General features: G+C 36.6%; 7 protein-coding genes across 7 annotated transcripts in view; 6 read left to right on the top strand and 1 right to left on the bottom strand.

The window, feature by feature from the left end:
- The first annotated feature begins 6,680 nt into the window (after nucleotides 1-6,680).
- On the top strand, nucleotides 6,681-15,348 carry LOC131977426 (potassium voltage-gated channel subfamily V member 2-like). Its single transcript, XM_059340720.1, has 2 exons — nucleotides 6,681-7,925; nucleotides 14,551-15,348. Exons 1-2 carry the CDS (start codon nucleotides 6,681-6,683, stop codon nucleotides 14,839-14,841), a joined length of 1,536 nt encoding a protein of 511 aa, XP_059196703.1. The 3' UTR covers nucleotides 14,842-15,348.
- Nucleotides 15,349-30,645: 15,297 nt separating this feature from the next.
- LOC131977425 (N-acetyllactosaminide beta-1,3-N-acetylglucosaminyltransferase 3-like) lies at nucleotides 30,646-32,121 on the top strand. The gene has a single exon (XM_059340719.1). The coding sequence runs from the start codon at nucleotides 30,646-30,648 to the stop codon at nucleotides 31,783-31,785; it is 1,140 nt and encodes a 379-aa protein (XP_059196702.1). The 3' UTR covers nucleotides 31,786-32,121.
- Nucleotides 32,122-49,595: 17,474 nt separating this feature from the next.
- Nucleotides 49,596-54,857, top strand: fstl3 (follistatin-like 3 (secreted glycoprotein)). Its single transcript, XM_059342052.1, has 5 exons — nucleotides 49,596-49,823; nucleotides 50,255-50,440; nucleotides 52,736-52,951; nucleotides 53,047-53,274; nucleotides 53,359-54,857. Exons 1-5 carry the CDS (start codon nucleotides 49,754-49,756, stop codon nucleotides 53,409-53,411), a joined length of 753 nt encoding a protein of 250 aa, XP_059198035.1. The 5' UTR covers nucleotides 49,596-49,753; the 3' UTR covers nucleotides 53,412-54,857.
- Nucleotides 54,858-80,380: 25,523 nt separating this feature from the next.
- On the top strand, nucleotides 80,381-91,814 carry LOC131978360 (E3 ubiquitin-protein ligase RNF126-like). The gene is made up of 9 exons (XM_059341977.1): nucleotides 80,381-80,489; nucleotides 84,359-84,417; nucleotides 85,559-85,619; nucleotides 87,071-87,306; nucleotides 88,610-88,678; nucleotides 88,780-88,849; nucleotides 88,962-89,055; nucleotides 89,994-90,109; nucleotides 90,736-91,814. Exons 1-9 carry the CDS (start codon nucleotides 80,415-80,417, stop codon nucleotides 90,913-90,915), a joined length of 960 nt encoding a protein of 319 aa, XP_059197960.1. The 5' UTR covers nucleotides 80,381-80,414; the 3' UTR covers nucleotides 90,916-91,814.
- A 4,047-nt stretch (nucleotides 91,815-95,861) lies between these two features.
- On the top strand, nucleotides 95,862-115,433 carry bsg (basigin). The gene is made up of 8 exons (XM_059342027.1): nucleotides 95,862-96,088; nucleotides 105,420-105,588; nucleotides 106,896-106,984; nucleotides 108,007-108,143; nucleotides 109,127-109,403; nucleotides 113,230-113,254; nucleotides 113,344-113,416; nucleotides 114,367-115,433. Exons 1-7 carry the CDS (start codon nucleotides 96,025-96,027, stop codon nucleotides 113,402-113,404), a joined length of 822 nt encoding a protein of 273 aa, XP_059198010.1. The 5' UTR covers nucleotides 95,862-96,024; the 3' UTR covers nucleotides 113,405-113,416; nucleotides 114,367-115,433.
- A 2,375-nt stretch (nucleotides 115,434-117,808) lies between these two features.
- Nucleotides 117,809-203,092, top strand: hcn2b (hyperpolarization activated cyclic nucleotide-gated potassium channel 2b). The gene is made up of 8 exons (XM_059341991.1): nucleotides 117,809-119,125; nucleotides 121,261-121,684; nucleotides 131,816-131,977; nucleotides 156,820-157,038; nucleotides 178,626-178,772; nucleotides 179,892-180,132; nucleotides 189,502-189,666; nucleotides 201,054-203,092. Exons 1-8 carry the CDS (start codon nucleotides 118,284-118,286, stop codon nucleotides 202,016-202,018), a joined length of 3,165 nt encoding a protein of 1,054 aa, XP_059197974.1. The 5' UTR covers nucleotides 117,809-118,283; the 3' UTR covers nucleotides 202,019-203,092.
- A 13,053-nt stretch (nucleotides 203,093-216,145) lies between these two features.
- polrmt (polymerase (RNA) mitochondrial (DNA directed)) overlaps nucleotides 216,146-248,248 on the bottom strand; it is a 90,422-nt gene continuing 58,319 nt past the window's right edge. Inside the window, exons 16-21 of the mRNA XM_059341990.1 lie at nucleotides 240,055-240,107; nucleotides 231,763-231,861; nucleotides 230,316-230,388; nucleotides 227,370-227,461; nucleotides 221,962-222,050; nucleotides 216,146-217,414 (exon numbers count right to left, since the gene is read on the bottom strand). Coding sequence (XP_059197973.1) covers nucleotides 217,365-217,414; nucleotides 221,962-222,050; nucleotides 227,370-227,461; nucleotides 230,316-230,388; nucleotides 231,763-231,861; nucleotides 240,055-240,107 — 456 coding nt within the window. The 3' untranslated portion in view covers nucleotides 216,146-217,364. The remainder of the gene's footprint in view (nucleotides 217,415-221,961; nucleotides 222,051-227,369; nucleotides 227,462-230,315; nucleotides 230,389-231,762; nucleotides 231,862-240,054; nucleotides 240,108-248,248) is intronic.

Here is a 248,248-nt window from a genome sequence, read left to right as displayed (position 1 = left end):
CAGATTAAACCTGAACCCTTTATCAGGCGAAGAACTATATTTGGTAACTTCAGTGGATATCAAAATGGGGTCGAGAAAAAAGTTGCAAATTTACTAGATTAAAGTGGCAAATCTACAAGAAAAAAATTTGCAGATTTAAGAGATTTAAAGTGGCAAATCTGCACGAAAAAAGTCGCAGATTTACGAGATTAAAGTGGCAAATCTACAAGAATTTTTTTTTTGCAGATTTAAGAGATTTAAAGTGGCAAATCTGTGCGAAAAAAGTCGCAGATTTATGAGATTTAAAGTGGCAAATCTACAAGAAAAAAAGTTGCAGATTTAAGAGATTTAAAGTGGTGAATCTGCGCGAAAAAAGTCGCGGATTTACGAGATTTAAAGTGGCAAATCTACAAGAAAAAAGTTGCAGATTTACGAGATTTAAAGTGGCAAATCTGCACGAAAAAAGTCACAGATTTAAGAGATTTAAAGTGGTGAATCTGCGAGAAAAAAAGTTGCTTTTTTTCCCACTTTTTCCTCGAAAATCTGTGACTTTTTTCCACGCAGATTTGCCACTTTAAATCTCTTAAATCTGCAACCTTTTTTCTTGTAGATTTGCCACTTTAAATCTCGTAAATTTGCAACTTTTTTCTCGAAATATTACCTGAAGTTACCAAATACGGTTCTTCTCCTGATAAAGGGTTAAAGAGCTTCATAGGTGCTGCTGGGTGATGGTGTTGTTATGCTAACTGGCTCCTGTTTCATATTTATTGTACAGATATCAGAACTCTTCCTGTGTTTCCTAAGATGTTTGATTATTCCGTTAATGCTCCCAAAACTTAATTGGTCTGAAATAGGCCAATGTTTTGACCCTAAAATTTGATTTGGCCATCACCTTTTTTCAGACCAGTTAATTTTGGGGAGCTTTAATTTAGCATTCTTTTTATTTTTCCTTAATTTCCAACTTATTATGCTGTTGTTGCCAACAATAAGGAAAAAAGGACAGGATGTTTATACATGCTATCTGTAACATGTAATGGGTCACGCTTTATATTAAGGTCCTTGTAATAACCATTAATTAACAAGTAATAAGGCCCTTGTAAGTCCGTACAAGATGCTTATTAACATTATTGTGTGTTTATAAGCTTATATAAGTGTTAATAATGGCATTACAAACACCCATGACCCACCCATTATGTCTTTGCCATGCCTTTATTAATCTTATTTTGTTTGCTTATTGATATTAAAATATACTTTATTGCTCATCTATTATAAGTTAACTATAAGTTAACTATGCTTTTTGCAACTACCGGATCTAAAGCGAGAACAATGCCTTATTACTTGTTAATTAATGGTTATTAAGGACCTTATTATAAAGCGTTACTAATGTAATGTATTATCAAAAGTTTAAAAAAAACTGTCTGTTATGATTAATGCCGCTTGATGCACAAATTCCAAGTGTCTTTTTGTAGTCGAAGTTAATTTTAAATGGCCTTTTGAGTTAATAGATCAATGCTGTCGGGTTGTTTTTTGTTTTTTACATGGGACATAAAATCATCAAATAACTAACAAGATGTTTAACTCGCACTTTTGACTGGATATGAATTAGAAGAAAGGCTTCAGAAATATGTGTTTGTCCTCTTTATTTTGTCTTTGAATGTAGAAGAAATGATCCGGTGCTACGATGGGAACAAATGTGTGTTTTGTGTTTTTGTCTCCTGGAGGTTTGGTTCATGCTTGAGTGTTTGTTTGCCTTTTTCTTTCCTTTTTTTTGTCATTTTAGTCTCAAAGAAAGTCTGTTGGACCGATGTAAATCCGTCGGCATTAATTGAGACATCGTTCTGTAAATGTGCTTCAAACTGCTGAGTTGTGTGGTTGGTATTTATTTTGCAAGGAGGAATTTTATTTATTGTTTTGGGCAGAATTACAGACATTGTAGTATTTGCACCATGGATAAAACTGTAAAATGCTGTAAATGAATCAAATAAAGTATTTTATGTTCTTTCTTTAAGTCATTGTTGCCTGAGAGACTATAAAACGTGCGTCACACTGACAGAACCAGCAGTCAGTCGTTGATTAACCGCTGTGTAAACATAATTACCTGGGTGATATCTGAATGCCAAAGCAAACACGTCACCTAATGAGCCGCAGCACCGCAAACTATCACCATCTTTTAAGACTTGCCGCTGAGATTGTCACTGATGTATCACTGTTTATTTTGCAATTTAACAGGTAAAACAATAACGAAAGGTTGTGATAAGAAGAATGAATCATCTTACACTCCTCTATTCCACCATCAAGCATAAAATACAAATCAACCATTTACTTTAAGCTGTATCTAAACATTTAATTCATGGTTTATTACAGCCTAATATTAATATTAACATATAATATTAGATATAGCAGATATTCGTGTTTATAAAGTTATTTTTAACTAAAAAAAAAACAAAGAAATAGAAAAATGAGAAGCTAAAATCTGACTGTTGTCACTTCTTAATGCTCAAAAACTGAACAGGAACAGATCTAAAGTGTTTCTAATGTGGTACAGAAGATGACTGTAGAGCAGGGGTCTCAAACTCAAATTACCTGGGGGCCGCTGGAGGCAGTATCAAAATGACCAAAAAAGGACACAAAATTACAAAAAAAGACACAAAATGATCATAAAAGACACAAAATGGCCAAAAAAGACACAAAATTACAAAAAAAAGACACAAAATGACTGAAAAAAACACAAAATTACTTTAAAAAAGACACAAAATGACCAAAAAATGCACAGAATTACCAAAAAAAGACACAAAATTATTTTAAAAAGACACAAAATGACCCAAAAAAAATATTTTAAAAAGACACAAAATGACCAAAAAAATACACAAAATTACTAAAAAAGGAACAAAATTATTTTTAAAAGACACAAATTTACCAAAAAAAGACAAAATTACTAAAAAAAAAAGACACTAAATTATTAAAAAAGACACTCAATTATTTAAAAAATACACAAAATTAACAAAAAAAATTAATTAAAGGGACATTCCACACACAACATGGTAAAGTGCCATTCATATAAAACTCACATTAAACTTTCAGGTGGGGGCCACAAAATATCGTCACGAGGGCCACATTTGGCCCGCGGGCCGCGAGTTTGAGACCCCTGCTGTAGAGCAACACTGTTGATAAGAAGAAGAGGACAGGTTAGGCCATCAGAACATCAAATTCAATTTGTTTTCAACAACAAATTATAATCAGACAGTTACTTTAATAGCAGACTGCATTCAGAGCAGGTCTGATGTATAATCTGTATTATTCTTCTGGTGTCTAGCAGCTCACAGTTGAATTACATCTATGCTAGCTGCACAATTAATCAAAAAATAGAGATACAGTGCATCCGGTAAGTATTCACAGAGCTTTACTTTACAGTAAAATACTTTTTTTTACAGTTCCTCTACTTTTATTTAGTTGACAGAATGTTACTGTGATAAAACCACATAGTGAATTACAGTAAAATCCTGCATTTTATTGATTTTTACAGTAGACTAAAACACAGTATAGTGCTGAAGCTAGTTGCAATATTGTTGCAGTATACAATGCAGTCATTTTTTGTAAATAGAGAATATTACTACGAATTAAGCGCTGTCTTCACTGTAACCTCAGTAATTTTAATATACCATATACTGAATGAGTTAGTTAAGTAAAATACAGCCATTAAAAAGTGTACAAGAAGAGACTTAGAAAATATCATACCGGTCAAAAGTTTTAGAACACCCCAACTTTTCCAGAATTTAATTGAAAATGATGCAGTTTAATGTCTCAGTCTACTCTGAAATTAATGCACATTTGCAACATTTAAAATTCTTTATTGAGCATGATAGTGTTTTGTAAGTAAAAAAAAGATTCAAAATCACATTTTATGTTGGACTAAATGACTAAAAAAAGACACAAAATGACACAAAAAGACGAAATGACTTACAAAGACATGAAAAGATTTTAAAAAATGGACAAAATAGCCCAAGACTCCATAGAGTTAAGTTGTTAACCCATTTCTTGTTCCCTGAAAAAGGCCTACTTGTATAATTCTGAAATGTACATTATTTTTCAGTTTTGGTTCAGCTTACCTTTTTTTATTTACCTCTGGCAGTTCACCACTTACCTTTGGACCCTTTCAAGCTGTTCATTTGACTTGAACTGCTTGAATTTCAATAAAAAATGGAAAAATTGGGGTGTTCTAAAACTTTTGACCAGTCGTGTATATATAATATATATATTTTATGGGAAACTGCAAGCTACCTACAAATACTGCCCAGAATGCATAGTTTTCCACAGTCTAATACCTTTTTAATCAAAAACAGTATGTTACTGTCACAATTTAGCTGTTTTCTTACAGCAATCTGTTACAGTGTAGTTTTATTGGTTTATAGTTTGGATTGTAAAGCATCTTTTGATCTGCTGCTGCTTGTGTTTGCAGGCTGCATTAACGTGTTCTCTGTGTTGTTTTTAATTGCTCGTCCTCCATTAGATCTAGCCGGCCCTTGTGTCTCTGACCGTTGTAATCTGATGATTAGTTGTGAAGTTGGTCAAGTCCATTAGCAGGAGAGGATCACAGTCAGTCGATTAAGCTGAGAGGAATCACCTTCAAATGATTTCTGGCCATGAAAAGAATCAGAGCACTTCCTGTTGCAGTCTGAGGCTTCGTCCCAACAATAACAAACCTTTCTGATGCTTCTCCTCTGTGCTGCTTCATTCATAAGCTGCCATGAAGGAGAAATCACGATTAAAGGGGTTATTAAGAGCTGTTAAACCTTTTGGCTGGTTCATTTGTTTACTAAAAGGTGGATCCTCTTGGTTCTAAAGACTCTGTTTACTCACAATGACCTGGGTTAAAGGTGTGAGTTGCATGGCACCAAGGGAAAAATACAGAGCTTTTTTAAGTTATGGGGACAATTTATTGAATACCTTGAAAGTCACCGATCAAGATGTTGAACACTTGAAAAGGACAATGAAGTGTATATGTGTGCATAAAGAAAATGTAATATTCAACACAGCAGCTACATGGGAAATACAGGGTTGTAATTTTTATTATTATCATTATTATTATTTTTGTATCTATTGGTTTTTTGTTTTACTTTGTTTTGTTTTAGTGGTAATTTGTCTTGTCTGTTTTGTTTTGTTTTTATCTAAGAATGTGGGTATGTAAACCCTCATTAATGTATGTGTCATGTTAATTCTAAAAACCCAATAAATATAATTTTCAAAAAAAAAAAAAAAAAAAAGGTGTAAATTGCTGCAGTCGCAAAATTATAAATTGAATGCCAGATAATCTGATTACTTAAAATCTCCATGTGTCGTCTCATTGATCCATTGCTTTGGACGGCTCTTTGTTATCTAATGCCACTGTTTTGTTGTTTAAATGTGCTGTATATATTGTTTTTAGGATTATATGTTTTATAAGTGAATTAGTGTTGTTCTTAATTGTATAATTGCATTTCTGTTTTTTTTTTCTTTCTGTTTTGCTCCATATCTTGCCCATACTTTTAATCTTTCTTAATTTAATCTTTAATCTCTTCCTGGTTAAATAAGAGTTAAAATTAAATACAATTTTGGAAAAAGGCTAAAATACAAGCAACCCATAAAAAATTGTCTTGACTTGGTTTTTGTTTTAGCATTTGATGACTTACTGTAGCTTTATGTGACATTACAAAATGTTTATAAACACATTTTCCATTTTAATTTAACCCTAACCCTAAAATATACAGTATGTAAGTTGTAGGCTATGACCATATTAAACAAAACAGACATTCAGGTGCTACAATCACGTCTAAAAAACCTCTCAGATAAATATTAAAATCCACTTGGTTTCAGTGTGATGATAACAATAAATGGCATCATCAGTCGTTCGGTCCAGACTGAAATATCTCAAGAACTTTTGGTTAATTTGCCCAAAACTTTGCATCATGACAGGCAAAAAATGAAAAGCTTATATGCAGTCTCACCTGTAAAACTACACTGGCCGTGAGTTGAACAGTGCTACAAAAAGGTTTGTTGATATACTGCCATGTAGTTTATTAATAGTTTAAATTTTTAATATGGGAAACCAGGAAGCAACTATCTGACTAAGTGTTTTCTGTGGAGGAGTGAGTAGGTTATGCTTCCTCTTTATCTAGACTAAATCTATTCATTGAGAAAATGGTGTATATAAAGTTGAGACTTATGAAAGTAGAATGAGGAAATGAAAGAAGACAAGAATGAAAAAAATATGATGAAGTAAAAACAGCCGACTCAGAAACAGCCTCAGTCGGCCCTTTGTCATGTCATGTTAAAATCCTTAAATCAACTTTGTTTTCTAATTCCACCTCCCCCCTCTAGGCCTATTTACAACTTCTTAAGGAAACTTGGAAGGGCACCAATGAGATTAAATGGATGAAATGCTTTGCTGCTCGTCCTTGGATCAGATGCCTGTGTGTTGTCTGCTCTGTAACAGCCTTAGAGGGGATCTCTTCCTCTCTCTGACTCTGGACTACAATCTGAGCCTCAACTTTGTCAGAAAAAAACAGGAAGAGCTGCTTTTCACTGGGATATCAGTTCCTGCAGGACCAGACACAATCATTGTGATGATTCAGCAAGATACCATGTGTTGCTAGGATTCTCTAGGAGTATTTCCTGTTATGCTTTTTTTCTGTTTCACTGGCTTCCTGCCTTGAGCGACAGCCACCATGACTTCAGGGAATAGTAAACTAAGATGTTTGCAAAACCGCCGCTCGACCATCAACTGTCTGTCAAAGGGTGTCGAGGACAACAAGACATTCCCGTTTTCTCAGGATAAAACAGTGAAAGCATGGACGTCTCTGGAGAACCTGGACAGTCCTGGCATTAAAACAGGGGAAAGACTCAATGAGCAACAGAATATTAATGTTAATGTTGGTGGCAAAGTGTTTCATATCCCCATTAAATGTGCCATTAAATATCCTCAAACTCGCATCGGCTCGTTGGCCGTCTGCACGGACCGCGTGAAGCTCCTCACGCTGTGCGACGACTACTCCGTGACCAAGAACGAGTTCTTCTTCGACCGCGACCCGGCCTTCTTCCACCACATCTCTCATTTCTACAAGAGCGGCGTGCTGTGGGTCATACGGGAAATGTGCCCCATCCAGTTTGAGGAGGACATCGCGTACTGGGGCCTGAGCCTGAAGGACACCCAGCGCTGCTGCTTGATCATGTTCGAGGAGAAGGTGGACGAGGTGAAGGACTACCTGAAGGTGGAGAAGGAGCTGATGGCCGAGATCGAGGTGAAGTATGATAACGAGTGTTTCAAGAGCATGGTGTTTGGGAATGTGAGGAGGACTCTGTGGGACCTGGTGGAGAACCCGTACTCTTCTATCCTGGCGAAAGCTTTCACGGTGCTCTCCAACCTGCTGGTGCTCTTCTCCATCGTTGCCATGTGTCTCAACACCGTCCAGGAGCTTCAGGAGTATAAAATCAACGGCAAAACGCACATGGAGTGGGTGGAGATCATCACCATCGTGTTCTTCACTTTTGAGTATTTAATTCGCCTTTTCACCACTCCCAACATCAGAATGTTTCTGATGAGTGGACTGAACTTCGTGGACATGGTGGCGGTCATGCCTTATTTCTTCCAGCTCACCTTCACGCTCTTCACTGGCGGCGAGGACGCCAACGCACAGGATGACCTCACGGCCATCGCCCGGGTCAGCAAGCTCAGCCACGTCCTCAAAGTCATCAAACTGCTGCGGATCTTTAGGATCTTGAAGCTGGCTCGACACTCCACCGGCATGAGGGCGTTTGGCTTCACGCTGCGCCAGTGTTACCAGCAGGCCTCCTGCATCTTCCTCTTCATCGCCATGGGGATCTTCACTTTCTCTGCTCTCCTTCATTCAGCCGAGAGGGAAACTGAGGGATCTCCTATCAGCAGTATCCCATACGCCTGGTGGTGGGCCGCGGTGAGTAGCACAACCTACACTACCGGTCAAAAGCTTTAGAACACCACAATTTCAAGTCAAATGAACAGCTTGAAAGGGTCCAAAGGTAAGTGTTGAGCTGCCAGAGGTAAATAAAAAAAGGTAAGCTTAACCAAAACTGGAAAATAATGATGTACATTTCAGAATTATACAAAAAGGCCTTTTTCAGGGAACAAGAAATGGGTTAACAACTTAAAGCAGTTCTGCAGCAACACTGCAAAAAAGACAACTTGTGTTTTTTGGCCTAAAACAGTGATTTAAGTTGGTAAAACTTGGAAATATAAATTATTGACATTTAGGGCAATAATGTAAGTTAGCACAACAAAGGAAGCCAGTTGTCTGCTCAAAAACAAGTTGGTGAGTTGTTGTTACTTATATCTTTAAGTTGGGGTTCACAACAAGGGACAATAGTTCTGATAACTCTTATTTCTTTGTTGGGAAATTAGGTCATTAGCGAAAGCTAACGGCTAACTGATGCTAGCGGCTAACTGATGCTAGCGGCGCTGCTTGTTACAGCTACAAGAGTAGCCATTAGCGTATCAATGCTAACTCAAAATTGTGGTCACAACATTAGCTGACATTCATAGCAGCGTTACAATCGTGCCAGAGAAATTCAGAGTTGAGCAAACTCAAAAACAAAACTTAAAATATTTAGTTTAATTGTCCAACTTAAAATTTTATCGAAGTTTGTTGCCTTGAAATTTGGAGTTCACCCAACTTTTCTTCTTTTGCAGTGCAGGTGAAACTGATGATTTTAACAATGGCTCAGTTCCATTAAATGTCCCAGTAAACCAGCCACCTTAGCAAGCAAAATAATATATTTGATAGAACCTTTCAAAACAAAGTTACAAGGTGCCTGACAATAAAACAAAATGCAACTAAGAACACATAAATAAAACAATTAAACAATTAATAAAACAATGTAAAAGAAGGAAAAGGTACAATATTGATTCCCCTTAGTGGAATGCAGCCATCATTAATGTTATTAAAAATACATGTGCTCTTCCTGCTGTGACATGATAAAATGTCTGATAAAAAGGCCTTTTTCAGGGAACAAGAAATGGGTTAAAAACTTAAAGCAGTTCTGCAGCAACGGAGGTTGATCAAGCCTTGAAAGTTGCCAAGTTGCTACCAATTCCTACAGGTGTCCCAACTTTTCTTGATCACTTACAACCTACAAGTTGCTCCACATTTAAGGGAACTTCTGCAACAGAGTTGGGAAGAACTTTCTGAAGAATATTTGATTTCCATTGAGTGTGTTCAGCTGTTCTATCTGTTAAGGTGATAAGGTGATTTTCCTTTCTAAATTGATTCTATTATTATTATTATTTTTTAACTTCAATTGTTTATTTGTTATATGCATTAATTTCAGAGTACACTGAGACATTAAACTGCATCATTTTCAATAAAATTCTGGAAAAGTTGGGGTGTTATAAAACTTTTGACCAGTAGTGTACATAACTTCACATTTTGTTTGTTTGTTTGCTCCTCAACCTGCCACACAAGACAAATGTGTGATGTAGTCAGCTGTGGTAGCACTAAGGAAACTCACCAGGAAGTAACAGTTTCCATTGTTTCTATTTGTTTCAGTGGTTACAATCTATTTTAGTTCCACTTTGCTGCAGAAACTATTTGGTTAAGTGGAAACCTGCAGCTTCTACCACAAAATAAATGTTTTAGCTGAAGGAAGATCCACAAAACTCTCAGCAACTACATTATATACAACCCCTAATTCTAAATAAGTTGGGACTCAATGTAAATAAAACAAAATGTAACATATATTTGGTTGAAAACTGTACATAGACTATATATATATATATATATATATATATATATATATATATATATAAACTACGCACAAAAAGTAAGCCAATTTGTGTTGGGTAGATTATTTTGTTATTGTATTATTATTATTATTATTGGACGTTATTAATGCTTTTTGGCAATAAATCTTATACCGTTGGAAAGTCTGAAGTCTCCCCTTTTAAATGGCACCACATTTGTAAGGAACATGCATTTGTGGGATAAGTAGCAGAGTTGAGTATGTAGGCTGTGCCCAAGAAAAATGTGCAACAAAATAATCTACCAAACACAAATTGCCTTACTTTTTGTGTGTGCAACTAAGAACACATAAATAAAACAATTAAACAATTTATAAAACAATGTAAAAGAAGGAAAAGGTACAATATTGGTTCCCCTTAATGGAATGCAGCCATCATTAATGTTATTAAAAATACATGTGCTCTTCCTGCTGTGACATGATAAAATGTCTGCTGTGAAAAAGGTCTGAGGTTTTTTTTTTGTCCAGTTTATCTGGCACTTTTACTGTCAGACATGACGATAAAGTTCTTTATTATGTTACACACACACTCTCAATCACATAATCAATACATGCCAAATAGCAAATAAATCTGTGGATAGTGTGTATATGTCTTATTTTTTTTATATTCTTATTCTGTTTTTTATACGTGTCTGCATCTTGAGCTGCTGTGACGGCTAAATTTCCCCACTGCGGGATAAATAGAGTCATATCTTATCTTTTCTTATGACTACAAATAAAACTCAGCACCTGGACACGATAGATTCAAATCAGGAATAGACATGAAAATATAATCATTCATCTACACCAACACTACGATAGTCTCATTTAGAGAAAAATTTAGAGAAAAATAGATTATTATCAGTGGTGGAAAGTAACTAAGTACATTTACTCAAGTACTGTACTTAAGTACAGTTTTGAGGAACTTGTACTTTACTTAAGTATTTCCATTTTATGTTACTTTTTACTTCTACTTCATTTCATTTTTAGGCAACTATTGTACTTTTTACTCCACTACATTTAGCTGCCAGCTTTAGTTACTTTAGTTACTTTTCAGGTCGAGATTTAACATAAAACATAATAGATTTAAAATGTGTACTAATTAAACCACACAAAAGTATATTAAGTAGTTAAAATGAGCCCTATGTTGACAACAGTAAATTCAAAGCTAACATAAATGCATCAAAAATAATAATACAATAATATATTTGGACAATCTGAGTGAATCCATTATGCATTGCGAATACTTTTACTTTTGATACTTTAAGTACATTTTGATGCTGATACTTTTGTACTTTTACTTAAGTAAGTTTTGAATGCAGGACTTTTACTTGTAGTGGAGTCATTTCACAGTGTGGTATTAGTACTTTTACTTGAGTAAGGGATCTGAATACTTCTTCCACCACTGGTTATTATTTTATCTCTTTTCTTATCCTGCAGTATCTTATTTTATCTTATTTATATTTTTATTTCTATTTCCCTGTTTTAATTGACTGTTTTTACTGTTTTCAACTGTGTCTTGCTGTTTTAATGTGTATGTAAAGCACTTTGAATTACTTTGTGTTGAATTGTGCTATACAAATAAACTTGCCTTGTCTAAAGCAGGGTTTGCTTTAGGGTGTGACGCTCTGAGAAGCCTGCGGTTCATTTAGAAGAGTGATTGTCCTTTTCTCTCTGGTGGAGAATTAAAAGCTTTCTACCCAATGATTAGCACTAATCCAAACCAGTCTTTACATGTGGCTGCCTGCTACAGTATACATTCTACTTTTCCTCGGGGAAAAAACTTGAAGCTGCATGAATCACAAGCTTGGATTTAACTCCCCAGTGATGAAATTTGTGTCAATAACTCTGGTTTGGTCAATAAAAAAATATTTGAATGTTTCACATAAACAGCTGTTGTACATTGAAGGAATCCCCCCTGCTTTGCAAACATGATCAAATATGTTCAGAACAGAACTTGATTTGCTTCCCTACAGCAGCTATTCTCAACCTTGGGGTCGGGACCCCAGTTGGGGTCATGAGATGATTTCTGGGGGTCGCCAAATCAATTTGGAAGTCAGCTCTGTCTCCACTGTGTTAAAGTGTTCATGTGTTTTAGTTTTTTTGGTCATTTTGTGTCTTTTTTGGTCATTTTGTGTCTTTTTTGGTCATTTTGTGTCTTTTTTTGGGTCATTTTGTGTCCTTTTTTGGTCATTTTGTGTCTTTTTTTAGTCATTTTATGTCTTTTTTTTATCATTTTGTGGTCAATTTGTGTCTTTTTTTGTTATTTTGGTAAATGTGTGTCTTTTTTGGTCATTTATGTCTTTTTTTGGTCATTTTCTGTCTTTTTTGGTCAATTTGTGTCCTTTTTTGGTCATTTTGTGTCTTTTTTTAGTCATTTTGTGTCTTTTTTTAAATCATTTTGTGGTCAATTTGTGTCTTTTTTGTTATTTTGGTAAATTTGTGTCTTTTTTGGTCATTTATGTCTTTCTTGGTCATTTTGTGTCTTTTTTCGGTCATTTTGTGTCTTTTTTGATCACTTTGTTTCTTTTTTTAGTAATTTTGTGTCTTTTTTTGGTCACTTTGTGTCTTTTTTTGATCACTTTGTTTCTTTTTTTAGTCATTTTGTGTCTTTTTTTGGTCATTTTGTGTCTTTTTTTGATCACTTTGTTTCTTTTTTTAGTCATTTTGTGTCTTTTTTTGGTCATTTTGTGTCTTTCTTTGGTCATTTTGTTTCTTTTTTGGTGATCTGAACTGTGTGTGTGAGATTGTGTTCAGTGAGCGGGGGTCACGGACAACATGCATGTTAAATTGGGGGTCGCGACTCAAAAAAGTTGAGAACTACTGCCCTACAGTAACAAAAACTGATGACATCCTTCCAGTTACGTCAGTTTAACAGTATTTCACCTGGAAAGTGACGACAATAAAGATAAGAAATCTGTTGTTCACCCATAGGGACCTGACCCCAGAGGTGTTTTTCATATCTGATAGCTGCTTTATTGTATCACTCCAACTTGTGATGACTTTTGGTCAATTTGTCTAATTGTTTTCTGTTTTAATAAGTGCTTTTTTAAAATGTATTGGGGTCAAAAGTATCCAACTGCCTGTGCAACGTAAAGATAAAACTGAATAAATAGATACATTTTTGCCATTGGTCGTAATTAACAGTATGACTCACTATGAAAGGAGGAGGGAAACTCTGTTAGTCATTTTGAAAGAGACAAACATAGACTTCCTCTAGTGCTCTATTTTTGTTTTACGCAAATGCAAAGCTGCCACTTCCCTAAAATGATAATGAGTTTTTCTTCAGATGACAATCGTTATGACCTTATGCTCATATGGTTCATTGTTTTATCCCTTGCAGTCCCTGGTGCAGGAGTTCCTCCCTCCCAGAGGAGGTGCTGCTGATCGTACAGCTGATCGAACAGCTTTAAAGGACGGCTGCTGAGGAGGCCTCCCCCTCTTGGCCCTTTGATTTAATTCAATTCAATTCAATTCAATTCAATTGGCTTTATTGGCATGACGTAACAATGTATATATTGCCAAAGCAAGCATCAGAAAAAAAGATAACAAGATAAGGAAAGCAATATTTACAATAAATTATTATATTTAAAAGAAAAGAAATACTAATAACAATAAAAGAAAGCAACATTTACAATCATTGAATTACAGTCAACATATATATACCTTTGTCTGACTCCCAGCCAGATGACTTTGTGGGAAATGTTTGTTGACTGTGGTCAGTCGTGGTTATTCTTTGTTCTCTGTTGTATTATTTATTAACAATAAAGTTAATTTTAGGTAGGGGTGGGTAGGCTTTTTGTTGAATCACTGTTTTTTCCTGTTTTTGTATCGGGAGGTCAGGTAAGAAACCTGTATTTTATTTTAAACATCTTTATTTTCAGGTCAGTAAGATTTAAAATGAGGAATGTTTTGTTTGTTGTTTTGGCTGTTGCTCACCCTGAAGCAAAATATTTATTGTTGTGAACAATAAATCATTTGGACTGCTTATCGGTTCTCTGGGAGTTGGGGAGGGGGCAGAGAGCATTTCTGCTGCACACTGGTTTCTCTAAGGCCAGGGCACAACACAATTACATAACTGATAACGTTTTGAAAATAAGTTTTGTTTTATTAAAGGATCCCCATTAGCTTGTGCCGTGGCAGTTGGCTAGTCTTCCTGGGGTCAAAACATTCCAACAAGTAATACTCAACAGTGCTACAACAACGTTAACAGTAAAAATACATTCCAAAATACATTAGAAAAGTGCAGCACAAAAGTTCATTACAAAATGCAGCACAAATTTAAAAGACAGTTTTTAGAATCAAACCATTGAATTATAGCCATTTGGATTAAATGTTTAGGAATAATTGGTCAAATGCATTTGATCAGAAAACAAATAAAATACACAAAAAAACAAAAACAATACAGCTTTAACCAGTATCATTGGTTGTAATCCTGGACATCATGAATCCAGGCAAACATTGCTTCTATAAAGAGTAGCGTCCTTTCAACCAAAATAAACGAAAAAAATGTAAATAAACCCCCCCAAAAAATATAATAAGCCCAACACCTAACATTAACCACTGACAAAGTACATCTTTAATTTCTTTTTGAAGGATATTTTGCTTTTTTCTTGCTCTATAAAGCACTGTTCTTTTCAGAGAATTAGTTCTTGGATGAGCTTGCACAATATCACCCTTGTCCGCCTTCCTGGTGTTATGTTTAAGTAAACATTTTGCTGTGATGTGTATTATCTTGTGTGTTAAATATGCTCAGAGTGAAACTAATTTAACTTTCCTCTTTTACAGGTCAGCATCTCCACTGTGGGCTACGGGGACGTGGTCCCTGTAACGGTCATGGGCCGCTTCGTGGCCTTTGGCTGCATCTCATTTGGCATCATCCTCAACGGCATGCCCATCTCTTTGCTCTTTAACAAGTTTTCTGACTACTACGCCCAGCTGAAGGCTCAGGAGTACAACACCAAGCTGGTGCAGCGGCGCTTTCATCTGAAGAAGCGCCTCCGACACAAACTGGACACATGTTTTCATCACTCGGAGGAGGAAAGTGGTGCAGACAGCCACTGCGAGAGCCCACACTGATGATCATTTATGCAGCGTGAGTTGAGCGGAAACCAGTTGCTTGCTAAGCATGAAACTGCTCAGGTTTCACCATGCATGAAGGTATTCGGCTCAGATCAAATATGCTGACAGTGAAAGAAAAAGTGAAAGGCGGTGTGGGCAGGAAGAGGACTCGAAAAAAGAAGTTGAGGTTTCCTGCACAGATGCAGTCTCGCCTCCTCTCCTTCGCATTGTCCATGATGTGTGACCGACGACAAAAAGTTAAAAACCAGAGGAGAAAAGAGGAAGAACTGAAGATGATTTCAAGTCAGGCGGTTGATTGTGAGGAATAGGGCCTCAATTTTGTAATACACAAACAGAAGACTTTGTGAACAACGAGTGCCTGTAAATGAATAGAAACTCTTCACCAAAGTGAATGTTTCATGTGCTTTAGTTTTAAAACTGTACGATGTGATAACTGTAGACTCATGTTTCCTATCAGTGATCACTTTCTGTCACATGAATTATTAAAACCGTGATGACTTGCAACTGTCAGTGTGTGTGTGTGAGGGCTCTTCATGCAAAATTAGGAATAAAGATACAGACAGAATGACTTTTAACATAAAATTAACTTAACATTAAAGTCAGTGCTTACACACCTGACTCCAAAGAAGTTGATATGCAAAAACATAAATGAAAAAGAATGCATCAAATTCAGAGTTTCTATTTCCAAAACAAAACTATCAATATTAACCTCTTAAAATCTGGTTAGGTTAAGGGTCATACTGGTTTCATCATATGAAAAAAATATATATTTTTCATTATTTTTCATTACCAAATTGTGCCAAATTGAGTCTTAAAAAGATATTTTTATTTTTAGATTTTTAAATAAATAATAAATCCTAAATTAAATATTAAAACCTTTCTCTAGGCCGTTAAAAAAAAATTTCTTGGTTTGTTTACCACTGAAATATTGTCTGGTATATATGATTTTTCTTTCTGAGGCTCTCCATGTTGCATGTGATGAGAATTTCGTTTACACACAGTCATTTGATCCATTGTAATCTATATAAATATTTGTTATAGCAGCTTTTAAGACCCTTTCAATTGATACAAAGTCCACGAGCAGGAGTCAAACCTCCACAGAGGATAAGTGGAGTGATGCAGATACACTTCCACAGCACTGCAAAAAAAGCCAACTTGTATTTTTTGCCTAAAACTGAAAACTTGGAAATATAAATTATCGACATTTAGGGCAATAATGTAAGTTAGCACAACAAAGGAAGCCAGTTGTCTGCTCAAAAACAATTTGGTGAGTTGTTGTTACTTATATCTTTAAGTTGGGGTTCACAACAAGGGACAATAGTTCTGATAACTCTTATTTCTTTGTTGGGAAATGCGGGAAAGCGGTGAAATTCGGTCATTAGCGAAAGCTAGCGGCTAACTGACGCTATCGGCTAACTGACGCTAGCGGCACTGCTTGTTACAGCTACAAGAGTAGCCATTAGCGTATCATGTCAATTCAGCACATTGCAGAAGTTAGCAGAAGTACGGATTAAAAGTTATTACAATGTAAAATTATAAGTTCAAAAATCTGAATTCAGAGTTGAGCAAACTCAAAAACAAAACTTAAAATATTTAGTTTAATTGTCCAACTTAAAATTTTATCGAAGTTTGTTGCCTTGAAATTTTGAGTTCACCCAACTTTTCTTTTTTTGCAGTGAGGTTTTTCTGAGTACTGGTGAATTTCTGTATTGAGCCACACCTCATTTGTAGTCAACTTTGTTGACATTAGCATCTTTTCTTCCCTCAGAATATTGCTCATTTTATTCATATAAAGTAAATATTGAATTATGATGCAATGACCAATATCAGATAATTATTTTCCAGTTACTGATAACTTCAACCTGCTTCGTTTGGCTTTGTTTTCCATCCAGGAGTTGAGTTTATCAGTAAGAATTTGTCTGATTTAATTTATAGATACATTTTTATTTCTATATAAAGAAGATAAGATATTGGAGACAAATTTCACATGAACTGAAGTGGGAGTATTTGTGATACAAATGAGTCAGCACTGCGACTGCATTTACAATCAGGGCGAACCGTTGAGGTTGTGGTTTTGTTTTGTCTCGGGTACTTCCTCCCAAACTTTGACGCGTGGCCCTCCCTGTCAAAGAGGATTTCATGATCAGGTTCATTGTATCTTAGGGTTCTAATGAAACATGTTTACATGTTCTAGTGTTCAAAAAACACACTATTTTTCTCATCCTCGGTCTGAAATGCTCCATTTTAGCATCTGTCTCTTTAAGCCCCCTTCACTAAAATGCCCAGTCTGCTCTGATTGGTCAGTGTTTCTCTGATCTTGCTGTTTATTCCAGTACCCATTCTATTATGCTATTTAGTATGTCCCAATACATAGTACGTTGAATGCAGAATGCTCGGATGTCCTGTTACATTGGGTCAAATTTTGCAGTATGCAAGCCAGCATGCTTTCTGCTATTCTGACCCTGAATTCATTGTGCAACATATGCAAAGCAGAGGGTCCAAGTTCAAGGCAAGGCAATAAATTAAATAGCCCTTTTTAAATAATTGTGTCCTGAAAAGTTGTAAAAGTTCAATAATTGACGAATCCAGGGTCACTGTCTGTCCTCCATTTGTCATTCTGGAGCTAATGGGAGCCTGGTTGAAAGGAGTTTATTTCTATTGGCCCATATATGCAGAAAATCAAAGTAATGTTGTACTTGGATGTTGAACTTTTTTGTCTTCATGTGCTACTGAGCCATCTTCATATGAATGAACCAGGCCCCTCGTTCCCAGCTGTGTCCAGTTCTCTCTATACAGTAGTGTTCAATACTAGAAAATTTCCTCTGGGGAAATTCTGAAAGGGCCACGGGGGCTACTGCCGGTGTGTGTACACTATGATGAGATTCTTCAGAGATTTCAAACTATGCCCTTTAACCTCAAAATGTGTGTGTGTGTGTGTGTGTGTGTGTGTGTGTGTGTAATTAAAATCACATAAAGTTACTGTGTGTGTGTGTGAGGAGTGTGCGTGCTTACGCACATGTGTGTGTGTGTGTGTGTGTATCTGTAACTGTAATCACATCAAAGATCAAAGGCAATCAGATCAAAGCAATCAACAGAATTAACTGACACCTGTTAATGTCCCGGAACATTGACAGGTGGAATTTCTGGCCTCGAACAGAAAGCATTTTTGGCAAAACCATAATACCTATCATTGATCCGACTTCACTTTGAGCGTCCTGAGTTCTTCCTGAACGTCTACATATGATTTTTTTTTAGGAAAAATTAAAAAATAGCTTTGTTAGAGCGATCTAAAAAAACTGTTCCATCTTCCTTTTTTCCAAAATCTTCCTGCGTTTTTAATATGGGAGCCAATGAGGCTGTTGGTGGTTTTGGTGGCGCATATGTGCGTCGTACGCCCAAACTATAACTCTGACAGCTTTACCAGAGGATTGTGAGTGAGAAGACTAATTTTCCTACATTTCTATGTATAAATTATTTCTGTAGAGTGGAATTTGCGGCCTGGAGCGCAGTTTTCAAATTTATTTTTTGACAGTTTTTTCTCTCCCTCTACACTCTGAGCGATGATGTCACACACTGTGGCACGAACATTCCGTGCAATACACACCCATTATAATCTCAGAATTTCTCCAAAAATGATCATGGTCATTGAACAGGGATTGATAAAAAACTATATGACCTATCGAAACGTGGATTAATACACCGATACACAAGACTTGTGTCTACTGTTTAAAGTTTAAATGGAGTCTCTAGGTGAAATCATGCCGGAGAAGTAGACGTTTAAAAATCTCCAATTATTGTTCTTTTTTGCTCATTTTTTGTCGGCCGTCCCATTCATTTCAATGCAAAATTTTGGGCTGTTTTTATTAATATACTAAAAACCTGGATTAATCTGGTTAGTCACATTGGACTGCTATTATATTGAACACTACTGTATATCCATGGGCTCTGCATCATCATTGCAGCCAGGGAATGATTGTAACAGCACTGGAGTAGCACTTTCTACCACTATATAATACAGCTGTGACATCACAACCATAAGCCAGCAGTGTTTTTATTTTTATGCCCTCTTTAATTCCTCCAAAAATGCTAAAAGTGCAGGATAATTTTACCGTTTGATAGCATGCATGGCACAAAAGCAATCACCTGAGAACCAAGAATAATAATAATAATAATAATACATTTTATTTGTAAAGCACTTTTCATACAGAAATATCAAAGTGCTACAGAAACCAGAAACAAGAAAGAGAAAACTCATTAAAATCAGCAGTAGATTAAAAAAAAAAGACACGGGTAATAAAGTACATTATGCAGAGACAAAATAAAAACATCTAGGGACAACCTAAAAATGCCTCCCTGAACAGAAAAGTTTTAAGCCCTTTTTAAAGGTGCCCAGGCTTCTTTGTATAGCTCCAATCAAATACAGTTAATTGTCTCAAGCAGCGTGACTCTAGGATCAGCGCACTAATTGTTCCAGACCCAGATCAACCTCACAGGAAGTCACATTACAGCCCATTTATCGGGTTTGGCTCCTGGCCTCGTGGCCACGCTGCTCGGCTCCTGTCCTGCTGTCTCCAAGCAACACAACTGCATCTGATTAACTCTGCTCCGGCTCAGATATGTCTGACTTCTCAAATATTTGTGAGGCATTGTGCCACAATAGACAAGGACATTTCAGCAGTTTATAACACATCCAATTTTTGTTTTATCTGTATTTTATTAAAGTGAAATGCAGTCAAAAATGTTCAGCTTTAGTTGTTTTTTTTTTTTTTTCTTGCTCTTGCGTATACTCTGTGACTGCTCTTTCTCACACGGCATGCTGCAAGGCCAGAAAACAAAAACATGAGAAGCTGATGTGTATTTGGTGCATATCAGGTCTGGTTCTGCTGCCCAGCTGTGAATTTTCATCAGTGAATGGGAAGTGGCTTCATAGGAAAAGGGAAGGTGATGATGGGATGGGAAGCTAAAAAAAAACAGCTGTGTCAATAGCTGTGATGGTGAAAATGTCATCTTACAGTTTATACATTTGCAGCCAGTAGAGATTCTTGTGTCCTTTTTTTTGGTCATTTTGTGTCTTTTTTGGTCAATTTGTTTCCTTTTTTTGGTCATTTTGTGTCTTTTTTGGTAATTTTGTTTCTTTTTGGGGTCATTTTGTGTCTTTGTTGGTCATTTTGTGTCTTTTTTGGTAATTTTGTGTCTTTTTTTGATCATTTTTTGATCAATTTGTGTCCTTTTTGGTAATTTTGTTTCTTTTTGGGGTCATTTTGTGTCTTTGTTGGTAATTTTGTGTCTTTTTTGGTAATTTTGTGTCTTTTTTGGTCATTTAAAAGGGTCGCAGACAACATGCATGTTAAATTGGGGGTCGCGACTCAAAAAGGTTGAGAACTACTCCTTTAGAGAATATTCTCTTTAGCTGCTTTAGTTTCAGGTTCTATGTGTCGTGCAATCTGCCTCACTGTCACTCTGGTGTTATTATGGATCCACTGCAGCTCAGAACCAGTCACGCCCTGCTGCGATTGGTCAGTGCAGCGCCTTACGTCCTGGGTGTCTTAGTGTCATTTTGCCACATTGGGTCTTCTTGTCACCATTGGTAGAATCTAGCCAAACACAGCCATAGCATTCATTAGAAGCTGTTTATTAACTGTGATTAAACCTACATGAGACCTAGCGTAATTATGAGTTAACCCTTAACAGGACACTCATTGAAATACTTGCAGATTTCAAATTTCAACCCTAGAGAATATTGGAGGATATTACATACTGCCAGAATGTGGACTGTGGAATGTGTAAAAAAAACAAAACATATGGACCCGGGGGAGGGGGGTAATACTTTGAGAAAAAAAGTTACAAATTTGTGAGAAAAAAATCTCAAATTAACGGTAAAAAAAAAAAATGTGTGAGAAAAAAATCTCAAATTAACGGTAAAAAAAATACAAATTTGTGAGAAAAAAATCTCAAATTAATGGTAAAAAAATACAAATTTGTGAGAAAAAAATCTCAAATTAACGGTAAAAAAATATAAATTTGTGAGAAAAAAAATCTCAAATTAACGGTAAAAAAATACAAATTTGTGAGAAAAAAAATCTCAAATTAACGGTAAAAAAAATACAAATTTGTGAGAAAAAAATCTCAAATTAACAGTGAAAAAAATACAAATTTGTGAGAAAAAAATCTCAAATCAACGGTAAAAAACAAAACAAATTGGTAAGAAAAAAATCTCAAATTTGAGACCAAAAAATCTCAAATTAGTGGTAAAAAAGTTGGCGAGATTAAAGTGGCAAATCTACGAGGAAAAAAAGCACATTTATGAGATTTAAAGTGGTGAATCTGCTAGAAAACAGAGAGACATGGAGACACCATTCTGATATCCACTGAAGTTACCAAATATAGTTCTTCACCAGATAAAGGGTTAACCCTAACCCTAAAGTTACCATCACTTGATAGATGTTAGTTTTGCTAACTAACCAACTACCACGGTCCAGGTTTGATATCCCTGTGAGCTAACCAGCCAGTGTAGGAAACATCCCTCCATGGACTTTTTAACACTTTTTAAGCCACGAGGACGTTAAGTCAGACGGACGTTAGGCACATCCCCGACGAATAGCGTCACAAAACAGAGACTTGTAATTGTAATTTGTGTGGATGTTCAGTAAGGCATGATGTGCTCGTTGTGTTTGAGGTGGAAGCTGTAATCAAACTGTAATCATCAATCATCATCAATCATCAAATGTGCATTGTCACAATGATATTTCATCAGGAACACAAAATATCTGTTGACACAATGAGCCGGGCAGAGGAAGATAGACAGTTGAGTCATATTTAGACAAACATGCTGTCTAGACGGACAGATAGATAGATAGATAGATAGATAGACAGACAGACAGACAGACAGACAGACAGACAGATAGATAGATAGATAGATAGATAGATAGATAGATAGATAGATAGATAGATAGACAGACAGACAGACAGACAGACAGACAGACAGACAGACAGACAGATAGATAGATAGATAGATAGATAGATAGATAGACATGTCGATCTGTCTATCTAATATATATATATGTATATATATATATATATATATATAGATAGATAGATAGATAGACAGACAGACAGACAGACAGACAGACAGATAGATAGATAGATAGATAGACAGATAGATAGATAGATAGATAGATAATAGATAGATATATAGATAGACAGACAGATAAACAGATAGATAGATAGATGGATAGATAGATAGATAGATAGATAGATATCTATATATATAGATAGATATATAGATAGATAGATAGATAGATAGATAGATATCTATATATATAGATAGATATATAGATAGATAGATAGATAGATAGATAGATAGATAGATAGATAGATAGATAGATAGATAGATAGATAGATATATGGCTGGTGTGTGAGCAGTAACAGGCGCCGCCCAGCAGTCTCAGTATAGAGTCATGCTGCTGCCTCTCTGACTGGTCTCATCAATACTCTGTGTCGCTGTTCGCTCACTAGAGGAACTATCTCATTTCACGGTAAGTCCAGTTTATTATAGGAACAACTTCATATCTTACATTATACTGTCTGTCCTGCAGCTGCTGGTTATCTGGGGAATGAAAGGACCGGGAGGGAGTTTCCGTTTTTAAAGTAACGGGAAATATTTCCGATAACTGTTATTCTCGTCGAGGCTTAATCGATTACATGATCGCATCTAATTGAATAAAATAACACATAATCATATGACAGATCGGATGTAACAACGCCTCAGGCAAAAATGTTTTTAATATGTATTGTTTTGGTAAGTGCGTTTACTTTATTTGCTGTCTTTCAGCACGACAGCCGAAATATGCTGATACATGATGCCACTATATGCAATCTGTGCAAAATAATATATGATATAATGATAATATCGAATGACTGCGTGCCAATACAGTGTGTAGCCTGTATTGTATAGTTATATAATGACTTTATTGTCATAAAGGAAATGGTTTATTACACCACATGATGTTAGTACGCATGGTTCTTATGTTTGCTTATGTTAAAGTATAAATACAACAAAGCAAAAATACTCGATTATAAGTCAACGTTTTGCATTAAAAATTCCCTTAAGTAAATGTAAAGTAAAAGTACTCCTTCTGCAGTAAAATGCTCATTATTAGCCGACTATAAATGACATTAGCCCACTAGAGCAGATTAATGGGAGAGGAGAGAAGGGGAAGAAAAGTTCTGCTACTAAACTGATTTCATTTTATCTGTTTGTTTAGAAAAATAGAACTATTGGATAATTGTTGAGAAGAGGCTAAGTAGCTTATTATGTGTGTTTTTTTAAATTAACTATCTGTCAGATAAATGTAGTGGAGTAAATGTATAAAGTGGCATATAATGGAGATATTCATGTAAAGCAGAAGTACATTAAACTTGACTAAAGTACAGTGTTTCAGTCATTTCCCCTCAGTATTTCTAATGACTGAAAGGCAGATTTTTGTTTCCACTCTCTTGTGTGGGTGATGCAAACTCTTAGTGCAGCAGGTTACTACAGTTAATATCCTCTAATGACATTATTAATCCCATGATGATGACGACAGCATAAATACAGGAATATAAACTGAAATTTAAGTCTCAATTGAAGTCTATACCTATATTATTACTGATCAAAAAATGTATTTTAAGGTCATTTAGATGTGAAAAAAGAAACCTTTTATATGAAAAATAGACTTTCAGTTTGGGAAAAGTACTGAAAGCAAAAGAAAATCAACACCATCTCACAGGAATTGTGAGGTTATACAGCAGAGGTTGTTATGTGCTTTAATCACAAAAATAAGAAGTAAAGTCAAAATAGACTGTGGTAGAGAAATTCATATTTGTTGTATGGACATTTTGGCTACTGATGCTTACATCATACACAATATTGCATACAATATTAAACAGTATTTAATAACAATAGTATAAAATAATTTGATTATTTTCTTACTTAATAACATAATCACACTTTAAAATCAGGACAGAAAATTACCTTAATGACATTAAAATACTAAAAATAAAAATACTAATAATACTAATAATAGTATTAATCATATATATATATATATATATATATATATATACATATACTTAAATATATATATTTAAATTGTCTCCGTATCTCAAAGTTCTCAGGCTGTATTAGTATTTGTTTTAAAATTAGATTATTATTATTGGTGATGCAATGCAATGTTGTAGCTGGTTTAATGTTTTTGTTCAGTGTTTGTCAGCTGAACCTATAGTAATGCATTCATTTTATAAACCAATTATACATTTTGTATGTAAAATACTAACCTCCTAGCTGTCAGTGGCCATTTTCACAACACATGTTAAGGCTGAAAGCAGCTCATAACTTGCTGATTTAGGAGAAACTTAATGGGGAAAGTTTTGGTCAAGAGTATTTCACAAAGTATTGAAGAGCTAAAGTAGCTTCTAAATCTATGAAAAGTCGCTAAGAGCAAATTTCACACAGTCCTAAAATGGCATCAAAGTTTTGCAGACAAAGATAAGAAGTTTGTTTTATTTACTCTCAATTTATATATGTATATATATATATATATATATATATATATATATATATATATATATATATATATATATATATATAATATTATATTTTAGCTTCTGCTTTAGCTGTTTTTTATTATCGTTTTTTTCTCTCTTTAATTTTTATTTAACTGAAATTTGAATGTGCCTTTTTCTGCCCGTTGTCATGATGCTTTTGATGTCTTATGTAATCACTTTGAATTGCCTTGTTGCTGATGTGTGCTATATAACTAAACTTGCATAGAATGGAAATAAAGGGGAGGCTAATATTTGCCATTATTAAATTCACGTATAAGTGGACGCAGTGTAAGAGTTCCCCCAATTCCTTGGTAAAAGTTGGTCTCAGCAGCTTTGTGAAAAGATTTTAATGGCAAACACTTAGCTAGCTAGGAACTTTTGGTCCCAGTGGTGAAAACAATGACATGCAAGCTATATAATGAAATAAGGGGAGATGTTAGCAGCATAAGAAATTGAATTGCCCAAAATTTTGCATTGAAATGAATGGGACGGCCGACAAAAAATGAGCGAAAAAGAACAATAATTGCAGATTTTTAAACGTCAACTTCTCCGGCATAATTTCACCTAGCAGTAGACACAAGTCTTGTGTATCTGTGTATTAATCCACGTTTCGATAGGTCATATAGTTTTTTATCAATCCCTGTTCAATGACCATGATCATTTTTGGAGAAATTCTGAGATTATAATGGGTGTGTATTGCACGGAATGTTCGTGTCACAGTGTGTGACATCATCGCCGGAGTGTAGAGGGAGAGAAGAAATTGTCAAAAAATAAATTTTAAAACTGCGCTCCAGGCCGCAAATTCCACTCTACAAAAATAATTTATACATAGAAACGTAGGAAAATTAGTCTTCTCACTCACAATCCTCTGGTAAAGCTGTCAGAGTTATAGTTTGGGCGTAGGACGCACAGATGATCCACCAACACCACCAACAGCCTCATTGGCTCCCATATTAAAGACGCAGGAAGATTTCGGAAAAAAGGAAGATGGAACAGTTTTTTTAGATTGCTCTAACAAAGCTATTTTTTAATTTTTCTTAAAAAAAAACATATGTAGACGTTCAGGAAGAACTCAGGACACTCAAAGTGAAGTCGGATCAATGATAGGTATTATGGTTTTGCCAAAAATGCTTTCTGTTCGAGGCCAGAAATTCCACCTGTCAATGTTCCGGGACATTAACAGGTGTCAGTTAATTCTGTTGATTGCTTTGATCTGATTGCCTTTGATCTTTGATGTGATTACAGTTACAGATACACACACACACACACACACACATTTTGAGGTTAAAGGGCATAGTTTGAAATCTCTGAAGAATCTCATCATAGTGTACACACACCGGCAGTAGCCCCCCGTGGCCCTTTCAAAATTTCCCCAGGGGAAATTTTCTAGTTTTATAGTCTTTCACACTATTATCAGCATATTAGATAACATAAGCCCAATAATGAAGAGTGTAGTGTGTACATAGAGTGAATAATCACACTTAAGGCACTCCCAGACCTTATTGACCCTCATGTGGTAGATTCAAAGTTTTCACTCAGTCAGTTTTTTTTTTTTTTAACATGTTGAGTAAGAGGGTGAGGCTTCTGTTACTGTTAGGCGTGTCTTTTGACATTTGAGTTGTTAGACATTAATGTTTAGTTGGCTGCTTCCCTCTCTGCATGTTTCTCTGGATGAGTATTTAGTCAGTTCTAATGCTTTAACCCTTTGATGCACAACATGGGTCTAAAGTGACCCTATTTCGTGAAAGTTGCGTTTTTCCAATGGAAATTATTATTTGGTGGCTCTAATAAGTCTCAAATGTTAAAATATGTGATTTTCCAACAACTATTTTAAAGTTAAACCTTAAAAAGAAGACAAAAATTGTTACACATATACTCAAATTGTTAATTTAGTGTATCACTTTTTGTATCACTACGCTTCTAATGCACAAGGTAATTTTTGACCCATGTGTGTAAACTTGATGTAAAAAAAAGTCACAAATTGACCCCAAAAAAGATAGAAAGAAGACACAAAATGACCAAAAAACACACAAATTGACCACAAAATGATCAAAAAAAGACACAAAATGACTAAAAAAAGACACAAAATGACCAAAAAAGAAAAAAAAATACCAAAAAAGTCACAAATTGACCACAAAATGATCAAAAAAAGACACAAAATTAGCAAAAAACACACAAATTGACCACAAAATTATAAAAAAGACACAAAATTACCAAAAAACACACAAATTGACCACAAAATGATCAAAAAAAGACATAATTTTTGAAAAAAGAGGTCATTTTTGACCCATGTGTGTAAACAAAAAAAAACAAAAAAACTGTTTTTCTTTATAAAGTACGAAAGGACACATAGCCAGCATGAAATAACAGCATGAAAATGTGAAATGGATGCGGGGTTTTTTTGCCTTATGTTGTGCATTAGAAGGTGTTTATATGTTGTGCATCAAAGGGTTAATGTCTGACATCATCTATAAGTGACATATTCCACCCGTTGTGAGGAGCCATGACAGCATGGGGCTGGTTATAGTGTAACAGTGCAGCATGTGAGGATTCTGCAGCCAGACGCCCAGTCACCTCATGTCTGCTGGCTCCCGTTGGCCTCTGCTTGTTGTCCAGAGCATTCGTAAGCTCAAAGTAAAAATGTTGTCTCATTAGTCCAGAAGAACCTCTTTCAGCTCTAATGGTTTTGGCACAGGATGGTTTCTTCCTTCTATTTTGCTTTAACGGTTCTTTTTCCAGACAGGCAGGTCGATACAATTTCCCCTCAACAGCTGATTCAAAAGTCTTTCTTCTGCTTCTTCTATTGCCAAATTTAATTTAGCCTATATTTTGGAGGTATACAATGAAGTGTAATTCCATGGTTTAATCTCATACATGAGGTGTTTTGCACTTACATTCGATATTGTACATAATTATTAATATTATACATACATTCATATTAATATAATTATAAATTAATTATTAATTTATAAATATGCTTAAAGTTGCACAAAATACAATGGAAAAAGAAGTCAAATGTACATATTTTCAGTTTTTTTTCATTATTTTTGTTATGGTTATCAAAGGTAAAATTCAAAATGCCTCCACATCTGAAAATCTTTCATTCTGAAGGTGCACTGGTAGAGATTTCATGCTTTCTCCACAACATGCACAACAGGTTGGCTTATCTCCTGCACTATGCATCCAACTCTGAAAAGATATTTTGGATAAATTTAAAACCACCTCCAGACTTCCTGTTGCAGATTCTACTGATGCTAACGTGTTTTGTTTGGACATCGTGGTGCATTTGTAGTTCTATGAGCGTTTGCACATCTGTACATGAAAATGCACTTGATGACAGTTAGTTATTGATGTATTGAGTATATTAACTGTATATTACTGTAATTTATTCTATATCTTGCCAGATTATGGTGATTCTGGGGTCTTGATGATGGGGCCCCTGAATATTGTTGCCCAGGGTACAGCAGAGTGTTAATCTGGCCTGTTAGCACATACACACTGTACTGCTACAGAGCTAACTGTTAGCCTCTTAGCACATACACACTGTACTGCTACAGAGCTAACTGTTAGCCTGTTAGCACATACACACTGTACTGCTACCGAGCTAACTGTTGGCTGTTAGCACATACACACTGTACTGCTACAGAGCTAACTGTTAGCCTGTTAGCACATACACACTGTACTGCTACAGAGCTAACTGTTAGCCTGTTAGCACATACACACTGTACTGCTACAGAGCTAACTGTTAGCCTCTTAGCACATACACACTGTAGTGCTACAGAGCTAACTGTTAGCACATACACACTGTACTGCTACCGAGCTAACTGTTGGCCTGTTAGCACATACACACTGTAGTGCTACCGAGCTAACTGTTGGCTGTTAGCACATACACACTGTACTGCTACAGAGCTAACTGTTAGCCTGTTAGCACATACACACTGTACTGCTACAGAGCTAACTGTTAGCCTGTTAGCACATACACACTGTACTGCTACAGAGCTAACTGTTGGCTGTTAGCACATACACACTGTACTGCTACAGAGCTAACTGTTAGCCTGTTAGCACATACACACTGTACTGCTACAGAGCTAACTGTTAGCCTGTTAGCACATATACACTGTAGTGCTACAGAGCTAACTGTAGCTAACTGCTGCTTCTTAACGAGCCGGCCTCCGGCTCGTTAGCAGCTTGTTACAAAGAGTCAGAAGGAGTCGCTGGATTTGTCTCCTGTTGCTTTCTTGAAAAATAGTTGCTAAGGAGGTCTGAAAAGTTACTAAATTTAGCAACAAAGTTGGGAGCGCTGCTTGGCCTGTGGGGGGTTATTATTGAGGCAGATAAGATCAGTTTGACGTAAAAGAATCAGCCGATCCCGCAAAATTAAGGAAATCATTGCCGATCTATCGGCTGGCTGATCGAATAGTTTGTTGGTTGAAATGTTGCTTCACTCAGCTGCAGAATGAACATGATGTTTGATTCTCAAATGGATTCTGTTATCTTTTGCTCATTTGTTTAGTCTTTTGTCTCGAACCGGAACCAGGGAAATGCAGTTTTGTCCCTCTATCTACTGCGCTGTATATAGATAGATGACAATAAAGTCTCTCTTATCTTGCACAGCAGCTGCTTTACTTAAACAAAACTGATGGTTGTTCTCACTGGTGAACTCCGGGACGGGACAGGGGATGCACCTATGTTAGATATTACATGAAAAACCCTCTAGTGTGCCTTTACAGTGAAGGAAATGAGATGCAATGCACTAATGGGTGTCATTTAAATGATGAAATGTGATGCAGTGCCCTAGAGGGCCTCCTTACTAGAAAGCTTTCTGCAAACTGTTGTATTAATCAATTCATTAATTAAAATGATTCAAGCTTACCGGGGTTTAGAACATTATAATAGGAGTAAATAATGGTCGTTCCCATGCTCAATTATGTCTCATAAGTTGTTGCAGCAATTAAGGCTTCATCCCATTCGTATTAACACATTTGGTGCTAAATTTAACTTTTTCTTTATTTGAGAATGGACAAAAATGGTCTAAATCCCTCCAAAATATCACATTAAGACACCAAAACCTTAGGGAACACCATTTGCTGTCAAAAAATTGTAACATTTCTGCATAAATTGCATTTTTGGGCGATTAGATGGCAAGCACTTCTGTTGGGGAATCTTCTGAGAAACCCTCTTATTATCATTATCCCTAGTAAAACCAGAGATCCATAGAATGCCCCAGGTCTCTAGTTTGTGTTGGTAAAGTTTCATGAGGCTGTGATTATCATTTTATACAGTCAGCTCAAGATTCAAGAAATGCTCATACTACAATGAAATGCCCCCCAAACTAAAAAGAGGGACAGAATGTCAAGGGTTTATTAACTAATAAGTCTTGTTACTTGTTACTATTAGTCTAGATGGGTTTCAGAATAAAGGCCTCCTATAAGAAGTGAGGAACATTTATGGGTACAAGTCAGGAACCGGCCTACCTTACAGATCTCAAGGGTGCTGAGTCCAAAGAAAATGGTTCCCAAGCGAAATTTTGAGTTTTTGACCTTCTAATTTGTATCAAATGGCCACCAAATTGCCCATCTTGCACATTCAGTCATTGGACCATTTTCCCCTAGTTTTTTTGTAAGTAGGCAATCAAAGATGAGGAAATTAAGTTTCTGGATCTATAGTCTAGGGTCAGAGCAAGGATATAGTGGAGGCTCTGTCTTTTTTATGCATATATATATATATGCAAAATACCAACTGGAACATTTAAAAGTGATATTGATTGAATATTTATGTCGGCCTTAAAAAACTGACACAAATAATGCTTAATTTCACCTTAAAAGTTGGTATTTTGCATATATATACATACATACATAAAAAAAGACACTGAGCCTCCACTATATCCTTGCTCTGACCCTACAATATAGATCTTGAAACTTAATTTCCTCATCTTTGATTGCCTACTTACAAAAAAACTAAGGGGAAATGGTCCAACGACCAACGGCCGCCATATTGATATGCAAATGAGAAGATCAAAAACTCAAAATTTCGCTTGGGAACCATTTTTTTTGGGATTCAGCACCCTTGAAATAAGTAAAGTAGGCCGGTTCCCGACTTGTACCCATAAATGCTCCTCACTTTCACTTTTTGGACAATTCCGTCTAGACTATATGTCATACTTCGATGTTTTGATAATAAAACTGTTCTTTGTTTTGTCACTTCAGAGAATCAATGATGAGGAACATCAGGGCAAGAAGGTTCTTGTTGGCGGGAGCTCTCGGTCTGCTGGTCCTCCATCTCTGTAAAGATTTTATTGACCACAAAAACATCAGCCAGCATGTAAAAGAGGATGAAATTGTGACAAGGCAACACACCACCAAGAGCTCCTATATATACTCCTGGCCAAGCTGTCAGAAAAACATGAGTGTTGCCAACATCACAGGCTTGAGCTCTCTTTCTGGCGACATCATCGACTTCCTGTACTATCGACACTGTCGTCATTTCCCCATGCTGCTGGACCTTCCTGACAAATGTGGAGGAGCTGATAGATCTGCAGAAGTCTTCCTGCTGCTGGTCATTAAAAGCTCCCCAACCAACTACGATCGCAGGGAGGTGCTCCGTAAAACCTGGGCTAAAGAGAGGTTGCACAACGGCGCGTGGATTCGAAGGATCTTCATCTCAGGAACGATGGATAAAGGTTTTGAGAAACAGCGTCTGAACAAACTGCTGGAACTGGAGCAGCGAGAGTACCACGACATCATCCAGTGGGACTTTAAAGACTCCTTCTACAACCTCACCCTGAAGCAGATCCTCTTCCTGGAGTGGATGGAAAGAAACTGTCCAAACGCTCGCTTCCTGTTAAACGGTGATGATGACGTCTTTGCCAACACTGACAACATGGTGGAGTATCTCCAAGGCCTCAAGGACAACGACGGCAGCAAGCACCTCTTCACTGGCCATCTGATCCAGAATGTGGGGCCCATTAGACAATCATGGAGCAAGTATTTCATCCCAGTTCAGGTACAGGCGTCGAACTCATACCCCCCATACTGTGGAGGTGGGGGATTCCTATTATCTGGCCACACAGCTTTGGTTATATACAATATGTCCAAGTCCATTTCCATTCTCCCCATCGATGACGTGTACATGGGGATGTGTCTGGCCAAAGCAGGACTTTCTCCTGCGTCTCATATGGGGGTGAAGACAGCAGGACTGCAGATTCCCTCCAGCAAACTAGATGGATACGACCCCTGTTATTATAAAGAAGTCTTACTGGTACACAGATTCCTTCCTGCTCACATGTATCTGATGTGGCAAAGAATCCGAGATCCCAATCTGATATGTGGACCTTCAAAGAAAAGCAGCAAACTGTAGCTGACAGGACGTGTTGACGCTCAGTGTCCAGCTCCAACATGGTCTCACAGGAATCCGTGGAATAGCCACGGATTCGCTCAAATTTCTGTGAAACTGACACGAATTTCCTTATAATGCAAGTTAACCCATTGAGGCCTGAAAAACCGCTGGGCGATTTTAAAATAAGCCTCTAATTTTCTGGAAATTCTGGAAAAATTCTGGAAAAAAAAGTGTGAACTCTTCTACTAAATAATAGATTTTTCAGCCTCTGTAGCAGATAGAAATTAAATTCAAAAAGTATTTGAGAGCTTATACAAATACTACAAAACGACGTAAACGCTTTCCAGGCTTCAATGGGTTAATGCCAGTCATATCCCGTGGCTATTCCAACATACAAAGTGATTATGTACATTCACTGAGTGAATATTTAGAAAATAAAACATATATTTCTCGCTAGAAATGTGATCAAAATCCATTTTTATGCAGAAACTAAGTCAAAATATTGATTTTTCACTAAAAATGAGAGAACTGTCCGCCATGTTTTTTGTTCTGACCGCTGGGACCTTGAAAGTCACGTGACTTGGAACAAACCAATAGGAACAAATATCCATGGAATAGCCACGGGATATGACTGTCCTTAACTTGCATTGTAGCAAAATCCGTGTCAGTTTCACGGAAATTTGAGCGAATCCGTGGCTATTCCAAGGATTTTGAGTTAAGCGAAATCCGTGGCTATTTCACGGATTCCTGTGAGACCAGGTTGCCAGCTCTCAGGGATGTGAGAGCAGCTGTTAACTTCTTCTTCATGGGAAAAGGTTTGGACTGTTTCTCTGCCGTTGTTCAGCTGCAGGCTGCGGCACAGTTCACTGAAACGATTTTTATTTTTATGTCACCAACGTGGGCGAGCAGTGAGCCTGACTCAAATGAGCTTGCTGGTAGGTAGTGTGTTTTTTTCCTGTCCACATACTGTGTGGGTGAGCAGCTTTCACTGGAATTTAAAATGTTTTTTTTAATGAGGCTTCATTGTTGGTTACATGTGAACTGACAGGTACATTGCTTTGATGAATGATTACCAAACACATTAGTTGTGGCTGGTACAGAGTCAGTCCACCTGAGGTTTGGGGTAAATATTTTGACCAATCAGAGGTGTTAGAGACTTTTTTTTTTACCATGCATCAAGCTATTTGGAATTTGAATATTTTTAACAGTTTTGCTGATAATTCAAAACAAAGGCTGTGTAAATAACTGACGATGTGTCTCCACACTGAGGCCTAAATATCTGCAGGACTGCACGGTGGTGTAGTGGTTAGCACTGTTAGCACGCCAAGAGGGTTTGCATGTTTGCATTGTACTCCGGCTTCCTCTCGCAGTCCAAAAACATGCACTGAGGTTTAATTGGTGACTCTAAATTGAGTGTGATTGTCTCTATGTGTCATCCCTGTGATAGTCTGGACCAGTTTTAATGTGGGGGCCAAGCAGGGACCAGTGTTTAATCAGAGGGGCACTTTAAAAAATGGCAAAGATGATATTTAAGCATTCAAAACCTTTATTTTAGCTTATTTAAAAATCTCATTTAAGTATATTTGGAAGATACAAATACATTGATTGAAACAATGAGACTTACCAACAATAACAACTATTTTTGTACGACAATGACATTTCCCATTTTTGTGCACAATTAGTTTTTATTTTATTTTGAAAGTGCAGTACAGTGAGAATTATCTTTTTTTATATTTACACAAGCTTTTATTGCACAATTAAACTATTATAGAATGTACACATTCTGGGTTCCTTTTGTGTACAATGAGATATTGTTTGAACAAAAAATTGGTAAGAATTGTGCCGTCGTTCATTATAAATTGATCATTTAATTATTAATTAACAAACAACCTGTCCGACCAATCACAAGTCAATGACAGCTGTCAATCATGTGGTCAAAAACCTTTTTTTTTAAACTTCGAATAACTAATTAAAATAACTTATTAGAAAAACTAACACTTGAACAAACATCAGCGTGATAAGAATTACCAAAATTTACAGAAATCTTTTTTGCAAAACATTTATTTGCCCTTTGCTTTGAGTTTTTAGTTGGAGGGGGGCAGGGTTTATAAGCTATACTGCACAGTGGTGGAACAAGTATTCAGATCCTTTACTTAAGTAAAAGTACTAATACCACACTGTGAAATTACTCCACTACAAGTAAAAGTCCTGCATTCAAAACTTACTGAAGTAAAAGTACAAAAGTATCAGCATCAAAATGTACTTAAAGTATCAAAAGTAAAAGTACTCATTATGCAGCACGCCCCCACTCATTGTAATGTATTATCTAATATATTATTAGATTATTTGTATTGATGCATTTATGCAAGTAGTGCTTTAATTTTTTTTTTAAATGGGGCTGATTTTAACCACTTAATATACTGTTGTGAGGTTTAACTTAAAAAAAAATGTCTCATGACTTTAAATTTTTTAAGTTTTTATGTTAAATTTCGACCTGTAAAGTAACTAAAGCTGTCAGCTAAATGTAGTGGAGTAAAAAGTACAATATTTGCCTAAAAATGTAGTGGAGTAGAAGTATAAAGTCACATAAAATAGAAATACTCAAGTAATGTAAAAGTACCTCAAAATTGCACTTAAGTACAGTACTTGAGTAAATGTACCAACCTGGTCTCACAGAAATACGTGAAATAGCCATGGATTTCGCTTAACTCAAAATCCGTGGAATAGCCACGGAATCGCTCAAATTTCCGTGAAACTGACACGGATTTCGCTACAATGCAAGTTAATGCCAGTCATATCCCGTGGCTATTCCAACATACAGAGTGATTATGTACATTCACTGAGTGAATATTTAGAAAATAAAACATATATTTCTCGCTAGAAATGTGATCAAAATCCATTTTTATGCAGAAACTAAGTCAAAATATTGATTTTTCACTAAAAATGAGAGAACTGTCCGCCATGTTTTTTGTTCTGATTGCTGGGACCTTGAAAGTCACGTGACTTGGAACAAACCAATAGCCACGGGATATGACTGTCATTAACTTGCATTGTAGCGAAATCCGTGTCAGTTTCACGGAAATTTGAGCGATTCCGTGGCTATTCCACGGATTTTGAGTTAAGCGAAATCCGTGGCTATTTCACGGATTTCTGTGAGACCAGGTTGAAATGTACTTAGTTACTTTCCACCACTGATACTGCAGCATGCCACTAGGGGGCGATCAGGATGTTTTGGCCTCCATTGTGAAGATCTGTCATGTTGTTTATCCGTCAGAATTCTTATTGTCAGTGAAATTGTTATTTTTAACATCCCCGCTGCATCATTAGCATGCAGCTAGCTAGTGTATTAATATGACAGCTCCTCCGGCTGCTGTTGCTCTGTTTTCTGTCTCCAGGGCTGCAGACCTGTCACAGGTTAATCAGCCGCATGAGCCACACCTGGGCCCGGTGTGTCTCAGGCAGGTAACTCAGAGAGCCTTGTGGGAAGATCACCTCTCCCATCACACCTCACACTCTCTTGTGTTTCTTCTCATTTATTTGGCACTAAATGTTCCTTAGTCAGTCATATTTTTGGGCCTCATGCAAAAACATTTTCCCTTCATATTATGTGGTTTTTCAAGCTCAATATCACTTCAAAGTCTTGAAATATTCAATCCGTTAGTGGAAAACTGCCCATGAGTTCTACAACAGGTCTGTAGCACTCGTAAACTAGCTTTGTAAATACGAGAAAATTAAAAGAAAGTTCTCCTAACACTAGCCACTTAACCCTTTATCAGGCATAGAACTCTATTTGGTAACTTGAGGTAATATTTCGAGAAAAAAGTTGCAAATTTACTAGATTAAAGTGGCAAATCTACAAGAAAAAAGTCACAGATTTAAGAGATTTAAAGTGGCAAATCTGTAAGAAAAAAGTCGCAGATTTATGAGAAAAAAGTGGGAAAAAAGCAACTTTTTTCTCCCAGATTCACCACTTTAACCCTTAATAGGGCACTCATTGAAATACTTGCAAATTCCAATTTTCAACCCTAGAGAATATTACATACTGTTAGAATGTGTGGAAAAAAAACATACGTAAATAATATTTTGAGAAAAAAGTTTACTAGATAAAAGTGGCAAATCTACGAGAAAAAAATGCGTAGATTTATGAGATTTAAAGTGGTGAATCTGGGAGAAAAAAATTGCTTTTTCCCCACTTTTTTCTCGTGAATCTGCAACTTTTTTTCTTGTAGGTTTGCCACTTTAATCTAGTAAATTTGCACCTTTTTTCTCGAAATATTACCTGACTCTAACTACCAAATATAGTTATTTGCCTGATAAAGGGTTAAGAATAAATCCGTTCGTACGAGTGGTTCTTGCAAGAGGCCCATTATTAAGATCATCCTTTTATGTTCATGTGAACGTATAAATCATAGAAGTATTTATTCTGTATTTAAGCAAACTTCTTGTTCACCGGTATTGAAGAGATACGCAGCAGGTGTGAGCGATGTAGAGCGATAAGGTAAACTGTGGTGTCCACAGTCTTATCATTAAAAATACTCAGGTTTTCTTAAAACTAATGATATAAATTACATGATGAGTTTACAGTTTTTATTATTTAAAGATTGTTTTCAGTATGTGCCTGTATGATTGTGTTCAGAAAGGGACTAATGTGTGTTTCTGTGCCTTACAACAATGGTAAAAGATGTTTTCTGTGAATGAATGCATTTATGTGCTATCAAATACTCTTTATATTTATAAAAGAAGAGTTGGTAATAACCCTTGCAAGGTGTTTCTGATAGGGTAAGTAAAGTCTGTGTATGCTTTTAGGACTGAAAAGGGGTTGACTGCCATGTCTTCAGCATTAATCTATTGAAAAAATATTCAAATCTATTTTATTTTTACTGCTGCTAAGAAGATGTTCTATATTGTGTTATTTAATAATAAATGGCTTTGAGAATAAATTGAGTACTGCATATCCAACATGTATTAATATAAAAACAAAGAACAGAATACCTCATGTTTCTACTCCTCACTGTAAAAAATAATCTGTTAAATTTACGGTAAATTACCGGCAGCTGTGGTTGCCAGAACTTCACCGTAAAAAAATACAGTGAGGGGGTTTTCTCCTGTAAATTTAAATATCAGCAAAAACTAATTTAGACTGAATATTCTCGTTATTTTTAAGGTAATTGTGTCATTCATTCACACATCATAGCAAATCTCCATTAACTTTACATGAAAATGTTATATTTTTACAGCAAAACTGTGCGTTTCCTACAGTTCATGACAGTAAAAGTAAAAATTGTGCTATTCCTTGATTTACGCTAATTAAAAGTGCCTACTACGGTGATACACAATTTTTAATTTTACGCCCCATTCCTGATGCAATTTGACAGTGTTTTACTGTAATTTCTACAAACATTTTTTACAGTGCTCTTGGAGGGAACACCTGATGTGTACATATGTTTTGACACATATAGGTGAATTGTACAGCTGGATACTGTACATTCCAACACCTTACAGACAGTTTTTGCAAGTGAGCTCAAATGAAAACAATTGAATGTGCAGCAAGGATTAAGAACATGAAACCTCTTTGCCATTACACTGCTGAAATTCCTGTTTGACCGCAACAAGGTGATTATCAGCCAGAGAATAAAAACAACGATTTTCTCTGTAAACCAGCCAGAAACTCACTATAACAAAAGGAGCTGTGTTTTGTTTGTTTTTTACTTCCCAGGCTCTTCGCAAAAGCCTCCACTGCACTCTCACAAGACCATTAGACCAGTAGTTCTCAACCTTTTTGAGTCGCGACCCCCAATTTAACATGCATGTTGTCGGCGACCCCCACTCACTGAACACAATCTCACAGTTCAGATCAGACAAACTCAGTTGATACAACGAATTTTGGACAAATAATGAAGCAGACAACGACTAAAACATCTCTCTCTCTCTGTGCATTTATATATTTTTTGTAACAGTCAGCTTCAAGCCAGAGACTCCTTGTAAAGTATTAACTTGCTAATTTGGGATTTGTCAGAAAAGACACAAAATTACCCCAAAAAAGAATCAAATTGACCAAAAAATTACATAAAATTAAGCAAAAAAGGACTCAAATTGACCACAAAATGACAAAAAATGACCAGAAAAAGACACAAAATAACCAAAAAGGCACACATTGACCACAAAATGACCAAAAGACAAAATTACTAAAAAAAAAATAAAAAAAAAAACCCACACAAAATGGGCAAAAAAAGACACAAAATGACCAGAAAAAGACAAAAAATGACCAAAAAAAGACACAAAATTACTGAAAAAAACCCCACACAAAATGACCAAAAAGACATTAAATGACCAAAAAGACTAAAACACATTAACACATGAACACTTTAACACAGTGGCGACCCCCAGAAATCATCTCGCGACCCCAATTGGGGTCCCGACCCCAAGGTTGAGAATAGCTGCATTAGATGACTGAAGCTAGTTATATATGTGAGATTTTTTCCTCTTTACATTATCACCCATCACATCTGCTTTCTGCTTTCCGCTCCTCTTCTGCTTTAGTATATTTAGGTGTAACTGTCTGCCAAAATGTGTGCAGAAGATGTGAAACGCCCACCTGCTTCCTGATGTGGTTAAGTCTTCACTGTTTCAGATGTTTTTCTGAACTTCTACCCATTTTATGCACCAACAGGGTTTTTTTTAGGGGGAGATAGCTGGTCAACAGTACATCGACAACCTCAACAGTATATGCCATATAGAAGTGGTATACATGATTTTCAAGCTGTGAACCTGAAGATTGATTTGAGTTCTTCTGGTCACAAATATGTGATAAACATTGTGTTTTGGTAAGGCACCTACACTGTGAAAAAGCCAACTTGTAGGCTATTTTTTGGCCTAAAACAGTGATTTAAGTTGGTAAAACTTGGAAATATAAATTACTGATATTTAGGGCAATAACGTAAGTTAGCACAACAAAGGAAGCCAGTTGTCTGCTCAAAAACAAGTTGGTGAGTTGTTGTTACTTATATCTTTAAGTTGGGGTTCACAACAAGGGACAATAGTTCTGATAACTCTTATTTCTTTGTTGGGAAATGCAGGAAAGCGGTGAAATTCTGTCATTAGCAAGAGCTAGCGGCTAACTGATGCTAGCGGCTAACTGATGCTAGCGGCGCTGCATGTTACAGCTACAAGAGTAGCCATTAGCGTATCAATGCTAACTCAAAATTGTAGTCGCAACATTAGCCGACATTTCATAGCAGCGTTACAATCGTGCCAATTCAGCACATTGCAGAAGTTAGCAGAAGTAAGTATTAAAAGATATTAAAATGTAAAATTATAAGTTAGTACAACTTACAGTTGAGTTGACAAAAATCTGAATTCAGAGTTGAGCAACCTCAAAAACAAAACTTAAAATATTTAGTTTAATTGTCCAACTCAAAATTTTATCGAAGTTTGTTGCCTTGAAATTTTGAGTTCACCCAACTTTTCTTTTTTTGCAGTGTGTACATGATTTTCAAGCTGTGAACCTGAAGATTGATTTGAGTTCTTCTGGTCACAAATATGTGATCAACATTGTGTTTTGGTAAGGCGCCTACTTTAATGTCGAAAGTGTTTAAAATGCAATCCATTGCAATGATTTACTATATCTCATAAGTTGCTGCAGCAATTACCATTTCATACAGAGATTAGATGCTAGAAATAACCATTGATAAAATGGTAAAAAAAAAATAAAAAAAAATACCACATTAAGACACTAAGGGACCGCTTTGAAAATAACAATAATGAGAATTTTTTCATAAAAACCTTGGAGCATGATTTATCCTCTGAAAGACAGGAAGCCAGCCAAGGATACTGGCTAACTGGTTAAAGTTCTGCAGTCTCACATTCTGAGACAAGGTCGTGTTCAGAGTTGGACGACTTCATCTGCTTCCAAGGGCAACGAAATAAGGAACAAAATCTGAGGGTGACCCTGAAGGCAACACGCCAAAATACTGTGACACCAAACACTGCTGCATGTACAAACATGATGAAATATTCTGCACATGCTCAGATTGATCCCTCCGACTAAAACAACAGGCTAAGCTTATTTAATTCAGATAAAACATGAGCGAAAACCCAAGGTGAAGCATGTGAGGGCTTGTTTACTGCTATTATTTCTTTGTAATTTAGTAAATATGATCACCTTTTACAGTTTTTTCTGTCAGAGTGATAAAACAGAACAGGTAGGATGTGGATAAAGTTTGCTATGATTGTGGCTTGTAAAGGGAATATTAAACTGTGGCGTCCTCTCGTATCCAAAATATGTTACTACAGTACTAAACAGCTTTAAAAACCTCCAACAGATAATTCACATGCAACTTAGAATACAGACCTAATTCTGTTATTTCCACTTTTACTCAGGAATAGCAATTCACTAATGGAAGTAACAGAAGATGGATTTTTAAATGTGTTATGTCATTGTTTGCCAACAGTGATGGTCTAGATTTGTTTATTGTGTAATTGTACATGTATTGTACCCCCTCTTGTGGACAAAGAGTTTAACTACAGAAAAATATTCCAAGACAAATATAAAAAACAAACAGGATTGAATTGTGGCATACTCACATTTGTGCATTTCAATGTATCATTAAGAAATTATCTCTCTTCTGAAATGTTGCTTCTCATGTTTAAGTTTCAAGACTCAGCTTTATTGTCATGCAGTTGCATGCAATGCAGTAGCCTCATACACGCTACAAAACTCACCAAATGTACAAATAAACATGTTAATGATTTAAATTAGACCAGAATAGAACAATACAATAAGCAATCCAGTAAAATAAAGTAAGTTGCATTAAAGGGAGAAATGAAAACGAGGAAAACAGGGAAATAGTTTAAAGGTAAAAGATAAAGTGGTGATGGATGCAAATGATGTGTTATTGTCTATTTAGGGTTGCTGTGGGAAAGAGACTATAATAAATATAATAATAATAATGACTCAATTGACCTCGATTTGCAATATAAGAATGAAACATTTTGCAAAAAATCTTGTAATATCCTCCAATATCACTTCAGGGTCGATATTTTCAATTTCCAGGAGTCCCCTATAAAGGATTAAAATCAGTATTCAGATCCTTTACTTAAGTAAAAGTACTAATACCACACTGTGAAATTACTCCACTACAAGTAAAAGTCCTGCATTCAAAACTTACTGAAGTAAAAGTACAAAAGTATCAGGATCAAAATGTACTTAAAGTATCAAAAGTAAAAGTACTCGTTATGCAGCACGCCCCCACTCATTGTAATGTATTATCTAATATATTATTAGATTATTTGTATTGATGCATTTATGCAAGTAGTGCTTTAATTTTTTTTAAAAATAGGGCTGATTTTAACCACTTAATATACTGTTGTGAGGTTTAACTTAAAAAAAATGTCTCATGACTTAAATTTTTTAAGTTTTTATGTTAAATTTCAACCTGAAAAGTAACTAAAGCTGTCAGCTAAATGTAGTGGAGTAAAAAGTACAATATTTGCCTAAAAATGTAGTGGAGTAGAAGTATAAAGTCACATAAAATAGAAATACTCAAGTAATGTAAAAGTACCTCAAAATTGCACTTAAGTACAGTACTTGAGTAAATGTACTTAGTTACTTTCCACCACTGGTTAAAATAGATGTGTTTTTTCTAGTATAGCAGCTCATGAGTTAACAAACTGTTATTATAGAATAAGGTGTTTTTAATATCTAAAAAGTCTGTTATGAAAAAACCCATCTTGCCCCCTAGAGGCCACTGCCTAACAATAAACTTAAGAATGCTTCCGCGGTCGTTGGGGACACGGGGTCCTGCTCAGATGATTTATTGGCAGCACAGAATCCAATTTTTCAATTAAACCGGCCAGGCTGACACATGAAATAATGATGATGATAGGCTGAAAACAAAAACCTTTCACTTCAAAACAAAGAAGGCCACAAAAAGGAGACAATAACACTTGAGGCTTCATGCAAAAAGTTTATTTTCACACACACACACACACATCACTAATTGTGTGTGCCATGCTGGGTCCCATTCAAGCATCCTTGAAAACAATGGGAGCAGGGCTCTGTTTGTTTTTTGTCTTTTCAGAGTCAAATAAGGACAAACAACCAACATGTTCTGTTCTCTTCTCAGAACATTTGCAATCAGACACGGTGGTTTTCAGTAATTTATTTCAGAAAGGATACCACTATTTCTATTTGTTTTGTAATCTAACCAGCTATTGTGTTTTCTATCATACACTGCAAAAAAGAGAAAAATTGGGTGAACTCAAAATTTCAAGGCAACAAACTTCGATAAAATTTTAAGTTGGACAATTAAACTAAATATTTTAAGTTTTGTTTTTGAGTTTGCTCAAAATTCAGATTTTTGTCAACTCAACTGTAAGTTGTACTAATTTATAATTTTACATTGTAATAACTTTTAATCCTTACTTCTGCTAACTTCTGCAATGTGCTGAATTGGCACGATTGTAACGCCGCTATGAAATGTCAGCTAATGTTGCGACCACAATGTTGAGTTAGCATTGATACGCTAATGGCTACTCTTGTAGCTGTAACAAGCAGCGCCGCTAGCATCAGTTAGCCGATAGCATCAGTTAGCCGCTAGCTTTCGCTAATGACCGAATTTCACCGATTTCCCACATTTCCCAACAAAGAAATAAGAGTTATCAGAACTATTGTCCCTTGTTGTGAACCCCAACTTAAAGATATAAGTAACAACAACTCACCAACTTGTTTTTGAGCAGACAACTGGCTTCTTTGTTGTGCTAACTTACATTATTGACCTTAATGTCAATAATTTATATTTCCAAGTTTTACCAACTTAAATCACTGTTTTAGGCCAAAAAATACAAGTTGGCTTTTTTGCAGTGTACCTGCTGCAAATTCATAAGGGAAAATGTGTTTCATTATGTCCTGACATTTAACTCTGGTGGGAGAATTGTGCAACATATGACAGAATGAGGAGACAGACTGGTAGACATTTGTCTCTGACTCATATCCAGATTGCACCTTGAGCTGAAATTGGCAGACGATATCCTCCACTGAATTTAAAATACACTCCTGTTACGCTCCGAAATGTCTCATAAATGCAATTCCAAAGCATGGTGAAAGCTAATGATAACCAGCAGCAGATCATTGCCTCATTGTGCAAGAACTCCAAACTATTTTTCATTTTAAATAAAAACAGACAGCGTGGCATTTTCAATTGACCCCTTGTATTGTTCGCAGCTCTTTTATAATTATTATCAACAATGGACTTGGTACACGGGAAACTTTTTCTCAGAAAAATATCTGGCATTTTCTACGTCCCCCACACGATCAGCAGTCCAGTTACAGTATATCTGGAATATCCGTAAAAATGCAAAGTACTGGAAACAAACACGAAAAATATATATTAATAATAAATGCCAAATACCAGAAATGTATGTATAATGTATTGAATGTATGTATATGTCTAATTTTTTTATATTCTTTATTCTTTCTTCTATATCTTTGTTCCTACATCTTGGGCTGCCGTGACAACTAAATGTCTCCAATGCAGGATAAATAAAGTCTTATCTTATCTTATCTTATCTTATCTTATCTTATCTTATCTTATCTTATCTTATCTTATCTTATCTTATCTTATTGATCCACTGTTAACAGCTGTTATATGAAGGATCACTTTCAGACTGAATCTAAAGGATATAACAGATGTTATCTGGGATATAACAACTGTAAATCACATAAAGGGCTGTTTGATGGCTGAAATTAATTAAACCTTTTTATTAAGTGAGGACACATGATGACTTCAGGAAGCTGCAGAGATGAACAAACCCTGACTGATGAAATTAATGAAAAAATTGGGAGACAAGAGAGGGGCGCCCTCATCTGGTCATTTTGCTTAATTGCATTTACAAATATACAGTCCTGACTCAAAAGTTTTATTATATGTGGCCGAGTGTTTATGAGAAGCAGTAACAGCTTAGGATATTGTCAGGTTTCATACTAATAATAATGATATGCCTCTTATAAAAATATGAAACTTGGGGCTGATTACTGACACCAGGACATTTGTAACAGGTGAACTTTAAGGGCAAATTACATAAGAATAAATGTAGCAAGCCTCTCCTAAACACCGCCCACTATATTATACTGAAGTACTGCTTCACTTATTTTATCTCAATGATTACTTAACGCCACAGATGGATTATAAGCCCCTAAACATATAACATATTCTAGATGGGACCAAGACTTTGTGGTGGTTTTGTCTCTTGTTGTAGTTTCAACCCTGATTCCAAAAAAAGTTGTCTAGAATGTAAACAGAATGTGATCATTTGAAAATCCTCTCCAACAAAGATTGAGTTGAAAACAGCACAGACAATATATTTAATATTAATTTTGTTTATATACACTCCCGGTCAAAAGTTTTAGAACACCCCAATGTTTCCAGTTTTTTATTGAAATTCAAGCAGTTCAAGTCAAATGAACAGCTTGAAAGGGTCCAAAGGTAAGTGGTGAACTGCCAGAGGTAAATAAAAAAAGGTAAGCTTAACCAAAACTGAAAAATAATGTACATTTCAGAATTATACAAGTAGGCCTTTTTCAGGGAACAAGAAATGGGTTAACAACTTAACTCTATGGAGTCTTGGGCTATTTTGTCCATTTTTGAATTCTTTTCATGTCTTTGTAAGTCATTTTGTGTCTTTTTAAGTCATTTTGTGTCTTTTGGTGTCTTTTTTTGTCATTTTGTGTCTTTTTTTGGTCATTTTGTGTCTTTTTTTAGTCCTTTAGTCCAACATAAAATGTGATTTTGAATCTTTTTTTTACTTTCAAAACACTATCATGCTCAATAAAGAATTTTAAATGTTGCAAATGTGCATGACCGGTAGTGTATATATATATGTGTGTGTGTGTGTGTGTGTGTGTGTGTATATATATATATATATATACAGTATATTCTCCAAGAGAGCACCATTGCACTGAATATTGATCGAAATTGTTAGTAATGGAGTTATTAATGAATATAAACAATGTCTATTGGGATTTTTTAAATTATTATTATCGGGAGTTTCTGACACTTTTGGATAATTCAGCACGCCCGGGGTGAAACTGACCCATGAACATCACTGCTGCTCCTGAGAAAGGAACACAACAGGAAGGTTAAATAGAGAAAAAACAAACCCTGCCCCCCTCCTCCACTAGATGGCAGTGGTGTTTTTTGCCTTTTCTCTTTTATTACCATACACATGTACAGTATGACAGAGTGAGCTCCACACCTGCCCAGTGGAGATGCACTCACTCTATCCCACATTAGACACAGTCCACCATGAGCTTCTTCAATTTCATGCTCCCCCTCAGAGCACTTGAAAGAGACCAATATTTCTCAAGGATGGGACTCAGTAAGCTGCCCCCTAATAAAGATCATACATTAGTGGGTGCTCCACAGTCCCCACCATGCTGTATTAATTTGTATGGCTCGGCAGTGAAGATCCAAACCATATGAGGAGCTGAGTGGATCTGCAGAGACCCGGTGCAGAGGCAGGCCACCCACAGCCGCCGCTCGCTGCTCTCTCTCCGTCTTTCCTCCCCTCCCAGGTCAGGCAGCATTCCTGCAGTGCCCTGGGGAACTCCGCTGAAGAAGGCAACATCATTCAGATACTACAGAAGCATATGCTACCTTCATTTCCCCCCCTCCAACCATCAAAAGGGAACATAAAAAAAGCCCCAGTGACAGACAGATGGGCAGACTCACATTACTTTGGCATTAGTGCATACCTCTCAGTGTCAGGAGGTGAACGAGTGCAGGAGCAGAGAGGAGCAGAGAGGAGCAGAGAGGAGCAGTGCAGATGTTCTTATCAAGCAGGATGCTAATGCAGATTAGCCCGTTAGCTCGTCACCTTTCTGATGGCTGGATGCTGTCTGGGCCGCAGATACTCTATATCAGAGGTGTCAAACTCTGGCCTATAGTATAATTATATTTGGCCTGCAAGGCAATACCAAATTATTATTATACAGCGCAAATAATACTACAAATCCCAGAATGCTCTGCTCGTGTTTTTTTTTTTTTAAACATATGTTTATTGCACATTTTGTTAATTTTCAAACGGTGAACAACATAGAACAAGAAGGCACATACAAGAAAAAATAATAACAATAATGATAGCAATAATTATGATTAAAATAAATAAATAAATAAATAAATAAAATAAATAAAAATAAATAAATAAATAACTGGGGGAAAAAGGGGGGGGGGGGCTTTATAACCACAAAATAAAAATAAATGAAAAAATAAGTAAATAAATATATACATACTTATATCTATACACACACTCAGATACATATACATGTATATGTATCTGTGTGTATATCTGCTCGTGTTTTGGCTTGAACACAGTAGATCAGTGTGGAGCAAACTCAGCAACAATTAAAGTTGTCTTTATGCACTTTTTCTTGCTACACTGTAAAAAATGTTTGTAGAAATTACAGTAAAACACTGTCAAATTGCATCAGAAATAGGTCGTAAAATTAAACATTGTACATCACCGTAGTAGATACTTTTAATTACTGTAAATCAAAGAATAGCATAAAACTTTAAATTCTACTGTCATAAACTGTAAAAACACACAGTTTTGCTGTAAAAATGTAACATTTTCATGTCAAATTAATGGAGAAATACCACGATTACACAATTATCCAAAAAGGAATGGGATTATCCAGTATAAATTACAGCTTTTGCTGATATTTACATTTACATACGCTCACTGGAATTTTTACGGTGAAGTTCTGGCAACCACAGCTGCCGGAATTTTACCGTAAATTAAACAGATTTTTTTTTACAGTGTAGTCCAAGGCATGGGCTTGAATGGTTGCACATTCATTGAAGGATATTATTATTAGTCATTTGGTTTATTATTGTTATTTTATTCTTCCATTTATTTTTAGCCTGTGGAAAAAGATTACTGTTAAATTTAAATTTAAAGAAGGCTGCATATAAAATAAAGGGACGTAAGATTTTTATTTAAATTTTATTTAAGAAATGAATGCCGTTGATGTGTTTGTTTGTTTTATTTGATATTCGATTTTGCATGTTTGCAATATTAAGTTATATCAAGCTTTAGTTTGAACTTGTTTAGGTCCATTTTTTCAATAAATATCAATGTTGGCCCGCGACTTTGTCCAAGTTTTACATTTTGTCCCACTGTGTATTAGAGTTTGACACCCCTGCTGTATATATATCCACAGTGTTTCAGTGTTTTCAGTCTCGCTGGCTGTGGTTGTCTGTGTCTGATCATCATAAGTGGGCTTGAGAAGCTCCAACTTACTCGTGTTTATTGAACTTGATATATTGCTCAAGGGCAGACCACCTTCACACCCACTCCCCCTCATCTCTCACTATTATTCCAACCGCAGCTGTAGAGTGAAATATCAGCATTCATTGATAAACCCAGACAGTCAACAAAATGAGGTCAGGCATTGGTTAGAGAGACAGATGACTTCATTTATCCAATAGCTGTCATTATGGATGTTTTTGGCACTTTATATTCATTTGATCAGTGATGGAAAAAGTATTCAGATGCTTTACTTAAGTAAAAGTACTAAAATCACACTGTGAAATTACTCCACTACAAGTAAAAGTCCTGCTTTCAAAACTTACTGAAGTAAAAGTACAGAAGTATCAGCATCAAAATGTACTTAAAGTATCAAAAGTAAAAGTACTCGTTATGCAGCACGCCCCCACTCATTGTAATGTATTATCTAATATATTATTAGATTATTTGTATTGATGCATTTATGCAAGTAGTGCTTTAATATTTTTTTTAAATGGGGCTGATTTTAACCACTTAATATACTGTTGTGAGGTTTAACTTTTAAAAAAATGTCTCTATACTTTAAATTTTTTAGGTTTTTATGTTAAATTTCGACCTGAAAAGTAACTAAAGCTGTCAGCTAAATGTAGTGGAGTAAAAAGTACAATATTTGCCTCAAAATGTAGTGGAGTAGAAGTATAAAGTCACATAAAATAGAAATACTCAAGTAATGTAAAAGTACCTCAAAATTGCACTTAAGTACAGTACTTGAGTAAATGTACTTAGTTACTTTCCACCACTGACTACAAGTAAAAGTCCTGCATTTAAAAGTTACTTAAGTAAAAGTACAAAAGTATCAACATCAGAAAATACTTAAAGTATCAAAAGTACTTGTTGCTGAATGCCCCCACTCAGGTTGTTTTATATATTCAAAAAATATATATTACTGGATTATTATTATTGATGCATTCATGTAAGCAGCATTTTACTGACAGGTATGTGTACTTTTTTGTGGTTTAATTTATAAAAGTGTGTAATCATTTTAAATGTATCATGTTTTTTATGTTGAATTTTGACCTGAAAAGTAACTAAAGCTGGCAGCTAACTGTAGTGGAGTAAAAAGTATGATATTTGCCTCAAATATGTAGTGGAGTAGAAGCAGTGGTGAAAAGTAACTAAGTACTTTTACTCAAGTACTGTACTTAAGTACAATTTTGAGGTACTTGTACTTTACTTGAGTATTTCCATTTTATGTCACTTTATACTTCTACTTCACTACATTTTGAGGCAAATATTGTACTTTTTACTCCACTACATTTAGCTGACAGCTTCAGTTACTTTTCAGGTCGAGGTTTAACATAAAAAACAGAATAAATTTAGGTGATTAGACACTTTTTAAAATAAACCTCATAACAGTGTATTAAGTAGTCAATAAAGCCCTACCTTGAGAAAATTAAAACGCTGTATACATAAATGCATCAATAATAATAATCTTATATAATATCTGGAATATATAAAACAATCTGAGCGGCTCCATTCTGCATAACGAGTACTTTTACTTTTGATACTTTAAGTACATTTTGATGCTGATACTTTTGTACTTTCACTTAAGTACATTTTGAATGCAGGACTTTTACTTGTAGTGGAGTCATTTCACAGTGTGGTATTAGTACTTTTACTGAAGTAAGAGATCTGAATACTTTTTCCACCTCTGAGTAGAAGTATAAAGTTACATGAGTGAATATATTCAAGTAAAGTACAAGTGCCTGAAAAGTAAATGTACTTAGTTACATCCCACCACTGAATGTGGTTTAGTAAAATATTGCCAGAAACCTTTTTAGAATACGCTTAGAAGTTAGTATCCACTTTCCTGTGGTGGTCTTCACTTTCCTCTGCATTTACATTACAAAGAAGCACAATTTAAGGTCAGTTCTGGATCAAAACACTTCAAAAAGACTCATGTCTGAACAGAATAATGAGATAAGAAATAAGTTTGCCATTTCCAAAAACCCCACGGAGCAGCTCATTGACAGAAGGACAGTGATCAAACAGTTTGTGATCTGTTAGGAGAATAAATTCCTCTGAGCTTTGCCACATTAAAGAAAAGGGATTAGACAATAGTGAACAAAACATCCGGGAGCCACCGGACAAATAAAAAAAACATGAACTTCTTCCTAAAAGGTCACATTCAGAGGTGATTATGCAACAAAGAATTTCCCCCAAATACCTGAACAGCTAATTAGTCAACTCAAAAAGTAAAGTGCAATAAAAAAAAGTTGAATAATGAAAAAAAAATCCATCCAAAGCCGAGGACTTAATGAGTCTTTAATGAGTCTAATATGGTGTGAAAATGTTTTGTGAGGTCATGTAAGTGCCCAGCGTCTGGCGCTGGAGGGCATGGATCATTTCCCGACTCTGGAAATTGAGTCAGAGTCAAACTGTGTCCTGCCCTGGCTTATTACTGGCTGAGAGGATCGCCCATCCCAGCAGCATAATTCCATCTGGGCTAAATATTTATACAGAGGGGGAACGACATCACTTATCCACAACACATTCATTCACATAAGAGTGAGCTACTTCCAGATCCCAGTCAGACTGAGCCGCTGTGTTTTCCAGAGGAACATCACTGCTTTTTGCTGATATTTGCAGAGACAGAAAAGCTTTCAGAAAGAAGAAAAAAAAGATTTTGTACTGACAAGAGTACACAATGAGCTTTTTTATCCCTGTGTTTGGTTTGATTCTTACTTTGTATCAGATTGGGAGGAATCCTGCCAGTGGTGAGTGGACTTTTTTCTCTCTTTTTTTCTATCTTAAACTCATATTTATGTACTGTTATATACTTTTTTTTTTATTTTATCATGGTGCTGCCTTCTTGGCCAGGTCATTCTTGAAAAAGAGATTTTAATCTCAATGAATTTGACCTGGTTAAATAAAGGATATTGATTGATTGATTGACTTTACCTCAGCCTTTTGAAAAAACAGAGCATTAGAGAAGTTATCTCTCTGTATATATATACTTATTAAAGAATATAAACACATTCCTGCAGCACACAGGTGCTACATATTAGCCATTATAGTAATCAAATTTTAAATTATACATTAATTAAGTCCAACTGGCAGTAATTCAGAATGATATAAGACACTTTTAATGTATTTTTTAACTCGTTTTTGTGTGTTAAAGTTGTATTTGTGCTCATATATTCCCCAGCTGGGATGTGCTGGCTGCAGCAGAGTCAAGACCAGAGGTGTGACATGGTGCTGATGCGAGGGGTGACCAGGGAGGAGTGCTGTGCCGGGGGACGCCTGGACACAGCGTGGTCCAACACCAGCCTGCCCATGAATGAGGTCAGCCTGCTGGGCTTCCTGGGAATTGTCTCCTGTAAACCATGCAAAGGTAAACAATCCTTAAAAAAACAACTAATTAGCTGAATCTGCCAAGTAGAAGGAATCTATTACTCGTGTATTTGCTTTGTTTATCACTGCGGGGGCTGGGATTAGTCACTGCATGGAGCCCAGAAGTTACCAGAGTGCTTCAAAACCCTGATTAGATTATTTTTAGTCACATTGTGAGTAAACATGATCCGACTGGCAGTTTAAATTGCTGCTTAGATACCATTTACAGCCTCAAAAACAGAGTTTCTGTCTTAAATGCACTACCGGTGAAAAGTTTTAGAACACACCAACTTTTCCAGAATTTAATTGAAAATGATGCAGTTTAATGTCTCAGTGTACTCTGAAATTAATGCACATTTGCAACATTTAAAATTCTTTATTGAGCATGATAGTGTTTTGAAAGTAAAAAAAAGATTCAAAATCACATTTTATGTTGGACTAAAGGACTAAAAAAAGACACAAAATGACCAAAAAAAGACACAAAATGACAAAAAGACTCCAAAAGCCACAAAATGACTTAAAAAGACACAAAATGACCAAAAAAGACACAACATGACTTACAAAGACATGAAAAGAATTAAAAAATGGACAAAATAGCCCAAGACTCCATAGAGTTAAGTTGTTAACCCATTTCTTGTTCCCTGAAAAAGGCCTACTTGTATAATTCTGAAATGTACATTATTTTCCAGTTTTGGTTAAGCTTACCTTTTTTTATTTACCTCTGGCAGTTCACCACTTACCTTTGGACCCTTTCAAGCTGTTCATTTGACTTGAACTGCTTGAATTTCAATAAAAAACTGGAAAAACTGGGGTGTTCTAAAACTTTTGACCGGTAGTGTATGACAGGCACAAAATTGGCTTCTCTGTTACACTAAATGACTCCAGCCTTCTTGGAGAGTTAGTGAAAGTTAATTAAAACCACGCCATTTATGAATCAAGATATTTACACAATGAGTGCATGACTCCTGGTGTGATTTTCTAACAAAATGCAGACGTGGATCGAGAAGAGGCGTTCCACATAACTCCACCCAGCTGTCCGGAGTCGCTTCTCCTCCTTGGAATCTATGCAAGGTTCATTCAGGTTCACTTGCAGATACGTTCTGTTTTCACAAGCAGTACTCATTGGCCAAAATATGTGAATTACTCCATGCTGATAAGGCTCAGTAAAAACTGACCTATTGGCTTTTTTATGGAGAACACACCCATACACACCCTAGGGTTTTCTGGCTTTGTCACATGGATTAGAGGGACGGGGGTTCTGTATTTAGATGAACCTGAAATAAGCAGAAAGAGCTCAGGGAAAGGTAGCTCCAGCTTTGTAAAAAAAACAAAAAAAACCCTCTCACTGAAGGTAAACAACTGCCACATGGAAAGTGAATGAAGATGTAGAATCACAACCTCTATCCTTCTCATTTCCTTCTTCCATCATGTGTTCACATTTTCTAAAAGCTAGTTAAAAAGAAGCTCTGTTTGCTTCCACGAGCAAAATAAAAAAAATAAATTCCTGCAGGCTGAAATAAATGCCTGCCACATGCCCAGATGTCTGGGACTCATAATGTGCTTCACTATCTTGATTATTTGGAATTCTGTGGGAGGAAAACATCACTTCAGTGGAAGTTTAACAGGGGCTCAATTCAAAATAAGTCACCTAGATCATCACAAGACTATAGTTTGTTAGTCTAGTGTCTATAGGACTGTATGACGACGACGAAATGAGGAAAAAAAAGACATAAAATAACTAAAACAGACACAAAAAAGACACATAAATGACAGAATGAGAAGACGGAATAACAATCTAACATCTATAAAGGTCCTGGGAAGTCAACATTAGACCTGTGTGCATTGTCTAATGTTGCCTCTGCACTGTGTCGGATCACAGTTGCGCCTGTGCTTTGACATTATGGGGTGTCAGAGCAGCCCGGGGCTCCCTCACTTCTCAGCCTGTAAACTTCTCTGACAGCTATTTGAACTCCATCTACCTCGGAGCCGATCCGTCCCTCTGCAGGAGCTTAGCCCAGTCTGTGTGCAGCCGTACACATAGATCTGTTATGAAAACACGCCAGCCTCACATTCCACCAGGCGAGACACCCCTGTGTGTAACGGTCAATAAAGAGATGTGATTATTGTAAATATTGTGCAAGGTGAAAATTGTGTTATGGTCTGGGAAAACCCCAGATCTTGAAGCTTGTTTTGTATGAAAATGCCTGCAGATCACCTGATGTCTGCAGACTTGTTAATACAGTAACATTAAACTGACTCTCACGCTCACATGAAACCGCTCGCTGTGCTTTTGTAGAGACGTGCGAGGGAGTCAAATGTAGTCCCGGGAAGGTTTGCAAAATGAAGACAGGAAGGCCTCAGTGTGTGTGCTCTCCAGACTGCTCTCATATTACCCGGAAGCACGCTGTGTGCGGCAGCGACGGGAACTCTTATAAGGACGAGTGTTCTCTGCTGATGGCGCGCTGCATGGGACACCCCGACCTGGAGGTCATGTACCAGGGAGACTGCAAAAGTAAGCAAGATTTATCCAACTTGTCCTACTTTCAAGGCGAGCCGTTACGTGCAAAAACAACAAATCACATATTTTTCTTGTCTCTTTTCTTTCAGAGTCGTGCTCCAACGTGGTGTGTCCAGGTACCCACACCTGTGTGACCGACCAGACCAACAGCGCCCACTGTGTCATGTGCCGCACCACGCCCTGCCCCATCCCCATGCCGTCTGAGCAGCCCATATGCGGCAATGACAACATCACTTACCCCAGCGCCTGCCACCTCCGCCGGGCCACCTGCTTCCTCGGCCGCTCCATAGGCGTCCGCCACTACGGCAACTGCAACAGTACGGCCTCTCTTTGTGTTGTTCTTACTTGTCTGTAACAATGAGGATTCTACGGCTTCACATTTTGACTTTCTTTTTGTGCAGGCCCTCCTCGGAAATCTCCAGATTTCGACGGCAGTGAGGAAAACGCCGTCTAACTCCTGAAATAGTCGATTGGTCGACAAACTTTCCAAGTGTCACACCACTAGCTTCCCATGATGACCTCTTTTTTTTTTGACAATCACTCCCCCCCCCTTCCCTTTGTGCACAGAATGACAATACATTCGGAAGACCTCTGTTGGTCTAACTGCCTTAACCCATTGAAGCCTGGAAAGCGGATACGTCGTTTTGTAGTATTTGTATAAGCTCTCAAATACTTTTTGAATTTCATTTCTATCTGCTACAGAGGCTGAAAAATCTATTATTTAGTAGAAGCGTTGACACTTCTGTTGAATTTCCAGAAAAAATTCAGATTTTAGGGGCTTATTTTAAAATCGCCCAGAGGTTTTACAGGCGTTTCAGGCCTCAATGGGTTAAAATGAGCTACAAAACCCTGCCAGCAATTTGTATTAACCTTGTGTTAGTTTGGGAAATAGAGGCAGATGTGTCTCGAGATCGAAAAATCTCATTGGCTCTTTGGGAAATGTGTGCATATTGTAAATAGAATACCACTACTATTTATTGGAGAAGGTATCAAACTCTATTTATGTTTTTATCCTAGTAGCAAATTCATATATCCTTGGGAAAGCTGATGCATAAAATGTATTTATTGTGTTTTGTTTATTGTGTATGTACAATAGCAGCCACTGGCATTGGCATTTTACAACTTTGTACATTCTCCATTCCCCAGAATACAAACAGTTTTCCCCCCACAAGGCTGATGGTAGGCATCGCTCACATGCTTGGAAAGCTGATACCACTTTATAGGCTGCAGTGTGGTTCCAATTCACCACAAACAAGAACAAGACTGCTACAAATTGCGCTGTAAGCTTTAGTCGTGAGGTGAGGAAGGGGCTCAGCCTAAACAAACCTGTATATTCTGCCCCCCACACACATGTTTACTGCCTGATCCTAACTCTCAGCCACCCGCTGATTACTAAAATTAACAGTTTGGTGTGTTTGTAGGAGTCTCAGAAGACTGAACCAAGCTCTCTCCAAAATACCTCCTCTGTTGACTGTCTGGCTTTTGTTTTTTAAATGCATTTTTTGTAGTTTGTTTTAGCTCATTCCATTGCTGTTTTGCTGCTTTGATTTGATTTTGGAGACTTCATGAACAGACAAATGTAATCAGCATTATCTTATCGAATGGAGAATTCGATTTGTCTGAGAATGGACCAAACAGAACAAACCTGATGTGTTTACCTTCTGGTAAACCTGGTGGATATCCACACAAATGGTCAAAGTGATCCAACTGAAAGCTCAAAGCAGAAATACTTTTAATAATCCTGTATTATGGAACATCTCAATGACTCTCCTGTAAATAACAGTCTCATGTGTACCTTCCTGTGTACCTACTGTGAAAATTGAATGACAAATGCATCAACATATTTTTGTATTTTTGTACTGCCATTTCAAAACAACATAAAGTTTAATATTTGTCACAATGTGTCCTATTTCTCTCTTTACAACCTGCTTTATATTAAGGTCCTTGTAATAACCATTTATTAACAAGTAATAAGGCATTGTTCTCCCTTTAGATCCCTTTAGCTGCAAAAAGCATAGTTAACTGTTAACAAGTGCATAGTTAACTTGTAATAGATGAGCAATAAAGTATATTTTAATATCAATAAGCAAACAAAAGATTAATAAAGGCATGGCAAAGACATAATGGGTGGGTCATGGGTGTTTGTAATGCTATTATGAAGAATTATAAGATACTCATGAGGCTTTTATTAATGTTCTTATTATACACCTCTTATAGCCTGCTATTAGCTGTATTATAATGCCATTATTAACACTTATGTAGGCTTTGATTAATTGTTTCGGGACTGCTATGGTTGTTTAAATTGCTTTTAAAACTTGTATGTACATTTTTATGTTATTTATTGTTTGATTTTTATGTGAAGCACTTTGTGACTTCTGTCTGTGAACGGTGCTATATAAATAAAGTTTACTTACTTACTTACTTACTTATAAACACACAATAATGTTAATAAGCATCTTGTAAGGACTTACAAGGGCCTTATTACTTGTTAATTAATGGTTATTACAAGGACCTTAAAGGAACACTCCACCGTTTTTTCATATTAAAACATGTTATTCGGGTGAGTAAGACGAGTTGATACAGACCTCTTGCGTCTCAATGCGTGCACTCAATCGCCCTGGCGCGCGGCGCCACTTGGCTAGCACTTAGCTTAGCCCAGTTCATTCATTAGGATCCAAACAGATGGACAGTTAGAAGCGACCAAACTCCTCCACGTTTTCCCTATTTAAATACAGCTACACGAGTAGTTAAACGACCAAGTATGGCCACACAAAATAAAACGTGGCGCTTTTCTAAGCGGATAAAAAGGATAACTTCGACTTCGACTTCGACTCGGCGCAGTAATATCATCACTCCTGAAAAATCTTCTCCCCTCAGGAGTGATGATATTACTGCGCCGAGTCGAAGTGCTCCCAAGTGCTATTCCGCCATACATTATAGTTATCCTTTTTATCCGCTTAGAAAAGCGTCACGTTTTATTTTGTGTCGCCATACTTGGTCGTTTAACTACTCGTGTAGCTGTATTTAAATAGGGAAAACGTGGAGGAGTTTGGTCGCTTCTAACTGTCCATCTGTTTGGATCCTAATGAATGAACTGGGCTAAGCTAAGTGCTAGCCAAGTGGCGCCGCACGCCAGGGCGATTGAGTGCACGCATTGAGACGCAAGAGGTCTGTATCAACTCGTCTTACTTGACCGAATAACATGTTTTAATATGAAAAAACGGTGGAGTGTTCCTTTAATATAAAGCGTTACCTGCTTTTCCTTTTTATTTTTATTTTTACCTCAACGTATCGTCTGCATAGAAACATAATGCATAAAAAACAATATACACACTCTTCAGCTGTGAAACATTGTGTAACCTGCATTTTACAAAATTTGGATTTTTCCAAACTGTGTCACAGTCTTAATCATATCCAGTTTCAGCCAAATGAGGTCATACTTGCACCCTTTAGGAAACTGGACTGCTGTTTAGAGTGGTGGGTCCGGCTCCAGCCACTCAGATTATTCGTATTCTCCTGAGTCGCCTCTCTGAGAATCAAATCCAGGCCGGGCAGCTCGTCTCCCGTCTCCTCAGGGATATCCCTGCTCTGGGTTGGTGGGTGGGTCAGGCGGATGGAGGGCGATGGAGCTGAGGAATGAGTGTTTTGAAGTTTCGAGGCCTGGTACTGACTCACTTCCCTGTGTTAAGTACCTCCCTTGTTTTTTTGCCTTTCTCTCTCCTTCCTCTGGATCCTGCGCTACGCCATGCAGCAGCATCTGGTTCGACTTTAGGGAGATGTTTATATTCCTGTCCAAGTACCCTTTTATTACACTGGGAATGGAATTAGATGTTTTGTTAGTTCGAACAGCGCAAATAACAATGCCACCGAGGGGCCCAAACATAAAACACCCCAAACTAGCTTTTTCGGAAATGTGTAAAATGACATATGAGTGATTAATATGAAGATCCACACAGACATATTGGTGAGATTTAGTCATCAGGCATGCAGACGTGACCTCAGTATAGTCCACTGGACTTCTGTCTAATGAGGCCTCTAAAGATCTTTAGAAATAACATATACACTACCGGTCAAAAGTTTTAGAACACCCCAATTTTTCCAGTTTTTTATTGAAATTCAAGCAGTTCAAGTCAAATGAACAGCTTGGAAGGGTCCAAAGGTAAGTGGTGAACTGCCAGAGGTAAATAAAAAAAGGTAAGCTTAACCAAAACTGAAAAATAATGTACATTTCAGAATTATACAAGTAGGCCTTTTTCAGGGAACAAGAAATGGGTTAACAACTTAACTCTATGGAGTCTTGGGCTATTTTGTCCATTTTTGAATTCTTTTCATGTCTTTTTTTGTCATTTTGTGTCTTTTTTTGTCATTTTGTGTCTTTTTTTAGTCATTTTGTGTCTTTTTTGTCATTTTGTGTCTTTTTTTGGTCATTTTGTGTCTTTTTTTAGTCCTTTAGTCCAACATAAAATGTGATTTTGAATTTTTTTTTTACTTTCAAAACACTATCATGCTCAATGAAGAATTTTAAATGTTGCAAATGTGCATTAATTTCAGAGTACACTGAGACATTGAACTGCATCATTTTTAATTAAATTCTGGAAAACTTGGTGTGTTCTAAAACTTTTGACCAGTAGTGTACAAACTTATTACAGATCTAAAATTTAACAGCTTCATTGACCCCTCATTATGTAAGATGCAATGCCCACCTTAATTTCTTCCCACCCCGTACTTCTGGCGCCCTCGCTCGGACCAAACCCATCAAACTCGGCCTTTATTTGGATCTTAACGACACATTGTGTCTGCATCTTTCATATTGTGGTGACAAAATCTTAGACTGAAAATCCAGACTAACCGACTGACAGATCCATTAACACCTGGCACTCAAAAGCATTCAAAACCACTTTTGCGGTCGTTCCTGTCACAGTAGGTTTATCTAGGATCAAACACACACACACATGCACACATGCACGCACACAAAGTGCGAGATATCTACTGATGTTTTTTTTGTCATTTTGTGTCTTTTTTGGTAATTTTGTGTCTTTTTTGGTCATTTTGTGGTCAATTTGTGTATTTTTTGGTCATTTTGTTTCCTTTTTTTAGTCATTTAGTGTCTTTTTTTAGTCATTTTGTGTCTTTTTTGGTCATTTTGTGTCTTTTTTTGTCAATTTGTGTCTTTTTTTGTCATTTTGTGTCTTTTTTGGTCATTTTGTGTCTTTTTTAGTCAATTTGTGTCTTTTTTTGGTCATTTTGTGTCTTTTTTTGGTCATTTGCGTCTACACTGTGTTAAAGTGTTCATGTGTTAATGTGTTTTAGCCTTTTTGGTCATTTCATGTCTTTTTTGGTCATTTTGTGTCTTTTTTGGTCATTTTGTTTCCTTTTTTTGGTCACTTTGTGTCTTTTTTAGTCATTTGGTGTCTTTTTTGGTCATTTTGTGTCTTTTTTGGTCAATTTGTGTCTTTTTTTTGGTAATTTTTTGTCTTTTTTTGGTCATTTTGTGTCTTTTCTGGTAATTTTCTAGCTTTTTTCGGTCATATTATGTCTTTTTTGATCATTTTGTGGTCATTTTGTTTCTTTTTTGGGTGATCTGAACTGTGCGTGATTGTGTTCAGTGAGCGGGGGTCGTGGACAACATACATGTTAAATTGGGGGTCGCGACTCAAAAAGGCTGAGAACTACTGGCCTAGCTAACCGATGTCAGGTAGGTCTGAGGCTTTCACCCAGAAGATCAGTTGTCCAAATGAATCCAAAAGTCAACGTTGTTATTTGAAGTTACGTATGTAATTTAACTCCAGTGTAGCTACCTCATGTTCTCCATTACATTTAACATTTTACGTCACATTTTGTCACCTGCGTAACTACCTGATGTCCAACAGTAGTTATTTTACGTCAAGCTATCTTTTCCTCAGCTTACTCATGTACAGGGGTGCTCAAAGTTGGTATAAAATACTTTTTTCCTCTTCCATGAAATGATTGTGACAATGTGATTTATTCTGGGCAGATAAAGTATAAATCTTCTATGAACTTTATTAATCAATCTTTGAAAATGAAACCATAATTAACTAAGGATTGTGTCTAAAAACACAATTATTCCAACTTTATGGGTGACTGTGTAGTTTGTTGCCTAAACCCATCCAAATGGCAACTGTTTAACCTGTTTAAAACTGACTGTTACGTTTAAGTACACTGTAAAAAAACGGTAAAAAAACGGCAGCTGTGGTTGCCAAAACTTTACCGTAATAAATACGGTGCAACTTTTTCTAATATTACGGTAAACTGATATTAGCACTGTTGATTTCATGTTTACGATTGTCATTTTATTCCAATTTATACCGTTAAAAAAAAAAGTTTTTCCATCAAAAGAAATGCTGTTCTGCCATATATTTGACCAGAAAATACTTTATAAATGCTGCATAAATTAAAGATTTTACCATTAAATATTACAGTATATATTTTTGTTAGAGATATGGTGTTTAGTACATTTAACAGTGAGAAAAAGTATTTTTACAAAAAAATAAATGCAAAAATGATGGCTTATATATTACAGTATATTTTTGCTACAAGCACGGTGCTAGTGTATTTTACAGTGGAGTGATGTATTTTTTTTTTTATTAAAATATAAAAAATACTGTTTTGGCTGATATATACACTACCGGTCAAAAGTTTTAGAACACACCAACTTTTCCAGAATTTAATTGAAAATGATGCAGTTTAATGTCTCAGTGTATTCTGAAATTAATGCACATTTGCAACATTTAAAATTCTTTATTGAGCATGATAGTGTTTTGAAAGTAAAAAAAAAATTCAAAATCACATTTTATGTTGGACTAAAGGACTAAAAAAAGACACAAAATGACCAAAAGAAGACACAAAATGACAAAAAACACACCAAAAGACACAAAATGACAAAAAAAAGACACAAAATGACAAAAAAAAGACACAAAATTACTTACGAAGACATGAAAAGAATTAAAAAATGGACAAAATAGCCCAAGACTCCATAGAGTTAAGTTGTTAACCCATTTCTTGTTCCCTGAAAAAGGCCTACTTGTATAATTCTGAAATGTACGTTATATTTTACCTTTTTTTATTTACCTCTGGCAGTTCACCACTTACCTTTTTACCCTTTCAAGCTGTTGATTTGACTTGAACTGCTTGATTTTCAATAAAAAACTGGAAAAATTGGGGTGTTCTAAAACTTTTGACCAGTAGTGTACATTTACGGTGTTTCATTGTTACTGAAACTGAATTAACCCATTTATCATTTTACAGTCTTTTACTGTCATGGTTTAGCAGTTTTTCACCGTAAAACCAACAGACATTTTTTACAGCGTATGAGGATTTGTTGATCCACTAACGGTAAGGGGCACTAATTCAGGAATCTCTCCTGTGGGTACAGGAACAAACGACCTATGTGGTTGTACGGTTTGGAGGACTTGTTGAATTATTCCCATACCTTTATAAGTGCCAGCCATCTGTAAATTCTTCTGCGACCCACATAATAAACTCACCAAACCCATGTTTCTTGCCATAGTTTAAAAAGTGGCAAACCCCACAGGAATTTGAAGTGAACACCCACTAAAATAAAAACATTTGCCGCACTTTGCGGTGCAAAAACGTTGAAGTGGCTGTGGTCTCCAGGAAAAATACACAAGTGAAAAATAAGTTGAAGCAGCACTTTTGATACATCGTATCTGGACAAACCATTTCCATGGACAAAATCCCATTTGCTGTTGTCATTATGACTGAGTAATACCTCCAGCAGCAACAACCTGTATATCATTAGAACTCAGCCGGGGACTGATGTGGGATATGATGCGCCTGCGTCACAATCCTGGTGGTAATGACATAACCACAGAGTAAACCTATGAGCCATCTCAGAGGTATCCTAATTACACTTAGCATGAGACCTCAGGAATTCTCTGCCCACTTTTCCTCCATATTTCATTCTTTTTTTCTGCATGTTTTGGTTTGTGGTGCGGCCCATGAGGGGTCAGCCTCACTTTACACTGAAACACAGCTCTGCTTGTGTGTTTGTCTGTATGTTTGGGTGTGTGGGTGTGATTATGGTGCATCTCACCTGCTATAAGCACTGGATCAGTCACACCAGCATTACGTCACAACCTCTGGCTGAGTTGTTTATGTCCCTACAAACACACGGGGCTACAATGTGACGCCCACACTCACATTTCAGGGATGCGTAATCATCCTGCACTGCAAAAAAAGAAAAGTTGGGTGAACTCAAAAATTTCAAGGCAACAAACTTCGATACATTTTTAAGTTGAACAAATAAACTAAATATTTTAAGTTTTGTTTTTGAGTTTGCTCAACTCTGAATTCAGATTTTAACTTCTAACTTCTAACTTATAATTTAACATTGTAATAACTTTTAATCCTTACTTCTGCTAACTTCTGCAATGTGCTGAATTGGCACGATTGTAACGCCGCTATGAAATGTCAGCTAATGTTGTAACCACAATTTTGAGTTAGCATTGATACGCTAATGGCTACTCTTGTAGCTGTAACAAGCAGCGCCGCTAGCATCAGTTAGCCGCTAGCATCAGTTAGCTGCTAGCATCAGTTAGCCGCTAGCTTTTGCTAATGACCGTATTTCACCGCTTTCCTGCATTTCACAACAAAGAAATAATGCCATTCTGTCCATCTTACTACATATAGCTCTGTTTTGATTCTGAGACTGTGGGTCATTTGTTCCATTGATCGAATTTCACTGCAAAAAAAAAAGAAAAGTTGGGTGAGCTCAAAATTTCAAGGCAACAAACTTCGATAAAATTTTAAGTTGGACAATTAAACGAAATATTTTAAGTTTTGTTTTTGAGTTTGTTCAACTCTGAATTTCTCTGGTGCGATTGTAACGCCGCTATGAAATGTCAGCTAATGTTGCGACCACAATTTTGAGTTAGCATTGATACGCTAATGGCTACTCTTGTAGCTGTAACAAGCAGCGCCGCTAGCATCAGTTAGCCGCTAGCTTTCGCTAATGACCGAATTTCACAACAACAAAGAAATAAGAGTTATCAGAACTATTGTCCCTTGTTGTGAACCCCAACTTAAAGATATAAGTAACAACAACTCACCAACTTGTTTTTGAGCAGACAACTGGCTTCCTTTGTTGTGCTAACTTACATTATTGCCCTAAATGTCAATAATTTATATTTACAAGTTTTACCAACTTAAATCACTGTTTTAGGCCAAAAAACACAAGTTGGCTTTTTTGCAGTGTGCTCTGATATGTCAGGCTTCTTTCTCAACGACGTCCACATGGTATTATTTCCGCCAACTTGCCGTACTACTTCCAGTAACAGCCAACATTTAGATGTGAAATGATGTTGTGATGAGACCAGGCGCTGTGGAGTGTTTTCAGAGACCACCCACTCTCTGGAACACGCCACTGGATTGTAAACAGCTCAGCCGCACATCTGAAACTAATAGATATCAGATCCATCACTCCATCAGAATATATCTGCCTCAGACATTATTTCCCAGACTTGCTCTGTTACACGGCAAGTCTTTTAATTTTCCACACATGCATGAGATTTAACTTTTGACAACTGATCATTACACTGACCCCACACTCTCGTCTTATAGTTTATATTGCTGCAGATGACGTTCTATGGATTTCTCGGAAATGTTCTTTATTTTTTATGATCTCTGAACTGGGATCATGTATACTTTCGGAGGTATATAAAACTGTCATTAGAGAATAATGTTCATTAAACGATGATGATGAAAGCCTTTAGAGAAGAAAATGTTTAAGTAAATGTTCAAAAGTCTAATTTTGCACCCTCTATCTGTTATTAAAGGACAGTTTTGCAATAATATATCATGAGTTTATGCTTTTAGTGGCTGAGATAGGCAAATGTCACTTTTCTAAAGGGACAGGTCACCCCAGAATAAAAAACTTTAAATAAATCATAAATAAAAATAAAATAAATAAATAAAATAAATAAAATAAAATTAAATTAAATTAAATTAAATTAAATTAAATTAAATTAAATAAATAAATAAATAAATAAATAAAATAAAATAAAATAAAATAAAATAAAATAAAATAAAATAAATAAATAAATCAGCCCAGACTGTTTTGGTGTGAGTTGTTGATAGATGGCACTCAGCTTTTTGGAGTAACACTTTACAATAACCAACTAAATGCTGGTTATAGATGGTTTATAGACCAATTATTAACCATTTACAAAGTGCTATACATATTTAATCTTTAAATGTTTTCGACCAATTTCTTAAAGGTATATGAATCATTTCAAAATCATTAATATACTTAATTTGGTGTTAAAAATGTTAAAATGAATGCAACTAAAATGATTAATAAACTATTTATTATAATTTATTGGTTTGTTAATGGTAGAAACTTACATTAATATACCATCTATTTGTCATTTATAAATAATGTAGTTAGTTTAACATTAATAAATTATGTATTTACCATTCTAAATGGCCTATATACGGTTTATAAATGATGATTAAACATTAATAAACTATCTGTTTACCATTTATAAATGATGGTTATTGTAAAGTGTTACCAAAGCACCTAAAAAAAACATTTGAAAAAGAAATCAGTTATTCAAGATAATCCATAATCCACCTTTATGTGAGCAGTTTTTATGCTGCAACTATTTTTTCTAGTATAGCTCTGACATGAAAGTGCTCACAATAAGGTTTGTGTATTATCTTGGTCGTGATTTCTGGAAATAGACACTGCTGTTAAATTTTTAAGGTGTATTTCTGGCACTTTGAGCTCCCCCAGCAAACCTCCATCTACTGTAGATCCATTATATTCAAGAGAATGGTTGCCAATTAAACCTAAGTGCATGTTTTAGGACTGTGGGAGGAAACCAGAGAACCTGGTGAGAACCTACGCTGACACGGGGAGAACATGCAAACTCCACACAGAAGAGCTGCCCCAAAAGAATGTTATGGAACTTTAAATCATCTCTACATCTCTATCTCTAACACCAAAACAATATTGATTAATACAGTAGTTCTCAACCTTTTTGAGTCGCGACCCCCAATTTAACATGCATGTTGTCTGCGACCCCCGCTCACTGAACACAATCTCACACGCACAGTTCAGATCACCCAAAAAAGGACACAAAATGACCAAAAAAGACACAAATTGACCACAAAATTCTAAAAAAAGACACAAAATTACCAAAAAGGACACAAAATGACCAGAAAAGACACAAAATGACCAAAGAAAGACACAAAATGACCAAAAAAGACACAAAATTACCAAAAAAATGAAACAAAATGACCAAAAAAGACACAAATTGACCACAAAATGATCAAAAAAAGACACAAAATGACCAAAGAAAGACACAAAATTACCAAAGAAAGACACAAAATGACCCAAATAAAGAAACAAAATGACCAAAAAAAGACAGAAATGACTAAAAAAAGACACAAATGACTAAAAAAGACACAAAATGACCAAAAAAATGAAACAAAATGACCAAAAAAGACACAAATTGACCACAAAATTACAAAAAACACACACAAAATGACCAAAAAAGACACAAATTGACCACAAAATGATTAAAACACATTAACACATGAACACTTTAACACAGTGGAGACAGAGCTGTCTTCCAAAATGATTTGGCGACCCCCAGAAATCATCTCACGACCCCAATTGGGGTCCCGACCCCAAGGTTGAGAATAGCTGGATTAATAAATAGCACCACAGGTTATGATTTGGAGGGTGAACAGTCTCCATCGGCTGTACCTGCTGTCACAAACCTGGAGATGAATTTATTTAGATATTTATTTATTTAGAGCTTTGCAACAAAGTTTAATTTCACTCTTTGTGCAACAACTGAAACTCCAGGCAGGTTTACAGCAAGTGAGCAATGTTTGTCAGTGATTTGCTCAGGATCGGATCACCAACAACAAATCAGCAGAGTTAGGAAATTGAGCAAATGCTAATTGTCGACAATTATTCTTGGTGAATTGTCTCACTTCCTCATTGTGACCTCTGGGACGACTTCTCATCTGGCTCCGTGTGTGGTCCGAGCCGCATGCACTGACAGCAGGGAAATGTACCGGGAATGGGATAAAATACATTGTAACACTGTTAAAATGTTAAATGTACATATGAAATATTGATTTCTAAATGTAATTATTTCACCTTGTTATGGTATTTGATAAACTATGAGGTAATGTGTGAGACTTCAGGGGTTTAAAGTGTTTGGGAGAAGTTTAATCCGAGCATGTTTCCTCGCCTGCCTTGGCACTGACAAGGTCATTGAATTAACTCTGGTTTGAGTTCATGTTGAAATATCGAGCCACATAACTGAAAAAAAAACTCAATGAAGTGTGATAATTGCTACACTTAGTTCCCAAACTTGACTCAAATTGAGTCAAATTGTGCAATTTGAGGCTTGGAAAATTACCAGACCATGACCATAATTTCACATCAGCTTTTCAGGTGGCTCTCGCATATAGAAGCAAGACAGAAATACCTTTTTTTTTTTTATGAGCCTTGGCTCAAATACCTGCTTGTTTATAATGGAAAGTTGGTTGGTTATCGTGGAAAATTGGTTGGACATTTAATTTGCTGTCATGCGTTACGGTATGCCATGCAGACTCAGCAAAGATGAGAGTGGGAAAGCTGCCTCGGTTTGGATTTCATTCGTTCTTGCCCGCTCATTATCACCATCTTCTCTTACAGCTTGTTGAATCGCCACTGGGACGCAGCTAATTCAATCATCTGTCAGGAGATCCTCTGCTTGTTGAAGTAGGACAGTGGACCACAAATGACCTCTGGAGGCCCATATGGGATCTATTCCCCCAGAATACAGAGCTGCACATCTTCTAAACACACTAATGGTCACTTTTAGATCAGAGCAGTACACTGCAAAAAAGCCAACTTGTATTTTTTGGCCTAAAACAGTGATTTAAGTTGGTAAAACTTGTAAATATAAATTATTGACATTTAGGGCAATAATGTAAGTTAGCACAACAAAGGAAGCCAGTTGTCTGCTCAAAAACAAGTTGGTGAGTTGTTGTTACTTATATCTTTAAGTTGGGGTTCACAACAAGGGACAATAGTTCTGATAACTCTTATTTCTTTGTTGGGAAATGTGGGAAAGTGGTGAAATTTATTAGCGAAAACTAGCGGCTAACTGATGCTAGCGGCTAACTGATGCTAGCGGCGCTGCTTGTTACAGCTACAAGAGTAGCCATTAGCGTATCAATGCTAACTCAACATTGTGGTCGCAACATTAGCTGACATTTCATAGCAGCGCTACAATCGTGCCAATTCAGCACATTGCAGAAGTTAGCAGAAGTAAGGATTAAAAGTTATTACAATGTTAAATTATAAGTTAGTGCAATTTACAGTTGAGTTGACAAAAATCTGAATTCAGAGTTGAGCAAACTCAAAAACAAAACTTAAAATATTTAGTTTAATTGTCCAACTTAAAATTTTATCGAAGTTTGTTGCCTTGAAATTTTGAGTTCACCCAACTTTTTTTTTTTTTTGCAGTGTAACTGCGCTCATGCATTGTGTTGCTCGCTCTGCTGTTGCTTCACTGCGGAGGCTATGAAGCATACACCACCGTGAGAAAATATGTAAACATGCACACACACACACACACACGCTGTCTGTACTGTGCACACGCAAAATATTCAAACAACATATCCTGGAAATCCACACACACAGAAGGACGGAAAACATATCCTCACCCACATAAACAGACACATACACAGTATGAACAGCTAAATAAACACACCAGGAGAGAATATTTCTAAACTCTCTTCTTCACACACACACACACGTTGTAATTGTCTTTTTGTCTTCACATTCATCCACCTGCAGGGACATTTCATGTGGAATTTTTCAAGTATTGCAGTTGGTGTTGTTATGTAAGCAGTGGCGGTTCTAGACCAGTTTTACTGTAGGAGCCAAGGAGGGGCCAGTGTTTAATCAGAGGGGCACATTAGCACATGAAAAAATGGCAAAGATGATATTTAAGCATTCAAAATCTTTGAATGTCTTGAAAAAGACACAAAATGACCAAAAAAGACACAAAATGAGAAGACAGAATAACCAAAAAAAAACCCACAGAAGACATAAAAATGACAAAAAAAGACACAAAATATCTAAAACAGACACAAAAAAGACACATAAATGACACCAATGACAAAAAAAGACACAAAATTACCGAAAAAACCCCCCAAAATAACTAAAAAAGACCACAACAGACACAAAATTACCAAAAAAAGACACAAAATAACTAAAACAGACTCAAAAAAGACACATAAATGACACCAATGACAAAAAAGACACAAAATGACAAAAAAAAGGACACAAAATAACTAAAAAAGACACAACAACAGAAACAAAATTACCAAAAAAAAGACACAAAAAGACACAACAACAGACACAAAATTACCAAAAAAAGACACAAAAAGACTTACAAAGACACATAAAGACATGAAAAGGACTCAAAATATCCCAATAAGACTCCATAGAGTTAAACTATTATACAATGTAACATTCTGGGTTCCTTTTGTGTACAATGAGATATTGTTTGAACAAAAAAAGGTTAGAATTGTTCCATTGTTCATTGTTATAAATTGACCATTTTATTATTAATTTGACACAGGGGCCACAGCAGGGGCCAAAGAAAACACCAGCATGCTATCTTTTGTATCTTATGCTCAATGTCCTGTATATATATATCAATAACTATATATACTGTATTGCATCTTTCTGTTGGTTTGTTGACTTTACTCACAATATCATACACAAGTCATTATATAACCAGCTAGTAGGGCTAAATGATTTGGGGGAAAAACATCTAATTGCAATTCCTTTGACTGACATTGCAATTGTGATGTGATTCACAATATTGGATGGAATGCTCAGCTTTGCATCATTATCCTCATTTTCTTTGAAAAGTATATTAAAATGATTATGGATGGTGTAATTTTTGCGAGGTTTTGCATCAATTTTAAAATTGAGATTAATTTTAAAACCCACTTTTATTTACTGTTTTTTGTTTTACCCAGCACGAGACTCGTTTTGTTTTAGTTGTTTTTGCTTGTTCTTTGTTTTTATTGTTTTTATTGTTGGTCTGTCCTGCCATGTACAGCACTTTGTATCAGCTAACGCTGTCTTAAAGGGCTCTATAAATAAAGCTGATTTGATTTGATTTGATTTAAATCATATTGTGGCAATTAAACATAAATAAATATTGTATATGAAGTATTGGAACTGTTAAAACATCTGTATTTTAAACGGAGTGCACTGTGCCTGATGAAACAATGGGAGAATAAAAGCAGTTCGAGTCACGCTCTGCTGAAGCGTCTGCAGTGAGCGACCGCAAACACTTCCATTACAACAACGACTTTTCAACCTAAGTTGCTAATTGTACACATATGTTGCTCCAGCAGCAACATCTATATTTTGTTAGCTGTCCAGTGATGTAATCCAAAACACTTATGTGCACTTATGTAGTGTCACAAGATGTTGTTCTGGAACACAAGCAGAGCAGAAAAACACTGAGGGATCCCTGCTGGGACTCAAACATGTGTAGCTTATATACATGTTGAGAACATGTTCCGTTTATTTTCTTAAAGATAGTTTTGTCCATCACTAATGTTGACCTTTTAGCTGTTTGTCCAGAGATCTTACAGTGTGTGGGCATGTGTGTGTGTGTGTGTGTGTGTGTGTGCCAAGGTTATAATAGTTTTGTATTTTTCATTAGTTTTAGTTTTAATTTCGTTGTGAATTTTTGTTTTCAAATTCAGTTAGTTTTAGTTAGTTTTTAGAGTGAGTTTTCTAGTTTTAGTTTATTTTTTATTTTTTTTAAATGCTTGGTTTTAGTTTAGTTTTTATTAGTTTTAGTGTTAGTTTTAGTTTTTTTGTAATGGGCTATACGTTGGGTGCCAGATTCAAATAGATCATAATGAATTTTGCCTTTATTTCCTTTGGTTTATCATCTCAGCCCCAATAAGGTTATTAACTCTTACAGTTCTGGGTGTTTTCACTGCAAAAAAGCCAACTTGTATTTTTTGGCCTAAAACAGTGATTTAAGTTGGTAAAACTTGGAAATATAAATTATTGACATTTAGGGCAATAATGTAAGTTAGCACAACAAAGGAAGCCAGTTGTCTGCTCAAAAACAAGTTGGTGAGTTGTTGTTACTTATATCTTTAAGTTGGGGTTCACAACAAGGGACAATAGTTCTGATAACTCTTATTTCTTTGTTGGGAAATGCAGGAAAGCGGTGAAATTCTGTCATTAGCGAAAGCTAGCGGCTAACTGATGCTAGCGGCTAACTGATGCTAGCAGCGCTGCTTGTTACAGCTACAAGAGTAGCCATTAGCGTATCAATGCTAACTCAAAATTGTGGTCGCAACATTAGCTGACAAGTTATTACAATGTAAATTATAAGTTAGTACAACTTACAGTTGAGTTGACAAAAAAAAAAATCAGAATTCAGAATTGAGCAAACTCAAAAACAAAACTTAAAATATTTAGTTTAATTGTCCTACTTAAAATTGTATCTAAGTTTGTTGCCTTGAAATTTTGAGTTCACCCAACTTTTCTTTTTTTGCAGTGTTGTATTTTGGTTCTAGTGTAAACATCCCAGTCTCAGTAAACATATTCACCATGTGTTGCATGTTCAAATAGAAACACTGAATTATGAATGAAAAAAGTTGACCAAAACGAAAACTAAGGACATTTTCACTATAATTTTAGTTAGTTTTAGTTAGTTTTGTAACCACAAAATACAGTTTCAGTTAGTTATCGCTATCGTTTTTATTTTTATTTCAGTTAACGAAAATGTTTTTTCAATTCTAGTTTTCGTTATTTGGTTAACTATAATAACCTTGGTGTGTGTGTGTGTGTGTGTGTGTGTGTGTGTGTGTGTGTGTGTGTGACTCTTGTGACACATGGCCTGAGACAGAGTGTGTCTGGAGGGAGAGAGAGTCTTCGATGGGTGGGACTGAAAACAAGTGAGGCATGACTAAGAGGCCCAGGAAGTTCCAGCAGGCGGCTGTTATTGCTGAGTGTGTGTGTGTGTGTGTGTGTGTGTGTGTGTGTGTCTGTGTGTGTGTCTATGTGTGTGTTTATGTGTGATCGGGGGCCCAGAGGGACTGTGTGTGGCAATCCCGGCTGGAGAGTCTGGAAAATCTCTATGGAGTGACAAAAGCAGCAGTGTCCCTTGCAGCATATCTGTCTGTTGCCTTGGCTGCAACACTTTATTGGCTCGTAGAGTTTAATTTAATGAAACTGTAAAAAGTAAACAACAACAACCTGTAAGTGGATGTATGTGTGCATGCTCCCATACATGCATGTGCAGTCTCAAAGCCACTTAATTACAGCGGCAGGAAGAAATACAATTAGTGACTTCCACCCCTTGCAGGGTTTTAAAGCGTGATTTCAGTGTTTTAACCCCTGAGCATCCCTAGGCACATCCTTTGGCTTTTAATTTCACTTTTTTTTTTAAATAATTTTGGCTGCTTAATGCATATGGCATCAATTTTGGCATGGGTGTGAGTTTTTTTTCTTCTTAGAATTTTGACAGTTTGACCTTTGCTCCTATAAAAGGTCTATAATAAACTCTGTAGCCAAAATACAGACCCTCAGACCCTTAAAGAAAAAAAAAAGTCATATATTCAAACCACAATTTCTGAACCCACAGCCATTACTGAAAATAATGTTTTTTATTGTGCTAGGCTTTCACATTTTTACTATTTTCCACCAGATTGAGCCATTTTCTCATGCCTGCCTGAAGCAAATACATGCTACCATACTGGTTTCTGTGTGTCTTATATCTAAATATTGTTGCTAATCATTAAGATTAGCATTAACTAGCATTAAGGATACAGAAAATAAATAAATTGTGTTTATTTTTCATAAAAACAATGGCATTATGTAAACAATCTGACATTTAAAGGGTTAAAAAAAGTAATATTTGGCAGTTATGATCAGGAGTGAAGTTGGATAAAAGATTTAACTCATTGAAAGTGTAAAATAATATTAATATTTAGTATTTTTATGCAGTTTTGAGAAGGGGGTATTTCTTGTTTTCCAATCTGTCACTACACAATATAATTAAAAAATGCATCAAAGTCAGTATTGTTGCTAATCATCTTTATACCCCAGACTATGAGAAAATAAAAATATTTCCTCATAGCATTAAGTACACAATAATTCTGTTTTGTGCTGTTTTTCACAACAGCTCTACAAGAGCATTTAAAATTTTAAAACTCTGAAACTAAAACTGAATTATATTTGGAATTTGTAATCTGAACTGAATGTGGTGAAGAGATTTTACTCACATACTATTATATATAATTTCATACCGTCTTTTTTGCCGTGTACATTTTGCATTTAACAGTTTTTGAAAGGGTCATATGCAGTGGTGTAAGAAGTATTAGGATCCTTTTCTTAAGTAAAAGTACTAATAAAACACTGTGAGATTACTCCACTACAAGTAAAAGTCCTGCATTCAAAACATACTGAAGTAAAAGTACAAAAGTATCAGCACCAAAATGTACTTAAAGTATCAAAAGTAAAAGTACTCGTTTTGCAGAGTGGACCCACTCAGATTGTTTTATGTGTTCTAAATATATTATAAGATTATTTGTATTGATGCATTTATATAAGTAGCATTTTACTGTTGTCCAGATAGGACTAATTTTAACTACTGAACACACTGTTATGTTTTATAAATGTGTAATCATATTAAATATTTTTTCATGTTGAATCTGAAAAGTAACTAAAGCTGTCAGCTAAATGTAGTGGAGTAAAAAGTACAATATTTGCCTCTAAATGTAGTAGAGTAGAAGTATAAAGTCACATAAAATAGAAATACTCAAGTAATGTAAAAGTACCTCAAAATTGTACTTAAGTACAGTACTTGAGTAAATGTACTTAGTTACTTCCCACCACTGGTCATATGAGGTTTAAACAACATCACAGCAAGAAAACAACTAATATATTTGTCCAGTGAAGAACAATGGGGTTCAGTTGTACAGTTTTGCAACATATTCTGAATACAGATTCGTAGTGACGTAAAACTACATGATTTGGAAAACCGCTCTGCAGTGGTGGAAAGTAACAAAGTACATTTACTCAAGTACTGTACTTAAGTACAATTTCGAGGTACTGGTACTTTACTTGAGTGTTTCTATTTTCTGTAAATTTATACTTCTACTTCACTACATTTTGAGGCAAATATTGTACTTTTTACTCCACTATATTTAGCGGACAGCTTTAGTTACTTTTCAGGTCGATATTCAACATAAAACATATGATCAATTTAAGGTGATTAGACTTTTTTATTTTATTAAATCTTATAACAGTATATTAAGTACTTACATGAGCCATATCTTTACAAAATTAAAACCCTGCTTACATAAAATCATCAATACAAATAATGTAATACTATATTTAGAATATATAAAACAATCATAGTGGGTCCATTCGGCACAACAAGTACTTTTACTTTTGATACTTTAAGTATACTTTGATGCTGATACTTTTGTACTTTTACTTAAGTAAGTTTTGAATGCAGGACTTTTTCTTGTAGTGGAGTCATTTCACAGTGTGTATTAGTACTTTTACTGTAGTGGAGTCATTTCACAGTGTGTATTAGTACTTTTACTGAAGTAAAGGATCTGAATACTTCTTCCACCACTGGGTTTAAACAACATCACAGCAAGAAAACAACTAATATATCTGTCCAGTGAAGAACAATGGGGTTCAGTTGTACAATTTTGCAATATATTCTGAATACAGATTCGTAGTGACGTAAAACTACATGATTTGGGAAACCGCTCTGTCTGGTGGAGTTGTTTTCTGCTGCTCACATGACCTGTCTCTGACCCAAAGGCACTCACTCCCCAGATTGCGTTGCTACAATGAGCATTGGACTGACGCACTGAGCACAGAGAGACAATAGCTTACCTCAGACAGGCAGACATAGCAAACCTCAGAGCTATCAGACACTCTCTAATCTCTAATCTCAGCCCATGGGACAGTCGTGTCTTTCCTGCTCCCACATGGCCACATCAGACACAACACTGGCCTGGAGCAAGGTTAGAATAGTTTTGGATGTTTCATTATTTTGTTGTGAATTTTTGTCTTCAAATTCAGTTAGTTTTAGTTAGTTTTTAGAGTGAGTTTTCTAGTTTTAATCTAGTTTTTATTTTTTGAAAATGCTTAGTTTTAGTTTAGTTTTTATTAGTTTTAGTGTTAGTTTTAGTTTTTTTGTAATGGGCTATATGCAGTGGTGGAATGTAACTAAGTACATTTACTCAAGTACTGTACTTAAGTACAATTTTGAGGTATTTGTACTTTACTTGAGTATTTTTATTTTATGTAACTTTATACTTATACTCCACTACATTTTGAGGTAAATATTGTACTTTTTACTCCACTACATTTAGCTGACAGCTTTAGTTACTTTTCAGGTTGAGATTTAACATAAAATATAAGATCAATTTAAAGTGATTAGACATATTTTTAACTAAAGCTCATAACAGTATTTTAAGTAGATACAATGAGTCCTGTCTTTTACTAAATTAAAACACTGGTTACATAAAAGGCACATTACAAATAATGTAATAATATATTTAGAATATATAAAACAATCCAAGTGGGTCCATTCTGCATAACGAGTACTTTTACTTTTGATACTTTAAGTACATTTTGATGCTGATACTTTTGTACTTTTACTTCAGTAAGTTTTGAATGCAGGACTTTTACTTGTAGTGGAGTCATTTCACAGTGTGGTATTAGTACTTTTACTTAAGTAAAGGATCTGAATACTTGTTCCACCACTGGCTATATGTTGGGTGCGAGATTCAAAGAGGTCATAATAAATGTTTCCTTTATTTCCTTTGGTTTATCATCTCAGCCCCAATAAGGTTATTAACTCTTACAGTTCTGGGTGTTTTGTATTTTGGTTCTAGTGTAAACATCCCAGTCTCAGTAAACATATTCACCATGTGTTGAATATTCAAATAGAAACACTGAATTATGAATGAAAAAAGTTGACAAAAACGAAAACTAAGGACATTTTCACTATAATTTCAGTTAGTTTTAGTTAGTTTTGTAACCACAAAATACAGTTTCAGTTCGTTATCGTTTTTTTTTTTAAAAACTCTAGTTTTTATTTTTATTTCAGTTAACGAAAATGTTTTTTCAATTCTAGTTTTCATTATTTCGTTAGTTTTTTTATTAACTATAATAACCTTGGTCTAGAGAGGACATTAGGATCTAACTCGGTTACAATATCAGCTGGATGGACAATAACACGCATCCTTTGCACAGTCTAGTGTTTAAACAAAAGAGTGTTTTTAGTTGGAGGCTACGGCAGCTAAGCTGCTAAAAGGACAGATTCAAGAATACGTTTTTACCTACTGCAATGACTCCCCTTTTAGTAAGGACAGAAGAATATTTATTTAATATTTATTTAAATTTTTAGCTTAGCTGCTTATACTGTATTTACCAAACTGTATTTTTGCACATGTTTTTTGCACATATATATTTGCACACCTGTTTATGTATTTACACACCTGTATATCTGCACACTTGCTGTAACTGTTATCTATGAGTAACAGCTACTAATGCACATGGACCATCCATTCCACTTCCTCTATACTAGGCTATGTATTGTGGGCTCATGTTCTGTATAGGTGGAATATGTATGTATCACCATGGTCTCACAGAAATCCGTGAAATAGCCACGGATTTCGCTTAACTCAAAATCCGTGGAATAGCCACGGAATCACTCAAATTTCCGTGAAACTGACACGGATTTGGCTACAATGCAAGTTAATAACAGTCATATCCCGTGGCTATTCCAACATACAAAGTGATTATGTACATTCACTGAGTGAATATTTAGAAAATAAAACATATATTTCTCGCTAGAAATGTGATCAAAATCCATTTTTATGCAGAAACTAAGTCAAAATATTGATTTTTTCACTAAAAATGAGAGAACTGTCCGCCATGTTTTTGTTCTGACCGCTGGGACCTTGAAAGTCACGTGACTTGGAACAAACCAATAGGAACAAATATCCATGGAATAGCCACGGGATATGACTGTCATTAACTTGCATTGTAGCGAAATCCGTGTCAGTTTCACAGAAATTTTAGCGATTCCGTGGCTATTTCACGGATTTCTGTGAGACCAGGTTCGTATGGATACATGTGTTGTGTTGTGTTGTGTTGTGTTGTGTTGTGTGTATGTTGGCTGCTGGAACACCTACATTTCTCTGCTGGGATGAATAAAGTATTTCTTATCTTCTTATCTTCTTATCTTATCTTGCTGTGAGGACACATCCAGTCAATGTAACTAATCATATCTATGCTGGGAAATTAAACCACTGAGTCACTGAAAATGTCCATTTGAACATGTGAAAATATACACTACCGGTCAACAGTTTTAGAACACCACAATTTTTCCAGTTTTTTATTGAAATTCAAGCAGTTCAAGTCAAATGAACAGCTTGAAAGGGTCCAAAGGTAAGTGGTGAACTGCCAGAGGTAAATAAAAAAAGGTAAGCTTAACCAAAACTGAAAAATAATGTACATTTCAGAATTATACAAGTAGGCCTTTTTCAGGGAACAAGAAATGGGTTAACAACTTAACTCTATGGAGTCTTGGGCTATTTTGTCCATTTTTGAATTCTTTTCATGTCTTTGTAAGTCATTTTGTGTCTTTTTTTATTCATTTTGTGTCTTTAGGTGTATTTTTTGCCATTTTGTGTCTTTTTTTGGTAATTTTGTGTCTTTTTTTAGTCATTTTGTGTCTTTTTTTAGTCATTTTGTGTATTTTTTTGTCATTTTGTGTCTTTTTTTGTCATTTTGTGTCTTTTTTGTCATTTTGTGTCTTTTTTTAGTCATTTTGTGTCTTTTTTTAGTCCTTTAGTCCAACACAAAAAGAGACATTAAACTGCATCATTTTCAATTAAATTCTGGAAAAGTTGGTGTGTTCTAAAGCTTTTGACCAGTAGTGTATCTCTGCGTTATAATGAACACAATTGAAGTTGGTTGCATCCAGAGCTTTTTTCTCAAGAGCATAAAACTGGACATTTGCAAATACAAATCAGGCCAGACGGTTCGAGCGATGTGATTGGCTGATGGGCGGTCGGATGGGAACTCCTACTCACTACTCACAACATGTGTTGCAAAGCACCAGAGATACTGCAAACCTGTGTGACATGTTTATAGCTGTCAATCTGCAGTTATGGTAATCACATCAAGGATAAAAAATAGTATATTGAAGTAAATTTTAATTTACAACTTCGAAAATAAAAACAGACCTGAAAACAAAATAAAATCAATCATTTTCCCCTCCAGTTCTTATATAACTAAGTGATCTCTGAGGCCTTCACTGATATCTCTGAGACGCCAGATAGCCGCCAACAAGAACTTGGCTGTGTTCACATAAACCAAAGAGAATGTCTTTCCCATGTGAGGGTCTATTTATTTACTGTCTTATGTCTCAGGTTTGACACTTGATAAAATGGTTCCAACAACTACTGTCAAATAATCAAGGACAGCACACAAATCCACCTTTGACGAGACACATTGCTCAAAAACAGATGCTACTTTTAAACACTTAAAGTATGTCTGCTGGGATCAAGAGGTGCTTGACAGTAATCCAATGGAAAAGTAAAATGTGTCAAAATAAATCCAGTGCAGTGCCAGATTGCAAAAACACATCTCTGGTTTATATGTGAACAGGGAGAGCAGGGGGCCCTGAACCTGCAGGGACCAGAGTTCAGTGGAGACACAGTGTGGTGAAACATGATACTAGATAGATAGATAGATAGATAGATAGATAGATAGATAGATAGATAGATAGATAGATAGATAGATAGATAGATACTGATTATACTGATGATATGATGGCAACAATGCTATAGTGACTAGTCGGTATATAATAATAATAATAATAATAATAATAATAATAATAATAGTACAGTATATAATATATAATATAATATGTAATAATAAATAGTAAAAATATAAAATAAAATATAAATAAATAAAATATAAATAAATTAAATAATATGATATATAATGTATAAATATATAATAATAGTAATATTAATAATAATAATAAATAAGGCCGGTATAATAATAATAGTAGTATATTACAGTATATAGTAATAACAATAATAGTAATGTCAGCAACAGTATATATAATAATACTAATTCTAATAGCATCAGTTGGTAGGATGGTTGGCCAGATGATGGTAATAATTAAACTAGTGATATGATGGAAACAATGCTATAGTGACTAGACGGTATACAATAATAATAATAATATAGTACAGTATATAATATAATATAATATGTAATAATAGATAATAAACAATATAAAAATAAAATGAAAAATATGAATAAAGTAATTTTAAGTAAAATAATATGATATATAATAATAATAATAATAATAATAATAATAATAATAATAATAATAATAATAATAATAAATAAGGCCGGTATAATAATAATAGTAGTATATTACAGTATATAGTAATAATAGTAATGGCAACAACAGTATATATAATAATAATAATAGTAATAATATTAATAACATTAGCATTTCAGTAATGTTGGTTCTGGCAGGTAGATGAGTTATAAAGTCTTACTGCTAAAGGAAGGAACGACTTTCTATTTCTGTGTTGGTATGTGAATATGAATTAAGATGACGTTAACCTGGTTTTCCCCGGTATATAATAACCTTTTATTTTATTATATGAAGATCTCATAGATTCCAAAGGACACTTACCAGCAGTGCATTGTATCCTCAGAACCAAGCAACAATGTGAAATACAGTAGCACTCTGCAACAACTGATACACAAAAGCACCACCATGTGGCAATATTCTATAATACATGTAGTTTTAGGTTAATCTTTGTTTATTGTTTATTGTTAAAAAGATCCCCATTAGCTGTCACCAAAATGTGGGATGTGTCATGAACATTAATGACACTTTGAAGTAACATTAATGCTCATGATACTTGTCATGTCATGTTTCTGACGGGCTTGTGTGACTCTTATGTAGACACCTTCAAAATAAAGTGTTACCATATCTTGCTTAAGTCACAAAGGCATGTTAAAAAAATTGCCAAAGTCATTTATTTCTCTTAAGTTACATAATTTACACACAGTGTTATTACTTTTAAAAGGAATCTTAAAACCCATTTTTATTCACTGGCTTTTAACTCAACAGGAGCCTTTGCTCTGTTTTATTTTTTGTTTTTATTTGTTCTTTGTGTTTTTTTTTAAAATTAAGATTAATTTTAAAATTGAGATTAATGTTAAAACCCACTTTTATTTACTGTTTTTTTGTTTTACCCAGCATGAGACTGGCTTTGTTTTAGTTGTTTTAGCTTGTTCTTTGTTTTTTTATTGTTTTTATTGTTGGTCTGTCCTGCCATGTACAGCACTTTGTATCAGCTAACGCTGTCTTGAAAAAAAAATAAAAATACAATTTTCATTATATTACTACCTTTTTTATTTTTATTTTATTTTTTATTTTGTTTTTGTTTTGTTTTGTGTCATTAGTTTGTTGTTTATTTCTTTTCTTAGAGATCCTCATTTGGGGAATACCAGTTTGCCTTGTATATATACAAGGCAATGTACAATATATACAAACAAAAACATCGGGTAAACAGACAAACATATATATATGTTTGTCTGTTTACCCGATGTTTTTGTTATTTACTTTGTGAATATATACCTTGAAAAAAAGGGGGGGAAAAAATGCAAGGTACAATATTGTAAAAAAAACACGAAATGACTCATTATGTTTGTGAAAGTAAGAAGCCTTGCAATAAAGTATTTTTTTAAAAAGCCAACGCTGTCTTAAAGGGCTATATAAATAAAGTTAATTTGATTTGATTTGACTATGCCAATAGCCATCCTTTGTTACATCTTTTTTGAGTGAGATGATCAATAAATGTCATATGTTACACTTTTGAAAAAAAGGCGATTATTTTAACAGGGTGACGATATTTTATATGACACAGGGCAGTCATTTCTTTCTCATTTTTTTTTTTTTTTTTTTAAATAAACTTTATTAAGGCAGTTGGGTGGGGTGTAATACAAAAAAATACATCAGAACGTCGCCAGGGGGTTTCAATAAATCATAAAGAGGTTGTCATACAAAAATATTATAAAAATTACAGATATTCAGAGTTTTAGCAGCTTTCAAATTAGTAGAGTCTTTAATAGAATTAATATACTGCTTGGTTTCACTTATAAATATAGAAAAGAGGGGATTTTTTTTTGTGTATCGAGATTTATGTATGTGATATTTTGCCAATAGTATAATTAGATTTATAATGTAATATTGATTTTTTTTTTGTGTATGGGAAGTCAGTGAAACCAAACAGTATATTTTCAAAACAAAGGGACAAATTAGGTTCAATTGAAAAAAAAAGGAAGTTACAAATATCTTTCCAGAACTTAGACGAAAAAGGGCAAGACCAAAATAAATGAAAAAAAAATACTTTCAGGGTTCCCTTCACAAAAAAAGCAATTCAAATCTAAATCTTTTTTAAAACGTTGAAGAAACATTTTAGTGGGGTAGATTCTGTGAATTATTTTAAAAGAAATTTCTTTGATCTTATTGTTGACTATATTGTCAGATATATTCAAAGACAGAACAGTAACAGATTAACAAGAAACACAGTGCAAGGAAACTGCAGAATTCAACACCGTAGAACCACTTTTGGACAGTCAGCTTTCTCAATTAAAGGCTGTAAAATCTGGAATACATTACCAACTGAAATAAAATCAATAACTAATCCTGAAACATTCACAAAAAACATTAAGTGTTGGCTCAAAGCAAACCAGAGCTGTACCCATTCTTAAAGTCTTATAGTCTTAAGTAGTTTTTTTTCTTTTCTTTTTTCTTTTTCTTTCTTTTTCTCTGTTATTTCTTTCTTTTCTCCTTTATTGTTGTATAGATTTATGATGATTTTAAACTCTAAGCTATATTTATACAGGGTTTATTTTATTTTATATATATATATTTTTTTTTTTCTTTTCTCAGGGTAAATGTATATTGTAATTGTTTGTAATTGTATTATATTTTGTAGATGGTGTAATTGTATATTGGATTTTTTTAGTATTGTGATTTTGTATGTAGTTGTAAAAGCCCAACTAGGGACAGGAGTTGAAAATTAGCTGAAGCTATATCTCTGTATGCAGCACATCAGATGCATGTCCTGTATCTATGCTAACTGCATTGTCCCTATCAAATAAAATAAATTCAAATTCAAATATATTTTGCTGGCAAATTCCAAATCTTCTCCCAATTAAGGTTATCAATAAAATATTTATTTCTCCTGGTCGCCGTATTTTCTAGCAGGTTAACATTTTTGACCCTTCCGGGGCTCCGTAGCTCGTCCTTCCGCCTCCCTGCTTGTTTAGTGGTTAAAGATGGCGGAAGCTCCTCCATGGCCCAGCCGGTTCTTCTGTCACAGATGCTCCGCAGAGATTAGTCCTCGGCTTCCCGTAAGTACAGTACAAAAAAAGTGAAGAGAGACACAGTTGGACTAATGAAAAACACAGTGGTGTTGTTGTAACTTTAGTAGAAATCATAGTAGCAGCGGGGCCAACAGTTAGCATGCTAACAGTGTTAGCTTGCTGCTACGAGGTCCCGTTTAGCTTGCTAGCCCAGTGTTAGCTAGCCTGTTAGCTAGCCTGTTAGCTAGCCTGTTATCCAAGTGCTGGATCTATCAGCAAAAACAACATGAACTGCGTAGTCAGTACACACATAACACTGCTACGTATCTTGCGGTATTTATAGCAACATTTTGGCTGGATCGTTGTTTTATTTCTGTGGGTTTTACGGGATATGTTAGCCTAGCTGTTAGCCGTTAGCTAGCAGTTACTGTTAACTGAAACACTGATCGCGTCTAATTTTCGACTTCAGGTGTTTCTTTCATTATTGAAGCACATTGAACACTAGTCTGACTTTGTGTACTAATCACTCATGTGAATGATCCGGCTGCAACAAAGCCACTACGTCCTTTTCTTGTTTTTCCCATTCAGTGAAGCACATAAGTGGCATACCTGTCACAGGCTAGAATGATCTGTCATAGAGCAGTAAATGCGCCCTTCACAATGTAAAAGATCAGCCATATGTTTCTGTAGAGTGCTGGTAATGACCTGTGGTCGCACCAACACCTCATATACCTGTGAAACCGCTGTTTTATTGTTCAGTACAGCCAGAGTGTAAATCATATCGACCAGAGGAAGTACAGCAGATTAACACAGTGTTTCTGTCAGGATCAAAATCAATCAAATATCAAAATTACTTTATGTATCCCCCAGGGGAAATTCAGTTAGTCTGGTAGAATTTATGTTAGAATGAGACAGCCTGATGTCTGTAGGAGTGAAGGATCTTTTGAATCTCTCCGTCCTGCAACAGAGAGAGAGGAGCCATCCACTACTGTTTTTTTGGTCCATAAAGGTTTTGTGTAGCGGACGATCTGGTATTTCAGGATGGCCTGGAACATCTTGACAGGCATCTTTCCACCACCTCCTCCAGTGTCTCCAACCTGGCTCCAACCACAGAACCAGCTCTTTAGACCAGAACCAGCTCTTTAGACCAGAACCAGCTCTTTAGACCAGAACCAGCTCTTTTGACCAGTCTGTCCAACCGCCTTGCTGCCTGATGCTGCCTCCCCAGCAGACTGCAGCATAAAACAACACACTACCACCACAGACCGATAAAACATCTGCAGCATCTTACTACAGATGTCCAGAGATCTGAGTTTCCTTAAGAAAAAGAGACGTCTCTGCCCCTTTTTGTAGAGAGTGTCAGTGTTTAGGGAGGGACCAGTCCAACTTATTATCCAGGTATACACCTACAGTTGAAACCAGAAGTTTACATACACTATATAAAAAGACACATATGCTTTTTTTCTGACTGTCTGACATGAAATCAGACAATCACTTTTCCTGTTTTAGGTCCGTTAGGATTACCAAAATTATTTCTATTTGCTAAATGCCAGAATAATGAGAGAAGGATTTTTTAAGACAATTTTTTATTACTTTCTTCAAAGTCAGAAGTTTACATACACTAACATTATTATGCATTGAAACAATTTGGGAAAGCCCAGATGATGCTGTCATGTCTTTGGAAGCTTCTGATAGGTTCATTGACAACAATTTGAGTTAATGAGAGACACACCTGTGAATTTATTTTAAGGCACACCTGAAACACACTGCTTCTTTGTGTAACATCATGGGAAAGTCAAAAGAAATCAACCAAGATATCAGGGAGATAATTTTGGACTTGCACAAGTAAGAAAGGAAGAAAGTAATAAAAAATTGTCTTAAAAAATCCTTCTCTCATTATTCTGGCATTTAGCAAATAGAAATAATTTTGGTAATCCTAACGGACCTAAAACAGGAAAAGTTATTGTCTGATTTCATGTCAGACAGTGAGAAAAAAAGCATATGTCTTTTTATATAGTGTATGTAAACTTCTGGTTTCAACTGTAGATACTTATAACTTGGTGTAAAACCAACAACACATAAATGAAACACAAGGACAAAAATACCTGTATATCCACACACAAGATGCAAAAAGTATGTAAGGTTACTAGGTTGTGTGTTGAATGTTGGGTTGCTTTTTTATCATTCTGACAGCCTGGAGGACGAAGCTGTAGTTATTTTGGTTCTGTTGGGCTTCACCTGGAGGCTGAACTCTGTGCCTCTAGACCAGCTGTTCTCAACCTTGGGGTCGGGACCCCAATTGGGGTCGCGAGATGATTTCTGGGGGTCGCCAAATCATTTTAGAAGTCAGCTCTGTCTCTGTCTTTTTTTGGTCATTTTGTGTTGTTTTTTTTGGTCGTTTTGTGTCTTTTTTGGTCATTTTGTGTCTTTTTTGGTCATTTTGTGTCATTTTTTGGTCATTTTGTGGTCAATTTGTGTCTTTTTTGGTCATTTTGTGTCTTTTTTTGGTCACATTGTCTTTTTTTGGCCATTTTGTGTCTTTTTTTGGTCATTTTGTGTCTTTTTTGGACATTTTGTTTCTTTTTTGGGTGATCTGAACTGTGTGTGTGAGATTCTCTTCAGTGAGCGGGGGTCGCGGACGACATGCATGTTAAATTGGGGGTCGCGACTCAAAAAGGTTGAGAACTACTGGTATAGACTACAGGTCCCTTATCAAAGAGTGACACAGCTGGCTAGGCTCGTGTCCCAACAGATGGTGGTGATGATGGGAAGGCCTCCTCAGATTGTTGGTGTTTCTGGAGTGTGTGCTGGAAGATATTTAGTGTTTTATTTGCTACAACAAATGGGGACAATTGTAGGTCGTTTGACAGACATTCTTTTTTTCAGACCTCCAAACACTTTACGCTGCTTTTCTTTGCTATTAGAGGTTAGAGCGAGGTTTAGTCTTATGACAAGGATTACAATCTTCTGTCTTCTTTATCTCACTGTCCAGCCAGGCCAACAGTAGACTTGTGTTGTCTCATTTGCAAGTTACTCTTGCCACACACACACACACAGACACATTACTATGCTGTGGCTGTAGATTCCATGCAGGAATTAACTGTTTCTTGTAAAAGTCACTGGTTCAAATTTTTTAAAAATTAAATTAGATTAATTACTTTATTAATCCCGTGTTCTGCATTTAACCCATCCTTTTTTACACACAAATGAACACACCATACAAGGAGCAGTAGGTAGGTAGCAAGGTTATTATAGTTAACGAAAACTAACAAAATAACGAAAACTAAAATTGAAAAAACATTTTTGTTAACTGAAATAAAAATAAAAACGAGTTTTTAAAAAAACGATAACTAACTGAAACTGTATTGTGTGGTTACAAAACTAACTAAAATTAAAGTGAAAATGTCCTTAATTTTCGTCTTTGTCAACTTTTTTCATACATAATTCAGTGTTTCTATTTCAACATGCAGGAACACATGGTGAATATGTTTACTGAGACTGGGATGTTTACACTAGAACCAAAATACAAAACACCCAGAACTGTAAGAATTAATAACCTTATTGAGGCTGAGATGATAAACCAAAGGAAATAAAGGCACATACCCATTACAAAAAAATTAAAACTAAAACTAATAGAAACTAAACTAAAACTAAGCATTTTCAAAAAATAAAAACAAAACTAAAACTAGCAAACTCACTCTAAAAACTAACTAAAACTAAGTGAATTTGAAAACAAAAATTCACAACGAAAATAAAACTAAAACTAATGAAAAATCCAAAACTATTATAACCTTGGTAGGTAGCTGCATTTAGGTGCACCCTGGATGAATTGACACCTGATGCAACTTTAAGTAAAATAAATACTTGTTATGATGAGTCTAATGTGCTTGTTTTTACTTCCCTTTGTTTGTTTACAGGAGTACACATGTCCAAGATGTGATTCAGGTTTTATTGAGGAACTGCTGGAGGAGAGAAGGTTTGTATATATTGTATATTAAATTTACTTTCCTAATCAAGGAAGCATTTTTTATGACTGTTGTACTGTAAATATTAGAGAGTTATGGGGAGAATGCCACCATTTATTATGATAATGACATTATTCATTAAGACTTTGTAAAGGAAATTATTTTCTTTTTTTCTCTTTAAATCTGGGACTTATCTTAATGTTATGCCATCATTCCTAACAGTTTGTTACTCACCAATATACACTGAAGCCAAATTCCTTGTATCTGCCCACATACCTGGCTGATAAAGCTAATTCTGAACATACAGTAGTCGAGCTTAAAAACAACATACAAACATTTGCTTTACACCAGCAGCTGTGAGCAACACAAGCTTTGTTTCTGCCACAAATTCAATCAACATGACTCTGTCTTTGCCCCAAACATGCTTCTATACAATCGTTTATCACATAAATAATTCTATTCAAAGGTCAGCTTTAAAAATTAACTTTTGATTGCACTGTTAAATAAAGAATTTAGATTTTGTGTGTACTTGAATTAAATGTTGTTACTTATTGATGCCATTGTAAGGCTGTGTAGAGCAGAGTCTTTGCTTTTTATTTGGAGTTGCCCTTCAAAAAAAGGAAAAAATAACTTTGGGCACAACTCGACAAAGATTGCTATCATTTTCTTGGTCAACTCAGTGTTGTATTACTGTCCTTTTTCATTTATGTTTATGATATTTCAAGGATATAAAGTTAAAATTGGGATCACAACTTCTACATTTAACCCATTGAAGCCTGGAAAGCAGATACGTCGTTTTGCAGTATTTGTATAAGCTCTCAAATACCTTTTTGAATTTCATTTCTATCTACTACAGAGGCTGAAAAAGCTATTATTTAGTAGAAGAGTTGACACTTTTTTTTCCAGAATTTTTCCAGAATTTCCAGAAAATTAGAGGCTTATTTTAAAATCTCCCAGCGATTTTTCAGGCCTCAATGGGTTAATGTACAATTACAAAACAGAGGAGGTTAGAATAAGGAGAAGAAATCGGACACTGAAAATCATGATGTCATGAATGATGAAAACTATGATGCATGGTGGGAAAAAAAAAAAGAATTTCCTTTTAATATCATTGAGTCGAGACATAACTTGAACTACTTGTCCCCTGTTTAGTGCTGACAATGGCTCCATGTCCACCATCTCCAGCGGGCCCCCGAACCAGCAACCATTTGAGGTTTCTAACTTTTCTTTCTCTAATCTCCATCATTGTTGTTCATTGTTGTTCATTGCACCTTATTTGTTTCATAGCACCAACATTTTTATACTGTATATTCATATTTATTCTGCACTGGAATTCTATTCTACTCCTTCTTTAGACACTTTATATTTTATTGTATTTTTATTGTATTTTTATATTTTATTGCTTGAAGTATGCCTAGATTTTTCTTTTTATTTAATTGTCATTGTCTATGTGTGTAATGCTGCTGCTACACTGTAATTTCCCAGCTTGGGATAAATAAAGTTTATCTATCTATCTATCTATCTATCTATCTATCTATCTATCTATCTATCTATCTATCCATCTATCCATCTATCCATCTATCCATCTATCTATCTATCAACCTCTTGCTCTGTCTGGCCTACTACACTGCTGCATAATGTTGTCAGAATTTCCTAATAGTTTCCATTGGCATTTTTTTTTGCTGATCTAGTACTGAACATGATGGAAGTCACCTCAAGGTTTCCACTTCTGCTTTTGTAACAGACCACAATCTTGCTCTGTATAGCAGTTATTAGTAGTGTTATATTGAATGATTTGGCTCTTTTTAACTTGAGTAACATTGGTAGCCTAATATGTAGTCTATTTAAGTGCTGTGAGATAACTTTCTACTGAAAACTACTGGGGCTATGATGATGCCGTTAGCTCATTATATACACTGTAATAAATTATTCTGTAGTCATTTAATTTGCCTTAACCCATTGAAGCCTGGAAAGCGGATACGTCGTTTTGTAGTATTTGTATAAGCTCTCAAATACTTTTTGAATTTCATTTCTATCTGCTACAGAGGCTGAAAAATCTATTATTTGGTAGAAGTGTTGACACTTCTGTTGAATATCCAGAAAAACTTCAGGTTTTAGGGGCTGATTTTAAAATCGCCCAGAGGTTTTACAGGAAGTTTTAGGCGTCAATGGGTTAATATATTTGATAAAATGTATTAAATATAAACGCATCCTTGATTTTGAGGCAGTTGTTTAAGTAACTTTAATATAAAAATGTTTGAGATAGTATCTACTTAATTTCACCACATTAAATATAATCTTTATGTGTATGTAATTCTAAATCAAGAGAATTTTAAATGAATCCAACAATAGAATTAGTCTGTTTTTAATTGACAGGCACTTCCTGTTATTAAGTTATTAACTCAACTTGTAACTTCGATAGATTTAATTAATAATATCGCCTGCAATCTGTTGCCTCAATTTTATTGAGTAGATATTGTTTATCTTTTTTTTTTTTTACAGTGTAGGGGGTTTCTTAATGTCTGCATGTATTTCCATTTGTTTTAAATTTGACCTGACAGTTAACAAAACCCTTAATGCTTGAGTTGTGTTGTAGTGTCAGTAAATATTTAACAACATAACGGCCCCCAGGTAATTCTGTGTGTTGTCATCTGTTATTTGCAGAATGCGGACCAGCACTTGTTTACATTCCCTTCAGGCTACGGTCAGTTTGCCCTGGGGGTCTTTGACGACCGCTTCGACTTCGGGGCTGGACTGGGAACAGAGGATAACAGGGACGCTGAAAACAGGCGAGAAAGGGAAACGGCATCACGGCAACGATACGGCGCCAGGCAACCAAGAAGTCGTCACGGTTCAAGGCGACAAGCAGGGAGGCATGAGGGGGTTCCCACTCTAGAGGGGTAAGGAGGACAGACTGGGACTTTTAGGACCTCAGTCTTAACCCATTGAAGCCTGGAAAGCGGATACGTCGTTTTGTAGTATTTGTAAAAGCTCTCAAATACTTTTTGAATTTCATTTCTATCTGCTACAGAGGCTGAAAAATCTATTATTTAGTAGAAGCTTTGACACTTCTATTGAATTTCCAGAAAAACCTCTGGGCTTATTTTAAAATCGCCCAGAGGTTTTACAGGCGTTTTAGGCCTTAATGGGTTAAGTCAAGCATAAGTGGGACTAAAAAGTAGTTCTGATTTATTGATGTAGGGTTGTACCAGGTACTTATCCATAGTCAGTATATTACCTACAGTAGGTGTTCAGCACACCCCCAGTTTGGAGAAGCAGGCAGGAATTCTGAAAAAGGAGCTAAGCTTCGGATGGGGGAGGCAGAAACAGCTGTTTTAGCCTGCGGAACACAGGAGTTGCTGCCTTGATTGTGTAGTTTGTTTTTGTCATTGTGTGACTTTGGTTAATCTGAACACCAAACAAACACAATTGAGGCAGCGGTAGACCAGAAACTCCTGTGTTCCTAAATGATGTACACCACTGGTCAAAAGTTTTAGAACACACCAACTTTTCCAGAATTTAATTGAAAATGATGCAGTTTAATGTCTCAGTGTACTCTGAAATTAATGCACATTTGCAACATTTAAAATTCTTTATTGAGCATGATAGTGTTTTGAAAGTAAAAAAACGATTCAAAATCACATTTTATGTTGGACTAAAGGACTAAAAAAAGACACAAAATGACCAAAAAAGACACACAACGACCAAAAAAAGACACCAAAAGACACAAAATGACAAAAAAAAAGACACAAAATGACCAAAAAAAGACACAAAATGACTTACAAAGACATGAAAATAATTCAAAAATGGACAAAATAGCCCAAGACTCCATAGAGTTAAGTTGTTAACCCATTTCTTGTTCCCTGAAAAAGGCCTACTTGTATAATTCTGAAATGTACATTATTTTTCAGTTTTGGTTAAGCTTACCTTTTTTTATTTACCTCTGGCAGTTCACCACTTACCTTTGTACCCTTTCAAGCTGTTCATTTGACTTGAACTGCTTGAATTTCAATAAAAAACTGGAAAAATTGGGGTGTTCTAAAACTTTTGACCGGTAGTGTATGTCTTGTTTCTGCCTCCATCCATAATAGTACACTGCCTAGCTTCCATGCACTGTAGGTAATACACTGACTATGGATAAGTACCTCACTTAAAAAGATTCAAGCTGTTTTTTTTATCATAACTGTGTCTTCTCTTTTGTAGAATCATTCAGCAACTAGTGAATGGAATTATTGCACCCACTGCAATGCCAAATATTGGTGTTGGACCCTGGTAAGTGTCACAGCTATATTTAACCAGAAAACAAATTCTCAAAAAAGTGATTTCTAGATTCATCGTAACTACTCAAATGTTTGATTATTATTTCCTTAAAGGGGTGTTCTTCACTCAAATCCTATGGATTATGCCTGGGGTGCTAATGGACTAGACGCAATTATAACTCAGGTATTTGTTTAGAAAACGTCAAAGTTTTTACTGTTAAATTCAAAAAGAGGAGTACATTTTAGTAGTGCATTTCATTTAATTTATTTTCTATCTTTCTGTCTCTTGTCTGTAGTTATTAAACCAGTTTGAGAACACGGGACCTCCGCCTGCTGATAGGGATAAAATAAAAACACTTCCTACAGTTCAAGTTACAGAGGAGCATGTTGGTAAGTTACCATAATAATGTGCAATACAATATTTTATGGCTTTTTTTCTAAGTGTAATTTTAATGTAAGTATCCTTTTGCCAGATAAGCTGGCTTCATTGGGTTTAGGTTTTAAACATGAATCTCAGAGTCCTTAATCCTCCTCACTTGTCCGTCTGACTATTAACAACTATGTTTGTTTAAATCAGCTATTCTCAACCTAGGGGTCCCGACCCCAATTGGGGTCGCAAGGTGATTTCTGGGGGTCGCCAAATCATTTTGGAAGTCAGCTCTGTCTCCATTGTCTTAAAGTGTTCATGTGTTAATGTGTTTTAGTCTTTTTGGTCATTTTGTTTAGAGCAAATTTTGTGTCTTTTTAGGGCCGTTTTGTTTCCTTTTTTTGGTCATTTTATGTCCTTTTTTGGTCATTTTGTGCCTTTTTTGGTCATTTTGTGTCTTTTTTGGTCATTTTGTTTCCTTTTTTTTGTCATTTTATGTCCTTTTTTGTCATTTTGTGTCTTTTATGGTCATTTTGTTTCCTTTTTTTGGTCATTTTATGTCTTTTTTTTGTCATTTTGTGTCTTTTTTGGTCAATTTGTGTCTTTTGTGGTAATTTTTTGAAATTTTTTGGTCAATTTGATTCCTTTTTTGCTTAATTTTATGTAATCTTTGGTCATTTTGGTCAGAGAGATGTTTTAGTTGTTGTCTGCTTCATCATTGGTCCAAAATTCGTCGTATCAATTGAGTTTGTATGATCTGAACTGTGCGTGTGAGATTGTGTTCAGTGAGCGGGGGTCACAGACAACATGCATGTTAAATTGGGGGTCGCGACTCAAAAAGGTTGAGAACTACTGGTTTAAATAACAATAGTAGTTCATAGAGTAATGTCACCATTTGTAAACCTCTCTTGCAAAACCCACTTGACTTTTTATTTTTTATTTTACATGTTCTGTGTTTCAGCTTCAGGCCTGGAATGTCCTGTGTGTAAAGAAGATTACAGTGTTGGAGAAAATGTGAGGCAGCTCCCATGCAATCACATGTTTCACAATGATTGCATAGTCCCCTGGCTGGAACAGGTATTAAACATCACCTATTTAATGCTCCCCCCACTTAACTATTCATCATTTACTACAGGGGTGGCCAACCCGTGGCTCCAGAGCCTCATGTGGCTCTTTAGGCCGCCTGCAGGGGCTCCCCGTGGCTGAGACAAAAAAAATTATATACATATTTTTACATTAAAATGTTCATTTATCAATGGTGTAGACCAAAAGTTATTTGTATTCCTCAATTGTAAAATTGTATAGCCTTTTTACTGCATATTAAAAAAGTTTTGACATTTAAGTCAACTAAAATGTGCTTCATAGCTTAAGAAAGTCTCCGGACCGACGCCTTAACCTTTAAATTTTGCCAACTTTGAGTTTAGTTTTGAGTTCCCCTAGATAGACTAGTTTTCAAAATCATATTAATAAATGCTCAATATGACTATTAATAATGTTGGTAGGCTAATTTAGACTTATTAGGCTGTTTAATTTTCATTTTAGGCTCAATATAAGGTTTGTGGCTCCATTACGCGATTTTTTTGGCCAACAGTGGCTCTTTAGTTAGTAAAGGTTGCCCCCCCTGATTTACTATCTGAGGCTATGTAATGTGGAAACCATCAGCAGTGACACTTTGTCTTATTTTGACCACTCTCTGTCTCCAGCATGACACGTGTCCAGTGTGCAGGAAAAGCTTGAGTGGACAGAACACAGCAACCAACCCTCCAGAACTATCAGGGATGAACTTTACCTCCTCCTCTTCCTCCTCCTCGTCCTCTTCTTCTTCCTCTACCCCTCAGTCCTCAAGTTCGACCAGCAATGAGAACTCCACTGATAACTCCTAGAGGACCGTTTGTCCTTCTCACCCTACCAGCTGCTTCTAGCTCCTGGGCTGCTGTACTTCAGAGCGGTGACCTCCAGTCTCTCCCTGCTGGGGGGTGGAGACCAGGAGCACTCCAGCCTGATTCAGGGCTAAGTGATACATGAGGTCCATGTATTTCTGCTCGTCCTGTTGCTCCCACCTTCATCAGGGATGTGAACAAAGGAAGGGTGGAGCCCTGGATTGCAGCTTCTGTCAGGGAGGATGTGGAAGAAGAAGCATGGAAACTCTACGAGGAGCTGGATCTACCTGAATCACCTCATACAGGAACAGAAAACAAAGGAATCCAAAGGTAGAAGACTCGGGACAAAAAGACAGTCGCTGTTCTTTTTTTTTTTTTTTTTTTAAATCTCCGGACTTGTATGATTTTAAAATTACCCATTTTTGCCAATTAAGCAAAAAAGAGGTGTACAGTTATTCATTTTTATAAGTAGCCTTCATATCTCACAGATAAAATGACCCAAAGTACGCACTTAAGTTTCTTAAGTTTTAGAATAATACTACATTTGATTCCTTGTTTTCTCAAAACAAAATCTAATAGTTTATAAAAGTGATTTTATTGTCGAGATCCACTTACAGATACAGTTTGTTTGCACTTGAAATTATGCGTCAAATTGCAGTAATTTTGTGCTGTTTGGAAGATGATGTGCATAATCATTAATTACACACATAAGGATTTTATGTCATCTGCCTAAAACACTTAGAAACATTTTAGTGCATCTGTGCATTTTAACCTAAATTAAATATTTTCTAAAGTTGCCAGTTGAAAAATAATTGATTTGCAGTTTGATCATGTCCAAAAAAAAGAACTGATATGAAAATAAAAGCTTTTTGGGTGCTAGCACTCAAAATTCATGTAAAGCATTCTCTCTCTCTGTGTGTGTGTGTGTGTGTGTGTGTGTAATCTTTAAGCAACAGAAGTCATAAAATTAATTTAAAGACATCCTTTGTAAACCTGATGTTATTTCAATAACTATGCACAAATATGTGTATTTATACATAAACAACCACTTAGCCAACATTTCTTTGCTGCACTATATTTTGCTGTGGTTAGAAACTAAAAAGTGCAGTAAAAAAGAGTGTTTTTTCCAAAATGTGGTCTTTGATACAGCAAATAACCACTGAACAAAACAAAAAAAGTCACGTTTCTCTTAATACCAAATAAATAAAACCGTATGTTCAACACTTTTTTGGCAAACAGGGAAGTTACAAGCTGTGCTAGTTTTTGTTCCCCAGTCTAAATTATGTGTCCCTTTTATGACATCATGCGGCTCTTACAACAGCCAGAGAACAATAACGTCATTAGCAATCACTGCTGGAAGTTATTTCAATGCATAATACGGTTATGAGATTGTTTTGTACTTTCAAAGTAAATTCCTGATCCAAAGGCATGCAGATATTGAAAAAAAAATAGTCTGTTAAATCTTTCAATGGGTTCCTTGCCTGTTAAATCAATAAGCCAATAAATTTAGTTTCCTTTCATTGTTTAGCCATAGGGGTGTATTTCCTCTGCATTGTGCTTCTTTTCTCTCTGGGGTTTCGGTTCAATGGCCTTTAATCTAAGGGGATTGTTATGAACACAACATGTGTCTCCCTAGAGGAAGTCGAAAAGTTATTTTATGGCTGAATTTGACTTTACAATGTGAAAGCTGATTCATATGGACAGCTTATTGTTGCATTTTTGTGTGGTATTTGTACCTTTTAGCTATGCACTTTTAACATGGCAAAATGTTCTGATATTTAGTTACCACCGATTCGATGTTTAGAGATGTCGTTTTGAATTTAAAATGAGAAAAAACATTTGAAAATAGATTTTGAACAGGTTGGCTGCACTTGTGCGCCTTTCACAAGCATCAGCATGGCACATCTGGATTTGGGAATTATCTAACATGCTCATAAATTTACCCAGGCTTGCTCAAATTGATGGGGAACATCTGGGTAATAATATATACCACAGACCAAGTGAACCACATAGAACACATTTATGTTTTAAAAAAATACTACCCCTAAATGTCAAAGATATGTGATGTGACATATATATGTTACATTGGGCGTTTATGGTATTTATGTTTATGATATTTCTTATTTTTAAATGAATAAATTAGACACATTTTCTGCTTACAGAGACACAATTTTTCCTTTTTTTTAAGTAACAAAATAATAAAAAATCAATAATACATAAAACAAATAACCATTTGCCTTTTTGTTTTCATCTCCATAACATATATCATAATTGTGACCAGAATAGTGATGTTAGACAACTAATTCCATTTCAGATTTGTTTTAAAGTAACAAAATGATAATAAATCAATAATAAATAAATATAAATAACACTGCCTCATTGGACGGCTTCTCAACAAGCTACTGTAGCTGTAAAACACTGCAAAACACACTTATGTACTTAAGATAACATACATGAACATTACTAGAACATTTAAAATGTTTGTGACACCCATGTCACCGTGGGTTCTTATGGGTTAAGGATTAGTCTACATAGCCACAGATGGACTTTCATACTGTCTTTTGACTTGAGAACAGGTTTTTTTCAGGGGTTTGTCTTTTCGCCGCTCCCACTACAACCTTTAATTTGACATCTACCCCCACGGTAGAAAAGTTACCCAGCAACACCATAATGTCACCATATCACCACTGTATATTATTTGCTCCTATTTCCATTGTTTAATCTGTAATATTATGTATTTTACAAACTGCAGCTGTGATCCATATGTCCATTGGTCAATCTTCAACACAGTCCAGATTTGTGTAAATGGTGATCTGTGTATTATTGCTGATGAATTCCTTCGAGCCCAGTAAAATCCCTGATTTAAAGGTCTTTACTATTTGTATGCTAGATGTAGCTTGGACTGTATGTGATTATTTCACGACTTCATTACCAAATCAAATCAAATCAAATAGTCTTTATTGTCATTATATAGTTCACTATACAACGAAATTGAAAGTGCCACTGCATAAGGTGCATAGTTATGACAATCATAACACAAAAACAACATGAGTAAAAACATTTAAAAAATACCGAGCTAAACAAGGACAAAAACAAGGACATGTGATGTAATAAATAAGTATAAAAATAAATAAATGGCTACTTAAAATGCTATAATTTATACATGAGGTAAATTGAGTGTTTTGCACATATCAATTGTATTGCACATGTCCGTTTTATTGCACCTTTTAATTAATTTATCCTGTGTGGGTGTTGAGAGTTCTGACATGCTTTTTAGAGTCATCAATATCCTTTAAAAATACAACTCCCTTAAAACAACGCTCATCACTGTGGGGATAGCATAAATCACCACGTTGAAACGTTTTCAGTAAATATATTAAACTCAGTATTTGTTTTGCCAAATTACATTAAAATAAATACGTTTTAATGGCTAAAAGCTGAAACGAATAATGTAAATCAGAGCCGTTGGTGTGAGACTATTATCCATCTGTTCTGGAAATGTAAATATACCCGTAAACTGTGGCAAGATATTTGCAGATTTATTTTAGATAATATTACCAGTGACTTCAAGCTCCTCTTGCAAGATGTGCTTTTTGGCTTTAAAATTAGTAACATTTCAGTTGAAAAAGAATATTATTTAATTAATCTAATTATAATCCTTGCAAAGTTTTACATCCATAAATGTAAATTTGCCAAAGTGAAACCTTTTATTTTGTGTTTTTATGAAAGAACTGGAGATTTACTTCAAATCAATTTCTAATGCTAAAAACAAGAAAGCTATAAAAACTGTGAGATTATGCTCCCACTTCAGTATTTTTGATTAAATTTAATTTTTCTTCCCTTGTGACCCCTGGCAATCTTTATTTATATATATATATATATATATTTTCTTTTATTATTTCACTACTATTGTTATTTTCATTTTCTAGTTATGTATTTATCTTTATTTTTGTATTATTTAGATGTTTCTTAAATTTTTATTAATGTAATGTTTACCCTGCTACTCCTGTTACTGTACTACTGCTGTATATGTTTAACCCTATAAAGCCAAGTGTATCATATTAGATACAGTAATTTTTGAGACCTCTACATCAAAAACCTGATGTATACATGTGTTGAAGATAAACAAACTGAGCAACAAATTGCACAAAAATACCAGATGTAGCAAAAATGATATGCAGGTTCCACGAGTGGATCAGTCATTGCTGCATTAAAAAACTTCATATCAGCAGATGTATGATGTTGTGTTATATGGAAAAAATATGTATTTTGCATGTTTGAGGAAAAAGGAAAAGTCAAAGTCTTAATAGGTTAAAAATGTTACGGTTTTATATGTTTTTGTTAGTTCAAGAAAAACAATCTGTGAGCAACAAATTGCACAAAAAGACCTGATGTATCAAATATGATACAAATTAGAATTCATATATGCAATTTTTTTTTTTTTTTTTAAATTCGTCAGCAGGTTAATAAGCACTCGGTTTTTAATTTTTTTAAATTTTCTGGCAATTATTTCATGGCACTGTCTCATTTTAAATCTCTTCTTAAAACCCACCTCTTCTCGTTGGCTTTTAACACCACGTAGAGTGTTGATTTTATGTTGATTTTATGTTGATTTTATGATTTTTTGTTTTTATTGTATTCATGCATATTTTATTTTGTGCGGGCAGTACATTTTATATTTTATTTTATTTATTTTTATCCCATTTTTAATTTATTGCATCTTACTGATCTATTGTTTACTACATCTCTTTGTATTGTGTTATGTATTTATTGTTTGTGCAGCACTTTGGAAACCTTGTATTTGCTAAAATTGTGCTATATAAATGAAGGGGATTGGATTGGATTGGTTCAGGCTTTATAGGGTTAAAAAAGAAAAAAAAAAAACTCATTTGACGTAACCACGCCCCTAAACACTACGTCATGCGTACGTGCTGAACAAGGCGTGTGCGCGTGGTGCAACTAGAGGACGACCGACTGCATCAGCTCCGCTCTGAAACATTTCAGCTTCTCCACCTCGCTGGAAGTTCCCCATAAAAAGGAGGAGCAAGACTCACCCCGTCGTAGTTAACACTGCGTTTATTCGACGCCTTAGTTAATACAAAATTATCCACCATGAAGTTATTGTGGGCTGTCAGCGCCCTGCTGCTGAGCTGCTGGCGAGCGAATGCTTCCACAGGTAAGAACTCTGTGTCCGCCATGTTGGATCAAGATGTAGACTTTGCTCCGACTACGAACATCAAAATGTTGATTCCAGGACCTGTTTTTTTAACCATACTAGAGTAGAATTTTTTTAAAATGTCGAATGTCTTTGTAGCCACCGTTATCACAAGATATACTCCGCCTTAATGAGAAACATTTACATTAACATTAGCCGCATTGGGCTCGTGTTATTGCTAAAATGGTCCGTTCGGATGATTGACCGGTGGGCTCGTGACGTCAGTTAACCCTGTAAAATAGCCTGAACCATGAAATAATTGCCAGAAAATTAAAAAAAAATTAAAAACCGAGTGCTTATTAACCTGCTGACGAATTTTAAAAAATAAATAAATTGCATATATGAATTCTAATTTGTATCATATTTGATACATCAGGTCTTTTTGTGCAATTTGTTGCTCACAGATTGTTTTTCTTGAACTAACAAAAACATATAAAACCTAACATTTTTAACCTATTAAGACTTTGACTTTTCCTTTTTCCTCAAACATGCAAAATACATATTTTTTCCATATAACACAACATCATACATCTGCAGATATGAAGTTTTTTAATGCAGCAATGATCCATTCGTGGAACCTGCATATCATTTTTGCTACATCTGGTATTTTTGTGCAATTTGTTGCTCAGTTTGTTTATCGTTAACACATGTATACATCAGGTTTTTGATGTAGAGGTCTCAAAAATAACTGTATCTAATATGATACACTTGGCTTTATAGGGTTAAACAGCGTTGACATCGTGTCGTCTGTGTTTTATTTCCGCCTGTTTCAGTTCTACAGAAATGGATTTAAATATTTGTCAAACGTCATGCGTGTGTAGTGGGTCACATGATAATGTTAATCAGAACCGTATGGTGTAACCCTGCTGTTGTTGTGTCCATTGAACTCGTAGTTGCGTAACGTTACCGTTAAAACGGGGTTGCTATGGGAATTAACGATAACTGACGTCACTTTCACCCTTGGGGTAAAACAATCCTAGTCCTTTTTTTTTTTTTTTTTTTTTTAAACTTTAAGTTCACTTCAAACTTCAAGTTTTTTGCACATTACATGGGCATCGTCAATACAATGAATGCCAGGGTATGAATACGATGAGACAAAATAAATCAAATGCTATCCATGTAAAGTCCTTATTGATAGAAAATAAACAACAAAAAAGAGAAAAAGAGAATAGAAACAGAAAATAAACATGCACACATATGCCTGTGCACCTGAACACATACGTGCCCATATTCACTTGCACCAACATGTCCAAATAATCATAAACATATTCATAGATACATAATTGCATTTATACATATGCGCACATTCATAAGAACAATACATGAAAGAAACTGTGGGGTTGCGAGTAAGTCGCCACTGATTACAACATTATGTTCATTGTTTTCCTAAACCATGTTGGTTCAAGATGTAGACTTTGCTCTGACTACGAACATCAAAATGTTGATTCCAGGACCTGTTTTTTTAACCATACTAGAGTTGAATTTTTTTTAAAATGTCGAATGTCTTTGTAGCCACCATTATCACAAGATATACTCCGCCTTAATGAGAAACATTTACATTAGCGCTAACATTAGCCGCATTGGGCTCGTGTTATTGCTAAAATGGTCCGTTCGGATGATTGACAGGTGGGCTCGTGACGTCAGTTAAACAGCGTTGACATCGTGTTGTCTGTGTTTTATTTCCGCCTGTTTCAGTTCTACAGAAATGGATTTAAATATTTGTCAAACGTCATGCGTGTGTAGTGGGTCACATGATGATGTTAATCAGAACCGTATGGTGTAACCCTGCTGTTGTTGTGTCCATTGAACTAGGCCTGGGACGATAACAAATTTTGCTGGACGATATATTGTCCCACAAATTATTGCCGATAAACGATATTATTGTCAACATGATAATATATCATAATAATGCACAGCCTTTCAAATACAATACACTTTTAATTCTCAGTGTTTTTTACCATTGTAATTGTAATTTTAAGAACGTTTAAATATCCTAAATAAATAAATACTTTTTTTTTTTTAAAAAGGGCAGCATTTATTTTGCAATGTAACAAACTCCACTTTCTGTGAGCGCACAGCGTTTATATTGACTTTGTGGACCAGTGTTGACTGTCGGGACGAAGGCTCTGCATCTCCAGCTGCAGAGCCTTCAGCATTTTTTCCCCAGCTGGGAAAACTGGGTCGGCTGGTTCTGCTTTAGATGGGCATGCAAGTTTGTTGTGGTGGCTTTTTTTTGTTGCCACCACTTTTGAACAAATTGGGCATACAGGCTCGTCCGTGTGTTGATGGGCTCACCTTTTTCATTCGGTTTGAAACAGACATATTCCCACACCGGGGCTGTGGCATTTGGCTTTGCAATCATCTTTTTTCCTGGCGTTGCTCCGCACGAGGCTCACCTGCTGCACTCTGTGTGTAGCCAATGCTAATGATAATGCCACAGAGACAAAGAGACTGGATGACTGACAGGAGGGTTCACTCCGCTCATTCTGCTATGGAACAAAAGCGCCCAGGTGCTGAGATCCAGCTCAGAGTGAACCCTCTTGTCATCCAGCCTGCTTGGAGGCAACAGATGAGGAAAACAAACACGCATGCGCATGGCGATATATCGAGGCCGGCAAAATTATTGAGTTCATTTAATTTATCGTGTGATTAATTGATTATCGGCCCAGGCCTACATTGAACTCGTAGTTGCGTAACGTTACCGTTACAACGGGGTTGCTAATGGGAATTAACGTTAACTGACGTCGTTACTTTCACCCTTGGGGTAAAACAATCCGAGTCCTTTTGATAAGCCTTTCCTCACGGCGTTTTAGAAACCGGAGCCATGGCTTGTAACGTCACAATTGACAGCTTCCCACAGTTAGCATAGTTCAGTTAGCAAGGTTCAGTTAGCATAGTTGGGGGCTTGTTCTGACTATCAGCTGTCTTTGATCCAGCAGGCCCAGCCACATGATGCCTCTCCGCTGTCACTGGGTGCTGTTTTGAGCCCTTGACATTTTCTGTTGTACTATATGCCTCATTTAGCCCATATTTCCCCAACTAATACCCACAATCAGGGCACATTTGGCCAATTTCCCAATTGACATAATAAGTAAACATAACCTGTGTTCACTGGGAACATGTGACAAGTGCAACTGTACAGCAATTAAACCCAAATTGAATAAAACGACATGTACCGAACAGACTGCTGCTTAAATTCAAATTTAACTTAAAACAGGAGCCCAGTATGTGACGACTCAATCTGCACTCTGCAAACAGAATCACAAAAAGTACAAAAAATATAAGCAGCTTCAGTCCCTAATCAGAACATAAGGTGATGTGCACCCCATTATTTAATCAGTTTATTATATATCGGCGTCCCATAGTTCATTTTCAAGCCAATATCGGCCGATACTGATAACGTGCGGATAATATTTATCTTTTTTGTACGGTGTCCTTGAGTGCCAAGAAAGGCGCCCCCAAATAAAATGTTTTATTATTATTATTAATATTGTGCATCCCTATTTACTATTAAAGGGTTGAGAAGAGAGTCTTATCGATGCCACTTGCACTTCTGCTTCCTATCAGATTGTCGCCAATGATTAACGTCTCTCGATAACAACCTGTATTTAATTAATACTCAGCTCTTTTCTTGGTTACATCGATCATAATCTGTTATCTGTTGTTATCACGTTACATGAGAGTCAAAGGTGCGAGGACCACAATGGTAAATAACAAACAGATATAAGAACAAGCTATTCTTTATTTGATACTCTGGGAACAACTTAAAATACCCAAGGAATTAGGTGGGAGCAGTATGAATAGGACTATTTAATTGCTTGTTTTTATCTCTACTAGCAATACAAAGAGCAGCACTGTTTTAGTTTGATTATAAAGCTAACTTACAATTGCCCTGATTATCTAAGAATGATGTAACGTAGATAAAACCGAAGAAACGGAATGTAAAGCGTCATCCAAATAAGGTAAACGTAGCCATAATGTAGCTCTGTTACAGGTCTTTAAACCTTGTGATGCAGATAATTATATCTTTTCATTTTTATATATCACATCTCCCAGCCCTATATGACAGGGAACTGATTCAGTGTCAATGTATTCAGTCATGATAGGATTTAATTTCTTGGCTGTTTATGACTATTTCTTTTTACTTACTTAAAATGGAATGATGTTGAAATTGCTTTAAGCTTTCTTTGCTGTTGACTTGACACCAAAATAGTTACTCACACATTTTTAAGTACACTTAAAAATCCAAACTTGGTCAATGTCCTCTTAATGTTTCGTCATCCTAAAGCGGTTGAGATTGGCAAGTGCACATGCGCTGATATATGTTGCAAAACTATGGGCTATGAAAGTCAAATGCATCCTTCATTTGGCATGATTTCCTAAAGCAAGAGTGAAACCGGGTAACTTTTATATTGCAGAGTACCAGCAACCAGTCTGTTTATGGATTTTGTATGCTTGTGTGTCAAACACAAGGAGCCCTCATACCATGCAGTGTTTCCTGCTTTAGTAACGACAGCCCTGCAGATCACGAGTCAAATTAGATTTCCCTCGAGTTTCAGCTTCTTCTCCAGCTTTACTTTGGCGGGCAAATAGGCAAGACTACTTTGTGGGTCAAAAGGCAGGAAAAGCCTGTTTTTTCACATATTTAGAGTACTGGATTTTCAGTGCCAGTAATTTGGTGAATAATAATATAATTTTGGTATTGACCACCATTTTGAGATCCCAGCTGCTTAACAGCCTCTCACTTAAATGACCCTTTAATGATAAAAGCCTGCAAAAGCACTGATAATGAGTGTAGAAGTTGACATCCATATAATGATGACAAATGTGCCGTTCACCACATGGGCAGTAAGACCTGGAAGATCAGGTCACATCCAACAGGTTCTTGTGGGCTGAAAATAACAAGTAAAGGCCTACTCCTCACAAGTTATTTCCAAGCAGGTCTAGAACAACTAATTCAAGACTAAAATGATTAAAGTGTAAAATTAACTGCTTTAATCATGTTAAAACCATGGGCATCCATCTTCTAGGGTGTTACATTGTACTAGCTCTTCCTGTTCAGCCTGAAAATTTCAATATACTATGTTCCCAGAGTGTTGAAAGTGGCCTGAGGGTTACATCTGTTGGTCTTTGTGTATACCCTTTATTTTTCAAAAGGCTCAATAAATTCCAGTTAATTTTTAACCAGTCACTTGAATAAAAGATGAACTCTCTATGAAGATAAAGCACATATTCCCTTAGTTTGGGTTTATTTGCTCCCTTCTATTTTTTGTGCTGAAAAAAAAAATCTCTTGCTTTGTGTTACAATAATATTTAATCTTTTTTTGTATGGTAATTGTATAGATATCCAGGCTTTTGTTCTCTGAAAGGGCTCAAAACTCATGTAGTCTGGTTTCATGTTAAAGAGCATAGGGCTAAAGGCAGTAAATTGCGTTGCCAAGATTAGGACTAGGTCCTCGACTATATTTAAATTTGAACTTTCATTCAGTATGTGCTACAAAGGTGACCTTTAGTAGCTACAGTGTGTGCCACTAAGCCAGAAAGGTCACATGATGTAGGTGTAGAGACTGAGGCTCTTGTCAGCTTATTTTGTTTTGTCTTAATTAATGTCTGACAGTTTTCATTTGAAGTGTTTTTGAAAATTGAGCTTGTCCAGCACAAAATAAAGTATATTTTCATTAAGGTAATTGAGAAAAGAAAAGATGATATGCAAGTTTACTGTTAAATCTCGAGGAAGAACCCAGTTTTCATCAGACTGGTTTTGGTTATTGGTGCTGGGTACGGTACTCTTTGCCCAGCCCAGGTTTTGTTCTGCTTGTGTTAGTTTTTAGAATATTTCTGAGAGGACGGGAACAAGCTGGCCATGCTTTGGCCTGTTGCGTGAGAATGTTATTTTTTCCTGGACCCACCTAAGAGTTTAACCCCCCTGACCACCACTGAGTGGCCAAACAAGTCCCCCTGCCTGCTATGAATGCGGAGAGCTGAGTTACAGGGAAGGGAACACATTGTTAAAAGAGAAGTTAATCTGTCAGGAAGAGATTTTCTGAGACATAACATATGGTCTGTGTTTTGTGAGCATTATAGTGCAGCCTGACACAGCCACACGTACACTTTTGAGCAGGATTTGACAGCCTAATTATGCAAACTAGCACATTTCATTCAAAACATAGATGTATTCCTTTCTAAATCTTTTTGGTACAGCCAATTGCTAAAAATATGTGTTTAAGGTTATTCACATGTGCATGCCTTAATGGCTTTCAATACATTGGTGTCATGTGCTTAACCTCCATGAAACATTTAGCAGGATTTTCTGAAAAATAAGTGTTAGCCTAGTTGAACAAACCAACCACTGTTTGGTGCTGCAAGGCACAACACAGGAAAGACACCAGCCCAAAATGCTTGCATGTCCTAAGCCCATGGATTTTCATTTTTAATTTTATAATGTGAAATGGTTTTTCATTTCAACCTCCTCTGCTTTTCTCTTCATGTTCTGTTTCATTCATTGCACTTTGTTTGATTTTATGGGAATGCTATTGCATGCTTTAAATGTTGTGTTTTTTGTTTTTCTTGCATAACTGCCTTTAGGAATGTCTTGATCATAGCTTTTTTTTGCCCACAGTCTTATTATTTATGTATTAATATTATTGTCTTCAAACACAAGAAACACCCTTAGAAATGCACTTGATTTAATAAAATAAGCAAATTAGTCTTATAAGAAATGATCACCCAAAGCATAATTTGTACTCTACTCTCATTAATATAAAAGGGCAGAATATCATAAACGCCTCCAAAACTAATGCAATATAATTAATCTGCAGCACAGATTACAGCCCCCCAAATAATTTTACCATTGTGTCAACACCTTTCTAAAACAATAATGAAACATTAAAGCCTCCATGAAGCTTGATGTACATAATACATTTGGAAATTGAGTGTTGATCCTGCATTTTCAGATCAGCTAAGGTAATCCTCAATTTCCTTTTGTATGTTGAATTTCTTATTGTTGTCTTTGTGGGTCAGAGTACCAGGGATGATCAAAACATCTACCAAAATAATTGGGTGAAAATGCTGCTCTTATCTATGCTTTTTCTATGTGCATACTTTCATATTTTCATTTCATTTGTGTTTTATTAACTTTGTTTCTTTTTGTTTCTTTTTCCTACTTGCTTGTCTTTCTTTCATCATGGCCTTTTATCATCAATCCATGAAATCACCTGGCTTGCTTTATTTACACCCACCACTTAAATACAATTCCATAAATCTCTGTACTGGGCTGACTGTAATTGGTGCTCAGCTGGTTTTATCAAGTCTCCGCTGTCTCAGATGAAGCTGATCAGTGACAGCGCGCAGCTCCACTGTGAGGTCATAGGGAACCCCATCCCTGAGGTGCAGTGGTGGTTTGTAGAAGGTGAAGAGCCCAACGAGACCTTCACCCAGCTCTTTGACGGGGCACGGGATGACCGTGTGCAAGTGAACGCCACATATATAGAGCACGCCACTAGCACCATCCACCTCACTAGCCTCTCCCTCAACGACTCGGGCACGTACGAGTGCCGCGCTTCCAACGACCCCGACCGCAATGAACTGAGGAAGACGCCAAAAATCAAGTGGATCCGCTCGCAGGCAAACATTATTGTGATCGAAAGTGAGTGTCAGAGGAAGCAGGAGGAGACTCAGGTCAAAGTAGCTTGGCTGTTCTCTCCTCATTAGTGAAGTCCTGGACATTCAGCTCCTGTTACACTCAACTCCCCATACTTCCCGGTCCAGTACCCTCTCCATCCTGCTTCACCCAGTATACACTCTCCCTCTCCTCTCCTCAAAAGCTCCAAGGTTGTCCTGTAGCAGAAGCCAACCTAGTCATGAGGTGTGGCTAGGCTCGGCAGCTTCCTTATCCTGTATCACCTGACACAGAACATGTCTTCAATCTGATGCCTTTTTTTCCCCTGATTCAAGGCTTGGGTCCATCTATGATAGGTTTTACATATAATACTGGTCATAAGGTTGGAAATTTGCAAATGGCTTCTGCAGGAAACTTACTGCATATGAACAAAATATCAAATGGTTTAATAAAAATAAAAAGGGGTGTCAGATTTCTTTATTAGCATTGCTTCTTGGTAGATATTTATTTTGCTAGCATTTCCCTTAATTGATACTAACATTGGCGATGACCCTGATGTTTATGCTTGTAGACCATTCCTGTGGCTTATAACCTACTGAACTGTAGGCACAGAAGTTGGCAACTAATAATTAAAATTATATTCTCAGCCATGGGATATCTTTCTGCCTTGTGGTCCAGTATTATTTTTATTTTGAAGAATTGTCAGTTTCCTTCACCCAGCTGAAGCAATGAGATGTGATTGGCAGTGATGCTGCCAATTATAATTCATCCCCTTCTTGCTGCTTCTTCTGCATGTATTTAAAGATCTTTCCCCCATGACCTTGTTGTAGACTACTGTAATGTATCTACAAGTGTGTCCAGTAAAACTCCTTTTCTCCCCTCCATTCTACTTTTGGTGTGACAGAACTCTCCATGTTGGGGAGCTCTTTCCACCTCTCTTGGAAAGTTCTGTGCATTTGTTGAGAACTTGTCACTGTTTTCCCTTTTTAATTTGTGGAAACCGATTTGTCTTAAGCTTAGCAAGGTAAAGGATAATGCCAAGGATTTAGTAATCTGATTAATTACTGGTTAGTAATCCTTAAATTTCCATCTTACCTCGTAACACTCAACAATTGTCATGACAACAAACTATTTACACCCTGGCAAGACTTGGAAGAATTACAGAGGACAAAATGAAGTATATATCTATATATACTATATATAGATGGCGTATATATATATATATATATATATATAATCTCATAGTTTACCTCTTTCACCACTACCTTTTTATTCCTTTGCTCATCAATAAGTGAGCATAGAGTATAGGGATGTCCTTTACCTGCTATATCTAATGACATTTTGACACATCAAATAATTTAATTCTGTAAAGACAACTGTTGAGTGTTGAGAACCAAAATTTCAGATGATGTACACAGTGATAATGATAATTTCAAGAAAATACCTTCAGGTCAGTAATGAAGAACAAACATATTGAGATTATGTATTTACTGCAAATTTAAAAAGCTACTTTTTAATTAATTTTTGACCAAATATGTAGTTACTGGGTTTTGCCTTTGTAGGACAGCATACATGTCTAAACCTTCCAAACAAACGTAATTAATGCCAATGAGATGTATTTTTTACTTTAGAAAAGAATGATTATTGAATTTTTCCATCTCTGTTTATCCTTAGCCCCAAACATCATCACTGAACCGTCTGAGGTCAGCAACCAGACCTCTGCGGTCCTCAGCTGCAACCTGACAGAGTCCAACCTTCCCATTAAGGGTTCCCACTGGATGTACAATGGCAAAGTCATTGAAACCTCCCAGTCTGGTGATGCTGCTCCATTCACAACCCTTCGGTAAGTAGCCAAATCCACCCAAGTGTGCCATATGGGCAGATCTGCCCTGAAGTTAATATGGCATGCAAGTGTGCTCAGTCTCTGATAGTAATATAAATGTCCTTTGTCTTGAATATGGTTATGTGTCTATGCTGTTTCCCACCAGCTCATAAAGCAGAAGAAGATGCTTGTTTATGTTTTGGACAGCCGTGCAATTCAGTGATTAACAGTATGAGTGAATGAACCATACAAGAAAGTAGCAAACCCAGCCAGCTTTAATACTTTTAGATATCCTATGTACATGTTTTTGTTATTAAACTTTTTATTTGAAGAAAAACAAAACAGAAAAACAAAAGAGCATGTTGCTCTACATCTTGTAAACATGTCAAGTCTTTCCATCAAAACATAAAAAGAAAGAAATGGTTTTAAAAAATAAAAATAAAAATAAAAAACATAATATAAATAAAATCAAAATCACATCCTTGCAAAAGCATTTAAACTATCACAATACTCTTACAAAGACATACTTATACCTAAATTGATAGGCAACTTGAAAATCAGAAAAAAATAAAATAATGATAATTCGAAAATCATAATCCTATGTACATTTTAGAAGACGTAGTTATTTCTTAGTCTTCGTCTCTGACTGTGAGCAATGTTTGCATTGCATGTCTGGCTCTAGTCCTTCTCTCTGAATGATATCGTGTCTCTTTCTGGCTCTGCTACTAATGTCAGTCCTCTAATGTTCGCTCTCTTGCACTTTTCCTTTTTGCTTGTTGCTGTTGTCCCTCCCCCTTTCACTGTGCTCCCATCCTCCATTAGCAGCAGAGCTAGAGGCTCCATTCAGCCATTCACTGCTCCTGATTAGCAGAGAGATGGAGCATGCAGTCGTGCAGCTTTGCCGGTAGTCTTGGCAGCAGGATAAGCGCCCCGAGCAGTTTGCTCACTTGCCCTGACCTTAATTCCCCATTAGAGAGCAGGCAGCACTGTACGGGACAGCAGCATAAAACAAAGTGGGATTGTGATCACTAGGGGAAATTTGAAATATTTGTTGCATGGACAAGCAGCTTTATTTTAACCCTTGGCTCTCCAGCACAAACAGGGTTCTGTTGTGAATTTTCTACTTGGCTAAGTGGAAAAGAAATCACTGTCATTAAAGTGTCTTCAGCTGAATTGGTTTCTGATAAACACAAGGCTGCTAGTGCTAGCTGCTAGTGCTAGCTGCTAGTGCTAGCTGCTAGGTCTGCAGAGAGAGAAAAAAATCACCTGAGTTCTGTTAATGACGAGAGTTGCATTGGTCATAATCTTTATTCTTTTTCCTTCCATAGTTTGGACAAAATCACTCACAGTTCCGGTGGAAAATATGAATGTGTCTTCCTGACTGAGCCAGAGGCGAAGCAGACGATTGAAGTAAAAAGTAAGTTAATGAATAAATACAACGGATAAACGTTAAGTGGCCATTTTATGTCAACTTCATGTTTATCTTTATGTCGGGGTTTAAGCTAATGTGGTCACAAATGTTATTTTTTAAAATAGTTGAATTTTAAAGGTGGCAATTTTCCAGGAAGTATCATGTGATGTTGTGTGAGTCAGGTCAAGTCAAAGTTTAGTTATAGAGCACATTTAAAAACAACCTCAGTTGACCAAAGTGCTGTTATTAAAATACAATAAATCATACACAAATAGGTATAAATATAAACAATGAAAACAATAAAATACTAAAAACAGTAAAACAATAAAATAGTAATAAAAACTCAATCCAAAGGTGATGTTTTGGCTGTCCTGCTGGTCTAGTCCATGATCTGGGTGTGGTCATTTGATCAACACATCCAATATAGACAGTGTCCTATGAATTTACTCAGAGTACTTCTCATTTATTGTATGTTTAAAGCTATGGTAATAAGCAAGCTATTGATCATGGCAATCCATAAAATAATTATAATAAAGCTAGCTCTTTAACCTTTCCAATTGCATTTTGGATTTTTGTTTATCTATGTAAAGGTGCTTCTCACTTCAAGTTAAACTATTAAGGGCACTTAATTTATTTATTTTTGTTTATATATTTTTTTATTGGAAATTAGCATTCATAAGCATCAGTACAAGACATTACTTATTCCACAGCTGTTTTCCATATTTTTGTTTTTTAAAGGGTACATTAGAACAAAGAACCACAAAAGAAAAATAAATGCAAAACAAAACAAAAAACATAGTATTATAATAATATATAATAATATATAGGGAGGCAAAAAAGCAGAGAAACAGAAACATTAACAATTATGCTAATAATACCAATACATAAATAAACACTGGATGCCAAGTATGCTCATTAAAAAAATAAAAAAAGATTTAAAAAATACCTTAATAGAATAAGGGCACTTAATTTAGGTAATTTACAGACTTTCATGTTCTAATTTGAGCTTGTTTCTCTTCTTGCGGTAGCTCTTCCACATGTTGCCGCCTACAAGCACTCTGAGCACGGCAACGAGAAGGACAAAGGCTCCATGGTGTGTGTGAGCCACGGATACCCTCTACCCACTGACTGGACTTGGTTCAAAGAGGAAGATGGCAGCATGAGGGTATATGTTTCTCTATTGTAATTTTGATTATCTTAACATTGATTATATTTTTGATCGTCAGTTCAAAAACCAGATCACACGAAACTAAACAGTTCAGTCACTTTTAATTCTTAGATGTTGTTAGAAGTTTTAGAAGTTGCAAATGATTTATTTCCAGGATAGTCTAGACGGATTTCAGAATAAAGGCCTCCTATAAGAAGTGAGGAGCATTTATGGGTACAAGTCAGGAACCGGCCTACCTTACATATCTCAAGGTCGCTTAGTCCAAAAAAAATGGTTCCCAAGCGAAATTTTGAGTTTTTAACCTTCTAATTTGTATATCAAATGGCCAATCGCCCATCTTGCTCAGTCATTGGAACCTTTCCCCTTAGTTTTTTTTGTAAGTAGGCAATCAAAGATGAGGAAATTAAGTTTCTGTATCTATAGTCTAGGGTCAGAGCAAGGATATAGTGGAGGCTCAGTGTCTTTTTTATGTATATCTATATGCAAAATACCAACTGGAACATTTAAAAGTGGCCTTAAAAAAACCACACAAATAATGCTTAATTTCACCTTAAAAGTTGATATTTTGCATATATATAAACATACATAAGAAAGACACTGAGCCTCCACTATATCCTTGCTCTGACCCTAGACTATAGATCCAGAAACTTAATTTCCTCATCTTTGATTTCCTACTTACAAAAAAGCTAAGGGGAAATGGTCCAACGACTGAGCAAGATGGGCAATTTGGCCGCCATATTGATATGCAAATGAGAAGGTCAAAAACTCAAAATTTCGCTTGGGAACCATTTTTTTTGGATTCAGCACCCTTGAAATAAGTAAAGTAGGCCGGTTCCTGACTTGTACCCATAAATGCTCCTCACTTTCACTTCTTGGACAATTCCGTCTAGACTAGGACACCAAAATAAAATGAAATGATGCAGAATTGTCATTCCTCTCTTGCTATTTGCATTAATAACTTGCTTCAAAATAATCCTCAGCCTATCATCAACGGCACTGTCGAGAAATATGAGATCAAGAGCACTCCTAACAAGACCACCCTGATCATTAATGACCTGAGCATGGAAGGAGACATCGGAGACTACGTCTGCTCTGGAACCAACGAGCTCGGAACAACCACCGATAAGATCCACCTGCGTGTTCGCAGCCGCCTGGCTGCTCTCTGGCCGTTCCTCGGCATCGTGGCTGAGGTCATCATCCTGGTGACCATCATCTTCATCTATGAGAAGAGGAGAAAGCCCGATGAGATCACCGACGGTACGTTTACTGTGCTGCCTATTTATCAGTGCGATATAATCGTTGGTTAATTCAAAAACTTGCAGGAAATGTTGCTATCTTCTAGGGCTGGGCGATATGGCCCTAAAAGAATATCACGATATTTCAGGCTCTTTTTGCGATAACGATTATTCTTCACGATATTACGAAATACTTAAAAAGATATAGAAAATATGATATTTTTTTTTTAGTCTGTATAAATAAATAAAAATCTAAAGTGTGAAGTGCAAATCTCAACAGTTTCCAAATACAAAAAAATTACTCTTGACTCTTGAGTATGAGCAAATAATAAAAATAACCATTTAGGGGTTCCGGGGGCATATTTTAATGACATTTTGTAAAGGAGAATAAAGGTTCTTGTATGTTTTATTTAAGGCGTCTTATTTTGACAGTCTTCTTGTAAGTTCTGTGGTAGATTCTGTTAACACACCGTGCTCTTATTTTGAAAGCTGCATGTGTTTAGCAACAGAGATTAAGTGGCTTTTTTTGATTAAAACAACTTTAATTGTTAGCCTTACGCCACTACATCAAGAAGTACGAATGTTGCCAATATCATGATATGCATTTTTTTTAAACATAAAAAAAATATACCGATATTTTTGTGAACGATACGATATGGCACACCCCTACTATCTTCCTAAATACACATTTTCTTAGGAGAAAAATATCCTTACATCATGAATAGGTAGCTAGCAAAATGGCTTTTAGTCGACCCACTTTCTTTCTTTCTTTCATGGCAAATTCCTAATTAAAATTGCCTGTTTAATGACTACATTTTCTCCAAAATGTACCAGGTTATAAAACCTTCTCTCATTCTCACTTATAGGAATGTGCTCCAGGTTACTGGGCAAATTAAATCCAATTTTATTATTATAAAATTACAAACAGTCGAAGACCATCTAACAAAAAACATGTTTTATCATTCTAAATTGGACCTTTAACATGCAAATAAAAGATATTTGATCACAGTAAAAATAATTCAATAACAACATGCATGAGTCCTATCTACTGATCATTTGAACACATAATAGTGTAAAAAAAAAACACATTAAGAGCATTTAAACGAACAACCAAACACATAAAACTCCAAAAACTCAAAATGTACAATATAGAGAGCTGGAAATATACTAATAAATGTTATTTTATTTTTAGTTTATTTAAAAGGGGACAGTGCAATTTCATAAAACACATGATTATACATGGTTAAAAAAAAAAAGCCAGAGTTAGCCAGAAGGCTAGTTTTCATCTGTATTCCCCTGGCCATGATGTAAAAAAGCAGAGAATTACGAAACAAAAAACAAACAAACAAACAAAAAAACCACAAACTAACAAACAAAAAAATAAAAAATAAAAATACGTACAATATACAAAATACATATACAATTTAAATTAATTGCAGTAGCGTAAGGAAATTAAGGGGGACAAAGGGCAAAAAAATGCCCCAACAAGTCGCTGAAAAAACAGGATTTTGAGAATTGAAGAAAAAAAAAAATTCTACTTGTAAGATTAAGTCAATATATCCAACATTAATCCTTATTGTTATTCAGTTAATTTTTATTTCCGTTTCGTTCTCAATGCACTGGCACAAATGGAATTGGTTGGCTGTTTCCTGTTACTGAGAAATCGATTGGTTTATCTCTGAAATCTGAAAATATCCACCAGGAAATAAACATTTCGAAGGGTAGAATTGGCCATTTGCCAACCTGCACTTAACTCCTTTATCCTCTGTCATAATGTGTGGCTAAAAGAAGGCCTAATTATTTTTTAGGCGGGTCACCTTTAGGCCTTGTTTACTCAACTGAGTTGAGAAGAGTTAGCGCCCCCTGATGGCTAGTTGGAGCCTCGTACAGCAAATCGTTGCTCTGAAGATGGAGAATATGTTCAGACTGACTACAGTTGCATGCTTTATATATAAACCCTTTGTCTTTGATTTTAATATCATTTACATTTTTCAAATGAATAACAGAAGTTAGCTTCCGCCTTTTGTGTAAACAATCTGTGATAGAAACTATTATTTTTTTATTATTTACATTTTTACTTCTCTGTTCGCTGCTGATTTTGCATTTTGGTAAGTGGACAAAACTGCATGTGGGACTGAAGTGGTTGAGCTGAGATGACCGCGTGAAAAAAAAAAAAAACAGCTATGGGAGTCTGAATGAACTGCTTTCATAGTCACCACTTCTAAGAGGAATGCGCTCAAAGATTTGGTCACTCTTTCACTGGCCCTGCAATCAGAAAATGGAAAGAAAATATTGTAAACTTTGCTCTATTTGTCCTGTTAAACCCTTTTGTTTGAGCCAATGAAAGAGTCAAATGAGACACGTAAAGCGAGTGTAATGATTTGACATAAACGGGTTGAAAAGTTAGAAGTTTCAGCATTCTGTCTGCATGCCTTCTGCATCTTGTACTTTATGCATGATAAATGATAGGCAGCCCTCTTCTAAAGGTCAGTACATCATTTACACGTGTCTCATTCACCATTATGGCCACAGAGAGGGCCCTACTCTGTGAATCTGTGCTCTTGCTCTGGTGTGAATAGCACCACTAGACCTGCCAGGTTGTGTGTTAGCTCCGCCAGTTCAAAGATGTTTGCTGTTGATCTGAAAACAGCCACTGCAGTGTTCCTTTGGTGTCCTTTGCTTGTATTGCATGAGCCTCTGTGATGCTAAGGGGGGACTCTGGACAGTGTAGTCTAGACGGATTTCAGAATAAAGGCCTCCTAGAAGAAGTGAGGAGCATTTATGGGTACAAGTCAGGAACCGGCCTACCTTACATATCTCAAGGGTGCTGAGTCCAAAAAAAGTGTTTTTGACCTTTTAATTTGTATCAAATGGCGGCCAAATTGCCCATCTTGCTCAGTCATTGGACCATTTCCCCTTAGTTTTTTTGTAAGTAGGCAATCAAAGATGAGGAAATTAAGTTTCTGGATCTATAGTCTAGGGTCAGAGCAAGGATATAGTGGAGGCTCAGTGTCTTTTTTATGGATATATATATATATATATATATATATATATATATATATATATGCAAAATACCAACTGGAACATTTAAAAGTGATTGAATATTTATGTCGGCCTTAAAAAATGACACAAATAATGCTTAATTTCACCTTAAAAGTTGGTATTTTGCATAAATATACATAAAAAAGACAGCGAGCCTCCACTATATCCTTGCTCTGACTCTAGACTACAGATCCAGAAACTTAATTTCCTACTTACAAAAAAACTTGGGGAAAATGGTCCAACAACTGAGCAAGATGGGCAATTTGGCCGCCATTTTGATATGCAAATTAGAAGGTCAAAAACTCAAAATTTCGCTTGGGAACCATTTTTTTTTTGGATTCAGCACCCTTGAGATAAGTAAAGTAGGCCGGTTCCTGACTTGTACCCATAAATGCTCCTCACTTTCACTTTTTGGACAATTCCGTCTAGACTAGTGTACAAAAAAAATGTTTATGAATGGCAATGTTCAAATCCTATTACAGATTTACTAAAGAGACATAGAGTTGCCTGTTAGGTGGCATTTAGTAATGTGCCTTTTGCAGAGCACAAATCATGAGTGTCTGTTTGGAACGCTGGATATATGATTTTTAAAGATATTTATAGTCAGAAACAGGTGGGCATGCTTCAGTTCACATTCAGTTGGATTTGATCATAACCTCATTGGAGCCGTGATGCAGAGGATGTCATGTTAACATTTGCTACCATCATTTGTGGGAGAGGGGGGTGGCATGCATTTCTCACAGCAGTAACACATGTTAGCTGCTATTAACTGACTCTTTTATTGTTGTTTTCTTCCTGCTGCCCAGATGACGACTCAGGATCTGCTCCTCTGTAAGTACACTCACAGATCACTGTTTCTATTGTCTCTGATTTTGTCTTTTTGCAGAACTCATGTTTGCTCTCCAATGCTTTTGTTTCAGTAAGAGCAACTCTACTGCAAATCACAAAGACAAGAATGTGAGGCAAAGGAACTCTAACTAGAAGCTGAAAGAGGTGCGTGAAACTATGAAGTTTGTCTTGGAGTTTAACTTGCTGTGGGCTAACTATGATTTTATGATTTTATTGTATTCATGCATATTTTATTTTGTGCGGGCAGTACATTTTACATTTTATTTTATTTATTTTTATCCCATTTTTTAATTTATTTTATCTTATTGCATCTTACTGTTCTATTGTTTACTACATCTCTTTGTATTGAGTTACACTACCGGTCAAAAGTTTTAGAACACCCCAATTTTTCCAGTTTTTTATTGAAATTCAAGCAGTTCAAGTCAAATGAACAGCTTGAAAGGGTCCAAAGGTAAGTGGTGAACTGCCAGAGGTAAATAAAAAAAGGTAAGCTTAACCAAAACTGGAAAATAATGTACATTTCAGAATTATACAAGTAGGCCTTTTTCAGGGAACAAGAAATGGGTTAACAACTTAACTCTATGGAGTCTTGGGCTATTTTGTCCATTTTTGAATTCTTTTCATGTCTTTGTAAGTCATTTTGTGTCTTTTTTTGGTCATTTTGTGTCTTTTTTTAGTCCTTTAGTTCAACATAAAATGTGATTTTGAATCTTTTTTTTACTTTCAAAACACTATCATGCTCAATAAAGAATTTTAAATGTCGCAAATGTGCATTAATTTCAGAGTACACTGAGACATTAAACTGCATCATTTTCAATTAAATTCTGGAAAAGTTGGTGTGTTCTAAAACTTTTGACCAGTAGTGTATATATTTATTGTTTGTGCAGCACTTTGGAAACCTTGTGTTTGCTAAAATTGTGCTCTATAAATAAAGTGGATTGGATGTCACAATACCAGAAGTACTAGTAGCCACTACCAATTCCAGTAAAATTCCACAATAACCAGTTCAATACTGCTATTAAAAACAAAATGTAGTAGTTAGGACAGTAACTTCTTCAGTGTTCTTTCATTCATGCAGCTCTTTTCTCCCCCAGATGGACGTGAGGATGTTGATGGTCCAGAATCCAGCTGTCGTGTGGCACATTATACTGTGCACCCTGCAATTTTAAGTACCTTCTTGTGCTTTGGGTGTTAATGTTTTAAGAAACTGACTGATTTCCTCTCATTTTGTTTTTCTTCTATATTCTTCTCCACATTGTGCAGCCACAGAACATAGTGTGAAGTAATTTCTGCTTGAGGCCGCGGGGCAAATATTGCATGAGTTTAATGATGTTCTAGCAAAGTGTGTGTTTGTTGTAAAATCATAAAGAGTTCATGTGAAGGATTGCCCGTCCATGGTTATTTTCTGTTCATGCTGATGCTTCCTACACCGACATCATAGTTGTCGGTCTCGGCTTTTATATTCTCCAATCTGGAATGATAACTTTATAAAGTTCTGCTCAGAGGATCTGAAACATTTTTTATCCTGCTGAGTCACTGCCGTTCTTCTAGCAATGTTAGCAGAGTTTTATACTTTGCCTTAACAAAAACCATTTCTCTTTTGTATGTAAATGCAAAATTTCAAATGAAATGACAAAATTATTAATTATGTTGCCATAAGAAATTACAGTTGTTTTCGTAGGAGAGCATTTTGTTCTTTTCATCTAGCTTTAATTTCCTTTTCCTGTTCACATTTTAAAAATCAGTTTTAGTCACCAATGCTTTTGTTCCCAATTTCACATTCAAAGTAAAACTATATTATGGACCAAGTGCATGAGACCCAGCAACTGCTGCCTCTGTTGAATACAACTTGAATACTGCGTGCTAATGTTTCAATGAATTACAGAAGATCAACATTTAATAAGATGTTTTTCTTTCTCACTCAACGTGATCTGAGTTAAACATTTGTGTGCGATTGTTGGACTGTCGTCTCTGTTCCTTCACTGTGTAGATGATTCAGAAGCCATATGTTTCATTTAAACTGATTAGTGTTGTGATTGGATGTTACCATTACAGAATTACACAGATTAAAAAGACCTAGCCAGAGTTGTGTAACTTGTTGTACCATCCAAAACCATCTGTTGTACAACTTGCACAAACTGAATAAAGGTATTCGATTTTACATGTTTGTTTGTTTGTTTACTTACTCAACTTTTATTCAAATCAAAGGTAAATAAGTGCTGTGTACAAGAAGACCCAGTTAGCTGTATAGAGCAGTAGTTCTCAACCTTTTTGAGTCGCGACCCCCAATTTAACATGCATGTTGTCCGTGACCCCCACTCACTGAACACAATCTCACAGTTCAAATCACCCGAAAAAGAAACAAAACGACCAAAAAAAGTAAACAAAACTACCAAAAAAGACACAAAATGACCAAAAAAAGACACAAAATGACCAAAAAAAGACACAAAATGACCAAAAAACCCACTAAATGACCAGAAAATACACAAAACGACTAAAAAAAGATACAAAATGACAAAAAAAAACACAAAATGACCAAAAAAAAAAAGACATTAAGTGACCAAAAAGTCTAAAACACTTTAACACAGTGGAGACAGAGCTGACTTCCAAAATGATTTGGCGACCCCCAGAAATCATCTCACGACTCCAATTGGGGTCCCGACCCCAAGGTTGAGAATAGCTGGTATAGACATCATAATCCTTATTTGTTTGTGGGATTTACTGTGCTGCAAACAAATATCAGCGTATCAACAACTGATAGAAATCTGAGGCTGAGAAAATATGAATAACTTCATTTTAACTTAATTTCTTTACGATGCATACCTAAACTAACTTACATGGTGATTATTTAGATTGCCAGATTAGTCTGTATTAATAAATCCTGTAATCTTTACTCTTCACATTTCATTTAAAATAATTTAGATGTAATGATAATTACTTGAGTGAACATTTTTAATCTAGGTACCTTGAAGTTGCTTAAATTGTCTGAATTGTAGCTGAACCCTGAATAACTTCTAACTAAATATTAAGTAAGCAACTTTATACTTCTGCTCCACTGCATAGCTGACAGCTTTAGGTACTTTTCAGGTCAAGATGTAACATATCTCAAGGGTGGTGAGTAAAAAATGGTTCCCAAGCGAAATTTTGAGTTTTTGACCTAATTTGTATCAAATGGCCAATTGCCCATCTTGCTCAGTGTTTGGACCATTTCCCCTTAGTTTTTTTGTAAGTAGGCAATCAAAGATGAGGATATTAATTTTCTGGATCTATAGTCTAGGGTCAGAGCAAGGATATAGTGGAGGCTCAGTGTCTTTTTTATGTATATATATATGTATATATATATATATATATATATATATATATATATATATGCAAAATAGCAACTGGAACATTTAAAAGTGATATTGATTGAATATTTATGTCGGCCTTAAAAAAATGACACAAATAATGCTTAATTTCACCTTAAAAGTTGGTATTTTGCGCATATATATATATATATATATATATATATATATATATATATATATATATATATATATACACACATAAAAAAGACACTGAGCCTCCACTATATCCTTGCTCTGACTCTAGACTATAGATCCAGAAACTTAATTTCCTCATCTTTGATTTCCTACTTACAATAAAACTAAGGGGAAATGGTCCAACAACTGAGCAAGATGGGCAATTTGGCCGCCATATTGATATGCAAATGAGAAGGTCAAAAACTCAAAATTTCGCTTGGGAACCTTTTTTTTTTTGGATTCAGCACCCTTGAAATAAGTAAAGTAGGCCGGTTCCTGACTTGTACCCATAAATGCTCCTCACTTTCACTTTTTGGACAATTCCATCTAGACTATAATGGGGAGAAAAAGCCTCAGTTTGTAATGTGTCTATTTCTCCACAAGGTGGAGCTATTGAACCATTAATTGTCGGACCACCGACTGTTGGCAGCCTATCAAAGAAAAGCAACAGGCGGACGCTGTTGATAGAAGCTCAGTGGAGAAAATCTGGATCTAGTATTAGAATTACTATGATCAGCTGACAGAGGCGGCATCAGGTATTGGCTCGCGCTCTACCTGAGATCAGCTGGAGGACAAAGGATGAGAAGTTGCTGGTTTCTTGTGACCTTCATGTGTCACCTTTACCCTGCAGACCCTTACCCTATCAGGTGAGTTTATTTAGTGGTGGTATATATTAATTTATTAGATAAATACACTGTAAACAATTGTCTTGTAAATTAACAGTAGAATACTGGCAGCATTCTACTATTAATTCTACAGTTCTCTTACTGTTATCTACTTTAAAAACCACATAGTGAATTACAGAAAAATCCTGCATTTCATTGACTAAAACACAGTATAGTGCTGAAGCTAGTTGAAATATTGTTGCAGTATACAATGCAGTCATTTTTTATAAATAGAGCATATTACTGTCTGAAAGCCAATTACTACAAATTAAGCGCTGTCTTCACTGTAACCTCAGTCATTTTAATAAACCATATACTGAATGAGCTAGTTAAGTTAAATACAAAATGTGGACAAAAAGATACTTAGAAATATACATATATGTTATGGGAAATAGCAAGCTACCTACAAATATTGCCCAGAATGCATTGTTTTCTACAGTATAATACCTTTTTAATGGAAAACAGTATGTTACTGTCACAATTTTCTTACAGCAATCTGTTCCAGTGTAGTTTTCTTTCTAATGGCTCTGCCAGGTTCTTTTGTTAACACACATTCTTCAGTGTAATCTACCTGTATGAGCAGCCAAAGGTAATACTGTCATCTCTCTCACACTCAGACAATAACAGCAGCAGCAGCCAGGTTGCAGCCATAGCAACACCACCGGTGCGCTCTTATTATCCCAAAGTGTTCTAGAGAGTAAAGCAGAAAGCTGCTGCTGCTGCTTCCAACTCCTCTCTGCTCCCTCCGCCGCCGCCCAGCCTCCTCAGGTCCAAGGTACGGGGAGTGTCCGTCCGCCCGCCCATCGTGTCTCCGCTCTGCCTGTGATGGACGAGGCGGAGGACGGAGATGAGGAGCCCAAATTCCTGCAGCAGCAGCCTCGACCTCCTCAGATCCCCAGCCTGGCCAGACGCGAGGAGCATGGGAGCAGCGGAGGAACCAAGATGAAGAAATTCACAGCAGCAGCAGCAGGAGGAGGCGGGGCCGCGTCCATTGCGCGCAAAAACTCCAACAACAATGATCTGTGGCTCCTGCAGGACGAGGAGGACTCCGCACCTGCTGCCAGCGCCAGCGGCAGCACCTCCTCTGCTCCTCCTGTGTTGCGCCGGAGGGATGCTGCTGCTGGAGGGGATCCGGCCCCGGAGACAGGAGCAGGAGCCATCGGGATGATATGCAACAAAAACGGAGACTGTAGAAGGGACCCGACCAGTTCAGGGAGCCTCTCCTCTCTCATCTCACGGCAGGAGAAGCAGGCTGATGGAGTAGTGGCGGCTGAGGACGGGAAGGCTCAGGCTGCCAGCATGGACGGCTCCATCACCTCAGCGGGGTCCCTGACTCAGGGGCCCGGGGCCGAGGTCAAGACCGCGGCAGTGATGGAGAAGAAGGACTCCAGAGTTTCCTTCTCCAACGCCCCGACCAGTAAAGGACAGACCCCGACCCTTCAGTCGAGGAATTCTGTGGCGTTTACCAAAGCTGAGGACGGATCTCAGATAGTCCCGGATGATGGAGACTCCAGGACCTACATGCAGCGGCAGTTCAGCTCCATGCTCCAGCCCGGAGTTAACAAATTCTCCCTGCGCATGTTTGGCAGCCAGAAGGCAGTGGAGAAGGAACAAGAGCGAGTAAAGTCAGCGGGGAACTGGATTATCCACCCGTACAGCGACTTCAGGTACGGCTCACACTGAGTTAGAGTCATAAACAGGAAACACTCTCTGCATGGAGGATAATATAGATAGATAGATATACTTTATTTATCCCAAGCTGGGAAATTACAGTGTAGCAGCAGCATTACACACAGAGACAATGACAACACAATTAAATAAGAACAACCTAGGCATACTTCAAGCGATAAAATATAAAAATACAATAAAATATAATAAAAAATAAAGTGTCTAAAGAAGGAGTATGTGTTAAGGAGTAGAATAGAATTCCAGTGCAGAATAAATATGAATATACAGTATAAAAATGTTGGTGCTATGAAACAAATAAGGTGCAATGAACAGTGTGCATAAAAAACACATAAAGTGCAAAAGAGCAGTGCATAAAGAGCCCAGTGGATGAGTAATAACTCCTTTTCCATATCACTTTATACGATTAAAATAATAAAATATTAATGTATTTATAAAGACACATGCACTTTACCAGATAAAAATAACGACATAAATATAACAAATTAACATTAGGCTACATGTTTATGCCTTATGATCCAGACTTATTTATTGTTCAACGTTTCCAAATATGCAGACATTAGCAAATACTCTTGACAGTGCTGCTCCCTAATTTAAGGGCCAGATAAAGACTAAAATATTATCCGATATATTTCTTACATGCTGGTGTCCCCTAAGAGGCTTTGTTAAAAGAGGTTTTATCTTGATGAAGTTGACATGAAGTTAGAAAAGTTGCATCAGTCTGAACATCTGTTTCAGCACCACAGACAGCTCCTCCACTTCTCTCTAGTGTAAAACAGCAGCAGGAAGCTCTCAGCCGCTCATGCATGACTATCAAAATATCATTTAATTTAGGACTGATTAGTGGTTTTGTGAGATTTATTGTCAGGGAACATTCATGACTCAGCAAGACTCCCACATATGAGACAAGCCGTCCTCATCAACCATAACAAAAACACACAAATGCAAATAATGTTTATTTTTATGACAGCTAAAGTCACGATTTTAAGGTCAGAATTTGATTCAGTTTATTCAAACATTTTTTGCAGCATTGCAGTCTATGTCATTGTTAGAATATGGAGTTATGATTCATAAAGATAAACAGCTTGTTGGTTTCATACCCCATAAACTTTCATTCACATTTTTAAATTCTTCTATGGCTACATGGTACAAAACTAAGGCCATATGGTCAAATTTTCGATTTTGCCAACCCTGCTTTTGATTTCAATAATTGAAGCTAAAAAGTTATTTTTGATTTAGAATTAAGATCATGACACCCTGATTACAGTTGGATCATTTGCTCAATTTATTTATTAGTCTATAAGATACAAGAAAACTGTGAAAAAGTTCAGTTTTCTGAGAATCCAATGTGATGTCTTTAAATATATAACCAGACTATATTTGCCATTTTTGCTTGAAAAATTGATTAAAGTTTAATCGTTTATCAAAATAGATGCTAATAAAATAAAATAAAATAAAATACAAAATAAATAAAATAAAATAGAATAAAAAAATAAAAAATAAATAAAAATAAAAATAAAATAAAATAAATAGATAAAAATAAAATAAAATAAAATAAAATAAAAATTAAAAAATAAAAATAAAATAAATAAACTACGGGTACATTTTGTGCTTGAAAAATTGATTAAAGTTTAATCGTTTATGAAAATAGATGCTAATAAAATAAAATAAAATAAAATAAAAAAATAAAATAAAATAAAATAAAATAGAATAAAAAAAAAAAAAAATAAATAAATAAATTAAATAAATAGATAAAAATAAAATAAAATAAAATAAAATTAAAAAAAATTAAAAAAATTTTTTTGTGACATGATAAAGCGTTGCAGAAGACAAAATGTAAACAACTATGAATCAGATTTGGAACATAAAAGCTGAGTTATCCTCCAGCTGCAGCTTTACAGTAATCAGTGGCGTGTCTGTTGTTCTTTATTCTGGACTGGGCTGCACCCAGCTTATCTTTCCTGTGATATTCCTGTCTCTCTCTCTCTCCTGTCCTTGGCTTCACCTTGTCATGAGTCAGATGGTATAAGTTTCCTCACCAGGAGAAGAGACCGTGCTCTTAGTAAAACCAGAGGACGTGTCTCATAAAAGATGATGAATGTGTCTCTCTAACCAGGTTCTACTGGGACTTCACCATGCTCATGTTCATGGTGGGCAACCTGATAATCATCCCCGTCGGCATCACCTTCTTCAAGGACGAGACCACCACGCCCTGGATCATCTTCAACGTGGTTTCCGACACCTTCTTCCTCATGGACCTGGTGCTGAACTTCAGGACCGGCATCGTGTTCGAGGACAACACCGAGATCATCCTGGACCCCAAGAAGATCAAGAAGAAGTACCTGAAGAGCTGGTTCGTGGTGGACTTCGTCTCTTCCATACCTGTGGATTATATCTTCCTCATCGTGGAGAAAGGGATGGACTCGGAGGTGTACAAGACGGCCCGGGCGCTCCGCATCGTCCGCTTCACCAAGATCCTCAGTCTGCTGCGTCTGCTGAGGCTCTCCAGACTCATCCGCTACATCCACCAATGGGAGGAGGTAGGCCGAGTCAGCATTTATGGGCTTCTGCACTGTAAAAAATGTTTGTAGAAATTACAGTAAAACACTGTCAAATTATATCAGAAATAGGGCGTGAAATTAAAAATGGAATATCACCGTAGTACACTTTTAATTACCGTAAATCAAAGAATAGCACAAAACTTTTACTTTTTTCTGTCATAAACTTTAGAAAACACACAGTTTTGCTGTAAAAGATATTAGATTTTAGAAATACCATAATGTCACAAGGACATAACTACCCTAAAAATAATAGCAGACCAAAGGACCTAACAAAGGACCTAAAATGACCAAAAGAGTCACAAAACGACCAAAAAAATAGACAGAAAACGTCCAAAAGAGACACAAAACTATCTAAAAAAGATACAAAATGACGCCAAAATACATAAAAATTATCAAATACAACACAAAATTACCAAAAAAAAGACAGAAAACGACCAAAAGAGACATGAAATTATCAAAAAAAGACACAAAATGACCAAAAAAATACGTAAAATGATCAAATGAGACACAAAATGACAGATTTTGCTGATGCTTACATTTAAATTTACTGCTGCCGGTATTTTACCGTAAATTAAATAGATTTTTTTTTCTGTCATAAACTGGGAGAAACACACAGTTTTGCTGTAAAAATATAACATTTTTAAAGTAAAATGAATGGAGAAATACGATGACGTGTGAATGAATGACACAATTACCCCTAAAAATAACAGGAATATTCAGTCTAAATTACAGTTTTTGCTGATAATTACATTTAAATTTACAGTAGAAAACCCACTCACTGTCATTTTTTACAGTAAAGTTCTGGTAACCACAGCTGCCGGTATTTTACCGTATATTAAACAGAATATTTTTTACAGTGTGGTCTCATGGTAGAAAGAGTTAGGCTGGAAAATTAACCTTTCATTTAAATGGAACACATTCAATTCAATTCAATTCAACTTTATTCATAGAGTGCATTTCATGCACAAGGCAGACTCAATGTGCTTCACAATGTACACTGTAAAAAATAAATTTTTATGAGAAAAAAATCTCATATTAACGGAAAAAATTTGTGGAAAAAAGTGGCAAATCTACGAGAAAAAAAAAGTTCAGATTTATGAGATTTAAAGTGGTGAATAAAGTGAAATAAGTAGAGAAATAAGTATCTCAAACATTTTTATATTAAAGTTACTTAAACAACTGCCTCAAAATCAAGGACGCATTTAAATTGAATACATTTTTATCAAATATATTTAGTAAAATGAAATGACTACAGAATAATTTATTACAGTGAATATTTAATATTTTTTCATTTATGAGAAAAAAATCTCATATTAACGGTAAAAAAGTTACAAATTTTAGGAAAAAAAAATCTCAAATTTGTGACCAAAAAAAGAAAAATGGTTGACGAGATTAAAGTGGCAAATCCACAATAAAAAAAAAAAAGTGCAGATTTATGAGATTTAAAGTGGTGAATAAAATGAAATAAGTAGATTCTATCTCAAACATTTTTATATTAAAGTCACTTAAACAACTGCCTCAAAATCAAGGACGCATTTAAATTTAATACATTTTTATCAAATATATTTAGTAAAATGAAATGACTACAGAACAATTTATTACAGTGTACCGATTTAATTTATTTACAATATTTTCCAAACATTTCTTCATTGTTTACTTTTACATTATGATGCATCCTAAGTGATCTTGCAGACGGAAACTGTGCTGAGATGCAGGATCACAAAAGTATTTTAATTATGAAAATATAATTCAAGAGTCTAACAAAAAAGGCTCATCAGCTCCACAGATCAAACCTGTCAGAGCGGTATTGATCATGAGGGCTGTTTCTGTATGGAACTAAGCTGCAGATTAGATATTATAACAAAGTATTTCCCCTCCACTGGAACTGTGTTTGAGTCTGACTGTATTAATAATACAATACTGATTCTGGTGCAGTGGTTTATGTCGGCATACAAGTAATTCTGTTTGTTCATCAGATCAATCCTCTGCATAATTACTCCACAACACATAAAACGGAGGTGTTTCCATGTTGTATAGCAATAAGCCTGATTGCTGGATAATGGCTCATTATAAGTGAACTGATGTAGTTAAGAATTCATGAAAAATTAATTTATCAGTGGGAGAGTGAGGAGAGATTTTCTGAGGAATGAACACAATAACTGCTCACACTAATTGGCTTTTTTTGTTGGGTTTTCAAAACAAAAAGCACCTTTTTTTCCACCATTTTTATCATTCTTTTAGTGTCACACAGCACCGATACAAGCTGTCTGATCACAGAACACACAGGAAGAGAGATAGATTTATTGTCATGTATAATACCTATAATACTGTATATGGGTGGTTGACGTGAACTCAAATTCAAAGTGAAAAAAAGAATAATTCAAAAATATATGTCAAATGACATACAATTATATTCCCTTTATATGTGAATAATTCAAAACTGAATGTGTCCATTTCTAATTCTGCATATATTTAGCATATTATTAACTTTTTGGTGTGGTAGTCCTAAAATGTGTCCACCGGTGCAACAAAATAAAGAATGTCATTATTTAATTCAGAGAATGTTGGACAGATAAGATAGATAAGCCCAAGGCATATTAGTTATGAATATTTTTTATCAATTTACATTATTTTCAATGATCAATCAATGTAAATTGATAAAAATATTCAGATCAATACTTAAACTGCGTTGTACCAAAGGACTACCTTAAGACGACCAGTTCCAACACTGCACGGAAATAGTAATATTATAATAATAATAATAATAATAATATTAATATTATGAAAATATTTGAGACAGAAGTGATCTTGTGTCCAGAGATTCTTCTGTCCTTCCTGGTTCTGGAAGGACCCCTCTCAGTAATGGGTGGTCACATTAATGCCTGTTTTATATCGACATCATGGCGTTGCTCCAGGAGGACAAAATGTAATGTGTCATAATAACTCTACATAGGGACCTTAAGTCAAGTCAAGTCAAAGTTTATTTATAGAGCACATTTAAAAACAACCTCAGTTGACCAAAGTGCTGTACAGTTATTAAAATAGAATAAATCATACACAACTGGATATAAATAAAAACAATAAAAAGAATAAAATACTAAAAACAGTAAAACAATAAAATAAAATAGTAATAAAAACTCAATCCAAAACAGAGTTAAAGATAAAAAAGACAAATAAAAGGGTAAAAAAGTAAAAAGAAAGCCAAGGATTCTTGCCTAGCTGGGACTGAACGCCAAGGAGAATAAATAGGTTTTTAATAATGTTTTAAAGTGCCTTAACACTTATATCCTCTAGATTCATTAAGTAAACACTCGTATGACATGCATTCAAGTATTTTAATGTATTTAGATTAATTTTCCATTAAATTACAGTTGTTTTAAGAGAAGTAATGCTACCTAGGACAGTTGCACCGGTGGACAAATGTCATGTTCAAAACAGAATATTTGCATAGTTGAAGAACGATGCTCATTGTTTGCAGATGGATTAGATGTAGAAGAATGAACTGCATATTAAAACATTCATTTTAACGAAATATTATCAAATTTTAGTAGTATTTGTCACTGGGAACACAAAAATTGAGCGTCACGTCAACCACCCATATGCTACATGAACATTAATGTTGCTTTGTGCTTACGTATATAAACTCAGGATTCCTGTTTGGACTAACCAAGCATCAATGAATAAAAAGTGTATGCTCCCTCACTCTGAGAATAACCAGTGCTCTTCTGGTTCCAGAGCTGTAATTTGAGCTGGGCGAGAGTCCTAATTACTGACTCAAACACTCACAACTGATGCTGCTTTGCCTCGACTCAGCTCTGATCAGCTTAGTCCAGCCGAGTCCTGCTCTGCTCAGCTCGATCCAGACCTGGCTGGCTCTTTCCCCTCTCAGCTTAGCTTAGCTTAGCTTAGCTTAGCTTAGCTCGGCTCCATGCTGCTGCTGGGTTTCCTCACAGATCATCTTAATGTTGTGAGGATTCCACCGTGGAGCTCATCATGATTAAAAAAGAATGAGCAGGTTGTGTGTTGTTAATGTGATCTTTGAATAGAGTGCTGTGTGTGTGTGTGTGTGTGTGTGTGTGTGTTTGAGGAGCAGAGATAAGCCTTGTCAGGAATAACCAGAGCAATTTCCTGAGGCAGGAAGCTCGTATCAAGGCTCTCCACTTGCTGGCGTGCCCTGGAGAGAGAGGAAGCCTTTTTCATGAGCGAGACGCTGCTGTGAATGGTGGCAGCGGGGGCATGAGAGCGAGAGGAGATGGCTGGTGGGAGTAATATTCATCAGTTTCAATAGTTTTCTCTAAACGCTGTCATCTGGATCGCCGGTGTTTGACAATGTGCAGCAGACGGGACTATAAGAAGTACTTTATCTGGGGTTTTCAGGCTGTGAGTTGTGGTCCCAGTAATGTGCTTTGACCCAGATTGTGGTCTGACAGTGACACATGGCCAGGTGGTGTTGGGGTGTCGGGGGGAACATTAGTCCTGGAGCCTCATTAATCATGATGGGAATGCTTCCTAATCACAGGGCACGGCCTCACACTGTGTTTCCCCTTCTCCAGCTCCAAATTAGCTAAAGGCCATTAGCCAGATACACAGAAGAGAAACTAGTGTGCTGTAGCTGATTTACAAGGGGAAGGAGAAGATTAAAATATGCAGAAGAGTGAAGAATAAAGAAGATATTGGGGATAGCATGTGATCCAACTAGTAGAAACAACACATTAATGCTGCATATATGTAGATATTATGTAGATATTCTATAAGTGAACAATAAGGAGGAGCTGTTAAGTGTGTACACACATTTTATGGAAGAAGTGGATGTAGCCACCATGACTAAACCCACTGGTTTATGACATGGAAGCATAAAACACTGTGAAAAAGTTCAGTTTCCGAGAATCCAATGTGATGTCTTTAAATATATAACCAGTCTATATTTGTCATTTTTACTTGAGAAATTGATTAAAGGTTAATCGTTTATCAAAATAGATGCAAATAAAATAAAATAAATAAAATAAATTAAAATAAAATAAAATAATAAAATAAATAAATTAAGAAAATAAAATAAAAATAAATAAATAAATAAATAAAATAAAATAAAATAAAATAAAATAAAATAAAGTAAAATAAATAAATAAACTACAGGTAAATTTTGTGACATGATAAAACATTGCAGAAGACAAAATGTAAACAACTATGAATCAGATTTGGAACATAAAAGCTGAGTTATCCTCCAGCTGCAGCTTTACAGTAATCAGTGCCGTGTCTGTTGTTCTTTATTTTGGACTGGACTGCACCCAGCTTATCTTTCCTGTGAAGAATAAAGAAAGCACTCAACTTATATTTGATAGATATTGGGGATAGCATGTGATCCAACTAGTAGAAACAACACCTTAATGCTGCATATATGTAGATATTCTATACGTGAACAATAAGGAGGAGCTGTTAAGTGTGTACACACATTTTATGGAAGAAGTGGATGTAGCCACCATGAATAAAGCCATTGGTTTATGACATGAAAGCATAAAACAAAGATGGATGCTACCTGTCCAGCACCACATGGTACATTAACAAAGTTAGCAACTAGCAAGTGACAAAAATAGAGCTAGTGATGTCACCCATTGGTTTTACATTTTAAAAAAAGTTTTGTCATCTTGGTTTTTTGGAGCCAGAAGTGACCATTTTTGGATGAGCAGGTGGAGCTGTGTAGGAGGAAAGAGTAAAAGTTCTAAAATGTAAACAAGCAGTATGTCATGGCAGCTAGCTGTCAATCACAAGGTAGCTGTGCTCTTAGCATACCTTGCTTTAGCATCTATTTCACTCTAAAAGGGACGATAACTCATCAAATGAACATCATGCTCAATCGTAGAACACTTGAGAACATAAACTCATTTTGAAAATCTTTAGTAAGGTCATTAATGAGGTGATAAATCAGATCATTTCCCCATTTACCATACATTCTGACTTCTTTTTGCAACCAGTGGAGTCGCCCCCTGCTGGCCATCAGAAAGAATACAGTTTTTAGGCACCTGGTCTCACAGGAATCCGTGAAATAGCCACGGAATATCTCAAATTTCCGTGAAACTGACACGGATTTCGCTACAATGCAAATTAATATTTGTTCCTATTGGTTTGTTCCAAGTCACGTGACTTTCAAGGTCCCGGCGGTCAGAACAAAAAACATGGTGGACAGTTCTCTCATTTTTAGTGAAAAAATCTATACTTTCACTTAGTTTCTGCATAAAAATGGATTTTGATCACATTTCTAGCGAGAAATATATGTTTTATTTTCTAAATATTCACTCAGGGAATGTACATAATCACTTTGTATGTTGGAATAGCCACGGGATATGACTGTCATTAACTTGCATTGTAGCGAAATCCGTGTCAGTTTCACGGAAATTTGAGTGATTCCGTGGCTATTTCATGGATTCCTGTGAGACCATGTTGGTTTTTAGGCACTTCACTTTTCAGGCTCAGGTTGTAGATAGGTTACAGACAGCTAAGATACACGATGCTAAAGTGTTATTAGCATTTAAATCACTTGCCATGAGAATTAAACATGGGATAACGTCAAATAGATTAATGGGATTTGTTAAAACACAGAGCTTTAGGAAAGGCCCAGAGCTACATCAGCAAGATTAATGCACATTAGCAAGTAGAGTTTAATATGTGTGTTGGTCTGTGTGGATGGAGGAATATTCTCCACCAGTTGGCTTTCTTGAGTCGGTAGTGTTACTAACAAGAGACGTTGGCACCCTGGGGCTTTATGGGAAAAGCAGGTTTTGATATTCAAGCGAGCTGAGGCCTCTGAGGTGATGGGATGAGTCACCGAATGCCCTGACCTGGCTGCTCCCTAACTGTAAACACACACACACACACACACACACACACACACACACACAAACACACACACACACAGTATATGGCCTAGTTCACATGTAGGACAGTTCTCTTCCCTTAAGTGAGAAGTGAGCGTTTGTTTTTGATATAAGAAACCATATATATATATATATACACACACACAATAATGGTCAAAAGTTTTGGAAGACTTCAACTTTTCCAGAATTTAATTGAAAACGATGCAGTTTAATGTCTCAGTGTACTCTGAAATTAATGCACATTTGCAACATTTAAAATTCATTATTGAGCATGATAGTGTTTTGAAAGTAAAAAAAAGATTCAAAATCACATTTTATGTTGGACTAAAGGACTAAAAAAAGACACAAAATTACCAAAAAAGACACAAAAAGACACAAAATGACCAAAAAAAGACACAAAATGACCAAAAAAGACACAAATGACTTACAAAGACATGAAAAGAATTCAAAAATGGACAAAATAGCCCAAGACTCCATAGAGTTAAGTTGTTAACCCATTTCTTGTTCCCTGAAAAAGGCCTTCTTGTATAATTCTGAAATGTACATAATTTTTCAGTTTTGGTTAAGCTTACCTTTTTTTATTTACCTCTGGCAGTTCACCACTTACCTTTGGACCCTTTCAAGCTGTTCATTTGACTTGAACTGCTTGAATTTCAATAAAAAAAACTGGAAAAATTGGGGTGTTCTAAAACTATAAATATAAACTATATATATATATATATAGGCCAGCTGCTGGGTGGATGCTTGCATTTGATATATAACTATATATATATATACATATATATATATATATATATATGAAATGCAAGCATCCATGCAGCAGCTGGCCTACTTCCCTTGTAGGATATTCTCCGTCCCTTGTGGGGAATATGCTGTTTTGCGAAGCCTCCAGTTGGCCCAGCTAAGCTAAGGATTTCACAGCGTTGCCCACACATTGATGTAAACCTGCCCTCATGCACAGACACACAACAAGGCCTGGCCAGCAGCCAGCCAGAGCCACAGAGTGGCTGTTTACAAGGCTGTGACCACAACACAGGCGCTACACAAATGAGCCTTCGTACCTGAGGGGAGTAAATCTAAGAAACAGTGAGACGAGGCGGGTCGGGCTGCTGATCAAAGCTTCATCAGCATCTGATGAGGTTTCATCATGAAGGAGAGCAGAACACAGAGTCTTGTTCATTTTCCCTAATGGAGACCCTCAGCCTGACACGCTTATTCTACTGAGATTGAGGAAGATTGACATACAGCATGCCATGTTTTTTGTTAGTGATTAATGACATCATCATACCCTGTTACATATTGTATATTCACTGTCCATATACATCAATGGGAAACCCAACTGCTTTTCCACCACTATAGTCTAGACGGAATTGTCCAAAAAGTGAAAGTGAGGAGCATTTATGGGTACAAGTCAGGAACCGGCCTACCTTACATATCTCAAGGATGCTGAATCCAAAAAAAATGGTTACCAAGCGAAATTTTGAGTTTTTGACCTTCTCATTTGCATATCAATATGGCGGCCAAATTGCCCATCTTGCTCAGTCATTGGACCATTTTCCCCTTAGTTTTTTTGTAAGTAGGCAATCAAAGATGAGGAAATTAAGTTTCTGAATCTATAGTCTAGAGTCAGAGCAAGGATATAGTATATTTGTGTGTTTTTTTTAAGGCCGACATAAATATTCAATCAATATCACTTTTAAATGTTCCAGTTGGTATTTTGCATATATATATATATATACATAAAAAAGACACTGAGCCTCCACTATATCCTTGCTCTGACTCTAGACTATAGATCCAGAAACTTAATTTCCTCATCTTTGATTGCCTACTTACAAAAAAACTAAGGGGAAATGGTCCAACAACTGAGCAAGATGGGCAATTGGCCATTTGATATACAAATTAGAAGGTCAAAAACTCAAAATTTCGCTTGGGAACCACCAGGTAGGCCGGTTCCTGACTTGTACCCATAAATGCTCCTCACTTCTTATAGGAGGCCTTTATTCTGAAATCCATCTAGACTACTATTGAAAACTTGCTTCTCAAGTACTTTCCTGCAGCTCTTCCATACAGGCTGCTACTTAAATATGTACTAGTCAATACTTTTACTGTCAAATATTTTAATAAAAGGGCGTTATCATAAATGCTATCCCTCCCATAAGGATACCAAATATGTAGGGATGAACCTGAGCAACACTTGTGTGGATCTCACTCTGTAACAACAGATGGTGCCCCCAACGAGCTGACTTAGAGCAAATCAAGTCATATCATTTCTTATAATTAATAATTATTTATGATAATTATTAATTTTGTGAGTTGACTCAGAAAGCTGGTTCATTTAGTCCACAAAATTCACCTGTGGCACCATCCCAACAGTGTTTTTTTTAGATATTAGGCGACCAAAATGTTACAATTAACTTTCATCAACTGAAGCCGTGTGATGTGTGACAACTAAAATTAACACTGTTTATGCGATGTGTCAATCACAAGATAGCCACTCCCTAAAGCATACCCTACTTTATCATCTATTTCACTGTAAATGGGACCATAATTCACAAAATGAACGTCATGTTGTAATAAATAAGAGTTGAAACAAGCGATTGGGACCATAAACTCATTATGAAAATGTTTACTGAGGGTAATAAATCAAGTGTCTCATAGACTTCCATGCAGTCAAACTCGTTTTTTTTCTTCAACCAGTGCAGTCGCCCCCTGCTGGCCATGGGAAAGAATGCTGCTTTAACCCACTGACGCCTAAAAGTTCCTGTAAAACCTCTGGGCGATTTTAAAATTAAAAGTTTTTTGGGAAATTCAGCAGAAGTGTCAACGCTTCTACTAAATAATAGATTTTTCAGCCTCTGTAGCAGATAGAAATTAAATTCAAAAAGTATTTGAGAGCTTATAAGTAATACTACAAAACGACGTATCCGCTTTCCAGGCTTCAATGGGTTAAGGCACTAATACATTTCTTTCACCTTCACCTTCACCTTTCACTTTCGCCTGTAGATTGACTGTAGAATACAGTGAAGTATGCATATGTTATGCATAATATAAAATGCACCAACTGTTTTCCATCCTGCACTCAGTAGAACAATATGCTGGATGTACTGTTTGTGATTAAACAGGTTCACTCAGTCTGTATAAACATAAACTGATTTTCCATTCCCCTCACACTCTATCTCTGTCTTTTCTTCCTCTCCCCTTTGATAACTCTCTCTCTGCCCATCTCTTCTCCTCCTGACAGATCTTCCACATGACCTATGACCTGGCCAGCGCTGTGATGCGAATATTCAACCTGATTGGTATGATGCTGCTGCTGTGTCACTGGGATGGCTGTCTCCAGTTCCTTGTTCCCATGCTGCAGGACTTTCCATCGGACTGCTGGGTCTCCCTCAACAAGATGGTGGTAAGCAAAATGCGTTTGGGCTTATAATGAAGTCACACAATCATGAGAATATAATTATGTAAAGGTTTGGGGTGCACCGATCGATCGGCCGGCTGATCGATCGGCGCTGATTTCCTTAATTTTGCGGGATCGGCGATCGGCCGATTCCTTTATGTCAAACCGATCTTATCTAGCGATCTTATCTACCTCGATAATAACCCCCCACCGGTGAAGCAGTGCTCCCAACTTTGTTGCTAAATTCAGCAACTTTTCAGACCCCCTTAGCAACTATTTTTCAAGAAAGCGACTGGAGACAAATCCAGCGACTCCTTCTTACTCTTCTTAACGAGCCGCTAACGAGCCGGAGGCCAACTCGTTAAGAAGAGCCACCGTTAGCAGCAGTTAGCTACAGTTAGCTCTGTAGCAGTACAGTGTGTATGTGCTAACAGGCTAACAGTTAGCTCTGTAGCAGTACAGTGTGTATGTGCTGCTGCGCAGGTGTTCACTTAGCGATCTCTGTTTGTTTACAACAAGCACGTGGAAAACCCTCTCCATTTGTTTCTTCTTCTACAGTTTGGCATCTAGCCGCCACACTGCATCATCAAATGTTACGCTGCCCCCGTGTGGAAGGCACCAGTAATACAACTTTTTTTTCTTCCAGATATGATGAACTATTCGATTTTTTATGATTTAATGACTATTTGAATATTCGAAAATCGATGCCCTCCCTAGTTGTCTGTATGTTGTACAGAACAAAAACCACTTTATTTATGGTTGCAGTTCTCTTTTCCTTTATTTGTTAAAGAAAAATACTGCTGTGTCATTGTTTTTCAATATAATAAGATTCAAACATCGAAGGTGTATGCTGTGAGTTGTAAAAAAATCGGTATCGGCCAAAATCGGAATCGGCAGGTCAGGCTTTTTAAAAATCGGTGATTGGTGATCTGCCAGAAAATTGCAATCGGTGCACCGCTAGTAAAGGTGTTTGAAAAAACAATTACTGCAAAACCAAAGCATAAACCATAACCCCCGTGGAGCATAAAGGTGGGTTATTTGCAGGCAGATGGGGAGATAGGATTTATTTAATTTATTTTTGAATCTGCACACACAAACACACACACACACACACACATGCAGGACTGGCCTCAATTAAACCCTCTTTAGTTAAACCCAGGAGACATGCCAGTCGACAGGAAAGCAGGAGTGAGGGATGTAAAAAGAGCCTGTTTTCCCTCCGTTCATACAGCACATCATGCGGTTTGTTCTGTAGCCACTCTCTTCTTTCCCTCTCTCTTCTTTCCCTCTCTCTTTTTTTACGTCTCCGCTCAGATGTCCTTCCCTCCTTCTCGCTGGCAGGTAGCTTCCGGCCATCTGCTGACAGACAGGCCATTAGGAGAGCTTTTCTCCAAAGTGAATGCTGGCATGAAAGAAAAACTATGTGGATAAAGTGGAGTAAACACTCACGCTGCAATAAAAATAATGATCTAAACAGACCATTAGTGATGTTAATAATCCAACCTGGTCTCACAGGAATCCGTGGAATAGCCACGGAATCACTCAAATTTCCGTGAAACTGACACGGATTTGGCTACAATGCAAGTTAATGACAGTCATATCCCGTGGCTATTCCAACATACAAAGTGATTATGAACATTCACTGAGTGAATATTTAGAAAATAAAACATATATTTCTCGCTAGAAATGTGATCAAAATCCATTTTTATGCAGAAACTAAGTGAAAATATTGATTTTTTTTCACTAAAAATGAGAGAACTGTACACCATGTTTTTTTATTCTGACCGCCGGGACCTTGAAAGTCACGTGACTTGGAACAAACCAATAGCCACAGGATATGACTAATTAAAGTGGTAAATCAACAAGACAAAAAGTTGCAGATTTAAGAGATTTAAAGTGGCAAATCTGTGCAAAAAAAGTCGCAGATTTACGTGAAAAAAGTGGGAAAAAAACTACTTTTTTCTCCCAGATTCACCACTTTAACCCGACACTCATTGAAATACTTGCAAATTCCAAATTTCAACCCTAGAGAATATTGGAGGATATTACATACAGCCAGAATGTGTAAAAAAAAAAACATACGAAAATAATATTTTGAGAAAAAAGTTTACGAGATTAAAGGGGCAAATCTACGAGAAAAAAATGTGCAGATTTATGAGATTTAAAGTGGTGAATCTGGGAGAAAAAAGTAGCTTTTTTCCCACTTTTTTCACGTAAATCTGCAACTTTTTTCGCGCAGATTTGCCACTTTAAATCTCTTAAATCTGCAACTTTTTTTCTTGTAGATTTGCCACTTTAATCTAGTAAATTTGCAACTTTTTTCTCGAAATATTACCTGAAGTTACCAAATATAGTTCTTTGCCTGATAAAGGGTTAGAGCAAATATGCTTTTATGGCTGTTACATTAGATCAGATGTCACAACATCAGGAAACCTTTCTCCCTGTTTGTATATTTATCATTATTTTGCACTTAATCCCTTCCATGCTGTCAGACTTGTCATCCTGTGTTGGAGATAACTGACTGAGTTGGAGATAGACAGAGCCAGAGGCTTGGAGAAGTCAGGGGATGCCACATCTGCCTGTTTGCTCAATACCTGCCTTTGTCACACTTTATTTATTTTTACTTTTTATATGTAATGTACACTACCGGTCAAAAGTTTTAGAACACCCCAATTTTTCCAGTTTTTTATTGAAAATTAAGCAGTTCAAGTCAAATCAACAGCTTGAAAGGGTCCAAAGGTAAGTGGTGAACTGCCAGAGGTAAATAAAAAAAGGTAAAATATAATGTACATTTCAGAATTATACAAGTAGGCCTTTTTCAGGGAACAAGAAATTGGTTAACAACTTAACTCTATGGAGTCTTGGGCTATTTTGTCCATTTTTTAATTCTTTTCATGTCTTTGTAAGTCATTTTGTGTCTTTTTTTGGTCATTTTGTGTCTTTTGGTGTCTTTTTTGTCATTTTGTGTCTTTTTTTGGTCATTTTGTGTCTTTTTTTAGTCCTTTAGTCCAACATAAAATGTGATTTTGAATCTTTTTTTTACTTTCAAAACACTATCATGCTCAATAAAGAATTTTAAATGTTGCACATGTGCATTAATTTCAGAGTACACTGAGACATTAAACTGCATAATTTTCAATTAAATTCTGGAAAAGTTGGTGTGTTCTAAAACTTTTGACCAGTAGTGTATGTCACACACATATAAACACACGTTTCATGTAATATATGTGGTAGGCTTGTAACCAGTGCATTAAAGAAAGACAAACAATACAAATCAAGATATTTATTATATTCATGTTACAGAATCTTCAGGTTAAAATTTCAGAATTGGCTCAAACATTTTCTATCTTAATAACTCATGTAGGTCAGGTGATGGACTTTAAGAAAAGCTGTTGAAAAGCTGCTTTGGGAGTCACCATATCTCATATTTTCTATATAAAAAATCAATGAGGTTAGTTGCTAAATCATCATCACCACCTCTCTTGATGCTGCTATATTAGGCCTTACTATATATAGAAACTGAAAAACATTCAGCTCTTTTTGAGCTGGCTGCCAGCTTGACATCTGTAGTTTTTTAAGACTTTTTTTTTCAGACATTCAGTCTTTCATGAGGAACTTTTTGTAGACAAGGTGTGTAAAAGGATTCAAAATTACAGATGCACGACTGTAAGTAGTGTAAGTTCTGTTTTGCTGAGGAGGAGTAGGTTCAGTCCAACCTTAAGGTCCTCTGAAGCAGCTATTCTCAACCTGGGGGTCGGGACCCCAATTGGGGTCGCGAGATGATTTCTGGGGGTCGCCAAATCATTTTGGAAGTCATCTCTGTGTTTTTGGTCACTTAATGTCTTTTTTTGGTCATTTGGTGGGTTTTTTGTGTCTTTTTTGGTCATTCTGTGTATTTTTTTGATCATTTTGTGGACAATTTGTGTCTTTTTTGGTCATTTTGTTTCATTTTTTGGTCATTTTGTGTCTTTTCTGGTCATTTTGTGTCTTTTTTTTGTCATTTTGTGTCTTTCTGTGGTTATTTTCTGTCTTTTTTTGGTCATTTTGTGTCTTTTTTGGGCATTTTCTGTCTTTTTTTGATCATTTTGTGGTCAATTTGTGTCTTTTTTGGTCATTTTGTTTAATTTTTTGGGCATTTTCTGTCTTTTTTGGTTCATTTTCTGTCTTTTTTGGTCATTTTCTGTCTTTTTTTGATCATTTTCTGTCTTTTTTTGATCATTTTGTGGACAATTTGTGTCTTTTTTGGTCATTTTGTTTCCTTTTTTGGTCATTTTCTCTCTTTTCTGGTCATTTTCTGTCTATTTTGGTCATCAAAAAGGTTGAGAACTACTGCTCTGAAGGACCCACCTTCTCGGCCTGTGTCCTTCACAGCATCCAGCTTCTGAATTGAGCCACAGCTGTAGATTTCAGACTGCTGTTGGTGTGCAACCATGTGCATCCACAGTATGTGTCTAGTTGATGATGCAAGCTGTGGCCACTGACTGAAGCCCCAAGCATCTGTACAGGCCTTTGTTGTAGTCATGATAATATGATAAGAAGAAAAAATCTTTATTTGTTTTAAATTCAACAACCATGTGAAGAGCCAAGGGTCTTCAAGAGTCTATGCATTGTTTTTTTTTTGTTTGTTTTTTAGAAAAAATTCTACTCATTGTGTCTTTAAAAACAACACTCAAACTAAGTCAAGGATTGATTAAATACCTGTTGCTTTATTGAGCACTTAGTCATCAGTTTGCTTGTATTCACATCTGCTTCTCACAGCAAGTGTTACATTCATCAAGTGTCGTGACAGCTTGATGCTTCCTAATATTATCCAGCCTACGTTCACTATTTATTCAAGCTACAAATTAATTCACTGACTGCAGTGACTAAAGTTAAAATTAAAATCCTTTATCATTACTGAAGGCAGGTTAAATGTCAAATGGCCTGCCTTTATACACTGTAATACATTATTCTGTAGTCATTTCATTTTACTTAATATATTTGATAAAATGTTTTAAATATAAATTCGTCCTTGATTTTGAGGCAGTTGTTTAAATAACTTTAATATAAAATTGTTTGAGATGGAATCTACTTATTTTGATCACATTAAATATAATCTTTTTGTGTCTTTATGTAATTCTAAATCAAGAGAATTTTGAATGAATTCAACACAAAAGAATTAGTCCGTTTTTAATTGGCAGGCACTTCCTGTTAAGTTGTTATTAACTCAACTTGTAACGTAGTTAGTTTTAATTAATAATATTGCCTGCAATTTATTTATTTATTGAGTAGCTATTGTTTATCTTTTTTTTTTTTACAGTGTACATGCCTAGCCACACTCCTTTTTATTTAATCAAATAACTAATTAAAAACAAGCAAAAGGACCACATGAACATACATCAGCATAATGAAACCTTCCTAAAGTGACAGAAAATTCAATATATTCAATAAAAATCTGACTGCATGTCACTGCTTGGCTAAATATGACAGGACAACTTTTCTTCTTAAACTGGGGTTGGTCTCACAGGGGAGACTTGCCCTACAAACACTGTAGTTCAAAACAGGCTGGACAGCATTTTATTTCTCTCTCTCTCTCCCTCTTTTTTTTAGAGCCGCTTCAAAGGACCAAACATTATCCAAACTCTTCTTATTGTTATATACTTATAAACTATATTATATACTTATTTTACTTGTGTTTATGCATTATAGGAAATGCACACAATTATTTTGTCCCTTCATGTTTACCTTAATAAAAAAGGATTCATTTTACTTATACCCAGTGGCGGTTCTACACCTTTGGCCCCTGTGTCAAATTAATAATAAAATTATCAATTTATAACAATGAACAATGGAACAATTCTAACCTTTTTTTTTGTTCAAACAATATCTCATTGTACACAAAAGAATCCCAGAATGTTACATTGTATAATAGTTTAACTCTCTGGAGTCTTATTGGGATGTTTTGTCCATTTTTGAATCCTTTTCATGTCTTTACATGTGTTTGTAAGTCATTTTGTGTCTTTTTTGGTCATTTGTGTCTTTTTGTGTCTGTTGTTGTGTCTTTTTTAGTTATGTTGTGTCTTTTTTTGTCATTTTGTGTCTTTTTTGTCATTGGTGTCATTTATATGTCTTTTTTGTGTCTGTTTTAGTTATTTTGTGTCTTTTTTTTGGTCATTTTGTGTCTTTTTTTTAATCATTTTTATGTCTTCTGTGGGTTTTTTTTGGTTATTCTGTCTTCTCATTTTGTGTCTTTTTTTTTTGAAAAAACACTGGCCCCTCCTTGGCCCCTACAGTAAAATTAGTCTAGAACCGCCACTGCTTATACCACCCACTTTTTTTTTTTGTTATTAACTTTTTATTTGAATTCCATGTACAACAGATCTATTCCAAGTACATTCCACTTTACATTCAACATTTTACCCCAAAACCCCCCTCCCTCCCTCCCACTCCTTCCCTCCCTCCTTCACCCACCCCCCTCCCTCCTCCACCCACTCACCACCCAGCAGTGTGCTATTTCATTAAAAGTTCTGTTAGGTCAGATATAAGATTCGTCCATGCTGTAATTGTGCTTGTTTTAGCATTGTTTATCCTTGCTGTTGATAGCTCCAGGTATGCAATGTCCAAGAAGCTTCGAAGCCAGTGAGTTTTTGAGATGTCATGGGGAGGTTTCCAGCGTTGAACAACAATTTTCTTTGCCGCTGTCAGACCTGCCAGCCAAATTTTACGTGTTTTTCCCCCGAGGGAGAGCTGAGAGTCATCATTCAGAAGGTGTATAGCTGGTTCCAGTGGTAACTGTACCCCTGTTAGCGCTGTTATCGTGCTTATTACCTTCTCCCATAAGTCCAAAATCCCTGGACATTCCCATACAACATGTGCAAAAGAGCCAGAGGTTCCCTGGGGGCAAAATGAGCAATATGGATCTGAAGCTAATCCCATTTTATGTCTAATTCTAGGTGTTAGATATGCTCTGTGACAGAATTTTAGATGTATATATTGATGATTGGGGTTTTTTGATGCTCCAAAAACATTGTCCCAAATCGTGTTCCAGTCTAAGTTTTGCCCAAAATCTGATAAATCCCTCTCCCAGGCTTTCATTCCCGCTGTGGGCATATATTTCTGAGAATTCAGCTTATCATAAATATGAGATACTATAGATCTGGGAGCATTCTGTATCCATTCCAAGATGGGATGGTCTTTTAGTTCTGTCCCCCAGGGAACCCGGTAGGCTTTACAAGCTGATCTTATCCTAAAGTAGAAAAACAGGGAGTTTTTGTTAATACCATATCGCGCTAAGAGATCCTGAAAGTCAAGAATATTATGTGCCCCACTAATATCCTGGAGCGCTTTAATACCCCTACTCTCCCAATCCTTATTAGCAAAAGGTTTTCCTCCTGTTAGCAACAGATTATTGTTCCATAGTGGAGACGATTTGTACCAAACATTTTTAACCTTTATGAATTTTCCAGCTGCTCTGAACACCTGAAGCACATGTGACATAATTGGACCATAATACAAACCACTTTTTTTGGAAGATATACCTACAAGAAGAAAATCCTGCAACCTAGTTGGTGCTATTAGCTGCTGCTCTATACTTTTCCAGGCAGATATTTTGGCATCGTCAAACCAGTAACTAAGACTTTTTAACATAAATGCCCAGTGGTACAGCTTAAAGTTTGGACATGCCAATCCCCCAGCCTTCTTATTACCCTGAAGTGCGGACCACTTTATATTGGGACGCTTGCCATTCCAGACATAGCGTCGCAGTAAAGAGTCTAGTTTTTGCCAGTATCCTGTTGGGGGTGCCAGTGGCAACATCGAACTGATGAAGTTAATGCGGGGCAGGACATTCATTTTAATGACCGCTATTCGTGCAGGGACGGACGCTGGTAGGTGTCTCCACCTGTTTATATCTTCTTCTATCTTTTTCAAAATTAATGAGTAATTTGTTTTAGCCACATCTGATAAAGAGTTACTTATTCTGATCCCCAAGTACATGACCTCCTTTGAAACCTTAATCTGAGGAGGAAGAGATAATTTGCTTTGGTCTGTATTAATCAGCATAAGTGCTGACTTTGAGAGATTAACTTTGTAACCTGACAAATGTCCAAATCGTTCTAGTACCTTTAAGACATAGGGCAGAGTCTGTTGAACATCTGCCATATAAACTAATGTGTCATCCGCATAAAGCGATATTGAATGTGATGTTGTCCCTATTGTTATGGGGGGAATATGTGTGGAGTTCCTAATTAAATGAGCAAGTGGTTCGATAGATAAGGTGAAGATCAAAGGGGACAAAGGGTCTCCTTGTCTCGTACCACGTCCTATGTCAAACAAGTTTGAAAAGCCTCCTCCCACACAGACCCGGGCAGATGGATTAGTATAAAGTGTCTGAATCATACGTATGAACTTATCACCAAATTTAAATTCTTTCAGGACCCTCCACAAATACGGCCACTCCAGGCGATCAAATGCCTTTTCTGCGTCGAGAAATAATAAACCAGATTCACGTGGGACATCGTGCGATGCACTCAGTATATGCAAAAGCCTGCGGATATTATCAGAGGCTAAACGCCCCTTGATAAATCCCGTTTGATCCGGACTAACTATCTTCCCAATTACTACCTCAAGTCTGCTAGCTAAAACTTTAGAGAATATTTTAAGGTCAGAATTTATCAGAGAGATAGGACGATGGTTGGCGCACTCCAGGGGGTCCTTACCATGCTTGGGTATAACCGTGATCAAGGCTGTATTTAGGTCTCTATGAAAATAACCTTTATCAATGGCATAATTCAATGTCTCTAACCATACTGGTCCAAGTATATCCCAAATTGCCAAATAGAGTTCCACAGGAATACCATCTATACCTGGAGTGCGGCCTTTATTTGTAGCTTTAACAGCTTTAAGTAATTCCTCTAGCGTAATAGGAGAGTCAAGTAACTTTGTGTCCTCTAATGACAATGTAGGAAGTCCTAAATTACTAAAGAACTCTGTAAAGTCGCCTTCTGAGGGGACAGAGCCACATGTATATAGTTTTTCAAAGTATAATTTAAAGGTCTCATTTATTTCTTCCGTTGAGGTCACCAGTCCATGTTTTGCACATTTGATCGCTGGTATAGATCTCCTAGCTTCCTGTTGTTTAAGAGTGAGCGCTAAAAGGTGACTCGGTCTGCTGCCCTCTGCATAATATTTCCTCTTGGTTATATGGATCATATATTCTGCTCTGCCTCTCAGCAAATCATTTAATTCTGCTTGCTTCGATTTGAGTCCATTTTCTTTAATTTCTGAGTAACTTCTTTTGAGGTCATTCTCCAGAACTTTACACTGCTCCTCCAGATTGGTAATCTTTTGCAACCGTGTTTTATGTAGGTGTGAACCAAACCCTATTGCGTTATTTCGTATAAAGCCTTTAATGGTGGCCCAAACCACTGTTACATCTGACACACTATTTCTATTTAACTCTAAAAATTCCGTCAGTTTAACTCTTAGCTGTGTTAAGAATTTGTCATTCTTTAGAAGTGTGGGGTTAAATTTCCACCTAGTTGCTTTATTTTTAATTTTGCCATAATTAAAAGTAGAGATAATTGGGTTGTGATCCGATAAGTGTCTGGGTAAAAATTCCACTGAGTGTACAGAGGGCAGCAGGCCAGAGGAAACAAAAATGTAATCTATTCGGGAAAACGTTTTATGTCTTGAAGAAAAGAAAGTGTAATCTTTAATGGTTGGGTTATACACCCTCCACACATCCACTAAATTTAAGTCCTTAATAAAGAGATTAAGTGCTTTTGAGGCCGAGTCCTGGGAGCTTGAGACATTTGAATATGATTTATCAATATTACTATTTAGCGTAGCATTCATGTCTGAACCCACATATAGTTGATAATCACTTAATTTTAATAATTGTGAGGTAACCATGGGAAAAAAATCTGCTTCAAATACAGCTGGAGCATAAATACTAATAAATGCTATCTTTTTACCCTGGATGGAGGTGCAGCAGTAGGCTAGACGACCCCCATTGTCCGAACCAGTTCTTTCAACTGCAACATTAATACCACGTCTCATTAATATCATTGTACCCTTTGAGCGAGAACCATCAGCTGAGGCCACAATAGGTTTGTAAAAGCGGTTTTGAACTCTAGAAACATCACTAGGCTTTAGGTGCGCTTCCTGTAGGAGCGCAATATCTATCTTCTTTCTTCGTAAGAAATCTAAAATCTTTGACCGTTTGTAGGGAGAGTTCATTCCTCTCACATTAAATGATACAACATTTAAGTTCTCCTGCTTGTCTGTTAAACTGCACTTCTGCTGTATATTGGTGGTGGAACCCTGAGCGCCCCCCCTTCCCTTTCCCTTCCCCCCCACCCCCTTATCTTGTAACATCTGTGAGTGTCACTTAGCAATGTCAAGCACTGAACACTAACTGTCCCTCCCCCTCACCTGAGTATCTCAGAAAATAAGGCAGTACTCATAGACAGTCAAACCAGTGACATTAACCCCATTCTCAAAAACAATAACATCTATAAACAGTACCATTAATAACCGAACTTTAACATGGAAGCAGAACTCTCCTCAGCTCTCTAATAAGCCAGAAGTGATGCCACAGCTCTTCTTATAAACTTTGTTAGAAAGATTGCTGAGCTATTAGCATAAAACTTCAGCCAACATAACTCAGCCACAGTTTGGCCCTATATAACAATTCAAACGTGGGCATTGTAAAGTGCTTCTCCCAACAGGGTGATCTGACTCTACACACAAACTGTTAACTTGCCCGCGTCTGTACGAGTGTACATGTCGGCTGCTCGCGGCGCTCAATTCAGCTCAGTCTCATCCTGCGGTGCGCTTGAACTCGGCCCGCGGTCTTCATCCATGTCTCCCGTCACCTCCGCCCTCAGAGCCTCCGTCGCCTCCGCCGCTGAGTTAAACGACATCCGTCTCCCCTTGAAATTCACTCTCAGGATCGCCGGGTATAGAAGAAAGGAGTCGATCCCTCTCTGTCGCAGCTTAGCGCGGATGCTTCTATATTCCTGCCGCTCCTGTGTTGTACCTGGGCTGTAATCAGCGAAGAACTGCAGCCGGGTGCCGTCGGGGAGCGTAGGATTAGCCTTCCTCGCACCCTCCAGGACCGCCTGCCGGTCGGTGTATCTCAGGAGCCTGAAGATCATGGTCCGCGGTCTCGATGTGTTGTTGGAGTTGTTCGAGAAGATACGATGTGCTCTGTCGATTTCAATCCGGCCGCCCTGGGAGCCCCCGAGCGTAGGAATCCACTTTGGTAGCATCTTCTGTAGGTAGCCTCTCGGGTCGTCACCCTCCGCGCCGGTCGGTAAGTTTACTAGACGCACATTATTCCTCCGGGATCTGTCTTCCAGATCATTTAGCTTCTTTCGTAGCTTTGTCATCTCCGTGATGCAGGATTTAGTGTCTTTTTCGTTTTTATGTAAGCCAGTCTGGATGCCGTCTATTTTGTTGAAGACGGTGTTGAATTTCTTAGCATGGATGTCAGCTTGCTCTTTTAACGACCGTAATATGTCGCCATTCTCTGCCATATGCTTCTGTATCGGTTCCAGAGCTTTTTCCAAGGACACCTCTAGCTTGTGTGCTACCGTCTCTTGCAAAGTTTTCATCTCGGCAGCCAACGTTAGCTTGATTAGCTTAGCCACATCCTCTGGTGGATCGCTAGTTTGGTTTCGTCGGTTGGCATCTTGTTTCTTGGCGGGGGTTGGATTATTCTTTGAGGCCATGTCTCTCGTAACGTCGTCAATCAGACTTACAGTATATTAAGACTGTTTCTGAGCCCAGAAAAGCATGTAAAAGGAGGGTTGTAGGTCGGTGCTCAGTGCCGTGCTGCCATCTTGCCTCGTGCCTCACCGGAAGTCCTTATACCACCCACTTGTATTCCTTATATTCCAAATCTACAGTATAGTTCTGTAACACCCACTTTAAGTGTTCCTCTCTAGAAATATATTAGAGAAATGGCTGCTGCCTTACTGAGATCCTTTACACTTAAAGTACAGGTACCAGATGAATACTGAAAAAGGCTGTTGGATCATAACAGCCACTCCATTCACACACACTGACACCTCCACACATCTCACCCAGTAACTGTCCATTATTCTTATGCATGCTGACAGGCCTGCAGCCAGTTACATCACTTCAGTAATTGAATGAGTGGGGGATATCCTTATTAACTTTCACAGCAGGGGCGTTCTTCCAGTGCACATGCATGCTATTAATGTAATATTGCAACTGTAGAAACTCTTCCTCGGCATAAAATTACTTTCTAGAGGCTGAACATTACACACAGAAATAAAGCTCAGACTGAAGCAGGAGACGAAAGAGATGCTTTATTCTAATCTCATTGATTTAAGAGCCAATCAGGCTGAGGCAGATGGGACAAACCCACCTGTCAGACACTAAAATAACAGGCCATGATTTTTCCGGTATCTTGTGATCACTTTGCTGCAGGAGCCTGATTGTCTGGCTTATAATAAACAAAACTGTCTGCAGGGTGCATATCTTCTACTAGTCGCATATTGTTTTTCAGAGCTGAATACATTTAAGGAAGAGTTGAAAAGGGGCTTTTTGATTATCATATCATATGCACACAAAGGCAGACACATATAAAGCAAGTATAAAAGTGCACATGAGATCAGAGCAAGTCAATGAATCAGGTGTTGTTTATGTCTGATTGTATTATAGACTAAGTGCACAGCAAAAAAGGAAAGCAGAGTCCAGTCCACAGCAGGCAGTCAGCCTAAAGTAAAGCACAAGGATGAAGATCATTTAACGCTGCGTCTCTCGTTCAAAGCCACTCTGAAGAGGATCTCTGACCTTGATTACCCAGAGATGGAGAGCAGCAGGCGGCCGCGCCCACATGGGTGCTGGCTGGCTGCTTTAGTGGCATCTCACTCTAGAAATGACACACTGGTGTAAACAAGGCACATCACTCAGACGCATCAAAGAGGAAAGTGTATGCAGTGAGATGGAAGGAAGAGTGACACATTAGAGAATAATATATTTTTTCTGCATTTGTTGCCTTTGTTGATAATTAACATTATACACAAACATGTTGTGCAAAAAAACAGCTGCTTGTTCTGTCAGACTGGAAAACATCATCATCAACACAGAATTGAGCTTTGAACTGGAATTGAAATCACTATAGCTAGTATATTTACACATGTGAGCTGAGAACACAGGCCAGAGTTGAGGGAGCAGGCACGTCTGAGCTCTACGGGCAGGATTTAAGAGTTACATCCAACTGAAGTCAAAGTGTAAGATGTTGCTGATATTTAGTGCATTTACTCCCCTGTCCTTCCCTTCAACCCAAAAAGAATGACTTTCAGTTTTCCAATTCTATGTTTTTAGGTTGAACGAACACAATTTCTTTATTTTAGCTCTCCTCGACATAAATGAGTTGAGGTAACTCAATTTAAATACAATACTCAAATTAATTTGAGTTCGACCAAATGTAAAAAAGTGAGCTACATGAACTCAAATACATTATATTGCATCGATGCACTTGTTTTGAGTTTGGGCTACATATTAGCCTGGGTATACCCAGACTGCCTTGCACGCTCAGATTTAATTTCGAGCCTCCAGGCGGTCTGGAAACCAGGAAGCATTCTTAGCCCTGTTTTAGGGATCCAATCACAGAGCGGGGAGGGACGGCAAGACGATGACGCGTACTACTCGGCACTTGGAAGCTTGTAGTTTTCCGGATCCAACATGGCTGCTGCAGACGCGAAACTCTCTTTAGCTGTAGATGGTGTTTTAAATAGTTTAGAGCGAAAGTTGAAAGGCGAAAGGTCTCTCGGCGACCCCCAGCAGCTTGTTTATTGCCCATAAAATCAGTGGATGTGTGTGGCTGAATGACATGAGGGGGAATAAAGCGTGAAAATAAATAATCTTGCAGAAAGCGAGAACTGGAGAAGCAAAGCAGCAGCAACACTCTCTCACAGACACACACACAACAAACATCCATCTCTGTTGCTCTACTACGTCATCTGGTATAACTGATCTGATTGGCTAAGAGCTACCTACAGACGCTTTGATAGACATTCTAAGCGTCCAATAAACGGCTCCGGAGGATCGTAAACCACACCTCCTCTACGGAGAAATACATTGTAGGTGTCCAGACCAAATCTCAAATGAGATTTGGTCTGGTGTTAGCCAGGCTAGCTACATATATTTGTTGGATGGAAATTCTGCCCACAATTTAATTGAGTTCATCCAGTGAGTTATTTTTTTGAGTGTGGTAGCCAGCAGCTACCACAAGACTACTTTGTTGAGATGAGAGCGTAAAGCAGCTCTAGCTAGCTACTAACACCATAACAACTAAAAACAATCGCCATTTTGTAACATACCAGCTGAATGACCACGGCAAACAGTGCCATGTCGGTTCTACCTCATTCTATCTGTACTGTTGGCAGAAAATACAGCAGAGGGCTTCTTTTAGGGAGTGAGAAAAAAAGATGGCCAAAGATGAAATGAGAGATGGAATGAGAAGCAACAGTGATGTCCCATAGGGTCAATGGGTGTGAGATCCATCTGTTCAACACACACACACACACACACACACACACACACACACACACACACACACACACACACACACACACACACACACACACACCTTGTATAGTACACAGTGTTTTTCCGGGGACTATTTTCGGGGGCTGAATGTCACAAATCTATATGCCAAAATTAGAAGGTACGGCGTGTATGTATATCTTTTCTTAGAGGCGTCAGACAGCAGAAAACAGCCTGCACATGACAAATGGAAGGAGTCCTCCAGACTGCTTCCTTAGACACAACAAATATGTGATGTTCCATCCAAGAAATAATCTAAAATACCTTGCAAACCAGTTAGACTTTGTGGTGTAAATTTACCACCCATCTGAGTGGGAAGAGTGGATTAAAAACCAAGTCGAAGTTCCTTATAGTTTTCTTTATTATCAATCAATTAGAACACTGCCGAAATACAGCGGAGACAGAACTTTGTCAATTTGAGGCTGCTGAATGAAAAGTGTCCCGAGTCCAATGAAGCCCTCAGTTCGTCTGAAGATCATTTCATTCAAATGTTACAGCCCGTGCATGTGTACGTTTTCCCAGACACGAGCACGCTGCTAAGTCTACTTTTTAACCTTAAAAGGATACAACCAGTGGCGGTTCTAGACCAGTTTTACTGTGGGGGCCAAGGAGGGGCCAGTGTTTAATCAGAGGGGCACATTAGCACATGAAAAAATGGCAAAGATGATATTTAAGCATTCAAAATCTTTGAATGTCTTGAAAAAGACACAAAATGACCAAAAAAGACACAAAATGAGAAGACAGAATAACCAAAAAAACCCACAGAAGACATAAAAATTACAAAAAAAAGACACAAAATAACTAAAACAGACACAAAAAGACACATAAATGACACCAATGACAAAAAAGACACAAAATGACAAAAAAAGACTCAAAATCACTAAAAAAGACACAAAATGACAAAAAAAGACTCAAAATCACTAAAAAAGACACAACAACAGACACAAAATTACCAAAAAAAAGACACAAAATGACCAAAAAAGACACAAAATGAGAAGACAGAATAACCCCAAAAAAACCCACAGAAGACATAAAAATGACAAAACACCAATGATGACACCAATGACAAAAAAAGACACAAAATTACCAAAAAAAGACACAAAATGACTAAAAAGACATGTAAAGACATGAAAAGGATTCAAAAATGGACAAAACATCCCAATAAGACTCCAGAGAGTTAAACTATTATACAATGTTTACATTCTGGGTTTCTTTTGTGTACAATGAGATATTGTTTGAACAAAAAAAAGGTTAGAATTGTTCCATTGTTCATTGTTATAAATTGACCATTTTATTATTAATTTGACACGGGCCACAGCAGGGGCCAAAGGCTTCTTCACAGGGGCAGTGGCCCCTGGAGGCCCCTGTGTAGAACCACCACTGGATACAACCTATACCTGTTTATATTCAAGTTCCAATGCCTTTACTGTCTGACAATTCCCAGATATTAATGGTCATTAAACTGGTTGGAACAGTTTCTACCTGAAGACTCTGGCTGTTCTGAACAAAGGTTCATACTGAGGCATTTTAACAGAACTTTTAGTTTTAGAGTAATGTAAATCTGTAGCAGAAAATACACTACAACTTATTTGCAGCTTCTGATGCTACAGAGATGAGAAGCAGACAACTATTAGGAAGTTTTGGCTCTGTCACACTTTTGCACTCGTTTATAGGGCAGATGATGTTGAAGTCAATCAGGAAACTGTGTCATTCCACATTAATGCCAACTAGTTCTTCTCATCAGTTTACTTCACATCTTCCTGCAGTTATTACCTCTCCATTCAATGCAAACTGTTCTCTGTTGGCAAGGAGAAGTTAACAATATTCAAAGCAGTACAAAAGGGATAACTGAAAACATAAATCTGGGAAGAGAAAACGAGCCCCAAATAATACACACTATCCTCTTAATCTGCTGTTATCTTTCTATTTAACAGTTGATAATGATTTATAAATAATGTGACAGCTGAGTCTCCACTGTAACTATACAAAAATATTAAATAGTTAGTTTAACCAACGAGTCCAGATCATTTGATCATATCTAAGACATTATGTTGAGCTTCTTCCGCTTGATATCCGTCAAAGAGGAAAAACCAATTAAAGCTAATGAACTCAAAGCCAATAACAACAACTTACTGAGCAGCAAAGCTATAATCCACTGAGTCCAATTCCACTTTCAAATCAATTAAAAATCTTGCCACATGATTTACAAGCATCCATTTAACATCTGATGAAGTCAATTAAAGATTCAGGAATCAGCTGAAACAGATTGAGATAAATCAGTGTTCTGCCCTCGTCAAAGAGTCCCCGTCCTTCACTAGACCAGTACTGCCCTACAAAGCAAAAAGGCAGTAACTGCATTTTTGGTTAAAAAATTAGTTATTATCATTTTCCTGACTTTCAAGGCATCCTTTGTTATGTGACAAAACATCTTATCTCAAATGTGTGTCGTTTTGGAGAAAAATGTGTGTCGTTTGTACAGTAACTAAACGGCTAGATTACAGGATAACTTTAAAGTCATTTTTCTCAGTTCTGCACTCTGCGTAGTTACTGCCTTTTTGCTTTGTAGAGCAGTAGTTCTCAACCTTTTTTGAGTCGCGACCCCCAATTTAACATGCATGTTGTCCGCGACCCCCGCTCACTGAACACAATCTCACACGCACAGTTCAGATCACCCAAAAAAACAAACAAAATGACCACAAAAAGACACAAAATGACTAAAAAAAGACACAAAATGACAAAAAAGACACAAAATGACTAAGAAAAAGACACAAAATGACAAAAAAGACACAAAATGACTAAGAAAAGGAAACAAAATGATCAAAAAAGACACAAAATGACAAAAAAAGACAAAATGACCAAAAAAGACACAAAATTACCAAAAAAAAGACACAAAATGACCAAAAAAAAGACACAAAATTACCAAAAAAAGACACAAAATGACAAAAAAAGACACAAAATGACCAAAAAAGACACAAAATTACCAAAAAAAAAGACACAAAATTACCAAAAAAAAAGACACAAAATTACCAAAAAAAGACACAAAATTACCAAAAAAAGGACACAAAATTACCAAAAAAAGACACAAAATTACCAAAAAAAGACACAAAATTACCAAAAAACTCCAGAAATGACCAAAAAAATACATGAAATGACCAAAAAAAGACATAAAATGACCAAAAAGACTAAAACACATTAACTCATGAACACTTTAACACAGTGGAGAAAGAGCTGACTTCCAAAATGATTTGGCGACCCCCAGAAATCATCTCGCGACCCCAATTGGGGTCCCGACCCCAAGGTTGAGAATAGCTGCACTAGACAGACAGATAACTCCTTCCACTGACCTCATATATCATCATATATTGACCACACTGTAGTCAATATATGATGGATTTATTGCGTACCACCGTTTTACACTGACAGCATGAGAATAGGGTAAAACTGAAATGAAGAAAGAATATAAAATAAACAATTAATGTGATAAACCTCACTAATGTACATTGCAACATGTGTATTATCACCAAAAAGCATATCTAATACATGTACATCGTATGTAATACAATATAGTTAGCTGAAACTGTTAACTAATCCATATCCTAGGCTATTAAGGAACATACTAAGGAACATATTTTTCAGGGTTCCCATTATGTGCTATATAGGGCTTTGGGACATAGGACACTAGGAACCTTGGACCCTAAGAACATAGGATGACATAGGACAATGGGAACATAGGGTCACTTTTGAATATATGATAATAATAATAATAATAGTAATACATTTTATTGAAAGAGCACTTTTCAGAATACTCAAAGACATTAACAATTCAGTAAACACAATTTAAAAACGATCTTAAGCACAGTCATGAAAAAACGCAGTTGGAGCAGAAAGAACAGAGAAATATAACACAAAACAACTTAAAGCAGTCACACATCTAAAGCAATTCTAAAGAGTTTTTGTACAGTCACAGATGTGTTTTGGCAGGGAGTTCCAGAGTCTGGGAGCAACTTTGAAGTTCTCTTGTTTGTTTTGGTACAATAACTCACTCTGTATAAAATATAATCATGGCTGCAAGATGCTGATAGGATCGGCTCCATCTCTCGGTAAACAGAATAAAAGGTTGCATTTGGTCAACCAAGACCTTTTAATAGGCTGCCAATTATATTCAGAGAAAGAAAACGTTCCAGTTTCAAGTTATGGATTCAAACTCGTCATGCTGCAGTCACCTCTGCAGACATTCTGCTCATTAGTCCATCATTTTGAAATGAACCATGAATCCAATTCAGGTTTAAATGAGTATGAGCACTTCAGTTAATGTCAGCATTCTTCACTCATATAATCAAGTACTTCAGATACCAAACCATCTTGCAACTTTCCATAGTTTGTTGTAAATAATGAATACAAACATGAACACCCTGGTTCTAAATACTGAATCTATACATTGCTAAAAGGTCTTTTATGCTAGTTTATATACACTACTGGTCAAAAGTTTTAGAACACACCAACTTTTCCAGAATTTAATTGAAAATAATGCAGTTTGATGTCTCAGTGTACTCTGGAATTAATGCACAGTTGCAACATTTAAAATTCTTTATTGAGCATGATAGTGTTTTGAAAGTAAAAAAAGACTCAAAATCACATTTTATGTTGGACTAAAGGACTAAAAAAAGACACAAAATGACTAAAAAAAGACACAAAATGACCAAAAAAAGACACAAATTGACTAAAAAGACACAAAATGACTTACAAAGACATGAATAGAATTCAAAAATGGACAAAATAGCCCAAGACTCCATAGAGTTAAGTTGTTAACCCATTTCTTGTTCCCTGAAAAAGGCCTACTTGTATAATTCTGAAATGTACATTATTTTCCAGTTTTGGTTAAGCTTACCTTTTTTTATTTACCTCTGGCAGTTCACCACTTACCTTTGTACCCTTTCAAGCTGTTCATTTGACTTGAACTGCTTGAATTTCAATAAAAAAACTGGAAAAATTGGGGTGTTCTAAAACTTTTGACCGGTAGTGTATTTCTAAATTATATTTCTAAATGTCAAGTCTTTCAAACAAACCAAATTCTCTGTGTTAAATGTATCAGAGAGGGACTGCAACCTGTCAAAGAGACTGGCATGAGTTTAACACATACACACATTCAAATCGAAGCCAACCAAACCAGCATGCAAACCCAGAGAGACGTGCCATAATGCACGTACACTCGTTATTCTATACTTAATCCATCAGGCATCAGAGACGCCCCGAACTCTCTTTGTGTTCCTCCCTAAATGTATTATGTACAATTAGCTATCATCCACGCTGCTCTGTGAAGACTGATGGCAAATAAAACCAACACCAGAGCTAATTTCATTTTTTCCTCTTTCTTTCCCCCCTCATGCAGTGTGGTATCTCTGTAGAATTAGTTAATTGTGTTACTATGAAGGCTGTAATTTCCAATAGTACCAGACAGCTCTACACTGTCAGTTTTAATAAGCTGTTATGAACTTAAACACATGCTGACCAGTGACTTCTGCTCAGGGTTTTCCTGCTCGTAATCACATATAAAGGAGCAAACTCTTATTTTGCTTTTCATTCTGCTTGTTGAGAGTTAAATGAAAATATAACACTCTCATATATCCTCATTGAATATGGAGTTTTGGCCAGCAGCCGGTAAGTTTGCTTAGCATAAAGATTGGAAACAGGTAACGGCTCACAAGAAATTACCATATTTATTTATAAGAGGCTGAAGCTAACTTATCACCTATAAGGCCAGCACTGGATAGCTATCTTGGTTAGTAAGGTGCAAAAATGAACAGCCAGTCGATTGTGTTTTAGTACAACAACTAACACTAAACAAGACATTCCAGGTTACCAATTTTTTACAATTTACTTTCATGAACTGAAAACAAACTGTGCAGTGCAGTACCGGTACCAAAATGATTAAAAATCCACTGCTGCCAAGACAGCATGTGACAGTAGTGGAAGTATAGATCACAACTATATAACCACATAACCAAGAGTGTTCACCCAATAGCAGCCCAAAAGTTGTCTTTGTACAGTGTGTTGCCAGTAGTTCTCAACCTTTTTGTTGTCCACGACCCCCGCTCACTGAACACAATCACACACAGTTCAGATCACCCAAAAAAGAAACAAAATGACCAAAAAAGACACAAATTGACCACAAAATGATCAAAAAAGACATAAAATGACTGAAATTGACCAGAAAAGACACAAAATGACCAAAAAAAGACACAAATTGACCAAAAAAAGACACAAAATGACCAAAAAAGACACAAATTGACCACAAAATGATCAAAAAAGACATAAAATTACTGAAATTGACCAGAAAAGACACAAAATGACCAAAAAAAGACACAAATTGACCCAAAAAAGACACAAAATGACAAAAAAAGACACAATATTACCAAAAAAAGGAAACAAAATGACCAAAAAAGACAAAATGACAAAAAAAACCCCACACAAAATGACAAAAAAACACACAAAATTACCAAAAAAAGACATGAAATTACCAAAAAGACTAAAACACATTAACAGAGAATAGCTGCTCTGGTCAGTATCGACTGAGATACTGTATATTTGTGTGTGTGTGTGTGTGTGTGTGCGTGTGTGTGTGTGTGTGTGTGTGTGTGTGTGTGAGAGTGAGATGGACAGATGCAGCCATGTGTATAAGGTGTGGGTGCCTGGCTCAGGGGTTAGGCCTCTTTCTCCTGCTGTTTATCTAGCAGCAGTGTGGCCAGCATGCTGATATCTGACTGGGTGTGTTCACCACCACCGGAGGCTGAAGTCTTTTAAATAATCTGCTGTCTTGAATATTTCTTATTATAACGGGCTTAAGGATGACAGTGAGACAAGGCTTTAGTATGGAAATAACAACAAAGCTGCAGATATGATGATGGTGCTTATCATCTTTCAGGCTTTAAACAGTTGCCATGGGTTTCTCTGCCTTTTATCTAAGGTTACAAGTTCCAGTTTTATCTCAAGCAAATCCAAACCACTGATCCAGCTGACAGCTCACATCAGATATGAAACTTTGAGCCACGCTCGGGATCACAGTCAGCCACCAGGGCCACGTTCCTGCTAACCCTGTAGCCTGAGGCGAAGTGCCTTTAAAATCTCATCTCCTTTCTTTACTGCTCCTCTAATCACCTTTCTAAACACACATTTTCATCTGACGGCAGCCTCCTGACAGTATGCGCGCTTTCACCTCCTCCAAAACTAATCAGCAGTGAACTCATCAAGTTCAGTGTCCCATATCGCTGTTTTCCAAGTGTAACTGTCATATTTTGTGGGACAAGTGTGATTTTGGTTTTCATTGGAACACAGCGGTCAATTCTTTTATCATACGGAAGTGGGCGCAGTTTCATCTAGATCAGTAGTTCTCAACCTTTTTGAGTCGCGACCCCCAATTTAACATGAATGTTGTCCATGACCCCCGCTCACTGAACACAATCTCACACGCACAGTTCAGATCACCCACAAAAGAAACAAAATGACCAAAAAAAGGAAACATAATGACTAAAAAAGACACAAATTGACCACAAAATGACCAGAAAAGACACAAAATGACCAAAAAAGACACAAAATGACCCAAATAAGAAACAAAATGACCAAAAAGACACAAAATGATTAAAAAAAGACACAAAATTACCAAAAAAAGGAAACATAATGACTAAAAAAGAAACAAATTGACCACAAAATGACCAGAAAAGACACAAAATGACCAAAAAAGACACAAAATGACCCAAATAAGAAACAAAATGACCAAAAAGACACAAAATGACTAAAAAAAGACACAAAATGACCAAAAAAAGGAAACAAAATGACCAAAAAAGACACAAATTGACCACAAAATAATAAAAGAAGACACAAAATGATTAAAAAAACACACAAAATGACAAAAAAAAAGACATTAAGTGACCAAAAAGACTAAAACACATTAACACATGAACACTTTAACACAGTGGAGACAGAGCTGATTTCCAAAATGATTTGGCGACCCCCAGAAATCATCTCACGACCCCAATTGGGGTCCCGACCCCAAGGTTGAGAATGGCTGATCTAGAGTGGGTTGGAAAAATATTCCGACTTGCAACTTTGAAGCTCTTATTAATTATTTTAAAATCACCGTTCTAAACACACATTTTCATCTGACGGCAGCCTCCTGACAGTGTGCACGCTTTCACCTCCTCCAAAACCAACTGTATTTGAATCTCAAATGAAATGCAAATGCCTCTGGAAAAACACAAATCAGATAGGAATCCAAACAGCCAATCAGTGACTGACTGAAGAAAGCACTTATAGAAGAAGAAGAAGCACACACACACATAGTGGTGAACCCTGGGCAGTGTGTGAACCGCAGCTGTTTTAGGAGAAGATGTGAGGTTTTTAATGAATCTAACACATGAGAATTAGGGTCGACTGGATGTGTGAGCACCAATCAAAGGCAGACTGGAGCAGGCTCCTCATTAATAATCACTTTTTTCCCCTCTTCTCCTTCTGCTCTGGCCAAGACAAAGCTGCTCAGAGATGATGAGAAGGCTCTCCACCAAACCTCCAACAATCACCAGACACCAGAGTCAGACACTTCACCAGGAATGTCTCACTCCTTTGCCCTCTTATTCTTTAATTCCCTCTCTCTGTCACCACTTCTGTCACACTCTCTAATTTCCACTGCAGTGTGCCTTGACAGTCTACCTCTGGCGGAGACGGCAGGCTCAGGTCAGGAGGTCAAAACCATTGTAGCATGAAAGTAAAAATATAGAAAGAAGAAGCTATTCAAGGAGGACAGAATAACTCTCTAACTCTCTTCTTTCTCCTCTACTTTCCTTATATTTAGTTTTTTCTCTTGTCTCTTTACTAGAGCTGTGCATTGGCACTGCCCTCACAATTCGATTCGATTATGATTCACCAGGTAACGATTCGATTCAATTCGATTCTGCGATGCATCACAATTATACTGCACACAACAAGGGACATTTTTCGTCAGTCATGAGGCAATACAAGCAGTCAGATAGGCCTAATAACAATAGATTTTATTGGCGATATTTTGAAAAGATGGCAAAATGAATCTCCTGCCTGAGTTCATCTAAGAGTAAGGAAAGAGAAATGCCTCCTCCTGCCATAAAAAGGAACCTGCTGAGGTGAAATTTACGTTAAGACGTTAGCGCTATCCCAACTAGCTAGCTATCGCTAGTTTTCATGATGCAAAAATGTAACGTTAACGAGTCGACTTGAAATAGGCAAATACAATGTTAATTACCTATCAATAGTACTTTCTATAAAAACGTAAATGTTAAGTCCTGTCAAATACTACCACATACTTCAGTCACAACATATCAAAACAGCTTGTCCCGCTAGCTTACCTGTGCTGCATCAACACATGGCTCATTAGAATATTCAATGAGCCATGTGTTGATGCACGGGGAGTGGGTCGGGTTAGCGTTGTGTTTACTGGAACTTTGACAGGGCGCAAAGGCCACCTTGGCCGTAAATTGAACATTTTTTTCACAGGGCACAAATTGACCACAAAATGACCAGAAAAGACACAAAATGACCAAAAAAGACACAAAATGACCCAAATAAAAAACAAAATGACCAAAAAGACACAAAATGACTAAAAAAAGACACAAAATGACCAAAAAAAGGAAACAAAATGACCAAAAAAAGACACAAATTGACCACAAAATAATAAAAAAAGACACAAAATGATCAAAAAAAGACACAAAATGACCAAATAACACACAAAATGACAAAAAAAAAAGACATTAAGTGACCAAAAAGACTAAAACACATTAACACATGAACACTTTAACACAGTGGAGACAGAGCTGACTTCCAAAATGATTTGGCGACCCCCAGAAATCATCTCGCGACCCCACTTGGGGTCCCGACCCCAAGGTTGAGAATGGCTGATCTAGAGTGGGTTGGAAAAATATTCCGACTTGCAACTTTGAAGCTCAATTATTTTCAAATGAGCCATGTGTTGATGCACACTGGGAGTGGGTCGGGTTAGCGTTGTGTTTACTGGAACTTTGACAGGGGCGCAAAGGCCACCTTGGCCGTAAATTGAACATTTTTTCACAGGGCATCAAATTCCCACCCTGTCCCCCACAACTTTCCACTGGAGGACAGGAAATAAACATAATTGATTATGGCACTTTGCCGCATCGATGCTGAATCGTGCATGCCCCGCATTGCGATGCATCGCCGAATCGATTATTGTTGACACCACTAATATTTCGTTTGTTCTCTTGTCTCTTTACCATCTCTCCCAACAGAACGACTCCTGGAGCGAGCTCTACTCCTTCGCCCTCTTTAAGGCCATGAGCCACATGTTGTGCATCGGATATGGAAGACAAGCCCCGGAGAGCATGTCGGACATCTGGCTGACCATGCTCAGTATGATCGTAGGAGCCACCTGCTACGCCATGTTCATCGGCCACGCCACCGCACTCATCCAGTCCCTGGACTCCTCCAGACGCCAGTACCAAGAAAAGGTAAGGGGCTGTTGGTTTCACTGGATATTTACTGCCTTACAGCTAATGTTGATAGTTTGGTTAATGGCCTGTTAAAACCATAGACCAGGGGTGGGCAATTCATTTCCCCAAGGGGCCACATGAGATACTGTAAAGGTTGCGGAGGGCCGGACCATCCGAAGTTTGTTTTATGTATGTTTATGTATATGTCTATTGCCTGTTAAGCATCTTTGAGTGTCTAGAGAGCACTATATAAATTAAATGTTTTATTATTATTATTATTATTATATTCAGATATACTCTGAACTAAATTCTGCTCAATATGAATTTCATCACTTAATAAAATGTAGTAAATTATCTGGTTTTAGAGCTGTTAGTGGTAAGAATACATGTTATGAAAAGATTATGTTAATGTGGAGTAAGTCAAATATAGCAGTAAAAAATGTAAAAAACAATTTATTTTAAAGACAACATACATTCAAACCACAAAAACAATATAAAGCAAAGTGTTTTTATCAAGATAAATCTGTGCAGGTGCTTATGCATGCATGCACATACGTAAATCGCCTTCAAAATAAAAGCACTGAGGCTGTATCGATTTCTAATTTCGGGGTAACCTCATGCGGGCCGGACAGGGACAGCCAACGGGCCAGATGTGGCCTCCGGGCCGCCTAATGCCCACGCCTGCCATAGACTGTATAAAATATGGATGTAGTGACCGTGACGTCACCCATTGGTTTGTGGACTGCCCATTGGGGCGGCTGAGGCTCAGTTGGTAGAGTTGGTTGGCCCCCAATCAAAGGGTTGGTGGTTTGATCCCTGACCGACGCAGCCTACATGTCGAAGTATCCTTGAGCAAGATACTGAACCCCAAATTGCTCCTGATGCTGTGTTCATCGGTGTGTGAATGAATTCCCAATGGTGGCAGGTGGCACCGTTTAGGGTAGCCTCTGCCACCAGTATGAATGTGTGTGTGAAAGGGTGAATGAGCGCAGTCTGTAGTGTAAAGCGTTTTGGATAAAAGAGCTATATAAGTGCACCCCATTTACCATTTAATCTTTATAAGGAAGAATTCAACAATGAAAATGACAGTTGTCCAAGCATAAAATCTGTTGATCTTTATGAATCAAGTCCAACAATGAAATGGTTGTCAGTGCTGAAAAAAAGTGTTTCAATTGAATTGTGGACTTGCAGGATTGTGACACCCCTATTTAATAATCTAAGAATAAAATCGTCCTCACTTTCCATTCCTGGAATACATCGTCCGTCAGTTTCTATAGTCAGTAGAAATTCTATAAGTATGAACTCAGTAAAGCATAATGGCTCAGGTTCAAGTTAAAGTGAAAGAAAAAAACTGAAGTGAATCCATCATTATGCATTTTTTTTTAGTTTCACAGATGCTGAACCCCAAATTGCTCCCGATGCTGCGTTCATCGGTGTGTGAATGAATTCCCAATGGTGGCAGGTGGCACCGTTTAGGGTAGCCTCTGCCACCAGTATGAATGTGTGTGTGAAAGGGTGAATGAGCGCAGTTTGTAGTGTAAATCGCCTTGAGTGGTCGCAAAGTGACTAGAAAAGCGATATTTAAGTGCAGATCCATTTACCATTTACCATTTGAGGCATCGAGTTTAGCGTTAATTTTGGCTAGCAAAAATAAAAAACAAAATGTACAATACTTACCTAAGAAAAATGGACAGTGACTCCTTGGAGCGTTTATTAGTACATCCAAACACTGAACAAGACATTTTTAATGAACAAACACATGGATACGCCTTGTTAGTGACCTGTCAATCAAAGGTAGCCACGCCCCAAATCATACAATTCTTTATGTTTTATTTTCTTCTAAATGGGGCCATTATTTACACAATTAACATCAAATTGTCTTGAAGATTATTTTTTACTAGCGTTTGAGACCATAGTGTTGTCCTGAAAAAATACCTGAGGTAAAAAGATTGTTGAATATTTATAAATCAATTCTACTTTCACTGGTTGGTGGCGATCTTTTTTTGTGTCCGACTGGTGAAATATTTCATTATCATTCTTGTGTCATTTGTGGTTTAATCAGCAGTGAACTCATCAAGTTCAGTGTCCCATATCGCTGTTTTCCAAGTAACTGTAACTGTCATATTTTGTGGGACAAGTGTGATTTGGTCCATTGGAACACAGCCGTCAATTCTTTTATCATACGGAAGTGGGCGCAGTTTCATCTAGAGCAGTAGTTCTCCACCTTGAGTCGCGACCCCCAATTTAACATGCATGTTGTCTGCGACCCCCGCTCACTGAACAGAATCTCACACGCACAGTTCAGATCACCCAAAAAAGAAACAAAATTACCAAAAAAAGGAAACATAATGACCAAAAAAGACACAAATTGACCACAAAATGACCAGAAAAGACACAAAATGACCAAAAAGACACAAAATGACTAAAAAAAGACACAAAATGACCAAAAAAAGGAAACAAAATTACCAAAAAAGACACAAATTGACCACAAAATAATGAAAAAAAGACACAAAATGATCACAAAAAAGACACAAAATGACCAAATAACACACAAAATGACAAAAAAACACACAAAATGACAAAAAAAAAAAGACATTAAGTGACCAAAAAGACTAAAACACATTAACACATGAACACTTTAACACAGTGGAGACAGAGCTGACTTCCAAAATGATTTGGTGACCCCCAGAAATCATCTCGCAACCCCAATTGGGGTCCCGACCCCAAGGTTGAGAATGGCTGATCTAGAGTGGGTTGGAAAAATATTCCGACTTGCAACTTTGAAGCTCAATTATTTTAAAATCACATTATAGCTGGCTACTAGCTGTTTCTGTTCCTGGCCCTAGTTTTAGTTTTTAATAGACAGACATGAGAGGGACATCGATGATTTCAGCTGACGTTCAGAAAGAGAGCGAATAAGGATACATCCCAAACTATTCTTTGGATAAATCCAGCATCAGCACCTCGTTTCAGAAACAATGGCTGGTTCCTCTGAGTAATCCCCAGACTGTGCTGTAAACAGTTGTCATTAGAACTACCAGAGAAATAATCCCTATCAAAACTTTGGACTGTGTGTTCTGTGGATTATCCAGAGTTACTGGGACACTTTCTCTTGGAACAGATATTGCCGTTGATATTTTTAAACAGAGTTTCTCAGTACTGTGAGCGGCAGAAATCTCAGAAACGGATATTTCAAAAACAAATCTTAATATCTCTAAAAACCTGTCTGCATAGCTAGTTATAACAAGTAAAGGGAAACAAATGAGAAAAGGAGCGGTGGTTTTAGTTTAGTCTATTTTCAGATCAATGGTGAAAGAAATCAGGGATTACCTTACATGTACCCAGGTGGCCCCTCTATCTAGAGCAGCTATTCTCAACCTTGGGGTCGGGACCCCAATTGGGGTCGCGAGATGATTTCTGGGGGTCACCAAATCATTTTGGAAGTCAGCTCTGTCTCCACTGTGTTAAAGTGTTCATGTGTTAATGTGTTTTAGTCTTTTTGGTAATTTCATGTCTTTTATTGGTCATTTCTGGTTTTTTTTTTATCATTTTGTGTCTCTTTTTGGTCATTTTATGTCTTTTTTGGAAAGTTTGTGTCTTTTTTTTGTAATTTTGTGTCTTTTTTGATCATTTTGTGGTCAATTTGTGTCTTTTTTTTGGTCATTTTGTGTCTTTTTTAGTCATTTTGTGGTCATTTTGTTTCTTTTCTGCGTCATTTTGTTTCCTTTTTTTGGTCATTTTGTGTCTTTTTAGTCATTTTGTGTCTCTTTTTGGTCATTTTGTGTCTTTTTTGATCATTTTGTGGTCAATTTGTGTCTTTTTTTGGTCATTTTGTTTCTTTTTTTGGTCATTTTTTGTCTTTTCTTAGTCATTTTGTGTCTTTTTTTAGTCATTTTGTCTTTTTTTGGTCATTTTGTTTCTTTTCTGCGTCATTTTGTTTCCTTTTTTTGGTCATTTTGTGTCTTTTTAGTCATTTTGTGTCTCTTTTTGGTCATTTTGTGTCTTTTTTTGGTCATTTTGTGGTCAATTTGTGTCTTTTTTTGGTCATTTTGTTTCTTTTTTTGGTCATTTTTTGTCTTTTCTTAGTCATTTTGTGTCTTTTTCAGTCATGTTGTCTTTTTTGGTCATTTTGTGTCTTTTCGGCGTCATTTTGTTTCCTTTTTTTGGTCATTTTGTGTCTTTTTAGTCATTTTGTGGTCATTTTGTTTCTTTTTTGGGTGATCTGAACTGTGCGTGTGAAATTCTGTTCAGTGAGCGGGGGTCGCGGACAACATGCATGTTAAATTGGGGGTCTCGACTACTCGATCGAACTACTGATCTAGAGCACGGCAAGACACTACAAAGAGACGCCATAAGGAGATTTAATCTACAGTGCTTGTCCTCTACAACGACGTGAATCAGGTTATCAAATTTGATATGAGCAGTGAGGGTTTACTCATTTGATTCCAACACACTTTGATAGGAGCAGCATCTGTTCTATCAGTTAGATATTCACCGCTGCAGCTCGCCGGCCTCGGCCTGGCTGGCGTCTCCGTACGGCGGCTGATCAAAGCTTCTGGTGTCTGCAGGCCAGAGACAGGAGCACGCTCTGCTTTATAAGGCCACGGTGTCAGCGTGCTCTGCCTCTTGTTAGCTTCCTTAGATCCTGCATGATGTGGAGATGTCTCATGCTATTTCTCACACGTACACAATCAGTAATCGGTGGAGCTTTGTTGTTCAGTTAGAGCCTCTGGCCAGCGTTTAGAACAAAGGGTGATCAGGTTTACATCTCTCTTATTGAGTCATATGTTGTTTTGGCACCAACGTGGAGCGTGATTCTGTTTATTTTATTATTTAAGCGTTGGCTGTGCATCATGTTGAACAGATAATCATCTTGCTTTACTTTCTAGGTCATGACATCAGTGACCATCCATTATGATGTTGAGTTTATAGCAGACCCAACACCCTGCAGTCGCGAACCCCAATTTAACATGCGACCCCCGCTCACTGAACACAATCTCACACGTACAGTTCAGATCACCCAAAAAAGCAACAAAATGACCAAAAAAAAGGAAACAAAATGACCAAAAAAGACACAAATTGACCACAAAATGACCAGAAAAGACACAAAATGACCAAAAAAGACACAAAATGACTAAAAAAAGACACAAAATGACAAAAAAAAAGACACAAAATGACCCAAATAAGAAAGAAAATGACCAAAAAAAGGAAACATAATGACCAAAAAAGACACAAATTGACCACAAAATGACCAGAAAAGACACAAAATGACCAAAAAAGACACAAAATGACCCAAATAAGAAACAAAATGACCAAAAAGACACAAAATGACTAAAAAAAGACACAAAATGACCAAAAAAAGGAAACAAAATGACCAAAAAAGACACAAATTGACCACAAAATAATAAAAAAAACACACAAAATGACAAAAAAAAAGACATTAAGTGACCAAAAGATATGACAATATATATGTTGTTTTGGCACCAACGTGGAGCGTGATTCTGTTTATTTTATTATTTAAGCGTTGGCTGTGCATCATGTTGAACAGATAATCATCTTGCTTTACTTTCTAGGTCATGACATCAGTGAGCATCCATTATGATGTTGAGTTTAAAGCAGACCCAACACCCTGCAGGAGGGGTGATGGTGGTATTTAAAAAGTAATGAAGCGACTCTATGTACGTGTCACATTCATGAGCGTGCTACATGCAGCAGGGAATGCATACATTAACAATGGATCTGGGGTACACCATCAATTATCACTGAGCATACTGAACTCCATGTACTTTATGTGCTGGATACACATAAACACATAACAGGGTGATGTTGTGAGACCTAATCTTCAGATGTTGGCAGGGTGGGAATTTCACGACGTCGTTGCCCCACACTCTGGCCTTGATGCCCTGTGAAAAAATGTTCAATTTACGGCCAAGGTGGCCTTTGCGCCCCTGTCAAAGTTCCAGTAAACACAACGCTAACCCGACCCACTTCCTGTCCTTCGAGAGGTGTGCATCAACACATGGCTCATTGAATATTCTAATGAGCCATGTGTTGATGCAGCACAGGTAAGCTAGCGGGACAAGCTGTTTTGATATGTTGTGACTGAAGTATGTGGTAGTATTTGACAGAACTTAACATTTACGTTTTTATATAAAGTACTATTGATAGGTAATTACCATTGTATTAGCCTATTTAAAGTCGACTCGTTAACGTTACATTTTTGCGTCATGAAAACTAGCATAGCTAGCTAGTTGGGATAGCGCTAACGTCTTCCCTACCTCAGGAACCAGGGCTCGACATTTAGCTGATGTAGATTTCACCTCAGCAGGTTCCTTTTTATGGCAGGAGGAGGCATTTCTCTTTCCTTACTCTTAGATGAAATCAGGCAGGAGATTCATTTTGCCATCTTTTCAAAACAGGTTCATTTGTCATTTTCCAAAAAGGTTCTTTCTAATATATTTAATATATTGTGCATTAATGTTTCTTGGTGAATGAGAATGTTAAGGTATTAATCTGAAAGGTAAAACCAGCGTAATTTAACCAAACGGCCTTTATGCCCTGTCATGTGGCCTTTGTGCCCTTAAAATAAGTGTGAACAGGAAGGCCAAATGGCCTTGCCCCTAAAATGACGAAATTCCAAGCCTGGATGTTGGTCAAAGACATGGCTACATCTCTACATGTAGATACATGCAAAACATTGTTTTTATATACCTGTCTTCAGCCTCTGTCTTTGCATCGTCATTGTGTGTCCATGCAGGATATCAGAGTGAAAAAACTTTAGAAAGTGTTTCTGGCTGCTCACCCGAGATGCTCCTACAGTGATTCTGCTTTAGTCAGCGGCCTCAGATCTGCCCAAACAACTCAGACTCACTAATTCAGTCCCATCTTTTAAATCCACTTCTTAAAATACACTCCCATCGACTTGCTTTTGTGTAATTGCTTTTTGATCTTGCCAACTTTTAACCTTGTGTTGTTTCCCCGTGCATTTTTTAAAAACTAATTCCATTTTCTAAAGTTAATTTTCTTTTGATCATGTTTTCTATTTTTATATCTTCCTTGTGTTTAATTCTTCATTAACTTGTCTTTTATTATTTGATTCTTAGCTTTATGCTTTCCTCTAACAAACTTTGTTTATTTAAGTGCTATTTTCAAACTTTCTCCTTTCTTTATTATCTCTATTATTGGTTCTGCCTGTATTTGTTTATCAATTGTGTCACATAATGACTTTCCTGGAATTTAAGCCCATGTTGCATAGAAAGATGTTTGCTCTTATTGCTGGTGTGTCCACGCTTACTTGAATTTTATCATTTTACAGCCATTAATAACCAGTTCTTTCTCTCCACCATGACTCCTTCTTATTGTTGTTGAGTTTTTGCAATGTGCAACCATCAGAAAAACATGCCAGGACTCATAGGAGGAGGTGATTAACTCAGAGGCATCTGATTTCAAAGGACCCGACAATTTGGAACCAGATCTAAACTTTTGATTCCCATCCGTAGGCCAAGATAATAGCGTTTGGCCAAGATCCAACTGCACTACCATTTCTGAAATACTTAACATTTTGCCTCATAACGCCTGTACTGTAAAAAAAAAAAAGCTGTTGTTTTTACAGTAAAAAACCGGCAGCTGTGGTTGCCAGAACTTTACCGTAATAAATACGGTAGAACTTTTTTTAATATTACGGTAAAAAGACATTGGCACTGTTGATTTCACGTTTAAGATTGCCACTTTATTCCATTTTTTTACTGTATAAATAAAAAGGTTTTTCCATCAAAAGAAACACTGTTTTGCCATATAATTGACAAGAAAATACTGTATAAATGAAAACGCATAAATTAACGATTTTACCATTGAATATTACAGTATATTTTTGTTAAAAATATGGTGTTTGGTACATTTAACAGGGAGAAAAAGTATTTTTACAAAAAATAAATGCAAAAATGACAGTGATGCTTGTATATATATTACATTAAATACATATTACAGTGTATTTTACAGTGGAGTAATGTATTTTTCAAAAACAAAACTGTAAAAAATACTGTTGTGGCTGATATATACATTTACAGTGTTTCTTTGTTACTGAAACTGAATTAACTTATTTATCATTTTACGGTCTTTTACTGTCATAGTTTAGCAGTTTTTCACCGTAAAATATACAGACATTTTTTACAGTGTGACCAATAAGTGTTAGAAGAATACTTTTTGCTTCCTAGATTCCCAAATTGCTCCGTAAAGGCTACGCCCACCTCTGCCTAAACAGACGTTCCACCATTTTAACCATTCCTTCTACACATTTCATCCAGTCCTTTATTAATTTAGTACATAACTTAGTTGGATGAGCCTGAAAAAGTTGCTTTACAAGTATAATTGGTTTCCAGATGGACTTTGACATTAATGCAATTACCCTACAGGACATCCTCTTGCAGAGAGAGTAAAGAGAAAAATTGAGAGAAAGGGCAAATGAGCTGCTGGGTCTTTGCTGGAGTCTCTGTTTTGTGTCAGTTTGTGTAGCTGTACTCTGTCAGTGGTATGACGTCTGCAGCAATCAGCTCCTGCCATCAGTCTCATTCTGCTCTTCCTCCATGCTGCAGCAACAGGGAAGTAATGAGTGGAGTGGAGACACCCTGCTAGGCTAGACTTGGACAAGCCGTCCAACATGTCGTCCCTCTCCTGTCCCCCATGACTGTTTGTCCATCGTTAAGCAACGAACCGAAGCATGATGCACAGCAGCCATCAGATAACAGACTGTTCAGATCACCCAAAAAAGAAACAAAATGACCAAAAAAAGAAACATAATGACCAAAAAAGACACAAAATGACAACAAAATGACCAGAAAAGACACAAAATGACCAAAAAAGACACAAAATGACCCAAATAAGAAACAAAATGACCAAAAAGACACAAAATGACTAAAAAAAGACACAAAATGACCAAAAAAGAAACAAAATGACCAAAAAGACACAAATTGACCACAAAATAATAAAAAAAGGCAAAAAATGATCAAAAAAAGACACAAAATGACCAAATAACACACAAAATGACAAAAAAAACACACAAAATGACAAAAAAAAGACATTAAGTGACCAAAAAGACTAAAACACATTAAGATCATACAAACTCAGTTGATACAACACATTTTGTACAAATAATGAAGCACAAAATGACCCAAAAAAGAAACAAAATGACCATAAAAGACACAAATTGACCACAAAATGATAACAAAAGACACAAAATGACCAAAAAAGACACAAAATGACCAAAAAATACATAAAATGACCAAAAAAAGACACAAAATGTCAAAAAAAATACACAAAATGACCAAAAAAGGAAACAAAATGACCAAAAAGGACACAAATTAACCACAAAATGATCAAAAAAGAAACAAAATGATCAAAAAAATGACCAGAAAAGACACAAAATGACCAAAAAAGACACAAAATGACCCAAATAAGAAACAAAATGACCAAAAAAATAAACAAAATGACCAAAAAAGACAAAACAAAATGACCAAAATAAACAAAATGACCAAAAAAGACACAAATTGACCACAAAATAATAAAAAAAGACACAAAATGATCAAAAAAAGACACAAAATGACCAAAAAAGGAAACAAAATGACCAGAAAAGACACAAATTAACCACAAAATGTCTAAAAAAAGACACAAAATGATCAAAAAAAGACACAAAATGACCAGAAAAGAAACTAAATGACCAAAAAAGACATTTAATGACCAAAGGAATAAAACACATTAACACATGAACACTTTAACACAGTGGAGACAGAGCTGACTTCCAAAATGACTTGGCGACCCCCAGAAATCATCTCGTGACCCCAATTGGGGTCTCACTGGGCCCTCATTCTGCTCTTCCTCCATGCTGCAGCAACAGGGAAGTAATGAACGGAGTGGCGACACCCTGCTAGGCTAGACTTGGACAAGCCGTCCAACATGTCGTCCCTCTCCTGTCCCCCATGACTGTTTGTCCATCGTTAAGCAACGAACCGAAGCATGATGCACAGCAGCCATCAGATAACAGACTGGAGACAGAGCTATGGGCCAGGACTCACTGCTCTGACCAAACACATTCTTTGTCTAAGATAATGTAAATGCTAGCGACAGCGTGGACTCGTATTGACATAACGCAGAGTAAACAGTTAGCATCGCGCTCAGTATTGAGACAGAAATGTCACGATAGCTCCAGCACCAGGCATCGTCTCCTGTCTGCATGTAGGACCCCGCTGACCAAAGAGAGATGTGGATTCTAACTGTTTACTGTCGGATCAAAAGTTAGACAAAGCATGCTGCTACACTGTAAAAAAATGTTGTAGAAATTACAGTAAAACACTGTCAAATTACCTCAGAAATAGGGCGTAAAATTAAAAATTGTATATCACCGTAGTAGACATTTTTGATTACCGTAAATCAAAGAATAGCACAAAACTTTAACTTTAACTCTCATAAACTGTAGGAAACACAGTTTTGCTGTAAAAATATAACATATTTCAAAGATATAACAAAGATATAACATTTTCATGTAAAATTAATGGAGAAATACCATGATGTGTTAATGAATGACACAATTACCCTAAAAATAATGGGAATATTCAGTCTAAATTACAGTTTTTGATAATATTTACATTTACATTTACAGTAGAAAACCCACTCACTGTATTTTTTACGGTGAAGTTCTGGCAACCACAGCTGCCGGTATTTTACCGTAAATTAAGCACATCATTTTTTACAGTGTAGTTTTTTTCTGCTTTATCAGAACGGACATGCTGTTTGGTCAGCAGTGTTTATCAGGTCCAGGAACAGGAATATAAATAGAGCCACACACATACATTAAGTGTGAGATAAGAGAGGCAGATGTTGATTAGAAGGAGAGGATAGTGTGTTCAGACTGTCAACAAGTTGGATATGTCAGCGATAGCGATAAGGTCAGTCTGCCTTTGTAACGTCACCACTTGGAGTGGCAATGTTGGATTTTTCAATCATTTTTCCAGTACTTTTAGCAAATTATTTCACCAATTTACTTTTAATTAAGTAGTTCACTTGTTTTTCCATCACTTTTAGCAAATTATTTAACTTGTTTATTCATTATATTTTATTATTATTATTATTATTATTATTATTATTATTATTATTATATTATATATTATTTTTATTTTTTATTTTTTCATTATATTTTAATCAACTTTGAACTATTTTTATTCATCTGTTTATTTTTAACAATTTTTTTCTCACCCATTTTATTGCCACAAGCTTTTTTCGCCTATTTTTTTCTCTATTAATTCTTGGTATCAATATCAACAGCTTACATTTTACCATATTAAATACCTTAAATATTCTCTCCAAGCAAACTACATGGTCACCCATAAAGTTGGAAAAATCTTGTTTTCAGACACAATCCTCTGTAATTTTCATTGTGATATGTTTTGAAAAGATTGACTAATAAAGCTTTGAGAAGATATACACTTTTTTTAAAACTTTATGTGCGACTTTATGATGCTAGCGGCTAACTAATGCTATCGGCTAATTGACGCTAGCGGCTAACTAATGCTAGCGGCTAACTGATGCTAGCGGCGCTGCTTCTTACAGCTACAAGAGTAGCCATTAGCGTATCAATGCTAACTCAAAATCGTGGTCGCAACATTAGCTAACATTTCATAGCGGCGTTACAATCGTGCCAATTCAGCACATTGCAGAAGTTAGCAGAAGTAAGGATTAAAAGTTATTACAATGTAAAATTATAAGTTAGTACAATTTACAGTTGAGTTGACAAAAAACTGAATTCAGAGTTGAGCAAACTCAAAAACAAAACTTAAAATATTTAGTTTAATTGTCCAACTTAAAATTTTATGGAAGTTTGTTGCCTTGAACTTTTCTTTTTTTGCAGTGTTGTGGATGAGTGTCTCCACTAACAGTACGACTAGTTTCAGCAGCTTAGCGCTCCATTGTTATCGCTCCTTCACGTTGAGGTGACTGATCCCTTGTTTCCCTGCTTCATATGTCCATTCGCCCTTGACTGTTGGGCAATACACCATCTGCCAGCAGACTCTGCACATGGACAGAGGGCATTAGCCATTATGTAACTGCACTCCAGCTCCTCCTCCCCCATCACTTCCAGCCCTTCAGGAGCCACAGACCCAACAGTACTGAGAGGAGGGAGATGTGACCCCGGGGCATCTGGTGATGTCCACTGATCCACTGGGGCTTTTACACAGAAACTTGCTCAAAGGGCCGGCTGTGGCTCAGTTGGTAGAGTGGGTTGCCCCCCAACTGTAGGGATCCCTGACCATGGCAGCCTACATGTCGAAGTTTCCTTGAGCAAGATACTGAACCCCAAATTGCTCCCGATGCTGCGTTCATTGGTGTGTGAATGAATTCCCAATGGTGGCAGGTGGCAGCGTTTAGGGTAGCCTCTGCCACCAGTATGAATGTGTGTGTGAAAGGGTGAATGAGCGCAGTCTGTACTATAGACTATGCACTGTATAAGTTTTGAACCAGCGACCCTCCGGTTACAAGCCCAATTTCTACTATATTTTAGATTTTATGATTGATTTTTATTTTGTTGAATGTTTGTTATTTATTTTTAAATGGACTAAAAAGTTATATTTTCTATATATTTTTCAGTATTTTGTAATATCGTCAAGAATACCGTTATTGCAAAAATACCCTGAAATACCATGATAATCTTTTTGGGCCATATCGTCCACCCCTAAAGTCTAGATGTTGCTTCTTTCTCATTGATCTCATTGTCTTATTTATTCTTCCACTGGGGGTGCTTAAGCTATACATTTTCAAATTATTCTTGCTTTAAAGGGGCCAAAATGTGTTCCACTTAAAATTAGGAGATTTATAAGAGTTGTGTTTCATAAATCTATGCTGCAGTGAGGATATCTCAGCCTCTGCAGCATGTGGTTAATTTGTGTCTTTTTTGGTCATTTTGTGTCTTTTTTTAGACATGTTGTGTCTTTTTTTGTCATTTTATGTCTTATATGGTCATTTTGTGTCTTTTTTGGTCATTTTGTTTCTTTTCTGGTCATTTTGTTTCCTTTTTTGGTCATTTTGTGTATTTTTTTAGACATTTTGTGTCTTTTTTTGGTCATTTTGTGTCTTTTTTGGTCATTTTGCGGACAACATGCATGTTAAATTGGGGGTCGCGACTCAAAAAGGTTGAGAACTACTGAGCTAGAGGATACAGCTGAAGTCAACTACACACACACACACACACACACACACACACACAGATATAGGACTTGTCACATCCTGAGCCCTGACGCTCAGTGACATGGCCCATTAATAGGAGGGCCAATTCAATTTCTCCTTCCCTCTGTGGCAGCTTACAGTAACAGCCATGCATCATGCTTGCAAGCCACCAACTCGAAGCTTTATGTCCCATAAAAATATCCTCAGTGCTGCGCCTTAACTAAGTCCACAGGCTGACAGAAACAGATTGGATTTCAGAAATGTAATGCATTTATTAGTTCTATACAAGTACTGCAGGAAGTCTCATCTGTCTCATCTGCATCTCCTCCCACACAGTTTGATATTATAAAATGGACAATTCATTATTAATAATAAATGGAATATGGAGAATATTTTAAAAGTTTAGTTTCTGAAAAGTTGGCATCTTTGAGGGTAAATATTCATTGTAGAAGCACATATCTCATGGATGGATTATGAGACAATAGGTAACATGTAGACCACCTCTTTGTGTAATTTTGTGTCACTGTGTCTCTTTGGTGTTTTGCCCTTTTTCATAGTCATGAGTATTTTCATTTGGTCATTTTGTTTCACTTTGTAATGTTTTTTTGTTTTGTTTTTTGCTCTTTTTTTCTATCTGTGATTGTTGTTTTGTGTCTCTATGTGGTAATTTCATATCTCTTTAGGGTTGTTTTGGCCATTTTCAATCATTGTGAGTCTCTTTGTGGTGATTTTGTGTCTTTTCTGGTCATTTTTGTGTCACCTTGTTTTTGTTTTTTTGTCTCTTTTTGGTCATATGACTCTTTCTAGTAGCTCTGTGTCTCTTTTCAGAGTCATTGATAGTGTCTTTGTGTCTCTTGGCAGCTTTTTTGTCTGTTTGTGTCTCTTCCTGATTGGACTAAGTGTCTCTCTGAGTGACATGCTGCAAATGAAAGATAGGGGCCCATGCCACTTTCATCCCCTGGCCACTAATCCAATCCATGGAGTATCTGTCTATAAACATGGGGATTTGTTCACACATAGAGGCTCTATGTCTTTAAGTGCCAGAGGTTTCAGTGAAAGTCCAGGGTCCCGTTGTCTGTCCCATGTATGATGATGACAACACGTATGATGGATTTCTAAAGTCTATTTTCTTGATATTTCCCTCTTCAGAGAAATTGTTTAATAACATTCAGCTTCACTTCAACTGTGTCTTACTTCAAATTTGCAGTTAAGAAGTGAGCTGATTTATTTTTAGGAAGCATGAGGCCATTTGAGTCCCATTTCCATCCCACTGACTTTGAGTGACAGGGTCACTAATCAAAGTCTAATGCTGAGAAAATCAGAAAGTCAATAAAACTCAGCTCCTTCAACAACCACTCTTAAAGAAGTGAGGGAACGGAAAAAGAGAGAGAGAGAGAGAGAGAGAGAGAGAGAGAGAGAGAGATGTCATTTCAGTTTAATTGAGACTGCCACACACTGAATCCTGAGGCAGGAAACACTTAATAGGAGCTCCCAGTTTATCCCCGTGCTTGATTGAATGAGCTGGATCCTCTGGACGTCGGCTGCATCTTTATTGTCGCTGACACACGGCAAATGGGAGGAATTTGTTAAATTTAAATGAATGATTGCTTTAGTCCTCTTTTGTTCTACTGGGTTAGTTAGGGACACATAGATTTATGGGAATCCCTTCTGATGTCCTGAGCATTTTTTTCTGAACAATTTGAAAAGAAAATAGGGTAACGCTTTATAATAAGGTCCTTAATAACCATTAATTAACAAGTAATAAGGCATTGTTCTCGCTTTAGATCCCGTAGTTGCAAAAAGCATAGTTAACTTATAATAGATGAGCAATAAAGTATATTTTAATATCAATAAGCAAAAAAAATAAGATTAATAAAGGCATGGCAAAGACATAATGGGTGGGTCATGGGTGTTTGTAATGCCATTATTAACACTTATATAAGCTTATAAACACACAATAATGTTAATAAGCATCTTGTAAGGACTTACAAGGGCCTTATTACTTGTTAATTAATGGTTATTACAAGGACCTTAATATAAAGCGTTACCGAAAATATTGATATTTTGGTGATGGATTATGTGTCAAGATGTGTTAGAAATCTGAAAAGATGGCTGAGGATGACACTTTGTAAGGTTTTATATTTGTTTTTTTTACGTAAAATATAAAAGGATACAGTCGATTGTTTTTGCAGATGTAATTTCATAATTTGGTTAATCAAAGTAAGTAATCCACTAGGACTTTCATTTTGTCATGTATAAGGTTATGCTGTACTGTATACACGTGTGTGTAGCATTTATACGTTACACTGTAAAAAAAAAAATCTGTTTAATTTACGGTAAAAAATACAGTGAGTATGTAAATGTAAATATCAGCAAAAACTGTAATTTATACAGAATAATCCCATTACTTTTAGGATAATTGTTTCATCATGGTATTTCTCCATTAACTTTACATGAAAATTGTATATTTTTACAGCAAAACTGTGTGTTTTCTACAGTTTATGACAGTAGAATTTAAAGTTTTATACTATTCTTTGATTTACAGTAATTAAAAGTATCTACTACGGTGATGTACAATGTTTAATTTTACAACCTATTTCTGATGCAATTTGACAGTTTTTTACTGTCATTTAAACAAACATTTTTTACAGTGTACACTGATACTGGGCAAGAGACAGAGTTTGAATAAAAAGTAGATAAAGAAAGTATTATAGCAGACAGAGTGGGTTTATAGAATTCTAAATAAAAATGTAAGTTTCCCTGAAAATAAGGACAAATGTCATTGTCTTGCACCAGTGCTGCAACTGTTACATAAATCCAAGTTTTCTGCTCTATATTATGGAGAGAAAATCCTCCTGTTGGGAAACAAAATTAATGATGTCCTGCCATGACAGCCACTATGTGCTATATAAAGGATATTGTGATTTGTCGTGCCGCCCAAGCCTCCAGGGTCAAGCCTTCATTTTCTGCTCTAACCCATATGTCACCTTACAGTGTGACACAATGTAATTTCCTGCACAGGGAGCCATCCTATCCCATGCATGTGTCATCCACTGTTACAAGCAAGGTCATTGTCAGCGCCCCCGCTGGTCCATACATGGCGTCGTGTCCTTATAAATCGTGGGTGTCCGGTCAAGATATCAAGACTCACAGGCAGGAAGGTATCAGCACTCTAGATGATTAAAGTGGATGTGTGTTAACACCGATCTCTCTTATCTAATGCACTCAATATGCAAGACTTTTTGACATTTTTTTTTGCTTCCTTAACCACTTAACGTTCAGCAGTGGCGGTTCTAGACCAATTTTACTGTGGGGGCCAAGGAGGGGCCAGTGTTTAATCAGAGGGGCACATTAGCACATGAAAAAATGGCAAAGATGATATTTAAGCATTCAAAATCTTTGAATGTCTTGCAAAAGACATAAAAATGACAAAAAAAGACACAAAATGAGAAGACAGAATAACAAAAAAACCCCCACAGAAGACATAAAAATGATCAAAAAAGACACAAAAGGACACAAAAAAGACATAGAAAAGACACAAATGACCAAAAAAGACACAAAATGACTTACAAAGACACGTAAATCTCCAAAATGACCAAAGTTTTTGAACCCAATCTCAGCATGGATTCTTCTATGTTGCTCCAAATGTCTTGGCATATTGATGTTATATTCTGGAGGGTTTTTCTGACCATTTTTATCCATTCTCGATATGAATAAAATTGCATTATTCAGCAACCAAATGTGTGTAACAAATGCTATCAACCCAAAAATTGCTGCAACATATATTATACACCTTAATGTTTCAATACATACAGAATTAATTAATTAAGTCATTTTTATTAGATATTTTTGAGCTGCATCTCAGCTCAGCACTTTCAGCTTTCAGATGATGTCACCACTTCTATGTGGCATTTATTGTTGACCTGCTACCTCCCCCTAAACATCCACTGCCCACAACCACCAATTCTCAAAAGACTAGTAGAAAGAAATCATCCAAAATACACATTTAGGTGTTTATTTTACTTCACTTTGTCTATTTGCAACTGAAGATTTCTCCTAAATTCAACAAAAGTAAGCATGAGGTAATGCCTCATTTGCACATTTGAGCATAACATTTCAGAAAAATTATAATACAAAACAGGCTTCCAGTAACCGTTGACATAAAGTCTCACAGTCTGTAAAATTGGATGTAAACACTTCCCACTCCTAGGTATAGCATATGATTCATATCATTACTCATCAAATCATTTAGTGACCCTCTGTCCCCTTTATAGAGTTATCTGCATCCGCTCCTCTAGTCTTTCCTTTCATTTCTCCTCCATCATTAATGTCGACTGAGTGAGTTATATGTAAATCTCCAAACTGTCCACTTTTCAGACGCCTTTTTTTTTAGCTTTTTTTGTAGTTTATCCAACTGATAATTGAAAGGATTTCATCAGCAAACTTTTGTTTTGTCATATTCTGTTTTCTTTTAACATGTTATGCTTAGTTGAGGTTAAAACAATGAAAACTGTCAGCGAGGACAGCTATAACTTCAAAGGTGGAGAGAATAATAACTGCTGATTGATATAGACGTTGCAAAACCACAGGTGAGCTGTAAACAATGACGGCTTTGCTTGACAAGGTGCAATCAATTTCCTTCTCAGTGGCAGTGAGGCGCCGTAAGGCTGTCTGAGCAGCTTATCTAACTCATACTGGAGCTCCGGATAGAGGATTTAAGCTGCGTCTTGTTTTGTCTTTTGTTGTGAACAGGGGAGGGTCTCCCTTGACCCTCTGCTTGAATCTACTCACCCAATTGACAGTTGATCCCACCGAGGGATGACTCACACACACACTCACACACACACACACACACACACACACTCAGGAGGGAGAGAGAGCTTATGCAACTTTTTTAAAGCCACTGCAACAACAGGGCCACAACAGGGATTTCACTGCAAAAAAAGCCAACTTGTATATTTTGGCCTAAAACAGTGATTTAAGTTGGTAAAACTTGGAAATATAAATTATTGACATTTAGGGCAATAATGTAAGTTAGCACAACAAAGGAAGCCAGTTGTCTGCTCAAAAACAAGTTGGTGAATTGTTGTTACTTATATCTTTAAGTTGGGGTTCACAACAAGGGACAATAGTTCTGATAACTCTTATTTCTTTGTTGTGAAATGCGGGAAATCAGTGAAATTCGGTCATTAGCGAAAGCTAGCGGCTAAATGATGCTAGCGGCTAACTGATCCTAGCAGCTAACTGATGCTAGTGGCTAACTGATGCTACCAGCTAACTGATGCTAGCGGCTAACTGATGCTAGCGGTGCTGCTTGTTACAGCTACAAGAGTAGCCATTAGCGTATCAATGCTAACTCAAAATAGTGGTCGCAACATTAGCTGACATTTCATAGCGGCGTTACAATCGTGCCAATTCAGCACATTGTAGAAGTTAGCAGAAGTAAGAATTAAATGTTATTACAATGTAAAATTATAAGAGTTGAGCAAACTCAAAAACAAAACTTAAAATATTTAGTTTAATTGTCCAAATTAAAATTTTATCGAAGTTTGTTGCCTTGAAATTTTGAGTTCACCCAACTTTTCTTTTTTTGCAGTGTTGTTACATAGTACTGAAAACTGTTCTGAAGAGCCGATTCATTCATATTATTTCAAACAGAATATTATATATACATATTTATCAATATATTGAGTTGGATGAAGTGAGTTGGAGAAAATGGATAAATGGATATTTTCTCAACCGGCTGGTTAGCTCAGGTTTGAAGTTATGGGGCTCACAAATCCGGGAACGCAAGTTTAACACTTTATGTTGGAGAATATGTCACTCCTTGTACACTTATCATAAATGTTGAAATTAGCTATAGTTTTTTTTACAAGGCTGTTAACATGTTTGTTTCTGCTTTAAAGTTTGGGGATTTCAACATTGGGATCTATGGAGATTTGCTTCCTTTTTGAGCCAGCCCCAAGTGGCCGTTAGAGGAACTGTAGTTTTTTGCTTCATTTTTCAGCCCCGAAGATTGCTGCTTGGTTGTCATGTTTGGTTGTTCTTTTGATATTTTTGATATGCTCTTTGTGCAAAGCTAATTCACCAAGTGTTAAAACATGTCTGAATGTGGGTTTCTTACCCGTTGAGATTTGAAGCCTTTAATTTGTGTTTCAGTTTAGAGTTTCAGCAAGTCTGCTGCTGATGTAACAAGAAGTGATCAGCGCTCACTAGTTTCAGGGGTTATGTTGTTTGCTTATTGTTCTAAAACAGAAGTCATGTGGCCATTTCTCACCCTCAGGATGGTGTTGCTGTGTGTGTGTAGTGTACAGTAAGGGTGTATGCTTTGTTTACAGGAAGGTGGTGATGTGTGAAACTGGCATGCAATGCCCCATTTTCCTGGTACGGATAAAACGAACCCAAAAGCCATTTGTGTTCAGTGAATGGGGAATAAATAGCCAGCTGTATTCCCTAATTGACACAGTGCCATGCAATTCACAGCACCTCACAGCAGAAGCTATACCGCATATACAGGCTGCTATTTTCACAGGGAATCCAGGCATGAAATGTGTTATGGAGCATCATAATGAGTTGAGAGAAGTGGACATTCTGGCTTCATTCGGTGGAGATAAACAGAACAGTGGCAAATATGTGATAGTGTGAATCACTTGGGTGAGCAAACATGATGCGCTGCAGCCAGCCTCCATTTTCAGCTCCTTTTTTTTTGTCTCACCACATAGTTACATATTTATCAATTCCAACATAAATAACAAACATCTCCCTTCCTCAGAATAGTATCCGGAGTACACAGATGTGTAGTTCCATTTAATTATTTACCTGTCTTTTTTTTTATCATGGAAGACTTGTTTCATATACTTTACTCATGGAAACACAAAGCAATAATGTATATCTTCCTGATAATATTTTCTATAGATTTGTTCCTTCAAAATAAAGCATTTAGACAGAAATAGAAAGACTCGCTGTGCTTAAGATGTACATAAATGGCGTCTTTCTTCTTTAAACACAGTAGAGCGTGATGAATCCTCAAGGGTTTAACAGAGCTGTCGTGTTTCCTTAACAGCTTCATCACAGTTTTCCTCACATAGCTACGAGGTTTAAATGGGTCACAGGACTGTCATGTTTGCAGAGCTGTACATCTCAGTGACTGCACACATGAAGCACACAGCTGACGATGAGACAGGCTGAGGAAAAGACGAATAACAAATGCAGAGTACACTGTAAACAATTGTCTTGTAAATTAACAGTAGAATACTGGCAGCAGGGTTGCCTTCATTCTACTGTTAATTTTACCGTTCCCTTACTGTTATTTACTTTACAGTATGTTACTTTCATAAAACCACATACTGAATTACGAACCTGGTCTCACAGAAATCCGTGAAATAGCCACGGATTTCGCTTAACTCAAAATCCGTGGAATAGCCACGGAATCGCTCAAATTTCCGTGAAACTGACACGGATTTCGCTACAATGCAAGTTAAAGACATATCCCGTGGCCATGCCATTGATATTTTTTCCTATTGGTTTGTTCCAAGTCACGTGACTTTCAAGGTCCCGGCGGTCAGAACAAAAAACATGGCGGACAGTTCTCTCATTTTTAGTGAAAAAATTAATATTTTGACTTAGTTTCTGCATAAAAATGGATTTTTATCACATTTCTAGCGAGAAATATATGTTTTATTTTCTAAATATTCACTCAGTGAATGTACATAATCACTTTGTGGTGAAGATCTCGCCAGAAAAATATGACTGTCATTAACTTGCATTGTAGCGAAATCCGTGTCAGTTTCACTGAAATTTGAGTGATTCCGTGGCTATTCCACGGATTTTGAGTTAAGCGAATCCGTGGCTATTTCACGGATTCCTGTGAGACCAGGTTCTGAATTACAGTACAATCCTGTATCTCCTTGATTTGACAGTAAAATACTGATACTGCAAACATCATCTAACAAATAAAACATTTGAGTTCAACCTGTGATTTGCTCAAGAAATGCAGGATTAAAATGGATGTTCCAAGAAAGTAAAGACCAGAGTTGGCTGAATGTCTCCTCTAGAAATACAGTAGCTTTCCTCACCGCTGTTGATTCTACCATAACTACCCAGAATGCAATGCTATTTATGGTATATTACAGTATTTTATGGGAAACGGCAAACTACCTACAAATATTGCCCAAAATGCATTGTTTTCTACAGTATAATACCTTTTTAATGGAAAAAAAAGTATGTTACTGTCACAATTTGTCTGTTTTCTTACAGCAGTTTGTTACAGAGTATCTCCCCACAGATGCTGATCGCCATTATGGAGCAAAGTAGACAAACTTCTTCCATCACAATTAAAAAAAAGAGTTGTTGAATTCTTGATTTCATTGATTTATGCTTCTCTCCTTCCCCCACAGTACAAACAAGTGGAGCAGTACATGTCGTTCCACAAGCTACCGGCCGACTTCCGACAGAAAATCCATGACTACTACGAGCACAGATACCAGGGCAAGATGTTTGATGAGGAGAGCATCCTGGAGGAGCTTAATGAGCCTCTACGAGAGGTAAAAAACACAGAATATCCTCTATAATGTGCTCATTCACCCACAAACACACTTCTCAACTCTCCACCCAGGAAGTGGACTGGAATAAATTCATTATAATGCTCAACTATGGTTTCTTTTTCTGAGCAGAGACGCATGTAGCCCTGTTGTTCAAACTGTCATTTCCAGCATTTCTGTATTGATTTACTTATTAACTGCTAAGATAATCAATGACGCCACCTTACCAGTTTTCACTGAAAACATTTTAAAAGAGAGGTACAGATGGGTTTTAACATAGACGTTATGTTCCTACGCTGATAGAGTTATGTTTCCTCCTGCCAGTGAACATTTATTATTTTCTGCAGTTTACAGTAAACAAGGTCCTCTTGCTTCAAGGACAGCTCAGGGTATAATTTAGGGAACAGAAAATGAAGATAGAATAGAGAGAAATCTTTATTTGAGCTATGCCAGGGTCCCCCAAGGTAATTAAAAAAGATAAGAAATGTTACATGTCACCCAAACAATCTTTATGATCATGTTATGTTATTATTATTATTATTATTACTATTATTATTATTATTATTACTATTATTATTATTATTATTATATATACTGTTGCTGACATTACTATTATTATTATTACTATATACTGTAATATACTACTATTATTATTATACCGGCCTTATTTATTATTATTATTACTATTACTATTATTATATATTTATATATTATATATCATATTATATATTATATATCATTTTATTTTATTTATAATTATTTTATTTATTTTTATTTTATTTTATATTGTTACTATTTATTATTACATATTATATTATATATTACATACTGTACTATTATTATTATTATTATTTTTATTATATATATATACTGTTGCTGACATTACTATTATTATTATTACTATATACTGTAATATACTACTATTATTATATATTTATATATTATATATCATATTATTTAATTTATTTTAATTTTATTTATTTTATCTATCTATCTATCTATCTATCTATCTATCTATCTATCTATCTATCTATCTATCCATCCATCCATCCATCCATCCATCCATCCATCCATCCATCCATCTATCTATATGATCCACTATTTTTTACTGTTTGAATTTAGGAAATCGTCAACTTCAACTGTCGTAAGCTGGTGGCGTCCATGCCGCTGTTTGCCAACGCTGATCCCAACTTTGTGACGGCCATGTTGACCAAACTGAGATTTGAAGTCTTCCAGCCGCTGGACTACATCATCAGAGAGGGAACCATCGGCAAGAAGATGTACTTCATCCAGCACGGCGTGGTCAGCGTGCTGACCAAAGGAACCATGGGCATGAAGCTGATGGACGGATCCTACTTTGGAGGTACATCACTGTCCACAGCAGTAGTTCTCAACCTTTTTGAGTCGCGACCCCCAATTTAATATGCATGTTTCTCATACGCACAGTTCAGATCACCCAAAAAAGAAACAAAATGACCAAAAAAAGACACAAAATGACTAAAAAAAGACACAAAATGACTAAAAAAAGACACAAAATGACCAAAAAAAGGAAACAAAATGACCAAAAAAGACACAAAATGACCAAAAAAAGGAAACAAAATGACCAAAAAAGACACAAAATGACTAAAAAAAGACACAAAATGACCAAAAAAAGGTAACAAAATGACCAAAAAAGGCACAAATTGACCACAAAATGATCAATAAAAGATTCAAAATGACCCAAAAAAGAAACAAAATGACCAAATAAAGACACAAAATGACTAAAAAAGACACAAAATGACCAAAATTGGGGGTCAGGACCCCAAGGTTGAGAATAGCTGGTCTACAGAACTATTCTCTTCTCTTCTGTTTTTTTAATTCTATCTTTCTGTCATTTTCCATTCTGTTTTATTCGATTCTTTTCTTCGATTCTACTCCTTTCTCTTCTCTTCTGTTTTGTTTTACTCGGTTCTATTTTGTTTTAGTAGAGCAGAGTAGAATAGAAGTATTAGAAAAGAAAAGAAACAGATTTAACGTAACATTTATGACATTTTATGTTATGTATATATATTTTTCATATAATATAATAGAATAGAAAATAGCAGAACAGAAGTAATTTTAATAATAATAACTTTCTACTTTCTTTTATGTATATTATGTAATGAACATAATAGGAATAGAATACATTAGAACTATTTTTTATTATTTCCTATTATGTTAACATAACATAACATAACATAACATAACATGACATAACATAACATAACATAACATAACATCACATAATATAACATAACATCACATAATAGAGTAGAACAGAATAGAATCTATTCTATTGTATTCTACATTTCAAGTAATTTTCCCCAAAGATGCTTTCTGTCATTTAATTATCACACTGATGTACAAAAAAAAATTGGGACATTGTGTAAAACATGAATTAAAAACAGAATGCATCTTTAGAGTCTATTGCAAATTTACTAGAATAAAGTGCCAAATCTACAAGAAAAAAAAAAGTGCAGATTTAAGAGATTTAAAGTGGCAAATCTGCTCGAAAAAAGTCGCAGATTTACGAGAAAAAAGTGGGGGAAAAACTACTTTTTCCTCGCAGATTCCCTAATTTAAATCTCATAAATCTGCAAATTTTTTCTCGTAGATTTGACACTTGTCAACTTTTTTTCTCTAAATATTACCCCCCTCCCCCAGGTCCGTATATATTTTTTTTTACACATTCTGGCAGTATGTAATATCCTCCAATATTCTCTAGGGTTGAAATCTGGAATTTGAAAGTATTTCAATGAGTGTCCTATTAAGGGTTAAAGAAAAAAAACCCAGCACCCTGACATTTTACTTGGACTTGTTGTGCAGTCTTGCCTCACAGCCACTTCTGTCCCACTTTCCTCGGTTGTTGTTCCTCTAACTGTAAACTCTGTCACCACTGAACACACACAGCCATGCACAAGTGTGGTGGTTTGCTGTTTTGGGCTGCATTTTTAACATCCGTTGCCCTCTGCAGCAGACCAGAGTTCACTGGCAGTAATGTTAATGTGCCAGCTGCCCCAGGGCACATACACATCACACACACACACACACACACACATGCAATTAATAACAGATAATTAGCACAGCACAAATGTGATGACGGGGCTATTTGTCATGTCAAGCATAGACATGAGCTGTCGCTGCCACCAGAGAGGAAATCACAGCTCTCTCTTTATACACAGAACCAGCAGTGGGCTTGGGTTGGAGGGACCAGTAGTTCTCAACCTTTTTGAGTCGCGACCCCCAATTTAACATGCATGTTGTCCTCGACCCCCGCTCACTGAACACACTGTAAAAAAAAAAAGCTGTTGTTTTTACAGTAAAAAACCGGCAGCTGTGGTTGCCAGAACTTTACCGTAATAAATACGGTGCAACTGTTTTTAATATTACGGTAAAAAGACATTGGCACTGTTGATGTCACGTTTAAGATTGCCATTTTATTCCATTTTTTTACTGTGTAAATAAAAAGTTTTTCCATCAAAAGAAACGCTGTTCTGCCATATAATTGACAAGAAAGTACTGTATAAATGAAAATGCATAAATTAACGATTTTACCATTAAATATTACAGTATATTTTTGTTAAAAATATGGTGTTTGGTACATTTAACAGTGAGACAAAGTACTTTTACAAAAAATAAATGCAAAAATGACACTGATGCTTGTATTTATATTACATTAAATACATATTACAGTGTATTTTACAGTGGAGTAATGTATTTTTCAAAAACAAAACAGTAAAAAATACTGTTGTGGCTGTGTTTTTTTATTACTGAAACTGAATTAACTTATTTATCATTTTACGGTCTTTTACTGTCATAGTTTAGCAGTTTTTCACCGTAAAATATACAGACATTTTTTACAGTGCACAATCTCACACGCACAGTTCAGATCACCCAAAAAAGAAATAAAATGATCAAAAAAAGGAAACAAAATGACCAAAAAAGACACAAATTGACCAAAAAATTACCAGAAAAGACACAAAATGACCTAAAAAAAGACACAAAATGACCCAAAAAAGAAAGAAAATTACCAAAAAGACACAAATTGACCACAAAATGACAGAAAAAACACACAAAATGACCAAAAAGACTAAAACACATGAACACATGAACACTTTAACACAGTGGAGACAGAGCTGACTTCCAAAATGATTTGGCGACCCCCAGAAATCATCTCGCGACCCCAATTGGGGTCCCGACCCCCAGGTTGAGAACAGCTGGGAGGGACAGCATGGTTGAACCACCTCCGTGTGCTGTGGCTCAGTGTGTGTTTGTGGTTAAATCTCTCAATTAGTAAGTAGCAGTAAGTAGATGGGGATGTCAGTCTGACATGACTTTGCTCCAGTTCATATTTTTAGAATTAAGCTGTGTTGAGATAAGTGATTAGAAACATCAGGTTCCAGATGTTTGTTACAGTTTTACAATTCTGAAACCACATTTTGTAGGCCTTCATATTTCAGCTGGAATGGCTTCATTCTTGTATTAATACGTCTAGAAAAAGAAGCTTTGTAAACAGTTTCCTCTGGCTGAGTCTGCAGCTTAGCCTTTGACTTTTTTTTTGTCTGGCAGAACAATGCAGCACTTTCCCATCTCCAGCCATCACATGACTTCACATTTAATCATTAAATTACTGCTTTTGTACGGTTACATTTTCACTGCCTGACTGTTAGTTTGCATGTTTGTGTTGCTGCGGTCTGAACTGCCAAAAGCTTTCACAATATGTTGCCTGAAAGTCACTTTTGTTTTTTGTAATTAAAAGCATTTATATTGATAATAGTGCTGATGGAGGGGCTTAAGTAGTTAACATCTTATTTATGAACTGGCATACATTTTCAGAATGTAGATAATGACAATAAGGGGAAGAATATGCTTATATAGTCTAGACGGATTTCAGAATAAAGGCCTCCTATAAGAAGTGAGGAGCATTTATGGGTACAAGTCAGGAACCGGCCTACCTTACATATCTCAAGGGTGCTGAGTCCAAAAAAAATGGTTCCCAAGTGAAATTTTGAGTTTTTGACCTTCTAATTTGTAAAAAATACCAACTGGAACATTTAAAAGTGATATTGATTGAATATTTATGTCGGCCTTAAAAAAAACACACATATAATGCTTAATTTCACCTTAAAAGTTGGTATTTTGCATATATATAAATATACATAAAAAAGACACTGAGCCTCCACTATATCCTTGCTCTGACTCTAGACTATAGATCCAGAAACTTAATCTCCTCATCTTTGATTGCCTACTTACAAAAAAACTAAGGGGAAATGGTCCAATGACTGAGCAAGATGGGCAATTTGGCCGCCATATTGATATGCAAATGAGAAGGTCAAAAACTCAAAATTTCGCTTGGGAACCATGAGTCGCGACCCCCAATTTAACATGCATGTTGTCCTCGACCCCCGCTCACTGAACACAATCTCACACGCACATTTCAGATCACCCAAAAAAGACATAAATTGACCACAAAATGATCAAAAAAGACACAAAATGACCAAAAAAAGACACAAAATGACCAAAAAAAGACAAAAAAAGACACAAATTGTCCAAAAAAGACACAAAATGACTAAAAAATGACACAGAATGACCAAAAAAAGGAAACAAAATGACCAAAAAAGACACAAATTGACCACAAAATGACCAAAAAAAGACAAAATGACCAAAAAAAGACACAAAATGACCAAAAAAGACACAAATTGACCAAAAAAAGACACAAAATGACTAAAAAAAGGAAACAAAATGACCAAAAAAGACACAAAATGACCAAAAAAAGACACAAAATGACCAAAAAAAGACACAAAATGACCAAAAAAGACACAAATTGACTAAAAAAGACACAGAATGACAAAAAAAAGGAAACAAAATGACCAAAAAAAGACACAAATTGACCACAAAATGATCCAAAAAAAAGACAGAAAGACAGAAACTTAATTTCCTCAAGGGTTTTTTTCTGTGAACACATCAGGCAATAAAACTGTAATGAGAATTGTGGACTTTATATTTTCTATTGATCCAAACACAAGACACAAGTGCATTCCAGGCTAAAGGAAAATGTTGAGGCAGTCATGATCCCTAATAGTGAAGGAATTTTGCTAAAATTCACTCTACCCATCCAGGATTTCTCTGTATTTTCCTATTTGAGGATGACAGTTGCCCTATCCACAAGCTACAAATGATCAGCCAGTGGTTTGAACAGCTTTTTAATGCAGCCCCGGTGGTTTCATTAGAATATCCTTCTCTCCCAGCACGTCCCACTAATGATGCCAGCAATATGTAAATGGTTGTGTTATGTATAATAAGCAGGAAGATCCCGAGTGTCATTTTATGAAAGGAAGTCATCTTTGGCTTCTTGTGGATTCTGAGGAGTTTTCCACAACCTTAAACTTCACTTTCATTTCTCTGGATAACACTTATGTAAGAAAGAAAACTCAGAAACTTTTTGCTACAGTATATGTCTCTACCAAGGTTATAATAGTTTTGGATTTTTCATTAGTTTTAGTTTTAATTTTGTTGTGAATTTTTGTTTTCAAATTCAGTTAGTTTTAGTTAGTTTTTAGAGTGAGTTTGCTAGTTTTAGTTTAGTTTTTATTTTTTGAAAATGCTTTGTTTTAGTTTAGTTTTTATTAGTTTTAGTGTTAGTTTTAGTTTTTTTGTAATGGGCTATGTGTTGGGTGCGAGATTCAAAGTGGTCATAATAAATTTTGCGTTTATTTCCTTTTATTATCCATCTCAGCCCCAATATAGTTATTAATTCTTACAGTTCTGGGTGTTTTGAATTTTGGTTCTAGTGTAAACATCCCAGTCTCAGTAAACATATTCACCATGTGTTGCATGTTCAAATAGAAACACTGAATTATGAATGAAAAAAGTGGACCAAAACGAAAACTAAGGATATTTTCACTATAATTTTAGTTAGTTTTGTAACCACGCAATACAGTTTCAGTTCGTTTTTTTAAAAACTCTAGTTTTTATTTTTATTTCAGTTAACAAAAATGTTTTTTCAATTCTAGTTTTCGTTATTTCGTTAGTTTTCGTTAACTATAATAACCTTGGTCTCTACTAACATGGAGCTAATTTGACGCAATGGCGTGTTTTTCTGTATAAGGCGGTTCATACAGGACATCCTTCAGCTTTTACTTCCATTACAGCAGCTGACCATGAGGAGCATACGCACTAGTGTACATCTATTAATCATTAATCTACACAGGAACTATAAATCCTTTATCAGCCAGGCAGAAAACATGGTCATACACAAGGTCACACTTAAATAATCTCTGAGTCAGAAGCTGCTTTAGCCTTACTCATAGTGTTTGTTGTATACAGACAGAATAATAATATGTTTATATCATAGACTGTATATGCAGCTGTGGCCTGGAGCTCACTATTTTTTCAGCCATATTATACATATTATGTTAATTTTAAGTATGGGGTTTCTACTGGAACATGTTTACATGCTTTGATGTTCCAAAAATGTTTTTTTCTAATCATTCTGTCATTCTGAATATACTCTTTGTTTTAGTGCTTGTCTCTTTAACTTCCCTCTTTAAAGAGCCCAGTTAGCTCTGATTGGTCAATGTTTCTGGGTCTTCAGGATCTGCACTTTCAGTGTCTCTGCGCCATCATTGCAGCTGGGGAATGACTGTAATGGCACTGTAAGGGCACTTATGTATACAGTGGCAAGAATCTCACACGCACAGTTCAGATCACCCAAAAAAAGACACAAAATGACCAAAAAAGACACAAATTGACCACAAAATGATCAAAAAAGACACAAAATGACCACCAAAAGACACAAAATGACTAAAAAAATACACAAAATTACCAAAAAAGACACAAACTGACCAAAAAAAGATACAAAATGACCAAAAAAAGACACAAATTGTCCAAAAAAGGCACAAAAGGACCAAAAAAGACACAAAATGACTAAAAAAGACACAGAATGACCAAAAAAAAGGAAACAAAATGACCAAAAAAGACACAAATTGACCAAAAAAAGGAAACAAAATGACCAAAAAAGACACAAATTGACCACAAAATGATAAAAAAAAAAAAAAGACACAAAATGACCAAAAAAAGACACAAAATTACCAAAAATTTGTCATAAAATGTGATCTGCAAGTCCAAGAATAGATGAACTCCTTCCACCTGGACGTTGAACTTGGTTGAGGTTATCTCTGCTAAAGGAGGTTCGACCAGTTATTTAATCCAAGGATTCACTTACTTTTTCCACCAGCACTATTACTCTTTAATGAATGTGTCCAATAAAGACATGAACTATTTTAATTGTTTGTGTGGTATAAGGTTAAGCACACTGTGTTTGGGACTAAGATGCCGATCAGATCCCATTTTATGGCAAATTAATGCAGAAAACCAGGTAATTTCAAAGGGTTCACATACTTTTTGTTGCTACTGTACATAGATAGCTGTGACATCACAAAATTAAGGAAGTCCTGAATTCTCATTTCAATGCACCTTTTCTGAATACACTGTGTGTGCAGAAGTGTTTTAATATTTTTTATATATAATATATATATATATAAAAAATATATAAATATAATATAAGTAAAATAATAATAATAAAATAAAATATAAATATATATAAAAAATATATAAAATAAAAATATATATAATATATATATTATATATAATATTATAATATATATATATATATATATATATATTATATATATATATTTTTTTCTTTTTTTATTATCACCTAGACATGTTTTATAATAAAAAAAGAGATGACAATCTCACTTTTTAATACAATATGGGACCTTTAGAACCAGCAAACAGTTAGCTTAGCTTAGCAAAAAAACTAGAAACGTGCTTTTGAAAATCTGCCCTTTAATGACATGCATAAGTATGTTTGTGTCTGCAGTTTTTCCCTTTTTCCCTCCTGATTTGTTTGCTTTGAGTGCAGCTGGAGAAGCCCCAGTCACTAACAGACAGTCACAGTGCATTCCAGTACAGTACAGTAGCACTATGCATGTTCCTAATGGAGTCTCCTCGCGTTTCGTTATTTTCCTCCCTTTTTCCCCACAGAGGTTCAGAGGAGGTCGACCTTTCAGGCGGGAGGAGGAGGGGGGGGATGGGGGCATATGGTTGTCAAGACAACAGTCAGCACCAGCCCATAGAAGAAGAAAGCCAGCGAGATAAAGATACTAGGGCAGGGGAAGGGGAACAACCGAATGTAATGAAGCTTAGCTGCACATCTCCAAATATAGTGTGTTTCTTTCATGCAGCTGTCAGTGCTGGAGGAAATACTTCCAGCTTTACTGTCAGTGGGTCATACTGGCTTCACTCAACATCTGCATGCACAAGGCACATTCAGGCTCCGTTTACATGGTGACGGTCTGAACAGAAGACGCAAAAGTGGCGTCTCGTCTTCACTTTTTATTCCTCGTTTAGACGAGCGTTTTCAGGAGAAAATCTGCTGCATACGGTGACGCAAAAGTGTGTGAAATTGGATTGTATGCAGCCAGGCGGCATCACTTAAAGCCATAAGGCATGTTTTTTTTGTTTTTTTTAATCAACAAATTTACACCATTTATCACAGCCAGTTAATGTAAAAACAGAAAATATCATTGTTTTACACGTCCCACTTAACATTTAGCCAAAAATAAACCGTTTACACTAACCAGATCCTGTAAAAAAAAACAAAAAAACATTAAATTCTGTGCTCCTCTCTGCAACTGGGAAGCAATAAATGTCACAAAAATTTGGTTAAACTTTGATTGAACTGTGTACAGAGAGCACAGACAGGTTGTGAGAATGTAAAAAGTTCAATATGTATAGCATGTGGAGCAAAAGACAAACAAAAAAGACACAAAAGACCTTTTTAAGCCCACTTCTAGCCATTATTGTGCTATTGGCCATGATGACGGTCTGAACAGAAGACGCAAAAGTGGCGTCTCGTCTTCACTTTTTATTCCTCGTTTAGACGAGCGTTTTCGGGAGGAAATCTGCTGCATACGGTGACGCAAAAGTGTGTGAAATTGGATTGTATGCAGCCAGGCGGCATCACTTATAGCCATAAGAGCATCTTTGGGCATGCAGAAGTTTTCACGCCACACATTTTCATCAGCTACTCCTTCCACAAAGTTCTCCTCCATCACTAGATCCCCCAGGTCTCGTTCACAGCCGTCTGGCTCCTCCCACCAATCGCTGCATCCAGAATGTGATGGAGGTAATTCCAGATCCTTCTCTGTTCACTAATACTATCTGTACATATCCTGGACATTTGGTGGAAAGACTCCTGTAAGTTTATTAGAGCTGCCAGAGCAGCTTGAAGGTCCCACCATGGAAATAATCCACATGTTTGTTTATTTTCCTGTACTGGAGCATGTATGTGAAGTAAACACATATGTGACGTGAGCAGATCAGATCAGAGTTTTGTGTCTTGTCAGTGTAGACGATTCAACTTTTCCACTTTGGAAGGTGGTTTCAGATTTTTGCGTTTTTAAGCCCCAAAAAACGCCGTCACCGTCTAAACGAAAGGCACTTCCCATAAAATATTTTGTCGTTTTTACCCGCAAGCGTCCTTGTGTAAATCTGATCACACATTTTGCTTAAAGCCAAGAGTTTTGTGATGTCAATTTCAATCTCTCCTTATTAATAGTATCTCATCTTTCCTCCTCAAACATCTGAAATCTGTCAGTCTGCCGTTCAGTGTTTCAGTGTGACCATCTCTTGTCTTTCACCTCTCCAGAGATCTGTCTGCTGACCCGTGGCAGACGAACCGCCAGCGTGCGAGCGGACACCTACTGCCGCCTCTACTCTCTCTCTGTGGACAACTTCAACGAGGTTCTGGAGGAGTACCCCATGATGAGGAGGGCCTTCGAGACGGTCGCCATTGACAGATTGGACAGAATAGGTAAGACTGCCACCTGGACTGGTCAGATAAATCAGTAAAGTCATCTTTATTTGATAGTGTTTAACAGTGAATTACCATATAGCATGATAGTGTTATATATTATCAAATCAAATCAAATCAACTTTATTTATAGAGCCCTTTAAGACAGCGTTAGCTTTTTTTAAATACTTTATTGCAAGGCTTCTTACTTTCACAAACATAATGAGTCATTTCGGGTTTTTTTACAATATTGTACCTTGCCTTTTTTCCCCTTTTTTTCAAGGTATATATTCACAAAGTAAATAACAAAAACATAAACAGACAAACATATATACAAGGCAAACTGGTATTCCCCAAATGAGGATCTCCAAGAAAAGAAATAAACAACAAGCTAATGACACAAAACAAAACAAAACAAAACAAAAAAAAAGGTAGTAATATAATGAAAATTTTATTTTTTATTTTTTTTTCAAGACAGCGTTAGCTGATACAAAGTGCTGTACATGGCAGGACAGACCAACAATAAAAACAATAAAAACAAAGAACAAGCAAAAACAACTAAAACAAAGCGAGTCTCATGCTGGGTAAAACAAAAAAACAGTAAATAAAAGTGGGTTTTAAAATTAATCTCAATTTTAAAATGAATCTTAATTTTAAAAAACCACAAAGAACAAATAAAAACAAAAAATAAAACAGAGCAAAGGCTCCTGTTGAGTTAAAAGCCAGTGAATAAAAATGGGTTTTAAGATTCCTTTTAAAAGCGGATTATATTAATATTTAATTTGGTTTAGTTTGATCTTCGTATTTATGGTTGATTCTGGCAGAAGTTAACATGAACGGCATGTTTTTTTTTTTTTTTAAATCAACGAATTTACACCATTTATCACAGCCAGATAATGTAAAAACTGAAAATATCACTGTTTTACATGTCTCACTTAACATTTAGCCAAAAATAAACCGTTTACACTAACCAGATCCTGTAAAAAAAACAAAAAAAACATTAAATTCTGTGCTCCTCCGTGCAACTGGGAAGCAATAAATGTCACATGACAGAAATTTGGTTAAACTTTGATTGAACAGAGAGCACAGACAGGTTGTGAGAATGTAAAAAGTTCAATATGTATAGCATGTGGAGCAAAAAACAAACAAAAAAGACACAAAAGACCTATTTTTTAGCCATTATTGTGCTATTGGCCACAGTGACTGGAGCAAAAAAAAGCCCTGAAGCTGTTTGGAGTTCAGAGGGTTAATTAAGGTGCTCAATCAGTAACGTTGTTATTCTCAGCTCTCAGTCAAAAAAAAGTAACAAATTCATCTTTCCATCCAGAACAAATTCCTGAATTGTGTCTTGGGAGACTTAGTCACGGATAATTAGCATCACGACTCACTGATAACAGCCACAGGTATGATGTCTCCATAAGCATATGAGTCATTCATAGGATCAAATGAAGCTCAAGGGAATGTATTCATTCATTAACATGATGTCTCTGTCACTGCGCTGACAGCTGTGATGCGCTGGATGAATGATCCTAACGGGGAGGAGGAGAGGTGTCCATAGTGGAAATGTATTCATGGCTGTGAATCATTTATTATGGAGTTTCTTGAGCGCAAATCTGTCACTGCAATTGAATGTTTCCTGTGGATTTCTGCCATTTTAAAAACAGTTATTTAACACATGTAAGAACTGTCCATACCAAGATAGAAACTGCTGAGGAATTAAAAAAATACCAGCTTTTTCCCCCTCTGTATTCTCTCTGCAGATAGATAGATAGATAGAGAGATAGATAGATAGATAGATAGATAGATAGATAGATAGATACATAGATAGATAGATAGATAGATAGATAGATAGATAGATAGATAGATAGATAGATAGATAGATAGATAGATAGATAGATAGATAGATAGATAGATAGATAGATAGATAGATAGATTGATTGATTGATTGATTGATTGATTGATTGATTACTTTATTCATCCCCGAAGGGAAATTCGGTTGTCACAGCAGTCCGGTATTCAAGTATAATAAAATACAATAGAATAAAATACTGAGGTAGCATAAATAAAAACAACAATAGAAAACAAAGCACAGAATAGAACAAGGACACTTAAGAAGTTAAGAAAAGAACATCAGTTGGTAGGTTGACAAGATGATGGTAAAAATTAAACTGGTGATATGATATGATGGCAACAATGCTATATTGACTAGACGGTATATAATAATAATAATAATAGTACAGTATATAATATATATAATATAATATAATAGATAATAAACAATATAAAAATAAAATAAAAAATAAAAAATTGAATTACAAGTAAAATAATATAATATATAATAATAATAATAGTAATAATAATAATAATAATAATAATAAATAAGGCCGGTAAGGCCATAAGGCCGTAAGTAATAATAGTAATGGCAGCAACAGTATATAATAATAATAATAATAGTAATAATATTAATAACATAGTAAAGATGAATTTACTGATGTGTTAAAATGATTGCTCAGCAATGACTGAGTGAGTGCAGCAACACATACACATGCAGAGACATTGTTTGAGCAAAGCCTTGGAAACCCCTTGTTAAGGAGTAAACATAAACACAGTATTTTTCTTACCATGCAAACAACTTTCCCTCCCATCATGCCCCCAAGATCAGCTGTACTGCTGCTGTGACATCCCCCGTCACATGACCACAAACAACATGTTTACTAAAGCCCTGCATCCGCCACCTGCCAGTTGTTGCCATAGCAGCCAGATTCCACACATGATCAGCCTCCAGTCAGCCAGCTCACAGTTTTGGGTTGGGGGGAGACTGGGAATCTGCTTCAGGACCGAACCACCTACCAAATATCCCCACTGGGCTCCATGATGAATATTAATCTCGACTAATGTGTGCTTTTGTTTGTCTTTGTCGGGAAAAAAGCACCTGGATCAAACACACAGAGGTACACATCAAAATGTAAATGTAAATACAGATAAGGACCCAAGCTTCCTCCCTGTAAAGTGTAAAGAGTGATTGTTGGATTCATTTTAAAAGCAATCCAATGCTCCAATTATCAATCAAACTCAGTTCCATCTATATTTAAGGGTTTTTTTGTAGGGCATCTGTGACCAGGAGTGCTTATTTAGGATCAGTTCAGCCTGACAGACCTCAATTACTCACATTTTTGATGAAACCAGGCTCAATCCAGCAGCCATTCAGCCATTTTCATTAAAAACCCTCTCTGACCTCTGGGCCATTCCTACGTATAGAGGAGATAATCCTTTGTCCATCGCCTTCAAACCCTTAACGCATCACATTGTAAACACAGTGTCACCTAAGATCAGCAGCAGAAGCAGTGTAGTAATGATTAGAGGGGAGATGGAGGTGTTGATAATGAAAATCACAGTGTGAAAAACACCTGCCACCCGGCAAATGCAGTTAAACTGTTGACAGCTCACATGCAGGTACACATTACCATTCCACCATCAAAAAACAGGGCTCCCCCAAGAGCCACTGGAATTTACTGTGCATGTAATGTTAGAGTGATCTAAAAAAACTGTTACATCTCCCTTTTTCCGAAAATTTCCTGCGTTTTTAATATGGGAGCCAATGAGGCTGTTGGTGGTGTTGGTGGATCATCTTTGCGTCGTACGCCCAAACTATAACTCTGACAGCTTTACCAGAGGATTGTGAGGGAGAAGACAAATTTTCCTACGTTTCTATCTATAAATTATTACTGTAGAGTGGAATTTGCGGCCTGGAGCGCAGTTTTCAAATTTATTTTTTGGCAATTTCTTCTCTCCCTCTACACTCTGGCGATGATGTCACACACTGTGACACGAACATTCCGTGCAATACACACCCATTATAATCTCAGAATTTCTCCAAAAATGATCATGGTCATTGAACAGGGATTGATAAAAAACTATATGACCTATCGAAACGTGGATTACTACACTGATACAAAAGACTTGTGTCTACTGTTTAAAGTTTAAATGGAGTCTCTAGGTGAAATTATGCCAGAGAAGTAGACGTTTAAAAATCTGCAATTATTGTTCTTTTTCGCTAATTTTTTTTCGGCCGTCCCATTCATTTCAATGCAAAATTTTGGGCAGTTTTTCGCGACTTACGTTGCGAAAAATTCGTATTCTGTAGAGAAAAGTAATAGCACACCAATCCCGATCAAACCGCACGTTTTGATATGTAATTTGTCCTGCAACTCTTTAAGTTGCAGGACTAGTAGCGGGACGAAATTGCGTCCGGAAGAGGAATAAGAAGAAATCCACAGTATGACAGTAGTGCAGCACTGGTCCCTACAGATATTGCTGTAGGGACCAGTGCTCGGTGCGATTGCCCCGAGGCCCTAATTAATGACAGTATTCTTTACATTAAATACTTCCTAAATTATTTCAAAAATATTCATTCATTTAGGCCAAAGATTTCAAAAGTGGCAGATAAAATTTGCGTTGCAGGCAATTAATAAAGTTTCAGTAATTTCAAACCCTGATAAGGAGAGTGTTGGAAAAACAACAATCCCAGTGATGTCTGAGTTCTGCAAAAGAGGCAGCTTCAGCTTAAAGACTGCTTCAATGTCTTATGACCTTTAAAAATGCTTCATAATCCCCAATGAAGCTCCACGTTGGCATCTGAAGCAACTTGTGTGCCGACCTCCCAGGGCGTCGCTTTCCCTATTCCCTTGTTAACTCACATATTGAGTGCATACATAGTGCTATGGTATCAGCTTTTTGCTATCCATGACTCCAAAGATGGACACTGGGTTGCAGCTACCAGGCAGAGACTTTTAGCTGTTTCTCGCTGCGTCAGGAGGAAGGATACTAGGAATGACATCTACAGCACGTTTGAGGAAGACATAGTATTGCTTTTTGGAGAAGAACTCTCTCAATGTTGCATCAGGACCTTTTCAGACCGAAGCAAAGCAAGTGGGGATTCTGCGTTTTCAGCTCACGGATGGAGCCCATGCAGCATGCATTTACGTTTACATTTAGTCATTTAGCAGACGCTTTTATCCAAAGCGACTTACAGGAAGAATAAAAGCAAACAATGAAGGTTAAGTGCAATAAGAGCTATTAGTGCATCAATAAGTGCTAGTGACGATTCTTTGAGGAGTATAATTATGTTGTGGTCTAGGAGAGAAGATGCTCTCTGAAGGTCTTCAGGAGGTTTTAAAGGTAGAGAGGGACTCTGCTCTGGTAGAACTGGTAGTGGTTCCACCAGCGGGGAACAAGAAACACAAAGAGTCTGGATTGTCTTGGACCAACGGGGGGCAGAGCCAGGACCGTTCATTGGAAGAGCTCAGCGGTGGTGAGGTAGCATATGTCTGAATCAGGTTCAGGTAGGTAGGAGCAGTACCAGAGACAACTCTGTAGGCAGCATTAGAGATCTGAATCTGATGCTGCAGCAGGTAGAAGAGGAGCTCAATGAGCAGCGGTGGGACATGTGACCTGTTGGCTGGTTGGAGACCAGGAGCACCGCGTTCTGGATCATCTGAAGAGGTTTTACTGTGCAGGCTGGCAGGAGGTTTACAGGAGTCAAGTTTAGAGATGACGACAGCTTGTGTCAGGAGTTGAGTGGCACGTTGAGTTAGGTAAGGTCTGATTTTTCTGATGTTGTAAAGTGCAAAGCGGCATGACCGGGTAACTGAGGAGACATGACTGGAAAAGGTGAGTTGGTCATCAATCATCAGCCCTAAGTTTCTCACCACCTGGTGGGGGCAAGACACAGGAGTCAGTTTTGATGTTGATGTTGATGTTTGATGTTTGCATGCAAGAGTGGCATCCATCTGGATCTGCCTCCTCCTGTCCTCCTGAAGTATCTATAGATGATGGCTTGGCAATTCAAAGATGGCAAGTTTGTGCAGGATGCCATGTGATGATTCTCTTCAGTGTTTTAACTCTACCTTTTAGCATCGTCGCACTTTGCTGGGAACCTAAACCAAACTGGTACCTTAAGATGTACCAGGAACAAGCTACTACTTTTAATGGAAATGGAAAACCAAAAAAGAGCATGTGTCATACCGTGTGGTAAAAATGCAGCATTAAAGATCAATGAGTTCATCACAAGTCTGTTTAGGCTCTTTGCTATATGGAATCACTCAGGCTGTTGTGCTGACTAACAACCTAATGTAGCTTTCTATCCAGCACTCTAGACCGCCTCCATCATCAGAGGACGGAGCTGACTGCCAGTAACAGAAGTGCATAAGAGCTATATGCACACATAGACTGTATATAAATAATGGACGTAGTCACCGTGACGTCACCCGTTGGTTTGTGGCCCGTTGGAAGCCTCGAGTTCAGCGTTATACTCGTCGCCATCTTGTTTCCGATACAGGAAGCATGACCATATTTGGACTGTGGAGGAGGAGAGGGATCTGATCACTGACTACAGCCTCTCTACACCTCAACCTGACTGAGAGAAGCTGCTGCTAATTCATGTTAGCATTAACTGGAGCATTAACTGGGATGTTAGTTTTGGCTAGCAAAAAAACAAAAACTAAATGTATCTTTCTTACCTCAGAAAACTGAGCAGCGACTCCTTGGAGTGTCTGTTAGTCCAACCAAACACTGAACAAGACATTTTACTGAACAAAACGTTCAATTCGGTCGTTTTGATTCGGTCATTAAGTGAAAATACAGTGAAAGGGTCAAAGTTATGAGACCAAATCGGTAAACGTCCTCTTTTCTATCTATATAACGTTATATATAACTTTATTGACACATTCCCGTGGATACGCATTGCTCTGCTTCTCTCCTGGTGACGGCTCGCCTTGTCAGTGACCTGTCAATCAAAGGTAGCCCCGCCCCCAAATCATACGATTCTTTATCTTCTATTTTCTTCTAAATGGGGCCATTATTAGAACTATTGACATCAAATTGTCTTGAAGAAGATTTTTTACTAGCGATTGAGACCATAATGTTGTCCCTGAAATTTTTTTCTGAGGTAATAAATCAAGTGAGAAGTTTTCAAATTTAGCACTGAAATGAATGGGCAGATTTCTTTTGCAGCCAAACTTAGCGCCCCCTGCTGGAATTTTCGGTGAATTGCAGGCTCAAGGCACTTCCTGGTTGGCCTCCATGCTCAGACACGGAGATTGCCGCCTGGTCTCAGCCCCCTTCCCCTGCAGCATTTGTTGAGCAGGGAGGGGTCCCTTGACTGGCCTTTAGCATCATCATCATCAGTAGCAGCAACTAGCTGCGCTAGATATTTCAACATCTCAGCTTTCCTATACGTTGGGTGCAAGCTGGACAAATGCTATTCCTGCTTGTCCTGCATAAAGTCCAGTAATCAGATGGGCATTTCGAGGTAAACATGTCTCAAGTACTGAGACATAATAAAACATCTAGTTTAACGTTCTCCTTTTCTCTTTAACCCTTTGATGCACAACTTGGGTCAAAAATGACCCGCATTCAATCCCCATGTTATTTAATACTGCTGTGTGTTTCTGTGCTCTATCTCTTGATATCAACTTGTTTTATGATTGAATATTCCAAGTACTCTGTAGATATATTGTGTTATTTGTGTCATTACATAGCTAACTATTTGGCTAAGTAGCTTGCTAAGCTAACTACTTTGCCAAGAAGTTAGTTAAGTAGTTAGCTTAACAAGCTACTTAAATAAATACTTAGCCAAGAAGTTAGCTAAGTTGTTAGCTTAGCATGCTACTTAGCTAAAAAAAATGGATATGTTGTGCATTAGAAGGGTAGTGACACAAAAAGGGATTTTATTAAAAATAATAATAAAGGAAAACATAAAAATGTGGATGTGTGATGATCAAAAACACACTAATTGAGGAAAACCTGGAATATTGAATGATGAAAATAATTTATTACAAAGATATAGAACATAAAAACTCTGTCGGGTCACTTTAGACCAGGGGTCTCAAACTCAAATTACCTGGGGGCCGCTGGAGGCATTATCAAAATGACCAAAAAAAATTACTAAAAAAAAGACACAAAATGACAGAAAGAAGACACAAAATTACAAAAACAAAAGACACAAAATGACAGAAAAAAAGACACAAAATTACAAAAAAAGACACACCACTGAAAATAACACTAAATTACTTAAAAAAGACAAAATGACAAAAAGACACACAATTACTAAAAGACACAAGATTACTTTAAAAAAATATTTAAAAGACAAATAGCCTACATTTTAAAAAGACAAAATTATTTAAAAAAGACACAAAATTACCCAAAAAAGTAATATAAAAGGGACCTTCCACACACAACACGGTAAAGTGCCATTCATATAAAACTCACATTACACTTTCATATCAAGGTGGGGGCCACAAAATATCGTCACGAGGGCCACAATTGGCCCGCGGGCCGCGAGTTTGAGACCCCTGCTTTAGACCCATGTTGTGAAATCAAAGGGTTAACCAGTTAAAGGTAACAGCAGATATATTGAGGGTGTGTTTGCTTCAACTTGCCATTAAATATCTTTCTTCACGTCGAAGCAATTGGTTCACTGGTGTGAAAGACTCTTTCCCTCTTTTCATCAAGAAGAAAGATGTCTCTGTTTACGTCCCCCACCACCCTCGCTGGTCGCTACGTCAGAGAGGGAGAAGTTGTGAATTCAACTCTCAGCAGGTTTCAGACACAGCAGTCTCTAACATACTCAACTTACTTAACTGACAGCAGTGAGAACCCAGGGGGTTTGAACCTCACCACTCTGTGACGCACATACTGTGATGAACCATATAAGACGAGATGTGATGCTGTGACGTCTTTGTCTTTTATTACTCTGCATTGTTAGAGATGTGCAGCCTGCTTTTTCTAGGACTAAGAGATTGTAAAATTCTGTAACCAGTCGACCTTTACATGCATTCAGACTAATTCTGCAAACGTTTTTTTCTCAAATCACAGAGTCAGGAGAAAACTTACTGTTTTAGTCTTTGAAGATCTTGTCAATTAATTTACTGGTCAGAAGCAATAAACTCTCATTCAGAGCTTGATTTCACAGTTTTCCTTCTTATAACAGGGTGTGTCTTCCCTTCCTTGACAATTCTTTAAATGTTTGGAGACAGTCCATTTGGGTATTTTGATGTACATCGACAGTTTGCGGACCCTTCACCTCTTACAGCAGGAAAAACTAAAATTGATGCCTCAAAAGGTCCTTTTTTTGAGAATTGGTGGTTGTGGGCAGCAGATGTTTAGGAGGCAATACTAAATCAACAATAAATGCCACATAGACATGGTGGACATCACCTGAAAGCTGTGAACCTAAAGATTAATTTGAGATGCAGCACTGTGTGTCAAGTTGTTCTGGTCAAAAATAACTAATTATAATGACTTAATGAATTCTTTAATTAATTATTTATGAGGTCTCTGCTCCTTGCTTCTGGTGCCTAACTTTCATTCAGATAGTATGACATCAGAGGTCACATGACTGCTTTGAAAATTGCCAAAAATGGGGTCTATAGATTCCTTAGATCTTCTAGTTTCATATACTATCAGTATCTTCAGTATACTCCTAAAATTGAACATTAAGTAGTTCCCCAAATTGGAAATGTACGACCTGGAAGCGAACCTGACCCATCTAACGATTGAAAGCAGGGACCTGGACCCAGACAGAAGCAAGAGTTAACACTTAATTAACAAGCTGTCAAAACAACACGTTGTCTTATATTGTAACACTCAAGTTAATCGGAACAGCATTGGTAATTCCAGCTCATTTAAAATCAGCTTTGAAGATCTTGTTCAACAAGGAAGCATCTTACATTACAAGTGTTCCAGCTGTGAGCTTTAACCCTTTGATGCACAAGATATAAACATCTTCTAATGCACAACATGGGTCAAAAATGACCCACATTCATTTCCCATGTTATTTCATGCTGGCTTTTTATTACAACAGATCATTATATCCATTTTTTCTTTTCATACTTTATGAAGAAAAATAGTTTTTGTATTATTACATCAAGTTTACACACGTGGGTCAAAAATGGCATTGTGCATTAGAAGCGCAGTGATACAAAAAGGGTTTTTATTCAAAAAGTAAGCAATGAAAACAAAAAATTAGGATGTATGATGATCAAAAACAAGTTAATTGAGGAAAACCTGCAATACTAAATGATGACTGATAAATGATTTATTGCAAAGATATAGAACATAAAAACTTAGTCGGGTCACTTTAGACCCATGTTGTGCATCAAAGGGTTAAGCAAAAGTTAGGCCCGTTAATGGCAACACTTCAGAGCTGGGGTCAGCTTTACATCCAGATAATTATTTTCTTCTTGGGGGCCAGTGCATGCCAAACACCAGCCATGTTCAAGTACACACACACAAATAGGCACACACCCACACATGCATCATCTAATCACACAGACATAGTATATCCATAGACGCAGAGGCACAAATAAACAAATGATTTGGCAACAGACATGCTCTCTCTCACACTGTCAGCACTGAAGTGACTCTGCAAAAACACTTCCCCCATATCCCCATAACAGGGAATCAGTGCAGAATATAAGATGCTTTCTCTCTCTGTCTGTGTGTGAGATTGTCAGTGATGGATTTTGTGTGTGAAGAAAACAGAAGGTAGTTCCATATATAGGCTAGTGTATCCACTGTGGCCAGGAATAGAATGAGGATGAAGTTAAATGGTGGTTCTGTTCTTTCTCTGTCTAATTGACTGAATATACGAGATGGGATGTTACCAGGGGACCAAACTGGGCTCGTACAACTACGGCTAATCTTTTTATGGCAACCAATAGTATCTACCGTATTTTCCGGACTATAAGTCGCTCCGGAGTACAAGTCGCACCAGCCATAAAATGCATAATAAAGAAGGAAAAAACACATATAAGTCGCACTGGAGTATAAGTCGCATTTTTGGGGGAAATTTATTTGATAAAATCCAACACCAAGAACAGACATGTCATCTTGAAAGGCAATTTAAAATAAAAATAGAATAGAGGCAACAACAGGCTGAATAATTGTACGGTATGCTTACGTTACATGACACAACTGAGAACGTGCCTGGTATGTTAACATAACATATTAAGAGTTATTCAGATAACTATAGCATAAATAACATGCTAAGAAGTTTACCAAACCATCCGTGTCACTCCAAATAACTAAAATCCAATGAAATCTTCATCCTCGGTGTCACTTTTAAACAACTCCGCTAACTCCGGAGGTAGAAGATGCGGCGCTTCTTCTTCTACGTCGCTTACGTCAGACTCATCCTCATACTGGGCCTAGAGCGCCCTCTTGCGGTTTAGTGTGAAAATAACATGTGAAATGATATACCGGTAATAATGTGTTAATAATTTCACACATAAGTCGCTCCAGAGTATAAGTCGCACCCCTGGCCAAACTATGAAAAAAACTGCGACTTATAGTCCGGAAAATACGGTACTTCAGCAATAACACTACTCATTGTCTCCTTGTCATTGCAGGCAAGAAGAACTCAATCCTGATGCACAAAGTCCAGCACGATCTGAACTCAGGTGTGTTCAACAACCGGGAGAACGAGATGATCCAGGAGATCGTTAAATATGATCGGGAGATGGTTCAACAAGTCGATCTACCACGGCCAAGGGCCATGTCCATGTCCATGACACCTCCTCTCCATGGTGGGATCTTTAGTTCTCCAGGTCCCTCGACCCATCAGCCCAATTCAGCAATCGCCACTCTGCAGCAGGCCGTAGCCATGAACTTTTGTGCCCCCATGCAAGGGAACCTGCAGTCCCCCAGGATGGTGAGGAGGTTCCAGGTGATGGACAGCGTGTCCAGCCCTGTTTCAGCCTCCCCGCTGCAGTCTCAGCTCCTTGCTTCTGGTGCCTTTGCTCCCGTCCTGTCCAGCCCTCCTGTCCAGAGCCCACTGGCGGTTGGAGGACGATCATTCCAGTATGGATCCAGTGTCCTGGCTGGTCCCTCCTCAGGCTCCCAGCTTTCCCTCGCCCCCCAACAGCACATCCCCAGCCCCGCACACCGGCCCAGCACACATAAGAGTACTCATTCCCTGCAAATGGGCAGTTTGAGCCAAGATGCCAGGGCACTGTCAGCCTCTCAGCCTTCACTGCCTCATGAGGGGGCACAACCAGGGGCCCCTAGTCCACCCCAGTCTACACGAGTCTCCACCACTTCCATTGGACCCCCTCAGACCGCATCAGGTCACACATCAGGCATCCGGAGCGCTATACCACCGAGGGTGGTGCTGCCCCACCAGATGTCAGTGGGGGCCTTCCCTGCTGTATCGCTGCCCGGTTCTGCGCAGAGTTTTGGGGCTGGTGCAGGGCTGGTTGTAGGTGGTGCAGGGACAGGTCTGGGGGACTCAGGACGACCCAAAAAGGACTCTATAGTGAGCCTACCTGAGACAGACCACAGCAAAGTCAGATCCAGGCTATCCTCAAATTTGTGATCTTAATGAAACTCTTCTGGGGGAGTGACTCAATGAGGGGCGAGACTGCAGGAATAAGGAGGATTTCTTCTCTTTCTCCAACAGGTCCTCTTCTCTCTCCACTCCAGTTTGACTATCCGAATGTATGAATGTTGAGTGAGTGGCAGCAGGAAGAATCTGAGAGAACTGTTAGACTGTTTAACATAAAGTCTGTATGGTGACTTTTGAATCTGCAGCATTGAGATGTTTCTACTCACAGACAAAGTAGTGGCACAGTAGTGGTAAAGTAGCAACTTCCCCAGTTACACCTCCTTTATTTACTGTATTTTACAACATAGTCAACAACATATGAGCTTATCTGCTTCACTATCCTCCTATTCACCTCACTTATGGCTAAATTATGGTTGGATGGATCTAAAAGAAAATCAGGGACCTGCCTCAGATATGAGAAATTGGCACTTTAATGCAATCTGACTACTGTATGTACCACATTTTGTGAGTAGGCTATAAAAGATGATCTTTTCACAAAGGTATAATAATTGTGCTTTCCGTAAAAGGTTTGAACACAAATTGTGTGTTTTTTTGTGATTCTGAAGTACGCCTATAGGCCTGGAGAGATAATATACAATAATGACCTTTATTGCAATATTTTAAGCCATGTTTTCCCCCGAGCTATTGATATAAATGGATGAATGAGTATATTTATAATTCAAACTAGTATTTTCTAAATCTAGTTGGCTCCTTTTATAAGTCTTCCCTGTCTCTCATGGTCTCCACAGATAAATACATGAGCCCCTAGGATGTTCATATCACAGACATGAACATCCTTCAGACTGAAATTACAGCTCTGGAACAAATTGTCTAGTTCCAGCCAAGCCATCGATTTTTACAGGAGATGTTGTTTTAATTTAAATCTGCATCAATCAACAATTTTTATATGAACAGTGAAGCAAAATGACTAAGGATAATATGAAGGGAGTTGGTTGGAGGGATGAACCTACAGAGAATGATCTCCCAGCTCTGAATCTTTAGTTTTTATTTAGTTCATTGTTTTGGCTTTAAAGCCCAGAGATTTTCTTTATAGATCATTCTTATTTGCATAAGCAAGCTAAAGAGACAGATATTTTTTCAGGAGTTAGAGTAGCTAAAAACATCTAAAAGCAAGTAAAAGTATAGAAATATGTGGCTAGGAAGATGAGTCTAGTGGGATTATAATGTTGCTTGTGTCTGCTGGATGTGTAAGTAGCCAATTTACTAATCCGTCATCATTCCTCTTTTTGCTAGCTAGCTAGCTAGCTAGCTAACGTATAGCTAGTACCCAAAGTCAACCAGGTTAACCCTTTATCAGGCAAAGAACTATATTTGGTAACTTCAGGTAATATTTCGAGAAAAAAGTTGCAAATTTACTAGATTAAAGTGGCAAATCTACAAGAAAAAAAGTCACAGATTTAAGAGATTTAAAGTGGCAAATCTGCGCGAAAAAAGTCGCAGATTTACGAGAAAAAAGTGGGAAAAAAAGCAACTTTTTTCTCCCAGATTCAAAACTTTAACCCTTAATAGGACACTCATTGAAATACTTGCAAATTCCAAATTTCAACCCTAGAGAATATTGGAGGATATTACATACAGCCAGAATGTGTAAAAAAAACATACGAAAATAATATTTTGAGAAAAAAGTTTACGAGATTAAAGTGGCAAACCTACTAGAAAAATATGCACAGATTTATGAGATTTAAAGTGGTGAATCTGGGAGAAAAAAGTTGCTTTTTTCCCACTTTTTTCTCGTAAATCTGCAACTTTTTTTCTTGTAGGTTTGCCACTTTAATCTAGTAAATTTGCAACTTTGTTCTAAAAATATTACCTGACTCTAACTACCAAATATAGTTCTTAGCCTGATAAAGGGTTAAAGAGATTTATAAAAGGACAGGCAGGTTGGTTTCTGATGTGTTTTTAAGATGATTCCATTGTTTCTATTATCTCTGTTAGCTACTTGCTGCCCCAAAGTGACTTCTATTTGTTTGTATATGCCTAGCGTCCAAATGGGAAAAGAACTGTAGTCCTTGGGCTTTTTAAAGCTATTTTGCCTAAAACACAGAAACTAAAATGTTCTATTAATCTTGTCCAACAATAAAACAGAAAATAAGGGGGGAGCAGGACTTTGGATTGGTTATTTTCTAACACGTCTGCCATACAAATTTGATTAAAAATGTATCAGGGTTGTCAGCTTGTTTTGCTGTTTCTGGCCAAAATGCAGCTTTAAAATTCACAAGTTAACAAGAGCCAATAAAAATATGCCTGAATAAAAGACACACAGCAGATTTGATATCTAAAGTTTTGGGTAGTAGTCATGTGAGTAGTAACATCCCACACTAACTTTGTGAAAGTATTCTATTGTATCTTAGAAATTATTATTCACTGCCAGTTAATTACAAAGAATTTTATACGACTCAAAATGTAAATGCATTCACATAATCAAAATATAAATCCATTCTTTTCTAACCCTGAATATTACATTTCTTGCAGCCGCAATTTGGGCAACGTGTCACTATGCCAAAGTCAATTCATACAGATAATGAAACTCCTGCAAAGCTCCACCTTACTGTAAACGCTACAGCTTTGATCAACAGCCAAGGACAGTGCAGGTACTTTGCAGGATGTATATTGCAGTGTGCCTCTGTCATTAATGCCTCAATAAGAGTTCATCGAATGCTGATTTGTGTCCAAAAGCATTAGAAAGGGACCCTTTTCTCCTGGACCTGACATTTTATTCACCTCACCCCACTAACGCCTGATCCATTAATGGGTAATGAGAGAGGAAATTGGAATCCCTCGGGTCTGTTTGGGACTGTTATGATTCTCCTTCGATTGGATTTCATTATTCAGTGCCAATGAGTTCCTCCTCTATGATCGTTTTGCATTTCATTTTGTTTAGTTTCAGTTCCTGCATTGTTATCCACCTTGAGAGAGTTTCGAATGGGACAAAGTTGAAGGTTTTCAAGTATTTTTATACCGTGTCTTCGAGTTTCTGTTGTGTTTTTGTTTCATGCCCAAATTATGCCCTGTGGAACCTATTTGGAAGCTTAAAAATATAACGAATATAGAGGCTTGTTATGAGAATTGTTGTTCTGAACTTCACATTGTGTCCTCGAGGCACTGTCGTAGGACAGGAACTGCATTTAGTTACAAAATACGTTTATAGACTCTATTTTACTTCATTAGAAAGCACACAGCAGAGGAAGACAGGCGCAATGGGAGAGAGAAAGGAATTTTGCAAAAAAAAACAGTAAAACATAAATCACAAGCAGTTATTAGTAACTCTAATGATCCAAAAGAACCCCATAATGTTAGTAAAAGCAGTAGAATGAACAGAGTGAAACCAAAGTTTCATTTTTTGTATGCAAAATATTAAGATATGAAGGATGTGTCACAGGCTGAATCTTTCTCACTAACTGAACAAAACAATCAGAAAATACGACACTAGACTCATTCAGTCATATTGACAGCAATAATCGTTTAAAAAGAGTGAGTTGTCACTTTATGCAGATGACGTTTTGTTGTATCCTCGAGGTGTTGATGGAGATGCAATATTTCACCTTTTACTGAGAATTTGTCAAAAGTGTGTTTTGGAAGAACAGATATTAAGATTTAAATCTCTTTAGTGACAATAACTTGATTGACATGGCTGTTATTTCTATGTGTAAACACCAGACTATTTATTTATTTAGCCTAGTTTACTGTAACCGTAGACATACTGAAAAAGAAAATGTTTGAAAATCTTTTTAATCTTGAGATGCATATTATCATCTGGTATGAACCCATATTACTTGAACATATAATTAAAGCAGAACAAAACAGTTTGCATTACAAAAGATGTATCACTTGTTTTTCTACAGTCGCTCACAGTTACCACCCACAGTTTGTATAGAATCCTGTGCCAGTTGCTGTGAGCTCTGCATGTTTTCTTCTATTATCTATGTTTTCTTTCTTTAGTTCTTTTTCTAATCTCACCCCACAGACCATTTGCAAATCCCAGTCCTCAGACCAGTGCTGCTGTTGGTTTCCCTTCTCTGCCGTTACCTCTGACATGTAATGAGCATGTTGTCCACAACTCTGTAAATGCACTTTCCCTCTTTTACAAACATATTTAGTGTTATGTAAATGTTACAACAACGCAGCTGTTCAACGTTTTCAGGACCCCTTCCAGGCTTTGGGGAGGATGGTGTCTGTACCACACACACACACACACACACACACACACACACACACACACACACACACACATTCTTGTACTTCTATCTTTGTGAGGACCCTCATTGGAACAGTGAATTCCCTATCAAGGTTATAATCGTTTTGGATTTTTCATTAGTTTTAGTTTTAATTTCGCTGTGACTTTTTGTTTTCAAATTTAGTTAGTTTTAATTAGTTTTTAGAGTGAGTTTGCTAGTTTTAGTTTAGTATTTATTTTTTTGAAATGCTTTAGTTTTAGTTTAGTTTTTATTAGTTTTAGTTTTTTGTAATGGGGTATTTGTTGGCTGGGAGATTAAAAGAGCTCACAGTAAATTTTGTCTTTATTTCCTTTGCCTATCCATCGAAAACGAAGGACATTTTCACTATAATTTTAGTTAGTTTAGTAACCACACAATACAGTTTCAGTTAATTATCATTTTTTTTGTAACCTTAACCGTAAATCAAAGTCTAAATCTTAAAAAAGTCTTTAAAGAAGTGAGGACAGGCCAAAATGTCCTCACTTTGCAAAAATGTCCTCACTCTGTTGGTTAAAAACGTGTTCTGGTCCTCACTATGTAGGAAGAACAAGAACACACACACACACACACACACACACACACACACACATACACACACACAAACAAACACACACACACACACACACACACACACAAGACAGCAGCAGCACCAACATCAACAGAAGCATCTGAGTTCGCCAAGATGTGTTGTTTCAAAATGCCTCTTCATAAATCCTAATTCTTACTGTGTTTAATGCTAATGCTAATGCTAATGCTAAAGCTTCTCCACAGTTCAAACTATTTTATATTCCAATGTGTCTTTGGGTTCATCAGTGGCCGGTAAAGCGTGGAGATTCAGAGTGTTTAAAATGTTTACTTACAAGGGCTGTTCGTGTGGATTGAACCAGGATGTGGTTTTGTGTCTCTAACTTTGTCATTCACATACATTCATGCTAATCAGAAAGATTATTTCTCTCTCATTCTGTGGCCAATAATGGATACAGCAACACTGAAAAATATAGAACACACTTTCTTATACTAGTTGTTCTTATATGTAACAAGAAACAATAAAATATCTCAGGGATAGTGTACAGTGAGCGGTTCATTATTGCAAAATAAACCGAGACAGGATGAAGCAGGTCTTTAATGGGTGGAATGTAACTAATTACATTAACCCTCTATGGTACGGTGTTGCCCTCAGCAACATACCCATTTTTGGCCTGTCAGATTTCTACAATGAGTGTTTTTGAGTGATGCGATACTTTAAAAAAGAGGGAAGAGTATAGTGAACCAATAGCAATGCTTTAATTTGTCACATGACCTCCAAAACGTAATTTCCTGACCCTTTTCAATCTGGAAAAAAATCTATTTCTACTGATAGGTGAGTAAACCTTAATACATTTAGACTGTTCAAGACATTAATTTCAATGGGTCGTTGGTTCAATGGTACAATGTTTCCTACAGGCAACATCCAGACAAGAAACCGGTTAAAAAAGTTCAATTTATAATGTTTTTAAATTTAAAATATTATGTATTGTACCCCGTTGAAGCTACTGATTCTTTTACATATGTTCATTAAATAAATTATCTTAAAATTAATTTTAAAAATGTTATTTTTCTCTTGTGCACCATTATGGTACAAAACTTAAAAAAAATAAATAAATAAAAATAAAAGAATTATAAAATTTCTTCATTCTATTCTTCTATTTTAAGACAAAAAACACTCCAAACATTTTTTCCCCTAACTGGCATCATAATGCGTACCATAGAGGGTTAACTCAAGTGTACTTACTGTACTTAAGTACAATTTTGAGGTACTTGTACATACTTGAGTATTTCCATTTTATGTAACTTTATACTATGCTGCTTACATAAATGCATCAATAATAATAATAATGATAATAATAATAATGATAATATATTTCTAGTAATCTGGGTGGGTCCATTCTGCATAAAGAGTACTTTTACTTTTGATACTAAGTACATTTTGATGCTGATACTTTTGTACTTTTACATTCAGTTTTGAATGCAGGACATTTACTTGTAGTGGAGTAATTCCACAGTGTGTTATTATAGACTGTATCCCACGTTGGACACCATTCGGTGCTTATATCCCGGATTGGACTCATTTCCAATAAGATCGCCACCACCAGTGTAGGTATAAATGATTCATACATATTTAACAATCTACTTGTGAAATTTTAATTTATGTACCAAATTTGCCTTTTTATTTTGCATCTCCATAACATATATCAAAATTGTGAGTTTAATTTGTTCAAGAAATATGGTCAGAACAAGTTAAATGCAACACAGGACAAACTATTAATGGATTAGAATTGTTAAATGGGTTTAAACCTAGCCTAGTAACAAAAAATAAGCTTTTTAAAATTAGCTTCTTTTTCACATTTCTGTTTCCAGTCACACACACATTTTGGAGAAGTCATTTCTTGTCAAAGTCACTGAATAATAAAACTGAATATGGGAGATTCTAGAAGATTTAAAGTGTTTGTTACACGGGTGTCACCATAGGTTCTTATGGGTTAATGAAAAATATTGATAGAATGTTAGCCAAAAGCTGTTCAATGTGGGATACAGTTCTGCTAGTAGGTTTACTTAATTAAGGTTTATTTAATGTTTGGGGTTTATTTCAGTATAATGACCTGCTCACTGTACATTATCCCGATTATTGAACATCTCCTTACAAAATAATTCAATAATTTGACAAAAACATTTATTTAAAAATGCATGGCACTGTAGAAGGCCAATCACAATGGAGTATTAAACAAAGCTGTGTAATAAGATTCAATATGGAACAGTGATCATTGGTTATGAATTTGTTTTTTCCTTTACATCCCTGCTTTTTCTTGGCTTTCTTTTATTTCCAATAATAATAATAAAAATATCTAGTAGTACTATAGTACCTTAGCACTACAGACAATGGATAATGTAGACTGAAATCTTCACCATTAACCAGAAATTCCCAAATTCAGGCCGTCATTGTCTGTAAATCAGACACTAAACTCGTGTTTCTGTGTTCAGGGACCTGATTTTCTTTAACTGAACCACTCTACATCTCATAACATGTACTGTGCATACCTAGTGCCTAGCATATACTGTAGTCTCCACATACATCAACTATATTCTTTTTGTGTGCAGCTGTATAAAAAAAAAGAAAAAAAAAAAGCTCCTCACAATATAAAAATCACTGCAACCCACTGCAATACATGTAAAAAGGAAAATAAATTGTATTTGAATACAGATTGATTCCCCTGCTTCATGTTTAGGTTATTAATCTTGGGTTAGCATATTTGGAAAAGCACAAATTATTATGATCATTTCGCCTATTCTTAATAGAACCAGAACCTCTTAATGCAATAAAGGCATGTGATGGTGAATGTCTCTGTTTTCTGTTAGTCATGCTATTTATTATGTGTCAAAGTTACAATGGACTCTGAATATTTGTTATTGATTGTTTACATTTAGTATCATTATCTGCCTGGTTATCAAGAGAAGATATTACCTTTCAAACTCAGTAAAAGATTGCAATATTTCTCGTGTGGAGTAGTGGATTCCTATGTTGAGTATCTGAATTCTTTCATTATAAAATGTGACATTTTGTGTAGTTGTCAATATTTATAACAGTGATTTGATGGTTTTCCACTATCAGGAATATAGAAACCCTAAAGAAATGCACCCCGATTCCTGAAAGTGAAGTTTCAAGTGAGACAAAATAGTCCTTATTAGCATTGATATCTTTTTTTTTTAGTGGTCGAATAGTATTCCAATAATCAAAACTAAGAATAAGCAAGAACCAGGATGGATAAGACAGATGATTAGGCATTTTAAGAGAGTCATCTCATCTTTGTTGCTGGTCTGGCTGGCGGTTGGTTCAGATGGTCTGCAAACGGGAAACTGAAAATACTTCAAACACTTGTTGTGTTTTAGTTTTCTGTCAAACGGTTTAAAAGCAGATGATTAAAGAGATCTCTGTAGATTTAGCACTGTTGTGCCTATAATTTAATGCAGATTTTTTTTTGCCACAGTAGAAGCCCAAACCTCCATAAAGCTATAATTCTCCACCAAAGAAACACGTTTATATCAAACATTTATATAGATAGATAGATAGATAGATAGTAGAATAGAATTCCAGTGCAGAATAAATATGAATATACAGTATAAAAATGTTGGTGCCGTGAAACAATAAGGTGCAATGAACAGTGTGCATAAAAAATAAAGTGCATAACGACGGTATGTAATGAACCAGACTATTTGTTATTGTACAGTGTGATGGCATGTGGCAGGAAATATATGAATGAGATTTAAATATCTAAAAAAAAGACAGTTTAAAAAAATGTTGGGGACTGGGACACCTTTTTTGTAAGCAGGTCGAGTTCACAGAAGCATCGCTGCATAGGGACCAGATATATATATGTTCACTGTTGTTAATCAACCCATGACTAGCTGTCAGTCAGAATAAAGGTCAGACAACAGAAAATCACACTGACACACACACACCTGCCAACACTGTACCACCTGTCTCTCTCTGGAGCAAACAGCAGCAGCCTCTCCACAGTGCTGCCTCCTGCCTCCTTCCTCCTGCCCAGTGGCGGTTCTACACAGGGGCCTCCAGGGGCCACTGCCCCTGTGAAGAAGCCCTTGGCCCCTGCTGAGGCCCCTGTGTCAAGTAAACCCTTTATCAGGCAAAGAACTATATTTGGTAACTTCAGGCAATATTTCAAGAAAAAAGTTGCAAATTTACTAGATTAAAGTGGCAAATCTACAAGAAAAAAAGTCACAGATTTACGAGAAAAAAGTGGGAAAAAAGCAACTTTTTTCTCCCAGATTCACCACTTTAACCCTTAATAGGACACTCATTGAAATACTTGCAAATTCCAAATTTCAACCCTAGAGAATATTGGAGGATATTACATACTGCCAGAATGTGTAAAAAAAAACATACAAAAAAATAATATTTTGAGAAAAAAGTTTACGAGATTAAAGTGGCAAATCTATGAGAAAAAAATGCGCAGATTTATGAGATTTAAAGTGGTGAATCTGGGAGAAAAAAAAGTTGCTTTTTTCCCACTTTTTTCTCGTAAATCTGCGTCTTTTTTTCGCGCAGATTTGCCACTTTAAATCTCTTAAATCTGCAACTTTTTTCCTTGTAGATTTGCCACTTTAATCTAGTAAATTTGCAACTTTTTTCTTGAAATATTGCCTGAAGTTACCAAATATAGTTCTTTGCCTGATTTGGGTTAATAATAAAATAATCAATTTATAACAATGAACAACGGAGCAATTCTTACCTATTTTCTGTTCAAACAATATCTCATTGTACACTAAATGAACCCAGAATGTGTACATTGTATAATAGTTTAATTGTGCAATAAAAGCTTTCAAAATAAAAGAAAGTAATTGTGCACAAAAATGAGAAATGTCATTAGTTAGTCTCATTGTTTCAATCAGTGTATTTGCATCTTCCAAATATAATTGAATTACATTTTTAAAAAAGCTCAAATAAAGGTTTTGAATGCTTAAATATCGTCTTTGCTATTTGTTAATGTGCCCCTCTGATTAAACACTGGCCCCTGCTTGGCCCCCACAGTTAAACTGGTCTAGAACCACCACTGCTCCTTCCTCCTGCCTCCTGCCTCCTCTCCCCTGCTGACAGAGCGCTCCTCCTCCACCTCCTCCCTCCAGGACTCCTGCTCCTCTCTGCTCCTCGTGCTGCTGAGTGCTGGCCTCCTGACGCCGTGGGGCAGGAGATACGCTGGGAGAGTCCAGAGTCCTGGCAGGGAATCAAAGTGCTCTCAGTGATCCAGAGTGGTCCAGATATCTGAGAGTGTTCCAGCTCTGGCATGCCTGCAGATATGACCAACACGTCTACAGAGTTACAGAGTCCCTCTGATGGTCCTGTGGCTGAATAAAGAGGACGCTAAAAGCCCCACACTACTGTCTGTGCTAGATGTGATACACTAACTCATGCAGGCGTGGTGTCATTTAATTATCAGACAACTAAACAGTCTCAGTTTACTCCTTGAAGCTCTGTATCAATGCAACATAATTCAGATAGACAGGGTGGGAAGGAAGTACAACAATATTAACCCTTTATGGGGCGAAGAACTATATTTGGTAACTTCAGTGGATATAAAACTGGGGTTGAATCACATGGATTTGTAATATTTAGAGAAAAAAGTTGCAAATTTACTAGATTAAAGTGGCAAATCTACAAGAAAAAAAGTGCGTTTGTCATTTTGTGCCTTTTTGCATCTTTTTTGGTAATTTTGTGTCTTTTTGTCATTTTGTGTCTTTTTTTGTCATTTTGTGTCTGTTGTTGTGTCTTTTTTGGTCATTTTGTGTCTTTTTTCTAGTCATTTTGTGTCTTTTCTTGACGTCATGAAGAAGTCGTGCTCTGGCGCTTTCATGGACTCCAGAGGGTTAAAGTGGCAAATCTACAAGAAAAAAAGTTGCAGATTTAAGAGATTTAACGTGGCAAATCTGCGTGAAAATGTCGCAGATTTACGAGAAAAAAGTGGGGGAAAAAAAACTACTTTTTTTTGCAGATTCACCACTTTAAATCTCATAAATCTGCGCATTTTTTCTCTTAGATTTGCCACTTTAATCTCGTAAATGTATTTCTCAAAATATTACTATTGTTATATTGTATTCTTATTGTTTTTTTTTTTATATATATATAAAATTATTTTTATTTTTAATATATATATATATAATATTCTCCAATATTCTCTAGGGTTGAAATTTGGAATTTACAAGTATTTCAATGAGTGTCCTATTAAGGGTTAAAGAAATGCCATAGTATAGTAGGACATAAAATGTCCATATAAAAGGTCATACTGTAAATTGTCCAAAAATCCTAAAAACAAAAACAACAAGAACATGTGTTTCACAGACATCAGGATACAGACACAGATCCATCAGTAAGGTATAAAAGCTCTGTGGGCCTAAAGGGGGAAAATATTTTATAAAGGAAGGGAATAATTGAATTTGCTTCTCTCAGGAGACGTCACGACTCCATCACCTCTGACTGTATATTTCCCTGATCCAGAATCATCATCAAGGCGTGTTAATCTCTGGAGAGAGCCGTAATGGAGGCCGTCTGACTGTTTCCATTACTGCAGGTGAGCCGAGCAGCTTTCCAATCTAACATCCTGGAATCAGCCCAGAGGAACTGAGACCGGCCCATCAAGCTTCACTGGAAGGACATCTCCAATATCTCCAATATCTCCAACATCCTGTTGACTCCCTCAGACAAAGTCAACGCCCAGAACACACACACAGCATCTCAACACACACTGTTAGCCGTTAATGTTCCCTGACCTGCTGCACCCAGCAGCTACATGTTCTGCTGTTTTAGGTCATGTACTGCTCATTCATATAGCTACTGAGTCATAGCTGCTGATTGAGACACTTACACCCACCCATCCATCCATCCATCCATCCATCCATCCATCCATCCATCCATCCATCCATCCATCCATCCATCCATCCATCCATCCATCCATCCATCCACCCATCCATCCACCCACCCATCCATCCATCCGTCCATCCATCCCTCTGCATGCATCCATCCATCTGCATCATCCATCCATCCATCCCTCTGCATGCATCCATCCATCCATCCATCCCTCCCTCTCCATCCATCCATCCCTCTGCATGCATCCATCCATCTGCATCATCCATCCATCCATCCCTCTGCATGCATGCATCCATCCATCCATCCATCCCTCCCTCTCCATCCATCCATCCCTCTGCATCCATCCATCCATCCATCCATCCCTCTGCATCCATCCATCCATCCATCAATCCATCCCTCTGCATCCATCCATCCATCCCTCTGCATGCATCCATCCATCCCTCCCTCTCCATCCATCCATCCCTCTGCATCCATCCATCCATCCATCCATCCCTCTGCATCCATCCATCCATCCATCCCTCTGCATCCATCCATCCATCCATCAATCCATCCCTCTGCATCCATCCATCCATCAATCCATCCCTCTGCATCCATCCATCCATTCCTCTGCATCCCTCTGCATCCATCCCTCTCCATCCATCCATCCATCCATCCATGACCACTCATTGGTGTAAAGCTCAGGTCATGCTGTGCATCAGGTTGTGAAACGTTCTATGTGTTAGTATGTGAGATCCTGAGAGCACTTTGCTGAGAGAGCTGTGTCCTTGACAACTGTCCTCAGAGAGACGAGGAGAGACTCGCTGGGCCGATTCTGCTGCTGGAGGAGACCTGAAGATGATGACAGGTTCAGTGTGAAGGACACCAAGTCGCTTTATCAGCCTGAAGGTTCAATAAGTTTAACCCTTTATCAGGCGAAGAACTTTATTTGGTAACTTCAGGTAATATTTTGAGAAAAAAGTTGCAAATTTACTAGATTAAAGTGGCAAATCTACAAGAAAAAAAGTCACAGATTTAAGAGATTTAAAGTGGCGAATCTACAAGAAAAAAGTTGTTTCTCCCAGATTCACCACTTTAAATCTCATAAATCTGCGACTTTTTGCGACTTTTCTGCGACTAAATCCTCGTAGATTTGCCACTTTAATCTCGTAAACTTTTTTCTCAAAATATCATTTTCGTATGTTTTTTTTTACACATTCTAACAGTATGTAATATCCTCCAATATTCTCTAGGGTTGAAATTTGCAATTTGCAAGTATTCCAATGAGTGCCTGTCTGTTTTCATTTGAAATGTTTGTAAACAGAAAATCTGATTATATCATCATTTCTAATCAGGTGAGAAAAACACAAAGCTTTAATAAACATACATTGTGTGTGAATAATATTTTGAGAGTATTAATGGCTGGTCCTCATAGAAAACACACTGAAAGATCAAGTCATTAGATCAGCTATTCTCAACCTTGGGGTCGGGACCCCAATTGGGGTCGCGAGATGATTTCTGGGGGTCGCCAAATCATTTGTTTTAGTCTTTTTGGTCACTTAATGTCTTTTTTTGTTCATTTTGTGTCTTTTTAGGTCATTTCGTGTATTTTTTTTGATCATTTTGTGGTCAATTTGTGTCTTTTTTGGTAATTTGGTTTCCGTTTTTTTGTCATTTTGTCTTTTTGTTGGTCATTTTGTGTCTTTTTGGTCATTTTTATGTCTTTTTTGGTCATTTTGTGTCTTTTTTGGTCATTTTTGTGTCTTTTTTGGTCATTTTGTGTCTTTTTCTGTCATTTTGTGTCTTTTTTGGTCATTTTGTGGTCAATTTGTGTCTTTTTTGGTCATTTTGTTTCCTTTTTTTGGTCATTTTGTTTCTTTTTTGGGTGATCTGAACTGTGCGTGTGAGATTCTGTTCAGTGAGTGGGGGTCATGTTAAATTGGGGATTGCGACTCAAAAAGGTTGAGAACTACTGCATTAGATGATTGCTCATCTTTTTCACCAAAAACTAAACTAAAATAACTGATCAGTCACAAGTCACGTCTCAGGCAAACTGTAAAATATGAAGAGCATCTCCAGGCAAATTATCTGCAGACCTCCAGTCTAATCAGCTCACTATTTATGCCCCTCGAAGATTATTTCCATTTCATTACATTGTCACTCAGCCAGCTTTTGTTTGGCTGAGTCTACATTTGCCTTTGAACATCAACGGCACCTTTTGTCTGAAACTGCTGTAACGTTTCCAGCAATGATCAGATAGCACTTCTGCTATTTTTACTTCTAGATGCAGTGCTGGCCCAGAAAAACAAGATCTGAGTTGATTAGTGAAGCCTGCAAAAACCCTTTGTGGTGCATGTAAAAGGAAGCCTTCATCTTATGACACACAATAGAATTGAAATATGCAGATATAACTAAATATCAGCCTCTCATTCATCCTATTTAAGCACACTAAGAATACCAGCTTTTTCCTTGAACTGCTGAATGAAGGAGACATTTTAAGAAACACATTTATTTTTAGGTTATTGTCAGATGCTTAGTCATTCCGAGAAGGTACGAATGGAGATTAAAGATACACTACCGGTCAAAAGTTTTAGAACAGCCCAATTTTTCCAGTTTTTTATTGAAATTCAAGCAGTTCCAGTCAAATGAACAGCTTGAAAGGGTCCAAAGGTAAGTGGTGAACTGCCAGAGGTAAATAAAAAAAGGTAAGCTTAACCAAAACTGGAAAATAATGTACATTTCAGAATTATACAAGTAGGCCTTTTTCAGGGAACAAGAAATGGGTTAACAACTTAACTCTATGGAGTCTTGGGCTATTTTTGAATTCTTTTCATGTCTTTGTAAGTCATTTTGTGTCTTTTTTTGGTCATTTTGTCTCTTATTTTTTTGTCATTTTGTGTCTTTTTTTGGTCATTTTGTGTCTTTTTTTAGTCCTTTAGTCCAACATAAAATGTGATTTTGAATCTTTTTTTTACTTTCAAACACTATCATGCTCAATAATTAATTTAAAATGTTGCAAATGTGCATTAATTTCAGAGTACACTGAGACATTAAACTGCATCATTTTCAATTAAATTCTGGAAAAGTTGGTGTGTTCTAAAACTTTTGACCGGTAGTGTATATCCAACATCTTCCTGACTCACTCTTCTTTCACTTCATCCTTAATTTTCTCTAAAACACCTCTTCTTTAAACTTATTCAGAAAATGTTTCTGTCAGAGAGCATCCTGCCATCCAGCGGGTGATGGGATCGATGATTAGCTGGGAGAGTCAGCGCTCCAATCACTAGCAATTACTGTTTCAGGTGAAAGTTTATCGAGCAGCATCAGTGTTGCTGAGTGATGAAGTCTGCATGGCTCCTGTATACACGCATATATATATATATATATATATATATATATATATATATATATATATATACCTGAATATGGTCTAATCGTCCATTCTAAGAGGTACTGTTCACTGATTGGAGCCTTAACATTCCCATCCATTGCTGATTTCTCATCATTTCTCCAGGATGAGGATCCCGCCCGTCCCTCCATCAGCCCACTAGTCAGTTAATCAGGCGGGTCCAGCAGCTCCAGCAGCCTGAGGACCAGGAAGCTGGCTGCTGGATCAATGTCCTGATGTCTGAGGGAGACTCGGGGGGCTTCAGGCTCCCTGCAGCAGGCTGTCAGATCCATCATCTCCCTCCACTGGATCCCCTCATCAGCCTCAGCTGAAGAAAAAAGTGGATTCTTTCACCTGCTGGAGATCAAAATCACCTGGAGAGACAAGAGGGGAGATGTCAGAACAGGTTTAAGTCGCTCTACATGCACTGCAGCTTTAATGATCAACACAACTTTAAGTTTTCATGACAAGATAGGTTGGCTAACACAGAGCAGCCAGCATGGCATTAATAAAAAACACAGCAGAAAACAGAACGGGACCCAACTGAAAATGAAATGAAAACACCTCAAGATGTTTATTTATCCTAATACAAAACATTTTGAACAATTTAGTCTAGACGGATTTCAGAATAAAGGCCTCCTATAAGAAGTGAGGAGCATTTATGGGTACAAGTCAGGAACCGGCCTACTTTACATATCTCAAGGGTGCTGAGTCCAAAAAAAATGGTTCCCAAGCGAAATTTTGAGTTTTTGACCTTCTAATTTGTATCAAATGGCCACCAAATTGCCCATCTTGCTCAGTCATTGGACCATTTCCCCTTAGTTTTTTTGTAAGTAGGCAATCAAAGATGAGGAAATTAAGTTTCTGGATCTATAGTCTAGAGTCAGAGCAAGGATATAGTGGAGGCTCAGTGTCTTTTTTATGTATATATATATATGCAAAATACCAACTGGAACATTTAAAAGTGATATTGATTGAATATTTATGTCGGCCTTAAAAAAAAACACACAAATAATGCTTAATTTCACCTTAAAAGTTGGTATTTTGCATATATATAAATATACATAAAAAAGACACTGAGCCTCCACTATATCCTTGCTCTGACCCTAGACTATAGATCCAGAAACTTAATTTCCTCATCTTTGATTGCCTACTTACAAAAAAACTAAGGGGAAATGGTCCAACGACTAAGCAAGATGGGCAATTTGGCCGCCATTTGATATGCAAATGAGAAGGTCAAAAACTCAAAATTTTGCTTGGGAACCATTTTTTTTGGATTCAGCACCCTTGAAATAAGTAAAGTAGGCCGGTTCCTGACTTGTACCCATAAATGCTCCTCACTTTCACTTTTTGGACAATTCCGTCTAGACTAATATGCAAAGTGATAATATTTTATTTATTACTTAATGTGATCAATGATCAATGGAGGAAACTTGTAGGATGAAGTTTCTTCTGAGTCCAGTGAAACAAGTTACAATCTCTGTGAGAGGAACAAGAGAAGAACTTAATTTTTTTTTTTTAAACTCGGCCAACATCAGGAACCCTTTTTTTTAAATTACAGACAACTTTTTTAGTTCTACTGGGTTAATGTGTTTTAGTCTTTTTGGTCATTTTGTGGGTTTTTTAAAAATCATTTTGTGTCTTTTTTTGATCATTTTGTGTCTTTTTTTAGTCATTTTGTGTCTTTTTTTGGTAATTTTGTTTTTCTTTTGGGTCATTTTGTGTCTTTTTTGGTCATTTTGTGTCTTTTTTGGTCATTTTGTTTCTTTTTTGGGTCATTTTGTGTCTTTTTTGACCATTTTGTGGTCAATTTGTGTCTTTTTTTAAGTCATTTTGTGTCTTTTTTGGTAATTTTGTTTTTCTTTTGGGTCATTTTGTGTCTTTTTTGACCACTTTGTGTCTTTTTTGACCACTTTGTGGTCAATTTGTGTCTTTTTTTTAAAGTCATTTTGTGTCTTTTTTTAGTCATTTTGTGTCTTTTTTGGTAATTTTGTGTCTTTTTTTAGTCATTTTGTGTCTTTTTTGGTAGACACATTTTTTTAGACACAACTTTTTTAGTTCTACTGGGCACCAGTAACATTTAGCTGAACTTTGAAACACTAATTTTAGCTGTGGACGGGTCCTGCACTCTGTGTGCTCTCTGCCTCTCTGACAGCTGCAGGAGCTGCAGCCTGAATTATTGAGGAAACGCCATTAAAAGTTTAAGAATGCACCAACTTACAGTAGACACCAGAGAATCATGTTGACATGAATGCAGAAGATAATGTACTAGCTAACCAACTGAAATGTTGAGGTACCTGTCAAAACATTGGGTTGCTTAGTCCAGCTATTCTCAACCTTGGGGTTCTGACCCCAATTGGGGTCACGAGATAATTTCTGGGGGTCGCCAAATCATTTTGGAAGTCAGCTCTGTCTCCACTGTGTTAAAGTGTTTTTGGTCACTTAATGTCTTTTTTTGGTCATTTTGTGGTCAATTTGTTTTTTTTTTTGGTCATTTTGTTTCATTTTTTGGTCATTTTGTGTCTTTTCTGGTCATTTTGTGTCTTTTTTGGTCATTTTGTGTCTTTTTTTGGTAATTTTCTGTTTTTTTTGGGTCATTTTCTGTCTCTTTTTGATCATTTTGTGATCAATTTGTTTCTTTTTGGGTCATTTTGTTTCATTTTTTGGTCATTTTGTGTCTTTTCTGGTTATTTTGTGTCTTTTTTTGGTAATTTTGTGTCTTTTTTGGTCATTTTCTGTCTTTTTTTGGTCATTTTGTTTCTTTTTTGGGTCATTTTGTGTCTTTTTTTAGTCATTTTGGTCATTGTGTGTCTTTTTTGGTCAATTTGTGTATTTTTTTTGGTCATTTTGTGTCTTTTGGGTTATTTAGTGTCTTGTATTTGCACATGTACCTGGCCAATAAAGCTGATAATTCTGATTCTGTCAGTCTTAAGCAAACCTTCAAATACAGTGGAACCAAGAAGGCCGGTGTTTTAAAAGAGACGACACTGAAGAACTGAAAGCATTTTCTGTGCTAATGGAAAAATACTGGATTGTCATGAAAGTCAGCCTGTCTCTGTTGTTTGTCCATTTGTCCTCCTCTGTGGTCACACATGAACCTGGTTCACCTGGTCTCCTGCTGGATTACACTCACTGGGACCACATAAACCTTCATAACAAGTTCAGGACCCTTCATAGTGAAGATTATAGTGGATTTTAGTCCAGATTCATTGAGTCTCAAATTGAAAATTGAGCACAGTGGACATTCAGGGACAGGGACACACACACACACACACACACACACACACACACTGACACACACCTCAACAGCACACCTGACTGGTCTCAAGCCACATAAGCTGATTATGCAGAGGAGGGACACAATTAACAGTAATCAATTTATACAACCAGCTGTCCGTGTAAGCAGACAGTAAGGGTACAGATGGGGCCGGAGCCAGGGGTTGCATAACAGCAAAGCCTCCGTCCAGCTGACTGACGGAGGGACGCTGCTCTCTACCTCCACTAGACAACAACAACAGACTCAGGACAACAACAACAACAACAGACTCACAGTGGCGTCAGGAGAAATAAACGGGGGAATCTGGATCTGTCATGAATACTCATGGCAGAAGCTGAGAATTGATTTTTAGGAGAACTTAATAGCTTTTCCCTTTTTGAATGAGCAGGCCAGATACCGTGTCTGGGCAACACAGACAGCTAGACCAGTAGTTCTCAACCTTGGGGTCGGGACCCCTATTGGGGTCGCGAGATGATTTCTGGGGGTCGCCAAATCATTTTGGAAGTCAGCTCTGTCTCCACTGTGTTAAAGTGTTAATGTGTTTTAGTCTTTTTGTGTCTTTTTTTGATCATTTTGTGTCTTTTTTTTGTCATTTTGTGTCTTTTTTTGGTCATTTTGTGTCTTTTTTGGTCATTTTGTTTCCTTTTTTTGGTCATTTTGTGTCTTTTTTTGATCATTTTATGTCTTTTTGGTCATTTTGTTTCCTTTTTTGTCATTTTGTGGTCAATTTGTGTCTTTTTTTGGTCATTTTGTGTCTTTTTTGGTCATTTTGTTTCCTTTTTTTGGTCATTTTGTGTCTTTTTTTGATCATTTTGTGGTCAATTTGTGTCTTTTTTGGTCAATTTGTGTCTTTTTTTGGTCATTTTATGTCTTTTTTGGTCATTTTGTTTCCTTTTTTGTCATTTTGTGTCTTTTTTGATCATTCTGTGGTCAATTTGTGTCTTTTTTGGTCATTTTGTGTCTTTTTTGGTCAATTTGTGTCTTTTTTTGGTCATTTTGTGTCTTTTTTGGTCATTTTGTTTCCTTTTTTTGGTCATTTTGTGTCTTTTTTTGATCATTTTGTGGTCAATTTGTGTCTTTTTTGGTCAATTTGTGTCTTTTTTTGGTCATTTTATGTCTTTTTTGGTCATTTTGTTTCCTTTTTTGTCATTTTGTGTCTTTTTTGATCATTCTGTGGTCAATTTGTGTCTTTTTTGGTCATTTTGTGTCTTTTTTGGTCAATTTGTGTCTTTTTTTGGTCATTTTGTGTCTTTTTTGGTCGTTTTGTTTCTTTTTTGGGTGATCTGAACTGTGCGTGTGAGATTGTGTTCAGTGAGCGGGGGTCGCGGACAACATGCATGTTAAATTGGGGGTCGCGACTCAAAAAGGTTGAACACTACTGAGCTAGACAACAGACTCCAGACAACTACAGACAATAGGCAACAACAATTAGCAATTACACACCAGGTTAGAAATACAGGATTGTGCAAGAACTCAATTTAATCAGATTCCTGTCATTCCTGCTGTAACCTCAGACAGAGCCGCAGGGCATACAAGCCCTCTTCAATCCAATTAAGAAAAAAAACCCCCAGCATCCTGTATGTTGGCTCACTCAAACAATACAAGGCCAGGTGTTCGGGGCTAGACCGCTGCATACAGACTGACCTGTCTGGGGCACTTTGGCCAGCTGCAACATCAGCTTCTTGTCGTTATGGGCCTTCTGGAACTTCTTGTTCTTGTTCTTGGCCTGCGTCCTGCGAGAGAATAATAAAAAAAAAGTTTAGAAACTCTTTTGAAATAACATATTTATAGAAGTGCCAAGTTAAAAAAAGCCCTTTCTGAGAATGTGTCGTCATCTGTTGTGCTGACTCGGCGGTATTTAAACCTCTGCAGGATGTTCACACCTGGATGTCTCATCGAGTTGTTGAGCTGACATATGAGGTATTTTGAGAGTGAAAAGCCAATCCAGCAGCTCATTGCCTGTGATTTAGCACATAATTAGTACGTCTGATGTGACGTACTGGAGGTGGCACCCACCTGTTAATGTGTGAGACATGACTGATAACTCAAAAATGGCCCTGTAATATTTTCCACCCACTGTTCTGTCTGCAGGATGATAACACTGTGGAAGACTGATAAAGGTGCTACATTTAAAGTTACACGCTCTCTAAAGTTATTACAATTCATTTTTCTTCATTCTTTGCACATCAGACAAGCCTCCTCACTGTCCATTTTTAAAACTCATCTTAAAACCTATTTTTATTCCTTGGCTTTTAACCACGCATGAGACTCTGCTCTTGTTTTTAGTGTTATTTTAAACACATAACAAAAATTCCATGACTTTCTTAAAACTCATAAGGATTTAAATTGACTTTTCCGGGTCTGGAAAATAAGATCTTGAAATTCTATGTCTTTTCCAGGTTATCCATTATTGATTACCGCATGATTCTTTGTAGAGAAACTGATCAATTAGTCGACAAAATTCTAAGAATTTCTGTAGTCGAGGACAGCCTCAATCATGTCCTGTAAAAAGACATTTAATTCATATAACCATCTATTTATTTCTACCATTGCACTAACTAACTAACCTTGTACATATTTTTCTAATGTTTTTTTTGCGATTTTTAATATTTAGTATTTGTATTTCTATATTTTTGTATGAGAACAAGCAAACCAGAGTCAAATTGCTACTATTTGCACATGTACCTGGCCAATAAAGCTGATTATTCTGATTCTGTCAGTCTAATGCAAACCTTCAGATAGAGTGGAACAAAGAAGGCCGGTGTTTAAAAGAGAAGACACGGAAGAACTGAAAGCATTTTCTGTGCTAATGGAAAAATACTGGATTGTCATGAAAGTCATTATGGTTTGCTTTTATTTATTGTTTTTTAAATTGCCTTTTAAAAAGCAATGAATCTATTTATTTTAGTGTTTATTTCCTGTTTTATTTATTTTATTGTCTCTTGTTCTGTTTGTTTATGTACAGCACTTTGTTGCGGCTGTTGTTGTTTTAAAGTGCTTCACAAATAAAGTTGAGTTGAGTTGAGTAAATAAATGTTTGTACCAAATTCTTTGCCAATCTGTTAAATATTTTTCTCTAAACCAGAAATGTCACCTTCATAGAAGCACTAAAGAAAAGGTCAGTGGTCACCAAAGTAAGAGAGATTTAATCCTGAGGGCTCCATGCAATGCTTCAAAAATATGGTTGAAAGAAAGAAGCTACAAATTGTGAAAATGTGCAAGATATGTCACAATCTCCGCTTTCTGTTTCTGAGTTATGCTGATGAATTATGATGCCCTACAAAGCAAAAAGGCAGTAACTGCATTTTTGGTAAAAAAAAAAAAAAGAGTTATTATCATTTTCATGACCTTCAAGGCATCCTTTGTTATGTGACAAAGCATCTTATCTCAAATGTGTGTCGTTTTGGAGAAAAATGGTAGTCGTTTGTACAGTAACTGCAAAAAGCCCTAGTGAAAGAAAGCAAGAGTACAGTAACATCTATTACTGTATTCTTGTTATGTTTTACCTAACAAAAAAATGGAGACGTTTTGTGAGGTGACCTTGACCTTTGTCACAGAAATCTAATGAGTTCATCCTTTAATCCAAGTGTACGTCCTGCAAAATGTAAAGAAATACCCTGAAGGTGTTCATATAAAAAAATTAAATACATTGTAAGGGCCTAATTAGCAAAAATAATCAATTCATGGCAGGAGGTTAAAATATCATTATATTAAACAAATTGTGGCCAACTGGGGCTAAAGAAAGAGTTTAAGAATCCATTCAGTCACACACTGCGACAAGTGAGGGAATACAAAAAGCCTTTTTATTCCCTTAAATCAGGGGGGGGCAATTAATTTTCCCAAGGGGCCACATGACCAACACCACGAAGGCTGCAGGCGCCGGACCAAAACTCTGAACTGAATTCTGCTCAATATTAATGTAATCGCTTTATAAAATATTGTAAATTATCTGGTTTTGAGCTGCTACTGATAGGAACACATGTTATGATGAGACTGTTAATGTGGAGTAAATCAAGTATAGCAGTAAAAAGTAGTAAATACTCCAATCACTATATCACTTTAACATTTATTTTAAACACAACTGTAAATGACCTTTAGCAAGGTTCCTATTTATGTTTTTGTATTATATAGCTTGTTTTTCATGTTTGTACATTTTCAAGGTGTTTTACAATGTTGTGATGCTTTTATTTTGAAAAGATGCCGTCCAGTGTAAAACGGGTGCTTTAATTTTGAAAGGTAGTGACAGGAAATAACCGGTAGAACGGTTAAATGAAAAAACGAACGGTAAATAATAACGAGTGCGTAGTAATTCATATAAAGTTGATATAAAGTATCTAAAGGCTTCTATAGTGGCTGACTGACAGGACACAAGGTTTGTTAAAGTTTATTTATTCTGTCATACATATTAGTGGCTATGTTTGTTGTCTTAACTATTAGTCAGGCGGCTTAGCTAAATAAAGGGGACACGCTGGACAAAAGCACCAAATTTTTTCCACGTGCTCTCTGTCACCATAGGTTTCAATTTTTGATAGGAGCCACTTCATCAAGATTGCAGATCGGAGATGGCACCCATATAAAATCTATGAGAACCAATATATCTTCTAAGCCACTTAGAAGGTCAATCTTAGTGTCAAAATATACATTTTCTGGGTCAAAGAATAATTTAAAGCTACTGAGAATATCACTAGATGATCAAATAGATATGTTCATTTTGGCCATGTATTTACATAATTATTAGATTCCAAACATTTTCAGCTCAGGATTCTCTGCTGCAGCACTTGAAGCAAGTTGCCTACCAGTCTGGGTGAAAATTAACATTTCTATTTGATCAAATAATCATCTAGTGATATTCTCAACAGCTTAAAATGATTCCTGGACCCAGAAAATGTAGATTTTGACACCAAGATTGACCTTCTGAGTGGCTTGGAAGATGTATTGGTTCTCATAGACTTTATATGGGTGCCATCTCCGATCGGCCATCTTGATGAAGTGGCTCCTACCAAAAATTTAAACCTATGGTGATAGAGAGCACGTGGAAAAAATGTGGTGCTTTTGTCCAGCGTGTCCCCTTTATTTAGCTAAGCCACCTGACTATATAGTAAAAGTGCTTGTTAGCTCTAGTGCTAATGATAAAGTTTGCTATTTTTTTGCCTTAAGTCTTTCTCTCTGGTGCCTACGAGAATGAATAATGTGTTTGGGAACGGTATTGTGTCTGTGTGAGAGTGAGGGAGGAAGACGAAGAGGACGAAGGCTGCTGTGGAGTAAAGGCTGTCGACAAGGTGTCCAATTATCCCAAAGAGAGAAAAACAGAGTCAGATGATGAGCGTAGCAGCCCGAGGCAGCAGGACAGATGTACGGAGACGGAGCGGGAAAGTCATTTTGTATCTAATGTCAGAGATAAATGGAGGAAAAACTCTGGCACACTAATAAAACTTTTACAATCTTATAATCTCTTATGTGTGTGCACCTTCTGTTTGGACTGTTTTATAATGTATGCACATGCAGGAGTTAATGTTCAGTGCATGGCGGCATGTCAACACCATAAAAGGACATAAAGATCCTACAGCGCTGCAGAAACACAGACAGAGAGACGCAGATTGATGAACAATTCAAACAGAAAAAGAGGCACAGACTGCAGATGGTGCACTGTTAAAAATCTTCGTAGAAATAACAGTAAAACACTGTCAAATACATCAGAAATAGGGCGTAAAATAAAAAATTGTATATCACCATATTAGACACTTTTAATTAATCAAAATCAAATCAAAGAATAGCACAAAACTTTTACTTTTTTCTGCCATAAAGTGGAAGAAACACACAGTTTTGCTGTAAAAATATAACATTTTCATGCAAAATTTATGGAGAAATACCATGATGTGTGAATGAATGACACAATTACCCTAAAAATAACAGGAATACTCAGTCTAAATTACAGTTTTTGCTGATATTTACATTTAAATTTAGAAAAGAAAATCCACTCACTGTAATTTTTACGGTGAAGTTCTGGCAACCACAGCTGCCGGTATTTTACCGTAAATTAAACAGATTTTTTTTACAGTGTGGTTACTAAGTGGAAAGTATGACTTTGGAACTATTACATAATATTTGGGTAAAATGAAGACACTGCATGATTATTTAGTTCTGAATTAGAGATGTTATGAAAAAAAGATAGCATCATAAATAAAAAAAGACCACAGTGTTGCTCCTGAGACTTGTAGTCTAGACGGAATTGTCCAAAAAGTGAAGTGAGGAGCATTTATGGGTACAAGTCAGGAACCGGCCTACTTTACTTATTTCAAGGGTGCTGAATCCAAAAAAAATGGTTCCCAAGCGAAATTTTGAGTTTTTGACCTTCTCATTTGCATATCAATATGGCGGCCAAATTGCCCATCTTGCTCAGTTGTTGGACCATTTTCTTTTTTTTTGTAAGTAGGCAATCAAGATGAGGAAATTAAGTTTCTAGATCTATAGTCTAGGGTCAGAGCAAAGATATAGTGGAGGCTCAGTGTCTTTTTTATGTATATATATATATATATATATATATATATGCAAAATACCAACTTTTAAGGTGAAATTAAGCATTATTTGTGTGGTTTTTTTTTAAAGCCGACATAACTATTCAATCAATATCACTTTTAAATGTTCCAGTTGGTATTTTGCATATATATATATACATAAAAAAGACACTGAGCCTCCACTATATCCTTGCTCTGACTCTAGACTATAGATCCAGAAACTTAATTTCCTCATCTTTGATTGCCTACTTACAAAAAAAATGGTCCAACAACTGAGCAAGATGGGCAATTGGCCATTTGATACAAATTAGAAGGTCAAAAACTCAAAATTTCGCTTGGGAACCTTTTTTTTTGGACTCAGCACCCTTGAGATATGTAAGGTAGGCTGGTTCCTGACTTGTACCCATAAATGCTCCTCACTTCTTATAGGAGGCCTTTATTCTGAAATCCGTCTAGACTATTGGGCGAACTTCATGTGTGTGTGTGAGTGTGTGTGCACAATCAAAGGTGTTCCTGCATGCAGGTGTGTGAACTCACGGGGGGGCGTGGCGGTATTTGTTCAGCAGGAAGGTGGACAGGTCCTGGAGGATCGGCTGGCTGTGCAGAGCCACAAACTGCTCCCGACAGATCTGACAGGAGAGAGAAACCAACTTTGAGTTACTCTAAAAACTTGACCGACAAGCTCAAGCAATCCTGCCTCGGCTGTCTGTCTTATCCATTCTTAACCCATAAGAACCCACACGGGTATCACAAACATTTTAAATGTTCTAGTAATTTTTTTGTGTCTTTTTTTAGTCATTTTGTGTCTTTTTTTTAGTCATTTTGTGTCTTTTTTTGGTAATTTTGTTTTTCTTTTGGGTCATTTTGTGTCTTTTTTGGTCATTCTGTGTCTTTTTTTGATCATTTTGTGGTCAATTTCTGTCTTTTTTGGTCATTTTGTTTCCCTTTTTGGTCATTTTGTGTCTTTTCTGGGCATTTTGTGGTCAATTTGTGTCTTTTTTTTAGTCATTTTGTGTCTTTTTTGGTAATTTTGTTTCTTTTTTGGGTCATTTTGTGTCTTTTTTTGGTCATTTTGTGTCTTTTTTGGTCATTTTGTGGTCAATTTCTGTCTTTTTTGGTCCTTTTATTTCCCTTTTTTGGTCATTTTGTGTCTGTTTTTCAATGAAAATTGAAAATACATATAAAAAGACAAATGGATGTCAATTTGGGATAAGTATTACACCATGGTCTGGATCTTCAGGCCATCTGCATTGGCTCTCTGTGGCTGTGAGAAAAAAATATACGTAAGAACATTTCTTTACATTAAAATGTCTAATTTATCATTAGTGTAGGCCCAAAGCTATTTGTATTCTTCAATTGTAAAAATGTATAGCTTATATTTAGCAATACATTTTTCCCCCCACATTTTAGTCAACTTAATGTGCATCATAGCTTACGAAAAGTAATCGCCTTAAGCTCTAAGTTTTTTCAACTTCAAGGCACGTTTTGAATTTTCCATAACTAGGCTAGCTTTTGATTCCAAATTTGCACTTGGGTTCTCGCTACATTCTGACAAAATCATATTAATAAATACTCATTATGACCTATTGGAAATGCTGGTAGGCTAATTAAGACTTAGAAGGTTGTTTCATCTTCATTGTAAGGTTTCAAATAATGTTTGCGGCTCCATTCCAACATATTTTGTCTCTTTTTGTCCAACAATGGCTCTTTGTTTAATAAAGGTTGCTGATCCCTGCTCTAGGTGAACACTCAATTCTGATTGGCTGCAGGGTGGCCATTAATTCCTGATAATGGACACCTGGTCCGGCATTAACCCTTACTTATCCATCAGCCACACAGAATTACAAAAAGATACTGCAAACATTTTCATCCAAAGCCGTCAGTCTGTCTCATCGACCAGCTGGCACCAAGTCCACACACAAACTCTGAACACCACTCAAGCTGATTATAAAGCTTGATAAACTTTTGCATTATTCATTCAAGATAAACAGACAGTAACAAAAAAAAAAGCATCTCTGCCTCACTGGTTTCTGTGCAAAACTATCCACCACCTTATTAAACTTGTGGCTCTGAGCAGATCAGTAGAGCTAACAGGGAGGTTTCCCTCTTTAAACCAAGGTTATTATAGTTAACGAAAACTAACGAAATAACGAAAACTAGAAATTGAAGCTAGCTGAAACTGTATTGCGTGGTTACAAAACTAACTAAAACTAACTAAAATTATAGTGAAAATGTCCTTAGTTTTCGTTTTGGTCAACTTTTTTCATTCATAATTCAGTGTTTCTATTTGAACATGCAACACATGGTGAATATGTTTACTGAGACTGGGATGTTTACACTAGAACCAAAATACAAAACACCCAGAACTGTAAGAGTTAATAACCTAATTGGGGCTGAGATGGATAATAAAAGGAAATAAACGCAAAATGTATTATGACCTCTTTGAATCTGGCACCCAACACATAGCCCATTACAAAAAAACTAAAACTAACACTAAAACTAATAAAAACTAAACTAAAACTAGAAAACTCACTCTAAAAACGAACTAAAACTAACTGAATTTGAAAACAAAAATTCACAACGAAATTAAAACTAAAACTAATGAAAAATCCAAAACTATTATAACCTTGCTTTAAACACTGGACGTTTTCCATGCATTACTTTTGTGCTTCATGCAGTTTAAAGAACAAAAACAGACACAATTGTCGCGCTGATCTTTTCATCAGCTCTCAGTGAATCTGGTTTGTTTTCTAACAATGACGTCACTCTACAGCAGACAGCCTGGTGGTTCACAAAACGGGCGGATGAAGGAAGGATCAGTTGCCATTAATATAATGAGCTTTTCATGTGCTTAGGTGTTGACTAAGATATTGAATACCTCTCCTCTGCCGCTGTGTTCAATTACCTGTGTAATGAAGGAGGCGTAGACTCACGTCAGGAGAATATGAGCCAGAATAAATGTACGGAGAGGGAACTGCTTCATTGCTTCCAACTCCTCGGAGATTGGATGAAGACATAAAAGTGTGACTGTGCTCTGAAGCTACATCTACAGAGAACTGGGACTTTATGGTAATTTGATCCATTTTATGCGACGCTGTGTCTCAGTCTGGGCCTGTTGACAAGCTAGTTTCAGCAGGCGGGGGCAGACAGCACAACAGGCTGTCTGATGGCTCTACCTGCAGCCTGCAGCCTGTAAATGTATGAAACTGTAGAAAGGTTTAGTTTGTTTTAGTGGCCTCACTAAGCTAATGGTGCTACTTTAGCAGAAGCACTAAAGAAAAGAATGTAAAGGCAAGAGAGAGCCTGGAGAATGAATCACTTGTGACATCTAACGCTTCAATTAATGAGCAGAAAAAGGTGAATTCTACACCCGGATGATACATGATGAGATACGATGAAACAGCTCTGGAAAGGTAATGAGGACAAGGAATGGTGAAAGACTTTGTACAGGTGGGAGGAAGAACAAAAAGGCTGCACTGATACCTTATTCATGGTGTCCACGGTGATGGCGTGGGTCCAGAAACAGTCATGAACCGAGACAAATGTCAGGCCAGCACTGAGAGGGAACAGAGAGACACAGAGAACACATGCAGGGATACAAATCAAAGGAAGAACATAACAGAAACAGTAGACAGTCATTAAATATACGGGGGAAAAATCGTGTATTACAGCAACAATAATTGGTAAACTGTGGTGAAAGTTCACTCACAGACAGTTTGAGTTTCAAGAGACCCAAATACCCCCACTTGTGAATTTTGAAGTTTTTACGTGCCCTTAAAAAGCTGTTTAACAAGTGGCTAAATGCCACTACAGTGACATTAAATGCTGGTCAGAAACTCTCTCATTAGTCCAGCTTTCAGCCTCTAGAAATGTTTTTTTAATGCTCTTGCAAACTTTTGTAGATTGTAAATTATTTTAATTAACTTTATTTAATACTTCCAACACGCTAACACGCTAACAGTCGTGACGTTCAATAGTGGTGTCAACAATAATCGATTCGGCGATGCATCGCAATGCGGGGCATGCACGATTCAGCATCGATGCGGCAAAGTGCCATAATCGATTATGTTTATTTCCTGTCCTCCAGGGGAAAGTTGTGGGGGCCAGGGTGGGAATTTGCCCCACACTCTGGCCTTGATGCCCTGTGAAAAAATGTTCAATTTACGGCCAAGGTGGCCTTTGCGCCCCTGTCAAAGTTGCAGTAAACACAACGCTAACCCGACCCACTCCCCGTCCTTTGAGATGTGTGCATCAACACATGGCTCATTGAATATTCTAATGAGCCATGTGTTGATGCAGCACAGGTAAGCTAGCAGGACAAGCTGTTTTGATGTGTTGTGACTGAAGTATGTGGTAGTATTTGACAGGACTTAACATTTACGTTTTTATAGAAAGTACTATTGATAGGTAATTACCATTGTATTTGCCTATTTAAAGTCGACTCGTTAACGTTACATTTTTGCGTCATGAAAACTAGCATAGCTAGCTAGGTGGGATAGCGCTAACGTCTTCCCTACCTCAGGAACAAGGGCTCCACATTTAGCTGATGTAGACTTCACCTCAGCAGGTTCCTTTTTATGGCAGGAGGAGGCATTTCTCTTTCCTTACTCTGAGATGAACTCAGGCAGGAGATTCATTTTGCCATCTTTTCAAAATATAGCCAATAAAATCTATTGTTATTAGGCCTATCTGATTGCTTGTATCGCCTCATGACTGACGAAAAATGTCCCTTGTTGTGTGCAGTATAATTGTGATGCATCGTAGAATCGAATTGAATCGAATCGTTACCTGGTGAATCGTAATCGAATCGAATTGTGAGGGCAGTGCCAATGCACACCCCTAAAAAAAAAAACATTATTTCTTTTGCTCTCTAAAGGTAACAGGGAATAGAAGTGTTTGAGATATCCATGCACAGTGTGTTGAATGATACCTGTAGCAGTGGAGTGAAGTCAGCATCATGTGTGTTGAATCCAGAGAGTGGATGAAGTTTGGAGGAAAGGCATTCTTCTGTTTAACTGTGTCTGGCATCCTGAGAAGAGACACAAAGCCAAACACACATGTATCAAACACACTTCCTGCTACTTTCTCTGAAGTGTCCTCGTTATGAACCAGGCTGATAATTCCCAGGGAGACAGTTAGCAATTGTATATTTTTATTCCTTTTTTTAGTCTGTGCACTACTCGACAGACAGCATGGTTATTGCATTAAACACCCCTTGAGGATGATTTAAAGTTTGATAATGTTACAGTAAAAATGCAGATTAAGTAAAAGATGATTTGAAAACATAATCAGTGAAGTAACAATCATGAAGGCTTTGTGCAAATAGTACAATGCACCGCACACTGTCGAAAATGAGCACTATCTATTTCACATACACACTGTACTGCTACAGAGCTAACTGTTAGCCTGTTAGCACATACACACTGTACTGCTAGAGCTAACTGTAGCTAACTGCCGCTAACGAGGTCGGCCGGCAAGAGGCTCTTGTTAACAAGCCGGCCGACCTCGTTAGCGCTCGTTAAGACGGAGTCGCTGGATTTGTCTCCAGTCGTTAATGAGGAGATATTGATTTTGATATTGACAGATATTGATTTCTTACGGCACAGCGGTTGGGAATCACTGCCATAGGGAACCGGGTTACTGCTCCCATATTATTGGGCTATACCTTGTGTCAGAGTTGCATGTACCCCATGCACACCGTTTGACCATTTTAAACTTAAAATCTCAAGAAAAAACACATAAAAACGACTGAAAACGGACTAACTCCAATGCATTTCAATGATGTGGAAGCAGAGAATGTCCGAGTGTATTGAGTTAGCTATGCGCACTGTGATTGGCTCATCGCGTTTGGGGGTGTGGCTTAGCCATAGGTGAATAGAGATGTTCAAGCTCGTTATAGTCTTTGCTCTCCTTTGAATTATTTTTTCCCATTCTTTTTGTAGTTTGTATTGTTTCAAGGTCGAAAGGTTTGATGGGAAGTATTACTAACATATTAACAGATGTAGCACTATTAGTGGCTGCATCATTCATAACAATAATAATAATAATAATCTCACCCTATCCTTTCCTTGCTATGAGAGTCTTCAGACTACTTTGAAAAGGTCTGTTTGTGTGCATGGATTTCAACATCAATATTTATTTTCTGTTTTGTGACCCCCAGGAGACTCTGTGGCTCTGTGCTTTCTAAACAATAGTCAATATGAGAGCAGACAAATATAGAAGTGATATAAAAGAAATAGTACAAGGTAATATAAATGCAATGCTGCTGCTACTGATGATGGAACTGGCAGTAAAAAAAAACAAAAAAAAAACGTATCCTGCCAATCTGTATCCCCATGTTCCCATTACCCTGAGCCTGTGCCATTCAAATCCTCTGGGCTGCCACAGACCAGAACGCTCTTCTAATGGGAATGGAGACAGAGCGGAGAGAGCTAAAACACACACACACACACACACACACACACACACACACACACACACACACACACACACACACACACACACACACACACACAATGCCTGTCTGTCTGTCAGACTCATTCATTTTGTGTCTTTTTTGGTCATTTTGTGTCCTTTTTTTGGTCATTTTGTGTCCTTTTTGATCATTTTGTGGTCAATTTGTGTTATTTTTGGTCATTTTGTTTCCTTTTTTTGGACAATTTGTGTCTTTTTTTGGTCATTTTGTGTCTTTTTTGGTCATTTTGTTTCTTTTTTTTGTCATTTTGTGTCTTTTTTGGTCATTTTGTGTCCTTTTTGATCATTTTGTGGTCAATTTGTGTTATTTTTGGTCATTTTGTTTCCTTTTTTGGTCATTTTGTGTCTTTTTTGGTCATTCTGTGTCCTTTTTTTGGTCATTTTGTGTCCTTTTTGATCATTTTGTGGTCAATTTGTGTTATTTTTGGTCATTTTGTTTCCTTTTTTTGGACAATTTGTGTCTTTTTTTGGTCATTTTGTGTCTGTTTTTGGTCATTTTGTGTCTGTTTTTGGTCATTTTGTGTCTTTTTTGGTCATTTTGTGTCCTTTTTTTGGTCATTTTGTGTCCTTTTTGATCATTTTGTGGTCAATTTGTGTCTTTTTTGGTCATTTTGTTTCCTTTTTTGGTCATTCTGTGTCTTTTTTTAGTCATTCTGTGTCTTTTTTGGACAATTTGTGTCTTTTTTTGGTCATTTTGTGTCTTTTTTGGTCATTTTGTGTCTTTTTTTGGTCATTTTGTGTCTTTTTTTGGTCATTTTGTGTCTTTTTTGGTCATTTTGTGTCTTTTTTTAGTTCATTTTGTGTCTTTTTTGGTCATTTTGTGTCCTTTTTTTGGTCATTTTGTGGTCAATTTGTGTTATTTTTGGTCATTTTGTTTCCTTTTTTTGGTTATTCTGTGTCTTTTTTGGACAATTTGTGTCTTTTTTTGGTCATTTTGTGTCTTTTTTGGTCATTTTGTGTCTGTTTTTGGTCATTTTGTGTCTGTTTTTGGTCATTTTGTGTCTTTTTTGGTCATTTTGTGTCCTTTTTTTGGTCATTTTGTGTCCTTTTTGATCATTTTGTGGTCAATTTGTGTCTTTTTTGGTCATTTTGTTTCCTTTTTTGGTCATTCTGTGTCTTTTTTTAGTCATTCTGTGTCTTTTTTGGACAATTTGTGTCTTTTTTTGGTCATTTTGTGTCTTTTTTGGTCATTTTGTGTCTTTTTTTGGTCATTCTGTGTCTTTTTTGGACAATTTGTGTCTTTTTTTGGTCATTTTGTGTCTTTTTTGGTAATTTAGTGTCTTTTTTTGGTCATTTTGTGTCTTTTTTTGGTAATTTTGTGTCTTTTTAGGTCATTTTGTTTCTTTTTTGGGTGATCTGAACTGTGTGTGTGAGATTGTGTTCAGTGAGCGGGGGTCGTGGACAACATGCATGTTAAATTGGGGGTCGCGACTCAAAAAGGTTGAGAACTACTGCTCTAAAGAGCTAAAACACACACACACACACACACAGGCACACACCATGCCTGTCTGTCAGACTCCTTTACCTTCTGTCTGTTTTATTTTGGGCTTGGAAATGTTACACTTATCATCGTGCCTTTAGTTCTGCAGAAACAAGATTCCTGGAAGTGATATGCAAGCTCGCTCGGACGTCTTCGCTGTCTTTCTCCTTTTGTCTCACACACAAAACAAACATGTCCCCTTTAACTCCCAGAGGCCCGGTAGATTGGAAAGGTGCACAGTGAGGACGCTAAGGGTTAGCAACCACAGCTCTGTAGAGAGGGAGAGTTCTCCCTGCAGACCTGATGGTTCACTTCACAAGAGATGATGAACGTTGGAACAGGGCTTAGCATATCATGTGTTTATTTCCCCCACTGCAGTTCAGAAGCCTGGATAATCAACACTCCTCTAGAGCAGCTATGCTCAACCTTGGGGTCGGGACCCCAATTGGGGTCGCGAGATGATTTCTGGGGGTCGCCAAATTATTTTGGAAGTCAGCTCTGTCTCCGCTGTGTTAAAGTGTTCATGTGTTTTAGTCTTTTTGGTCACTTATAGTCTTTTTTTGGTCATTTTCTGTCTTTTAAGGTCATTTTATGTCTTTTTTTGATCATTTTGTGGTCAATTTGTGTCTTTCTGGTCATTCTGTGTCTTTTTTTTAATCATTTTTTTGGTCATTCTGTGTCTTTTTTTAGTCATTTTGTGTCTTTTTTTGGTCAATTTGTGTCTTTTTTTGGTCATTTTGTGTCTTTTTTTGTCATTTTGTGTCTTTTTAGGTCATTTTGTGTCTTTTCAGGTCATTTTGTGTCTTTTTTTGGTCAATTTGTGTCTTTTTTGGTCATTTTGTTTCTTTTTTTGGTCCTTCTGTGTCTTTTTTTTTGTCATTTTGTGTCTTTTTTTGGTCATTTGGTGTCTTTTTTGGTTATTTTGTGTCTTTTTTTGGTCATTTTATGTCTTTTTTGGTCAATTTGTGTCTTTTTTGGTCATTTTGTGTCTTCTTTTGGTCATTTAGTGTCTTTTTTGATCATTCTGTGGTCAATTTGTGTCTTTTTTAGTCATTTTGTGTCTTTTTTGGTCCTTTTGTGTCTTTTTTGGACATTTTGTGTCTTTTTTTGGCCATTTTGTGTCTTTTTTGATCATTTTGTGGTCAATTTGTGTCTTTTTTGGTCATTTTGTTTCTTTTTTGGGTGATCTGAACTGTGCGTGTGAGATTGTGTTCAGTGAGCGAGGGTCACGGACAACATGCATGTTAAATTGGGGGTCACGACTCTGAAAATGGTTGAGAACTACTGCTCTAAAGACGAGAGAGACAGAGGAAAAAGCAAGAAAAGCGAGGGCTTGAAGGCTGCCACTCCTCCGTCTGCGGATCTATTTATATATTTAGATGCTGGACAAGCTTTTAAGGGTCTTTAATTACAGCTAGTGCAGTTATGTGTACTCCTGATTGTGTGTGGAAGGAAAGGCCGAGGAAAATCGGCCTGGGCGATTGTGTCATGTTTAGCTCAGAATCTCAGCCTTTGAAGCGCTGATGCTTTCTCTGACAGCAAATTTAAAGTTTGAGGCGCCATCCTGCCCTCTCTCAACTCCAGCTGCCTCCTCCCTTTCCTCTGCTTTGCCTGGTTTTTAAATATTCACATTGCTGGATCTGTAGAGAACTGTAGATGTCAGATTGAGGAGAGCTGTCAGTCTTTGGCGTCTGCGTCTTCAGTGCTTTCACTCCCGTCTTCCCTCGTCTCTCATTCATTCTCTTCATTCCCCCCTACTCACCTCTATCATCTGTGTAAAAAGTTTTTCTGTCACCTCCCTGCCACTGCATCATTCATTCACACAACCAAATCTAGCACCTACTTATAGAATACCAAGAATCAAAGTCTTACCCCAAAAGGTCAAACATCATCTAATGAAGTGGACTGCCACTCAGTAAATCACAGGTGAAAAAGGAACTGGTGCAATAATTTAACATGAAACCTCTAGAGCATGGGTCTCAAACTCAAATACACAATGAGCCAAAATTTAAAACTTGAATAAAATTGTGGCAACATTGAACAAATAAACCTTTTAATATATACCAAACATGTTTTGCTTTAACATTAAATATGGAACCAGCAACGCTTATAAACATACAATATATAACTAAATAGTGCAGACATGCAAAATCAAATTTCAAATAAAAAACACATCAAGTCTTTTTTTGTTCATTTTGTGTCTTTTTAGGACATTTTATGTCTTTTTTTGATAATTTTGTGGTCTATTTGTGTTTTTTTTGTCATTTTGTGTCTTTTTTTTGGTCATTTTGTGTTTTTTTTTTGGTCATTTTGTGTCTTTTTTTTGTCATTTTGTGTCTTTTTTTTTTGGTCATTTTGTGTGTCATTTAAGGGATGGAGAGAAAATAGTGATGCTATATAACGACATGAGGATCACCATCACAATCTTGATGACTGAAATAAATGACCAGTACTCTTACATGTTACTGTATCAAATGCATTATTATTTATGTTTATAAAATTTATATTTATATAGTAATTTACAATATACATGTATAGGTGTATAGGTATTTACAATGTAATATAAATTGTTTATAGTATATATATATATATATATATATATATATATATATATATATATATATATATACATATATATATATAGAGAGAGAGACCTGTTAAGGGGTAGGACTCGATACGTTTTTTTACTTCTTCCTACTCCCTTTCGAGCTTGCAGAAAGTGTCTGTTTTCTCAATTTCTTTTTGCTTTTTTGTTTTGTTTTTTATTTATTCATCTACTAATATTTAAACTTGTTTTTTTTTGTTTTTTTTACTTGCTTGCATGTTTGAAATAAAGACAATCAATCAATCAATCAATCAATCAATCAATCAATCAATCAATCAATGCATATGGCGTGTCCATGCTGGTCTGCTGGTGGAGCTTTAAATAGAGAGCAGAGAGCTGCAGCAGGAGGGCTCTACTTTAATTACGTTTGTTTTCCTTTTCCAGAAATCTGCCTCCCCCAGCTTTAAATCTTCTGATCAACCTATTAGCAAGCAAAGAATGTAGCTTCTCTTTTGTTTATCATGCATAACTGCACTGTAGTGAAACAAATCCAAGGGCTGAAATCCTACTTAATAAGCTACACATGGACATGATAGTGTGTGGATTTGCTAATGGGGGAAAGTGTTTTTACTGTTAGTGAGAATTTAGCTTAACTACCACTATCTTTTTTATCTCTAACTCTGTTTTGGATTGAGCTTTTATTACTATTTTATTGTATTTTATTTGATTGTTTTACTGTTTTTAGTATTTTATTGTTTTCATTGTTTTTATTTATACCTATTTGTGTATGATTTATTCTATTTTAATAACTGTACAGCACTTTGGTCAACTGAGGTTGTTTTTAAATGTGCTCTATAAATAAACTTTGACTTGACTTGACTTGACTATTTAAATCTGATTTAACCCATTATTTGTTTGTTAATATAATGCCACATGTACTTCCCAATAGAAAAACATATTTGACCATTTATGTGTTTTTTTGCTGCTGACTTAATGTATTTCACTACACACAAAACCTTTCTTTCAAATCCCCCTTTTATCCTGTTAATGAGCGTTTTTTTGGCAGTAATATGATTTTGTAGTATATTGTGTTGTACATCTATAAATTAAGCTTCTGGGTAAAAGAGTGAACTTTTTTATGTTGGCAAAGACCCATTTCAACTTCTTCCATCTGAACTTGGAAGTGTAAAACTATGCTTTCAAAGGAGTTTCCAAACACTTCTGATGGCTTTTCCCACTTTCATTCCCACAACAAACGCAAAGTTACATCCGAGTTTGAGTAGGCAATTAGTGGGAATATACACTGGAGACAGAGCTTTTGTGCAGCTGAAGTTCTTGAAAATGTAAGCTAATTGCCTCCAGAGAGCTCGACTTTCTACTTCCATTCACATCTCAGAGCCAAACAGAGAGTTGTCAAGCTGCCTGAAGACACATTTTGAAAACTTGTGACTGCAAACTCACAAAATGCCAAAAGCCAAAAGAAAATGACCTGCTGTAAACACAATTTATCTCATCAGTTATCTTCGTCTTTGTTCCAGGTCACTTCTGCAATAAGACAATTCATCTAGCTGCCAGAACCAATATTACTGAAATGCACTAAATCTAAGCACGACACATTGCTATGTTATTAATATTATTATTATTATTATTATTATTGTTATATATACTGTTGCTGCCACTACTATTATTACTATATACTGTAATATACTACTATTATTATAATACCGGCCTTACCAGCCTTATTTATTATTATTATTACTATTATTATATATTACATATCATATTATTTTATTTTATAATTATATTATTTTACTTATAATTACTTTCTTTATATTTTTCATTTTATTTTATATTGTTTATTATCTATCATTATATGTTATATTATATAATATATATTATATACTGTATTATTATTATTATTATTATTATTATTATTATATACCGTGTGGTGCCATCATATCACCAGTTTAATTATTACCATCATCTTGTCAACCTACCTACCAACTGATCTGCTTTTTTTTAACTTCTTAAGTGTCCTTGTTCTATTCTGTGTTTTTTTCTATTGTTGTTTTATTTATGCTACCTCAGTATTTTATTCTATTGTATTGTATTTTATTTTTATTGTACTTGAATACCGGACTGCTGTGACAACCGAATTTCCCTTCGGGGATGAATAAAGTAATCTATCTATCCATCCATCCACGATCCATCCATCCATCAATCATCCATCCATCATCCATCATCCATCATCCATCCATCCATCCATCCATCCACCATCCATCCTCCATCCATCCATCCATCCATCCATCCATCCACCCATCAATCCATCCATCCATCCATCCATCCATCCATCATCCATCCATCCATCCATCCACCATCCATCCATCATCCATCCATCATCCATCATCCATCCATCCATCCACCCATCCACCCATCCATCCATCCACCCACCATCCATCCATCCATCATCCATCCATCCATCCACCATCGATCCATCCATCCATCCATCCACCATCCATCCATCCATCCATCCACCATCCATCCATCCATCCACCATCCATCCATCCATCCATCCATCCACCATCCATCCATCCATCCATCCATCCATCCATCCACCATCCATCCATCCATCCATCCATCCATCCAATGACAGTTCAGCACAAATCATCACTAAGCACCATGAGAGAATAAAGCAGTAACATTGCATCTGGGGGAAGACTTACTCTTTGTTGTCGTGGCTGATCTGGACGCTGAAGTGTTGCATGTTACTCTTCAGCTGGAGAGACAAAACAAAGACAAAACATGAAGAGTTTATAATCTCAAATACAGACGACTGAAAACATTCTTCATTCTTCAACATACGGGCCGGACAAGGGCAGCCAACGGGCCGGATGTGGCCCGCGGGCCGCCCAATGCCCAGCTCTGCTGTAGTGTAATAACATGAAACATTTATCAATTCAACCCTAATGACCAACTAATGTGGAAAGGGAGGGATAATTTAAGCACAGCAAGATATTTTCCTGTCTATGCATGAGGCAAAGACCTCCTTTTGATCTATTTTCTTCATTCCATCATTATTTCACACACTTTAAGACCAACACCAAAGCCTTTAGTTCCTAGTGGAGGGAAGATTAGCGCTCTAATCTCCCGAGCCTTAAGGGTCCGTCCAGTCAGTGCCAAGGCATCTGTGGCGGGGCGGTCTCTCCCTGACCCTTGGACCCACGCCTGGGTGGGAACGACGGGCTGATATCAGGAAGGAGATAGGACAGGAAACAGGCAGCCGACTGCTCAGCAATGTGCACATTAGTGTGTTTACCTTCCAGTCAGCCTACACTAATGTATCTGAGTGTCTCTGTCCCAACACTGTCTAAACATTTTCTTTTTTCACTGATGGAAAGCCACTTTGACATGGAAACAAATTGCCATTTCAATTCATTGAAACTTGGATCACTGCAGACACCCACTCTGAATAATCAAAGTGCTTTTATTGTGAAAAGTCAGTAGAAATCAGTATCCACAATGTTAATATTAATTTAAACGCTTTATAAAATACAGTAAATTATCTTGTTTTGAGCTGCTACTGATAAGAACACATGTTATGTTAAGACTGTTAATTTGGAGTAAATCAAACACAGCAGTAACAAGTAGTAAATACTCCAATCACTATTTCACGTTTCCATTTATTTTAAACACAACTGTAAATGACATTTAGCAAGGTTCCTATTGGTGTTTTTGTATTATATAGCTTGTTTTTCATGTTTGTACATTTTCTAGGTGTTTTACAATGTTGTGATGCTTTTATTTTGAAAAGGTGCGGCCCAGTGTGAAATGTATTAACTTGTTAATTGTTAATTTATTAACTTTATGCAAAAAGCATAAGGCACAAGGTACCTCGGGTAACTCAGTTATACGTAAATCGCCTTCAAAATAAAAGCACTGCGGTTGTATTGATTTGTAACCACATGTATTGTACCCACAATGACATGAAGTAATTGAAGATGTGTTTGAGTTTGTTTCTTGGCAAATATTAACAGTCTCTTTAAGACACTTTTGTATTAATTTTCTTGGTTTTGAATAAAATACATGTGATTGCATGACAGACTATAAGGGAAATAAACCTATTTATATTGGACAGCATGGCAGGTCAGTGGTTCTTGCTAAGCTTTTCAGTGCAGAAAGAAAATAAATGGATCAACACATATCAGTTTTTGGTTTGCTTTATACTACCGACTGACTGTAAACTCCTTTATTGTCCGTAAAACAACTCCACTGAACAGAAGCAGAGAAGACCACAGCATGACCAATGCCTTTTAACACCCTGAGGAGCCTTTAATAACTGGATGTTTGGAGCTCTTTTATTTGATCTTAGTTGCTTCTCTGAGGGCTGAACACTGAGGACACACAGGCCCTTTGAAGTGTGCAACCCTCCACAATTTAAACTATTCCCCATTCTGCTTTGTGCTCTTTCTGAGTCCATAATGACCTCCTGGAAGTCTGAAAACCAGACATTTCATGTGGGATGTTCTCCTCAGTGCTGTAAAGGTTTACGAGAATGCAATATCTTGTGGGCCCTTTGTTAAAAATGGGTCCACTGACATATTGAGTGTGTGTGTGTGTGTGTGTGCACTTATTGAACATTTGTTTGAGGAGTTACATCTGTATAACCTGATGTTCCAAATGGTTTGTTACAGCAGCTATTCTCAACTTTGGGGTCCAGACCCCAATTGGGGTCGCGAGATGATTTCTGGGGGTCGCCAAATCATTTTGGAAGTCAGCTCTGTCTCCACTGTGTTAAAGTGTTCATGTGTTTTAGTCCTTTTGGTCATTTAATGTCTTTTTTTTGGTAATTTTGTGTGTTTTTTAGTGGTTTTGTTTCTTTTTTGGTGATTTTGTGTATTTTTTTTGTCATTTTGTGTCTTTTTTGTGGTCATTTTGTGTCTTTTTTGTGGTCATTTTGTGTCTTTTTTTGTCATTTTGTGTCTTTTTTTTGTCATTTTGTGTCTCTTTTTGGTCATTTTGTTTCTTTTTTGGGTGATCTGAACTGTGCATGTGAGATTCTGTCCAGTGAGTGGGGGTCGCGGACAACATGCATGTTAAATTGGGGGTCACCATTGGTCCTTGAGTGCCAAGAAAGGCGCCTCCAAATAAAATGTATTATTATTATCATTATTATTTAGTATAAAGTGACAGGTGTTGGCATGCATGAAAGTGCATCAAAGCTCCCTTTAAGGATCCAGAGTTACTCGGTTTGGTGATTGGAGTTGAATGCTGGAAGGTCGTTGTGTGATAAATGACAGAGTCACGCGATTATCGAAAAATGGTTTTAAAATAGAAGTGTAGTGTGGAAAAACCCCATTAGTTTCTGCCATGGCTGCTATCTCATCCATCACTGCTGTAGGAGGAATCTGTCCATCATCCCCTCTTTACATCCTCTTTTTGTGCTCACGGATATGTGAGAAGGAGAGAAAGAAGAAGCTGTGATACAAAGAGGTGTCGGGGTGAAAGAGACGGAGGTTACCTTTGATGTGAGTAATGGACCGCCACACTTTAAAAGAGGTCACTAGCCTACACTGTACCCCCATTCATTATAATGCATATGTGCATGATTTGTGTACAAGACCTGACTCGAACCCTGAAGCTGTGATGAATGAGACCTTGGTAAGCCAGCTGTGTGTCCGTGGAGAATAGGCTTCTAGTCTAAATCACATTGAAGTTGCAGCACAGATGGTCATGGATACAACCTAGTGGTGGAATGTAACTAAGTACATTTACTCAAGTACAATTCTGAGGTGTTTGCACTTCTCTTTAGTGTTTTCATTTTATGTAACTTTATACTTCTACTCCACTACATTTTGAGGCAAATAATGTACTTTTTACTCCGCTACATTTAGCTGCCAGCTTTAGTTACTAGTTACTTTTTTAACATGGAAAACATGATACATTTAAAGTGATTAGACATTTGTTTTTAAATGATACCTCATAACACTATATTAAGTAGTTAAAATGAGACCTGTCTTTACAAAATTACAATGCTCTTTACATAAATGCATCAATACAAATAATCTAATAATATATTTGGAATATATCAAACAATCTGAGTGGGTCCATTCTGCATTACAAGTACTTTTATTTTTGATACTTTAAGTACTTTTTGATGCTGGTACTGTTGTACTTTTACATGAGTAAGTTTTGAATGCAGGACTTTTACTTGTAGTGGAGTAATTTCACAGTGTGGTATTAGTACCTTTACTTAAGTAAGGGAGCTGAATACTTTTTCCACCACTGGATACAACAGCCATCACTAACCATGTATAAACCAAGAGGGGAATCCCCATTCATCACATATTGGTTAATAACACACGTCCCATCTATTCTAGCGGGAGCAGTCCTGCGTTTCACCTCCTTTCTCTGCTGTTCTGGGTCAGCTGCTCCTCTCTAGGAAGCTGCAGACTCATTGTCAAACAGCCCCATGAGTCTCGCCACACTTCTTCTGACCTTTTCCAGACCTTCTCTCTACCAAACTTTCCATTTCTTCCACTCGGGGGGTGTCCTTGAAACTCAAACTGAATTCATTATTTCACCCCAAAATGCCACAAGATTTTTGCAAGATCAACGAAACGCCACGTTGCCCTCTGGGAACGGCTCGCTTGTGCTCCGAGGCAAAAAGAGGCATGGAGGGCATCACGCCGACATTTAGAGATATGTATGTAGTTCCCCAGAATTAGAAAAAAGCTGTCTCACTTGGATCGTACAGGCCCCAAGATTGTCTGCAGTAATTCTGTTTTAATACAAAAGAAAAGTAAGCCGGATGGACACAGCGTATCCTCTTTAGCGAGACGCAGAGACAGAAAACGACCACAAAGAGACCATAAAGAGTCCCAAAACAACTACAAAGAGATACAAATTGACCTCAAAGACAAAAGAGACCAAGAAATGATACAAAACAACTAGAAAATTTCCTCTGGGGAAATTCTGAAAGGGCCACGGGGGCTACTGCCGGTGTGTGTACACTATGATAAGATTCTTCAGAGATTTCAAACTATGCCCTTTAACCTCGAAATGTGTGTGTGTGTGTGTGTGTGTGTGTGTGTGTGTGTGTGTGTGTGTGTAATTAAAATCACATAAAGTTACTGTGTGCGTGCTTACGCGCATGTGTGTGTGTGTATCTGTAACTGTAATCACATCAAAGATCAAAAGCAATCAACAGAATTAACTGGCACCTGTTAATGTTTCGGCTCACTGACAGCAGAGGTGGACAGACTGAATTTTCTGGCCTCGAACAGAAAGCATTTTTGGCAAAACCATAATACCTATCATTGATCCGACTTCACTTTGAGGGTCCTGAGTTCTTCCTGAACGTCTACATATGTTTTTTTTTAAGAAAAATGAAAAATTAGCTTTGTTAGAGCGATCTACAAAAACTGTTAAATGTCCCTTTTTCTGAAATCTTCATGCGTTTTTAATATGGGAGCCAATGAGGCTGTTGGTGGTGTTGGTGCATCTTTGCGTCCTACGCCCAAACTATAACTCTGACAGCTTTACCAGAGGATTGTGAGTGAGAAGACTAATTTTCCTACGTTTCTATGTATAAATTATTTCTGTAGAGTGGAATTTGCGGCCTGGAGCGCAGTTTTCAAATTTATTTTTTGACAATTTCTTCTCTCCCTCTACACTCTGGCGATGATGTCACACACTATGACACGAACATTCCGTGCAATACACACCCATTATAATCTCAGAATTTCTCCAAAAATGATCATGGTCATTGAACAGGGATTGATAAAAAACTATATGACCTATCGAAACATGGATTAATACACCGATACACAAGACTTGTGTCTACTGTTTAAAGTTTAAATGGAGTCTCTAGGTGAAATTATGCCGGAGGAGTAGACGTTTAAAAATCTCCAATTGTTGTTCTTTTTCGCTCATTTCGAGAAAAGTAATAGCACACCGATCCCGATCAAACCGCACGTTTTGATATATAATTTGTCCTGCAACTCTTCAAGTTGTAGGACTAGTAGCGGGACGAAACTGCGTCCGGAAGAGGAAGAAGAAGAAATCCACAGTATAACAGTAGTGTGCGATTGCCCCGAGGCCCTAACTACAAAAAAAAAAGAAAAATACAAAGAGACCCACATCAACCAAAATGAGACTCAATTTGACCACAAATGGTCATAAAGAGATGCAAAACTACCACAAAGATAGGATCTAGTTTTTCCAAACTGTATATTTTTGGCAACATTTTAAATGAGTAGAATGAAATGATTGCAAAATTTTAAGCTTTCTTTGATCCATTCGCAAAGTGTCAGGAAGTTCAAATTTGGTCGATAATGCCAGTTTTTACAGTTCCTTTCTATGATAAATGGTGTATTTTGGGCAATGACCTAAAGAAAATATACATTTTGATCCCGCTGGCGGGACGGTGGTGTGGACTATTTTTCTATTGCTTTTTGCACCGTACTAAAAAGACATTTCGCACAATACTTTACTGTCCAGGGAAATCACTGATTACCACCAATAGCCACATAGAGACCACATCTTTCCACATAGAGGACATTAGATCACTCAGCTTTTAGTCACGCTATAAACTCACAAATCCTCTCAAATCCAGCCAATCCAGCTGACAACTCCCATGTGTCACTATCTCCTGAGAGTGAGATTTTACTCTAACCTTGCCTGGTCGTGGAGAATGAAAAAATAAACAAGGAATCAGAGCCGGAGTGACCCCTGATCCGATTAGTATCTCCCAATCCTGTTTAGCAGCCTCCCTGATGTATGTTCATGCATTCAGCTAATACATCCTACTGGAATTTCCATCAGCCTCGGAAAATACTCCACTACACTGGTTCTCATCTCTGTATGCACACTGAAAAGAACCAACAAACAAAAATCGCAAAGATACACTGTAAAAAATATTCTGTTTAATATACGGTATATTGCCAGAAATTTACCGTAAAAAATGACAGTGAGTGGGTTTTCTACTGTAAATTTAAACGTAAATATCAGCAAAAACTGTAATTTAGACTGAATATTCCTGTTATTTTTAGGGGTAATTGTGTCATTCATTCACACGTCATCGTATTTCTCCATTCATTTTACTTTAAAAATGTTATATTTTTACAGCAAAACTGTGTGTTTCTCCCAGTTTATGACAGAAAAAAAAAATCTGTTTAATTTACGGTAACATACCGGCAGCAGTAAATTTAAATGTAAATATCAGCAAAATCTGTCATTTTGTGTCTCATTTGATCATTTTACATATTTTTTTGGTCGTTTTCTGTCTTTTTTTTGGTCGTTTTGTGACTCTTTTGGTCATTTTTGGTCCTTTGTTAGGTCCTTTGGTCTGCTATTATTTTTAGGGTAGTTATGTCCTTGTGACATTATGGTATTTCTAAAATTTAATATTTTTTACAGCAAAACTGTGTTTTCTAAAGTTTATGACAGAAAAAAGTAAAAGTTTTGTGCTATTCTTTGATTTACGGTAATTAATAGTGTACTACGGTGATATTACATTTTTAATTTCACACCCTATCTCTGATATAATTTGACAGTGTTTTACTGTAATTTCTACAAATATTTTTTTACAGTGTACACAAACACGCACACACATTCTTTTCTGATTATATGATGCTACTGTAGCTACTTTGTCTCTGCTTATTGGTTTTCTCTCAGTGCATCACACTTCATCCTCCCATTCTCTCAGGAGTCTAATTACTAATGACCCCCAGAAACACTGTGGCCTTGGATTTAAGAGGCAGAGAGGAGACTGGGAGATTGAATTTAATCCAGCCATACAGGGAAAAGGTGACCTTTCTGCAAGTTTCATTTTTGTTGCCCCAATGATGCAACTGGATTAGAGAATTATTGCAGGCAGGGGATGAAAAAAGTGATCTGAAAAATGTAAAAGCTAAAACCTCATCACTTCATTCATTTATTCATTCATTTTAAGGCCTTGAAAAAAAAAACACACACAGGCTAATCAGCTTCCCTGTCCCTGCTTGACGTAAAAAAAAAGCAGATGAAATCATGGGACTGTGCTCTACTACATCCACAGAGAGATGCAACCTCAGGGGAACGCCATCTGTCACCCTCGCTCTCCCGCTCCTTCTTATGAGGTGTCACTCTCCCTCTGAATTAAACCTTCTGCTTGATGTCAAAATAAAAGCACAGGTAGCAAATATACTACAACAACCTATGAGCTGTATCTCTGTCTCTTCCTTTCACTTCATTAAGGAGCTTATAGATATAGAGGTCAACATTCATTGGTAACGCTTTATATTAAGGTCCTTGTAATAACCATTAATTAACAAGTAATAAGGCCCTTGTAAGTCCTTACAAGATGCTTATTAACATTATTGTGTGTTTATAAGCTTATATAAGTGTTAATAATGGCATTACAAACACCCATGACCCACCCATTATGTCTTTGCCATGCCTTTATTAATCTTATTTTGTTTGCTTATTGATATTAAAATATACTTTATTGCTCATCTATTATAAGTTAACTATGCTTTTTGCAACTACCGGATTTAAAGCGAGAACAATGCCTTATTACTTGTTAATTAATGGTTATTAAACCATTGACGCCAGGAAAGTGAATGTGAAAGTGAATGAAAATGTGAAATGTGAATGTGAAAGTGAATGAAATTTCTACCATTAAAACCGGGAGCGCTGTTGTGTCACTCTAGCATTAAGGCCGGGACAGCGGATATGTCATTTTGTAGTATTTGTATTTTTTTCCACCTATTTTTGGTCTCTTGGCCAATGAAATGCATCAGAATCATGATCAGAATACATGCGGGAGTGTCGCAATGCATCATGGGACTTTTCCAGAACTTTAAATCATGGAGGAAGACGCCTATAGCGGAGGAGCTCAGCAGGAAGTGACGGAAGAGATCTGATGAAAACAGCACC

Source organism: Centropristis striata, chromosome 9 (assembly GCF_030273125.1).
Source record: "Centropristis striata isolate RG_2023a ecotype Rhode Island chromosome 9, C.striata_1.0, whole genome shotgun sequence".
NCBI lineage: Eukaryota > Metazoa > Chordata > Actinopteri > Perciformes > Serranidae > Centropristis > Centropristis striata.
Note: the sequence above shows the minus strand (reverse complement) of the source record. Positions and strands in the feature narration are given on the sequence as shown.

Bases quoted from the DNA above. Each gene is read 5' to 3' on its own strand.
- LOC131977426 (XM_059340720.1), top strand. From the start codon at position 6,681: ATGACTTCAGGGAATAGTAAACTAAGATGTTTGCAAAACCGCCGCTCG. The intron at 7,926-14,550 runs GTGAGTAGCACA...CCTCTTTTACAG, and splicing joins ACGCCTGGTGGTGGGCCGCG to GTCAGCATCTCCACTGTGGG.
- LOC131977425 (XM_059340719.1), top strand. From the start codon at position 30,646: ATGAGGAACATCAGGGCAAGAAGGTTCTTGTTGGCGGGAGCTCTCGGT.
- fstl3 (XM_059342052.1), top strand. From the start codon at position 49,754: ATGAGCTTTTTTATCCCTGTGTTTGGTTTGATTCTTACTTTGTATCAG. The intron at 50,441-52,735 runs GTAAACAATCCT...GTGCTTTTGTAG, and splicing joins CTCCTGTAAACCATGCAAAG to AGACGTGCGAGGGAGTCAAA. The intron at 53,275-53,358 runs GTACGGCCTCTC...CTTTTTGTGCAG, and splicing joins CCACTACGGCAACTGCAACA to GCCCTCCTCGGAAATCTCCA.
- LOC131978360 (XM_059341977.1), top strand. From the start codon at position 80,415: ATGGCGGAAGCTCCTCCATGGCCCAGCCGGTTCTTCTGTCACAGATGC. The intron at 89,056-89,993 runs GTAAGTTACCAT...TCTGTGTTTCAG, and splicing joins AGTTACAGAGGAGCATGTTG to CTTCAGGCCTGGAATGTCCT. The intron at 90,110-90,735 runs GTATTAAACATC...CTCTGTCTCCAG, and splicing joins TAGTCCCCTGGCTGGAACAG to CATGACACGTGTCCAGTGTG.
- bsg (XM_059342027.1), top strand. From the start codon at position 96,025: ATGAAGTTATTGTGGGCTGTCAGCGCCCTGCTGCTGAGCTGCTGGCGA. The intron at 96,089-105,419 runs GTAAGAACTCTG...GTTTATCCTTAG, and splicing joins GCGAGCGAATGCTTCCACAG to CCCCAAACATCATCACTGAA. The intron at 106,985-108,006 runs GTAAGTTAATGA...TTCTTGCGGTAG, and splicing joins GCAGACGATTGAAGTAAAAA to CTCTTCCACATGTTGCCGCC.
- hcn2b (XM_059341991.1), top strand. From the start codon at position 118,284: ATGGACGAGGCGGAGGACGGAGATGAGGAGCCCAAATTCCTGCAGCAG. The intron at 131,978-156,819 runs GTAAGCAAAATG...CTCTCCCAACAG, and splicing joins TCTCCCTCAACAAGATGGTG to AACGACTCCTGGAGCGAGCT. The intron at 180,133-189,501 runs GTACATCACTGT...TCACCTCTCCAG, and splicing joins GGACGGATCCTACTTTGGAG to AGATCTGTCTGCTGACCCGT.